Source organism: Pongo abelii, chromosome 3 (assembly GCF_028885655.2).
Source record: "Pongo abelii isolate AG06213 chromosome 3, NHGRI_mPonAbe1-v2.0_pri, whole genome shotgun sequence".
Classification (NCBI taxonomy): Eukaryota; Metazoa; Chordata; class Mammalia; order Primates; family Hominidae; genus Pongo; species Pongo abelii.
The window spans coordinates 133295153-133583510 of NC_071988.2; the positions used below are offsets into that span (position 1 = coordinate 133295153).

Here is a 288358-nt window from a genome sequence, read left to right on the forward strand (position 1 = left end):
AACTCGTCATTTAGCATTAGGTATATCTCCTAATGCTATCCCTCCCCCCTCCCCCCCACCCCACAACAGTCCCCAGAGTGTGGTGTTCCCCTTCCTGTGTCCATGTGTTCTCATTGTTCAATTCCCATCTATGAGTGAGACCATGTGGTGTTTGGTTTTTTGTCCTTGTGATAGTTTACTGAGAATGATGATTTCCAATTTCATCCATGTCCCTACAAAGGACATGAACTCATCATTTTTTATGGCTGCATAGTATTCCATGGTATATATGTGCCACATTTTCTTAATCCAGTCTATCATTGTTGGACATTTGGGTTGGTTCCAAGTCTTTGCTATTGTGAAAAGTGCCACCATAAACATACATGTGCATGTGTCTTTATAGCAGCATGATTTATAATCCTTTGGGTATATACCCAGTAATGGGATGGCTGGGTCAAATGGTATTTCTAGTTCTAGATCCCTCAGGAATTGCCACACTGACTTCCACAATGGTTGAACTAGTTTACAGTCCCACCAACAGTGTAAAAGTGTTCCTATTTCTCCACATCCTCTCCACAACCTGTTGTTTCCTGACTTTTTAATGATTGCCATTCTAACTGGTGTGAGATGGTATCTCATTGTGGTTTTGATTTGCATTTCTCTGATGGCCAGTGATGATGAGCATTTTTTCATGTGTCTTTTGGCAGCATAAATGTTTTCTTTTGAGAAGTGTCTGTTCATATCCTTTGGCTACTTTTTGATGGGGTTGTTTGTTTTTTTCTTGTAAATTTGTTGAAGTTCATTGTAGATTCTGGATATTAGCCCTTTGTCAGATGAGTAGGTTGTGAAAATTTTCTCCCATTTTGTAGGTTGCCTGTTCACTCTGATGGTAGTTTCTTTTGCTGTGCAGAAGCTCTTGAGTTTAATTAGATCCCATTTGTCAATTTTGGCTTTTGTTGCCATTGCTTTTGGTGTTTTAGACATGAAGTCCTTGCCCATGCCTATGCCCTGAATGGTAATGCCTAGGTTTTCTTCTAGGGTTTTTATGGTTTTAGGTCTAACGTTTAAGTCTTTAATCCATCTTGAATTAATTTTTTTATAAGGTGTAAGGAAGGGATCCAGTTTCAGCTTTTTACATATGGCTAGCCAGTTTTCCCAGCACCATTTATTCAATAGGGAATCCTTTCCCCATTGCTTGTTTTTCTCAGGTTTGTCAAAGATCAGATAGTTGCAGATATGTGGCATTATTTCTGAGGGCTCTGTTCTGTTCCATTGATCTATGTCTCTGTTTTGGTACCAGTACCATGCTGTTTTGGTTACTGTAGCCTGGTAGTATAGTTTGAAGTCAGGTAGCGTGATGCCTCCAGCTTTGTTCTTTTGGCTTAGGATTGACTTGGCAATGCGGGCTCTTTTTTGGTTCCATATGAACTTTAAAGTAGTTTTTTCCAATTCTGTGAAGAAAGTCATTGGTAGTTTGATGGGGATGGCATTGAATCTATAAATTACCTTGGGCAGTGTGGCCATTTTCACAATATTGATTCTTCCTACCCATGAGCATGGAATGTTCTTCTATTTGTTTGTATCCTCTTTTATTTCATTGAGCAGTGGTTTGTAGTTCTCCTTGAAGAGGTCCTTCACATCCCTTGTAAGTTGGATTCCTAGGTATTTGATTCTCTTTGAAGCAATTGTGAATGGGAGTTCACTCATGATTTGGCTCTCTGTTTGTCTGTTATTGGTGTATAAGAATGCTTGTGATTTTTGTACATTGATTCTGTATCCTGAGACTTTGCTGAAGTTGATTATCAGCTTAAGGAGATTTTGGGCTGAGACAATGGGGTTTTCTAGATATACAATCATGTCATCTGCAAACAGGGACAATTTGACTTCCTCTTTTCCTAATTGAATACCCTTGATTTCCTTCTCCTGCCTAATTGCCCTGGCCAGAACTTCCAACACCATGTTGAATAGGAGTGGTGAGAGAGGGCATCCCTGTCTTGTGCCAGTTTTCGAAGGGAATGCTTCCAGTTTTTGCCCATTCAGTATGATATTGGCTGTGGGTTTGTCATAGATAGCTCTTATTATTTTGAGATACTTCCCATCTATACCTAATTTATTGAGAGTTTTTAGCATGAAGCGTTGTTGAATTTTGTCAAAGGCCTTTTCTGCATCTATTGAGATAATCATGTGGTTTTTGTCTTTGGTTCTGTTTATATGGTGGATTACATTTACTGATTTGTGTATATTGAACCAGCCTTGCATCCCAGGGATGAAGCCCACTTGATCATAGTGGATAAGCTTTTTGATGTGCTGCTGGAATTTTCGTTGTAACTTAAACCTTTAATTAAGATTCAGAGTCAATACATATAGTTTTACAAATTTATTGCCAGAATATTATAAATGATTGATATACTTTCAGTTAAGCATAGCTTTACACCTACAACCATCTGATCTTCAACAAAGGTGACAAAGACAATCAGTGGGGAAAGGACTCCCTATTTAATAAATGTTGCTTTGATAGCTGACTAGCCATATGCAGAAGATTAAAGTTGGACCCCTTCCTTACACCATATACAAAAATCAGCTCAAGATGGATTAAAGACTTAAGTGTAAAACCTAAAACTATAAAAACCCTTGAAGAAAACCACTTAGGAAATAACATTCTAGACATACACCCTGGCAGAGATTTTATGACAAAGATGCCAAAAGCAATTGCAACAAAAACAAAAATTGACAAACGGAATCTAATTAAACTAAAGAGCTTCTGCACAGCAGAAGAAACTATCAACAAATAGATGTCCCACAGAAAGGGAGAAAATGTTTGCAAATAATGCATCTGACAAAAGTCTTATGTCCAAAATCTATAAGGAACTTAAACAAATCAACAAGCAAAAAAAAAAAAACCCATTAAAAAGTAGGCAAAGGACATAAACAGACACTTTTCATAAGAAGACAGATATATGGCCAAAAAGCATATGAAAAATGCTCAACATCACTAATAATTAGAGAAATGCAAATCAAAACCACAATAAGATATCATCTCACACCATTCATTATGTCTATTATTAAAAAGTAAAAAATTTACAGATGCTGGCAAGGTTGCAAATAAAGGGAAACACTTATACATTGCTGATGGAAATGTAAATTAGTTCAGCTACTGTGGAAAACAGTTTGGCAATTTTTCAGAGAACTTAGAACTACCGTTCAACCCAGCAATTTTATTATTGCGTATATACCCAAAGGAATATCAATTGTTCTGCTATAAATACACATGCAGACATATGTTCATAGCAGCACTATTTACAATAGCACAAACACCGAATCAACCTAAATGTCCATCAATGGCAGATTGGATAAAGAAAATGTGGTACATAACACACCACAGACTACTATGCAGCCATAAAAAAAGAACAAGATCATGTTCTTTTTAGCAACATGGATGGAGCTAGAGGCCATTATCCTAAGCAAACTAACATAGGAACAGAAAACCAAACACCACGTGTTCTTACTTATAAGGGAGAGCTAAACATTAAGTATACATGGACACCAAGAAGAGAACAATAGACACTGGGGTCTACTTGAGGATGGAGGGTAGGAGGAGGGTGAGGATTAAAAAACTACTTGTCGAGTATTATATGCTGATTATCTGCGTGATGAAATAATCTGTACACCAAAACCCCATGACACGCAATTTATCTATAGAACCAACGTGCACACATACCCCCGAAACTAAAATAAATTTTCTAAAAAAATTAAATATAATTTATTCTAGAAAAGAGAAGTTCTAGAGGAGAGACATTAAATTAAAATAAAATTAAGTAGTAACCACATGTTTTAACACTTCTGAATTAATTTAAAATGTCCTAAAAAATTATTTAAAGTAATTATTAGCAGGTCCAACTGACTTCCAAGCTTCTAAGTAAACTCTCCTAAATGAATGCATAAATGCTTAAATTTATGGCAATTAGTACATTTTAGTTAACCAGAAGAATTTTTCATAATTTTATGCCATAGTCATACATGAATTATGCTGGGAAATTGGATCTCCATAGGTTAAGTTAGGAATTCCAGTCTTAAAAATATCCTATATCTCTCTTCAAATGCCAATACTATCAGTATTATTCATCTATTCATACATATATGCATGCATCTGTGGCATGTAAATATATGTATATAAATCTATGTAGTCTGGGTATCAATTAAATGTAGCAAACAGCAACCAACCATAATTTGGAACAAAATAAGATACTGCTACTCTGTCACTGAAGTAGACAAGACCTCATTTTTACTTTATAAAAATTTAATAATTACCAATAGTTAGCACTTGGTAACTTGTCTTATAAACATAATGAGCGTTAATAATAAAAAATTATCATTGTTCACTGATGTTCTCTTTTGTCCTGACAGTCCTGACATTGGATGACTGAGACTACCGAACTATGACATGCATGCAGTGTGTAAGATGGGAACAGGTGCCTGCAGACCTGATATCATTTCAGTGTCTTCAGAACTTTATAAAACCTTTTTTTGAAAACTTACATTCTTTTAACAGCACTATGTTCAAGAGCGTGCATTCCTTTTATGAGGATTCATGTTTGGAAATTAATCCATGTTATGGACCATTCCACTGAATTAATTTTAAATCTAGGTTTTAAGCAGCACAATATAGTGGAAGATGTAATAGTGGAAGTGTGGACCTTAAGTTTCTATACTGTGTGATTTTTAGTCTCTTAGAACTCATGAAACATCATTCTGTTGTTTTTAAAGAATGGGAAGGCAAATCAGGGTGTCATCTGGTCTCAGTTCTCTTTGAAAGTCCAGGGGAGATATTTTGTTCCTTGCTATGATGTCAAAAGAATTAAAAAGTAGCTACTCTATAGAAAAATAAATGTACATCCTGATATTAAATGAACTTCAAATGTTTTAAACTATAAATTATACAATTGAGAGTAATAACAGTGCTGCTAGTGCTCCACAAACATGGCACACATTCCAAAAACCCGTCAGACTTTCTGTACAAAGTGTGCAAGCACCAACCCCAGAAAATGACATGGTGCAAGAAGAGCAAGGATTTCTGTATGCCCAGGGAAAGCAGCATTATGACAGGAAGCAGAGTGGCTATGGTGGGCAGACTAAGCCAATTTTAAAGAAAAAGACTATAACTACAAAGAAGATTGGGCCAAGGCTTGAGTGCGTTGAGCCCAACTGCCGATCTAAGAGAATGCTGGCTATTAAATGATGCAAGTATTTTGAACTGGGAGGAGATAAGGAGAGAAAGGGCCAAGTAATCCAGTTCTGTCATCATCTTTTGTTTCATTATGAAGAAAATAAAATTTTGAATTTGTATTTAAAAAGAGAAAGTAATAACAGTTAAGAAACTACATAATTTTAGAAAATTATTCCACAAGATATAGATTTATATATTCCATTTTATTTTTCTAGGAGTCATTTATAAACCTAGTGTCTCTTCATTTTTTATGTCTAGTTTTGACTTTAACACTGGCCTAGTCATATTCATGAGTAGCTGTCATTCATTAGGCAGGTACTTCTCAAACAGTGCAAATTCAAAGTAGAGGACTGGTAAAAATCAGAGAATGCTTTATAAAGCTCTCTCTGCAGTTTAAAGAACTGAAGGTCAGAAGACTAAATGATATTTCAGAGTCACACAGCATGTAACTAGAATTGTTCTCTTCTGATGTCAACCTTAGTACATGTCATATTATGAGAATACACACTTAAATTCCATGATCCCAAAAGAAAAAGTTTTCAGAAACCACTTAAAAATCTCCTCCATTTACACTGAAAAACAAAAAGACATAAATCTGAGTAAAGCTCAAATTTTAACTGCTCCAATGCAACTGGAAAATGTTTATAGAATTTTTGCATTTTTAACTATTTTACAGAAATTGCTACAACAGGAATATATTTGAAACAGGAAGAGAGTTTACTGGATTTTTTTCCAACAGCTTTATTGGGATGTGATTCATATACCATAAAATGTATCATTTTAAAGTTGATAATTCAGTGTTCTTATTAGATTTTAACAGTTACTGGTAAATTGCAATATTGCACGTGGTTTTAAAGTGCTGCAAATATTTTTAAAAAACAAGAAAGAAAGCAGAACTCTGGGTGATGAATATATGCAGTAAAGAGATTCTCAGTTATTGAGAGAAGTTGTATATTCATAGAGGAGACGGACAGTTTCAGATTAAGGACTTATATATCTCAACGTCCTAAAAAATGAGAAGATGCTTATGATATAATGATAATGACAAACAACTTTATATAAAGAAATATTTTTAAAAACTAGAATGCCTTTGTTTAAATATTAACAAGGCCTATTTCTCAGCTGTAAGAACAAAAGGGTTTTAGATATTTTTTCAACTTTGCTATATTTTCTACATTGATCCACATCTTTAAATAATCAGAAAAAAAATACTAAAATGTGCAATCTCATCAGTCTTACAAAAAAAAATTACTTTGTTTTCATTTTCCTTCCACTCTCCACGCCAAACTTTTCAAGAACAGAATTACATAATATATCATAATTTCAGCTTGTTCAGAAAGATGCAGTAACTAGACAGAAATTGAAAGGCCATGGCCTTCACAATGATACCACTTTCCATTTGCAAATGTATCTCCCAGTTGTTCTTCCAATGATTTAGCTCTTGGCTTCAAACAATTTTAACATTGTTCTCTGACTGAACAAATCCAATAAACTCTATACTATAAATATTTTTTTCAGGTATCCCTCCCTCATCTACCTTCAACCTATTTGCCCAGGTTCGATCCTCACTTTAGCTTCAAGATCCAATCTCGTCTTTTCCTTCCCTATCTAAGCACGTCCATATAACATTCTCTCTTCTCTGAATCCCTGCAGTATTTGTGTCTATATCTCTTATTTTGGCTCTAAATTAGGTAGAATAACTTTGCACTGTTTTTTAAGTCCTGCATTCACTCTGTGTCATTTCTTCACTTGACCATAAGCAATTTAAAAGTTTGAATTCATCCTTTTCATTAACAGGTATGTATCTATATAGAGATACTCAATAAGAACTTGTTGATTTAATCAGTGGGTATGAGTTAATTAATTTTAGAAGTATCATAACTGGTACATGGGGAGAAAAGAGAAAGCTATACTGGGGGGAAAAATCTGGAGGAAGACCCCCAGGGACTAATAAAGCTTTGGGTGATTAGATGGCCACATTTACAAAACAAAATCAAAAGAGAAGAATACATATACCAATGAAAACTAGGTTTCTAAAAATGTATCCACCAGTAAGAGTCCATGAACTGGATTTTTAACCAGAAGAAAGTCCAAGGAAAAAAGCGGGCAGAGAGAAGAGAACAGGAGTGTTAAGTACTATTAACCAAAGTCAAACCAAAAGTCAATGCCCACGTCCTTTCGATCAAAAGTAAGATAATCAACTAGTAGAGATGAATCAGGCAAATAATGGACGTGCTCTGAGAATACTGTTAGAGTGGTGAAGGTTCAACAATAATTGTCGGGCCTCTAATTACTAAAAGACTTGGGGCTAAAGCAGAAGATCCTGTCACTGAAAACTTGTATATGGTGCAGAAATTCAATTATGGGGACCACAACAGCAAGGCCAGAATGTCAAGTAATAAGTTCAATATCCTCCCAAACTAGAGCCAAAATTTATTTAGAAGGTTTAGGTTGAAGCTTAGCCTGCAGTTGGGGAACAAGTAGAGCTAGTTTCTATGACAGGACTGGAGAAATATTAAAACCATTAGAGAGAGCTCTCACCTGCCAATTTTAAATGGACAAATTTATCTTGTTTCTACATTCTGTAGCAAATGTTTTGGTGTTTTCCTTTGCCTCACTCTCTAATATCTGAATCTAAAGTAGAATAGTACAGTATCTAAAAACAGTTGGAATTAATCCATTCTGAGAAAAGCATCTTGAGAGATTTTCCTATAGTATTTTCTTAGATTTGGAGATTTTTCCAAATTCCTGTTTTTGCTAAAATAGAATATTTTGTTGTCCCTCTAATTCTGAAAGTAATTTGTAGTCTTCTAATGCATTTCTTTTTGTGAAGGTACCTAGATTTGGACAAATTTGAAGCAATATCACCAATTCATGTGTAATCTTAACACCCAATGTCAAATAAGTCCATTATTACCAGTGTTTAGATTTATATGCTTGTGTGACTAGACAATGTTATTAATTTTTGTCAAATGCCATTTCTAATTTTGTATTACAGGAAAGTAGTAAACATTAACTTTGTACACCAGTTACTCTGAACAGTATTTTCTTCATATAAATGTGTTTTATATCTGTGTCTTTGTGCTTAAAAATGCTTGACACATAGTGAGACTTTGATAAATTTTTTGAATTAATGTGTTTCTTCACAGTTATTATTAAATACTTCACCTTTCCATTGAATCCAGTCATAATTTATGTTTCTGAGAATTTAAATAATGCAGGGACTTTTAATTTAAAAAGTGTGACTCATCCACTGAAGAGTTATGAATATATTCTCAAAGCAAAATGTTAGTCATCTTTAAAAAGACGAAATTATATGTGAGGTGCTGAAAATAATCTAAAAACTGATTATCAAAAATTAGACTGCCAGTTAGAAACTTTGATGGCAAAGTCCGTATGCATAATATATATGCTTGTTCACCTGAAAGGAAGTGCCAATGATGTGGGTCTTCCACATTCAGGGGTGTGCCTCCTGTACACACACTCACTCTCCTGCCTTCAGTTCCTTAGTTTAAGAACAGGGAACTGTGAGTAGCAGCACTCTGGCTGATATTAATTGCCATGCCCAGGGAAAGAGGCAATTTATCGGATAACTGGGTCCCAAGCCATACAGGGCCTTAGAGATTAAAATGATCACCTTGAATTGCACTCAGAAGCTAAAAGGCAATCAGCGCAGATGGCAGAGCACAGGTGTAACACGCTTCCTGTAGCCAATCTAGTTAAGCAAGCAGACCACAGCATTTTCAGAGTCTGAAGCTTCGGATGCTTCCGAGTGGTCTCTGAAGTGTTGTTCCACACAAAGCTTGGAGCTTGAATTGAATACAAATTTTTCATGTGTTCGAGGATTTCTCCTGGAAGAAATGATTTTTAAAGAGAAAACTAATGAAATAGACTCCATAGAATTTGTTAAAATCAAAGGGCACTAGTAAAATAAAATGTGCTCTTGAAATGATGAGCAAGGAGTTTTTAAAAATTAGGCCCAACACATCTGTAAGTTCTTTTAATATTCACGCTCCCTTCTCAAACTGGAAAATCACTGGAGACATTCATGTGCTGACTATTTCCACTCAGAGTTCATCCTCACTTTTTAACGTAGGAAATACTATTTACTATCACAATTGAAGTCAGAGCTAAACAAACTCATTTAATAATGAAAGCATGTGGAAAGGCTTCCACAAGGGCATGGGGTCCTTCTAATATCCAGGGGTCAGTGTAAGAATCACATTGGATAAACACCAGAGAATGGCTCATGGTTTAAGTATCAGGTTCGACATTTTGAGACTCCTTTGGACATTTGGTTTAAATTCCCTTGTGGTTAGGACAGACTTTCAGTGGTAGATAAACTCAATTTTTGCAATGAACTGTGTTTTTCCCTTTATGATTTGCTGTTCTGTGCCTCCCAGCTCTACTTCAGTAGTACAAGAAAGTCCCATATGTACCTGTATCTTTTAGTAACAGCAATAGGAAGAAATGCCAATGTTCTTACCCATCTACCTTCAAGTTGAAACCCACAGAGAAGACAAAATGTTTCACAGAACAGGTTTCTATCCATAGAAAATAAAAGTAGAAAGTTTCATTTTATATATTCAAAACTATCAACACAAATGATTTTATTGAAATATGATTTATTTTTCTAGTGCTCCTTAATATTTAGTGACATATAGATATCAAAGAGGAGATCCTGATTATTTCTTTAAAAATTTAAACTGCAAATTAACATATAATTAATGAAAGTAGGAGCAACCAATAGTGAAGTACCTACTGTTAGAAGGACTTCTTTCATTTAGTCCCTAGATGATGCAAAGGGTCAAAATTTGCAAAATACAGAAGAAATATATAAAACAAACTAGCTACCATAGAATGCTGGTGGCCTGAACATATAAATCTTTGCCAAAAAATGCTTTAGTTATTAACACTTCTGAAAGAAACTGTCATTATGAAATATCAGAGGTAGAGTCAAGATGCTTGCCAAATTATCATCATATGTGGTAATATCCAAGTTACTCAGAAATGACTAAAGATGATTAATATTTGAATCATTATTATCAATAACATATATTTAAAATGTTCTTGTATTTAAATTTTGCAACTTGATTAACTTAACCTAACAATTGGAATTCTTCAAGTACAGTTTACATTAAAATGTAATCTAATACTTGTTCACTCTCTTTCACTGCTCTATTAGATTGGTCTTTGATTTCTTACCAGCTTTAGAGCCAAGTGTACTCTTTCCTTAACTTATATTTATCTAGGAGATTTATCTATTTGTCTAGAAGACTTCAGCTATTTTATAATGCTGTCATGACAAAAGCTTAAACTTAGGGGAAAGAAAACAATTTTCTGTAGGTCTTTTCTCATTGACTAATAAGGGCCAGCAGAGAGAAATGAAAATATTAAGGTTTGGGCTTTCTTCAATAATCTTAAATAAGAAAAAATATGTACAATGAAAATGACATTTTCAGTGGTATACAAAGTTCTGTAGAATTTCTAACTACTTAGTCACTTGATTTTAAATTGTATTAATGTAATACCATATGGATTAATACACTAAAGCCGGTAAGAGTTTAAATGTTTTAATAAACTGAAGCTCATTGTGAATGCCTGTGTTGAGATTATGTGGAAAAATAGTCAACAGTACTAACCAGAGAAATAAAAATAAAAACCACAATGAGATGGCACCTCACCCCAGATAGAATGGCTATTAGCAAAAAGACCAAAAAAAAAAAAAAAATGTTGGCAAGGATGTGGAAAAAAAGGGAACTCTTGTACATTGTTGGTGGGAATGTAAATTAGTAAAGGCATTATTATGGAAACAGCATCAAAGTTCCTTAAAAAATTAAAAATAGGATTATGTATCTGTTTTGGTGCCAGCACCATGATGTTTTGGTTACTGTAGACTTGTAGTATAGTTTGAAATCAGGTAGCATGATGCCTCCAGCTGTTCTTTTTGCTTAGGATTGTCTTGGCTATACAGGCTCTTTTTTGGATCCATATAAATTTAAAGTAGTTTTTTCTAATTCTGTGAAGAAAGTCAATGGTAGCTTGATGGGGATAGCATTGAATCTACAAATTACTTTGGGCAGTGTGGCCATTTTCACGATATTGATTCTTCCTATCCATGAGCATGGAATGTTTTTCCATTTGTTTGTGTCCTTTCTTATTTCCTTGAGCAGTGGTTTGTAGTTTTCCTTGAAGAGGTCCTTCACATCCCTTGTAAGTTGTATTCCTAGGTATTTTATTCTTTTTGTAGCAATTGTGAATGGGAGTTCACTCATGATTTCGCTGTTTGTCTATTATTGGTGTGTAGGAATGCTTGTGGTTTTTGCACATTGATTTTGTATCCTGAGACTTTGCTGAAGTTGCTTATCAGCTTAAAGAGATTTTGGGCTAAGACGATGGGGATTTTAAATATACAATCATTTCATCTGCAAACAGAGACAATTTGATTTCCTCTCTTTCTAATTTGAATACCTTTTATTTCTTTCTCTTGCCTGATTGCCCCGGCCAGAACTTCCAGTACTATGTTGGATAGGAGTGGTGACAGAGGGCATCTTTGTCTTGTGCCGGTTTTCGAAGGGAATGCTTCCAGCTTTTGCCTATTCAGTGTGATAACTGTGGGTTTGTCATAAATAGCTCTTATTATTTTGAGATACGTTCCATCAATACCTAGTTTACTGAGAGTTCTTAGCAAGAAGGGGTGTTGAATTTTATCGAAGGCCTTTTCTGCATCTGTTGAGATAATCATGTGGTTTTTGTCATTGGTTCTGTTTATGTGATGGATTACATTTATTGATTTGCATATGTTGAACCAGACTTGCATCCAAGAGATGAAGCCGACTTGATCATAGTGGATAAGCTTTTTGATGTGCTGCTGGATTCAGTTTGCCAGTATTTTATTGAGGATTTTTACATTGATGTTTATGAGGGATATTGGCCTAAAATTTCCTTTTTTTGCTGTGTCTTCCAGGTTTTGGTATCAGGATGATGCTGGCTTCATAAAATGAGTTATGGAGAAGTCCCTCTTTTTCTATTGTTTGGAATAATTTCAGAAGGAATGGTACCAACTCCTCTTTGTATCTCTGGTAGAATTCAGCTGTGAATCCATCTGATCCTGGGCTTTTTTTTTTTTTGGTTAATAAGCTATTAATTACTGCCTCAATTTCAGAACTTGTTATTGTTCAACTTCTTCCTGGTTTAGTCTTGGGAGGGTGTATGTGTCCAGGAATTTTTTCATTTCTTCTAGATTTTCTAGTTTATTTGCGTAGAGGTGTTTATTTTCTGATGGTAGTTTGTATTTCTGTGGGATCAGTGGTGATATCCCCTTTATCAATTTTTATTGTGTCTATTTGATTCTTCTCTTTTTTCTTCTTTATTAGTCTGGCTAGCAGTCTATCAATTTTGTTGATCTTTTCAAAAACCAACTCCTGGATTCATTGATTTTTTTGAAGAGTTTTTCTTGTCTCTATCTCCTTCAGTTCTGCTCTGATCTTAGTTATTTCTTGCCTTCTGCTAGCTTTTGAATTTGTTTGCTGTTGCTTCTTTAGTTCTTTTAATTGTGATGTTAGGGTGTCAATTTTAGATCTTTTCTGCTTTCTCCTGTGGGCATTTAGTGCTATAAATTTCCCTCTAAACACTGCTTTTGCTGTGTCCCAGAGATTCTGGTACATTGTGTTTTTCTTCTCATTGGTTTCCATGAACTCATTTATTTCTGTCTTAATTTCATTATTTACCCAATAGTCATTCACGAGCAAGTTGTTCAGTTTCCATGTAGTTGTGCAGTTTTGAGTGAGTTTCTCAATCCTGAGTTCTAATTTGATTGCACTGTGGTCTGAGAGACAGTTTGTTATGATTTCCATTCTTTTGCATTTGCTGAGGAGTATTTGAGAATAAGTGCAATGTGGTGCTGAGAAAAATGTATATTCTGTTGATTTGGGGTGAGGAGCTCTGTAGATGTCTATTAGGTGCACTTGGTACAGAGCTGAGTTCAAGTCCTGAATATCCTTATTAATTTTCTGTCTCATTGATCTGTCTAATATTGACAGTGGGGTGATAAAGTCTCTCATTATTACTGCATGGAAAACAGAGGCCTCAGAAACAATTCAACACATCTACAACCATCTGATCTTTGAAAACCTGACAAAAATAGGCAATGGGGAAAGGATTCCCTACTTAATAAATGGCGCTGGGAAAACTGGCTAGCCATATGCAGTAAACTGAAACTGGACTCCTTCCTTACATCTTTTACAAAAATTAACTCAAGATGGATTAAAGACTTAAATGTTAAGACCTAAAAACATAGAAACCCTAGAAGGAAACCTAGGCAATACCATTCAGGACATAGGCATGGACAAAGACTTCATGACTAAAACACCAAAAGCAATTGCAACAAAAGCCAAAATTGATAAATGGGATATAATTAAACTAAAGAGCTTCTGCACAGCAAAAGAAACTGTCATCAGAGTGAACAGGCAACCTACAAAATGGGAGAAAATTTTTGCAATCTATCCATCTGTCAAAGGGCTAGTATCCAGAATCTACAAGAAACTTAAACAAATTCACAAGAAAACAACAAACAAAATCCATCAAAAAGTGGGCGAAGGATATGAACAGACACTTCTCAAAAGAAGACATTTATGTGGCCAACAAACATATGAAAAAAGCTGATTATCACTGGTGATTAGAGAAATGCAAATCAAAACCACAATGACACACCATCTCATGCCAGTTAGAAGGACAATCATTAAAAAGTCAGGAAACAACAGATGCTGGAGAGGATGTGGAGAAATAGGAATGCTTTTATACTGTTGGTGGGAGGTGTAAATTAGTTCAACCATTGTGGAAGACAGTGTGGCAATTGATTCCTCAAGATCTAGAACCAGAAATACCATTTGACCCAGCAATCCCATTACTGGGTATATACCCAAAAGATTATAAATCATTCTATTATAAAGACACAGGCACACATATGTTTATTGCAGCACTGTTCACAATAGCAAAGACTTGGATCTAAGCCAAACGCCCATCAATGATGGAGCGCATAAAGAAAATGTGTCACATATACAACATGGAATACAACACAGCCATTAAAAAAGGATGAGTTCACGTCCTTTGCAGGGACACAGATGAAGCTAGAAACCATCATTCCCAGCAAACTAACACAGGAACAGAAAACCAAACACCACATGTTCTCACTTATAAGTGGGAGCTGAACAATGAGAACACACGGACACAGGAAGGGGAACATCATATACTGGGGCCTGTCAGGGGTGGGGGGGCTACGGGAGGGAGAGCATCAGGAAAAACACCTAACGTAGATGATGAGTTGATCGGTGCAGCAAACCACCATGGCATGTGTATACCTATGTAACAAACCTGCACATTCCACACATGTATCCCAAAACTTAGAGTATAATTTAAAAATTAAAAATTGAAGTACTGTATAATCCAGCAATTTCTTTCTTTGGCATGTATCCAAAGAAAATGAAGTCAGTGTGTCGAAGAAGTATCTGCACACCCACGTTTATTGCAGAGCTATTCACCATAGTCAAGATATGGAATCAAACTAAATGCACTTCTACAGATTAATGAATAAAGAAACTGTGGTATATATAATATACAATGGAATACTTTTCAGCCATAAAACAATGAAATCTTATTTTCTGTGGCAACAAGGATAAATCTGGAAGACTTTATATGAAGTAAATTAAGCCAAGTACAGAAAGACAAACAATATATGATCTCACTCATATATGACTCTAAAAAAAGTTAACTTTATAAAAGTAGAGAGTAGAATAGTGGTTACCACATGCTGAGGAGGGGAGGTTAGAGGCAGGAATTAGGAGAGGTTGGTCAATGGATATAAAGTTACAGTTAGATAGGAAGAAAAGTTTTGGAGTTCTATTAAATATATATACTGAATGCTATACATACTATAGCGAATATCAATGTACTATATATTTCAAAATAGCTAGAAGATATTTATCGTTGCCACTATAAATAAATGATAAATATGTAAAGTGATAGGTATGTTATTTATCCTCATTTGATCAATATGATTTATATTATTGATAATGTAAATCAGTTTTCAGCAGGCATGTGGATATTTAAATGTATACAAACATTTAAACATCACATTGTACACCATAAATATGTACAATCACTATTTGTCAACTATAAATTATAAATTTAATTTAAAATTTAATTTTTTAATTTAAAAATATGGTGAAGGTAACTAGTCTTACCTTCTTCATTTCTTCTTTTAGAAGAAATAAAGATAATAAACTGTATGTAATGGTTGTGTATGGGCAGAGGAAGATAAGCCAATTAACACTCATTAGAGGAAAAAGATTTTTCAATGTAGCATCAGAGTGGCATCAGCCACCCAAATTTGTTTAACCAGAACATAATAGAAATGAAGAACAGGCCTTATATATTTTCTTAGAACTTCTTGGCCACATTTTTTGCATTATTTCTCTTCAGAGGTTCAGAAAGATCAAACTTAACCACGCTTTCCTCATCTTACTATGTCTAGAATAGAATAGTCAGGTGCCACAAGGAAATTCTAGAGCAGTGTTACCCAATAGTACTTTCTGCAATTATATCAATACTCTACACACTCTCCAATATGGTAGCCATGAGTCATGTGTTGCCATTGAGCATGTAAATATGGTTAGTGGGGCTGAGAAACTCAGCTTTTATTATATCTAATAATGAATTTAATTATTTATTATAAGATAAGTAAATGTAAAATAAATTATAAAATGTAAGTAATTTATATTTATTATTTTATTATAAACCTGAATTAATTGTTTTAGATTTTAATTTGAAAAATCTCATCTGGTTCACAGTGTTCGGACATAAATAACTTTTACTGGAATGTAGTCATACTCATTTGTTTACATACTATCTATAGCTGTGTTTGTGCTAAACAGCGGAGTCAAATAATTTCCATAGAGACCTTATGATCACAAAACCAATAATATTGCCTGACCCTTTACAGAAAAAGTTTGCCAATGTTGCTTTAGAGTATTCTTTTGGTTTTAGTCTGGGAAGGGGTTCCTTGCTACCTGATTGGGATTTATGAGCTTTGTGAAATGGAGAAAATCTCTAGCACAACCCTACCTGACTTAATAGTTTGATTGTAGTCACTGATGTTTCTGGAGGTCCCTTAGTCCTAGAGAAGTATGTTGAAGACCTATTCTTTCCCTAATAAACTATGATGCGCACCAACCCTGAGATCCTCCAGGAGGAAATAGAAAGGTTTGGGTAATTACAGGGCATTGACTCACCAGGAAAATGAAAAACATCTCTCTTCTTTCTCTGCATCTCTATTGAGCACAAAATTCTATAACTATTTGTTGAGTGAATCATATAGATGAGTAAATTAATTTCTTTACCCTAAAAAATGGAAATAGGTCAATACTCATGCTTTCTTCTACTGCTAAAATATTTAATACTTGTATACAAAGAGGACAGGAATCATGAAAAATATATATAATCATCACATTACCAAATACAGATTCTCATCATTTTCTTCTTTCCAATAATTTGCAATCAGAAAATGTAAAACTTTCTTAAGAAAGTTTATATTACTAACATTTATAATCAAGTGGTATACATGAAGAAATTATGTTCTGGTTAAACAAATTTGGGTGGCTGATGCCACTCTCATGCTACATTGAAAAATCTTTTTTCTGTACTGAGTTTTAATTGGCTTATATTTCTCTGCCTGTACACAACCATTACATACAGTTTATAATCTTTATTTCTTCTAAGAGAAGTTTGTAAATATTATACTTGAAATATAATTTTAAATCATATCCAGAAGTTATAAATAATATGATACCTTATTAAAAGCAAGAGACCTTGATATTCTTCTTAAAAAGCAATTTGCTTTGTAGAAATGCATACCCAATTCCCAAAACTAGGATCTGTTGGTTAAAAAAATGCAAACCAAATGTGTTCCTTAACAAAAAGTTCTGAGTCAATTAAGCTTTTGGTTATTATTATCTGACAAGAAAGTGTTGGACTTTAACTCTTAGCTCTCCTCACAATATACACTGTTCCACATGTTTGAGACTAGACTCGTTCTGTCCCATGGATTAGGAACATGCCTTCACCTTTCTTTATCTGGCAAACTCTTACACATCTTTTATGATTAAATTAGACATCACTTTCTTTAAGAAATCTCAGGCTGAACTGAATGCACAGCCTAGGCACTCCCACAGCATCCCATACATCCCATTCATCTAACAATCATGGACTTATTTATCATATGGAAATTATCTCTTGATGTATCTGACTCCCCAGTTAGATTTCAAGCTCCTTAAAAGTTCCTTGAAGGCAAGATTCAGTTCTAGCGATTACTTATTCAATATTAAACAGAATCTGATCGACTCAGTTAAGTCAGAGACAGAAATCAGTTCAAAATCACTGAATGATTATATAAATCACTTTTCAGTAGGCGGCCCTCCAAATCTACCTCCACAATAATTGGAATTCATGTGAATTATAAAAGAGGCAGATGTGACATATTTCTGAATTTGGGAAATTTTTAATGAATTTCTAAAAAGAAGCCTGAGTGGTGATCCAATGTTTAGAAGTGTCTGTTCCCTACTTCACCTTAATTCTTAAAACTGATTTTACATAAATAGCTTTGTAGCCCTGAGGTTTTTTAATTTAATAAATTATTTTTTAAACTTACTTGACAAATTGTAGGTCTGTTTCAGTTTTATTCCTGTTTTATTAACTTTATTTCCATGCAGGATTTTTAAGCCTTTATTGTTTTTATTTTATTTTTTTCTTTCAAATTTTAGGTTCAAGGGTACATGCACAGGTTTGTTACATAGGTAAATTTTATGTCACAAGAGTTTGCTGTACAGATAATTTTGTCACCAAGGTAATCAGCATTGTACCCAATAGGTAGTTTTTCAGTCCTTGCCCTTCATCCACCCTCCACCCTCAAATAGGCCACAGTGACTATTGTTCCCTTCCTTATGTCCATGTGTTCTCCATGTTTAGCTCCCACTTATAAGTGAGACTATGCAGTATTTGCTTTTCTGTTTCTGCATGAATTCACTTAGCTCATGGCCTCCAGCTCCATCCATGTTGCTGCAATGGCCAGGATCTCATTTTTTTTATAGCTCCATGAGACATTTTAACCTATTTCCTCTTTTAAAATTTCATTTCTCTTTATTTTTATCATCATTTTGATACTTATTTGGCTGGCTTTCCTTTATCTCTTTTTCAAAATTTGTCTTCTTTCTTCTCAACTCACTTTGTGCTTAGACACATTTCCTTATCTCTTTACCAATTCTCTAAAAACTCACATTGTATTTAGACTTTCTCAAATTCAGAATCAATCATGGGGCAGTTCCAAGATGGCTGAATAGGAATAGCTCCAGTCTACAGCTCCCAGTGTGAGCAACGCAGAAGATGGGTGATTTCTGCATTTCCAACTGAGGTACCAGGTTCATCTCACTGGGGCTTGTCACACAGTGGGTGCAGGACAGTGGGTGCAGCCTATCAAGCGTGAGCTGAAGCAGGGCGAGGCATCACCTCACCTGGGAAGCACAAGGGGTCAGGGAATCCCCTTTTCTAGCCGAGGGAGGCTGTGACAGATGGTAACTGGAAAATCGGGTCACTCCCACCCTAATACTGTGCTTTTCCAATGGTCTTAGCAAAACAGCACACCAGGAGATAATATCCCGTGCCTGGCTCGGAGGGTCACATGCCCATGGAGCATCGCTCACTGCTAGCACAGCAGTCTGAGATCAAACTGCAAGGCGGCAGCAAGGCTGCAGGACGGGCGTCCACCATTGCTGAGGCTTGAGTAGGTAAACAAAGTGGCTGGGAAGCTTGAACTGGGTGGAGCCAACCGCAGCTCAAGGAGGCCTGCCTGCCTCTGTAGACTCCACCTCTGGGGGCAGGGCACAGACAAACAAAAGGCAGCAGTAAAATCTGCAGACTTAAATGTCCCTGTCTGACAGTTTTGAAGAGGGTAGCGGTTCTCCTAGTACGCACCTTGAGATCTGAGAATGGGCAGACTGCCTCCTCAAGTGGGTCCCTGACCCCCAAGTAGTCTAACTGGGAGGTACCCCCCAGTAGGGGCAGACTAACACCTCTCACAGCCAGGTACCCCTCTGAGATGAATCTTCCAGAGGAACAATCAGGCAGCAACATTTGCTGTTCAGCAATACTCACTGTTCTGCAGCCTCCACTGCTGATACCCAGGCAAACAGGGTCTGGAGTGGACCTCCAACAAATTCCAACAGACCTGCAGTTGAGGGTCCTGACAGTTAGAAGGAAAACTAACAAACAGAAAGGACATCCACACCAAAAACCCATCTGTATGTCACCATCATCAAAGACCAAAGGTAGATAAAACCACAAAGGTGGGGAAAAAACAGAGCAGAAAAGCGAAAATTATAAAAATCAGAGTGCCTCTCCCCCTCCAAAGGAACGCAGCTCCTCACAAGCAACGGAACAAAGCTGGACGGAGAATGACTTTGACAAGTTGAGAGAAGAAGGCTTCAGACGATCAAACTACTCCAAGCTAAAGGAGGAAGTTCGAACCCATCGCAAAGAAGCTAAAAACCTTGAAAAAAGATTAGACAAATGGCTAACTAGAATAACCAGTGTAGAGAAGTCCTTAAATGACCTGATGGAGCTGAAAACCATGGCACGAGAACTACGTGACAAATGCACAAGCTTCAGTAGCCAATTCAATCAACTGGAAGAAAGGGTATCAGTGATTGAAGATCAAATGAATGAAACAAAGCGAGACGAGAAGTTTAGAGAAAAAAGAATAAAAAGAAACAAACAAAGCCTCCAAGAAATATGGAACTATGTGAAAAGACCAAATCTACATCTGACTGGTTTACCTGAAAGGGATGGGGAGAATGGAACCAAGTTGGAAAACATTCTGCAGGATATTATCCAGGAAAACTTCCCCAACCTAGCAAGACAGGCCAACATTCAAATTCAGGAAATACAGAGAACTCCACAAAGATAGTCCTCAAGAAGAGCAACTCCAAGACACATAATTATCAGATTCACCAAAGTTGAAATGAAGGAAAAAATGTTAAGGGCAGCCAGAGAGAAAGGTCGGGTTACCCACAAAGGGAAGCGCATCAGACTAACAGCAGATCTCTCTGCAGAAACTCTACAAGCCAGAAGAGAGTGGGGGCCAATATTCAACATTCCTAAAGAAAAGAATTTTCAACCCAGAATTTCATATCCAGCCAAACTAAGCTTCATAAGTGAAGGAGAAATAAAATCCTTTACAGACAAGCAAATGCTGAGAGATTTTGTCACCACCAGGCCTGCCCTAAAAGAGCTCCTGAAGGAAGCACTAAACATGGAAAGGAACAACTAGTACCAGCCACTGCAAAAACATGACAAATTGTAAAGACCATCGATGCTAGGAAGAAACTGCATCAACTAATGAGCAAAATAACCAGCTAACATCACAATGACAGGATCAAATTCTCACATAACAATATTAACCTTAAATGTAAATGGACTAAATGCTCCAATTAAAAGACAGAGACTGGCAAATTGGATAAAGAGTCAAGGCCCATCAGTGTGCTGTATTCAGGAGACCCATCTCACGTGCAAAGACACACATAGGCACAAAACAAAGGGATGGAGGAAGATCTACCAAGCAACTGGAAAACAAAAAAAGGCAGGGGTTGCAATCCTAGTCTCTGATAAAACAGACTTTAAACCAATAAAGATCAAAAGAGACAAAGAAGGCCATTACATAGAGAATCAATTCAATAAGAAGAGCTAACTATCCTACATATATATGCACCCAATACAGGAGCACCCGGAGTCATAAAGCAAGTCCTTACAGACCTATGAAGAGACTTAGACTCCCACACAATAATAATGGGAGACTTTAACACCCCACTGTCAACATGAGACAGATCAATGAGACAGAAAGTTAACAAGGATATCCAGGAATTGAACTCAGCTCTGCACCAAGTGGACCTAATAGATGTCTACAGAACTCTCCACCCCAAATCAACAGAATATACACTCTTCTCAGCACCACATCACATTTATTCCAAAATTGACCACATAGTTGGAAGTAAAGCACTCCTCAGCAAATTATAATAAACTGTCTCTCAGACCACAGTGCACTCAAACTAGAACTCAGGATTAAGAAACTCACTCAAAACCACTCAACTTCATGGAAACTGAACAACCTGCTCCTGAATGACTACTGGGTATTTAATGAAATGAAGGCAGAAATAAAGATGTTCTTTGAAACCAATGAGAACGAAGATACAACATACTGGAATCTCTGGGACACATTTAAAGCAGTGTGTAGAGGGAAATTTATAGCACTAAATTCCCACAAGAGAAAGCAGGAAATATCTGAAATTGACACACTAACACCACAATTAAAAGAACTAAAGAAGCAAGAGCAAACACATTCAAAAGCTAGCAGAAGGCAAGAAATAACTAAGAGCAGAGCAGAACTGAAGGAGACAGAGACACAAAAAATCCTTCAAAAAATCAATGAATCCAGGAGCTGGTTTTTGGAAAAGATCAACAAAATTGATAGACCACTAGCAAGACTAATAAAGAAGAAAAGAGAGAAGAATCAAATAGACACAATAAAAAATGATAAAGGGGATATCACCACCAATCCCACAGATATACAAACTACCATCAGAGAATACTATAAACACCTCCATGCAAATAAACTAGAACATCTAGAAGAAATGGATAAATTCCTCCACACATGCACCCTCCGAAGACTAAACCAGCAAGAAGTTGAATCTCTGAATAGACCAATAATAGGCTCTGAAATTGAGGCAATAATTAATAGTTTACCAACCAAAAAAAGTCCAGGACCAGATGGACTCATAGCCGAATTCTACCAGAGCTACAAGGAGGAACTGGTACCATTCCTTCTGAAACTATTCCAATCAATAGAAAAAGAGGGAATCCTCCCTAACTCATTTTATGAGGCCAGAATCATCCTGATACCAAAGCCTGGCAGAGACACAACAAAAAAAAAGAGAATTTTAGACCAGTATCTCTAATGAACATAGATGCAAAAATCCTCAATAAAATACTGGCAAACCGAATCCAGCAGCACATCAAAAAGCTTATCCACCATGATCAAGTGGGCTTCATCCCTGGGATGCAAGGCTGGTTCAACATACACAAATCAATAAACGTAATCCAGCATATAAACAGAACCAAAGACAAAAACCACATGATTATCTCAATAGATGCAGAAAAGGCCTTTGACAAAATTCAGCCCTTCATGCTAAAAACTCTCAATAAATTAGGTATTGATGGGACGTATCTCAACATAATAAGAGCTATCTATGACAAACCCACAGCCAATATCATACTGAATGGGCAAAAACTGGAAACAATCCCTTTGAAAACTGGCACAAGACAGGGATGCCCTCTCTCATCACTCCTATTCAACATAGTGTTGGAATTTCTGGCCAGGGCAATTAGGCAGGAGAAGGAAATCAAGGGTATTCAATTAGGAAAAGAGGAAGTCAAATTGTCCCTGTTTGCAGATGACATGATTGTATATTTAGAAAACCCCATTGTTTCAGCCCAAAGTCTCCTTAAGCTGATAAGCAACTTCAGCAAAGTCTCAGGATACAAAATCAATGTTCAAAAATCACAAGCATTCTTATACACCAATAACAGACAAACAGAGAGCCAAATCATGAGTGAACTCCCATTCACAATTGCTTCAAAGAGAATCAAATACCTAGGAATCCAACTTACAAGGGATCTGAAGGACCTCTTCAAGGAGAACTACAAACCACTGCTCAATGAAATAAAGGAGGACACAAACAAATGGAAGAACATTCCATGCTCATGGGTAGGAAGAATCAATATTGTGAAAATGGCCATACTGCCCAAGCTAATTTATAGATTCAATGCCATCCCCATCAATCTACCAATGACTTTCTTCACAGAATTGGAAAAAACTACTTTAAAGTTCATATGGAACCAAAAAAGAGCCTGCATTGCCAAGACAATCCTAAGCCAAAAGAACAAAGCTGGAGGCATCACACTATGTGACTTCAAACTATACTACAAGGCTACAGTAACCGAAACACCGTGGTACTGGTACCAAAACAGAGACATAGACCAATGGAACAGAACAGAGCCCTCAGAAATAACACCACACATCTACAACCATCTGATCTTTGACAAATCTGACAAAAACAGGAAATGGGGAAAGGATTCCCTATTTAATAAATGGTGCTGGGAAAACTGGCTAGCCATATGTAGAAAGCTGAAACTGGATCCCTTCCTTACACCTTATACAAAAATTAATTCAAGATGGATTAAAGACTTAAATGTTAATCCTAAAATCATAAAAACCCTAGAAGAAAACCTAGGCAATACCATTCAGAATATAGGCATGGGCAAGGACTTCATGTCTAAAACACCAAAAGCGATGGCAACAAAAGCCAGGATTGACAAATGGGATGTAATTAAACTCAAGAGCTTCTGCACAGCAAAAGAAACTACCATCAGAGTGAATAGGCAACCTATAGAATGGGAGAAAATTTTTGCAGTCTACTCACCTGACAAAGGGCTAACATCCAGAATCTACAAAGAACTCAAACAAACTTACAAGAAAAAAAAAACACCATCAAAATTGACCGAAGGATATGAACAGACACTTCTCAAAGGAAGACATTTATGCCACCAAAAGACACAGGAGAAAATGCTCATCATCACTGGCCATCAGAGAAATGCAAATTAAAACCACAATAAGATACCATCTCACACCACTTAGAATGGCGATCATTAAAAAGTCAGGAAGCAACAGGTGCTTCCGTGGAGCAACAGGTTGAGAACAGCAACAGGTGGAGAAATAGGCACACTTTTACACGGTTGGTGGGACTGTAAACTAGTTCATCTATTGTGGAAGACAGTGTGGCGATTCCTCAAGGATCTAGAACTAGAAATACCATTTGACCCAGCCATCCCATTGCTGGGTATATACCCAAAGGATTATAAATCATGCCTCTATAAAGACACATGCACACATATGTTTATTGTGACACTATTCACAATAGCAAAGACTTGGAACCAACCCAAATGTCCATCAATGATAGACTGGATTAAGAAAATGTGGCACATATACACCATGGAACACTATGCAGCCATAAAAAAGGATGAGTTCACGTCTTTTGTAGGGACATGAATGAAGCTGGAAACCATCATTCTCAGTAAACTATTGCAAGGACAAAAAACCAAACACCGCATGTTCTCACTTATAGGTGGGAATTGAACAAGCAGAACACTTGGGCACAGGAAGGGGAACATCACACACCGGGGCCTGTCATGGGGTAGGGGGAGGGGGGAGGGATAGCATTAGGAGATATACCTAATATAAATGACGAGTTAATGGGTGCAGCACACCAACATAGCATATGTATACATATGTAACAAACCTGCACATTGTGCACATGTACACTAGAACTTAAAGTATAATAAAAAAAATGAAAAGAAGAATCAATCACATTTATAGTTGTTTGCTAGGCATATCCACCAGGCTGCACTGCCAATATCTAAAATGCAGCAAGACCTGTATCAAATACCCACCTTCCTCCCCCATCCTTACTCCAAGGTTCTGCCTATCTTGAACTCAATTTTTTTATTTGTAGTACAACCTTAGTTTGAATCCTGAAATACTCATTGGCTGTTTTTCTCTTTATGTATAACATCAGCAATATACACATATCTAAACCTTAGCTTCCGTCTAAATACTTAGCCACCATGAATATAAAGTGTTACCTTGGGAAAATAGTGCAAGACAAATTCATCCCGTATTTTCATAGTTCTTATGGATTCCCTTTTGGAAACATGTATTCAGAGGTCCTCAAATTTCTCTTAGATGAATTTAGAACTGAAGCAGTCTTTCTCAGGCTTAAGAAGAAAATATCAAGGTCTGTTGAATTTAAGGTTGCCAAAGTGTTCCTAGGCAGCTGTTCTGTATAATCTAGAAGGATGCATGGCACTTGTCAAAGTAGTTTTTAAATTTGTCTATTATTAGGCATTAATCTATAAACCACAGCCTTAGGAAATTTATTGAGAAATAAGTGTAATAAAAATGCATAGAAATATTCTAACAAAACCTTCAGGTTGGTAGGAGACTCTAGAGATCAAACACTATATTGTCAGTATAAAGAAACCACAGTGGTAACAGAAAAAGAATGGAAATTCATATTCAACTACCATATAGATATTTGGAATTTACATTTTAAGTTTTTTTAAAATTCTCTTTATGCATTATTCTTAATCAAGTTTTCCACCTTTTATTTTTCTAAATACTGCAGGAAATATATTTTCAAATTATCTTAGAATACCTGTGGCATATATTACATTTCTGAAATTACTTGCAATTCTTTAAAATAAAATTCAACATATAACTTTAAAGGGCTCTTATTGTCATGCTTTGTGAAAACATTAAGCTCAATTATCCCATTCTGTAAATAAAATATAATAAAAAATATTAGTTTAACTAGAGAATTCGATAGAAAAAAACAAGACCTTAATGTCTCTATATGGAGCACATTGTAACCCTGGCCCATGTTTTTATGAAGTAGCTACTTTCTGCAGAGTATTTTTTCAGTAGAAAACAGCCTATGCCCTGAATTTATTTAAAATCTAGCTAGAGATTTAAAACACAGAGTACACACAAAAGCAAAGCAAAAACCACAAACATTCATCTAGGCTTTTGACATATGTGGAGAAACAAACTAAGCAGAAGTTTAGGTAGTTTTCTGATGGAAATAGGTCTGGTGCAAAATATTTAAAATTAATTGAAAAACAGAGAAGAGAATGGAAGTGAGTGAAAATATCACACGGGAGATCATGTTAAAATTTTTTCTAAAGGATAATGTCAACATTTGTGGATCATGAAGATCCTGAAGCTTAAGCTAACTGCTAACTTATCCCTCTGGTATGTACTTTTCGTTTAGGAATTTGTGTTCAACAATATGGATTAAATCAGAATTTAAGAATTTAAAAGATAAAATATTTTTGATGTTCATACAATTCCAGCTTTTCATGGTAGTAGTTTCCCTGTACAAAAGTGTGGTGAAGACAGACAAAAAAGATGAATAATTCAATTAGATTTTTGTGAATTCTAGAAAGAAGCTTAGTACTACAAGCATAATGTAAAGGATATAGCGCTTAGCAAGAATCTGTAGATTAATTCAAAAAAGTGGGAGGGGGGGAAAATGCAGGGGGGAAAGGGAGGAGGGGAGAATATAGCTAATAAATGATTAGGTGAGGAGTCTTCACTAACATATATAATTGAATACCTATATGTTATATATTAAATGTTATATATATTTTTTTCTGAAAAAATAACTTTATATAAGATTAATCTGAAAAACTTTTTATTGCTCTTCTAATACAATACTTTGTCATGAGCCATTATTTATAAGTAAAAAAAGTATTGCTAAATTAAGGAGAAAATGGCAGAGATCATGATATAATAAGAGACTATATATTTTAAGCAGATCAAATTTTGTTAAATTGTTAGTCCAAGAAATAAACGAAAAGTATTGGTACCAAAAGCATTGAAAAGAAACATTTTCCTTTCTTTTTTCTTTATAAGACAATTTTTTAAACTAGAATAATTTGTATGAAGGTGAACAGATACTTCATTTAAGGAAAATATGGAAAAAAATAAAACATGTCTGTAAACTAAGCAGATGTTTATGATTAGTTCCTAGTTAACATCACCCAGCTGGCTAAAGATGATTTTTATGGAGGGAGAGCATTGTAGAATGCCATATGTTTAAATAAATCATGAGTACAGCAGTCATGATCCTGGAGCAAAAGAGCTACACATCCCATTTTAGGTAACCTCTTCAAATCACACCATATAACATTAGAACAGCCATTACTCCCCAACACAGTATCTGTTTCCAGTTTCCTCCTACATTTTGATGGGCGTCCTTATGTGTCAGCTTGCATTCTGTTTTCCAATGTTGTAAAACATTGTATGGGTTTTTGTACCAGATGAAGTCCATTACAATATTATGTACTAGTATCACTGGGTTGAGAAAACATATACAACAGTTATTTTACATTAAATATTTTCTTTTGGAAATAGGTTGTTGATATTTTGTTGAGATATCTGTTTCAAAGTCTATAGCTCAATATCAGTTAAAAAGCCATTCCTAACTAAATATGATTTAAATAGAACTTTATATTTTCATCCCATTCAAACAATAAATATATATATTGGAACACCAAATATTTAATTCAATGGAAAAGAAATACAGGAAGAAAAAATTATGTTTCTTCCTTAAATTGAATCACATTTTATTATGTTGTTAAAAACTTTAAAATCAGCTTAATGGCTGCATAATATTTAACCCACAAATTAGGTAAAAATTAAGAAATCTAAATAAAGTGTATATTTAAGCTTATTGGTTTATTCGTTATGACAAATGTACCATAATAACATAAGACATTAACAATAAGGGAAACTTACCATAGGATAAATTGGAATTCTACTGTCATTGCAACATTTCTGCTTATCTAAAACAATTTTTTTTTTTTTTTTTTTTTGAGACAGCATCTCCCTCTGTCACCCAGGCTGGAGTACAGTGGCACGATCTTGGTTCACTGCAATCTCCGCCTCCCAACTTCAAGTAATTCTCCTGCCTCAGCCTCCTGAGTAGCTGGGATTACATGCGTGCACCACCACGCCCTGCTAATTTTTGTATTCTTAGTAGAGACAGGGTTTCACCATGTTGGCCAGGCTGCTCTCGAACCCTTGACCTCAAGTGATCTGCCTGCCTCAGCCTGCCAAAGAACAATTCTAAAATTAAAAGTTTATCCAAAAACTACTTAACTATTCTTAAAACTAGGCATTTATTTTTTAATGCATCTTTACGAAAGGAAGTTTTGTTTACTGTTTTTTATCACTTCCTATTGGATTATTTTATATTTATATATATATATAGAGAGAGAGAGAGAGAACGCGCGTGTGCAAGAGAGAGAGACTTGCTCTATCGCCGAGGCTGGAATACAGTGGTGTGATCTCAGCTCACTGCAACCTAAGCCTCCTGGGGTGAAGTGATTCTAGTTCCTCAGCCTCCCAAATAGCTGGGATTACACAGCACCACACCTGGCTAATTTTTGTACTTTTAGTAAGGAAGGGGTTTCACCATGTTGGCCAGGCTGGTCTCGAACTCATGATCTCATGTGATCCATCTGCCTTGACCTCCCAAAGTGCTGGGATTACGGGTGTGAGCCACTGGGCCCAGCCTGTATTATTTCTTGATTTTTAGTTATTATATCAAGGTATGAATATTATATACATATTTTAGAGAAAAGTTGTATAGGTTTATATTCTCACCATCAATGTATAAGATTGTTCTTCATCCTGTATTTTCCCCAACAATTTATTATGAAAAATTTTCAATGTACCACAAAATAGAAATAACACTATCCTGAACACCATATAGCCACCTCCTAGATTCTCCCATTGTACTGCATATGCTATGTCCATGCCTCTATCCATCTATTAATTCCTCATATTTTATGCATTTCAAATAAGTTGCAGACTTCTGTTCACTTTACAATAAATGCCTCAGCATGTATATCATTAATCAGTTTAATATTTAGAATATTTTCATATAAAATGTACAATAAAACACCCAAATCTTTTTTATTATTATTATACTTTAAGTTCTGGGGTACATGTGCACAATGTGCAAGTTTGTTACATAGGTATATATGTGCCATGTTGGTTTGCTGCACCCATCAACTCGCTGTTTATATTAATTATTTCTGCTAATGCTATCCCTCCCCCAGCCCCCAATCCCCGACAGGTCCAGGTGTGTAATGTTCCCCTCCCTGTGTCCATGTGTTCTCCATGTGTTCTCATTGTTCAACTCCCAATTATAAATAAGAACATGCAAAACACCCAAATCTTAATCATGTGCCCTTGATAAATGTATATACTTGTGTAACCAAAATCTCTCCCAAGATATAGGGCATTGCCATTACTCCCAAAATATTCCTTGTGCCCATTCCTGGTCAGTTCCCACAACGACCTGAGGCAACAACTATTCTGATTTTTTCATCACAGATTAGTTTTTCTTGTTCTGGATCCTAATGTAAATGAAGTTGTACAGTAGATATTCTTTTGCATATGACTTTTTTCACTGTATAATATTCTGGAGTTTCATCTATTACATGTTATCAGCATAGAGCAGTATGAAAAATATTGCTCTATTTTTCATACATAATACCCATAAATTGATTATAAAGCCCACAAGACACTGTTATATTTAATAAAATTATAAAAAAAGTCTTTTATAATTACCATATTTAATGCTTTTTATTTCTTGAAGATAAGATGAACAATGTTATATAGATTTTCATTTTAGATTTTATTATCCTATATTTATTAGACATGTGTAAAAAACATCATCTCCAAATATTGACAATTTTTCTCCCTCTTAATATTTCTTATATCTGTTTTATCTTTATTGAGGTGACGAAAATTTCAAGTAAAAATTGTGCTATTAAGCATATTTGTTTAGGTTTTGTTCATAACCCTTGTTCTAGTTACCTGTTGTTGCATAGCAAATTATTCCAAAATATGTTGGCTTGAAACTACAGCCTACAAATGTTCACAATTAATGGAAGTGACTGGACAATCTTTTTAACTCACATAAAGTTCACTAAGGTTCTGGATGGCTGGAAGCTCCATTATGGCCTCGTTCCCATGGTTGACAGGTGCTACTGGTCACCAGCTAAGAGATGAGTTGTCACTGATTTTACTCTCCTCACTGACTGCATTCAAAGCCAAATAAGCACAAAAGCAGATGAGCTTCAAGGGACTGGCAATTAAGCTTTACCTCCATGTGAGGTGTGACTTGTGCATACAGGAAGGGAAGGGATTGTTGGGAGCCATCTTTGGAGACTAGCCACCACACCCTCTTAGTCTTATGCCACTAAACATGATGTTGATACAGAATAGCCTTTTATTCCTAGTGTTTTAAAGAAGTACTATAATGAATTTTATCATGTGTTTTTATAAAATCAGTTTTGAGATCATATATCCTGGTAGATTTCATAATACTAAAACAGCTTTCAGTTGCTTAAGTGTGTGCTTATACAAATGTTCAAGGAGAAATTTAATTATAGTTTTATACAAGTTGTTACAAAAATATAAATAGAACAAATGCTACCCAGCACTTGCAAAATAATACAAATGCTTAACTCAGGATATCTTGTTTTACAGGGTTGGAAATTTCCTATTATAAAATAGAAAACAAAACAAACCTTAAGGCCAAAAAATTATGAATTTGATTAAAATGAATTGAGATATCAAACAAAGAATGATATAGAGTTAATATACAATTACCAGATGCGAGGGAGAAGAAATTTTCAATGTTTAAAACTGACAAGAAACTCTCTTATCTAGAATGCACAAATCCACAGGAGTAAGATAGCAACTCCATTACTAAAATGAGAAAAGATATCGTTAATCTTCAAAAAACGAAAATGAAAAGCTTAAAAGCACCAAAAAAAAATACAAGTGGAGGTATAGGTTTGTGTGGCCATGCTGAAGTGCTATTTTGATGGTAGCACTTAATCAAACTAAGAATCCACAGCTACATAATCCAAATTCTGCTCCTGGGATAATATCCTAGAGAAATTGTCACACAGGTCTACAATAGAGACATATATGAAAATATTCTTTCTGGTAACATTGCTGTAGCAGAGAGAGAGAGAAGCAAATTAGATGCTCATCCATGGAGGTATGGATAAGTAAAATTTGGTGAACCACTATGTGATAAAACAATTAGATGCAATGAATGAAATATATATGAAGCCACATCAAGACACCTATTACATATCATTTTTTGCTCTAAAGTACATGAAACAAAATAATAGCATATTAGTAAAAAGACATACTTCAAATGTATTGAATGTTGCCAGTAGAGAAGTGAAGAATAAGGATGAAGCAGAATGAAACATAAGAAAAAAGAGAAAGAAACTTTCACAAAAATGATGATAATATACCGTAAGGTGTAGAGTACATAACTTGTTGCTCGCCTGCTTTTTTTGCATTCTTTGAATTTTTTTAAAAAGCTAGGATATGGCTACATATTTGCATGCAGTAATTTCCCAAGAAGAAACAAAAGTCAAAATTAGTACATGTTTGATAGATTAGAATCTGGTTGCTACATAAATATTAATCATTCAAGTCTTGCTCTTCTGCAATGTTTTGATTGCAACTAGCTCTCTGATATAATAATTAATTACCATTAACACAAAAAGTATACAAAATATTCTGTTTATTAAAAAACTCACTCAATGAAGAGACAAAAGAAAATTTTACTGGGTCAGTACAAATATTCAGATGCTGTTTATATGATAACGTATAATGCAAATAGCTAGCAAACAAGTGAATTCAGCTATAGTTAGATGTAATCATTTTCATTGTCCTCTTTAATGCAAAGTATATTGAGGGAAAATTTAGAGAGGTGCTTTTCAAATTAAGTTCTTTCTTCTTTCTCAACGATGTTGTAACTCTAAAAGGAAGACTATATCAAGTTCCCTCCAAACACTAGGAAATAATATTCTATTAAAGAGCAACGTACCATTCTCATTCCATTTTGTAACCTCAGATTCTTCCTTAAAACCTGTGTATATAGCACAATTTGAAGCAAACACCAAAAAAGATCATTTGTCACTTTTTCTGAATAAAGAACTGAAGCTCTAATTTTATTTTAAGTGATTTCCTATCATTATTTTTTAAAATTTCACAAGGGAAAATTGTCTCTACTGGGACAGTAGTGAAATTACAGGTACAGAATTTATTTAAAATGGAAATGCTTTTCTATCAAAATCTGATTTGCTAAATACAATTTTTTTGTATTGTGATAGATTAAAAGAGATTAGAATCAACTTTGCTGTTATCAAGGAAAATTATCATGTTTTGATTCTCTAAAATATAGTCAAACCTATTTACCATGCAAATCATTCCTCATATTAATAAAAACTCTTAACCCCTTCAGTTATAAACCATTGCCTATCACACAAATAATAAATAAGCTTGATTTGCTATAAGAGTTACATTTTTCTATGGAAAACTAGCAAAATGACTTCATAGAGGTATGGGCATAATAAAAATGCAATCCCCACTGTGTTTGGTTCCGATATACATAAATTTCAATTACACAGATTAGTTAAATAACACTAGCCAATCAACAGCATAGTTCACATTTCAGTTACCATATTGTATTAACTAAGAACAACTGCAGAAAGTACAAACTTGTTTGCTAGCTCTTCAGATCACAAATCCCTACTATGTGATAACAGATACCCATCATGATCAGTGACCAAGTATGTCACTGCTTTTGCAGTGTTCCAGGGCTTGGTCACTATGTTCAGTTCATTCTCAGCTAAGCATACATCTCTCTGTTGCCTCCTTGTTTCTCAGGGAAAAACCCACCAAAATGCCACTTTACAAAAATGGGTAATTAAAAGAAAGAATAGGTCAACAAAGATGAAAGTACAGCAAGGGCAAAAATGATAATGCTAGAAGAGAAACTTGAATCAAATATAAATGGAATCATAGAAGAGCTAGTTGAATGTGAGAATGTTGGTATTTGACATTTGAGACTCTAGATACACAGCCAGAGGAACTCAGGGAAGGCAAATTTATCAACATAAATAAGAAAGTGGTTGTGACAAAAAGGATGACAAGGTCCCAGCAGAAGCTATGCTACAAAACAACTTCATATTAAAGGAACTCTCAAATATTTCATGACATTGTAAGCACAAAAAATAAAATGTTGGAAGCTGATCCAAACTTAGAAAGAAATATGACAATTCACCAATGAATATAAAAAATGACCATTCAATAGGTATTGTCAGCTTTATGAGAAGGCAAGCAATATTCAATATATTTTTGATAAGTTATTTGCAAAGAAATAAAACATTTTAGTTCTCATTGTTTCTAATGTTTTGAATTACAGTGTACTAAAAATGTTGATTTTACTATTTTTACTTCCTTATATATTTATAAATAATAGTAAAAAAATTTTTAATGTTTTTCACATTTTGTTACACAAATTTTTAATGATAATGGTATTTTTTAATTTTTTCCTATTAGTAAAAATCACTTCAACATATCAGCTAGCACAGTGACATTTACAGTCCACACTATCTGTCCAAAGTGAAAGCTGCTTGTATTTTTTGCATGCTCTTTTATAGTTTACAAATAAGTTTTAAAATACTAGTTTAATTTATGTTCTTGGAAGTTTAGAGAGAAAACTGATTATCTTCATTTTATAGTTGATGCAACTAGTTGAACTTTTGTTACATACCCAACATAAAGAGACTGGTAGGAAATAGAACTAGACCCCATTGCAAATATGAAGTTGTTTATTTGCATTATAATCTATTCATATTTGATTATATACCTACAATGTACTAGAAGCAATAATCACCACTATGAACAATAGTGAACACTATAAATAGAGTTTTATTTTCCTTGTGAATCTTGCTATCTTATGTCCATCTCTGTTCCTTACTTTCACATGGAAAAAATTGAATTCTGTAGAAAAAAATTTGGTGGCAAGAAAGTAATACACATTATGAGTCATTTTGTTCAAGATGTCCTATGTGTGTTTTCCCAATTGAAGCCTGGGGTTAATATTTCTCTTAGGCCGAAGATGGTAACTCATGTGACAATAATATATATGTTTCACCAAGAGTATATAATATTTATCATCTTGCTATTTGGGTGTTTTTAGTGTGATGTGGCACAAGCTTTTATTCATATTAAAGAAATGTATTCTGATCCTCATTTCTAGGGTAAGTCCCAACTATATTTCAAAAAGAATGATAAAAGTTGTGAATTTAGTATATCTGGCACTATATATTAAATGTGAATCCAAATTTTTGACTTATGACTAATTAGACAGCCTACAGTTGCAATTTTTTCTATTTAAGAAATAAAACATTTAACTTAAATTTCAACAATCAAGATGAAGCAGATTTCAGCTGATTATAAAATGTTAAATTATCATTGAGCTCTATTATAAGGATGAGTAATTTAAAACAACAATGTAGCATGTTTCTATAGTTTCTCAATACCCAATTTTCTGCTCAGAGGCAATATTGGAAGGTGATTTCACTCTATGTATTCACAGTAATAACTCCTATATAAATATCATATACAAGTACATATGTGTGTACATATGTAACTATACATACATATAACTAACTATATGCAGAACAGTAATCAGACATGTTAAACATAACAAAATATTTCTGAACATAAAACACATAACAAAATATTTCTGAACATAAACTATTTCAATATATATATTTATATATATAGAAATATGAAATATTTCTATACATATAAAAAACATGCTGTTTTACAGTTAAGCAACAATACTCCTGCAATAAGAAATTATCTAATTTATGGTCATTTTAAAATTTGCCACATAATGAATATATTTGATACTTATAATAAACCTAGACAGGTAATTATTTCATTCATATTTCCTTTCCAACAACAATAATCTCACACTATGTTTTACATTACCTATTTCATATTTTCCAAATATTAAAATCTCTATTTATTTTTTTTCATAAATTTTGTGTGCATTCTTATATCTATTAACTGATCCCCTATATCTAAATCCACTATCCCAATATTGATGGCAATGGGAGAGTCAAATTTTGCATTCTCATGTAATATTTTAACTTTAAAGAGCATCCACATTCTTTGATACTTAATATCAGGTATGTTATGTAGGATAAGCATTACCCTTGATTAAGACATGAGTTTAAAACAAAGAAAACATTTTAGGTGCCTAAAGGACATTACCAAGATCAGAATCTGTAATTCTTTATATGTGGTCTCATAAAATTTTTATTTTAATATGTAAATTATAATTATACTTTTAATATTTTAAAATCTTCTTGTAACAAACACATGAAGGTAGTTCATTTTAATCATATCTTTAAAAATTCCCGTTATATTCAATCATTGCAAAAGATTCTGAAAATACAAAAGTGAATAAAATTGTTCTTACCTAATGAATATAATCAATAGGATAAATGTCATAATGTAAATATGCAAAATTCCATGAGAGCAGACAGAAAGTTTTCACTGAGTTAAGGAGACTTGTGAAAGTTCCATTTATGATTATATGAATTTTATTTGGTTTAGATGAGCAAAGCAAACCTCATCATATGTATCAGAGTTTATTCTGTGAAAAACATTGTAACAGTATTCCTCTTTAAAAAGTATAAGCAGCTGGGTGCAGTGGCTCACGCCTGTAATTCCAACACTTTGAGAAGCCGAGGCGGGAGGATCACCTGAGGTCAGGAGCTCGAGACCAGCCTGCCCAACATGGTGAAACCCCATCTCTACTAAAAATACAAAATATTAGCTAGGCATGGTGGTGCATGCCTGTAATCCCAGCTACTCAGGAGGCTGAGACAGGAGATTCGCTTGAACCCAGGAGAGGGAGGTTGCAGTGAGCCGAGATCACACCACTGCACTCCAGCCTGGGCAACAAGAGTGAAACTCCATTTTTAAAAAAAAGTATAAGCATAGCTGGGTGTGGTGGCTCACACCTGTAATCTCAGCACTTTGGGAGGCTGAAGGGATCACTTGAGCCCAGGAGTTTGAGACCAGCCTGGAGAACATAGGGATATCCCATCTCTAAAAAAAAAAACAGTAATTTTTAAAAAGCATAGAAATTTCAGGTAGTATGTTTTGACATAAAATGAGGAAAATGGGACTACTGCAGAGTACATCTTACTTTGAGAACAACTTCCCCCTAAGAGTAAACCCCACAAACAAAAATAGGTAACCATATCTATATTGGTTATTATCCTGCATCATAGATAGTCCATCATGACAGCAAATAGCACAAAATCTCTACAGGAGTCATGGGAGGATGCCCACTGAGTTCGACACCTACATTTGCCATTTGTGTAGCAGATCTGTGTGTGTGGTATGTATGTATTCACTAATTTTAGACTGGATTCAGTGACACTAGCTATAATAGATGAGATTTTAAAAGTCTTACCCTTCATCATCTCTTTCTGCTACTTTCCATCTATGTTGCCAAATTTTTATAATTTTTGCTTAAATTTTGAAAGATTACTATTGTCTAATATGGAGTCAAGTGGCATGCTATTTTCATATTTTCTTTTTCCTATGATTATTTTTCTTGGGTCATTTTTCATAATTTACTTGGTTTTCTATTTATATGCCAATAACACATGATATTCCTTGAAATAATTTTCTGATGTTCAGTTACATCATGTAAGTATCAATTTATAGCTCTTCGCAACCTAGAGACTACCATCCCAGCCTCTCTTCCTATTCTGGTTTAGATACCTCTTCCCAGGCCTACTTCTCAGAGGCTGCTGTGAACCTAATTGCCTATTTCTAACCTGAAGCTTTTACCAGCTATATTAGTCTGTTTTCACACTGCTATAAAGAACTACCTGAGACTGGGTAATTTATAAAGAAAAGAGGTTTAATTGACTCACAGTTCCACATGTCTGGGGAGGTTTCAAGAAACTTACAATCATGGCAGAAGGCAAAGTTGAAGTAAGGCACGTCTTACATGGCAGCAGGAGAGAAAGAAAGAGAGTGAGGAGGGTACTGCGGCACACTTTTAAACCATCATATCTCATGAGAACCCACTCACTATCATTAGAACAGCAAAAGGAAAACCACACCCATGATCCAATCACCTCCCACCAGGTCCGTCCTCTGACACATGGAGATTACAATTCAAGATGGGATTTGGGCAGGGATACAGAGCAAAACCATATTATTCTGTCCCTGGCACCTTCCAAACCTCATGTCATTCTCACATTTCAAAACACAATCATGCCTTCCCAACAGTTCCCAGAAGTCTTAACTCATTCCAGCATTAACCTAGAAGTCCAAGTCCAAATTCTCATCCAAGATGAGGCAAGTCCCTTCTACCTATAAGCCTGTAAAATCAAAAGCAAGTTAGTTACTTCCAAGATACATTGGTGGTATAGCCATTGGGTAAATGCTCCCATTCAAAAAGGGATAAATTGGCCAAAACCAAGGGGCTACAGGCCCCATGCAAGTCTGAAACTCAGCAGGACAGTCATTAAATCTTAAAGCTTCCAAATAATCACCTTCATCTCCATGTCTCAAATCCAGGGAATGCTGATGCAAGGGGTGGGCTCCCAAGGCCTTAGGCAGCTCTGCCCCTGTGGCTCTGTAGGGTACAGCCCTCAAAGCTACTTTCATGGGCTGACATTGAGTGCCTATGGCTTTTCCAGACACATGGTGCAAACTGTCAGTGGATCTACCATTCTGGGATATGGAGGATGGTGGTCCTCTTATCACAGCTCCACTAGGCAGTGTCCCAGTGGAAATTCTGTGTGGAGTCTCCAACCCCACATTTGCCGTCTGCACTGCCCTAGCAGAGGTGCTCCATGAGGGCTCCACCCCTACAGCAGACTTCTGCCTGGACATCCAGGTATTTCCATACGTCCTCTGAAATCTAGGCAGAGGTTCCCAAACTCTCGCCTTCTGCACACTCACAGGCCCAACATCACATGGAAGCTGCCAAGACTTGAGGCTTGCACTCTCTGAAGCAATGGCCTGAACTGTACATTGGCCCTTTTTAGCCACAGCTGGAGCTGAAGCAGGGCACCATATCCTGAAGTTTCACAGAGCAACGGAGTCTTGGGCCCATCCCACAAACCATTTTTCCGTCCTAGACCCCCAGGCCTATGAAAGGGCCTATCGTGAAGGTCTCTGACATGCCCTGGAGACATTTTCCCCACGGTCTTGACCATTAACATTCAAGTCCTCTTTAATTGTGCAAATTTCTCCAGCCATCTTGAATTTCTCACCAGAAAATCATTTTTCCTTTTCTATCACATGGTCAGGCTGCAAATTTTCCAAAATTTTATGCTCTGCTTTCCTTTTAAACATAAGTTCCAATTCCAGACCATCTCTTTGTGAATACATATGAATGTATACTTTCAGAAACAGCCAGGTAACATCTGGAATGCTTTACTGCTTAGAAAATTTTTCTGCCAGGTACCCTAAATAATCTCTCTCAAGTTCAAAGTTCCACAGATCTCTAGGCCAGGGGTAAAATACTACCAGTCTCTTTGCTAAAGCATAGCAAGAGTGACCTTTGTTCCGGTTCCCAATGAGTTTCTCATCTCCATCTGAGACCACCCCAGCCTGGATTTCATTGTTCATATCATTATCAGCATTTTGGTCAAAACTATTCAACAAGTCTCTAAGAAGTTCCAAACTTTCCCAAATTTTCCTGTCTTCTTCTGAGCCCTCCAAACTCTTCCCACCTCTGCTTGTTACACAGTTCAAAAGTTGCTTCCACATTTTCAGGTATCTTTATACCAGTGCTTCACCCTTGGTACCAATTTTCTCCATTAGTCCATTTTTGCACTGCTATAAGGATACTATCTGAGACTGGGTAATTTATAAAGAAAAGAGGTTTAATTGACTCACAGTTCTGCATGGCTGGTGAAGCGACTGGAAACTTACAATCATGGCAGAAGGCAAAGGTAAAGCAAGACATGTCTTACATGGTGGCAGGACAGAGAAAGAGAGAGCAAGGGAGAACTGCCACACAGTTCTAAACCATCAAATCTCGTGAAAACTCACTCACTATTACTAGAACAGCATGGGAGAAACCACCCCCATGAACAAATCACCTCCCACCAGGCCCCTCCCCCAACACATGAAGATTACAATTTGAGATAAGATTTGAGCAGGGACATAGAGCCAAACCACATCACCACACTTGCAGACTACTTGATTTCTCCTAGTGCTAGGAACTTTAGGTGTTCTACCAGACAAACCGGTGCTGTTTCATAGGCATCAACCCTCTCTACGCACTTAGGTTGTAACTTCCTTTGCTTTCATGAATCAATTGCAACTCCGCTGTCAGCTTTATATTTTTCCAAAATGTTTAAAAATTTGTTCTATGATGTTCTATCACTCTATTATTCTTGGTGATTAATCCTTTTTTTCTAATTTACTATCTTTTGATGCTGAGAGAGAAAATAAACACATATGTTCAATCTATTGTGCTTATGAAGAAATAGTCTTCAACACGTTTTGCAGGAGAAAAATAAAATACAATCCAATAAGAATAAATATAAAAGCAGGTAAAAAAATATTTCTCCATTACTAGGCCCAAGAGGAGTGAAGCAAATGAGGTCCAAGAGTTATATTTTGATAAATTATATTACAAACCAGTCAATACAAATCTAGAGCTCTTCTTTCATCTCTGTTTTATTTTTCAATATTTCTTCTACAATTTTGACTGTGAAGTGAATTGGCACACACTAAATACAGGGAAAGTGGAGATATTTTAAGCATTAGTTGATTTAAGAAAAAAGTAAGGCTAAATTAAGGTTTATTTTACTAATTATGCACAAATTAAAATACTTTCATTACAATGTGCAATATTTTCTGATACTATAGGAAATATTAGCATTTGATATACTATTCATATAAAATGTTTATTGAACAATGTTATTTATATATATGAGCAATTATTTTTAAAACTTATGATAGCTGAAATATTTTGGTATACAGGATCTGGAACCCAGATGAATCATTCTAATTTCAAGATTTTTTAAATCTGAATTTTTAGAATGAAAGTTTTTATATGCTTAACTGCTTCTGAAAGGAATTACAGTTTGCCATTTATATCAAATACTAACTTGGTCTGAATCATAAGAATCATAGAAGATGGATCTGCCAGAGTGAATCCCAAGCACTTCATCTGACCTATACAGTAGATTTCTTCTTATTGAAGTAAAATATTATACGCCCATTTTACAGGTGAGGTAGCTGATACTCATGATATAGTTTCTGCCATTACCAAAGCAGGGACCTTGTCTCCTTCTCCTCCAGACCAGTACTCTCAAGTTTTCAAGAGAAATCTTTCAAAAATAATGTTTGTTCTATTATTAATGGAATTAGAGGAAGTAACCCCCCAAAAATAAATGCAACTAAAAAAGTATACATAAGACAGTGTCTCAGTCCATTTCGGCTGCTAAAGTAAAAACTATAGACTGGATAGTTAACTTATAAAGTACAGAAAATTATGCCTCACCGTTCTGGAGGGTGCAAAGCCCAAGATCAAGTAGATTTGGTATCCAGTGAAGGTCTGTTCCTGGAGGGCACTTTCCAGCTGTGTCCTCACATGGTGGAAGGGTGAAGGCAACTCTCTAGGGCCTCTTTTATAAGAACACTAATCCCATTTATGAGAGCTCCACCGTCATAACAATCACATCTGGGATGTCCTACCTCCTAATATCATTGCATTGGTGATTAGGTTTAGCCATATAAATCTAAGTGGACATAAACATTCAGACCAGAGCAGACAGAGTTTTTAGAGTACCTTTCAATAAAGGTCTGAACCTCTGATTGTTTATAGTGATTGAATCAGTCATTTGACATTCCATCCTAATTAAAACTTCTTCCCTGTTAATTGCTCCTCCTGTACATCTCCTCTTCTTTTCTCCCAAGAGCCACGTGCCCAGTGAGTAAACTATCATCTCTGTTCTTTCTAATGCACAACTCATACAAGCCATAATGTGTGATATTTCAATTGTTAGTTTGTATAGATGTAGACAAATATCAGCTCGTTTGAAATTGAGATACCACAATAATTTAATCTTTCATTTAAAGCACATTTTAAACTTAGGTGCCTGTGAGGTAAAAAGTTAATGCATTGACTTGTGTGTAGCTCCCTTGTCAAAATGGTCTTGTTGGCCGGGCGTGGTGGCTAACACCTGTAATCCCAGCATTTTGGGAGGCTGAGGCAGGTGGATCATGAGGTCAGGAGTTCAAGACCATCCTGACCAACATGGTGAAACCCCATCTCTAGTAAAAATACAAAAATTAGCCTGGCATGGTGGTGTGTGCCTGTAATCTCAGCTACTCAGGAGGCTGAGACAGGATAATCTGTTGAACCCAGGAGGCAGAGGTTGTAGTGAGCCGAGATGGTGCCATTGTACTCCAGCTTGGGTGACAGAGCGAGACTTTGTCTCAAAAAAAAAAAAAAAAAAAAGGTCTTGCTTTTGCCCTAAGTTGGTATACCATTTCAATATACTGTACAGCTACTAGGTAAATATGACATTCAGATTTGATCCCCAAGGGTACCGAAAGCTACTGACATAGTACTATCTCAAATAATAGATATTAGAAATAGTTTCCTTTTTGAGACTTATTTTTATAAAATTTCTTATTTTTTTCTGTAATGAAGTCAGAGAATGCTGCCCTTGGTATATTTATGTAAGTAGAAATAAATTATGTCCCAATTATATTTAAACTTCTCTTTTATAAGATCATGTAAATATTTACATTCATGGACAAAACTATTTTATTATGATAATAAGCAAATGTGTGTTTGATGAGGATGGGGAAGTCACAAAAATAAAATGACCTTAGGAATGGAAATTATACACTCAGCCTTTGTTTATGAATTTTCGTATATGATGCACAATGTTTTTACATACCTGTTTAACACAATTACTTATTTTAAATCTTAACTGACCTGTAGTTTTGTCCTCATATATTTTATTACTGTATTTTTCTTATTCATATGCCTATACTTAATAAATTAACTTAGAAACACAAGTGGTTATAACCAGTAATGTCCCCATACTTAGAAAACCAAAATAGAATATGCTAATTAATATAAGACAAGTAGAATTTCTGGTGAAATGGCATGAAATGAAAGCAAACAGTATGGCTTCATTTGCTAATTGACTAGGTAAGTTCATCCTCATGTGAGAGTTTTACCAAAATGTGTATTAAAAACTTTCCTGCCACAATAATGTCCTAATTCTTTCAGGCTGGTGGGAACGAGAAGCAACTTTTCCTTCCCAGGGTGTGGTAAATGTAAAACTGTAAGCTGATTAAAAACAAAAACATCTCTTTTAAAAGTAGGAATCTTGTCTTTAACAACTGTGGAACTAACGGTTCTCCATAGTGAGACAAGCAAGGAAACGGGAAAAAAGGAGATTCTTAACACTGCTATTGCCTTCTTATTTAACATTGTTTCTATTATTCATTGTTGACCTTTTTTGTCAAACTATAGAAATTCAGTTTCTTTTTAGTTTTCCCTTTTATTCTTTTTAATGTCAGTACAATGGTAGTGAATAATACAAGTCTTGTACTCCACTCATTTATTTTTCTTGTCATTTCAATTTTGTGAGGAAATGGCCAGCCTCAAACACCTCTGCACAGACTATGTTCTCTTGAGAGTGATACAGAATCATCCTTTCGTATGCTAAAAATAGTGCTGCCTGTCTGCAAAAATATTCACTATGGCATGTAATGCCACATTTAAAAATTCATAAATTTAATTTATGAATTGCCAACAAAAATCATTGTAAATTTTTAATCATTGAGATTCTTTTGTCAAGCAACAAAAAAAGTGAAATAAAGAAGAAAAATCAGAAAAGGAATAAAGTGATTAAAAGAAAGTATATTTCTATAAATACTTTCACGTGGTATGAATTGTGATGTCACAAGTAGATAAAAGTCAAGGATACAAAGAAGTTTTAGCTTAACTTTTTCTGTTAGAGAAAGACAACTAGTATTAGGCCAAATAAAAATATATATTTATTCAACCATTTATTTATTCCCACCTTGTTTTACAAATCATTTCAGATAGATATACTTAGAGCTGGATACGAAAAACTTTATCTAAAAAACTGAGTTTTGTTTTTTCTTTTTGCTCAATGCTGCATAGGATTGGTTATGAAATGCCAAACAATATATTCAACATCAATATCAGAATATGTTTCACAAATGTCCGAAATCTAGCACCAAATGCCATTACTGGACAGGAAATGAGTGCTTTGGTTAAGCCAGTCCAGAGGAAAATAGTATAAATTATACACTTGCACATTAATTAAGAGCAGTTAAAGGTTATTTGTGTAAATGGCTTCCATACCACTAGATTCTGAATGATGGGAGTTGGATTTATCAATGATTCTCAATCACCTGACCCTTAATTACAGACTGCTCTCCAAACCTATAGTTAAGAGTATTAAAGTGAGTGTTCCTGTCATCTGAATCATGGTGTGGAGTTGTGTGGGTCACCAGGTTAAAAGGGCATTCATTAGATAGACTTCAGGGAATAATGTTGGTGATCACTTTTTCTATTTACTACTGTTGTATTGAACAAGTTAACGTGTACATGAATAGCTTTTCATTAAATGGCTGAAGTTAATTTAAAATGAATGCCCCTTTATAATTGTAAAAGCAAAACTGACCTCATTACTCTTGGCTTTTCTTATATCATTTTGCTGGATTAATTTTATTATGGTATATAATTACTTGGGCATTACATCTGGAATAAAACAACTGTTTATCATGATAACTTTGAAATATTTTATTAATCCAAGGACACGATATATAAAACGGGTCTTTTTTTGAGAGTTAGAAATATAAAATGTGTCTCATTTCTAAAGATAATTCTTGCCTAGGATTTCAAGGACTTATCATCAGGACTTTAATAAGAGAAAATATGTGATGGCGAGTTGTTACAGGAATGTGAAATGATTTGGAAAACTTGTCTCAATATGTTGGAAAATCCAGATACTGTACAGAATGCAAACCAAAACATCCCCACCCCTTCCCCACCTCACATATGTCCCCACCCAAAAGATGTTGAAAACTGTGGATCATGCTTTAAAAACAATTGAAAGCTAGCCAGAGTATATATGTAGTGTGTGTGTGTGTGTGTGTATAATATGTATATATGAATCCTTAACAGTAGGTCATATAGAATTAACTTAATATTTTTCTTGATTCTTGTGATTCTGTTCCTTATGGTAATAAAATATATTGAAATACATCAATGAAAATGTGTAATATAAATAACTCAATGACAAAATTTAAAAACAAAATGGTAAACTTACCTGGTACTCGCATGTCTTCCTCAAACCTTGCCACTACTACAAATGCTTTAGATTTCTACTCACAAATGCACGAAGATTGAAATCCCAGTTTCATACATGTATTATTTGATACTATGGCTTTATTCTGTGATAATTAGCATTTCCAAATCTGTTTCAAATTACCAACAGTTCTCATAGACATTGTGCTCCAGCGAACACACCAGTAACATGCAGCAGGATAATATCAAAATGGAAGATTTCATGATGAGAAGTAAATAAAACTCCAGGTGGAAATGCAAACTTTTTCCCTGATAGGATGAGAAAATATTGTGCTAACACTGCAACCATATTCAATATAAAGTCTGTCTTAGAAAACTTTTAGCTTTGAGAAAATTCTTTAGGAGATTATTGTACCTTATTTTCAAATGCAAAGTTCTTCAAATTCAGAACCACTAACTGCAATGAGATAGTTAATTAGTTCCTAACATTTTACCCACTTCCTTTTATTATTATTGTTTGGGAAAAAATAAACACAGATAAGATCCATACTTTCTGAAAGAAGTTCCAAGTAAAATACAGCACGGGGAGGACAAAAACAGCAAAATAGAAATTCTTTGATACTTTGGAAAGTTTTTGAAAGTTTTTCTCTCATTAAGCAGCACATCAAGTAAAGAATATATTCAAAAATGTTAAAAATAAGAGAAAAATATATTATGAAACCTTAATACTGTACATATTTTTTCTTTTCAAAATTGAAAATCTGCTAGACTGCCTCCATTGAATATATCTCAACTACCTGACATATTTTTATGTTAATTATATGTAATTCAACAATATATTTTGAGCACAGGGGAAATTTTCTATTGGAAAACCCAAGTGATAGAAAAGTGAAGAGCTTTCCAAAAAATTCCCTCTTAGGTATTCAATTCCCAGTTCAGTGGCTTCCTTAACAGCTTTTACAGTTACATGGTTTTTAAGCAGTAAGTATTCTGAGGCATTCCTCCAAATATAAAATGTCAGCATCATAATGGAATAACATACATGTCAAGTAAAATGCACTTTTAATAATTTATTGTTTCCTTTTTGTAGAGATACATTTGTAGTAAGTACAGTAAGCTTTCTATTAAAATCCCATTCAAGGAATCATTCTGTAGGTCTAGTCCCAAAGTGAGTTATTGGATTTTTTTCCTTAGGTATCAAATATTTTTAGGTGTTCAAACTTTATGCCCAAATTGGTTTACTGATATTGTAATTAAATATTGGGGTTTTTCAGACATACATATTTTGCACATATACAGCCATAAATGTTTATGTATACTGCATATGGTCATAATGTAGAATTATAAATTTATTACTCAAGAGGTACATTCAACATTTTGATGTTAATTTGGATCTATAAAGAAGGAAAAATAAACTTAGAAACTTCAGTTCTGTGTCAAATTATAAATCTTTCTGTTTTTTAATAAACTCAGAAAAAAATCAATGCTTTTAGATTTCAAATTAACCATAAACTTTCATGAGTAAGAAGATAGTGTCACTTCAAATTACCTACTAAACCATAAAGGCTCATCAAGGAAAATACGAACAAGGATATTTCTACCCCTTTTTCTTATAACTAAGTGTTTTCAAAATTCCTCTTAGTCCTGAGTTAGAACACTATACCAAGTAAGAGTATAAGTTTTTAAATTTAAATTTAATTTTAAATTTAATTTAAAAAATTAAATACTCTGGAAAACTTTGAGAAGAGATATTTAATATTTTGCAAGTATATTTTTAAAATAAAAGGTGCATCCTCTGAAAGTTTACTATTGTAATAATTCTTTTCAATTAGGGATTCTCTGACTCTACAAAGATTGGTTAAAATATCAAATTAATTAAAACATTTGAACAATTTTCCAAGCCATCGCTCTATTTTGCTTCTTCTTTTATTATTTATCTTGGCGCCCTGGCTGCTCCACTTCACCATCCCTTCTTCTACCTTCCTATAGATTCATAGATTTTTCTTTGTTCTTTGATGGAGATTAAAATAATGGGACTTCATGTTTTACGTAGTTAACATGTTTTAAATATTTGTTCTAGAAAGTAGCATTGTATATCTTTTGAATTGGAAAAATTTGATTCAGCACATGTAGAGTGTGGTATTAAGAGGAGGGGGGAAGAGAGAGAAAGAGACTGAGACATACTGATATGAAAACAATTATCAACTGTACTCTGTGGCATCCTAATTCATATTGAGTCTTATAAGTTTGTATCTGTGGTTGTCAAGGAGAGTTCAAGTATAAACAGAGACAGTTTGAGCCCACAATCCATTTTAAGGATCATAAGACTTATTAGTACGTTAATAAAGGAGAGAAGTATTAGGCATGTATGAACACATAAAAATTGATTAAAGTATCTCCAATTACTTATTTAGGCAAAAAAAAAGTAGAAGACAATGAATAACTTTACAAAGATTGTGTTAAGAAATGCTGCATTCATTGTTGAACTATTAATATTTTGCTTTTGTCTCTGTTTCAAGTAAATGAAACTTAAAAATTTTAAAACTACATTTGAAATTTTTCTTTTGCAATAATGTACACAAAACTTGCCAGCTTTACAGAGCCTTAATATTAAAGAGTAATAGGCCGGGTGCGGTGGCTCACTCCTGTAATCCTAGCACTTTGGGAGGCTGAGACAGGTGGATTGCCTGAGTTCAGGAGTTGAAGACCAGCCTGGGCAACCCGATGAAACCCTGTCTCTACTAAAATACAAAAAAAAATTATCTAGGCACGGTAGCATGTGCCTGTTATCCCAGCTACTTCAGAGGCTGAGGCAGGAGAATTGCTTGAACACGGGAGGTGCAGGTTGTAGTGAGCCGACCTCGTGCCATTGCACTCCAGCCTGGGCAACAGAGCAAGACTCTGCCTTGAAAAAAAAAAAATAAAGAATAATTTCTCAAATGTTTTATAATTTCAAAATATCTCCAAATAATCAACATAAAAATTAGGGCAAAATTAACGAAGCCTATTTATTTACAGTATAGATGGTTAATGTAGTTAATTGGTGTCTATTACATTTCAATCAGTAGTGTGCTCTGTTAAACCAAAAGAGGAAAAAAAGTGTACTTCTTATTTTTTAGGAATTTACCATTTATTTGGGTAAGTTATTCACATGCCCATATAAATATGTAAAAAATAGCTTTCTTCTGTAGAGAGAAAATTTGTAAATTTTCTAAGTCTTATATACTACCTATGAGTCTCACTTTTCACAACAGATATGCTTTTAAAATACTCATATAATCTAAATTAATGTTCTAAAAGCAGGATATGAGACTAGCATCTAAATGCACTCAATTTATTATTTATATATTGTAAAAATTCTTTTATATAGACAATTATCATCTATGAATGATATGATTTTTAACTGTGTATTTTTATCAATTTTCTAATACACATCTAATTAAAAGCAAATAGGTTATAAACGAAATCTACATGTGATTAAAAATAAAATAAAGCCATTGTATCTACAATTTTAAAATGCAATAATCCATTTGGTTTACTCTATCAAAAATATGTAATAAATTTGTGATAAAGGAAGCCATCAATTCGATAACATGATTTTGCCTTCTAACACTCAAAGGCCTTATAAATTTTTCTTTGACTTGTATCTTTTGTTTTTTTGTCACAAAAGACAAGTGAATCAATTTTCACTTGTAAATATAATTGCCACCACTGTATCCTCATAAACAATACACTTTATTTTAATATTTAACTACTATGAATTATGGACAGTTAGTTATATAGCATTTACCAAATAGTCCTACTACTTCCTCTGGATTATTGGCATAAAAAGGATTACATGTCTAATTTACCAAGATTTAAAAGTTTTGTCTTAAAGAAGGTAAGTGAAATATGGAGCCTAATTAAGGCCCTTGAGAGTAATTCTTGAATATACATTTTTATTGTTAGCAAGTCTTGGTATATATATATTTATTTTTAGATAGATAATATCAGCTCTCCTCTATATATTTAAACTAATTTTTAGGGTTGGCTTGCTGTTCATTATACCAATAGTGCTTCAGCCCTCTGTCACTAACGTGTATTTGCACAGACGAGTCAAATGCATACAAGCCTCCCACAGGGAGAGGATGTGACTTAGCTCTAGAAGTCCAGTGTTTGGGACTTGGGAGATCATCTAAAGCAGCAATTCTCAGAAGCTAATGGGCATATGAATTATCTAAAGAACTTACAGAAATGTGCATTCTGATTCAGTAGATCTGACATGGGGCTTGTGGTTCTGCATTTTTAACAAGCTCCAAAGAAATGCAGATGCTATTGACCGCTTGACCAGACTCTGTCTACACCATTTTATTTTACAAATGAGAAAACTGAGTCCTGAAAAGTCTAAATTTTCAAAGCTGGCCTTGATACTTAAATGAAGAGAAGTCCACCATAAACAAAACATTATATCCTGAGGTTATACCTTCCTTAGTATGTATACTTTCCTTATTGGAAGAACTTGAAGAGCAGTAATTATGGGTTGAACCTGTTTTCGTCAGCCACAGCACCTACCACAGGATTTTATCTATAGTGGAGCTTATTGAATAAATATTACTGGAAGGAATTAAACATCAGAAGTGTTTTCTTTGTTTTCATCTCACTAAGTAGCTACAATCCAGCTTTAATCCCTGCCTGAGCAGCTTCTCTTCCAGTGTTCATATAAGTGGCAGCACCTTATCCCAACAGCTGCACATGGCAGGAGCTAGGAATCCATCCATGGCGTACTTTTGTCCCCAGACATCGAATATATGCAAAATACTTGTTGACTCCACAGGGAAGATACACCTTACATTTGTTCACATCTCTCCACTGCCACTGCAACCTTCCCAATCCAAGCCTCCTTCATTTCTCCCCAAACCATCAGCTTCCTTCATTTTTCCATTGAACTAAAAACTATCCAATCATTTGCTTAATGCTGTTTTTGACATCTCCCCCATCAACTCTCCTCACAGCATTAAATAAATATTCTTAATATATTAACTGGATCTTGTCACACCCTTACTTAAAACTTTTCAAACCTTCCCCATCAGAACTAAAATACTAAGCATCCAGAGTCCCTTCCTTTAGCATGTGCAAACCTCTCAAACCTCACATCACACTAAGCTCACCCAACTCAACATTTACTCCAGCCTTTCTGGTGCCTCAGCTTTATGTGCTGTCTGTTCCCTCAGCCTAAAATGCTTTCTTTTAGATGGAGTTTCGCTTTTGTCACCCAGGCTGGAGTGCAGTGGCGTGATTTTGGCTCACCGCAACCTCTGCCTCCAGGGTACAAGCGATTCTCCTGCCTCAGCTTTCCTAGTAGCTGGGATTACAGGCACACACCACCACACTCGGCTAATTTTTGTATTTGTAGTAGGGACGGGATTTCACCACGTTGGCCAGCTAGTCTCCAACTCCTGACCTCAGGTGATCCACCTTCCTCAGCCTCCCAAACTCTTGGGATTACAGGCATAAGCCACTGCACTCATCCACTACAATGCTTTTTTGTCTGCTTTTTACCATGCATTTGTACTCCTCTTTCAACTTAAATATTACATACTAAAAAAGGCCTTCTCTAATCTCTCATCCTACATATGACATTCTGTTCTCATAATACCTCACACTTTTTAAAAATCACTTCTTATGGTCAAGTTCCTTATATATGTTTATGCAGCTCTGTTTAATTTCTGTACCTTCCAGTAATCTGTAACCTCCATAAAGACTAGAAATGTGTTCTGGTCACCCCTTTTTTCTCACTTCTCTATTCTAGCTCATGAGAAATGTTTACTTAATAAATAAGTGAAGTGACCTGACCAAGACAGGCAGCTGAGAGTTTTCTAGAGATACCGCAGGAAAAGTTCTCCCACGCCAATGTTTTAGTGATTATGTAAATAGGCAATCAGAAGATGAGGAAAGTGAGATGACAGAGATGAAGAACACTTTATTACCCCAATTCATATAGACACATAAACATTACATAGCCAGATAAACTCAATGTTTGAGCTCCCCCAAAATTCATACATTAAAATCCTAATGCCCAGTGTTATGATATTAGGAGGTGGGACTTTCCAGAGGTAATTAGGTCATGAGGATGGAGTCCTCATGAATAGGATTAGTGTCCTGATAAGAAGAGACAGGATAGAGATAATTTTCCTCTCCCATGTGAGGATCCGATGGGAAGACAGCCATCTGCAAACTTAGAAGAGGGCCCTCACCAGACATCATATATGCCTGTGCCTTGACCTTGGTCTTCCCAGCCTCAGAACTATGAGAAATACATATTATTTAAGCCACCAAATCTATTTTGTTATAGTAGCACAACAACTAAGACACACATGCACTTTCACACCACCACCACAATTAACAACAGACATAACCCTGAGTGCTGTAGCTAAAAGAAAATCAGCTAACATTCTGGGATTCATTTGCCTCATCTATCAAATATGTTTATATCAAACTACACTGTAACACTTGAGGGTTTTTTTTTTTTTTTTTTTTTTTTGAGACGGAGTCTCGCTCTGTCCCCCAGGCTGGAGTGCAGTGGCGCGATCTGGGCTCACTGCAAGCTCCACCTCTCAGGTTCACGCCATTCTGCTGCCTCAGCCTCCCGAGTAGCTGGGGCTACAGGTGCCCGCCACCATGCCCGGCTAATTTTTTGTATTTTTTGGTAGAGACGGGGTTTCACCGTGTTAGCCAGGCTGGTCTCGATCTCTTGACCTCGCGATCTGCCCACCTTGGCCTCCCAAAGTGCTGGGATTATAGGCTTGAGCCACCGTTCCTGGCCGAGTGTTTCTAAGATGATAGGCTGACCAAGTGGATGTCTCCTTTCCATAAAATAGCAATTTTACTTCCATTACACCTTTGTATGTTTTAACTCTTAAACTGTTTCACTCGTGAGAACCACATTTTAAAGTAAAAATAACCCTTGTGAAGGGCAGTGTCACAGCCATTATCAGTAAACACTTTATCAATTACTTAAATGACATCCAGGGAAAAGAGGAGTGCTGTACCTACTGTCACCCATACTTTCATCTGTTTGGTCTGCTGCTTGGCAATTTGAACCACACCTTCATTCTTGGAGCCTTCTCCTCCCTTAGCCACTACATATCTGCTGGTTCTTTGACTTATGTAACTACTCCTTGCCACAGTTCTTTTACGCCAATTAAAAGGGACACAATGTTCCTTTCAGAAACCATGAGTAATATACAGTGTGCATTATACCCATAAGTAGGTATTAAGAAACTAGCTTATTTAACCTAATTAGCTTCTGCTTAGCAGGAAAAATAATTTGGGTCATTCTTAAAATGTGGAATGATTATGTGACATTATTGCTTAAAGTCACCTAATTTCCATTTCTAAATGATATATTGCCTTTTGCATATGTGTTAAAGTAGATATTCATAGATACTGAGCATGTCCTTACCTAGAGACTTTGTATTCATAAAAACCCATCTGTGCTATCATGAGGCGTATTAGTGTCAAAAAGAGAAAAAAAATCACTGAATTCAAACCTAGGAAAGGTAATATGTGTAGTATTTGCAGAGAATTAAAAGTAAAAGTCTTTTGGGGGCATAAATGTTATAACATTGACTTCTCAGTTTCATTCTTATTAATTTTTCAAATAACCTTGACCATCTAAAAAGAAAGAGCCCTTTTTCAAATCATATTCAAAGTACCAAGCTTATGGCACCTCAATTTAAAATAACCTCCATATCAAAATCACTTAATCTTTCTACAATGTGTCTCATGAAACTAGTCGATGGCATTTTCACTAACTCTTGTGCTCATGATAATAGCTGTGTTACTCTAGGTCTTAAGTATTCCTTAATTGGGGAAAACTGCATCTTCCTTTCTCTATCTTATGGACTTTTTCTTTTTCTTTTTTTTTTTTTTTGAGATAAAGTTTCACTCTTGTTGCCCAGGCCAGAGTGCAATGATGTGATCTCAGCTCACTGCAACCTCCACCTCCCAGGTTCAAGCAATTCTCCTGCCTCAGCCTCCTAAGTAGCTGAGATTACAGGCGCCAGCCACCACACCTGGCTGATTTTTTGTATTTTTAGTAGAGACAGGGTTTCACCATGTTGGCCAGGCTGGTCTCAAACTCCTCACCTCAGGTGATCCTCCCACCTCGGCTTCCCAAAGTGCTGGGATTACAGGCATGAGCTACTGCACCCGGCCTAATTTTGTATTTTTAATAGAGACAGGGTTTCACCATGTTTGTCAGGTTGATCTCAGACTCCTGATCTCAGGTGATCCACTTATGGACATTTTTTAATCTCTTAGATAAATTTTCTTTCAAAGCTATCAAAATTCCATATGCTTGAAATTCTAGAGCTTAGCTGGCTACAGATTCAGAAACCAGAGTACCAGGTTCAAATTTTACATTTACTTCTCATTGATAAAATATTATTGGGCATGTCTCACACTTTTTCAGCATCCTCATAAGGTTACTATAAAAATTTTAAAACTGAATACAAATAAAGCCCCTTTGTGTTCCTAATTTTTCTTGTTCTGCAAAATGAGCACTCCTTAGCCAATATTTCAAAGTAGCACACTAAAATTCACTAAACTAAAAAACTAGTATACCAGCAATGGCACTTACATTTTAGGAGTATCTCTTTTTTAAAAATATCTTAATCAGTAGCTCTTTGTAATATTTATTCTTGGTAATAGATGTTAAATGATGCCATCATATTGAATTGAGGGTAAATATTAGCTAATTTTTCCTACCACATTATAAGGCTAGATGTTTTATCATATCCTTTTGAAATGTGCTGTAGGAATCTAACAGCTCTTTGTCATTTAAGAAAATATTAATTTCTAAACAGATGCAAATATCTTTACAAACACAGGACATTTAAATCACAACAAGCTAAAGCTGTTGTATTTGGTACTTGAGAGAGATAAGTGTTAAATTACATCATTTCATAATATACATTTTGTTATATTTTGTATTCAAATAAGTAATATACAATGATAATATTGATAGCAAATAATCTGCTGAACACTCACTATATATTAAATGTCATTTTCGTATAATAATCATATGCACTCTATGACTTAGTGCCACACAATTGTGATTCTCACTATACAATGTGAAGTAACCAGTCCAGCATCCTCAACTAGTGAGTAAAGGAGTCAGGATTAAACCCCGTATTGTTAACACTCTGAAGTACTAGAAATTAACTTACACTATATACAAGAGGAAGGATTGCATCTGAGAGAGTGCAGTCTGTTCTACAGCCTCATTGTTGGCTGGCCCCATACTCTACTGGGCCAGAAGTGAAGAGAGACGCCTTGAAGTAGGGCATGGTTCTAGGTGAGCCATATACAGGGAATTAATGTCTTCGGTGCCTTCATGGTTTCCTCTCTCACTTTTGTGAGTCTTTTATGGATAATTTCCTCTCTTAATACTACCCTGTGATCATGCCATTCAATAAATGAAACCTGTGCTACCTTCCTATTAAAAGAGGACCATTCTACACTTTTCTCTGCCCAACCTCCCTCCCTTTCCTTGGGATGTGTTGGATTTGGAAGTTTTGATAAACTCTGCTCCAGAATTTAGAAAAGCTCCTGTCTTCCACATGCTACTTTTTTCTCCCACAGGTTTTATTTTCGTCACTCCTTGAACCCAGTCAAAACTAATGGTGCTAATCCTTTCAATACCAAAATTAGAGAGGTCAAATGTCAGTGACAAACACCTACATTTTGTACTGTGCTAAGGGGACAAGAGGCACCTGTGGCCCACCGCTGGTCAGGGACAGTTTACCTGAAAATTACACAGGAGTTGATATCAAAGCCCACTTGAAAATTAAGATTTTTTTTCTGATCTGCTCTGTGCACACATCTTCTGAGAATCATTTTGGAAGTGGCTGAAGACAGGGCAGAACTTGGGTTCAGGATTCATGGGCAGGCTTGAGATTTTGACTATCCGCCTCTCTTTTTCACCGTGTAATCACCGTAAGTACCCATCAGGCCTATAGTAACTATTTTCTTTGATAGCTTCATGTGTGGTCTCATTCTGACATTGTACCCACCACAGCAGCAGGGTGAATTAGCAGAATACCACATGATCTGTCTTATTGCTCAAAAGCTTCAAGACTCAAATGATGTGGTTGTACCCTTAATCATTCCATATCTTCTTAAACAATACTGTATGTTTTAGTGTTATTTCTCTGTGTAATTCAATGTAAGCTCTACAAAGACAGCTTTTATGCTGAATTCCACTCGAGAGATATTAGGTGTGCAAAAATTTTATCACGCATCATTTCTTTTATTAGAAAGTATATAATCTAATAGTAAAGCAAAGATGTATATTATTAAGAATGTTAAATAGTACAAAGATTAGATATTATTGCAAAAATGTGTTTATATCAGTACATAATGAGTGTAGTCAAACACATGCTGAGACTCAAAAGAGAAATAATTTGCCATGAAAGATGGTAGTGGACATGCAGACTTTGCAGAGGAGACTTAGACTTACCTTCGGGTTAACAGGAGGATTTAAACAAAGACAGTGAGAAATAACAGTCATGATAACTGGGAATATAGACATAATAATTAGTTGTTAATACTAGAATAATCAAACACAATTTTTAACAATTTTGTTTATTTTACAAACATCACAGCTCTGACATGCCTCAGGACCTCTGCAATTATTCCCTCTGCCAGCAATTCTCTTAACCCAGATTTTCTCAGATGACTCCTTCTCTATTTCTGTTTCAGCTCATCATTCTGATCATTTTTTCTCTCCAGCTGGCCCTATCACTTTAGTGTATTTTTTCATAGAATATATGAATGTCTAAAGTATTCATTTTTTTCTTTCTGTCTTTTTCTCATATTGGGAGCTTTTATTTATTGCTGTATCCCCAGGGGCTTGACCAAGTAGCAAATACTCAGAAATTGTGAGATGAATGAGTCACAATGACTGTTAAATTATATCGCATTATTGAGAATGAAATGTCCAAAGGGGAGGGGAAGGTGGAGCACACATAGCATTTGCAGAACTAGCACAATATTTGATTCACAGTAGATATTCATAGACTTTCAATCCAGTTGATACTCAGTAAATGTTTGTTGAACCCACCTGAATTAATAAATTTTCAGATAATCTCAGATAGAATGGAGAGCTCTGATAAAGGAACAACATAGAAAAATTACATATAGGTTGGAGTCAGATTTTGAAGGGACCTTAAATGTTAACCTAAGAATTTTGTGATAAACTTGTGATAATAGAGAATAATTAAAGGTTTTTGAGCAGTACGGCATTATAATAAAAGTAGTTTGGGGAACAAAAAAATATGGAATTTGAGTCTGATAACATCATGTGGTATGGTTAGCCTTAGAGAAAGAGAAACTAAAGACAAGATTTCTTGAGGACCAATTTCAGTACACCAAGCATACCACACACCATAACAAACGCCTGTTCAAGAATGAGACCAAAAAGTCAATATATACTAAACTGATATGTCTCTTTACCTAGTTCACTATGAAATGGCTATTGGGCAGATAGACATATATAACTGTAAATACATTTAGAGGTTAAAGTGGGAGATAAGCTAACATTTTCCAAGTATGTTCCACAGGATGTTAGGAGATACTGAGCAATATATAAAAAGAAAAGGAAAAGTTGTCATGGCCAAATAAGTATGAGATTGAGAAGCACTGAGTCAAATATTTCCCTACTGTAGAATATCTGAGTCTTTAATATTCCATGTGCATCATAAATCTCAATATAGTAGATTCATAAAGTTCCCCAAACATTTAAGCATCATTTTGTTTATTACAAAACATTTACTATGACTCTTGTTTCACAGAAATAAAAGTGGGGAAGGCATAGATCATTGTGTTGGTTTGCTAGGACTGCTATGGCACAGACTAGGTGGCTTTTACAACAGAAATTTATTTTGTCACAGTTCTGGAGGCTGGAAGTCCAAGATCAAGGCATCAGCATTTTCTTTAGAGGCCTCTCTTCTCAACTCTCAGGTGGCCACCTTCTCAATGTCCTCACATGGCTTTTCCTCTCTGAAAGCATATTCCTGGTGTATCTGTGTGTGTCCAAATGTCCTTGTATTATAAAAACACCAGCCAGATTGAATTAGGGCTCACCCTAGTGGCCTCATTTTAACTTCATTTTAACTTGCTCACCTCTTTAATGACCCTTTCTCCACAGACAGTCACATTCTTCGGTAGGGATTAGAGCTTCAACATATGAATTTGAGGGGAACACAGTCTGGCCCAAAACAACCGTCAGTACAATCAGCATGTGTGAGAGTCTCCAAAGAAGAAAAATTAAAGCCAAAAGAAACTGGGTCCCAAGGCTGACGTAGAGGAGACCCACAGGTAAAATATAGCAAGAAGAAGCCACAAAAAGAGGTCAGAAAAGTAGAAGGACTGCCAGGACACTAAAGTAAAGAATCAGTTTCTAAGAGTCTCCAATGCAATGTCAATATGTTCAAAAGCTGTAATAAGCAAAAGGGAAAAGAATTCAGAAGAGGTAACTTAATCTGACAGTTCAGGAATATTGGTTGCCTTTGGGATATGGGTAAAGTGGATTGGAGATAGAGTATAAAAGATTAGGAATTTACATTTAATTGTAAGAAACTAAATTCCATGTTTGAGATATCTGGCATTAAAAAGAAGAAAATAACTTTTAGGATGCAGTTAACAAAGTTGAGGTTGAACCACATAGATTTGTCATTTTTGTAGGTCAAAAAATAATCAATTATCAGCAATTTCATATGGTTCAATCTAAAAAATGGTCTGTTTTCAAGAAAGTCCGAAATATATAAGGGAGTGGTAAGGAATTATTGGGAAAGGAGATATTGAAGAAGCAACGAGTTGAGAAGTTTGAGGAGAAACACGAATTTGGGAAAAAAAAAAACAACAACAACAATGAAAAATCTTTTTTTTTTTCTTGAGACGGAGTTTCACTCTTGTTGCCCAGGCTGGAGTGCAATGGTACAATTTCTGCTCACTGCAACCTCTGCCTCCTGGGTTCAAGCGACTCTCCTGCCTCAGCCTCTGAAGTAGCTGGGATTACAGGCATGCACCACCACGCCCGGCTAATTTTGCATTTTTAGTAGAGACAGGGTTTCACCATGTTGGTCAGGCTGGTCTCAAACTCCTGACCTCAGGTAATCCACCCACCTTGGCCTCCCAAAGTGCTGAGATTACAGGCGTGAGCCACTGCTCCCGGCCTTGAAAAATCTTTTAGAAAGAAAATCATTTTCAATTAGGAGGGAAGTTTATAAAAAGGGTAATGAATAAACCATGATCAGATGGGCTCAAATTTTGAACTGTCAAAAAATTTTAAATGGCAGTCTCTATGTCTATATATTTCATAAGTGTTTGACAAATTTCTGCAAATATTTCTTTAGTATGGACTCTAATTCTAATATTTTATTATTCTGAGAACTGATATTTAATTTCATAGTATCTTATCTAAAAGAGTATGACCTACAGCTTTAAAAGAGTAAAAGATATAAGATTTAAACTTTATAATTTTTTTGTAAAGAAGGTGATATTATAATATTAAAAATACAAGACATTTTTCAACATTTCACATAATGCAAAGTCTATGCAATTAGCCTATCAACATTTCCCTATCTGCTTACAAATCTCAGCAGGATTCCCAAGTTCACACAGTAATTGTGACCTCAACTAGTATAGAGGAAATAATCTGAAAAAATGCTTTTCCAGTTGATATGATGGGAGGATAACACAAATAATTGGATTATCTAAATTCTTTACTAACAGTTACTAAATACGGATGAAATTCTGACACAGTAAATAAGTAGCAGCTGTATAAAATTTCAAACAAAAAGCCATAGGTTTTTACTATTTCTTCTACCCAAAGGAAGAAAAAGTTCCCCTCATAATTGTTCTGTTTATTCCAACCTCAATTAGAAATACTCTCAAAGTATTATTACAGTAATAAATATGGCATGTCCTTAAACATAAATTTAATTGGAAAATTTCAGAAGGAAAATAATATTTAAAATCAAAATAAGCAAAAACATTATGGAGTATTATACAATTGTATATAAGTTTTAATGATAAGGACTTTAAAATATTTATATTCAGCTGATTGCTTATGTCTATGCATCCTCTGTGGAATAGTACAGGTTCTCCACATTATTTGTTCTCCTTGGGCATTGGGCTTTCTTTCTTGGATCAATTTGAGAACTGCTAAGTGGAAATAAAAGAGGTTCTTGCTCATCTAAACACTCAACATACTATCAGGGATAATATTAGCACTAAGCTTTTCATGTACAAGAAAAACTTGTCACTTAAGAGAGTTGTTCATATGAACAGATTACTAATTTTAGTTACATAACACAAAACTTCTGTAGCTGGACATGTATAAACATGGGTTTTATAGAATGAGTCTATAGTGTTTTCAGAACCAACTACTCAATAAGATACATAGTCATACCCACTTACCTAGGAAAAATTAAAGATTAACAGACTTAACATTAAAATTGACAATCAAGTAAAGCTGGAGGACCAGCTCCTGAGGCAGGAGAACTAACCATTTAGATAATGCAGTCCAAAGTTTGAGTAGTGGAACCAATAATTTAAAATTAAATAAGTGAAAAAGGAAAAGGACAAATTTAGCCTTTTCAGTTTCTCCCTTTAAGAAGTGTTTTGTCTTTCCATTTGCATCTTTCTTCTAAGATATGCAGAGTATATCCTTGATAGAAAATTATTTCAATATTCATCCAAAAAAGGATGTAAGAAGGGTACAAGAACCACTCTTGTTTTATAGATGGGGAAATTATTGTCAGGTGACCAAAATTAAAATTAGATTCCTCTCTTCCAATTATCTCAAGGAAATATTTCTTAGGTCTTATCCTAAGTTTTATAATAAGTCAGTTGTCATAAATTAGATTTTGCACGTATATCCTAAATAACAAATGACATGAAGAAATGAAAAATTAAACTATCTTTTCCTATGTATTTACCTGATGAGCACATTTTGGGAAAAGCATGTATTGGAGACTTCTGATTCAATGACAGATAGAAAACCAAATATATCTTTTAGCAGAGATAAATTAGACATGCACCGGACTTATTTATTCTGTACACAGACACAGCTCAACTGTATTTCTGAGCCTCCCTTGAATTTTTTGATAGCCACATGTATAAATATGGTATGTATGTAGCTCCTCAGTCTGGAGTTGCCTTCCATCCTATCTGCTCTCTTTCCAAAATCTACAGCGGACACAGGAGGCCACAGAGGTCCTAAAGGATGGTAGAACATCAAGTTGGAAGGCGGCTGGATTCCGAAATGACCACATAGTGAGAAATTGCCCCCTTACACTGCATGTCTCTTGATTGGACTGTGATGTTGGTAGGATTGAACGTCCATTGTGTTAAGTCCATGAGATCTGGGGACATTTGCTATGATATTTAGACTGTTCTAAGGAGCAGAATGTGCTTACATTCCAATGCCTCCATAAAATATATTGAAATGTTAATGAAAAGAAAAAAATTCCAAAAAGGCAAAGAAAACAGGAATGTGTTTTTAAAAGCTCATTATTCTGAAGCTGAAAAGTGAACCGAGGAGAGAGAACATAAAGCAGAGGAGATGAGGCTGAGAGTTAAGGAGATGGGAATACTAAGGAGAAGCTGAACCAGGTTTACCTGAATTCCTGAATTTCTTGTTCCTGGAGGTACTAACATAAAAGGCCACGGTTAGGTAGGCGTTCAAAAGAGGGAGTTGATTGAAAGTCTTAATTACGAAGAGTCACACCATAGATCTTTATTCCCTAAATCTCGGGAATATAACATAACTATACTTGCTAGACAAACTGAATTAGGACATACCAGAGCCAGTGGAGAGGAGAAGTCAGGTATCAAAATTAAAACAGTGTAATTAAATAAAGCCTGCACAAGAGTGGTGAGGCCTTCCCAGAAAGCTCACTCCACACTGCCCCCAGAGCATTGACATCTAGACATACCCACTAATACAAGAGTAATGGATTCTTCATTAGAGAAACTAAATGACTGAGAAAAGTCCTACATAGATACTGATAGGATTGGACACATAGGATACTAATAGGCTCTTTCTGTGGAAATTCTGGAAGTTTTCTTTAGAATGCCTCCAGAATTAAGAACCTTTTCATCTACAACCACTACCACGCACGCATTCACCAATGTTTTTTGTCATTTTTTTAGGTTTCCCTCTCAAAAGTCAAGGAGTACCACGGTTTTGAGAAAATTCTTCAAGGTCAAACACAGAGACTAAAACAAGTGAAAAAATAATAATTTAGATGAAACAAAGTTAACAAAGGTAACACAGGTAGCATATGAAAACTAATCATCATTATCATTGTAATTTTGCCAGATAAGTGAGAAAAATACTAAATTCATAATCAGAAATAGAATATTATGTACAAAATTAAAGAACAAAAGTGAGCTCCTGCATAGTTAAAATAGGATTATTTTAAAAATTGAAGAGAGTCTTTGTCTGTTAAGGATGCCATAATAAAAGCACCACAAACTGAGTAACATATGCAAGGGAAATTCACGTATCCCAGTTTGGGAGGATCAGCATCAGCAGATTTGGCCAGTGCTTGGTGAGGGTCCTCATCCTCATAGGTACTGACTTGTAGCTGTGTCCTCGCCTTGCAGAAGCGGGGAATTAGCTTTCTGGGATACCCTTTATCATGACTTAATCACCTTCCAAAAGCCCCATCTTTTAGTATTGTCACATTAGGTAGGTATGAATTTCACATGTATCTTTGTATGAATTTTGAGGGGACACAAATATTTAGACCACAAGCAAAGAGTTCTGGCATAAAGTTGAAAAAATCTACAAAGTTGAACAAAACAATAAAAATAGAAAGACTTAGAAGATCAAGCTCAAAAAGCCACTATGTAACCAGTAGAAATTAGGCAAAGAGAAAATTTAGAAAGTGAAAATTACAAAACAAAATCGAAAAAAAGATAAAACTGAAAATCATTCAAGTCGGATATTCTCACTGAGTGGATTCAAATTCCTAAGAGAGGAAAAATGATATTCAGCCTAGAGTTTTACATCTGGCTATGGCAGTTGTTTAAAAACCCCATGCTGTGAGAAAGCCCAAGCCACAGGGAGAGGTCACATGTAGGCATGCCGGTCTATCATTTCCACCAAACCCAATCTAAGGCCAGATCTGTGAGTGAAGAAGTTCCAAATGATCTCAGCACAGCCATTTGACTCTTTCTTAGCCTTTTAAACCTTCTCAGATCAAGTTCTAGACACTGTAGAGTTGAGATACGACATTCCACTGTGCCTTGCACCAATTTCTGCCCAACAAAATTTGTGAGCATAATAAAGTGGTTGTTATTGCCACTAAATTTCAGGGTGATGTGTTACACAGCAATAAATAGCAAGAACAGCAGCTAACCCACCAACTGAATGGTGACATTTTCAGACATCTGAAGAATCATAATACAGTTTCATAACATTTCAATGATGAATCTCATATACAAGAGTATATATATATACATATACAACAGTGTATATATATACATATACAACATACACACATATACAACATAAGATTATAATACCATATTTTTACTGTACCTTTTCTATGTTTAGATATGTTTAGGTATAAAAATACCACCCATTATGTTACAATATCCTATAGTGTTCAGTACAGTAACATGCTGTACAGGTTTGTAGCCTAGGAGGAATAGGATATACCATATAGGCTGGGTGTGTGTGGTAGGCTGTATCGTCTAGTTTGGGTAAGTATGCTCCATGATGTTCACACAAGGATGAAATCACCTGACACATTTCTTAGAAAGTGTCCCTATTGTTAAGCCATGAATTACTGTATTTATTTTCCAAACATAATTTTGTAGGAAATTACCATAAGAAATTACTCTAGCAACATGATGGGTGAGCCAAGAAAGAGAAACATCAGATCCATAAAGCAGAGAATCCAGCACTGAACTCCAGGAAGGAAGGCCCAGGGATTACAAACTGCACCAGAACTTCCGGGCAAATGATCAAGCATCAGCAAGAGCATGGAGGGCCATGGAAAGAAGGTCTCTAAGACAAAAATATTAAATTATAGAGAGTTTGAGCACCTTGAATAATTATTAGTAGTAAATATTCGACAGATCCACTGTAGCCTTTGGAAACAAATGTTGATAGGCAAATATGAAACTAAACAAATAAAGCAATTATTAACCTCAGAAGTAATAAAAAATATTGGAAAAGGCAGCAAATATAACAAGGGACAAGTATTCCACTATCAAAACATAAAGTCAATAGGTAATATCAAAAGTTGATTTAATAAGTAATAACATATAGACACATGGATATAATAGGAAGAACATGTAGATTGAAAATTAATAGTATTTGGCTATGGGAGAGGAAAAGAAGAGTATATAGAAAGTCTGAGGAAAGAGATTGTTGTATTCATAATAAAATCTTCTAGTATTCTTTTAGTTTTGCTGATTAACACATTCCAAAGATATATAGTATGCACAGAAATCCTAATCAAGCAATACGAGTAAGCAAATTTAGCGTGGTAAACAGAGAGCTAGTTTTCCTGTCAAGCAGACATCATTTGCATTCAGCCTCTTCCACTGACTGTGCTAGGTAAATTATTTATTTAGCCTTTCTTAGCCTCAGTTTCCATATGGAAAAAAATGAGGATAATATGTTCATGTTGTGAGAAATAAACAAGATAATGATGATAAAGAAAACTAGAATATAGAAGTCTTAATGTGTGAGCTCACTTTCTCCCTGCCTTTTGTGTTTGCAGCTATGTGAAGAAATATGTGAATATCTTGTACTCTTTAAGAAAGATCACCAAAATTAACTTAAATTTACACCATAGATATCTGACATCTACAAGACCAAATCTGAAATATATGTAATTCAACAATCTGGTATTATATTCATCCAGTGAAGGTGTCCAACGTATTAGAATAGACCTCGCCATTCACTGAAGATAATGTATTACATGAAATGGCAGAAAATTAACAATTACATTTTTTTGTTCTCAAAAATTTCACTGAATGAGTTACCCAAATTACCTAACTTTCTCTTGATTGTGATGTTTTCTCCATATGGATAAAAGAGAGTGATGCTGGTTACCTATTTGGAGCCATAAAAATAAAGTATTATCTGTGCACAGTGCATTGGCTTCTTGAAAAAGAGTGTTGCAACACGAAAGTATTTTTTAATTTAATGGAAGGCTTTGTGCTGTATGGACTGTTTACATGGACCAAATCCAGTTCTTCCTTCCCAGAGATCTTTCACCTCTTCTTTTCTGAGCATTAGCTGTCTTGGATTAAAGGAATACCACACAAAAATGGCTTTTTCTTCTCAAATACATTACTTTTATTATGGCATGGAGTACAAATTATTAGAGTTTGAATCTCTCTAAGAAACTGTACCTAGATAGAGTGAGACAATATAACAATTAGATCCAAGGCATCCCTGGATTTAGACTACTACCATTTCACAAACTTTAAAGTGCATAAGAATCCCTTGGGGATCTTGCAGATTCTAGTTTCGTAAGTCTGGAATTAGAGCCTGAGAGTCTGTACATCTAACAAGCTCCCAGGGAATGCCTATTTAGTTGAATCTCAAATCATTTTGAGAGGCAAAGATTATATAAGACAGTGTCACCATGCTAATATGATGTAGGCCATGCAAACAAATACTACCCACCATGCTAAACATTACCCATTTTTTCCAATATCTATGCTGAGAGTTACAACCAAGGTCCCGTGATTTGAAAAAAGCTATTGCCTTCTGCATTAAAACAACAGGTTGCAAGTGAGCCGAGACTGAAAATGCATCATCTGCTCAGGTTATTCAATGCCTTGTTGAGTTCAATCAGGCTCTCTTCATCCTCCATTACCCTCATTAGTCCTGTTAGGTTAGTGCTCAATGTTGATCTGTATCTTGGTCAAGACAATTGTTGCTGATTAACTATAATTACTAGTAATGGGACCAGCTTTCTTTCAGAGATTATGCCTTCAGCTCATCCGAGCATTGTTCTTCCATGAAAGGTCCCAATCTTCTAGTCATTTACTTGCTTATTCTACCAACAAGTTGCTTCATGTGTGGGCTCTTAAATACCGTCCCCTATGTCTAAGCACTGAGTATATTTTATCTTTTCTTTTTCTCCCTATCTTGTTCTCTTTGTGTCACTTTTTTTCTTTCAATTTCAGAGCAGAATAAGTTCTATTTAAAAAAAAACCTGTATGTAATACTTATATAAAATTCTGGAAGCAACAACAAAAGAATAATTAAAGGCACATTAAATCGTTATTTATTTGAAATGTTAATCTTTTGAAAGATAAAATTTTGTATATTAAAGATGATAACACAAACTGCTAACAATATGGGCTGCTGATTAATAAATTATGAAATTGAACACCATTTATTTTACTAATCTGGTGACCCATAGAAATGATTTCTTATATTTAAATTTTTAAAAATTTGCTTAGGAAATAAATGTATTGCATAGTCTCTTGATGTACATTCAAATCTATTACTTTCTTTAAGCAATTCTAAAAAAAAAGCAGATAATCCTATATTTAAAAAGTTCTAGTTTTAATCATTTCCTAGTTTTACCTCATATTGAGGCACCTGGCATGAATTTTTGCCATTTGCAATGAAATCCAGTGGGTGCTTAAATGTACTTGTGACAATAATAGTGTTTGGGAAAATAGTGTGGCAACTCCTTTTATAAAAATATAATATTCCTCACAATTACAGTAGAATCCAATATAAAACAGCAAGCATCAGAAGACATCTAAGAACATAGAGTGAAGTATGTTAAAGGGTACTTAGCATAAAGCACACATGTGGTAATTCTTCAGAGAAGTAAAATAGATGACTAGAAAGAGAAGCACAAGAGACTGGTGTTTGAGCTGTCTCTACCACTTAAACCATCTCTTTATGTCTCAATATTTTCATATATGAAATAAATAAATTTTTGAAAGTCCTCCATGCCTCAGTTGTTGTGAAAATTAAATAAAAATATATTTGATGATCCTTAGAAAAGTTTATGGTGTATTGTATGAATTACATAACTGATATTAATTGAAATTAAATCATCTCCTAGAAAATTATTGATTAAAATAAAATGATTTGATTTTTATAGTCTCTAAAAAATCTTCATTTTCTTCACATTGGAAATAAGATTATTTTTTAATGTCACTTAATACCTGACTCTAGCAAATCTGTCTAATATCATTCCCAATATACATGACCATCTGGCTCCATAGAAAGCAGCTAAAAACCCTAGAAGAAAACCTAGGCATTACCATTCAGGACATAGGCATGGGCAAGGACTTCATGTCTGAAACACCAAAAGCAATGGCAACAAAAGCCAAAATTGACAAATGGGATCTAATTAAACTCAAGAGCTTCTGCACAGCAAAAGAAACTACCATCAGAGTGAACAGGCAGCCTACAAAATGGGAGAAAATTTTCGCAACCTACTCATCTGACAAAGGGCTAATATCCAGAATCTTCAATGAACTCCAACAAATTTACAAGAAAAAAACAAACAACCCCATCAAAAAGTGGGCAAAGGATATGAACAGACACTTCTCAAAAGAAGACATTTATGCTGCCAAAAGACACATGAAAAAATGCTCATCATCACTGGCCGTCAGAGAAATGCAAATCAAAACCACAATAAGATACCATCTCACACCAGTTAGAATGGCGATCATTAAAAAGTCAGGAAACAACAGGTGCTGGAGAGGATGTGGAGAAACAGGAACACTTTTACACTGTTGGTGGGACTGTAAACTAGTTCAACCATTGTGGAAGTCAGTGTGGCAATTCCTCAGGGATCCAGAACTAGAAATACCATTTGACCCAGCCATCCCATTACTGGGTATATACCCAAAGGACTATAAATCATGCTGCTATAAAGACACATGCACACGTATGTTTATTGCGGCACTATTCACAATAACAAAGACTTGGAACTAACCCAAATGTCCAACAATGATAGACTGGATTAAGAAAATGTGGCACATATACACCATGGAATACTATGCAGCCATAAAAAATGATGAGTTCATGAGGACATGGATGAAATTGGAAATCATCATTCTCAGTAAACTATTGCAAGGACAAAAAACCAAACACCGCATGTTCTCACTCATAGATGGGAATTGAACACTGAGAACACATGGACACAGGAAGGGGAATATCGCACTCTGGGGACTGTTGTGGGGTGGGGGGAGGGGGGAGGGATAGCATTAGGAGATATACCTAATGCTAAATGGCAAGTTAATGGGTGCAGCACACCAGCATGGCACATGTATACATATGTAACTAACCTGCACATTGTGCACATGTACCCTAAAACTTAAAGTTTAATAATAATAAAAAATAAAATTTAAAAAATGGTTGAAAATAAATTTTCCGAAGTGACAAAAACGAGTAAAATAAAATGGCCCTTACAATAAAAAATTCTAAAATGCATATATTTTTATTAATTTGTAATGTTTTCGTGCCATGGGATGGCCTAATAATTTTTTGTCTGTTCCATTAATATCTATGGGTTTTATTACTGTTTTAACCCAGCATTTTTTTTACAGTCTTTATTTTTGGAGCAGTTTTGGGATCACAGCAAAATTCAGTGAAAGATATAGAGAGTCACTTTGTATCTCCTGCCTCACACATGCACAGCTTCCCCCATTATCACCATTTCCCACCAGAGTGGTACATTTGCTACAATTGATGAGCCTATATTGACACGTGATTATTGCCTAAAGTCCACAGTTTACATTAGGCTTCACTCTTTTTGAGCCACGAACAAGTCAGAAAAGCCAACAATTTATTTTCGTATTTAATTATAAAAGAATATATGAGTAGTAGTCATTATATCATCCTGTCAAACATGTACTAGATTTCATTCTTACTGCTTAATTGTCTATGAGCCCTGTAGCCCTACCTGATAAGCTCTATGAGTACAAGGACTCAGTCTCTCTTTACCAGTATGTAGCACAGGGTCCTAGTACACAGTTAGGAGGAAATAAATATTTGTTGAACAAATCAATCAATGAATCAGCCTTGTCACTTTGCTTAACTAAGAATCTAATCATATTTCAGAATGAATTAAGCATTTCAACAAAAATCAATGTAAAAATTATGTCATACTATTAAGCATTAAAGACTATTCACATGCAAATAAAATATTTTAATGTGGTATAAGTGTAGCTTGCAATTACTTAAAATTCTTTGTAGAAATACAAATGATGCAGAGAATCCTTGAGAACCAGAAATCATATTTCATATTAATGACTTTGTCTAGTGTTACGATAAGAAGGGCATTAGGTAGTAATTGAAATGTAACTATATAATATAGAAGTAGATAAGTCAGTAAACATAGCTTCATTCAATATAATCTACAAGAGTATTTAGAATTATATAATACACAGGGATTACAGTAGTAATTATTTGCTTTCCTTTCAAGGAAATACAAATTATTGAAGTAATATTTATATATCATTGACATTTTATCAGGGAGATAAGTCACTGTATTAGACACAGTATTTTTATAACACTTCTTGCTATTCTAATGGGAAGGACAACATAAGACTCTGTCAGTCAGCTTGATCTAGATCTTGTAAGATCTGGAAAAATACTGAAACAAACTAACCAAGGTTTTCAAAAGCTATGCCCAAAAGATAAATATCTGTATGATAATTAAACTGACAATTTAAAGAACATGTTTCCATGTGTTCTCATTGTTCAACTGCCACTTATGAATGAGAACATGCGGCGTTTGGTTTTCTCTTCTTGCGTTACTTTGCTGGGAATGATGGTTTCCAGTTTCACATGGGCACAGGGCGGGGAACATCACACACCGGGGCCTGTCATGGGGTGGGGAGCTGGGAAAGGGATAGCATTAGGAGAAATACCTAATGTAAATGACAAGTTGATGGGTGCAGACCACCAACATGGCACATGTATACTTATGAAACAAACCTGCACGTTGTGCACATGTACCCCAGAACTTAAAGTATAATTAAAATAAATACATAAACCAATCATTTCAACATGGAAAAAAAAAGAACATACTGTGTTGGCTCAATTTAATTTGTATGTATGTAGAAGTACTAGGTACAAAATTTGGAAAATAATATTTGTACAGGTGCAGTGTCCCTGGTCTGAAAATCCAAAATCCCAAATGCTCCAAAATCTGAAACTTTTTGGGTGTCTACATTACATTCAAAGGAAATGCTTATTAGAGTATTGTAGATTTAAGATTTTTGAATTAGGAATGCTCAGTTGAGTAAGTATAATGCAAATATTCCAAAATGTGAAAAAAAAAATCCAAAATCCAAAACACTTCTGGTCCCAAGCATTTTGACTAAGAGACACTGTAACAGTATTCATTTCAGCATTAGAAACATTTCTGATTTTATCCTAAAGATCTCTTATGATTTACATTAAAACCAGCTCATAAGATTTTCTGTAATATGTTCTTACAGTATTCATAAGTGGTTAGTTGCCAATATAAGAAAGTAAAAAGGGACAACAGAAGAAAGTTGCAGAGAGCTCAGAATATGCCTAGGATTGGTCGATCAGTATTTTAATAAAATAATCTGAAAATGGAATATAAATATGAATATTTTTTGCTCATGGTGGAATGTAGTGAAATGTGGCTAGTTTTACTGAAAATATACAAGAAATTAAAATTATTCTTTTCAGGTTTTTATGCAATCAGAGAGGAAAGGAAAGTATTCTCGTTATCAGAAATATATACAAAGAAAGCTACTGAGCAAATTATACTGCATGTATATTTATGATTTTATAGTGAAGGTATAAAAGTACCTGAGATATACTGAAATGTTGTGTGTGTGTGTTGGGGGTAAGGGAACCTCTTAATGTTTGTTGAAATCTCCTAAAGGAAAAACTAAAAGCGCCTCTGGAAATACTGTGCTCGATTAACCTTCTCTATAACTCTGTTTCAGCTCCCCCCTCCAGCTACCACTCCACTTCTGCAATTCACTGAGATAATAATGCCCATTTTTTCAAATTGTTAATCACCACCATCTCAGCCACCATCATGAATTCTATTATTTCAAGATATTATCATCCCCATTGCTATCAAGGAATCCAGTTCTGCAACAGCATCTCATATTATTAGCCATGGCCTACAAAAGAGATACACACTAAGATTTCAATGATACTGGTACCTCTCTCACCAGTGCATTTATTACTTACATTTACAAAAGTCTTCTGGGCCCTTTTGGACAACATATCCAGATACTAGGTTTTCCAGCCTTATATGGTATAACTACTTATCCGAAGTAGGTACCATGCCCACTTCTATGAGCCTATTGATCCTATTCTCTACTATCTTCTAATGCAGTGCCAGCATTATTTCTTCATTTATTACAAGACATTGTTCTATTTTTTCCCTCTTAGTCTTCAATAGCCATCTTAGCTCTTTGCTAACACCATATTTGGGATTGATGTAAGTGTTTTAAATTCTATATGACAGGAAAGTGTTTCCATATTGAAAAATTCTTCCTTGTTCAACTTGGTAATAACTCTCCTTATTCAATGTCTGTCCACTTGATCCAGTGCCCTTAGGATCACGTCTCTCGCATATTCCTTAGGTTCCAGCCTATATGTTAGCCACACATTGCAGCTCCTTTGGCAATAGTCCCACTCCTGCCTTAGGAAGCCCAGCAATCTTCAGTTGGGCTATGCTGGCATTTGATGCTTGCTGTTGCATTGGTTGTCCAGAATGGAGGTGCTAGATGCCGAAAGGGGAATGTATTGTCTTATAAGCTACCTACCTCACATAAGACGACTTCCCTAATCTTCAAGCAAGCAGTCTTCTAACAAGGGAGCACTCTTCCAATAGAGGGCCACATTTGCAGGACAAGGAGATTTAGAGGAAATCGGGGAGTTCAAGGTTCTCAACTGAATCTACCCAGAATTCCCCATTCACAGTCTCAGGATTCCATTCATTCCCTGATTTTAGCATAGGAGGTATGCTGGCAGTAAGAATTCAACTTTCTCTGAAGCTGCTTTACTCTTACGATTAAATCCTGAGCCTGACTCTTCCTTCTTTCTGCCCTCAGCTATAAGAGATGAAAATTTCCTTCAATGCTTCCAGGGAGGCCCTCAGGCTTTCACAAATTGGTGATTCATCAGCCCAAGCTTATCATTATTATCTCTCTCAGTGCTCTGTAACAGCTTCACAATTCTGTATTCCTAATAATAGTTTTCTCTCATTTTTCTCATACCTCTCGAGCATCATCAAAGATACTGCATCCAGCTAGTGCAGTATCTTCCTCAGTACCCCACCTCAGTTTGCCACCAAGACAAATTCTAACAATTTCAGGGGCTAGCCATCCTCTGCCTACCACCAGTGTTGAAATTCTTAATGCCAATCAGTCAATAAGTAATCCACCTCAAAAATACTATCCTAGGTTCTTCTTCCTAGAACCATTCCTGGTACCAAAAGTTCTTGATTGGGTTTCCTAGATACAGAGTCTGAGACAGAGAATTGCACAGAAAGGTTGCTGGCTGAGTACTCTCAGAATATATACCTGGAAGAAATTGAGGAAGGCAATGTTGGGCAAAGGAGGAGCTTGACCTGCATGTGGTTACAATTCAGTTTTCAACTAATCCTGCAGCCTCTGGAGCTGGGCTACGCCTTTATTATCGTCTCCAACTGAAGCAAGTTGTCTCAGCTTTTTTTATCCCCACATCAGCCAGTGATTGGTCCACAGGCTGAGTCATGGAAGGGAGGCATAACCTTGTGAGAGGCAGTCCCTATGACCTCTGGAAACTCCTAGTGAGGTGCACAGTTGTGACTATCAGCAGCAGATATTCTCACTAGCCAAGGTGATGCAGGCACAGCACAAATAAAGGACTCACTACAGCTGAAAACAAGGTGAACTTAAGAAAGCCATAAATGCCCTTCTTAAAAAAAAAAAAAAAGATGGAAATGAAAAGGGGATTGGATGGTGGTGATTAAATTATTTATTTAAATAATATTACTGTTTTATTATAGTGTAGTGGTAAAACAATTCATATCCAATACTGTATAGTATCACTGCATATTACACAAAAACATACCCACTAATGAGTTTATAAAGTGTTGCATAATTTTGGTAGTTGGTCTTTTAAAATGCTATGTATTATTCAGAAATTTACAAAAGACTGTTATATAAGGATTTGAATGTTTTAGGGTTTTAAGTGGATTGATATTTTTTCATCGGATACAATGGCATATGAGTTCCTGCTCTCTGAGTACATTTTCAGGAATGATTTGGGAATCTATATTCTCCAGAAAGAGTAACCCTATTAAGTTGTCTTACCTTAGGAGTAATTAATAATATGAGATATTATTAATAAATAAGAGTTCTGAGTGTAGGGCAAAGGGATAAGAAAAGTCACTTATGAAGCATTTCAAGAAAGAAATTTTGACTTTTAGTTCACTTTGAACCATTATTGAAAGCCTACTGTATAACAGGCTTTGTGCTATGTTCTAAGTATGTATGAATAAATAAAGCGTAAGTTCCATCCTCAAGGAGGTTTCTGTATAGTAGGGAGACACAACAAGGTAAGCAAGTGATTGCAGTTTAATTTATGAGTTTAATTTGCAAATATGGAAATGATCAACTGTGGTTGATCAGTGAGGAGAAAACCTCTGAATGGGGACTTGAAGTATGAAATCAGTTTGCAATGTATGTGTATGGGGAGGTGAGGAGCATTATGGGGATAACAAAAAGGGAATTTTAACAAAAGAGAGACCTATTTAAAGGTACTAGAAGAGAAATGGAAAAAGGGGGAAATCTTGAAGATTAGCTTCAGAAGAAACTGAATAGGTAAGAAGATTGACATGGAATGAATGAGACCAAATTAGGAGTTTCTGCTCTTTACTCCCCAGGGTCTTTTGATTATATCTTTTAAAGCAATTATTACATTCTATGACAACTTCTCTATATTATACTAAGAGATCTGTGAAGTTAGAGTTTGTGTCTTGGTCACCCCTCTATTCTCAAAATCCCTGAAACCTAACATTATGCTTGATACACAGTAATATGAATATTTTGAATTTCATATAGATAAAATGTACCAAGAATAAATACTAATGATAATAGTACTAATAATTAACAGTTAATGTTTTGGAAGCATTTAGTATTTATATTAGTAAATAATGCAAAGGCATTATTTAGATTATTTTATTTAATTTGCATAACTCTATTACTTAGATACAATTATTACTCACAATTTACAAATAACAAAACAGAGGTACAGAGAAATTAATAACATATCCAAGGTCAGAGAGCTAGTGGATGGTGTCCCATCACTTAAATCAGAAAGTGTCTGGGTGCATAAAGAGTTAGAAGTGAGGACACAGGGTATAGAAGAAGGGTTCAGAAAAGAAAGTATTCAAGGCTAAGGAGGAACTGCGTTTCACAGTATGATCTAGGCTGACTGGAACTAGTCCGCTTTCTCTCCTGTGGGTTCTGCAGGTTGTTGGCCCTCTGGCTTGAATGCAGATTTGTTAGGTAGCTGGCAATCTCACCCGATTTTGATGTTCCTAGTCTCTTCCACTTAATTCACCCAAATCAGCAAATACCTTTCCAGCCTCTTCTTACTCTCTCCTATTAGGAAAAAGAGAAAAGCGAGGAGAAAAGGATAATAGAGGAAAAGAGCAGAAAGAAGCCATTTATATCTGACTGCCGCTGTGGGAGTTACAGAATCTCCTTCTTCAACTTGGGCCCTTTGCAGGTGTTCTCCAACCTCTTTGTCTATATTTTGATGACCTTACTCATGAGAACTTCTATACTAAATCCCTGTAAAATTCTAAGTACTTCCTGGTACTTAGAATTTTAAACTTCTTCTGGATAGTTTTCTCACTTATTTGTGTAGAAAACTGTAATCTCTTTCTGTCGATGTGCAGTCTCATTTCCAAACATTTTATTTATACACAGAACACATAACCTTGTGAATCTATCACTCCTTCGCTCGGTTCTATCCATTATCTTCAAGGAAATGGACACATGCCCTGTTTCAGGGTGTAGAATATGTTTCCATTTCTGTTCTCTAAATAGTGTACCCTAAGCAGGGCAGGCGGGGGACAGTTCAAGGATGAAAAAGGGTTACAGAGACTGATGATCCACCTCATCATTAGTCTCCACCTGATAAAACCCAGAGTTCGAGAGAAGAGGATGATTCATGTTACTAAGGATTCCTGTAGTTTACCAGCTTCCTTCCGTCTTGACTTTCCCCTTTGGAGCCCATGTAGTGTTTAAAAATCCTCCCTCCCTTGATGTCAGACCAATGAGAACAGGGATAAAGCACCCTTTATCTGGCAGGCAGAAAACTTCTCCCACATTTGCCTGGCAATAATCCAACACAAATGTAAGCCTCAAAGTTGTGCAGACTAAATTAAATCGTATTTGGGGAACCGCATTGGAAGATTTGGGATTTCAAATTGTTTTTTCTTTTGTGGTTGCAGAACTAAAACTATAATGCTGACTTCTTTAAAGCAGTAAGCAGTTTGGTAATACTTTCAATAGCTATTACTTAATGCCCCAGAGTACTCCAACTTAGGGGTGGAAGACCAGAGTGCAGAACAATAAAACTCAAGGTCATCTCAGGTCTCATCCTTCAAGCCTCAGCTTAAATGTCAATTACCCAGGGAAACATTCCCTGACCTTCTAGTCTATGAACACTCTCACAGTGCCCTGTACTTGGCCTGCATATTAGTTATTATATAATAACTGTAATTATTATTTCTAAAATTATGTTAATGCTTTTCCCAATTCCTGAATTAATAAAGTCTGCCTTTTCATCTTATTTAATACTGCAGACTGCACTATCATACTCATATTCCAAATGCCCTTCACCTTGCTCATTTTTCTTTTTTCTTGTCTCTTATCACCTATCATAGTATATAATTTACTTATCAATCATGTTTCCTATTGTTCATTTTTCTCAATTAGAATGTACATTCTATAAAATATTTTGTATTTTCTTCACTGGTGCATTCTAAATTCCTAGAAGAGTATATAGAATGTGTTTGACAAATATTTATTGAGTGAATAAATAGGAAAGAAGGCAGAGATCTGTCTGATACTCCTCACATCCTCAATGCCTGGTTATCTGCCCAGAATTTCTCATTCAATACCTACTAGTTTGAACATTAATGAGTACAAGAAAGGCAAAAAATAAAAGATGGAAATTATTTAAAATCATTGGATTAACTAGCCATAACTAAATTCTTCAGAACATAACCTACCATAAAACAGATTAACTTTATTGAGTTTATTCTATAAGCGTAAAATAAGTCATTATCAGAGATCCGTAAGTCATGTCAGCCACATCTAATCTACACAATTCTCTTTGTTCATGTGAATGAGTATGTGTGTGCTTGCATGTGTGAACTCCAAGTGGTTACAGTTTTCTGTGTCACAGTCAGCATAGAGAATTAGGAAAAATGAAATCTCAAATGAGTCAAAGCACAAGAATAATTTTGCATGGTTTATTGACATCTTTGGTTTTATTTTATTTCTTCATTTGGATGAGAATTTCTTAAAAGGCATGTCATATAAAGAAAGAAGTCATATAAAACTTTTCATATCATTTGTGTATAGGTATTAGCATATATTCTGGAGTTAGTGTATGTTTATATGGACACTTAATTTGACAGGAAAGTTACATAATTTCGCTATTAAAATATCAAATAACTTGACAATTTTTTCAGGTAAAAAAAATAATTTTCTATGAGAATATTTCCCAAATATATGTTTTCTCCAATAATATACTTTTAAAGGATCTTACCCAATATGAAATAATATTCACCTTAGTTGAGACTCTTGTATTTCTCTTTTGCTTTTGTTACTTTTCGTAGCCAAAGAAGTATACATTTTCCATTGATAACTGAGAGCCATTCATTAGTGTAAATATTTTGGCAAATATTCATTTTAGAGTGAGATTGCAGTCCTAGACACTGCATGGGCTTGTGACATCCTCTGAGGCCTCCAGGACACTGACCATTGTACATACAATCAAGTGTCTTCAATATGAGAGTATCTGGGATAGTTCTAAAGTCAATAATAGATTGCAATCAAAATCTCCTCTTAAGATTACATGTTACTAATCAAAGGATAGAATTCAGAATAGAGATTATGACTTCATTAGTCATGTGTCTTATGTTTAAAAATGTTTTTTTAAGCATTGTGGTATATATGCTGAAGCAGAAGAAATATCAAATGTTTCAAACATATACCTACCTATACCTTGCATTTAAAGCTAGTTTAGATGCATTTAATGACAATATTATAATTATGTCCTGTAGTTTGCTTAAAATTATGAAACTGAAATAAGATCCTTTAGTCTGTAAAAGACTAAGAATAGAGTAAGCAAAATGATAATTGAAATGAAGGAAACCTTCTTCTTTACTCTCCAGGGCTAAGTTAATAATATTCTCCTAAGTTCATTTCCACAGCAAGTCTTTGCAAGGGTTTGTGTTTCTAGGTTGCAACTGAGCCATGATCTATGAGCCATGGAAAATCAAATGAATGGCTGACTAGGCACCATGTTAAACATTCATGTATCTAGCACTTACAGGTATGTGAAGCAGCAATACAATCATGAAGATAATTTAAGTAAAAATCACAATTTAATTTAAATATTCAGATTATTGTAGCATAAATGTTTAAAGCCTGAATTACTGGGACAACAACATCAGCTTTCAATCAGGTCATTAATATAGATCTTAAAAAAAAATTTGGTGTATTAGGCCATTCTCACACTGCTACAAAGAACTGCCCAAAACAGTATAATTTATAAAGAAAAGAGGTTTAATTGACTCATAGTTCCACATGGTTAAGGAGGCCTCAGGAAACTTACAATCATGGCCGAAGGGGAAGCAGGCACATCTTCCATGGTGGCAGGTGAGAGAGAGGGTGGTGTGAAGGAGGAACTGTCAAACACTTATTCAACTACCAGATTTTGTGAGAACTCACTCACTATCATGAGAACAGCATGGAGGAAACCATGCCCATGATCTAACCACCTTTCTCCCTCAACATGTGGGGATTACAGGTCTCTCCCTTGACGTGTGGGGATTACAATATGAGAGGAGATTTGGGTGGGGACACAGAGCCAAACCATATCATTTGGTATGGTTAGAATAAGTTCAACTAAAACATATAACTGAATGTTACTGGTTCTCTTGTCAAGTAAAATTGCCATCATTTTCACAGGTAATTCCAACTTTCCACCTGCAAAGTGAATTTTCAAACTGAAATAAGCACATTAAAACTAAAAGTCTAGTCATTCTCTCTATCTATATCATTAACGAAAGAATATATCCAGCCAGGCGTGGTGGCTCACGACTGTAATCTCAGCACTTTGGGAGGCTGAGGCAGGTGGATCACGAGGTCAGGAGTTCAAGACCAGCCTGGCCAAGATGGTGAAACCCCATCTCTACTAAAAATACAAAAAATTAGCTGGGTGTGGTAGTGGGTGCCTGTAATCCCAGATCCCAGCTACTCAGGAGGTTGAGGCAGAGAATCACTTGAACCCAGGAGGCGAAGGTTGCAGTGAGCCGAGATCATGCCATTGCACTCCAGCCTGAGAAGTAGAGTGAGACTCCGTCTCAAAAAAAAAAAAAAAAAAGAGAGAATAAATTCCTTCAAAATTCTCTCATCTGTGAGCTATTGAAATTAATATTCTCTTTATTAATGCCTATTTTATTCAAATAATGGTTGCTTAACAGTATTGCATTTTGTTACTATTACTCAAGTGTTGGCTATGTATAGCTATATACTATGCAGTTTTTTGTGCCATAATAAAAAAGTATATTGATTAATATTCTAATTAATTTCCTAGTTTATTAGAAAATATATATAGTTTTGTTTTTTATTATACTTTAACTTCTGGGATACATATGCAGAATGTGGAGGTTTATTACATAGGTATACACTTGCCATGGTGGTTTGCTGCACCCATCAACCTGTCATCTACATTAGGTATTTCTCCTAATGCTATCCCTCCCCTAGCCCCCACCTGCCAAAAGGCCCTGATGTGTGATGTTCCCCTCCCTGTGTCCATGTGTTTTCATTGTTCAACTCCCACTTATGAGTGAAAATATGTGATGTTTGGCTTTCTGTTCCTGTGTTAGTTTGCTGAGAATGATGGTTACCAGCTTCGTCCATGTCCCTGCAAAGGACATGAACTCATCCATTTTTATGGCTGCATAGTATTCCATGGTGTATATATGCCACGTTTTCTTTATGCAGTCTGTCATTGATGGGCATTTAGGTTGGTTCCAAGTCTTTGCTACTGTGAACAGTGCTGTAATAAACATAAGTGTGCACGTGTCTTTATAGTAGAATGATTTACAATCCTTTGGGTATATACCCAGAATTGGGATTACTGGGTCAAATGGTATTTCTGGTTGTAGATCGTTGAGGAATTGCCACACTGTCTTCCACAATGGTTGAACAAATTTACATTCCCACTAAGAGTGTAAAAGTGTTCCTATTTCTCCACATCCTCTCCAGCATCTGCTGTTGTCTGACTTTTTAATGATTGCCATTCTAACTGGCATGAGATGGTATCTCATTGTGGTTTCGATTTGCATTTCACTCATGACCAGTGATGATGAGATTGTTTTCATATGTTCGTTGGCCGCAAAAATGTCTTCTTTTGAGAAGTGTCTGTTCATATCCTTTGCCCACTTTTTCATGGTGGTGTTTTTTTTCTTGTAAATTTGTTTAAGTTCTTTGCAGACTCTGGATATTAGCCCTTTGTCAGATGGATAGACTGCAACAATTTTCTCCCATTCTGTAGGTTGCCTGCTCACTCTGATGATAGTTTATTTTGCTGTGCAGAAGTTCTTTAGTTTAATTAGATCCCATTTGTCAATTTTGACTTTTGTTGCCGTTGCTTTTGGTGTTTTAGTCATGAAGTCTTTGCCCATGCCTATGTCCTGAATGCTAATGCCGAGGTTTTCTTCTAGGGTTTTTATGATTTTAGGTCTTACATTTTAGTATTTAATCCATCTTGAGTTAACTTTTGTATAAGGTGTAAGGAGGGGTCAAGTTTCAGTTTTCTGAATATGGCTAGCCAGTTTTCCCAACACCATTTATTAAATAGGGAATCCTCTCAGCATTGCTTGTTTTTGTCAGGTTTGTCAAATGTCAGATGGTTGTAGATGTGTGGCATTACTTTTGAGACCTCTGTTCTGTTCCATTGTTCTATATGTCTGTTTTGGTACCAGTACCATGGTGTTTTGGTTACTGTAGCCTTGTACTATAGTTTGAAGTCAGGTAGTGTGATACCTCCAGCTTTGTTCTTTTTGCTTTGGATTGTCTTGGCTATATGGGCTCTTTTTTGATTCCATATGAAATTTAAAGTAGTTTTTTTCTAATTCTGTGAAGACAGTTAACGGTCTTCACAGGGTTCAAATCTTGAACTGAATCTATAAATTTATAAATCTATAAATTGCTTTGGGCAGTATGGGCATTTTCATGATATTGATTCTTCCTATCCATGAGCATGGAATGTTTTTCCATTTGTTTGTATCCTCTCTTATTTCCTTGAGCAGTGGTTTGTAGTTCTCCTTGAAGAGGTCCTTCACATCCCTTGTAAGGTGGATTCCTAGGTATTTTATTATCTTTGTAGCAATTGTGAATGGGAGTTCACTCATGATTTGGCTGTTTGTCTATTATTGGTGTATAGGAATGCCTGTGATTTTTTCACATTGATTTTGTATCCTGGACTGTGCTGAAGTTGCTTATCAGCTTAAGGAGATTTGGGGCTGAGATGATGGGGTATTCTAAATATACAATCATGTCATCTGTAAACAGAGACAATTTGACTTCCTCTCTTCCTATTTGAATACCCTTTATTTCTTTCTCTTGCCTGAATGCCCTGGCTAGAACTTCCAATACTATGTTAAATAGGAGTGGTGAGAGAGGGCATCCTTGTCTTGTGCCAGTTTTCAAAGGGAATGCTTCCAGCTTTTGCCCATTCAGTATGATATTGACAGTGGGCTTGTCACAAATAGCTCTTACTATTTTGAGATAAGTTCAATCCTATTTTATTGAGAGTTTTTAGCATGAAGAGGTGTTAAATTTTATCGAAGGCCTTTTCTGTATCTATTTAGATAATCATGTGGCTTTTTCATTGGTCCTGTTTATGTGATGGGTTATGTTTATTGATTTGCATATGTTGAACCAGCCTTGCATCCCAGGGATGCAGCCGACTTGATCATGGTGGATAAGCTTTTTGATGTGCTGCTGGATTCAGTTTGCCAGTATTTTATTGAGGATTTTCACATCGATGTTCATCAGGGATATTGGCCTGAAATTTTCTTTTTTTGTTGTGTCTCTTCCAGGTTTTGGTATCAGGATGATGTTGGCCTCATAAAATGAGTTACAGACAAGTCCCTCTTTTTCTATTGTTTGGAATAGTTTCAGAAGGAATGGTGCCAGCTCCTCTTTGTACCTCTCATTTGGCTGTGAATCCACCTGGCCCTGAGTTTTTTTTGGTTGGTAAGCTATTTATTACTGCCTCAACTTCAGAACCTTTTATTGGTCTATTCAGGGATTCGACTTCTTCCTGGTTTAGTCTTGGGAGGGTGTGTGTGTCCAGGAATGTATCCATTTCTTCTAGATTTTCCAGTTTATTTGTGTAGAAGTGTTTATAGTATTCTCTGACGGTAGTTTTTATTTCTGTGGGATCAGTGGTGCTATCCCCTTTATCATTTTTTATTGTGTCTATTTGATTCTTCTCTCTTTTCTTCTTTATTAGTCTGGCTAGCAGTCTATCTATTTTGTTAATCTTTTCAAAAAACCAACGCCTGGATTCACTGATTTTTTTTTTGAAGGGTTTTTTGTGTTTCTATCTCCTTCAGTTCTGCTCTGATCTTAGTTACTTCTTGTCTTCTGCTCACTTTTAAATTTGTTTGCTCTTCCTTCTCTGGTTCTTTTAATTGTGATGTTAGGGTGTCGATTTTAGATCAGCATTTGCTGAGGAGTATTTTACTTCCAATTATGTGGTCAATTTTAGAACAATTTTGATGTAGTGATGAGAAGAATGTATATTCTGTTGATTTTGGGAGGAGAGTTCTGTAGATGTCTATTAGGTCCCACTTGGTCCAGAGCTGGGTTCAAATCTTGAATATCCTTGTTAATTTTCTGTCTTATTTATCTGTCTAATATTGACAGTGGGGTGTTAATGTCTCCCACTATTATTTTGTGGGAGTCTAAGTCTCTTTGTGGTCTCTAAGAACTTGCTTTATAAATCTGTGTGCCCCTTTATTGGGTGCATATATATTTAGGATAGTTAGCTCTTCTTGTTGCATGGATTCCTTTACCATTATGTAATGCCCTTCTTTGTCTTTTTTGATCTTTGTTGGTTTAAAGTCTGAGACTAAGATTGCAACCCCCTTTTTTTTTTGCTTTCCATTTGCTTGGTAAAGAGCCTACATGTGTCTTTGCACATGAGATGGGTCTCCTGAATATAGCCCACTGATGGATCTTGATTCTTTATCCAATTTGCCAGACTGTGTGTTTTAATTGGGGCATTTAGCCCATTTACATTTAAGGTTAATATTGTTATGTGTGAATTTGATGCTGTCTTTATGATGCTAGCTGGTTATTTTGCCTGTTAGTTGATGCAGTTTCTTCATAATGTCGATAATCTTTACAATTTGGTATGTTTTTGCAGTGGCTGGCACTTGTTTTTTCTTTCCATGTTTAGTGCTTCCTTCAGGAGTTCTTGTAAGGCAGGCCTGGTGGTGACAAAATCTCTCAGCATTTGCTTGTCTGTAAAGGATTTTATTTCTCCTTCACTTATGAAGCTTAGTTTGGCTGGATATGAAATTCTGGGTTGAAATTCTTTTCTTTAATACTGTTGAATATTGGCCCCCACTCTCTTCAGGCTTCTAGGGTTTCTGCAGAGCGATCTGCTGTTAATCTGATGAGCTTCCCTTTGTGGGTAACCCGACATTTATCTCTGGCTGCCCTCAACATTTTTTCCTTCATTTCAACCTTGGTGAATCTAACGATTATGTGTCTTAGGGTTGCTCTTCTCAAGGAGTATCTTTGTGGTATTCTCTGTATTTTCTGAATTTGAATGTTGGCCTGCCTTGCTAGGTTAAGGAAGTACTGGATAATATCCTGCAGAGTGTTTTCCAACTTGGTTCCATTCTCCCCGTCACTTTCAGGTACATCAGTGAAACGTAGGATTGATCTTTTCACAAAGTCCCATATTTCTTGGAGGCTTTGTTCGTTCCTTTTCATTTTTTTCCTCTAAAAATTTTGTCTTCACACTTTATTTCATTAAGCTGATCTTCAATTTCAGATATCCTTTCTTCTGCTTGATTGATTTGGCTATTGATACTTGTGTATGCTTCACAAACTTCTTGTGCTGTGTTTTTCAGCTCCATCAGGTCATTTATGTTCCTCTCTAAACTGGTTACTCTAGTTAGCAATTCTTCTAACCTTTTTTCAAGGTTCTTAGCTTTCTTGCATTGGGTTAGAACACGCTCCTTTAGCTCAGAGGAGTTTGTTATTACCCACCTTCTGAAGCCTACTTCTGTCAATTCAACAAACTCATTCTCCATCCAGTTTTGTTCCCTTGCTGGTGAGGAGCTGTGATCCTTTGGAGGAGAAGGGGTGTTCTGGTTTTTGGAATGTTCAGCCTTTTTTGCTGGTTTTTCCTCATCTTGGTGGATTTATCTACCTTTGGCATTTGATGTTGGTGACTTTTGGATGGAGTTTTTGTGTGGATGTCCTTTTTGTTGATATTGATGCTATTCCTTTCCATTTGTTAATTTTCCTTCTAACAGGCCCCTCTGCTGCAGGTCTGCTGGAGTTTGCTGGAGGTCAACTCCCAACCCTGTTTGCCTGGGTATCACCAGCAGAGGCTGCAGAACAGCTAAGATTGCTGCCTGTTCCTTCCTCTGTAAGCTTCTTCCCAGAGGGGCACCCGCCAGATGCCAGCTGGAGCTCTCCTGTGTGAGGTGTCTGTTGACCCCTGCTGAGAGGTGTCTCCCAGTCAGAAGGCACGAGGGCCAGGAACCCACTTGAGGAGGCAGTCTGTCCCTTAGCAGAGCACGAGTGCTATGCTGGGAGACCTGCTGCTCTCTTCAGAGCTGGCAGGCAGAAATGTTTAAGTCTGTTGAACCTGCGCCCACAGCTGCCCCTTCCCCCAGGTGCTCTGTCCCAGGGAGATGGGAGTTTTATCTATAAGCCCCTGACTGGGGTTGCTGCCTTTCTTTCAGAGATGCCCTACTCAGAGAGGATGAATCTAGAGAGTCAGTCTGGCTACAGTGGCTTTGCCAAGCTGCGACGGGCTCCGCCCAGTTCAAACTTTCTGGTTGCTTTGATTACACTGTGAGGGGAAAACTGCCTACTCAAGCCTCAGTAATGGTTGATGCCCCTCCCCTCAGCAAGCTGGAGCATCCCAGGTCAACTTCAGACTGCTGTGCTGGCAGCGAGAATTTCAAGCCAGTGGATCTTAGCTTGCTCAGCTTCATGGGGGTGGGTTTTGCTAAGCTAGACCACTTGGCTCCCTGGCTTCAGCCCCCTTTCCAGGGGAGTGAACAGTTCTGTCTGGCTGGCATTCCAAGCACCACTGGGGTATGAAAAAAAAAAAAACTCCTGCTGCTAGCTGGATGTCTGCCCAAACAGCTGCCCAGATTTGTGCTTGAAACTTAGGGCCCTTGTGGTGTAGGCACTCGAGAGAATTTCCTGGTCTGCGGATTGTGAAGACCACGAGAAAAGCATAGTATCTGGGATGGAATGCACCGTTCCTCACAGCACGGTCCTCACGGCATGGCCCCTTGTGGCTTCCCTTGACTAGGGGAGGGAGTTTCCCAACCCCTTGTGCTTCCTGGGTGAGGCGACACCCCACGCTACTTTGGCTCATCTTCTGTGGGCTGCACCCACTGTCTAACCAGTCCCAATGAGACAAGCCAGGTACCTCAGTTGGAAATGCAGAAATCACCTGCCTTCTGCATTTATCTTGCTGGGAGCTGCAGATGGGAGCTGTTCCTATTTGGACATCTTGCCAGCCACCTCTGCGGTTTTTAATGTTAAACTCAAACTATATTTTTTAAGGCTTTGATGATTATGATCAGAAGGGTTTTTGAGAAAAAAATTTAGATTCTGAGTCTTCATTTGCTCCTTTTTGAAAGTTTCAAAGCTTTGGAAGTGTCCACTTAAATGTACTTTTCTAGTATTTCTAGAATTTTCAAAGTTATACTCTAAAATATTATATCATAAATAAATTAAAGCTTAGAAACAGGCAAGATAAAAGAAAAAGGTTCATTCAAACACTCTCTTCCTCTCTCTTTTTCTATACATATATATTAAATATTATATATTTATAAGAACTAAATTTGGCTTCTGCCAATATATTTAACATGAGAAATTCAGTTAATTTCATCAAATTGCTCCTACAAATGATCATTTGGGATAATTTAAGATGAGGAAGAAAAGAAATAAATATTTTTCACTCACTGGATTTATGCTAGCAAAATATATAATACAAAAAAATCAAGTTAAAATAATAAAGATTAGTTTTCAAAATACCCCTTTGTTCTAATTACTGAGATATTCTTAGTAATAACATTCTTTCTTGCTTTATTGAGGCATAATTGGCAAATAGAAATTGTATATATTTCAGGTGTACAGTGTGATGTTTTGATATATGTGCATATTGTGAAATGATTACCATAATCAAGCTAATTAACATATTCATCTCTTCACATAGTTACCTTTTTGTGTGTGTGCGAGAACGCTTAAGATCTAGTCTCTCTGCAAAATTTAAATATACAATATTGTGCCCAGTAATAACATTTTGAGGCTGAAGCATCCATATAACTCTCTTGACCCTTTACTTTTCATGTGTAGACACAAAGAAAATCTATCACGACTCTGAAATGCTACAATCAGAATTATAATACACAGCAGGAAATTAGAAATTATTGATATAAAATGAGATCAAACTAGATTTTGCACCTACAGACAAAAATGGATAAAATTCCTTTCCGTCAAATGTGTAAAAGTTAATCCAATTTATCTAATAGTAAAAACATTGATTTTATGTGGTATTTTTCAGACCTTAGCCATATTTAGCCTTCAAATCACTGTGATAAATAACTTTCTGATCCATTGCTTCCCCTACCTTTGTTGCTATTATACAGCTTTATCTGACTGATATAATTTTAAAATTATATCAATTTAAAATTATTGTATTTATGACAATAAATCTCCAATTTTCAATTGGATCGTATTTATAAAAATCCAATTTCTAAATATCTTATCCATGTTGGCTAACAGTCACAAAAATAAAGATCACTTTATCAATTGGGGCTAATTCTAGAGACCAAACAAAAAAAACCTCTATTATTTTCCAATTTGCTTTGCTGTCTATACTCCTGTATACACCAGTATTCCCTTGAAATATGATCTGTTCTGAGTTCCTCAAGCACAGAGAGTTCTAGGGCACATATAATGTTAGGGCACTTCATTATGTATTTTTGTCACCAGTTATTTTGTTTTGAATTAATATTTTATTTCAGGCACATAGGATTGTTTTTACAGTGAACCATCTCTGACTATCAAACTATTGCCTACAATCACTGTCATTAATGCAGCACCATCACATGAGAGCGAAGGATTAAACCTGCCAAAACAAGCCTAAGATTTTATAGTCACGAGGAAATTAATTACTACACATAGAAATAAAACTAGTCACATCCCCAGATTATATCAAAGTACTCATTTTACAATATTGCCTGCTAGAGGATTAGTCTGATTGATGACACCATTTCTCCTGAAATTTTTGCCATCTGAAAACCTAATGACATCAGGATAAACTATTTTACTTTACTTTAGGCCACTCCTATTATTTTCAACCTTTAACGCAAAGAGGGCCTTCTCTTTATTTTCCTCCTCTCTTACCAGGAGTCAGTCACTACCCAGCTATCCAGGGCAGAGAAGATTGTCCATTTAATGAGGAATTACTGCCATCTTGTGGTTACCATAATTGAAGGAAAATATTTCTAATGCTCTAACAACAAAAAAAGATTGAGATGTTATATGCTATTTTATCCATTTTAATTTCAACATACCTCATTAAAGAGACAGTATGATACACGATGTTTTTTAGTGAAAATATGTACATGAGTATTAGAGCATTCAGGAAGATGATCCCTGTTGCACACTTCATCAAAATCCAGCAGTAAATGAAAAATGTAAAGTTTTAATCTAAAATAAAAATGTGAGTCTGGACAGGATAGACAATTATGTAGAAAACTAAGTGGAAGCATTAACAATTTCTTATACCCACCCCTACTTCAGCAATTTATCTTCATTTTTTTTTATGCTAAGAATTTGTAGAGGATCATAATTCAGTAGGTTCAAATATTTCTAACTCCGAGGTGACATGTTTGCCACACATCTCAATAGCCCATGTCAGCACCGGAAATTGGCCAAGACCTACCAATAACCAGAAACAGATTTGAAGTAAATGCTTCTCTCAGATCTGTATGGCACATGTTGTCCTCAATATTCTTTCCCTTGACATGTGGCAAATTTGCAAATTCTGCATTTTTAAGATTCACATGGTAGAGCCAGTAAAACACTGGCAGTGAGATCCAATAAGCACATCTAAGAACACTTCGTTCTGAAAGTATAAAGCAAAAAATATAACTCTGCTTCTCTGTCAAGATATGTGACGTCATTTAAAGCAAAATTAGTGTTTTGAGAAGTGGTTTCAAGGTATATTTATCTGAATGCATTTGATCAAGGAAAGCAGCTTACTAAAAACTTATTTTAAAAATGAGATGTTCAAAAAGAACATTTTCCCCTCATAAGATTTGTATTGGTCTGAAGTGCAAAACCTTAAATAATGGTAGAAAACACTCCACCTGGTGGTAGAAGAAAAAGGGTAGCAGCTCTCTGCAAAAGATCCTCAGACAAAAAGATGGAGTGAATGAACAGAATACAAGTCTAGCTAGAAACTGTGTCAGATACTCCACTGCAGTTGGTGAGCATCTTAAAAGCAAAATCCAGACAGAATCTGTCTCTCTATAAATCTTTCCACCCCTTTCCATTACTAGGTGGGTACTGTTGGCTCTAAGCCATCTGATTTTACTATGATTTATTAACTGCTATGCATTATATATGAGATTCAGGTTTGCTGAAGAGTTACCCTTATGGTCATTGTTGCATACAAATCAGCTACTGTTAGAGAGGTTTATTGCATCATTTTATGCTGCTAGCACTTCTGTTAGGCAGTGGTATAATATGTAACTGGAAAAGAAAACCCCTCCTGTTATATTTTCCCTTATACGTTACTAGCACATGCAGTGCACGTTAAGAACAATAGTCTTTTGTTCTGTTCTGTTTATAAAAAGAAGAAAAAGCATCCAGAACAATGGGTGAGAAGAAATAAAAACCTGTCGCCTAAATCAAGGGATTGGTATTCTCCAGATCATTGCTACTGCATTGAGCCATTTTCTCTGGTAAGACCAACTGAAACGTGAGAAAGAGCAATAATGTGAGCAAAACCAATTTACTCTTGGTAGGAAATTGGAAAAAACGGTAGCAGAGATCTAAGCAGATCTGTCTCTGAAATAAGCTACCACAAAACAGTATTTCCACACTCTTTTTACATTGAGACATTTGATTAACTAAGTAATTCAGGTCGAATTTCTAGTCCAGCTCTCAGTACAATGACTTGACAGCTTGCCTTTAGCACTTCGCTTGCATGTTTGCTCATAGCTGGCATAAACAATCAAGACAAAAGCAACACATTACCTAAATGGCCTTGGTTTACCTGCAACAAAAGGCAGAATGGATATTGTCTTACATACCCAGCAGAAAGGGAAAAGGCATGGCTGACCATATTTTTTTTAAAGCAGGGGAAGGAGGGCTGTTTTCCTTCCTTTCTGAAATTTTGCCATTTTACTCTAACTGCAAGCATTGCTGTCAACTTCAATGTGGCATATGTTATTAAGTGTTTCTGAAGAAAGACATTAGTATTAGGTAACAGCATTATGACTAAGAAGAATGAGTCAAATATTCTGCACTCTCAGCTTTAGTAAGACTTCTGCAGGCATACTAGAAACATCTACTGAGATATATGTAAAATGACTTTAGAATCTCAACAATGTAGATATAAATAAATGTTTGTATTTCTGTTTTAAAAATTTTGTGTAAGTCATCCTTGAATGCATTTCCTAATATTTTTAAATAGCTTGATTTCCTCTTAACTAATTGAGTGGCATGGTGAAAAAGTTTTCAATGTAGTTTAGTATAAAACCATTTATTGGATTCCCACTGTGTGCCTACTGATAACTTTTAACCATAACAGAGATGAATGGTTGTTAGTTGAGCTTAGAGATTCTTCATGTCTTCAAGTCTCTGATTTTTATAGAAATTTTCCATGTATAATGAGTTTTATCTCACAAAAACTGCCAGAGAGAGGAAATGCTTAGAAGGAAAATGAGACCTTGAAGAAGGAGAGGGCAGACAACATGAACCAAGAGAGCAAATTGTTCTCCTGCATGGGTAACTTTGAAAAGTATCAATGATAGTTTATACTAAAAAAAAAAATCCATATTCTATGATGTCATCAATGCCTTGAAACTCAAGACTTTTCCAGTTTCCTGGATCAATGGCTTGAGAAATGCCCTAAATACAGGGTCACAATTTTGTGTGATAACCATCCCATATCCCCACTCTGCCCCTGAAATTTTCCTTTAAGGGGGATATTGTTTTCCTTCCCGAAGGGTATATGATTCGGAGATGTGGAAGACGCATCTCCTGAAAAGAAACTATTAATTGGCATATGACATTATTATAACGCTTTATTTTCCTTTGGAAAAAACCCTAAAACCAAAGAATTACCAATTTTTAAACGATTTTCAAAATGAGTAACTGAAAAATCTCAGAAGCAACCCCCAAACTATTACATCACACAGTTTGTGGGTATTTTAGTGTCTTTTTAAAAATCAGTGTATATGATCTCTATTTTCTGGGTGACTAACATTAATTAAAATGAACTGCACAATCAGAGGGTGAAGATAAATATGCACCACTTATTCCAGTTTTTCTGTCTTCCAATGACACTATTTAGACTGATAAACATCACTTGGCCTTGGCAATCTAGACACACAGGCCTGTAAATAAGCCCTAATTAAGTTAAGTGGTATCTCTCCAAGGACATCTGCTACCAAAAGTTTCAAATATCCACAACAAAACATAATATTCCTACCTCCAGAAACATGATTAATATAGAAATATTTTTCTCCAAAAGGGTAAAGTTAAGATTTGAGATATTGCTTCCATTATTTTAGAGCTACAAAACTTCCAGTCTTATGTCACTTCTTTCTTTCCTTTTTTGTTTCAGTTATTTACATCGTCTTACTCCACACACAGTTTGACAGGTATAATTAAAATGAATGTAAACAATCAAACAGAAAAGCATTATTATGCAGTAGAGGTTGGAAGAAAATCTAAGATTTTTTTTTTTCTCTTTGGTGAGGAAGTGGCTTAGTTAAACTTTCCCTCGACCTCTATTGATTTATGATACACTTCCTTTCAGATGGTGTCTCTACAAAGCAAAGTGAAATGGACGGTTTTCCAGCTAATTTGTTTTGTATGGACAGCCAAGCTGGACACTTGCAGACCACAAAGTCTGTGAATGAGAACCTGGGAGCTGACATGAGAAGAATTGAGCTGCAGCCTTTTGCCATCACTGAATAAGTAACTTACCCTCTTGAATCCTCACCTGTACAACTGGCATAAGACACCACCCTGCCTTTCACACAGCTTGTGATCTAATAAGATAATGCTTATGTATCTGTTTTAATATAAATAGACTGATTAAAATGGCACATAACACAATCATTTTTACTACATCAGTCTTCATTATAAATTATTGTATATGTATTGATAGGACTGAGTTGCTAGATTTTCAAATGAATGTTTGATGAGTTACACCAAGATAATACAAGCATTTTTAATATTTATAGACAAAAAAGTTTATTTTTCATATTTCTGATGATGAGAGAAAGATAGATTCTTATTTTGTCTAATGTTATTAAATAAGCTGGATGTACACAAGTTTTCACATTTTCTGATTTAAAAAAAGATTTTAAAAGAAAAAAATGTTAATCAAATGCCCATATGGTTAGAAGTGAAATTTTTGTTGTCGCAAAGTTAAAAGGCACCTCTCTCAACAACACTGAATTTTTGCAAACACTGAGTATTTACTTGGTTCAGCCAATGTTAGTTGTAAGTTTAAGGTAATTATAGTACTTGAATGGTATAGAGGAGGATGGCTATTACAAATTGCGGGAGAAGGAAAGGAACTTCAGTGGTCTCGGAAAATTTAAGACAGAATTTGACCTTTCTTGTTTTTTAAAAACACGATGCCCCATCATCCTTTGATCCACCAGTAAGAATATGAAGTTGCATCCCGCAAGCTACATAGCATAAGGTGATTTAATGCATTGTCTATATTTTATAGTATATTACAATGCAGCTTACACATATTCAAAACAATTGTTAGGCTACAGCTTTGTCACATTGTGCATTATTTACAATCACTTGTAAATCCAGAAAAATACACACGCGGAGAAATGAAAGCAGGAGGTAGAGATTGTTTTAATGTGATTATATTGGCATCTGATATGATAGTGCTTTGGACCATATTGACATGAGTGAGGATTCTATGTAGCAACTGTTCAATACCATCCGTTGGACTTCTCTGATAGACCACTTAACTATCTCAGCTTTTCCAGTGATCATCTCATTTATCTAGGATTATTGCACTGAATTTACTGTTTGGTTTTCTTCCAGAACTGAAATGTCAAGTCCAGTGTCATGTATGCAGTAGCTTTGTGCTGTGAGAGCTTCACAGATCCCCCAAAAGCTGCTAGCAGTTGATCTTTGGATAGAGCTAGAAATAAATAAATCCTCTTTAGCAGATCAATATTCATCCCATTTAATGCTTGATGTGAAACTTGTGGATTTGTGGTGGTAATGCTGATGTACAGCTAATCGTTGAAAATGGGCATTAGGGCTTTTATAGCATGGCAACATATTGTCAGGCAGGAAGGGAAAGAAGTGGAAAACACAGCCTGGAAAAAAAATATGGTAAATTTATATAAATTTGCTGCATATTCAGAATCCACTTGGGGGGTTTTACTATGCTAATAATGTGGACAACAAACAGATCTGCTCTGTAAAAGAAATATCTGTGGCCTTTCCTTGGTTTGCCACTCTTTGTTAGACTATGTATAAAAATGATGTATCTAACTCATTTTGAGCCCCTGGTGTTAAAGAAATTGATACTGAAAAGTTTTTCTTTTGTTGATTGTTACAAGTTTCAATAATTACAGCACAAAAACCAGTTTCACATTAAAAACTATAACTTGGAGAAACAATGGAGTTTTCACACTAGAAATTCATACCAAAAATTTAAAAAAAATGAATGAGAGTTTTATACTCAAAAGAATGGAGTACAAAACCATGTCCTGAATAAACTCAAACTGACAAGGAAGACATCCTGCTAGTGAAAGAAGTTTAAAATATGGCTAGTGACAATGGTTACTTTTTTTTTCTAGTCGTTGGTGTGAGAGTCATGTCACACATTTCTTAGATTGCAAGGGTTAAATTTATCCTTTTCAATTCTACAATTTTATTTTTTGCTATAGATATATGATAATTCCTACTGTCATGGTGTCAGATAAAGCAAGTTGGTGCCCGGCATTCTTTGCATGCAATAACTTTTAGCCCAACCACATAAGCTGTAATACAGACACTTGTGGTCATCAGTGGTATATTTTCAACCCATATTTCTTGATTATTAATTTAATATAATGCAAGCAAAATGTGCATATGATCCTTGTGTGAAAACTTTGACTTCTCAATGTTCTTACAGATTCAGGCTGCCCCTGCTGAATTTTAGGGAGCGTCAAAACTTATTGGTTAAAGGGATGCTTTTATGAGTAAAACATGAGAAATATGCACTTACTGTAAGAATTGAAACTAGAGAACTGATATTGATTTGTTTTCCCTGGATAAATGATATTATTTCTTAAATAGGTTTCCTTTACATTTACTGAGAAATGAAACATTATAATCTTTACATGGTGGGAGAGGTCGTTAAGCCTAAAATATGCAGAGTAACATCTGCTGGGTACAGATATTTGGGGGACTTCTCAGAAGTGTCAGCTTCCGTTGTGCAAGTCCTAAACTTTACAACTGATTAATATTTTCCCCTGGTAAGGAATCTTGGGCAGTCACAGTTCCCCTGGTTTGCAAAGGCTGACAGATGAGCAAGGAGGTCATGGTCACAAGATAATGTTTATCTGGTGAAGAGTAAATCAGTAAACAGGGGAGGAAAGGTATGTTTATGCTGGAGGCCATGAAAGTTGGGAAATAGTAATGTGCAAGGCAGAAAAAGATAACAATTGGGAAAGTGTGTAGGTGTGGCTGTGTAGTATACACCTGTGAGTTCATGCACATACATGCAGAAATACATTCAGCTAATCTGGATATGCCAAGAGGCATAATAATATATGAATGCATAAGCACTGAGACACAATCCATTATGTTATGTGTTGATGCGTATGTGAGTGCATATATACAAATGGGATATCTTAGTCCTCTTCTAGGGCTTGAAAAGACAAATGTATTTTAAAATATCTGTCCTGAAAGTAAAAATCTTAGTTTGTATTAATTCATGAATAACTGAACAACAAACACAGAAGGTAGGGTGTCTTCTTTCTACCTTTATATTTTGAGGTTCATATCAGAGAAGATGAACAGCCTTTTGCTCTACACAGCAAACCTTTTTAACCTGAAGAATGTTGGGCTGATTGACCTACTGTGACAATTCTCACATAGATCTAAAATGATACATAAGTCAAGGATTTCGTAATTTTCAATCCAGAAATTAAATATTTTCCAAGTTCTGGACATTTCATTTGTAGGGGATTATTATTAGGAACATCACAGTTGGCACATTATTTGATATACTGGGTCACTAGAAAACTAGTAAGCAATACTATTTCACAATAGTTATTCACTATATTTATTATTATTCACAATTAATAATGTAACCATTATTCACAATAGTTACATTCTCCCACTTGAGTTCTGGAAAGTACTATTCATGTAGCTTCTTAGGAATAAAGAAAAAATATGTCCCCAAGCACAAGTGGAACAACTTGCTTCATATTCTCTTCTCAGTTACCATGTTGCTCATCTAAAGAGGAGAAGATTTCTAAGAAGTTTTTAAAAAGCAGATGTTACTAGGTTTACCATTTCTGTGTGCTGGCTACTCAGAATCCAAGATACAAATGATGCATTTGCCCTTATATTTATAATTTTTCTTACTGATTTAACAAATAGTTATTGAACACATTTTGTGTGCTAGCCAAGATGTGGCTCTTGGTCAGGATGTCACACCTCTTATTTTCGCTTTTCCTTTAGTCCCTGAAACGTTGGTATGTATGTGCATATTTTTCAGATGTCCATATTTGTCAACTGTACCAAATTATTTGTGGAGCAATATCAAGTATAAATAATACAAAGATGGTTGGGGTGGTGAATGGGTGAACAACTAAAGCATATTCTATCAAGACATGCATATGGATACATGGATATATAGACAGCCAGTGGGTAGTGTGAAGAGACTTATGTTATTATGGGTTCCTGGCTACTCATAAACTGCAGAGCTTTGCCAATTCTCCTAGATCAGAACCCACTAGGTGAGCAACAGATTACATTCTTCTATGGGAAACAAAAACTATCCAGGCTGCACTACTTACAGAAAGAAGCAGGGTCAGCTTCTTAAATTAGAGAAAATAAGACCTAAATTTTTACTAGAAATTAAGTAATTTGAGTACCACCCACATGTAGGTAGAATGGTAAATTAAAGGGAAAATGCAATAATTCAGAAACTCTCTTTATAGAGGGCTAGAGAGGAAAAATGTATGTAGAATATTTTTATATTGTTCAGAATATGTGTGCTTATTATAGAACCAAAAATCAGGTTATGTTCAGGGAGTAAGCCCTTCAGCCCATCTCTCTGGAATGAAAGGCTTCAAAGGTAATATATTACCCTGAGCAATGTATTGTTTGATAATGTGTCTTCCAGGAGACTTAGAGTCATTAAATGATGGAATCACATAATTTTATGTGGGGTTGGGATTCAACCAACCCCACATAAAATTAGTTGGGGTTCAACTTTCTAAAAGTTCTAATCAAACCAGTGGTGAAATCATGACAGTGAGGTGAGAACTAGGAGTGTTTCTCACCAATATTTCAGACTGAATTTCTCACTCATTTCAGACCAAATGAGTCCATTTTCTAGAAGGGTTTCTATTGTGAAATGTCTTCCACGGACTAATGTACACAAGGGAGACTTGGCCTTGTGAGTCACTGGCAGACGGATGCTTTATCAGTGTATTTTGTCTGTGCAAATATAATTTATCATATTTTAACTAAAATTTGCCAGAAGAAATACTATTTAAATGTGGAAGTTCATCACTTTACCTCACTTCCACTAATCCTTGTTAAAATATTATAAATAACATAGAGCTTAGAGTTGCAAAACAGAGACCTAACAAGACTTAACCAAAAATCTTTTGTAAAAGATTCAAGTAAAACCTTACAACAGATAACTAAACCAACACGCTTTGATCCACATGAATTATCTATAGTCTTTATCCTTATCTTTAAAAAATGGGGAAGAAAAAAATCCTCGTATTTCAAGCAGATTATTTTATAGAGGCTTTTCTCAAAAAAAAAAAAAAAGAAAGAAAATGTCCTTTGAGATTTCAAGATATTTCTATAAGTAACTCTTTACTAAAGAGAGTTTGATTTGCTCTAGTTTTATGAACCTGCAAGGCCTTTTCATTGCTGGAATATGCACAGGTTACTTGCAAGGCTCCTTGAAAAGATCTGTGCCCTCTTTTTATGAAGACAATGAATGAGTAGGAATTTTATACCACAGACAATGAGCGAGAGACAGGAAGACACTTTGATGTTCAAATAATTCGACAAGTTTTGGCATTCTTAAAAAATAATGAAAAGGATCTTTGCCGAAATTTTATTTTGTTTTTGTTCTGTCTTCAGTTCAATAGGCGGGTTCAGGCAGGAAGTACAGCCTGAGCGACTCAGCCAGATCTAGAGGGATTAGTTACAGCAAGAAGGCTGTTGTGTGAATCTGAGTCACTTTTTTCTTTTATAGCAATTCCAAAGAAAAATTCACACAAACATAAGCGTGCCCAATCCTATCTTTATGATACCTATATCTGGTCAAAACTTTAGGTGATTTTAACATAAAATCACCTAAAAATCATTTGCAACTTTTTGTAATTATCGTTGTATGGCAATGCTTTATTGGACTCTATAGACACAGGATTTTTTAATTTCTGAATAAAATGTGATTTTAGTCATAATATTACATAAAATATTTAGTTTGATTTGGGCTTTGTGCTTTCTCACTATGGTGTCAATTGTTTTTGGAGGTAAGCAATTTGTAAGGACTGGAAGTAGAAATTAAGCAACCAAGACAAGAAGCCTGTCCTATCAGTTTCAAGAACAACTAAGAGGATGTTAAAGGTGATGTTGTGATCTAAATTTTCTACATGCTTTGTAACTGAACTATGTGTGAAATAAAAATTAATTTTCAAAAATATAAGTTTCTAGTTAATATTATTCCAACTTGGGGGAATAAAATCCATCCTTTGAAATCTACCAAAACAAAAAATCTGTTCTAAAATATTAGTGAAGATTTTTGTCTGCTATGTCTAAAGTTGCGTTACTCACTGAAGTTTACCATTTTATCTTCTGCATGCCAAGTAACCCTGAAACTCTAGAGCAGGCATCAGGCAAATGAACCAACTTAATTAAAAAGTTAATTCTCCAAATTTTAAGCCCTACTTTTTTTCACATTGTGTTTTTATTGTATTTGTTTGGAAATGTTCTCTGACTATGGGGTCATGGATTATAACATTTTAATGGTAAGCAAATCACTGTAATAGTTTTATAATTTTTTTTCCAAATTTTGGTCCCGGACTATTTCACAAATATAGCAATGTCAGTGGTACAAAGAATGCTTATATTCAAAACCTCATGTTACAAAAAGAGCTTAGAACATTGGTTTTCTCCCACGAAAACCCCACCACTGATAATGTTAGGAGTAACCCAAAAGATCAGACAACATATCCATTTAATGTATATACTGCATAGAACATTTCTTTTTTCTGCCTCATCATCATTTACCCATTAACTAAAATTCCATAGTTAATCATTAGTTATTAACACTTAGAAAACTCACTTGGCCAATTAATAAAAACAGCTCTATTATTGTTGTTACAAAAGCTTGAATATCCCATTTATTAATATTCACTACTAAAATGGAGCTGATAAATTTTAACATTTCAAGAATTTCCAAAATTTTGTTTGGAATTGTGGTTTGTGTTTGGCTTGAAGGTATAAAGGCCAACACAATTTGTTAATATGTGGCATTAGGGCAAACCCTGGTAGGAAAGTAAAGAATGAGAATATTCACTGGAAATTAAAATACGTACTAGTTGTATAATTTGCTAACTGCTTTGCTACAGAAATTGGACAACATTCGGTATGTAGCAAGATACATAGCAAGCTAAAAATAATTTTTTGGCAATTACCCTGCTATTTAATATAAAAGTAATTTTAGAAAAAATAACTATCAAGATAATTGCCTCAATATGTATCTCTGCATGTGCAGAAACACATGACCTCATTTACTTTGATTCTGTTAAATAACTAGGCAAACTCTTAAGAGTTTGCCAAAACCTATTCTCTGTCTTCACTTAAAATGAAGTAAAAAAAGTATAATGAAAATAACTTGGATCAAAGATAGTTGTAGGAGCCAAGCAAGTAGTGTCTTCCTCTTCCTTCCCTTTTTCCCATCTAGCGTACACACAGTCACACGCACACCCACATGCACAAAAACACATGCACTCACATCCCGAGTATTTTGATTCTTTAATCACCATTGTTCACAGTTTCAATAGCTATGTGTCATTCTCACCTATTACTGTACAATGCGCAGGTACTACTTGATTTTATTTGCCTACCTGGTCATTTTAGAAGTAACATTTGTTAGAAACTATTTATAGAAGAATTTAAGTCTTGCTCAACTTGTTTGCTATCTTTTCTTGTAATCTTGTGGGTAGTGAAGTTAAGTAGATCTGGAGCTGCAATATTATGCAATAATATTTAGAATGTAATTGCACAACAATTGTGACATTTGGGGGTCAACGCATTGACATCTGTTTTCTGGTCTAAAAGGACAGCAGAGGGAGCCCCTGCATGACTTAAGAAAACCGAAGGCAGGCAGAACAGAGACTTCTCAGGGTGCGAAGTTACGCATGGTGCCCTCTACTGGAGTCACTGGTGAAGAGTTTTGATTTCAAAAAGAAATTCGCAAGCACTGAATTCCAAACTTGATCACAGCATACTTTACTACCAGTCATCATAAGGGGTGTAGCAGTACGTTCAAAATAAAATTTATTTTAATTACTTTTGATTTTAAAAATAAATATAGGCCTTACTTTTCTTACCTGAAGTTTGGGGTTGAGAAATCAAATTTCTGTGGAAATTCCACTTTTCCAAAATTTCTATCATTCTGAATTGTCACATTAGTTTCTCTCCATGACTATATAACTCCTATATATTTAGAATCCTAATATGAACTGTACAAACCATGCCATTCATGCGACAATAATGTAAGTGTAGCATTGTAATGTGAAATAATTTTGCAGTGAGTGAAATAATTCATTTAAGAGAGTTCTAAATCAAGGGTTGTACTGACTGACACAGTTATAAAATGTATTTTCTTTGTGATAGTTCAGCAATAATCCCACTACTGAATATTATTTCAATTTCTACTTGCTTTTCAATTCCTTTGAAGAACCATTTGAAAGTAAATATCTTTTATTTTAGAGTGATTGACAATAAAATTACTTTAAATTTCACTGTAAATATATAAGTACTAATTATAAATAAGAAATTATCAATTATAATTTGCACTGAGAACCAACAAATTTCTAGATACTTTTTATAATATTGTGTTGGATGTGCAATCGTTTGCAAATAAGTCCACTTTTGCCAACCACTTGTCAGTTAATTCTGTCTGTTACGTTTAAATACCATGTAGGAAAGTATTAGTGTACTTTGATTTAAAAGTAAAATAATCTTGAAAAATAATGTTCTTCATTAATACTTTATGATCTTATGACTATTAAAATGATCAGTTTATATGAAATAAATCAGATATTTAGCAGCAAATAATTTATGTGATATTTTGCTTCCAGTTTTGACTGGACTGGTCATTTTGGTATTAAGCATTTTTAGCCTAAATTTATGACATTTCTTTCAAATTTCAGAAAGAAGAGCTTGTCTAGGCATACATTACTCTGTGCTTTGTGAAATTTATATTAAGAATATAAATTATAAATTTTTGAAATTTATATTTAAAAGTCTACTTATTTTATAATACTTCGCAAACTTCATGATTCTTATATTGTAAATTATAAGGCAGAAATTTAATCTTATTACTATATTCCTCTTATTACCCTTAGCTTTTTCTAACAGTTAAAATACCAATAAACTAAGAATTAATGCAAAATACATAAAATTATATAATAGTATCACACAATCCACTTTAATTGAAGACTTATTTTTGATGTACATTAAATAGTATGCACAGATTATAAAGATGAGGAATTAAAATTTGGTAACCATGGTTAATTCGCCAAGGACAAATTAATTGTGAGTGAGCAAGGATAAAACTCATTCTGACACTAAAGTTTGCCTTCTAAATCCTCCACATCCAAACATTACAACTGAAAGGAGTGGGGAAAGAATTTATTTTACAGAAATGTCCATTACAGTTAATTCCATTAGAAAATATTTAATTTGATTTTGAATATATCACTTGAAAAAGTTCCACACCTTGAAAGGAGTATTGTTTTATGTAACAAAAGGAACTATCTAAAGAATGAATCTTATATTAAATTCAAAGGAGTGGCATATACAACACACAATTGTAACCAAACACAGCAGCAGTTGTGACCAGTTAATGGGAAAAATTTCAGCATAGTCACCATACATTTTTAAAAAGGGGGAGAGAAGCCAGTGTTCAACTTCATCCAACCTAGCATCACCCAAAGAAAATTTATGAGGTTGGCCGGGTGCAGTAGCTCATGCCTGTAATCTCAGCACTTTAGGAGGCAGAGGCAGGTGGATCACATGAGGTCAGGAGTTCAAGACCAGCCTGATCAACATGGTGAAACCCCGTTTCTACTAAAAAAAAAAAAAAAAAAAAAAAAAAAAAATTAGCTGGGCATGGTAGTTAATGCCTGTAATCCCAGCTACTCGGGAGGCTGAGGCAGGAGAATCACCTGAACCCAGGAGGTGGAGGTTGCAGTGAGCCAAGATTGTGCCACTGCACTCCAGCCTGGGCAACAAGAGCAAAACTCCTTCTCAAAAAAAAAAAAAAAACACAGAAATCAGAAATTTATGAGCTAATTTGAATTACCTCCTATGTTCTGAGCAGTTTAAATGATTTAGTTTTATTAATTAATTTAACCCCCAAACAATCCTGAAGGTCATTATTATCCCATTTTTTCCAGATAAGACAATTAAGTACAAATTTTTTTAAAATGGCCACATTTAATAACCTAAACTAGTATTCAAGCCCAAGTCTGACTCTAGAGCTCTTGCTCTATTATAATTTCATCATCATAATTATTTTTAAGAAGTGCCTATTATTGAAGTTTTAATCTCAAAACTTCTGAATTGTAAAACACAGTAAATAAATTATAGTAAAACCTAATTTATGCTGTAGCATTCCACAGCTAGTGTATGTCTCAAAAAAGAATCTATACTGAGACTACTGAGGCTATAAGTCAAATGGCTTTCTTTCTGACAACATCATAAACTTCATCTGGAATCTGAAAATAAAGCCGCTTTTTCCTCTTGCACTGTTGTTAGTCATGTAGTTTTTTTCTTGGGACTTGGAGGTAGGACAAGGTGGAAAACTCCACAGTCTACTTGAGAGAAACAGCCCATTAGGGGAAAGACCTGGATAGTTCTAATCAGGTTAACTCTTTCCAAAACTATTTTTTTTTCTTTTGAGTAATATTTCTGCTTTGAAATCTTCCCCCAAGGCTAGTGCAAAGTGGAGAGACCACTAATATTTTTTGCAAATGACTTTTCATGAAACAGACATTCTAATTCCTGCTTACCTCTTTAGTTTTTTCTCTAGTTTCTGATTGCTCAGTCTTGAATCCTGGATCTCTCACTTACTAGTTCTATGAGCATAAGAAAGTATTTAATTTCTCCCTATAACAGCTTCCTCATCTATACATTAAAGGTAGAAACAGTATATATTTGATAAAGTTATTATAAGGGTCAAGTGAGGTAGACATGTAAAATGCTATAAATAGTTTTCAGCATTTAGCAATGCTTACTCAGTAAATATTAAATATATTTTAAAATTGGAAGAACCAAGATTTGCAGTGTAATTTAAAAATCCATATATTCATACAAAATTTTTTAAAAATTTTTCAGACATAGAATTTGTTCTTGTTCCATTGTATTGGTGAAGAAACTGAAGTTCAAAGTAATTGGCAGGACATACTACTTTAGGCAGTATGCGAGTAGAGGCCTATGGATGCCCATCGACAGGTACAGACTAATGACGGGGTATTTCCAAAGAATGATTTTTTTTCTTTATTTGATGAGAGAGATTCGTGCTATGTCTTCAGTTGTCCATATTTTAAAAATAATTTGATATTTCTCCTTATTCAGATAGTATTATCTTATGTGGAAATCATTCCCATTCTTTTTTTTTTGAGATGGAGTCTCGCTGTCTCCCAGGCTGGAGTGCAGTGGCGTGGTCTCAGCTCACTGCAAGCTCCGCCTCCTGGGTTCACGCCATTCTCCTGCCTCAGCCTCCCAAGTAGCTGGGACTACAGGCGCCCACCACCATGCCTGGCTAATTTTTTGTATTTTTAGTAGAGATGGGGTTTCACCATGTTAGCCAGGGTGGTCTCGATCTCCTGACCTCGTGATCCACCCGCTCATTCCCCTTCTTTAGTGGGAGAAAAGAAATGTGCATTTAGATCTACAAATATTTTTGTGTGTGTTTGTGTATATATACACAAATACATATATTCAGATATAAGTTCTAGCCTCATCAGTGTCATCTATCTGTAGAAGAGAGTATTTATAGAGGTTTGGCCTTGACAGTTGCAGATGTCAAAACAAAAACTGCTCTCAGCTATAGTCAGGGACCAGATTAATGCAATATCTGAATTTGGCTAACCAAAAACACAGTGTTCTCGAATTCTTCCGTGTAAGTTGTGTTATGGCCTTAGATAACCTGGTGGCAAGTTAAAGAACATCAGTTATAAAGCCATACAGGTAGAAGTTCAAATCTTGAATCCACCACTTACTATATACAAAGCTAATTGTATATTTTTTGGCAAATTATTTAACCTCCAAGGGCTGCAGTTTCTTTGCCAACAATCCATGCCTCATAGGAACACTAAATGTGAGCATGTGCCTAAGACACATATTACAGAGCTGGCAGATGATAGCTGTTGGAATTTGAGTTGATTTAAGCATTAAAGAGCAGGTTGAGGTAGAACATCCCAAACATGAGATTCTTTAAGTCTATGAATCTTTGAGTTCTGACATGGCACTTTCTATCTAAACTCAAAATGTATGCCTACCTTGTGTAATTTAAAATCCCCACTCTGCATGTGATGAATAGAATCATCCAGATGTGGTCAGTAAATTATGAAAAATCACTTAGTCCTTTCTGCTCAGAGAGGTAAAGAGGTTGTCCCAAATATCATATTTGCCAAATATTATGCTTATTGCTTTATTACATTTATCCCTGCTAATGTATTCATATAAGTAAAGCACCCAAGCCTGCTTCATCGCTGATGTGAGTATGGGCAGACACAGCAATATCAATAAAATAACTCTATGCGATTACATTCTCTCCCATACTCAAATTAACCTAAAGATTTTTGGATACCATGAGGAAATGTACATACATGGATTAATATGGCTTCTCTGATTAATAGATGTAATGGGCTTGGGCAGGGAGGAGAAGGAGAGTGTGTCAGGAGGGAAGAAAATTTCTCTGGGATTCTTCCCATAATTTTTAAAACACCTAATAGCCAAAGGGGTTATCTCTTTATTTCAAAACTCTCTAGTAAGTGTAATTAGATATTGAGGCCTTGGAACATGCTGCAGTCTACAAGAATAAAGTATAGGCATTTTCTACTTAATTCATTTGTCTGGAACGTGAAAAATCTTTTATTTCAGCCCAGAGGGCAAAACAGGAAGACAGAGTTTGCTACCCAGGAAAATTATTAGGCACTTGTCAATTTCTTCTTGAATGATCCTCTAATAATCGCTAATGGTTATTGAACTTATTGCTGACATTATGGAATGTTACATAAGAGAGAGAAAAAACAATCTTTCTTGATTCCTTTGTTGACAAGATATAGCGTTAAGTAAAAAGTTGATCCAATAATCCTCATTTTAGCTTAAAAATGTATTAATTCTCAATCAAAATAGCAATTTGAAACTTTGCCTTGACCAACTTCACATCATATATATATATGAAAAAGTAAGAAGGAGGCCGGGAGTGGTGGCTCACACCAGTAATCCCAGCATTTTGGGAGGCCAAGGCAGGCAGATCACGAGGTCAGGAGTTTGAGACCAGCCTGGCCACCATGGTGAAACCCCGTTTCTACTAAAACACACCAGGCACTCCAGCCTGGGTGACAGAGCAAGAGTCTGTCTAGGGAAAAAAAAAAAAAAAAAAAAAAGTAAGAAGGAAAGAAAACAGGGAAGGAATGGGAAGGGGTAAGAAGAAGGAAAAGGAAAGAGAAAAAGAGAAACATAGGTCTGAAGTATAATTGTTTGTGACAGTATCATTGAAAAACATTTCATTACGAACTTCTTTATATTATTATTTCTTATCTTAAAATATTTCTTTTTATTTATTAACAAAACATTTCCATTTTCAAAAACCAGTTTATTTACTCTAAGGCTAAGATACAAGGATGCTTCTCCACTGTCATTTCTTACTACTATTATTCCTTTTTTGTTCTTTTATATTTTTACCCCTGGGCTAGGGATAAGAGTGGAGATCTGAACACAAGAAACTAGTATTCAGGATATGGGTCCTGGTTGTGATTCTCTCCTAATCCTTCGTGTGACTGGAATTATGTTGTGTGACTCTCATAAACAACGTTTTCCTTCTTTGTACGTGATAGTTGGCAGAAGTGGTTATGTCCTTGCCACAAGGAACAAGACTCATGAGATAATTAATCTAAAATTTATTTTAGAAATATAAAGGACTTTATGAATTCAAGGCAGTATATTACGAAAATATCCTCTCAAACAATGAACCAATGAGATTGGCAAAGATGTTGACTTTCCTGATTTTCATTTAGATTCTTAACATTTGAGTCCAGTGATATATTCAAAGCCCTACTCTTCTGGAAAATATCATAAGATTTGAAAAATATGGCTGCAAAGAGCAAAAGAAGATTTGTGTCTCAATAGAAAAGATCTACAGATTGAATACTGCATAGAAAACAATTTATTCACCTTACAAAGATGAAAGGATGAAAAGGCCCTGAGCAGTAATAAAACTTCGCCATTTTGGGGAGGGCCTCAAGAGGCTGTCTTATCAGACTTAGTAGTTGGAAAAGTATCCGTAATCTCAAAGAAAATTTTAAATATTGTCCAAGGAAAATATCCAAATACACCTTAAAATATCACAGTTTTTTATTCTTTTGCCTTCAGTGAAAGTATCTTTGCCCATCCTTTTACATGAGAAAAATCCATTTAGAATTAGAATGTTATTGTTTACAGATTTGTTCTACATTATTAACATAACCTAATAAAATATCCTAACAACTAATTAAAACATAATTATAATGTACTAAACATCTTAAGTTGCTTTGTAGAAAAAATATCTCTCTTATATTTGGAATATTTGAGCTTATTTAATTAAGTTTAAACCCATACAGTTTTATTTCAGAAAACCTATCTCACTGAGTAGTGCTGATAAATTAATAGGCAATTATTTGGCTATTATGTCTACACAACTTTTCAGATCATTAAATGAAACTAAATCATAAAGATTTAAATGGAAAAGAGAATGACATGACAACCAAAGAAAAAAAAAACACAACAAGAAGAGTAAAGGAAAGTGATTGAAGAAAGAGAAATGGGGAAGTAGCACCTGAGGAAGGTCCTTCTAGTAAGCACCTGAGGAAGGAAAGAAGGCAGAAATTGACGGAGAAATGGAGTGAGTGAACCTCTCTAACCATGGGTATTTTTCTTCATAGGATTTAATCTACTCAATGAACAATTTTGACCTCTCTGGAAATAAACAAATGCTATCCTAACTCCTCTTTGCTGTAGCTTAATCTGCCTGAGAAGAGAGTAAACAGGAAATGGTCTGGGAGTCCCCAGATACTTTTCCCCAGTTTTGAGGTTGACATCTGCAGTGCAATGAAGCCATTGCAGACTCCCTCAATAGAAAGTAGGGTGTAACAGTACATTGATAGCAATTTTTTGACACTTACAAAACTTTAGTGTAAATAGAAATGCTGACTCCCACTAAAGAGCTAGCAGTGGTCCAGTTTTGTGACTTTTTGGAACTTAATGATAAAAACAAAAACAGGTGTTTTTTCTATGGCTTGACGGGTCTTTATCAATAGCTCACTGGGCAAGGACCATGTCCATTGAGGTACTGTGAAAGATATATATTTACATACATCTCAATTGTGGCAATGTTTTACTGATATTCAGAATTCTAATCAGAACCAGCATTAACTCTTGTCAGTGTCAGAAGTTGTGGGATAGGAATGAGGAAAGGAGAGTGTTGAGGGTAGGAGGTGAAGGGTGTGGAGACTAAACAGATCTTCTCCAAAGTGTATTTTGTGGAACAGGAAAATATATGGATACTCTCTCTCTCTCTCTGCAAAACATTTTTGATCAAATAAGTTTAAGAAATTTTGGAGATTAAAAATACACATTAGCATACAGTAAGTACACATGTGACCATACTCAAAGAAAAGGTTCTGGAAACTCCCCAAGATACAGCATTTCTCAAACATTTCTGTCCAGTGGCTTTGTTGACATATTTGGAAGCATTGCTGTTAAAGATTGCAGTTTGGTCTATGTGAGTCACATATGACTTTATGTCAACAAAAAGCAGGGCAAAATGTGGCACACTGGTTAGAAGTCACCTTAATAGAAGAGAGCTCCTCACATATTTTAGCCCTAATTTTGCAAATGTAAATGCCTGGAAATTCCTGCATACTAAGGACTTCTGCATTGTCTTTAGTGTTCCTTCACTAAGTGGTCCTCAAGTCTGGCTGCACATTAGAATTCCCCTGGGGGTCTTTTTAAACATAAAAACAGATTCTGATTTATTTGATTTGGGCTGGGACCTGAGTAACAGCATTTTGAAAAGTTCTCATGCAATTCTAGCACTGTCCGGGTGAGAATCACAAATGTAAAAAAAAATTGTGGGAATACATTTTGAGGCCAATGAAAATGTTTAGCTGATAACTAGAAGCTTTTGATCAGCCTGGTAGGCTGTGGTATGGCCTTTTGTAAAAGGTATTTGCAAATGATAGCAGCTTAGAAATCCTTTCATTCAATGCTAGCTCACCATCAGCCTTGTTCTCTTCCCTCCTAATCTTTTTTGTTTTGCTTTATGTTAGCCCTCTTGTTATAGTCTCTCCCCGCACCCCAACCCATGCCTTATAGAAGAGTATTAGTGTTGTCTCCCTCTCCTTGCTGTGAGGAATCACTCACAGATGAAAACAGCTTCAGTGGTCATGCAGCTGGGGATAATTGGATTTGGTATCACCAACTGTCTAAATGCATACAGGCCAATATAAGCTGCTTCATTCTCAGCTACACTTGGGAGGCCAAAAATAGCAATTATCACAGCAGAGAATCTTATACTATTGCACATGGAGCCAACAGCCCCTCCCATTCTCACAGCATGCTACCTTTTATGGGCAATTTGCTCTCCTCCTAATTGGACATTTAGGTGGCACACAGTAGCCCAGTCTCTTGTCTCAACGTGTGCAGGTTTTTGTTTTTTAATTTACACACATAGTTTGCACTAGCATCTAACTTTCTTTTATTATTGTCAAATGATATCTGACTTTTTTCTCCATGCAACAATTTAACGTAAGTGTGGATTAAAGTGTCAACTCCCAACAATAAGAAATGTAGGACTGGTTTCTATCTTCTTTTTGGAGGGAGTGAGGGGAGGGCTGCTGTGCAGACAGTGTGCACTGCTGGTTTAGAGAAAATCTTTAGAGAGTCATTTTTCACTTTTCCCAGATAGTTCTGCAAACACAAAACACTGAAAATAAAACACAAAAGCTAGTATCTATTGAATGCATATGTGAGAAGGAAGAAGTGAAGGGAAGTGAAGGAGAGAGAAAGGAAGCGAAGTCTGAAGGAAGGATAGGGAGAAAAGAGAAAGGTTGGCATTTGGGATAAAATGTTGAGAGTTCAGATGCCTTTGCCTGAAATCCTGTTAGTGAATAACTTCATAAGTGCTCTTTCTAAATTCGTGAAACCTAGAGTCTGACAATTTTGCTCAAATACTGATAAAGTGATTTATTTAAAAGTGCTTCTTTCCAGAAAATCCACAAAATGGAGTCAAATGGTCTCTTCTCCACTCCCACCATCAATTTTTGTTATCTGTATCAGCGAGGGAATGATGTTTATGGTTTTTTTTCAGTCTCGACTGCATGAAGAAGAAATCTGTTTTTCATCAAGCACTCATTGACTTTTTTAAAAATATGATAGCAGAAAAAGATCAAAATATATAAAGTGAGATAACTTCTTTAAATAAGGAAATCATCTCCATATAGAAAAATTAATCAAACTGAACCGAATACCCAAATCAAAGGGGTTGAAAGGATGTAATCATCTGTTCTCACATCTCAGCATGACTAACTGGACCAACTGACATATTTCAGAACAGGATCTCTAAGAGTCTCTTGAATTGCTGGTATTGGCCTCTGAACAAACAAAAAGAGCTCAGTATGGTTTTCTACACTTCTTTCACATACTGAAAAATCTCTTTCCATATAGTTACATCATGTTATTGCACCCCGTGTACTTGATCATTCTTCCATATTTCATACTTTATTCAATTAGCATGCCAAACCAATTTATGTATCCAAGAAACACAGAAAAGTTCTATAGAACATCCTAACATCCTAATCCAATGAGAAAGGATTCTGGAACTAAGGCTTACTTTCTTAGCAGGCATTTAATCCTCAGGGAGAGAGAGCCTGGGTAGCCCTGTGAAGGGTAGCGGTTCCCTCAGGCAGTATTTCTGCACCTCAGCAAAGTGCTTGAACTAGAGTTTTTTTTCTTCTTAGACTTGGATGAGTCAGATGACTATTTTAATGAAGTGATGGGCTGTAGTGAGCTAATATGACTACAATGTATAATGTCATTTGGAGCACTACTGATCTTTGAAAGAACACCACAGGAGACCACCCCCAAGTGAGGATCTAGCCATGCTGTTTATTCTCACCGTATCCTGACTTACAGCTCATCTGTTTGTCAATTGAACAGACTCTATTTTCTTATGTTTTCTCAAAAGAAACAATAAACATGATCTATTCTCCCTTTATTTACCCCCTCACTTCTCACTGACCTTAACTGGTGTGAACCCCCAAAATTTGAGACAGGCCTCAGTTAATTTAGAAAGTTTATTTTGCCAAGGTTGAGGATGCACACCCATGACACAGACTCAGGAGGTCTTGATGACATGTGCCCAAGGTGGTCGGGGCACAGCTTGGTTTTACACATTTTAGGGAGACATGAAACATCAATCAGTATATGTACGAACCAAGAACATTGGTTCGGTCCAGAAAGGTGGAGACAACTCAAAGCAGGGAGGGGGTATCCAGGTCACAGGTAGGTGAGAGACAAATGGTTGCATTCTTTTGAGTTTCTGATAAGCCTTTCCAAAGGAGGCAATGAGATATACATTTATCTCAGAGAGCAGAGTGGTGACTTTGAAGAGAATGTGGAGCCTAAGGTCATTTCTACCAGCCAGATGATGTGTGGCCAGGTTTTGGATGTTCGAAAATAGACAGGGACATCAGGAAATGGATACACATTAAGAGTTCCCGCACAGGGAATTAACAAGATAAAACTTGCTTTTTAGTGAATAACCTAGGAGTCATATTTAAATTATAACACAATGATGGGTACAAAAAGTACTTGAAAAGAATAAATAAGATCTAGTATTTGATAGCACAACAGGGAGGACTATGATCAATGATAATTTAACTGTATACTTTAAAATAACTGAGAGGGTGTAACTGGATTATTTGTAACACAAAAGATAGATGCTTCAGGGGATGAATACCTAATTTTCCATGATGTGATTATTACACATTGCCTTTACCAAAATATCTCATATACCCCATAAATATATACACCTACTATGAACCTACAATCTTTTAAATTAAATAAATACATTTTTTAATTAAATAAATTAATAATAATAAAATGGAAAAAGACTGGTTTAAGAGATAGAAGCTATGAAATTTTTAGTATTGCAGCTATAAATGCAAATCTAAAATAGGGAAGGGAGGAGAGGGGGTGAATTAGGCTGATCTTTAAGTGAAAAATAACCTGAGAAATTAGAACATGACTGGATCTAAATAATGTGAGGCATAATACTTCAAAACTGACTGCAAAAACAAAGGCCTTCAAAATTGAATGATTTTGTTACCACAAATAGAGAAGTTTAAACGGACAGACAATTTGCTAGGAAGATAAATTTGATTTTAGACATTCTGGGTTTGAAATAAAGACAAAATATACAAATAAATCTTACAGCTGCCAGTAATTTCACAGTGATACTTCCATGAGAAATCAGGGCTGGAGCTGAAAATGGCGTCAAACGTAAAGGTGATATATATGAGGCTACGAATGGGTGAGTAGTCCCAAAACTGAATACAGAGGAACTTTTACAGGGTAGAGATGCTGGAGGAGCAGGGAAAAATAAGATGCTGGATGCAATGGAAAATGAGAGTGCAGAATTAGGCAAGTCAGAGAAAGAGCGACTCGCAGGGAAAGGTAACATGGTGTATTGATTTGGGTTCCAGATTTACTATTTTTAAATTTCATGAACCTTCCCTGGACATAATTTTTTGTATGCAAAATAAGGGTTTAGGATGAGATCAGCATTTCCCACAAGTTGTTCCACCTAAGATTTTAAAACCTACACGAAGCAAACAAAGTGTCCTATGTTCAAATATACTTGGGCAATGTTTGTTTAAACACAGTTAAACAGATTTTGTTTATTGCAGGACTTAGAAGTTTTACAACACTGATTTGCACCATGAATCTCCAGCAAGAGAGAGATAGTTTGCAGTGTTTCCTAAGTTATTTGACAAAGGAACATTGTGTGTGTGTGTGTGTGTGTGTGTGTGTGTGTACATACCATCTTGAAGGATAGTGTTCCAAGGAACTATAAAAATACTAGACAGCGAGATTTCTAACAACTCTTTCAACTCCAGAATTTTATCAGGCTTAATTATATCATCTTGTTTATTTATCTTTTTTTAACAGTAATAAAGGCACAGAAATGTGATTATCGTTGTTAAATGTTGCCTTTGAATCCAGCAATATATATTTATTATTCCAAACTCTATTTCTGATCTCTATTTATCACTGATATTCTACACTGTCAAAAATGACACATTAATATAGTTCCCCAAATGAGTTATGTTCTTACAAATTTAGTAGCTTTATTTCTGTCAAAAATAGGACTTTCATGCCTTAGCACACTGGATAAAGCATCTACTTTTTTCCCTCAAAACTGACAGCTCCTAAGAATTATAAATTATAAATTACATAGCACTTTAAAAAGAAAAAAATCATTTTACGCTTTATTCTTTACTGTGTTTATCTCCGGCTCCAGTGATGAAGAAAACAAACTACTTTTGTCTGACTCCTGCCTTTAGCTGTAGTTCTCTCTCTCTGCCTGCTGCTGTTGATTCCAGACTGTACCTTCATTCTCAAAGATGCTCACACTCCTAGGTAGAACTAAAAATGTCCTTGGTTTGGCCTTACCCACTCTACAGACCAGCCTCAACTCTGGCAACCTGGCCTAAGTCTAAGTGATGGTCCCACTCAACTGGCTCTTCCTACCTTCATTCAGAGACATATAAATTTTTTTTTTTTTTTTTAGACGGAGTCTCGCTGTCTCTCAGGCTAGAGTGCAGTGGCGCGATCTCCGCTCACTGCAAGCTCCGCCTCCAGGGTTCACGCCATGCTCCTGCCTCAGTCGCCCCAGCAGCTGGGACTACAGGCGCCCGCCACCACGCCCGGCTAATTTTTTGTATTTTTAGTAGAGACGGGGTTTCACCGTGTTAGCCAGGATGGTCTCCATCTCCTGACCTCGTGATCCGCCCGCCTCGGCCTCCCAAAGTGCTGGGATTACAGGCGTGAGTCATCACGCCCGGCCAAATTTGGTTATTTTTAAGCAATATATATATGTGTGTGTTTATAGCAAAAGGATCAAAGGATATTATTAGAGCAAATGCTAACAATAAAACTTTAGCTATTTCCTACTTCCATCACTGTTATTTTTATTTCTATTATTATGAACACGTATAATTGTATACATAGAAATTTTTTAAAGTTTGATTACCTGACTTCCTAACACTCAAAAGATTATAATAATAACAGAATGAAAGTTTGGGTGGTAGGAATAAAAATTGAGAGGCAGTTACTCTGACAGCAATGAAGTGACAATTGATATCAAGAAAGGTGATAGAAAAAAGCACACATTGAGATGAATTGCTCCATAGGAAGGGGTGTTCATTCAAAACGATGCTCTTGCATCATCAAAAAAAGGTGAATTATAATGCTATAGTTTGTGTGTTGGATGGCATGGAAATACATTTTATAAAATTTTAATACAGAATAAAAATAAATAAAATGGTTTGGCACACAAAGGGGTAAGGTTGAATTATTTGGAAAATGTCTGTGCATGAAATACCTCATCTTTTACTGCTGGATAAATGAGACATCGGTATAGTAAATATGTATTAAACTATATTACAGATGGCCAGATATTGTTTACTGTTTGGTTTTTATCAAAATATTATTGTTCAATTTAATCTGCTTATGTGAAAAACAGCAAGGACACATTTTTAATTGTGCACGTTTCAAAAAGGCAGAATGGTGCCCTGGTCCATCATGGCACTGAAAGCTGTGACAGCACGGTAGGCCATCTGGCTGTCTTCTAAAAGATCTCAGTGTCAGTGGCATTTCCCTAGTGCAATATTTTGTAAACTTTTCCAACCAAGATGTAGAAGACAATCAACACATTTCAATAGGAGATCTGGGGAAATCTAGCAGTTTTTTAAAATTTCAAACACAACATTTGTTTCAGAAACTTTAAATCCCATAAACACCTTCATTTTCCTCGCATTCAAAGCATGTAAGTTTAGTTTTAGATCTCAAGGCAGTAGCTGTAGCACCCACACAAATGTGGCTATAGAATTATAGTCACTTCACACACCTCACAAATTAAAGAAAAGATGGTTACAAATTTTTTAAAGAAAACCCAAACTATACTTATCTCCAGTTTAATGAAGAATATGAAGAGCTCTTTTCAGTCTTCTCCCAAATAGGACAACTTTATGATAGAGAAAATGATGAGTAACAATTATCACTTACAGATTTCTTAGTCATGCCTCTCCCTAATTTCTCTGATGTAACGTGATCATCATCCTAAATCTGTTTTCTTACGGAGAAATGCCAGCTCATGTCACATTTATCTTTTTGGGGTAGGAGGTGTATGCTAACAACAAAAACTTTCACATTTAAACTTGTTTACCTCAGAAAGAAGGGTAAGTTAGCATGCCTTACAACAAGAGCACATAACTATTAGCCAACTGTCTTTGTCAGGAGAGGAAAAACCCTTGAAAGGTGAAGTAAAGTGGACTTATCATTTCAAGTTACACCTGGCATCCTATAGTCACAAAGGACAGTTAGCAAAATGTTATTTAAGAAAAGTACACTGAAAGATCCTAAGGCTCTACTAGTGCTTAAAATCCCAAGGTAATTATTTCACATATAATCCAAGAAACAAAAAACAACCTATGTGCAGAAGCTTTAATGTAGTGGCATCTTCCTGGTTTTCTGAAATTTTGAGATGAGCTTTGTCTTCTATTTTCTTCCTACAAACATTTTAAAGCCTTCCTAATCTTTTCTTTGCCCTATGATCCTTCATGAGCTGTGCTTTTAGTGCTTAAATAAGTATTCCACTTCGCTATCTAGAGATGGGCTTTTGAGCATGAATGACCTACTCTATTGGTAGATTAAGCTCAACATCTCATTTAGGGGAAAATAACACAGCAATCAAGAAATTATATAAGTGTAAATTGTTTTGAAGGCACACGAGTTTTCAAAATGGCACATATAATTCTCATTATAAATAAATTACATTAAAAATATTGTTTCTGAAATCTCATTTTATTGGAACTCAGCAAAGACATGTTTGCATATTCCTATATCATGCTTAACTTTCTAATAATTTTTGTTATTCTGAAATTTATAAATGTGCAACTGTATACAACAAAGCCTCAAAAAAATCTAATACTAAAATTAGGAATTGTTTTATAATTACAGTCATGTGTTGCTTAACAATGGGCTTACTTTCAGAGAAATGTGTTGCCAGGTGATTCTGTCATTGTGTGAACATCATAGAGTGTATTTACACAAACCTGGATGGTATAGTCTACTGCACACCTAGGCTATATGATCCTAGGCTAAAAACCTTTACAGCATGTTACTGGATTGAATACTGTTGGCAGTTGTAACACAATGATGAACATTTGTGTATCTAAACATATCTAATCATAGAAAAGGCAGAGTAAAAATGCGGTATTATAATCTTATGTTCCACCATTGTATACGCAGTCTGTTGTTAACCAAAACATTGTTATGCATAATTGTATTTAACCACATTTTACATGCATAAAGAAAGGGAACATGTATGTCTTCTCAGGGCAGAGTATACAGGGTACACATTTCTTGCATATTAGCATCACTGTACGTGGTTATCTACTCAATGGGCCCAAATCAAGTCATATACAGTGGTATATAACTCTGGTGAGTTGTATCTTCTTCATAAACCATGTGAAAGAACTTTCTACTGGATTGATTGAGTAGTATTTATATAGGTCATTTGAATAGGTTTCCTTTTTTATTTGGTTTATCATTTCGTTGACCCAAATCTTTTTTTATTATTATACTCTGATACCATTATTCCTTTAAATTCTACCGTCAACTACCTACTCCAATATTCAAATTTCACTCTTTGGATCTCTTTCCCATCTTGCAAAACACCCAATCTCAGCACTCTAATATTTTTCAATTAATCAATTGATATACAGAAAGCAGGAGAACTGAGGCCAGAAACAGAAGTAAAGTTAATGTAATAGTGGTAAGAGTTAAACTCAATCAGACTACTTAGTCTTTTATTCCAACTTTATTGCTTCCTGTCTGTGGAGTCCTGGATGTGATAATAACCTCTGCTTCCTGAGGTTGAAATAATGTAGGGATGAAATAATGTACAAAAAGTGCTTGGCACAGTGCCTGACTGTACCTCCAAATTTTGTCATTATAGTTAACAATGTGAAGTTGTCATGTGATAGTAAGGACAGAGCTAATAATTCCAAATGCTGCCAGGTGGGTATTTTGATTTCTTAAACCTTAAAAATTTACTGGACGAGATATTTGAGTTAGTCCTCCTATAACTTTCTTTGAATTTAATTGAACAGCAAGAAAAAATTGTATTTACTATTTGCTCTGTGCTAGGTATTAGAGAATAAGTAGAGAGGGAGAAAAGGGAAATAAATAACAAGAAATGACATTTGTTAAATATTAAATAGGTGTCAGGCATTATGCTCGGTATTTTAAACATTATGCCTTAGCCAAATAGATTGAGAAGTTGCCAAGCTGGCAAAAGGCAAACGTAAAATTTAAATTTCTTTTGACTTCAGACCATATTCTTCAAGGAGAAAGGCAAACCAAACTATATAACTTAATACATTCTATATTGCCTTATTTAAACTATATAAGGCAATATAGAATGTATTAAGTAGTATGAGAGATTGAGGAGTGAGTGATGAATTCCCACTTGGCAGAATCAGATCAAGCAAAATAGAAGAGGTGGCACTGGAGTCGCATATTAAAATATAAGAGAAAATATCACCAAGTGATAATAAAATATCCATATGCACTATTAAAAATTATTACTATGTGCACTATTAAAAGCTTTATGTGTTCAACTTTCAGATAAGGATGGGAGGATGTGTTTTGGCTGGATGAGCAGACTTGATTCAGAATTGAGATCCAATAAAGAGAGCTCCAAATAGTCCTGTCTACCCAGTGTTTGGTACATTGATGGAATGATGGTGATAAAACTAGAAATGCAGGTTATGGAGAACTCTTTGGAGACTAAGAAATTTGGACTTCATCCTAGAGAAAACAAAAGACTATCAGGTTGGATATTTTAGCAAAGGAGTTATATGATCATATTTGAATTTTTAGAAAAATATGTAAGTTATATGGGTAAAAGATGGATTGGAGGGGATGATTTCTAATTAAATGTAAACAAAAATAAAAACAAAAACATGAATGTGATGGTTAATATCACATGTCAACTTGATTGGATTGAAAGATGCTGAGATAGCTGGTAAAGTGTTGTTTCTGGGGGTTTCTGTGAGGATGTTGCCAGAGGAGGTTAATATTTGAGTCAGTGGTTTGGGAGAGGAAGACCCGCCCTCAATGTGGGTGAGCACCCTCCCATTGGCTGCCAGTGTGGCTATAACAAAGCAGATAGAAGGTGGAATAAGCTGGCTTGGTGAGTCTTCTGGCTTTCATCTTTCTCCCGTGCTGGATTCTTCTTTCCATTCCTCCTGCCCTTGGACATTGGGCTCTAGCTTCTTCGGTTTTCGACTCTTGGACATACAACAGTGATTTGCCGGGGATTCTCGGGCCATTGGCAACAGAATGAAAGCTGCACTGTTGGCCTCCCTGCTTTTGAGGCTTTTTGACTCATAATGAGCCACTACTGGCTTCTTTCTTCCTCAGCTTGCAGATGCCTATCATGGGAGTTCATCTTGTGATCATGTGAGCCAATTCTCCCTAGTAAACTCATATATATATATAATGAGTTTATATATATATATATATATATATATATATATCTCCTATTAGTTATATATATATATATATATATATGGGTAAACTCATATATATATATGGGTAAACTCATATATATATATCCTATTAGTTCTGTCCCTCTGGAGAACCCTAATACGATGAGATTAATCAAATATTTTAAGTAAGAAATGGAAGAAGCTTGAACTATTAAGCTGGGAGTAAGAATGGATTTAGGAGAGGTAGATATAAGAGACCCTTAGAAATGGCATACTCAGAATTTGGCAAATAAATGAATATTAATACTAAGGTCAACAGGGCAGTCTTAAAGATATTCAAGTCTTGTTGCCAGCAAGTATTTAAGAATGTGCGCTATAGTTCGAGAGAAAACAGAGCCAGAAATAATGATAGAGGATAGAGAGATGATAGATCATTAATAGAAAGATGGAAAGAGTTCACAGTACTTTCATCACGTATTTATGATATATGTTGTAAGTGTACATAGTGTATGTAAGATAGAAGAACTATATATTCTTCCCATATGACAATGTGTGAAATTTAAAGCCACATAAGTAAGTGAAGGGAGCAAGACCTTTAATGGAAGGGACCATGGAGTAGTAAGAGAAAGCCAAAGATAGACCTTTGGGAAATTGGCTTTATAGGAGGGATAGACACAAGAAAAGGAAATACTAAAGGAGATAAGGATATTAAAACAGAGAAATCAAGAAGAGGGGAGGAGACATGGCAAGAAAGAGTGTCAGGGAATCTTAAGGAGAAGACTCTAACAAAGCAGAAGCAGCCATCAGTGAAAACACAATAGTAAGGTGAAGAAAGAAGTCTTTAAGAGACTCGGAACATGTTGTCAGCAAGTGTTTAGAAATTCATATTGTAATTCCAGAGAACAGAGTCAGAAATGATAGATGTTCCCCTATCAGGATAATGATCAAGAAAAACAGGTTACTGATGAGGCAATTAGAAAAGCTCTTCTGTATCATTAGTCTTTTAGAATCAGTGAGTTGAGGATCAATGGTAGGTAAAGTAGCACAATCAAGATTTTTAATGTTTTGTGAAAAAGTTCACAGTGAAGAAGAATACTGATTGGTTAAAGAAATTTTTTTTCCTAACAGAAGGATAGAATTTTTTATGTCTAAGAAGAAGGAAGCAAAAGGAAGAGGGCTATATTTCAAAATATCTTAGATAGGAGGTGACAGACCAAGGTTTGTGGGAAAATGAAATAAGCCTTGATCAAAAGAATAGCAGGAGAAAGACCAGAAAATAATTTGAACCCCCCATCACCAAGGCAGAAAAAAGAAAGGAAAAAAACTGTGTGACACTGGGAGTTATTTTGAGCCATTGAAGAGAGAAGTTGAAGGGTTTTTAAAATCTGTGTGTGTGTGTGTGTGTGTGTGTGTGTGTGTGTGTGTGTGTGGTGTGAGCTTAATCACTTTGCTTCTTTTATAACAAAGAATGAGATGAGATCATTTGCTAAAAGAGAGCGAGAAAAGCAAGTTGCAGTGAAGGTTTCAAGGAGGCAATAAAGGTTTTATAAGATATGAAATCAACCTAAGTGTTCATCAAGAAATGAATGGATAAAGAAAATGTGGTCTATTTAGACAATGGAAGACTATTCAGCCATAACAAATAATTAAATACTGTCATTTGTAGCTACATGGATGAGCCTGGAGGACATTATGTTAAGTGATATAAGCCAGGTTCAGAGAGACAAACACTGCACTATCTCACGCATATGTGGAAGCTAAAGAAGTTATTCTCATGGAAGTAAAGAGTAGAATAGTAACAAGAGGCTGGGAAGTAGAGAAGGGAGGAGAGGTGAGGGAAAGGTTGATAAACAGGTACAAAGATACAGTTAGAAAGGAGAAATAAGTTTTAGTGTTACCTTGCACAGTAGGGTGTCTTTAATTAACAATAATATATTGTCTCTTTCAAAATAGCTAAAAGAAAGGATTTTTATTGTTCGCATTGCAAAGAAATAATGAATAAATGTTTGAGATGATGAATATGCTAATTGCCCTAATTCGATCATTACACACTGTATATATGGATCAGAAGATAACACCATACTTTATAAATATGTACGATTATTATGTGTCAATTTAAAATAAAACTTAAATTTTTTTTTTTTAAGTTTGAAATTTCCTGTTTGAGAGAAATTAGTTGACTAGATATAAATAGGATTACAGAGCGATGTCAAGGCTCAATTTCAAATGCTGGTACTCCAAATAGCACAGGGGAAATTCTGGAAGAAGAAAAGGGTTCAATTGTCTCAAGGCTGGGAATTGGCTCAGGTGGAATAGCAAAAGGATAAAAGAACTAAAATAATTGAGCCAGGAATCTAATCTCATATACAAGTCAAAGAAGCCAGAAAGAGAGGGTGAACAACAGCGATGATGATGATGATGAAGAAGAAGGAGGAGGAGCAGAAGGAGGGGGAGGAGGGGGAGAGGGGGAGGAGGGGAGGAGGGGGAGAGGGGGAGGAGGGGGAGAGGGGGAGGAGGGGGAGAGGGGGAGGAGGGGAGGAGGGGGAGAGGGGGAGGAGGGGAGGAGGGGGAGAGGGGGAGGAGGGGGAAGGGGGAAAGGGAAGCTGGGAGGGGGAAGGGGAGGGGGAGGAGGGGGAAGGGGAGGGGAGGAGGGGGAAGGGGAGCGGAGGAGGGGGAAGGGGAGGGGAGGAGGGGGAAAGGGAGGGGGGAGGGGGAAGGGGAGCAGGGGAGGGGGAAGGGGAGCGGGAGGAGGGGGAAGGCGAGGGGGGGGGGAAGGGGGGGAGGGGGCAGGGGAGGGGGAGGGGGCAGGGGAGGGGGAGGAGGGGAAAGGGGAGGAGAGGGGGAAGGGGAGGGAGAGGAGGGGGAAGGGGAGGAGAGGGGGAAGGGGAGGGGGAGGAGAGGGGGAAGGGGAGGGGGAGGAGGGAGGAGGGAGGGGGAGGAGGGAGGGAGAGGAGAAGGAGGGGGGAGGAGAAGGAGGGGGGTGGAGAAGGAGGAGGGAGGGGGGAGGAGAGGAAGGAGGGAGGGGGAGGAGAGGGAGGAGGGAGGGGGAGGAGAGGGAGGAGGGAGGGGGAGGAGAGGGAAGAGAGGGAGGGGGGAGGAGAGGGAAGAGAGGGAGGAGAGGGAGGAGAGGGAAGAGAGGGAGGAGAGGGAAGAGAGGGAGGAGAGGGAGGAGAGGAGAGGGAGGAGGGGAGGGGGAGGAGGGGAGGGGGAGGAGGGGAGGGGGAGGAGGGGAGGGGGAGGAGGGGAGGGGGAGGGGAGGAGAGGGAAGAGGCAAACACTGTTGCTCTTACTGTGTGCTAGGCACCGATCTACAGTTTTGACATATATAAACCCTTTTAATCCATGGGAGGTCATACCATGCATGCAAAAAATTGGTTTATTTCCTAACTAGGTGCACATTCCACACTCATACTTCTACTTACACTGTGCTTTATTTGTAAATGCATTTGCATATAATACATCATTTCTAGTACACATTAGCAATTTGTTTTCAATTTTCTAATTCACATTCTAGAGGGCTCTGTTTCAGCACTAGAAATTTAGCTCATTTTCCGAACATCACATTAATGCATGATTTAGGAAGTAAACAAGAATTGAAAATAAAATCCCTTGGAAATTCTGTTGTTTTAAAATCTGAAGAGTTCAGTAATCCTTTAAATCTGTAATCACTAAAGAAAGCTATTGTCACTAAATCACATGTAGTTCTACAAAAACCACATAACACAACGTTCTCCAAAGAATAATTATTGTTAAATGTGACTATGAAACAATAATAGTATGTTACAAGACCACTTATGCATGCTATTTTATTTGACATTATTGAAGTCTTTATTCTCTTGCTTAGAATTGAGGTTATAGTAAATCCAATCATGGTCATAAAATTATCAGAGGTGAAAAAGCAGTTCTCTAGTGTTTGATAAAACATGAATATTTGGCAATATGCATAAACAAGGAGACATATGAATTAAAGCTGGACTGCTAACCTATGAATTAATTTTGGCATGTGATTTATTACAACCACAAAAATACATATTTGGTCTCTAATGTTTGATTATATTATTAGTAGTAAATATATGATTAGTAGTAAATATAGATGAAAAATATTAAAATTAAAAAGACACCTTTTTTTTTTTTAATTTGAGACGGACTCTTGCTCTGTCACCCAGGCTGGAGTGCAGTGGCATAATCTCAGCTCACTGCAACCTCTGCCTCCCAGGTTCAAGCAATTCTCCTGCCTCAGCCTCCCAAGTAGCTGGGACTACAGGTGCCCGCCACCACACCCGGGTAATTTTTGTATTTTTAGTAGAGATTGGATTTCACCATATTGGCCAGGCTGGTCTCGAACTCCTGACCTTGTGATCTGCCCAACTCAGCCTCCCAAAGCGCTGGGATTACAGGTGTGAGCCACTGTGCCTGGCCAAAAAGGCACATTTCTTTTAAAATTTTTACATCTCATCATAATCATCACAAAGAAACTTTACTTAAAATAGTACCTAGATGAAAATTCTGTTCAGTAATCATTTACTATAAGGATCTATAATATTTATGTTAATAGTGGCCTTTTCTTCCTCCCTTAAATGTCATATATTTGTAAATTCTAGGAAATAATGCCTTTCATTATTTTAACATTTTTTTCTTATTGATAGCCTTTCTGATTCCATATTTCCATTGTGAGGCTATTTTGTAAACTTAATTCTATCTGTAGAGTATGTGTTTTCTTCTATTTTTATCTTCCAAAAGCATTTTAAACCTTTGTCCTTTAATTTTCAATAACTAAGCTTTTTTAGATGAGATTAAATTCCAACTTTTTAAATAACAATCTGATTTTTAATGAATGATATAGAGAGTTTTTAAAGTATTATCTTGTATAACTATTAATAGCACCTTAATTTTCATGGAATTGATCTCCCTTTTTTAAACTGAGAGCCTAGAATGAGCACAAGAAGGTTAACTAACTTGTTCAGCATTGCAGAGCAACTAGGAAAAGATTGTGGACTGGATCCAAGATCTCCAGACACTCAAAATTTTACCTCAGACTTCCCATGAATCAAGCATACAAAGAGGGCTATACCCTGAACATCCCATCTCCATGCTCCGAACCTTCAGTCTCCTTAAGATTAATTTTTAAATCTATCTAGGAAGGCACTTGTAAATTGTCAGGAGCTGAACAGTGTCTGTCCAAAAAGCCTTTGTGTGTAAACAACTCTGAAAGAGTCAAATGATAGATAGCACAGTGGGCATTTTTTATCTTCCCAGCTTCAGCCATTTGCTAGCCTATAAATTTTTAGAGGAGAGCTACAATGCTGTTGAATTGATGACAGCAACAGACAAGAATTTAGAGACACCAAGATTCCTTCAGACAGACATTCCCCAAAGGAACTGAGAGCACTTAAGAGTTTAAGTGACACCTCTTCTCTAAAATCCCTAGAACAAAAACCTAAAGAAGCCATGGGATCTCAGAGCATCAGGTGTGAACTGACACACAATTCATCCCTTGAATTATATCATACAATTCTACAAGCTTTTACATTCACAAATCGTATAGAATATGACTCCATCTATTTCTCTCTGGAAAGCAATTAGGCAAAATCTTTTATCTTCTTTTTATTTTCTTTGATCAAAAACAGCTAGCTACCAAGAGGAATTTCCCATTAGACATTCTGCATAAGAAATGTCTTCATGTTTATGTCAATTAAAAGATATATTTCTTTTGACAGTAATTTTGGCATATATATTTAATTGAATTGTTAATTAATTATGTGCTATCAGAGGAAAAATTAAATAAAATTAAAGGTATTCTTGTATGCTCTTAAAAACACCAAAGTATTTTTCTAACCTATCACTACATTGACTTAAAGAATGAAGATGAGACTGTGTACTCTGTTGAAAAATATTAATGACCAACGACCAGGTAGCCTGAGTTCAAATTTCTTATCTGTCCTAAGCCACATTAAAGATTTTGAACAACTTACTTTTATTCTCTGAGAGATAGCTTCTTTATCCTAAACATAGACAGGAAATTGGTAGGTGATTTTTAGGCTCTTTAGAGTCCTATATTGTTTGTATAGACATAACTTATTCCTAAATACTAATATTCAGCCAGCTATAGAAGGGGGAATAGTTTCAGCACTCAACTGATGTGGTAGATGGCTGGGCTTTCAGTTTAATAATCTCTGACTAAATGGGAATTTTATGCAAAACTAATGAAGTCTTTCTCATTATTCCAAAGATTCACGGGATATCTGGAACCTTCTAGAAACAACTCTTACCAAACACATTTCGATGAGTTCTATCTACACTTACCAGAAACATATGAACCGAATTTTTCTAAGAGTTAAAAATTAAATGAAAGTAACATAACAATGATTTTTGAATTTTGCAAAAGCTAAAAATTAAATCATGTAAGACATGGTGGATTTAAGAAGTTACTGAGTTTTCCCACTCTAATGCTGAGTAGATATTATTTAAAATGGCTCCTTTACTGCCCATGTTATTTCTTTTCCTAAAATTATAAGGGGATTGGGCATATGGTTAGGTTTTTCTAGCTTTTTAAAAGTGTTTGATGTTTAGGGAAAATCTGACTCAAACTCATGAGCTCCACATGCCTAGAGAAGGCAGTTACCAACCCTTCTTTAAGCCAGATGGCCTCCTTAGCATTTGTCAGTTGCCTTGAAAATATATACCCTTAACTAAAGCAGGGCAAGTTTAAAAGGTATGGATGAATAATACCAATCACCATCAAAAGATGAAAGACTCCAAGAGCATCGCTTCCCAAAAGTGAACCAGGATATGAAAGACAGTAGGACACATTGATAGTGTCTAATTCTGCAGCATCCAATATGGTAGCTGCCACCCACATATGGTTGCTTAAATTTAAGTTCAAATTAATTTAAATAAAATTAAATTAAAGATTCTGTTCATCAGTTGCAATAGCCATATTTCAAGTGCTGAAAAGCCACATGTGGCAAGTGGCTGCTGCACTGGATAGTGCATATACAAAGCATTTCCATTGTTGCAGAAATTGGCCTGAGCTGAGCCAGTATAATGCCTGGCATGTAGTAGGCACCAATGAAAATTAAAGAAAATAATGAAGACATTTTGAGTATCCAAGATGAAATGAGTAAAGTTTGTTTTTAGAGAAAACAAATATTTTTTTCACTTTTTACATATTCAAAGGCTTTGTCTCAGTCAATCTTAAACTTTTGGGGATATCTTAATATAGGTACCACACCAGAAAGAATATTAGGCTGGTCAGTTGAATTATTGAAGTGGTTTCTAACAATAACTGTAAAACATGAATTCAGCTCTATTTTTATCTCAATTGTCATTAATACTACCTTGTGGTTTGTATACATTGAATTATATGAAACTATTTGAGCACACACAACTTTGCGCATTCATTTCAGCTCAGAAAACTCTGAGAACTAAAGGTTATCATCCCTATTCTATAGATAGGAAAGTAAGTTTATGTCACCAGATGAGTCATTAAAGCAACACTGCTATATTTAAATTTAGATAAATTATGTGATAATGTATGGTAGCACAACTAATAACAAGGCATCTCAGGCTCAAGCCCCATTCCTGTGGCACAGAGTCTGGAACTCTTGACCCTGAATCATGTACAAGGAACACAATACCACAGCCCTTCAGCTGGCAAACTGAACTAAGACTCACATCAAATCCTTTGCATAATAAATAAAGCTGAATCTTTTGCGCTATTTTGAAGCATTTTGAGAATGGTACAAATAATGAGAAATAGCACATCATTTTAAAATATTTTTGACATTCTTTGTTTAGTAGAGATGGTCAGGTGTGATATAGAGAGATAGTCATGGAATTTTACATTCCACAAGTGAAGCAGCATAACATTGTGCTCACTAGCACAAACTCTGACAGCTGCTTGGGTTCAAAGTGTAAACTACACAATGTTGAGCAAATTACTTCATCTCTCAGACCTCAGTTTCCACATCTGTAAAATTTGAATAATAATATTGCTTCTCTCTAGATTTAAATACATTAATAAAAGTAAAGTACTAATAATCATGCTTGGTAAATACTAAGGGCCCCAGAAATATTAGCTGGTTTTTGTTGTTGTTGTTGTTGTTGCTGCTGCAGTTGTGATGATGTTGATGAGGCTTGACTTGATAATGACTTCAAATCACTGACTATGAGAGTTTCCAAAGATGGTCCCCAGTTAGCAACGAACCTCCCAGTATTTATGCCTTTGTGTAATCTGCTTCTACATTGGATTGACTGGCTTCAACCAGTGAAATGTAGTAGAAGTGACACCATTCCAGTTTTGAGCCTAAGCCTTTTTAGGCCTGACAGCTTCTCCTGAGCTTTTGAGAGCCCTTGTGTTTTCATATAAGAAGTCCAGCTGACATTATACAGAGATATCATGTAGAGAGAAGATGTAGGAAGACCACAAAGAGAGGGTGAGACCTTGGAGACTAGATAGAGATGAAGAGGCCTGGCCATCCTACCACCCAAGTTCAGCCCTACCTTGCAGCCATCCTGCCAAGACACTGGAAGCCATCTTGGATGTTATAGTATTGGCCACCATTTGATGACAGCTACATGAGTGACACCAAGTTAGAACAGCAAAAGTACCATCCAGCTGAGCTCCAGTCAATCAACAGAAACCTGGGGAATAATTCTATGTTGCTATTTTAAGTCACTTAATGGTGGGATGGCTCATTACACAGCAATAGAGAACCAAAACACCTAGTATTAGTTGCAAAACTATATGTTAATCTTCAAAACCATTGATGAAACTTAAGGCCATTTGCCCATTGCCTCCACCTTTGATAATAAGTTTTTGTTTATCTGTCACATCTGCCTCATGCCTAATTTTTCCTAATACAAACTATTTTGTTTAAGCAAATCTGCTTAACCTATCCTTTACATAAGCTTCCTTACATTTTTATATCTCTTATCCATAGCATTTTCACTACCAGTGATAATATCATCTTTATTAGAGGTCAATCATTTTTATTTTCTTCTTCTGGAATGCCTTCCTTAATTTTACTTGTATTCTTCCTTGGCTCACATGTACATATTTTGTACCACATAAATGCATTGATTTTATATTGTTTATTTAAGATTCTGTCATTTGTGCCTCAATCAAACTTTCTCTTTGAAGAGTAGAAGTAATTTGTTTCCTATCCCCATGCAGTATTTAGTATATGACACTGCTCCATATATAAACTGTCTCTCAGGGACAGACTAATATTACCAAACTCTAGAAATAACTAAAATTATCAATATGAGTTCATTAATTTATAATAAAAACAGCTATTTGCAAGGTCACTGAACAATAGACAATAGTTTCCTTACATTATGGAAATTTTAACCTCTAGGCCACAGACATGGGAAGGCAAATTATAGTCAAAAGTTTGCCTGATGAGGGTGAAATGTTACTTATATGATGTGAGTGCCTGATGACGTTAATCTAAGAGAGTCTTATAAGCCCATACGCACAATAAGGTTATACCCACTGCCTAGCCCAGCAAGTCCTAGATTGTGTTGAATAAATTCTCCTCTAATGAATTTTATTGGGGCAGGGGTGGAAAGCACTTCTACCTAATCAGTTAAATATCTTTTAAATCATCACATATAAATGTCTTGGATACTTTATTAGGTTAGTAAAATGCAAAGCATATTTATACCCTCTTAGGTGGTGAAAAAGCTCATACTGACAGAGGTGGGATAACATTAGATTGAACCAAATGAAATTCTCTTTTTACTTTCTAGATAGTTTGGCAAATTTTGACAAAATAAGCATTAGTTTCAAACATGTATTAATATTTAAAACATTTATAAATATTTACTAAAATATTTGCTAAGCATTTACCATGTGTCAAGCATTAGGGATAAAGCAATGATCTAAATAAACAAAAGTCCTTACCCCAGTGGAAGTTACATTTTAGGAAAATTTCTGGCTTACTAAAATAAATTTAAATAAATTTTGACTCCTTAAAATAAATTACACAAAAACAAATATATGCTTATATATATATATAGCTATTGCTTCTTTGTATTAGAAAACACACATTTTACCTCAAATTTTGAATGTTCAATACTCTCAAAAATCAGCAAATACCCCCACTGACGCTGAGATTAAGAACTGCAGTTTGCCAGACGTGTAAAATGTTAACCATACCTCCTAGTACATCAGTTGTAAAGCATTAAGTCATTGTATTCACACCAAGAATCATCAGAGCTCTTTAAAAAATGATTAAAATTCTTAAGCAAATCCAAAGCAAATGTCCAGTGCAGTCTATGTTCTCTGACATGTTTTAAACTAATGCTTATTTTGTTAAAATTTGCCAAAATATCTAGAAAGTGAAAAAAAGAATATTATTTGGTACCATCTAACATTATCTCACCTCTGTCAGTATGAGCTTTTTCACCACCTAACAGGATACAAATATGCCTTGCATTTTACTAACCTAATAAAGTATCCAAGAGATCATTTATATGTGAGGAATAAATTTAAAAAAATTCAGTTGGCTAGGTTAAAGTGCTTCCTTTCCCACCCTCTACCTTCTCTCTAGAAGTATTTAGCCTTCAGTAATACAGTGGGGATGACCTGAACATGTCCATAAACACATTTCCCTCTGCTTATCTAGGGCTCTCTTCTATTCATTGGGATCAGTGTTTAGATTATTTCCAGAGAGGGGACAGCACCTCATCAATGCCTGTGAAATGTCAAGGGGTCATCTGAGAATGAATTCACCATTGGAGCCTAGAAGGAATGCATTTACTTTTAACAGGCTACAGTTTAAGCCTGTGAAAAATTAGTACATCAAGGGATAGCCATTTAAGGAGGGTTAAAGTTACTCCACCATTAAGCCTATTGGAGTGAAATGACCAACACTTCCTGGAAGCTCCAGAGTGGGAAAGGAAATGATGGCAACAAAGCTAATTGTAAAAATACAACCTGTGGTAGTAATGATTCTAATAATAAAAACAATGTTGACAGTACTCAAAGGGTTACAAATCTGAGTTACTCTATGTAATTCCCAAAAAGATTCCTCACTATAACATTATACCACTTGTCCCTAATAAGCACCTTTATAATACAGATATTTCTTTAGCATATTTTTATTAATATCAAGAATTTTCTATGTTATAAAAATACAAGATACACTGTAGTTGTTTTATTTTTGACCAGTAAGACTCTTCCTACTTTCCAATGTAAACCTGTGACACAAATTTCTTTGCTGAAGACTTTTACTATAACTCTTATGGAAAAATCGGAACACTTAAGATCAAATTCACTGACCTGGTCAAAGAGAAGATTATATGTGGCTCCATAATACAGTAGAAAGATCATAAAGTCAAGCAGTTATTAGCTGTTTCTCATTAAATAGATATTTAACTTCTGCTTCCTCATCTATTAAGAAAAGTATAATAATATCGCTTCAAAAAGTTATCAGACGGAATGAGTGTGAAATACCTCATATGTTGCCAAAGCACTGAAGGTTAATTATATGTCTATTTCTTATAAAACCATATGAAAGGCCAGGCATGGTTGCTCACGCCTGTAATCCCAGCACTTTGGGAGGCCGAGGCAGGCGGATCACCTGAGGTCAGGAGTTAAAGACCAGCCTGGCCAACATGATGAAACCCCGTCTCCACTAAAAATACAAAAATTAGCTGGACATGGTGGCAGGCACCTATAATCCCAGCTACTTGGGAGGCTGAGAGAGGAGAATCACTTGAACCCAGCAGGTGGAAGTTGTTGCAGTGAGACGAGATCGCGCCACTGTACTCCAGCCTGGGCAATGGAGATTCTGTCCCAAAAAAAAATAAAATAAAATAAAAATAAATAAAACCATACGAAAGAACAAGTCATATTTGAACAAGTGAAAGTAAAGAAATTCCTAACACATCCAAAATGTTTATTAACATTAATCACCATCATGTAACCCAAACAGGCTCCCTCGTAGGACTAAAAACTTCACCATTCCCATAGGAGGCCTTTTTCATTAAGTGTACCAGCTTCAAGCAGCTACAAACAAATTTGATTTAGCAATTCAAAGGTAAGGATACAAGGATTTTCATAAGGTAATATGTAAATATGAATTTTAAATTAGGAGCTTCATTGGCGTTCAGGGCTGGCCCTTGCAGAGAATGGAGCAAGAATGTCTGTACATAGATCACAGCCATACAGTTTGAGATTGCGTCTTGTGTGGAAGTTCCTGACAATCAGATTTTTGCAGCCAAAACATTGTTGACAAGGAGCTTGGAAACTGTAGACAAGACTAAAACCTCTTCTGGTTGGGTTTGATATTAGCCTTTGCAAAATCGTAACTATACATTAGATGATTTTCTTTTTTTGGGGGGGGGGGGCACATACGCATAGATTTAATTTGCTGTTCCTTTTCTAACTTCTTCAGATAGATACTTAGAGCATTGATTTTTCAGCCTATTTTCTTTCCTTTTTTTAAATTTATTTATTATTATTATACTTTAGGTTTTATGGTACATGTGCGCAATATGCAGGTTAGTTACATATGTATACATATGTGCCATGCTGGTGTGCTGCACCCGTTAACTCGTCATTTAGCATTAGGTATATCTCCTAATGCTATCCCTCCCCACTCCCCCCACCCCACAACAGTCCCCAGAGTGTGATGTTCCCCTTCCTGTGTCCATGTGTTCTCATTGTTCAATCCCCACCTATGAGTGAGAATATGTGGTGTTTGGTTTTTTGTCCTTGCAATAGTTTACTAAGAATGATGATTTCCAATTTCATCTATGTCCCTACAAAGGACATGAACTCATCATTTTTTGTGGCTGCATAGTATTCCATGGTGTATATGTGCCACATTTTCTTAATCCAGTCTATCATTGTTGGACATTTGGGTTGGTTCCAAGTCTTTGCTATTGTGAATAATGCCGCAATAAACATACGTGCGCATGTGTCTTTATAGCAGCATGATTTATAGTCCTTTGGGTATATACCCAGTAATGGAATGGCTGGGTCAAATGGTATTTCTAGTTCTAGATCCCTCAGGAATCGCCACACTGACTTCCACAAGGGTAGAACTAGTTTACAGTCCCACCAACAGTGTAAAAGTGTTCCCATTTCTCCACATCCTCTCCAGCACCTGTTGTTTCCTGACTTTTTAATGATTGCCATTCTAACTGGTGTGAGATGATATCTCATTGTGGTTTTGATTTGCATTTCTCTGATGGCCAGTGATGGTGAGCATTTTTTCATGTGTTTTTTGGCTGCATAAATGTCTTCTTTTGAGAAGTGTCTGTTCATGTCCTTTGCCCACTTTTTAATGGGGTTGTTTGTTTTTTTCTTGTAAATTTGTTGGAGTTCATTGTAGATTCTGGATATTAGCCCTTTGTCAGATGAGTAGGTTGCGAAAATTTTCTCCCATTTTGTAGGTTGCCTGTTCACTCTGATGGTAGTTTCTTTTGCTGTGCAGAAGCTCTTGAGTTTAATTAGATCCCATTTGTCAATTCTGGCTTTTGTTGCCATTGCTTTTTGTGTTTTAGACATGAAGTCCTTGCCCATGCCTATGTCCTGAATGGGTAATGCTTAGGTTTTCTTCTAGGGTTTTTATGGTTTTAGGTCTAACCTTTAAGTCTTTAATCCATCTTGAATTGATTTTTGTATAAGGTGTAAGGAAGGGATCCAGTTTCAGCTTTCTACATATGGCTAGCCAGTTTTCCCAGCACCATTTATTCAATAGGGAATCCGTTCTCCATTGCTTGTTTTTCTCAGGTTTGTCAAAGATCAGGTAGTTGTACATATGCGGCGTTATTTCTGAGGGCTCTGTTCTGTTCCATTGATCTATATCTCTGTTTTGGTACCAGTACCATGCTGTTTTGGTTACTGTAGACTTGTAGTATAGTTTGAAGTCAGGTAGGGTGATGCCTCCAGCTTTGTTCTTTTGGCTTAGGATTGACTTGGCAATGCGGGCTCTTTTTTGGTTCCATATGAACTTGAAAGTAGTTTTTTCCAATTCTGTGAAGAAAGTCATTGGTAGCTTGATGGGGATGGCATTGAATCTGTAAATTACCTTGGGCAGTATGGCCATTTTCACGATATTGATTCTTCCTACCCATGAGCATGGAATCTTCTTCCATTTGTTTGTACCCTCTTTTATTTCCTTGAGCAGTGGTTTGTAGTTCTCCTTGAAGAGGTCCTTCACATCCCTTGTAAGTTGGATTCCTAGGTATTTTATTCTCTTTGAAGCAATTGTGAATGGGAGTTCACTCATGATTTGGCTCTCTGTTTGTCTGTTATTGGTGTATAAGAATGCTTGTGATTTTTGCACATTGATTCTGTATCCTGAGACTTTGCTGAAGTTGATTATCAGCTTAAGGAGATTTTGGGCTGAGACAATGGAGTTTTCTAGATATACAATCATGTCATCTGCAAACAGGGACAATTTGACTTCCTCTTTTCCTAATTGAATACCCTTTATTTCCTTCTCCTGCCTAATTGCCCTGGCCAGAACTTCCAACACTATGTTGAATAGAAGTGGTGAGAGAGGGCATCCCTGTCTTGTGCCAGTTTTCAAAGGGAATGCTTCCAGTTTTTGCCCATTCAGTATGATATTGGCTGTGGGTTTGTCATAGATAGCTCTTATTATTTTGAGATATGTCCCATCAATACCTAATTTATTGAGAGTTTTTAGCATGAAGGGTTGTTGAATTTTGTCAAAGGCCTTTTCTGCATCTATTGAGATAATCATGTGGTTTTTGTCTTTGGTTCTGTTTATATGCTGGATTACATTTATTGATTTGCGTATATTGAACCAGCCTTGCGTCCCAGGGATGAAGCCCACTTGATCATGGTGGATAAGCTTTTTGATGTGCTGCTGGATTCTGTCTGCCAGTATTTTATTGAGGATTTTCACATCAATGTTCAAGGACATTGGTCTAAAATTCTTTTTTGGTTGTGTCTCTGCCCGGCTTTGGTATCAGGATGATGCTGGCCTCATAAAATGAGTTAGGGAGGGTTCCCTCTTTTTCTATTGATTGGAATAGTTTCAGAAGGAATGGTACCAGTTCCTCCTTGTACCTCTGGTAGAATTCGGCTGTGAATCCATCTGGTCCTGGACTTTTTTTGGTTGGTCAGCTATTGATTATTGCCACAATTTCAGCTCCTGTTATTGGTCTATTCAGAGATTCAACTTCTTCCTGGTTTAGTCTTGGGAGGGTGTATGTGTTGAGGAATTTATCCATTTCTTCTAGATTTTCTAGCTTATTTGCTTAGAGGTGTTTGTAGTATTCTCTGATGGTAGTTTGTATTTCTGCGGGATCGGTGGTGATATCCCCTTTATCATTTTTTATTGCATCTATTTGATTCTTCTCTCTTTTTTTCTTTATTAATCTTGCTAGTGGTCTATCAATTTTGTTGATCCTTTCAAAAAACCAGCTCCTGGATTCATTAATTTTTTGAAGGGTTTTTTGTGTCTCTATTTCCTTCAGTTCTGCTCTGATTTTAGTTATTTCTTGCCTTCTGCTAGCTTTTGAATGTGTTTGCTCTTGCTTTTCTAGTTCTTTTAATTGTGACGTTAGGGTGTCAATTTTGGATCTTTCCTGCTTTCTCTTGTGGGCATTTAGTGCTATAAATTTCCCTCTACACACTGCTTTGAATGCATCTCAGAGATTCTGGTATGTTGTGTCTTGGTTCTCGTTGGTTTCAAAGAGCATCTTTATTTCTGCCTTCATTTCATTATGTACCCAGCAGTCATTCAGGAGCAGGTTGTTCAGTTTCCAACTGAGTGGTTTTGAGTGAGATTCTTAATCCTGAGTTCTAGCTTGATTGCACTGTGATCTGAAAGATAGTTTGTTATAATTTCTGTTCTTTTACATTTACTGAGGAGAGCTTTACTTCCAACTATGTGGTCAATTTTGGAATAGGTGTGGTGTGGTGCTGAAAAAAATGTATATTCTGTTGATTTGGGGTGGAGAGTTCTGTAGATGTCTATTAGGTCCACTTGGTGCAGAGCTGAGTTCAATTCCTGGGTATCCCTGTTGACTTTCTGTCTCGTTGATCTGTCTAATGTTGACAGTGGGGTGTTAAAGTCTCCCGTTATTAATGTGTGGGAGTCTAAGTCTCTTTGTAGGTCACTCAGGACTTGCTTTATGAATCTGGGTGCTCCTGTATTGGGTGCATATATATTTAGGATAGTTAGCTCTTCTTGTTGAATTGATCCCTTTAACATTATGTAATGGCCTTCTTTGTCTCTTTTGATCTTTGTTGGTTTAAAGTCTGTTTTATCAGAGACTAGGATTGCAACCCCTGCCTTTTTTTGTTTTCCATTTGCTTGGTAGATCTTCCTCCATCCTTTTATTTTGAGCCTATGTGTGTCTCTGCACGTGAGATGGGTTTCCTGAATACAGCACACTGATGGGTCTTGACTCTTTATCCATTTTGCCAGTCTGTGTCTTTTAATTAGAGCATTTAGTCCATTTACATTTAAAGTTAATATTGTTATGTGGTAATTTGATCCTGTCATTATGATGTTAGCTGGTTATTTTGCTCGTTAGTTGATGCAATCTCTTCCTAGTCTCGATGGTCTTTACATTTTGGCATGATTTTGCAGCGGCTGGTACCAGTTGTGCCTTTCCATGTTTAGCGCTTCCTTTAGGAGCTCTTTTAGGGCAGGCCTGGTGGTGACAAAATCTCTCAACATTTGCTTGTCTGTGAAGTATTTTATTTCTCCTTCACTTATGAAGCTTAGTTTGGCTGGATATGAAATTCTGGGTTGAAAATTCTTTTATTTAAGAATGTTGAATATTGGCCCCCACTCTCTTCTGGCTTGTAGGGTTTCTGCCGAGAGATCCGCTGTTAGTCTGATGGGCTTCCCTTTGAGGGTAACCCGACCTTTCTCTCTGGCTGCCCTTAACATTTTTTCCTTCATTTCTACTTTGGTGAATCTGACAATTATGTGTCTTGGAGTTGCTCTTCTCAAGGAGTATCTTTGTGGCGTTCTCTGTATTTCCTGAATCTGAATGTTGGCCTGCCTTGCTAGATTGGGGAAGTTCTCCTGGATAATATCCTGCAGAGTGTTTTCCAACTTGGTTCCATTCTCCCCGTCACTTTCAGGTACACCAATCAGACGTAGATTTGGTCTTTTCACATAGTCCCACATTTCTTGGAGGCTTTGCTCGTTTCTTTTTATGCTTTCTTCTCTAAACTTCCCTTCTCGCTTCATTTCATTCATTTCATCTTCCATTGCTGATACCCTTTCTTCCATTTGATCGCATTGGCTCCTGAGGCTTCTGCATTCTTCACGTAGTTCTCGAGCCTTGGTTTTCAGCTCCATCAGCTCCTTTAAGCACTTCTCTGTATTGGTTATTCTAGTTATATATTCTTCTAAATTTTTTTCAAAGTTTTCAACTTCTTTGCCTTTGGTTTGAATATCTTCCCATAGCTCGGAGTAATTTGATCATCTGAAGCCTTCTTCTCTCAGCTCGTCAAAGTCATTCTCCGTCCAGCTTTGTTCCGTTGCTGGTGAGGAACTGCATTCCTTTGGAGGAGGAGAGGTGCTCTGCTTTTTAGAGTTCGCAGTTTTTCTGCTCTGTTTTTTCCCCATCTTTGTGGTTTTATCTACTTTTGGTCTTTGATGATGGTGATGTACAGATGGGTTTTTGGTGTGGATGTCCTTTCTGTTTGTTAGTTTTCCTTCTAACAGACAAGACCCTCAGCTGCAGGTCTGTTGGAGTACCCGGCCGGCCCTGTGAGGTGTCAGTCTGCCCCTGCTGGGGGGTAACTCCCAGTTAGGCTGCTTGGGGGTCAGGGGTCAGGGACCCACTTGAGGAGGCAGTCTGCCCGTTCTCAGATCTCCAGCTGCGTGCTGGGAGAACCACTGCTCTCTGCAAAGCTGTCAGACAGGGACATTTAAGTCTGCAGAGGTTACTGCTGTCTTTTTGTTTGTCTGTGCCCTGCCCCCAGAGGTGGAGCCTACAGAGGCAGGCAGGCCTCCTTGAGCTGTGGTGGGCTCCACCCAGTTCAAGCTTCCAGGCTGCTTTGTTTACCTAAGCGAGCCTGGGCAATGGCGGGCGCCCCACCCCCAGCCTCGCTGCCACCTTGCTGTTTGATCTCAGACTGCTGTGCTAGCAATCAGCGAGACTCCGTGGGCGTAGGACCCTCTGAGCCAGGTGCGGGCTATAATCTCCTGGTGCACTGTTTCCTAAGCCCATCGGAAAAGCACAGTATTCAGGTGGGAGTGGCCCGATTTTCCAGGTGCCGTCTGTCACCTCTGGAAAGGGAACTCCCTGACCCCTTCCTGAGTGAAGCAGTGCCTCGCCCCTGCTTCAGCTGGGGCACGGTGCGCTCACCCACTGACCTGCGCCCACTGTCTGGCACTCCCTAGTGAGATGAACACGATACCTCAGATGGAAATGCAGAAATCAACCGTCTTCTGCGTCGCTCACGCTGGGAGCTGTAGACCGGAGCTGTTCCTATTCCGCCATCTTGGCTCCTCCTTCCAGATTAGATGATTTTCAAAAGGCAGAAAGTTGAATTAATTTTATGCTCTTTTTCAAATATCTTTCCAATATATCGTCTAAATTCCTACTGTTACAGTCCTTTCCTCATCACTTCAGTAGAAAGAGAGCAACTCAGAAGCTAGTGAATTTTTTTCTAAGAAAGTCAGACCTATGCTAAATCTAATAAGAGGATTAGCACAGACTTCTGGCCTGCTATTCTTTTATTTATGCGTGGTTCATAAAGGCATGCTGCTGATTCCCATTTAGCTTGTTATCCACTCTAATCCCATTATTTTTCTGCTACTGATGCCTCACTCTGGAAGGTTCAGTCTTGTGTCCCTAGGATAGTTTTCTCTTCACAGGTGAATTGTTCTTTATTGTCTCTGTCAAATTATCACTCATCAAAGGCATCTTGAAATGCAAGCCCCTCTCCAGAATCTCACTTTTGAGGTACAGTCAAAATACCTACAAAGGCCTGAATGATTGGCAAATAAAATTATCATCAACATATACTAAGTATTATAAAATGGTTATGATAGTGTACAGATTGCAACGGATAATAGAAAGACACCTAATGTTTGTCCCCATTCAAAGTGGTAAACTGCCTGGGGAGGCCTGAAGTCCAGAAACACAAGCAGTGTATGGAGCTGAGGAGCAGTCAGCAGTCTGAAGAGAGGCTGAGGTCAAGGTGGTTAAAGAACAGACTTGAAGGAAGGTTAAGATGCTGTTCAAAGTAAAGAAGGGGAATTCCAATGACAAGGGCAAGAGAGACAGTTGTAAAAAAGGCATAGAGGATTTCTAGAACCTATTTAGGTCATCCTGACAGGACCAGGGTGCCTGAAATCAAGACTTCACTCAGAGACTTAGAGAGAAAGATCCTAGGTAGATGTGCTGGTACGAAACAATGGAAAGCACTTCATACTAGGACAGGGCATCAGAATATTCAAGAGGGTAGTATGACATGCTGTTTAAAGTATAATCTGAAAAGCTGGGTTCAAGTCTAGGTGATGTTGCCAACCAACTGTGAGTTTTGGGGGAACGTTTCTTGCACTTATTTCTTCAGGTATAAAGTGGGAATTCCAATAGTACCCACTCACAAGGCACATGTGGGTACACAAGACAATACGTGATTAATAATACTGGCCTGAGCCAGCACTGTGATATAAGGGAGCACTAAAGATATAGGGGAGCAAAGAACATTCAATTCCTGTTTTCAGGGGTTTAGGTTAAGAAGTTTGGGATTTTTCTGTTGGGTGAAAGCCAGCCCCTTTTTATTGGTTTTAAACAGAGAAGTATTGAGATGAAAACTGACTTGGAGGTAAATAATTCACTAGTCTTGTAGTGGAATATTTGTATAGGGTAGCAAAAGGTAATACCAACAAGGGGCTTTATAGCAGAAATGTTAGAATGACTTTCTAGTTAAAAGTGATAAAAGATCAAAACTGTGGATCCAAAGGAATGCCCATCATTTGCATGTTTGGCTGAGATCTGAAGTGGTAAAATGAAGAGGAACATCATAGTTAAAAGGGCACATACTCCTCCTGTGGAATTTTACCTTTTTTGTTTTTTAGACTTCATAGTCATTATCTACATGCACTAAAGAAATAAGAAACCATTTACTGACTCATGTCTTAATTCTCCTGAGATTGGACAGTTGATTATAACAACTGAGCAGCAAACTACTCCTATCAAGAGCAAGAACAAACCAGGCAAATCAAAACAATTTGTGTGAGCCATTAAATAAGAAAAAACAATAAGTTAATGGAAAGAACACAGAGCTCGTGGCTCAGTAAATCTGGTCTGAGTCTCACTGCTGCCATAGCCTCCTTGAAAAAAAAAATCACTCTTTTCTGGGTCTTAGTGTCTTCAACATGAAGATACAGAACCCAAGGTTTTCAAAAGTCCTCCTCAGTTGATCTCATAGAAGTAGAAAATAGGACAGTGGTTACCAGAGGCTGGGGGATAGAGGAAGATGGGAAGAGGGTGGTCAACAGATACAAAGTTACAGCTAGATAGGGAGAAGAAATTCTGGTGTTCTTTCACACACTAGGGTGACTATAGCTAACAACAGTTGTTAAATCAAGTTTAGCCTAAAGCTGCCTTCTTACCTACTTAAGTTCGGCCTAAAGGTTTTTCTGTACATTGTGAACTATATAACACATGGAGGTATAAACAGACTGGGTAGCCTACACTTGTGCCAGTCACCAAGTTTTGGCCAAACAAAACTCTAACCATGTTGGTCAACTGCTCCAGCCATGTTCGAATAAGGCAAATGCTGAGCTGTAATCAATCCAGCTGTTTCTGTACCTCACTTCCATGTTCTGCATGTCACTTTCCTTTTTCTGTCCATAAATCTTCTCCCACCATGTGCCTGCACTGGAGTCTCTGGACCTATTCTGGTTCGAAAGACCTTCCAATTCACGAATCGTTCATTGTTCAATTAAACTCTTTTAAATTTAATTTCGCTGAAGTTTTTCTGTTAGCACAGTATATTATACACTACAAGACAGCTAGAAGAAGGCTGAGTGCGGTGGCTCACGCCTATAATCCCAGCACTTTGGGAGGCCAAGGTGGGCAGATCACCTGAGGTCAGGAGTTCAAGACCAGCCTGGCCAACATGATGAAATCCTGTCTCCACTAAAAATGCAAAAATTAGCTGGACGTGGTGGCGCATGCCTGTAATCTCTGCTACTCAGGAGGCTGAGGCATGAGAATCACTTAAACCTGGGAGGTGGAGGTTGCAGTGAGCCCAGATTGTGTCACTGCACTCCAGCCTGGGCAATAGAACAAGACTCAGTCTCAAATAATAATAAATAATTAATAGTAATATAACTAGAAGAGAATTTTCAATTTATCATCACAAAGAAATGGTAAATGTTTAAAGTGATAGATATGCTAATTACCCCAATTTCATCATTATACAATGCACATATGCATTGAAACATCACACTGCACCCCATTAATATGTCATTATGTGTCCACTGTAAATAAAAGTTTAGAAATGTTAAAAAAAAAAAAAAAAGTCCTCCTAGCTCCCAAATTCCAGAATTCTATGACATAACTCAAAGAGCCATTCCAGTCGACCGGGTGCGGTAGCTCACATCTGTAATCCCAGCACTTTGGGCGGCCGAGGCGGGCGGATCACAACGTCAGGAGATTGAGACCATTCTGGCTAACACTGTGAAACGCCGTCTCTACTAAAAATACAAAAAAATTAGCCGGGCGTGGTGGTGGGCGTCTGTAGTCCCAGCTGCTGGGGAGGCTGCAGCTGCTGGGGAGGCTGCAGCTGCTGGGGAGGCTGGGGAGGCTGAGGCAGGAGAATGGCGTGAACCCGCCAGGCGGAGCTTGCAGTGAGCAGAGATCGTGCCACTGCACTCCAGCCTGGGCGACAGAGCGAGACTCCGTCTCAAAAAAAAAAAAGCCATTCCAAACAATCCACTCTTGTAGAGAGAATTGTTACGTTCTCTTGAAGGTTAGCATCATTTTCAGCTCTTTTGATATGGGAGTGGGGCAGGGAAATGCTGGGTAGAGAAAGGTGGGTCCCTGGCTAGGGCTCCACCCTCGGCCCTGTGCCTAAGGACCTAGGTCAGGACAGGCACTCCTCCCTTCACACCAAAATGTTACATCTCCCAAGACCACCCTGTCCTGCCACACCCCCATCCTGTGCCTATAAAAACCCCGAGACCTAGTGGGCAGACACACATGAGGCTGGACGTGGAGAGAAACACATCAGCGGAAGAACACACAAACGGCTGGACATCGAAAGGACGTCTAGGGTAGCATGACCGCGAAAAGAACACACTGACAGACGCTGGCAGGCCAGCAGGCCATCGACTGGCGGAATGACATGGTGATTGACCAAGGCAGACAGAAGAGAGCCCGGACCACTGAGTGGCCCAACTCCAGGGGAAAACCACCTTCCCACTCCCTCCCGCTTCTGTCCTCCCCATCCACCTTGCTGAAAGCTTCTACCATTCAATAAAACCTTGCACTCATTCTCCAAGCCCACGTGTGATCTGAATCTTCCAGTACACCAAGGCAAGAACCCTAGCATACAGAAAACCCTCTGTTTTTGCGATAAGGCAGAGGGTCTAATGGAGCTAACACAAACCGCCTATGGACAGTTAAACTAAAAGAGCACCTTGTAACACACGCCCACTGGGGCTTCAGGAGCTGTAATCATTCACCCCTAGACACTGCTGTGGGGTCAGAGCCCCTCATTCTGCTCGCCTGTATGCTCCCCCTAGAGGTTTGAGCAGGGAGGCACTGAAGAAGCCAGCCACTCCCCCTGTCACATGCCAGCGGGGGACAAGGGAACTTCACTTACTTACATATTCACTTACCTACATATTCACTTACCTACATAAAATACATATAAGTAACACAGTATTTTTCCGGTGGCATGTGGGAGCCAGACATAGGTGCAGCCTACTGTTAAATTTTTAGAAGTATCGAAAGCCAGTTGACCTTAGGCTATGAAGTTAAAACTGATCATGCTGGGATCATTTGTACCCTATACCTTTTCAAATGCTACACATAATGCTTTTGTTTTTGAGTTTTATTTTGTTTTGTTCTCCTTTGGAAAGCCAGTTGTTAAACATTTATCAGCACACCACTAGTCTTCCTTAAGTGGGGTAAGTAAACCAATACTGTTAAACGACAAAGGTCTTCTGCTTTTGAATTATGATTGGCTCCATGCTAAAAATAGTAGGAATTGTTTCAAAGAGTAATTTAAAACAAATTAGTTACATTTAAAACAATGCGCAGTGAGATGTCACAAGTAACAAAACTTCCACTCTTTCATGTCATCTTTTCCTGTTGTCTCAAGATAATTTTGATTTATATAAATGAAAGCTACCCAGAAGCTATAAACCCTAATTCCAAACCTAGCTGGAAATCACAATCAAGACTGCTAGCTATTAATAGAGTGACTTGTCCCCAGTAGGATGTCCCAGGAAGTGAATTAGCTTTGCATTAAACATCACCAGGGATAAACAAGAAAACTCACCCTAGAAGCACTGCCAGTGGCTTAACATCAACTCAGAAAGAGCTCAAGGCAAGCTTTACTCCTAATAAATATCTTGATATTGAATCTAAGAGACTCTAAATTTGGTTTGCAAGATTGCCAACACATGTTACAATGCTTCCTGGGGCCCAGCACCACCACAGAATCATTCTAAAGAAAGCCAACAGTAGTGGGTGAGAGAAGAGCTTTATATCTGGATTTAGTTTCTCATAAATGAAATAAATGTGTCTTTTTAAGGCTTTCCGCATGCCTGTTGACAAAAATAAGAAACGCTGCAGATTTACAGGGCAAGAAGACTGAAGTTCCAAGAGTCTTTGTCCCAGAAGAGTTAAATATTTGAAGCTAACTTGTTACAAAATCCTGCCAGAACTCTCCAGACAATAATCAGAATTTGTGTTGAAGAGAGTGACCAAGTACAATAATCTCATGAAGTTTTGAGCTCCGGATTCTTTTATTTTTCTGTTTTTATCAAATGTACTCTATACAACAGTAAGGATAACAACAAAAATAACTGACATTATTACTATTTGGCACATCATCTGATGTTAGGCAGTGCAAGTCATCTGTTTACCCAAATGTGAGTGTAAATTTTTAAAGAAAAATTTTAAAAGTGAAATTGCTTAAGGACCTATGATAGAGATCAAAGCAAATATCTGAAAACTTCTCTCAGTTCAGAAGTGTGAACTTGATGTTATCCAACTGTGTTCAAAATGTGACTTAAACATCATTTCCATTTCTAAGAATAATGCCCATAAAATAAGCTAATCATTCATTCCTTTGTGAGCCTATCAAGCTAACAACTGTTAGAAGTATTAATAATATCAGTATTTTAAAGTGTATACCATTTGTAAATCAATAGCATTTGCTAACTAGTCCTGTAAGAATTACTGGCAAATGGAAAGATAAAAACATTTTTTTACAATGAAAAACAATTTGTAAAATTGGCAAAATCTTTAGCTCAATTAATATCAACATCTCATATCTTAGTCCTAAATCTGTTCTTTTCTTCTAATAAATATTATTTTGAGCCCATCAATAAACATTTCCTGAGATAAGATAAAGGATAAAAGATAGTCTTAAAAATAAGGAAGGCATCAAATAAAACTTTCCAAGTATAATCTTATTCTCTTTTTGGTATTGGTTTTATTGTTATCAGTATTGTTAATTATTAACATCATTAAAATGATGCAGGGATTTACTTCTAACAGGAAAATTAACAAGGTTTCTCTCATGTTTATGTAAAATTACTATAAAATATGAAGTCTCCTCTATTCTCAGGAAAGAGAATTTTTGATTGTGTGTAGTGATTTTCATTTCTGTTGAAGTAGCTATATCTGTTAGTTGGCCAAAAAAATTATAAAGTAAAAATGTTCACTTTGAAATTTGCGTGCAAATTTTGCAATAAAAACATTTTTTAACCTGTAAACAATTTTTATCTAATGTAGAGGGTTTCTGCTGCTGCTACAAAACAAAAAGTAATCACACCAAATACATTAGAGGCATCACACTAACCAAGCCTGACAGTGCTAGGATCGGGAATCAGACATAATCTTATTATTTGGCTGTAGTTTGGACAGCTTCTAGGCATGACATAAAAAACAGAATTTAAAAGATTACTTTCTAAAATGGCATTTTCCCATTCAAGCTTCTGTTTCCAATTTGTATTCTCTCTCACACTCCATTTCTCTCCTCACTCCCTTTTCTAACTCAGCCTCTTTTTTCTCCTCTAGTCACCTTCTTGCTTCTCCTCTAGGCTTCTTGGCCAGCTATTTGTGAAGTCCTAACACACTTCCATGGGATTTCCTGTTCGCCTATTATGAACTAAATGCAAATTGTCTCAACGTTATGCTAACTGTGAAAGACTAGGTTAGAGGATAGCTCACGTGTAAAGTCATTGCTGTTTAGTGAAACGTTGACATGGGGCCAAATTTTTCTTAAATGAGTTTACCAAAGGCTGTTATCAAGGAACTAGATCTTAGGAAACATTTATACAAAACATGGTGATAGAGGGAACCAGATGCTTTGGTTTCTATTACAACACTTTGGGGGGGGGGGGTTGTTTTCTTTTTTCTGGTATAAAAAGCAAGTTTCCATGCTTTATCATAGACATGTTGCAGTAAGCTGTATCACAGTTTGCCTCCAGTAATCTGTGGCTGTTCTTAATATAAATGGAGAAGAGCTATAAATTCCAAACTGACATGGTTTCCTTGGTGTGAACCCCCAGATTTTTCTCTAATCCCAAGATTAGATACTGAAGTGCTGCTTCAATTATACAATATTATCACATCCTATCACTTGGCCCCATTTCAACCTGGAGCATTTATTGACAATACTTTCCAAGTTGTTGCTAAGTTGTGAGCTCTCCACCTTATCTGTTGCTCCTTCTACAGGCTTAACTAGCAAGGCTCCCTTAGAGGAAATGTCCTGCAAATACAGCCACCAGATACAGTCAGATATAGCCAGATATAGCCAGCTTATTTTGGCCTCCTTTAATACAAAAGACCCTTAATAGTTATAAACATTTATTTACTCTCAATTTCTTTTTCACGTGGAAGGGTCAGTCTACTTTGATTTGTGTGTGTGTGTGTGTGTGTGTGTGTGTGTGTGTGTGTGTACGTATGCTAATGTCAAATACCTCTCTCATTCTCTGTTTGGATTTCTTATTGACCTCCTGAAAGCCAGTGAAGATATGAGGAATTATTTGTTCTTATTCACAGCTTTATTTTTCCCCTTAAAACATTACGTATGTGCATTTCTAGTATAAACAGTGAATTAAGCACTTTAAAATCAGGTAAAAGCCAATACTCTTACAACAGTAGACAATGACGGCAGCAGAAATATCTAGAAATATGTGATGAGAAAAACACCTCTTGTCAGCTGAAAATAGGACTTTCCAAGCTTCCCGGATCATTGGAGTTTTATAAATACATAATTGCTCACACACAAAACACTGGGCAACCTTGAATCAGCTTGTCATCTCCACTTGGATATCTCAAACATCTCAAAAGGAGCAAAAGTGAACTTCACATCATCCCAGAAAATTCATTCTTTTGGCAGGATTCTTCAACCTAGTTCCTAGCAACTCCATCCTCCCAGTTGTTTAGACAACAATCCCAAGGTCTTCATTGATTCTCTTTCACTCTACATCCAATCATTCTACAAATTGTGGGTTTAACTCTCAAATCCAACCACTCTTCACCATGACTTTTCCTCTGGTTTAGGCCACTATATGCTCTTACATGAGTTTTTGCATTAGCATCTTAACTAGCCTTTAAGCTTTCATCCTTCTCCTTCTTTAAGTCTTTTCTTAACAGAGTAGCCAGTGATTCTTGTTAAAGCATTTTAGATTACAGCAATTTTATACTCAAAACTTTCCAATGGTGTCCCTCCCCACTCAGAGAAAAAACAAACAAACAAAAAACCTTACCTATTATAGTGGTCTTTTCGGCTCTGCAAAATCTGGTCATCATTTCCTACCTACCCTAGGCTTTTCCCACTCACTCCACAGACACAAGTCACTTTCCCACTGCTCCAACACAGAGGCCATGCTCCCTGCTTCATGGGGAACTTAGAAAGTGCTTGGAGCATAGAGCTATCTGGTAAATATGTATGGAATGTTTAAATGTTCTGTATTTATTACACATCATTGAGTATGTCATTTGTGTTTGGCTCATTGGCACAGTTTTTTTTTTTGATTGGACTAGAATTATTAACAATGGAATAAAACATGAGAAAAAGGAAAATCCAATTTTATTTATTGGCACTTGCTGTTTGCTGGTACGCCTAATATCTACCTGGGTCACCCTTGACCTTTTTCAGGTCTCTATTCAAATATCGCCATCTTTGGGATGCTTTCTATGACCTGCTTAAAATTTTAAGCCTCATGTATCTCCCTATCCCCTTTCTCTATTTCCATTTTTCTCCTTACAACATTTCACAATCTGTCATACAATCTATTTTCTTATTTACTGTGTTTATTGCCTATCTCCCTTTACTGGAATATAAGTTCCACGAAGATAGGTATGTTGATTTGTTTTGTTTTCTGTGTTATTCTTAGTACTTAGAGAGTGCATGGAGCATAGAGGTCCCCAATAAATACGTGGGTGGGGGGGTTGTGCTAAATGTGTATCTACTGCATGTCATTGAGTATGTCATCTGTGTTTGGCTTGTTGGCATGGTATGTTTTCTGGATTGGAATAGAATTATTAATAATGGAATAAAACTTGAGATAAAGTAAAATATGATTTTATTTAATCTCTGTTAAAATGATGATAATCTATTGATTTTGTTAAAGAAAAATAAAGAATCTACATTTTTGTAAACATAACTGCTATATATACAGCAGGCTAAATATTCCCAAACATTAGAATTTCTATGTGTACTTCATCTGTTTTATAAAAGGTGTATAATCTGAGGAAGAAAAAAATAAAAATTGTAATGACATACATAATAAATTGAAACAAATATGGAATACTAAAAACTTAAAATGTGCAATATTGAGTTACACATAAAATAACGTAATCTCAGGGGCTATAAGATACTTGCACAGTATACTTCAAAAGTATTTTCATTTAAGTATAGCTGAGATATAAACTGGGGGACTCTCCTAGCATTTTGACAGCTTTCTTTGACCTATGGAAGCTCTAAGTCCTTCTCCAAATTTCAGTTAATTATCAGAGGACTTTATCCTCAGTTCCTTTTGTCCTCAGCCTTTGGCCTTGTGCCTTCTGACCAGCTCTCTGTCCAGCATTGCACGAAAGTCTCCTTGTAAACAAGGAAACAATCCCTTTTGATATTGTCCGAGGCATCTGAACCAGAGTGACTCCATCTTGAATAGGGGCTGGATAAAATGAGGCTGAGACCTGCTGGGCTGCATCCCCCAGGAGGTTAGACATTCTTAGCCACAGGATAAGACAGGAGGTCACAAGATTCAGGTCACAAATACCTCACCGATAAAAACAGAATGCAATAAAGAAGCTGGTCAAAACCCGCCAAAATCAAGATGGTGATGAAAGTGACCTCTGGTCTTCTTCACTGCTCATTACATGCTAACTATAATGTATTAGCATGCTAAAAGACACTCCCACCAGAGCCATGACAGTTTACAAATGCCATGGCAATGTCCTGCTCTACATAGTTTAAAAGCAAGAGGAACCCTCAGTTCCGAGAAATCCCCACCCCTTTCCCGGAAAACTCATGAACAATCCACCCCTTGTTTAGCATAAGATCAAGAAATAACCCTAAAAATAGCCAACCAGCAGCCCTTGGGGCTGCTCTGCTTATGGAGTAGCCATTCTTTTGTTCTTTTACTTCTTTTTTTTTTTTTTTAATAAAAACATTTTTATTTTAAACTCTGTGTTTAAAAACACAGAGTTCACGCTACTCTGTGGACTCACCCTGAATTCTTTCTTGCCCAAGATCCAAGAACTTTCTCTTGGGATCTGAATTGAGAGCCCTTTCTGGTAACAATATTACTAAAGATTTTAGATTGTCACCTAGCCATGAAGGCTAATGAATGTCTTTGCTAAAATAAAAACATTTCTCTCCACAAGGAAAAATGCTACTTATAATTCTTAATAGAAGTTATAGCTATAGCTGCTAATATAAAATAAGCAAAGAGAAAATATGATAAGTATAACTAAGAAGAAGCCAGGAATAAGATTAGTACATAAAATGTCTACTACAAGGTAATTAACAAAGATAACCAACTCTGAATTTTGTCATAACCATTTCAAAGCAGGAACCTAATCAAGTTCATGATTCCGTAGCCATAAGTTTAAAAATAAAATATTTCAAGGAAACTCAACTATCCGTAGTATTACAATCAATAAATGCCTCCTATTTCTTCATTCAAAAGATACTGTGTAATGAGGTAAGCAGAGTCCTAAAAGACATCTTTAAATGAGACAATGAATATAAAAAAATAGGCCAAAAGGCATAAAAGCTGAGGACAATGTAATCAAAACTAATTATTGAGGGAAAGAGTAAATTCACCGATTTCTTTGCCACATCACTAGTAGCATGTAGAGTAGCAAGAAATGTTCAACATTTGTTGAAGACAGTTTTTAAAAGTCAAATGACTTACTACTTCTCCTTTAGTTCTCTATAATCATAATCACTGTGTGTTCTTCCATAGGCAAGTTAAGACAGTATTAATTTATTCTAAAAAATAATGTATTTAAGCTAAGTTATTCAATTAATTACATAATTTGGCACCTGAATTATCTTATATCTTAAAACTATAACCTTGTGAGTATATAGAATATATACTGAGGGAAGAAAAGCATCATAACACAAAGAAAAAGTTGATTTTATTTTGGTAAAATACAATACAAAGGAAAAAAGAAGTTACTTTTGGTTTGTGTCATAGCCCAATCGTATATGTTTGGAATTGTTCCCTGGATGTGAACCTCTTGTATAAAGACATTTGCTAGCTCTTAAGAGAGACAGTGAAAGAGGCGAAGTAAATATGTGTGTAGCATCTAAGAGCTTCTAAATGAAACTAATTTAGTGATTTAAATATAAATGAGTCTAAAACGTACGTACTAATTTTCCTTTAAAATGTACTTTCATGAAAAAAATGAGCTTCACAACTTACAGTGCATCATGTAATGAATGACCTCCCTCAGTTTTAGCCATGTCTACATTGTAATTTTATTAAAGCCACTTTAGTCTAAACTATATTTTTTCCATCAGCTATATCTGATTAAAAAGCTTAGAAAAGGCAGCCAGGCACGGTGTCTCACACCTGTAATCCCAGCACTTTGGGAGGCTGAGGCGGGCAGATCATCTGAGGTCAGGAGATTGAGACCAACCTGGCCAACATGATGGCAAAACCCCATCTCTACTAAAAATACAAAAATTAGCCGAGCATGGTGGTGAGTGCCTGTAATCCCAGCTACTAGGGAGTCTGAGGCAGGAGAATCGCCTCCCAGGGAGGCAGAAGTTGCAGTGAGCCAAGATCTTGCCACTGCACTCCAGCCTGGGTGACAGAGCGAGACGCCGTCTCAAAAATAAATAAATAAACAAAATAAAAATAAAAATTTAGAAAGGACTAATGCGAAAATAGGACCAACGGCCAGAAGCTTGCTGTTATAATTCCATCTCTAATTTTAATTGTACAGGGGTTGGTTTTGTTTTCTTTTGTTGTTTATTTGTTTGTTTTTGCCTCACAATGCAAATATGAAGAAAGTGACTGAAAAATAATATATACATGATTCAAAAGCTAAATTAGCATACCTTTCCCCTACTTCCTCTCTTCCAAGTCTCCTTTACATCAGTAAGGACATAGGCTGTTATTTAGTCAGTTACAGTTGTTTCCTACTGATAGCAGTTCCTTGCCTCAGTTTCCCTATGCTCTATGGGTTTTAAATATTTTGAATCAACCCTAGATGAAATTTATGGACAGTAGATATGTTTTAAGTCACTCTTTCAAGAAAAATCTTGGACAGGCCCAGGAGTCCATTTTGCAGGAGAAAAACAAAAGGAAAAAGAAAGAGAAAGAAGGAACAAAAGAAAATCATGTGTAAGAATTACGGCTGGTACATGAGGCTCAAGGAAGCTCTACTTATGAAATAGTTGTACCAATTGGCCTTTTTGCCCATCCCCTCTCATATAGCTTTTATTAACCAAAAAAGAAAGAAAAGAAAAGGAGAAGAGAAGAGAAGCAAAGAGAAGAGAAGAGAAAAGAAGAAAAAAGAAACCCAGTGATCATCTCAATTGAAAAAGTGATTAATCGTGTGGGCAGATCTAAATGGGAATGTTGGAGTCTCAATGCAAACTTTAACAATTCTGCTTTTTATGGGTCCTTAAATCAACTCCTTTGTTCCCCACCCTATATCACACAGTGAAGCCTGTCAGCCAGCCAATTACACCCTTGTCCCCAGTCAAACTTCTCAATCATGGAAGAGCCCATCTGGAGAAAATTCACAAGAGCTAGCAGAAATAATTAGTTTGTCCATCATTTTCAAACATGAGCAGACAACCAAAAACCACAAGACATATGGGCAAATCAATTTGAAGAACTTCAATTGATAGGAGAGGGGAGAAGTTCCTGTCCCAAGCTGGTCATATTAGCCCCTTTCCTGGGATTTTTGAATATAAGACCAAGAGAATGGGCTCAGTTTATCCTTAGTCACTTAAGACAAACTGATGTAAAATCCAGACTTTTTGTTTCCTGTGTTTTTTGTTTTGTTTGCTATGTGGAAAAAACAGTAAATCTACAATATGAAAAACGAAAATGGGCACTCAGAGAAAAACAGAGACAGTTTTTGTCAGCATTCAAATTATGTTCTGTTTTATTAATTTCTGAGGCTGAGATACATCCATGCTTTTCTGGAAGCTTGGCACTTTCATGTAATTTTGCTAAATTTAATTTTTAAGTTAGTTTGAGGTGATTCTGAACAAATATAGTGTCTTTGTATATTATCAAAATGGATATTATATATTTTTGATAATGCACCAAAATTAAGTAATTCTTTTGAACTTCAGACATAAATATGAGATGCAACAAGTCATGAAACTAACTTTGATCTACTTATATAACTTATATTTTCCCCTTTACAACTATTAAGATGCTATTCACATATTCCAATAACACTACTGATTCAAAAATGCCCTTGAAGCTGAATTTTTGTAATTGTCTTCTCAGCATTTTTTATAGAACCTTAAGTTGTTTCAAAGATTCATGGCATTAAAAGTGGTAAATATCATGTTTTCTCAATTTCCATCTTTATAAATTAGAACGTGAAATTTTCTCAGGCACACTAAGTATGGGGGTAAATGAAGATCAAACGAGTATGTTTAGCCTCATTCATTCAATGTCTTAGTCGCTCAACTGAGCAACAGTCACCACTGTGATGTTTTTGACTATTATGCTATAAATGATTTTTTGTATCCATATTGGGCCTTTATTTGAACATGATTATAAAGTAATAAAGAGCTTATATTTGTTTAGGTCGGCTAAGTTATGCTATAGCAACAAACAATCCCAAATTCTCAGAAATAATTTGTCTTTCTTATTTACAGGATATATCCAATGTGGGATTGGTGGGGTTGCAGGGGACAGAGGTACTCCATTAAATGCAGTCACTCAAGGACCAGGATAGTGGAGATGACGGTGTTACCATCTTGTAACTATACCATCTAGAGATGTGGCCTTCTTGGTAACCATGGCAAGGGAAGAGAAAAGACTGGACAATGGACTTTTCACAGCTTTGGGCCAGAATGGCATGTGTCATTTCTCCTCACAAAATGTCCACTGGCAAAAATTAGTTTTATGTCTTCCCTAACTACAAGGAGGCTAAGAAATGTAAGAGAACCAATGGAAAATTCTGACACAGAGCCTGAGGTGATGACACTGCAAATTCACTTCAGAATAACCTTTACTAGTTTCCTATAATCAACAATACTATATTATACATAATAATGCCACTTTTATACTATAAAATAAATTCACTGTTTAAAATATTTGTGACAACTATTTCCAATTGTGAGAAAAAAAATTTACCCCATCAGTAATGTTATTAGAGAAAAGCTTACAAAAAAGAAATCTAAATGTTTTATCTTATCAAGTAGAAAAAAATTATAGAAATAATTTAACTGTTTTGTTAAGCAAAAAGGCAAATAAAAAGACTAGTATCTTTCCACTAAGAATTTTTTTCTATTTCGATTCTACATAACATACTTAAATTTTATGTAAACATTTTATTTTAAATGATCCCAAACCAAATGTAAAATATTAGGTTATTTTCAAATTTATTAGTTAGCAATCATATTTTACTTACATAATTTATTTAAAGTAAGTTTAATGCTTTTTAATTTGTTAAATAAAAACATATTTCATATAATAAACACTATTAAAAATTGAATTATAAATAAGCCCTATAATAAAATCTTTAATAATGCACTGACCAAAAGATTTTTGTTTACTTAAAATTGTTTCTTATCATGTGACATAAAATTTTTTTCCCAAAATTCCTATTTTTTAAGATAATCTGTAGTAATATAAATAGATTGCTAGTAGGAAGAAAAAAGAAAATATATACTTAGATATTGCTGGTATAGAAAAAAATCACTGTGCTGAAATTGAGAAATCTGAGTTCTCAGACTACCTCTGCACTCCATTTCACTTGTCAGTAGATTAAGGGTTCGCTTCACTGAAGACCACTGTAGCACAAACAGTGGACCCTCACAACCCTCACACAGCCTTTCATCAGACCAAGGCTTCACAGCAGAAAGGCACTAAGAGCCTTGCTCAGGCGCAAAGAGCAGTGACAGACCCAAAGAGCAAGTTCCTCTTATTCTGCATCCTTCTGTCCTCTTCCATACGCTCTTGAATTATTTCTTAGGATTACTGCTTTAGGTAAAAAAGTGAAGCAAAACTCATGAAGAAGAGAAAGAACAGGTAAATCAAATTTTATAAGAAAAATACCAACAACAAAATGCAACAAAATAAGAAAAAAATGGTTTTTACCACAAAGGACTGGTGACTCCAGTCCTGATAGGAGTTTTGATGTGGCATGAAGAGCTTCACTAGAAATACACGATCTATGTCCTAAAAGTTTGAATAAAACTATAGCAAATTAATCAATGTGGAGAATTTGTCTAAAAAAACTCAAACCCAGTGTTTGGATTTTTTTTTTTTTGTTTCTATCAGTGTATCATACTATTGATAGAAAACAATAGTCTTTGTTTCTAGATATTTTATGGGCAATGTTGGAAATTATGGATATCATAAGAAACCTCATTAGAAGAATTCAAAATAAAATCCTGTGAAGAGTGATGAAGCTGGACATATTTTTCATACATTCCTTAGCCATCTGGATTTGCCCAACTAACAACAAAATAACATTTTTGCCCATTTTAGTATAGTTATGAATTTGTTAATTTTCAAGTTGAAGAGCTTTTGAAAATCGAGACATTAAATCTTTATCCATCATGAATTCAGAAGTTATTTTTAATTTTATAGAACATCTTTTGAGGTTATATTTTTACATAAATTCAAAGAAGTATGAATGCAAATTTTTTTTCATTAATTTCAGATTACCTGTTTTAAGTCTTTAAAGCACCTAGATAATATAAATATTCACTTTGTTTCTTGTTTAATTTTTACATAAATACTTTAATCCATTAGGAATTTATTTTTGTGTATAATATCATATAGGTCCTCCATTTTATTTTCTTCCAGACGGAGAACCAGTTGTATAGGCACTATTAAATACACCATAATTAAACTGATTAAATAAACCACTGAATTCAAAAAATACATTTATTATAAGTTTTTATATATAATAAGATATCAAATTTTTGTTCATCTGATTTATTTTATTCCAATACTATACTGGAACAATCATACTAGCTTTGTTATATTTTAATTCCTTTAAAATAAGTTCCCTATCAATTTTTAAATAACTTTTAGCTAATTTCATATATCTAATCCTATCTGTAAATTCAATATTATTTTGGCCAATTCCAAACAAAATAACCATCCTGATTCTAATTCAATTGCATTTATGTCTATGTTAATTATGGAGGTAATAATTATGATATTGTTTTCTACTCAATAGAAATTTTGTTCTTTCATTTATTCAGTTCTCATTTTATCACTTTAAAATATATTATGTGTCTATTCACAATTTTCTGGTTAATTTCATTAGCCTTGTAAAAAATCCTGTCAATAATATGCATAGCGCCATCTTTGGAGCAGAGAGTAGACCCTCGCTAGATACCAAATGTGCTGATATCTTGATCTTAAACTTCCCAGCCTCCAAAACTGTAAGCAGTAAATTTCTGTTGTTTATGAATTACCCAGTTTAGGGTATTTTGTTACAGAAGCTCAAACGGACTAAGACACGTCTCATAACATTTCTTTAAGTAAATATGTAGCCCCAGAGCCTTCGTTTTAATCAGAAAGAGTTAGCTCCTTATGTTTTACTTTCCAGTTTCCCTCCAGCAATGTTTTTCACTTCTCTTTAGTACAAGGAAAAGATCAAGATCATTCAAAGATAAAGAACCCAACCTGGAAAAAAAAGTAAATCAAAGAACAGAAGATATTACTCACAACTTCTTTATACTATAAAATACATAGTAAAAATATGAAATAAGTCAAGTAGGGTCTCAGAGTTGAGATATTAAAACCCTGAATAGGCTGGAGAGAGACACTTAATACTGAAAAAAAAAAAACGAACTGAAGACAAAAGTTTGTTGTAGAATTAATAAGAAATGACCAAAATAGATGTTGCTCAAAAGTTAATGGGCATAAATAAAATGTTTAAGATGTTCAACATAAATGCAGATGGGGAAGACCAAAATTTTAAAGAAACTAAAGAGAAAAAAATATACATAAAAGATAGATCAAAATGAGATGGAATGAGATGGAATAGAAATCTCAACAAATAGATCATATCTCTGTAATGTTCTTTGCACGAAGTTACTTGAAATAAAAAACTGAATTTGCAATTAAAGAGCACATTGAAAAAATTGAAGCAGAATATTCGGTCCTAGGTTAGCCATAAAACTTCAAGGATAAAGGATTACTCAGGCATCTAGATAAAGCAGTTCACCTACATGGATGGAAAAATCAAGCACATCTCAGGCTACTCCACAGAACTAGGCAGTGCCAGAAAACAGTTGCACAATGTTGACAAATGTGATGCAAGAACATAATGCCCAGCCAAGAAGTTATTCAAGAAAAAAGGCAACAGATATTTTTAAACATGAAAAAAACTCAAGAAATGCAGCAGCCATAAATCAACGGATAAAACTTCAAAAGACTCAATAGCAAAACCTAACCATTTAAGAAAGGAAGCTCAAGAGTGATTAATCATCCCTGAATGTATCTACTGAAATTTACAATTTAAAAACAAATTTTTAACTCTAATTCCTGGTCTTTTTTAATGCTGCATTCAAATCTTCATAGATTCTCTTATTTTGTTTCTGTTGTTGCTGTCAAAATTATCTCTCTCTACCTGTTTTCTGGCACTGAAAGTTGTTACCACAGAGAAAATAAGGCCTTCCTGGTTTTCTTCTAAAGATTTTTCTTATTCTTTCTCTGCATGCTGAGCACCCATAAAGTGCACTTCTAGGTGAATTGCGTTTTCTGTTTGGAAACTTACAGTAAAGTTTAAATGGCTGTGGTTAGACAGAGCAGATCTGAGTTACTATCAAGTTTCCTTGATCTTTTATATAGCACAGAAGGAATCCAAAAGTTTCTATCTCCCCTTCACTGCAGAATCACCCAACATAGCCTTCTCTAAGAGCTGTCTGTTCATGAGAATGTCTACCAGGGAAGCTAAGAATAAGCTGTTACAGTACTTTAGGGCACAATAAATATATTATTAATGGGACATGTTGCTGTCTTGACCTCCATTAGCCAGAAGTTTGATGATTTGCATGCCATCAGTTTTATGCTAAAACACCAAAAAGGAAAAAAAAAAAAACAAACTGAAGACAATTAGCCCTCTCCCAGTCCCTGGATAAGAAAAATATCAGCTAATTGGTGCATATTCTCTACTCTTCATTTATAGGCAGTAGTGTCTCCCAGGTCCTAGCAGGACCTTCCATGAGTACAGGGACAAGCCTTCCACTAGCATTTCAAAGATCACATAGGCAATGCTCTGTTTAAAAGCATCAGTGTTCTGGTGCTCTCTCAAGCCTTTGTGCTACCTCAAGTCACCACGTGCAGCTTACAGGGAGACAAAGCCCTGTGCATACCCTCACCTGCCAGATTTTGGCATAGCACTAAGTTTTGCAATCATTCCCAAGCCTTAGCCACCTTCTGCCTCACTCAGTCAAAATAATTTGACTGTGGTTATGAGGGGAAGAAGTCAGAGATGTGTATTTTGTTAGTGTGGCAGTCATGAAAGTGCACCACTCAGATCTCCTGCAGTGCGGAACGTAGTGGATGGACAGCCTCCACTGCTGGGTCTGCCCCTGGATCCTCCCCTGTGTTTCCATGGAGGCCACACTTCCTACAGGCTACTTCTAGCAAATGACTATAGTGGAGGCACAAAAGTGGACTTTCCGGTGAAATTCAGGACTCTTTCAATGGGCATCTTTGGCTTAAGGACTCCTGATTGGCCTGGCCAGTCTGAGATTTCTCCTTCTCTCTCTTTTATCACAGATATCAGACCTGCATCTTCCCTTGGGGCAGGCAGTTGGAAGGATAAGGATGAAACCCTGTAAAACTGGTTACTTATAAACAACATTAACATTGACAACAAAGTTTACCAAAAAGACTACTGTATTGTCAACTGAAAGCAATTCTTTAACTTTAAGATACCAAACTTGGCCAAGTTATATTTTTCTCTATTATTTTATTCTGTAAGTTGGGATATTTTACAGGTGCACAGGACAAAACACACGAACTTTTGCCTGTGGCTAAATGTGAAATAAGACTAATATTTAATAAAAATGAGGTACAATTTTGAGTGCTTTATGCATATTAATTTATTTAACCTTCATAAAAACTTTATGAAATATTAAAATTATGGTTAAAATTAAAATCATGGTTAAAAATTTTAACCATGGTTTAATCACGGTTAAAAAAAATGGTTAAAAATAAAATCATATGAAGAAAATGAGGCAGAGAAAGATAAAGTGATATTTCAAGGCCACATGCCAAGGAAGAAGCAGCGTTAGGATTCCACCCTAGAAACTCTGGCTCCTCAGATGGTAAGTTTTGCCATTGTGCCCTACTGTCTCTTCATATACTTTATGAATTGAAGAGGCCTCCTTTTTACATATTCATGATATGCTCTGTGATGTAGTTTTCCTTTAGAAACACCAGAACCCCCAAAACATGTACAGGTATTCTATCACTCAATAATTATTCAGCACCTAACATATGCCCAACATTTAGTCACTAGACATACAATGGTGTATTAGTCCATTTTCACACTGCTGATAAAGACATACCCCAGACTGAGAAATTAACAAAAGATAGAGGTTTCACTGGACTCACAATCATGATGGAAGGTAAGGAGGAGCAAGTCATGTCTTACATGGATGGCAGCAGGCAAAAAGAGAACTCGTGCAGAGAAACACCCATTTTTAAAACTAAGATCTCGTGAGACCCATTCACTATCACGAGAACAGCACGGGAAAGACACACCCCCATGATTCAATCATCTCCCACCAGGTCCCTCCCACAACATGTGGGAATTATGGGAGCTACAAGATGAGATTTGGGTGAGGATATAGAGCCAAACCATACCAAATGGTAAAAAAGGCAGGCAAGTTCTTTATTCTCAGTGGAGTTGTTAGTCCAGTGTCAAACCAGATGCATTATATAAATACAGGTTTCAAGCAATGCTATAAAGAAGGATATAGAGGAATGTCAGGGAGAGAGTGACTAGGCAAAAAACTTCTCTCATCAGATGGCATTTCAGCTAAAGGATGAAAAAGGACTATCCATGCAGTTAGCCCAGGAAAGGGCATTATGAGAGAAAAGGATGTTAAACATGTGAGTGACTATATGTGCTCTGGAAGTGAGATGACATTGGTGTGGATGAGGTGTGGATGAGGTGTAGCACTGAAGACAATGAAAACTGGAGTGACTTGGATGATATGGGTGATGTGAAAATCAGGAGAGAGGGGAAGGGAAAAGTAAAGGATATCGCCTATGTTTAGGGCTTCAACTAGGAAGACACTGGTACCATTTATCATCAGATGGAAAACTGTATTTGAGAGAAAAATCCAAGACTTCCATTTTAAACATGTTAGAAATTACTAATGAACATTCAATTGAAAGCATCAAGTAGGTAAAATGGAGAAGTCTGCAGGTCAGCGTCTAGCCATGAGGTATTTCTAAGTACCTCCCCATCAACCACAAAGTGTGATCTTTGGATTCTCTGAGCTCTCACAAACTTTGTGCCTTTCTTTTGCCATTTATCACATGAAAGTTTTTGAAAAGTATTCTAGGACAGGGATCTCCAACCCCCTGGGCTGGTCTGTAGCCTGTTAGGAACAGGGCCACACAGCAAAAGGTGATTGATGGGTGAGCAAGCATTACCACCCGAGCTCCACCTCCTGTCAGATCAGCAGTGGCAACAGATTTTCATAGGAATGTGATCTAGGTTGCATGCTCCTTATGAGAACCTAACTAACGCCTGATAATCTGAGGTGGAACAGTTTCATCCCAAACCATCCCCGCCCATCCCCAACTCCCATCTGTTGAAAAACTGTCTTCCATGAAACCGGTCCCTAGTGCCAAAAAGGTTGGAGATCACTGTTCTAGAACACATGGAGATTTCCATATGAGCCATGCTAAAATATTCAGACAAATAAAAGATGTCAAAGCTTTTTATGCCTAAAGCTTTCAAATTACCCTCTATCTATAAGCATCCAGAAGATGAGAGTTGTCCTTAACCAAATATTTGTGACATCCCTCTACTAGATAAAGCTCATTGTCATCTATATTTATGTTTCTTGTAGCTCCAAAGGCAATGATTTGTACAGAAGTTTTGTTTAATAGTGCAATTATTGATATAAATAAATACCAGCAAGAATGTTTTTTGGAATACAGTTTTGCTTGTTTTTCTTACAGGGTATTTCCCTATCTTCGAATAAGCATGGAGGGGAGAAGAAATGATTGACTAACAAGCACTAAAGATACTATACTATACTGTGGAAAGAAAAAAAAACACCATGCCTTCCAAAGGAATCTGTTTGTGTAATGTCTGATAATTAATGAGTATCTGTAAAGGACATCAGAAGCAAGAAGCAAATGTTAGTAGACAATTTGTCAAATTTATAAATAGATTTAAATCACTCTATGATAGAACTAACTTAAAAGTTTTAACACATTTTGTCATTTTTACAGACATACCTTAAGAAAATTTTCATACATTAAATGTGTATATTTTACCTCAGTTGTAACATTCAATGAAATATTTTATCATCCTGTACATAATCATATAAATAAAAGAAACTATTTTTTTCTTTCTGTGTTTTTTTCTTTTGTCATATTCTTTTTCTTTTTATTTTTTTTGAAGTGAAAGATATTTCAAAGTTATTCAAGAAGTTGTACTACTTATAGGATTAATTATACAGTTTCTGTTCTGAAATTATGATTTGATTTTAAAGATTCTGCCAAACTGTCTCTCTGTATTTTAGATTATCACACAAGCTCTAGGCTGAGTGATACAAAGGTGAAAAGAGTAACCTACTTACCCTTTAAGTTTATTACTTTCAAAAGTGGCTGGTGTTTGATTTCACGTGATGTTACATAACATGACTTCCAGGAGAGAATTTACAGCCTTGACATAGTAAGGTGGGCTGCTTAAGCTCAACGCCGTACTGCTGTTTTATGTAAGTCACTGTCAGACATATTTATTATCAATACCTAAGGCATGCCAAACAGCTGCACTTGCTCTCTTTGAAATATTTTGAACAATTTTTATGGACCTATTAGCACTAATAATAATTTTCAACATGAACTGATAAAACCAGATTTGTGATTGTTGTGACCTCTCCAGCAGGCGTGCCTTTTCTGAGGTAAATGCATAGTACCTCTGTTCAAGTTTAATCCCTTAAAATAACAGCTTTAACTTCATCTCTGTCAATGCTGGTACTGCTAGTACTGTTTTCTTCAGCAGCTGTGAGCACTAATATATATGAGGTGCTTCTTGAACTATAATAATCACATCTCCCCATTGTGTTAACAGTCTCTTTTATACAGGGTCCAGAAGGATATTTGCTCACAAAGTTACATAGATTCACTTTCTTAGGGACATGAGATAGAAGCCAGATGTGGGTTATTACCTAATTATTGACTATAATAATGATGATGCCTTAAATATCATATGACTATAGGAAAACACAAATGTTACATAAATAATAGACACATATCATTTTACTTTCTCACGCATCCTGTGAATCAGACACTATTATATCTATTTTCAACTTGAGAAAAACTCAAGTTCAGAGAGCCAATTAACTCCTCACTGAAGTCAAACAGCTAGGAAGTCATAAACCCTAGACTCCAACCCATGTATTTTGATTGCATATGTTTTCATGGTACAAATCCTAATTTTGAGCCCAAGCTCAATTTATAACATTGACCAAGACTCAGAAGGTACATATAAAAATTTTTAAACCTCTTAAAAACAGTTACTTAAAAGCAGTTTAAGAAATTCATGTAATTAATGACAATTCAATTGCCTCCACAGAAGTACCAAAATTACTTTGTAATTTTGCAAAAACATGAATTGAAATAAAATTTAAAAGAACTAAACTTTGTTTAAAAGAATCACAAAGGTTTTATGAAATGATGTTTCCATTGTTTTAAACTCAAAACACTGTTTTTATTGGATATAAAGGTAAGAACACAGTATCTCAAGATTTTGCATATTGAAGAAGGGCTCATGCACTTACAGATATCTTTATGTCAGATAGACACAGATCCTTTGATTAAAATCAATCTCATAGGCCAGAGCCAGAGCTTCCAGAGATAATAAGAAAGTTTCATTTCTGGAGGAGGACTGATTTTCTCCCCAACCCTACACATTGTATCACTTTAACAAACAAATAGTGCCCAAGTTGCGTTGTACTAACTTCTGCTTACTTATAGTGGTATCCTTTGAAAGATCTCAAGAGTATACAAGGAGCAAGTATGTTATTCAAAAAATGCATACCCTAAGCTAGCTATTGTCTCTTGGAAACTGTGAAGGTTCTTCTCACTTACTCAGTTCTTTATTCTTAATGTTTCTTAACTTTATACATAAATATGTATTCTATCCCATATAAAAATATTATAGTAAAGCAAAAAATGTCACACCAACCAGTTGCAGAGTACAAGGTACATAGTATTAAAGATAAAGAGGAAATGAATTCACAAACAAAAATGCCTCCCATTTCAATGAGCACTTCTACTGTGAACTGCTATAAGCAATAAGGGAAAAGAGGAATGTTTGGCTGAATCTCCTCCAGTAAAATATTTGATGATCACAAAACACAATCCAATGTGACTAAGCAGACTGACAGAGTTTTGATTTTGTAAATAGAAGATAAAACTCAAAATATGCATCTTAGTTGTAATATAATTCAGGAAGAACCAAAGCAGCAAGAAGATTAAAAAAGTAAGATGCAAGAACAATCCATTTTTCTTGTAAGAGATGAATTCAGCAATTTGAGAAATGTGCTGGACGTAAAAAGTGTTAAAAGGCTGAAGTTGCCAGAGTTTATGCTTGGTCAGCACAACATGTTATAAAAATTTGGCTTTTGTTGCTGAAAGAAGACTATTTGCATATATATGTAACATACGATATATATACTTACATATGTATATTATATATACCCATATGTATATGCATATTAAGAGACCATAATGGCTGGTTTGAACTAAAGAACAAACATTGGCTGTTTATTTCATATAGAAATTACTTTAGAATCACATATGCTATTCCGATGTTTCTATGTATACCTATACATACGTACATATGTGTGTGTACACACACACGTGATGTTGTTAGCATAAACCTTTAAGTGACTCAGGCACTTCTGTGTATGTACATGGCATCTTCTTGTAACATCCACATTTTTCACAACTCATTTGGAGACATCCCTAACTCATCTTTTTCCTGTGCTTATGTGGTTTATCTTATCATTATGATTTCAATTTCCATGTTTCCAATTTTGTCATATAATCCGTCTCTCTCTGAGAAAATAAATTCTTTCACAAAGATAGTTAAACTACTAAAATTGTGAAAATGAACATATTTTAAAACTATTCACCATAGCAGTTATTTGAATGGGAAAAATGGCTAGCATAGTTAAACACCTATTGAGCTATCTCCTTTCAATTTTCTTGTGTCTTAAACCCTTTTGGTTTTACACGGGTGTCAGACTAGCCATTGTAAAGTATGGTTTCATTTATAGTCATATCACAAAATAAGATTACTTTCGTTGACTGTGAGATTAGAGCCTTCCCCACAAATGTGTATTTTATAGCTACTGTTAGGTGTAAGCAATCATAGCTTAAAACTGGAAGCAAACACACAGAAATCATCCAGTTGATTCAGGCTACAGGCTCTTAGGCAAGTCACTCTTCATTTGCCCAAGTCAAGATAAGCAGTGTTAACATTCTCATTATTCATCAATCAAACAAGAAGGATGAAAAGAATAGGAGGGCACTGAATGTGATAAATGCCAAATAAAATGTTTGGGAAAAGCGAATGTAGAAGGTGGAGATTAAAATACAACATATCCTTGGGTCACTCAGTTAAAAGGCTGCGTACATTCATCAGGGAACTCTATAGTGTTTGGTGAGCACATTAATAGACCTAAGGGAATCCTGACAGAGGTAATATAAACACCCAGTCCTTGTCATATATCATCACCAAGTATTATAAACTATCCTTAGGAAAACGATGTGTTTTTCCAACATTAAAAAAATGTGCAAAATTTAGGGTCGTGATACCAGCCTTTTGAGGAGAATTTTTAACCTACTGGTACTCTTGTCAAACGCAGACTGCAATAAATATTGAGATAAAAAGCTTAAATTACAAGAAAATATATGTTTATTCATATACTATGCTATCTAAGAAAAGTAATACAGCTGGTATCTCCAATAAACAAATAAGTAAGACATGATATCAAGAATGCAAGATTAGTTATTTTGGAATTTTGCTAACAAAATATGCAGCATTGTTTGAGACAAAAGAAAACATAAATATAGTGGGGGCATGTACTGACTTGCAACATATAACATGTTCAACTTCAGTGCACCCTAATGTGTTATATGATACTTTTAACACTAAAGAAGACTCACCAATAGAAATGTGTACTATAGGCAGGCCACTCACTGACATTTTTGTTTGCCCTCTGAAAAATAATCTAACTTCAGTAGAACAAAGGGACAAAAAGAAGAAAAACAAATAACTGTAAGATTCCCTTCTGGCACACTTAATAAGATGGGCAGGGATAAGTTACTAAAATTTTATGGGAGGTCTTTTAAGCACCACGGCATGGTCATTAACTATTGGAAAGTATTAGCAACCAACAGATCATCCAAATGCACAGCAAACTGTGTGTGTCATGCCGACCATGATGAAACAAAACAGAACTGAATACATAAAGAACACCCATAAAAATGGCTAACCAGCTGACAAATTGCAGATGAAATTTGTAGTTAAATATAACCTCAGTAAAAATTCTGATTTTACTCCTTTATCTAACAATAAACAGTCAAGTATTTCCATGTTAAATACAAAATCTATGTCTTTAAAATGATATCACTGCATACTGAGGCATGTTTACTGCAAAGCTATTGAAACTTAAGCATTTCTCACTTCCACCAACCCCTTCCTGGACTCTGAAGGTTATATAGTTTTGCAGAATACTCTAAAGTAAGATATGTTTTCTTAATTTGGTTAAGAAATTTCTCTCCTTTGACTCCAACTTCCCTCTATATTTATCTCCTAATTTTGACTAACAGTAGAGATCCAGCTAAGGGGAAATTATTTGGAGAAATGTTTAGTTTAGATTTACTGGAATATATTTTAGGGACTGGCAGTGATTTCTGTGTATAGTTTAGGTATTGTCAGTCATAAGAATAGATCCTACTAATCCTCCTACCAACCATTTGCAGAGCCAGAGATAATACCATGATATGAATATGTCCTTGAAGACCTAGAAATGGAAGTATGTGCATAGTGAAGCAGCAAAAGGGAAGGGAAGGGAAGGGAAGGGAAGAAGGGGGGAAGTGGGAGGGAGGGGGGAGGAAGGAGGGAGGGGGGACTTGGGAAGGGGGGAGGGAGGGAAGGGGGGAGGGAGGGGGGAGGGAGGGAAGGAAGAAAGGAAGGAGGGAAGGAAGAAAGGAAGGAAGGAAGGAAAATGAATGAAGCTTGAATGTAGCCTTTGGATAATTTTCTAGTCAACAGACACGTAAAGTGATGAGTGGGGGATTTGCTTTTCATCAATACCTAGACAAAACATAAATTCACTCTCATCAGGAAAGGATTAGAATCAGTAGTTCATCATAATAACTATACACACACTAAACATTTTATTTATTTATGGGAATTACATTGGAATGTGATCAGAAATCCTGTTTGTAGAACAGAAGCCCAGCAGTACTGCTTCACCTAAAAATTTGTGAGTAAAATCACCTGCTTTCTGCATGCCGACATATCGGATCATGTCTAAGTATATCTGACTCACTGTGGCCTGATGAAGTCTAAGGATTTCAGAATAAAAGTCATGCAAACTGCTACAGATCTAGCAAGTCAATATGAAGAAATAAACGTTCAGCACCGAAATTCTTCACATATTAATTGATCAAGCAATGCATGTAGTATCAGTGCTTGAGTACACCATCATGAAGCTCAGTACTCCCAATTTGGAACAAATGAAGGGTAACTTTTAGTCATTATTAAATTTATTTATGGAAAAAACTAGGAGAATTCTGATTAAAATTAGTAGAATACAAAACAATATAATAAAAAAGCAAGGGAAGCAGTGGAATTTACTTTGACATTGAAAAGTAAATTATGACAAAAAATTAGACCATGCTATCAGTAATAATTCCTTAAGAGATACATTTTGAAAAGCAGTAATGAAAAGACTTTTAGATTATTTGAAAATCCAATAAATGAAGAAAAGTAAATCTTATATTAGTAAAGACTTTTTTGCTGATTGGACACAAAATGCTGACATGAAAAAAATAACTACAAATCTCACAATTAGCCTTTACAATAAGGACATAGTAGAGAAAAACTGGTTAATGCAAGGAGTATTTAAAATTAATTATTGCATAAATGGCCTTCAAAAGCCATGAAATCTTATAGCCCAAACATGAAAGAAAGTTAACAGTTTTGCCAAATTTGAGAATAAGACTAAAAATGTATTTGACATTACTAAAATGAATCATGAATCTAACAGTTTTCAGATCTGTCGACAAAAAAAGATTGCCAATAAAAAAGACTGAATTAACTTTCTATTTTAAGAAATTACAAAATCATTGTCATATGAGAAGATAATCAAATAGTACACAGGATGTTTCCTATGAAAAAATTAAAATAAATATCTTATGGATGTGTAAGAAGCAGTTAATTAAAATTCTACACTTTTAAATGGATTTTAAATATTTTTTGGATATTTTGGCTTTTTCACATTTTTACTTTTTTGTGATTACTTATTCTAATGCTCACTTCTGAGCCTATATTTTTATTTTTAATGTTGTATTACTTTTGATAAGGACAGTCCCTAAAATTGCAGAAACAGGTTTCACATGGCATAAAATCTAGATTCATACACAGAGCCTTCTGGACTTGAAATTATAGGAGCTAGATTTAATTCTCTGTTCAGTAATTTCCAAGAGAGATAACATTAAGTTATAATAAACATAACTCTATAATACTGTTGTGAAAATAAATAAAATAGACATACTATAGTGTATTAAAATGTAAAAAGCTTTATAATATAAAGATTTATTTTTACTATTGTGCAATTGAATTTCTTTCTAAAATGATGATTTGACAGGGCATGAAACTTCATCTATAATAAGAGACAAGGAAAGTTGGCTTAAATCACATGATTTAACTAAAGCATATGGAAGAGCTTCCCAACAGTGAAAACTTCAAAATGTGGCCATGAATTAATATAGGAAATTATGAGGCTATAATATAATCTCTGAAAATTAAATCTCTTTGAAGACTCAAACTAAATTATTTAAATTCTTCATGATCTAAATGGGTTTGAAATTTCACTAAAAAAGATGACATTTTAGGGCTATTTACTTTTTACTATAAAAATAACACAGGGCCATGTTGGGAAATTATAAAACAATAGAAGACAAAATCCCTATCATCTACAAGCTAGTGATTTTAACTTATATCGTGAGAAGACACATATGACAATAACTCTTGAAATATAAATGAAATAACACCTCAGGTCGTCACAGTGCAAAATACTAGTCCTATGAACCTTCTTATTATAGTCACTTCCACTGCTGGCATTTGTAGCACGATTTCCCACATGTCACCTCCTTCGTGGCTTGTTTAGTCCAATGTTATTTTTTATGTTAGCATCTTCATCTGCTTTTCATCACCAACATGTTTTAGTTTCTGGCTTTGTGTCATTTGTCATGAAATTCTCACCTTGTGTGTATTTACTAAGTGGAGAAAGATTTGATAGCCTCCACTAATATATAATTTAGTTTAATGTTTATACTTGTTGTCAAATAACCTGGTAACTGTTTCATGTCATCTCATGTATGTATACTCACTTCCTAACTGAACTGTAAACTTATTTCATATATAGTGTATTTACGTGTATTTCATATACAGTATACATACTTTATATGAGCCATAAGATGGTATTAGATTCAACTACAATTAATAGTAGAATGCAAATTCACAATGGTCAGGGCAAGAAAGAAGTTTGTTTCTCACATATATAAATTCCGGGGAGAGAGGCCATGGTGCAGTGGCTCTGTCCCACAAAGTCCTTAGGGAGCCATCTCCTATGGCTACTGCATTACAAACTCCACTGGGGCACTATTTATAGAGGTCATGTAGATTGTTGCCCACTGGAATTGCACAACAGTGCAGCCCTCTGGGGTTCCTCCAGCCACCACTCCAACACTCTTGGGTGTGGCCTCATGCTTATGGTCAAAGAGGATCCACACATGTGCTTCAGACAGCAAAATGAGAAAAGAAAATAAGAAGACAAAGTGTATGTCCATTTCTCTCTTCGCAAAATTTCCTAGAAAGTGCCATAGAACATGTTGCTTGGAGCCCATTATGCAGTGCATTTAACATCCACATGCTCATATCTCCCTGGAAGAAAAGCCAGGAATTGCATTCCATGTTCCGTCAAGCCATAGGTCAATACAGGAAGAAAGAAATGACAGAAAATAGGGAAATAAAAATGAAGTGAAGCTGCTGTTGTGAGAAAGACAACAAAGCAAACGAGATTTAAAAATTGGGGGAAGATTTGTCCTATTTTGCTTGGACTATGAATCAATAAAAATTTTCGTGCAAAATAGACAATTATGCAATAAAATGTACGTTCACATAAATTCATAAAAAATTTTAAAACATATTCTGATTTTTTCAGTGATGTAAAAGTACATTTGCCTACCAGGAGATGATTCTGAGGAATAATGAGCATTTTTTAAATTTTTAAAACATCAATTACATTATTTTGTGCCCTACTCACTCAATACATTTTTCATTGAAAAATGAAAAATTTTTTATTGAATGAAATAATTTCCAAAAAATATGCCAGAGAATCTCAGACTTTCCATCTTAGCAGCTGCTGTGCAAAACCCCCTCTCCATCTTCCTCACTAGAACTGGCATAAACATTACCTTATTGAAATGACATACCCAGAAGGACATAAAACAAGATGCGGCTAGAGATGTCTGGAACTTATCATTGAACTACAGCACTTGAATATAAATGGTCTCTGCAAGTCTAAATCCTTTATGGGAAAAAGGGAACAAAGAATATGAATAAGATTTTTTTTGACTTTGAGAAATAAAGCATTCTTTCCTTTCCACTCTGATTCTCTCCTAAATTCTCTGAGAAAGGAGTTAAACCTAAAATTAGAGCTAGAAAGGAATTTCAGTGAACTTTTACCAGCAAAAGGCCCCATGTGCACCTGTGAGACACCTTTACTGGAACTGCAGACACAATTGGGATATGTTCATTGCAACTTAGAACAGATGGAACCAGTATAGGCAAAAAGTAATTTCTTATATAAGTCAATGAATTTAAACCTGTCTGATGTTGTCCAAGAGTAATTTGGAATGGATTCAGATAGTTCCAAACCACAGTATTTGGGCTTTAGCATGATCTTGTCTGGTAATGATTTAAATTTGATAACAAGCCAGAGTTCCAACATTTTTACCCCCTTTCCCAAAATTGATGTAGAGAGCTATGAATTTATCATGCACCAAAATCATTTTTATATTGCTATCCTACCATTTTACAGATAGATCATATTTTCAAGAAAAAGAAAAACTAATTTGCCGTTCATATTTTCCATTTGTAAAACCCATAACAAATATTTAACTTTCTGATGGTTAACTCTATACAAGCTTGTTTCAGTTAGTAGACAGAAATGTGACTCTATCTGTGGCTCACAAAAGCCCCATGCGTGGCACAACACAATTTTGAAAAGAGACAGATGGAAAGAGTTTATTCTCAATGTGAAAAGCTATAATTTATTTCTTGGTAAATAAATAAATTAAAGACCATTCACATTTGGATTTGACCAGAAACAAATGTGAAGAGCCCTCTCTAGCATACAATGATAGCTTCAGCATCCTTTTATGTAAATAAAACTTGAGCCAGCCATTGACATTGGTGTTTATTGAATAATCAACAGTAGAAGGGCTTGATTCCTTCTACTAGGCATTGGGAGCCTGTGACAATATGCAAATACACTAGGTCAATGTCTCATGGCTCTGACAAAATAGTTAATATAACTTTCACATTGATAGGAATAGGAAATTATAGACTTTTTGTTCTGAATGACATCATATTACATGAAAAAGGGATGTAGGGATTGGTGTATATAAGTCTTCTCAACTTAATTATGAGCAATTTTATTTTTCCAATCCCCTTATACATTTTTCACATAACATGCTTTCAAATCTCCCCAACATTATGGTCATTTCTGAATAAATGAGAGTGTATATATTCTTTGAAGTATAATGTCCCAAACTGAGCATCATGATTTAAGCATGATCTGATTGTTGCAGAATAATGGGTCTCATACCAAACTACCAAGATTTGTATGATTTTTTTCTTTTAAATTAAAGCAAGTGTCATGGCAACTATTTATAGAACATTAACAATCATCATCATTATCATCATCTAAAGGGAAGAAACACACAATTCCACCTGAGATAGGAATGATGTCTGATTCAACTGCTTTCTTAGCATCTACATTCTTCCTGGGAGATAGTGCTCAATAAAGGTTTGCTAATGAATTCTACTACAGGGTAATGTATTTGGACCAAACACATTATCAGAACTATCCAGAAAGGAATTGTATTACTCAGAGTAAGAGGGTGATCTGTGGAGAAACTGCCTTTCTGGAACAGTAGTGAGCAGAAGACTGCTAAATTATTCAAAACACCTGTGCACGGATTTGTCCCCTTCCGAAATGAGTTATGTGGCCTTGCTCACACTGGTTCAAGAATCTAGACAATCCTGTTTGTAAGCATTCCCTTAAATAGACCCACCTGGATTTTTGGTGGAAGGCACTCCAACTGATGATTATAAAGAGCCAAACACTGAGCACCTGAGATCTGACAGTTATAAGTCACGGACATTGTTGTGTTAGTTAAGGGAAGCTCAGCTGAGATGAATTCCTACCTTGTATGAACTTGTTACTACCAATAAGGATTTACATATTTACCTAAATGACTTGGGAACTCCCTTACTCTCATACTTTCTGTGTGTATGTGTATATGTGCATGTCTCTATCTCTTCCTGGTCACCTGGAACTCACGATTCTTGCAGCTATAAATTTTAACACCTGCCACATTAATAGCTATCAACGCCCTCTGCAAATAAGTACAGGCGTCTTAAGCAAAGTTCAAAAACAAAAATTGTAATATTTTGTTTTTAAGAAACATTTAATGAGATATAGATAGAAAAAAAAAGTTTCAATGTAAATAATGAGAACTAAAATGTAGTCATCTGAGTCAAATAAGGAAATCAGGATTTGTAGTTGTGCTGACAAAATGCTATGAAAGGCCAAAATGTATTTTGGTATATATATAAGGATAAAATTCTAACAATTTTCAAGATAGATCTATAGATAGATACACAGACATTTCCATTCCAAAATATGATTCAGCACCCAGGGTTTCAGGACCACATATACAAGTAGAGGCTAGGATTTTCATGAATAACTGAGGGTAAGAGCCAACACTAGAGATCTTGCACCAGGTAAGAAACTGGAACTTACAAGCCAGAGTCTATCCACAAATCTAGGGACCAGAATGAGCTGTCTCTTCCGTGAAATGGGAACTAGAGTAAGTGAATTAGAAAAAAATAAATAAATCTGTACACTGGCATGGAGATGTAGCACAGATGTAGGCCACATACTATGGGCCGTGAGTTCAAAAAAATGATAGCCCTGCACAGAAAGCGTAGAACCGAAGTACACACTTATCCATAAGGTAAAGAAACCCAATAAACCCCTTATCAAGAAGAAAAACAAAATAACTGGTCAAGAATCAATTAAACCCATATGGATAGGACAGAAATAAACTTGGGGGGATAATTGCTGCCTCTACAACTTATGTCATGCACAGGACTCCCACAAGGTGGCAATTTTCACTGAAGAATATACAATTAAAATTTGTAATAGCAAGAGGCAGAAATATATCATGAGAGTCAATACATTCAAAAACCAAGAAGTCTCATACCCAAAACAGAAGGGCAATCTAAAAATGACTTTAAAATAAGTGTCAATAAAATGTTTAAATGAATAAACAAAGTAACAAAATCAGGAGGAAGATTGAGGACGAAGTTTATACATTGTTCAATTAAATGTATATGTAGATACAGTATATATATAAAATACTTTATACAGTGTATATTTATGATATGCATTATATATAATAATATATAGATATATAGAGAGAGACTGTTTAAACTTCCAAATCACAGGCATGAAGTGGAGGAGACCAGTTCAGAGAAAGAGAGATAAAACAATAAAACAACAATAACAAATAAAAATCCAGGAAAAACATAGCATAAGGTAATAGAATTATAATCAAACACATTAACAATTAGAATATATGAAAATCAATTAAACATTAAAGTCAAAATTCTGATACTGGATTTACCTACAACATCACTATATTTACCAAAGGCAAGTTTATAACACAATAAGACAGAAATGTTAACATAAAATGATGGGGAATAAGACCAGGCAAATATTTACCAAAACAATGCTTTGATAGAAATAAAAGACAAAAAATATGAATAACTAAAAAACGTGATCTTATTCATTCATAAAGGAAACAATGGTCTAAAAAGACATAACAATCATAAGTATGACTATTTCTTAAAATAAAGTCTCAAACATCAAGGCCAAAACCTGACAAAAGTAACAATAAGAAAATAAAAAATAGGTAACACCTTGGATTTCCACATACTTCTTTCTGAAAATATGTAGAATATTAGTAGGGATGTGGGTTAAAACACCACAATTAACAATCTTGATTTAACAGATACATGTAGAACCATTACCTAACAAATAGAGAACATGCATTTTTTAAAATATATATGAATTATTTTCAAAATTGATCCTGTAGCAATCAATAAAGGAAGCTTAATGTTTTATCAGTGGGAAAAAATAGAATCTTGTAGAATTCTCAAGGGAAGCCACTAGGGAGTTTTAACTTAGAAGTCATATGATCCTCTCAATTTTAAGGATCATCATGACTGCAGTATTGAAAAGAAGTTGTAGGACTGAAGAAGGACTAAAGATGACACAGAAAGTCCAGATTTCTTAATAAACAAACGGCAGGTTGAAGAAGACAGAAACAAAATTAGTCCAAACGAAATAGTGGAAAAACTAATCATGAATGAAATACTGACTTCATAGAAACATACATAACATAGAAATACAAGTGCTATGTAGAACAAAATGGTAGTCTTCTCGAGAGTAAATGCAAGAGCAGGGATACAACATATGTAAGTTTTCTAAACTATTTTCTAGTTTAGGGGGAAAAAAATGTTAAGGGCTGGAATAAAGCCAAGAAGCTACACCAGTGTGGCAGCCCTACTGAATCAATTGCCTGGTAGTTTCACCACTTTCTCACGGTCTTTGAAATTAATTATGATATTGGGCTTGTTGGGGTCTTCCATATCACAATGGCTTCAAAAGAAAAAAAAACAACCCAGTGTTTACTTACTGACATTGGGTTAATTTATCAAAAAGGTCACTTAACAAGGTAATTTATTATCTTTTACCATATATAATACCGATGATTCTAAGTTATCCAAAGAAAACAGTAAAATCTTCCATCTTCTAGAAAAAACTTAAATGGATAAGGAATTAGCGAAAGGAAAGTAAGAGAGAAAATACCTTTAGTTTAACTGCTGAGCTTTATATGAAGGGTTAGAACAGAATTTTCTGAAGTTTGGCCACTTAAAGGACTTAGACCTATTTAATGACATTCTTCTAATTTTGAACCTCTTTCCCTTCTCAAAAGAAGTGGTCACAAGTGGCAGAGTGTTAGCTAAGCTTAAAATCACTTAGATTTACAATGCGATTTTTAAAATTATAAATCAGTAAAGAAAAAATTTTAAGTTGACAAATAACTGTATATATGTATATGTATATATATTTATTACAAAATTTAACCACATTCTTTGTTTGCTTCTTCTTTGTCCCCCATAGAGGAATATACACACATACTTACCCTACACATTTAAAATTTTCTGATTCTAAAGGTATTTTTCCCACAATTTACATAAAGTTTCCCTGTTATCCATTAAAGTGAGTATTCTAACTCTCGATATTTCACAACTTTTCTGGTGGAGGCCTTAAAAATATATAATTTCTTCCATTATGCAGTCATTTGATATAATTTAGAATTGTTGATTTTTCTCTTAACTATCCTACGTCATAGTATCATGGTGGTAAAACACCACCGTCAAACTAAAAATTATATACACTGCTTAAATACTTATAAACTAGAAAATATATCATAGGAAAAATGTGACCACTAAATTGTTTGTTTAATAACATGCCTATAAAAAGAAAATAATTTAGATTTAAGCATAGTTACATAGAGTAAAAGAAATATTTGGATGTCCTTTGAGATTATTTAACAAAGTCTGTCATGCCCAATAAGTACCAAATGACAGTATGGGAACATGTGAAACTGAAATTGGACTGTTAAAGAAATTGAGCAGAAATATGGAAAATCAGAATATGCAATGTACAACCCCCAGCTAAGTCATAGACTATCATTTTCATTATCTGTCACCTGATAGCTTCTTTTAAGATTATCTACTCCTAAACTGTGTTTAAAGTATCTCATAAACTTAAATGATGTTAAGGGCAAATGCTTATATTAAAGTATTCATAAAAAGCATTAAATTTGTAAAAATGAGACTCAAAATAACTTACATAATTTTAACACAAATCATTTAAAATTGAATTTTGCTTAGAGAAGAGTTTTCTAAAAAGGAATAATGTAAAACTGTATTTATTTATGTTTTTGAATTATTAATTTTTTTTTGAGACAGAGTCCACTCTGTTGCCCAGGCTGGAGTGCAGTGGTGCAATCTCAGTTCACTGCAACCTCTGCCTGCCAGGTTCAAGTGATTCTCGTGCCTCAGTCTCCTGAGTGGCAGGGACTAGAGGTGCCCACCATGACACCTGGCTAATTTTTTGTATTTTTAGTAGAGACAGGCTTTCACCATGTTTGTCGGTCTGGTCTTGAACTCCTGACCTCAAATGATCTGCCAGCCTTAGCCTCCCAGAGTGCTAGAATTACAGGTGTGAGCCACCATGCCCGGCCAAAAACTGTATTTACTAAAATATTTTATTGCTCTTTTCTATGTTCATATACCAAAATAATGCCAGAATTATGTTTAAACAAATGTATTTATATTCATGTATTTATGGCTTTACCAGTACAAGGTATTAGGTTAAGGCTGTATAGCAATACAAGGATGAATAAAATTACCATTTCTTTCCTTAAAAACTTCATAACAAACAGGGAAGCTGTACACACAAGTAAATATCACAACTTACAGACTGAAGTCTGCCATAGATGAGGTTGATATTGTTACAGAGGTCATTTTTCACTCAGTCATTCAACAGTAATAAAGGATTGCCTCTTAAGTGCCTGCCACTCTTCTGAGTATGATGGATAGAGAGAACAAGACTAACAATGAATGAATAAATAACTTCACAGGATTATTTCAAATAATAATAAGTATAATCAATAATTTCAAAAAGAGTGCTACTAAGATATAGAACTAAAGAGTAGCTTAGTTTCCTATTATGGAGAGCTACGGAAATGGTGGATAATTGAGAGCTACCACCTTCTGTGTTAGCAGAAATTGTTTTAGTTTATATTCAATAGGGATCAGCCATTCAAAGCCTCTTTCTTCTACCTAATCACATTTATGGCATTGTTATAATATAAACTAAGATGCTTCTCTTAAATTACATCATGCAATTATTTCACAGCAAGGAGTTTAGCTTTAGTTATAGATGATCATTTCTGCTTTCTTCTTTTCCTGATCCCTCATAAAATATTGTTCAAGTATCTTCTCTAATATCTAGATTCTGTAACTTTCTAGATTGTTACAGATTGTTATGATCTAGATTCATCAACTTTCCTTGATGCTAAAAAAGGTCCATTTGCTTCTGTCCAGAACATGTGAATATATCTGTTCACGTTTAATATATTTAAAATAAATGACATCTGAGGAATGGAGGACTGTGCAGCTTGAACATCTCCAAGGACAAGGCTAAATACTAACTTCTTTGGCAGCAGTTCTGTCCTCAGGCAGACATATCTATGAGCTTTGCAGAGAGACCCTTGCCTCCTAGGACTCATGAAAAGGCAATGAAAGTTATGGCTCTTATTCCTGCACAAATATTTCACATATAGAAAATGTCAGGGAAGCTTCTATTATTAGAAGTAATTGCACATTCTAGAAAAGTTGCATTTACCACATACGTTTTAACTCAACATATGCCCTGCTATTGCAATTCCAGACACAACTTTTTTGGCATTTCAGGCTTCGTTCAATTATTCTTCCCAACTAGTTAATAAGGTAAATAGAAAAATAATTATTATTCCTATTCTCTCTAGAAGAGTAAACCAAAACTCAGGCAGGGTAACACAAACAATCATGGATTAAGAACTCTAAACCAAGTTTTAAATTCTTAGTCCAGTGTTAATTTCACTATATCAGAATGGCTGTGTAATGATAAATTTTATATACTGGAAGAATAATTCCTTTCACTTACATGTCAACAGTACTTGTGCACAAAAATTAGACTATCTTTCCATATAGAACCAAATGATAAATGCATATCAGAGAGATTTTTAAACAGTGAAAATAATGCTACAATTTTCGAATTCATAGTCATGAACACTGTTTTCGAAGTAAAAGGAAAAAACAATGACTGTTTCTTGCAGTATTACAATTTTACAAACTAAATTCTCTGTTTTCTAAGATTTTTCTTACAATCTTGCTTAATAGTCTTAAAACCCTTTTTTGTATACTACATAGCATTTGTTTTCATATAATATGTCCACAATAATTCTGATAATTAGGAAAGTATTATCTCTATTTTATGGGTAACTTGGCATAGAAAGATTAAGTGACTGGCACATAGGCCAGTATTTTGCATTACACTGTAGTACATTTTTTGCCCTACTATATTTTGCACAAGATGAGATTTTCTGGTTGTGTTGAGACTAGTACCTCATCAAACTTAATGCAGAAAATTTGATCTACACTTTGGAAAAAAAGAATAGAGAGTAGCTATTGACAAAGGGAAGCAATCCCAGGAAATTTCAAAAATAAAATAAACTTCCTTAATTGTTGAACTCCCTTGATCAGGTTATGTCTTCATATCAAATGCTTTTGTAATGTCTAATATCAATCTCTATCACTGAAGTTACTGGCCTTGAAGAAGGGACTACTTCTTACTCACCTGTGTGTATCAGAAGGATTAAATCTGGTAAATATAGGTACTCAATAAATTCTTGATGCTTAGTAATTATATTCTTTTTATTTTTAATATTTTTAGATAATAAAAATTCTTCAGTTTAAGACATTAATCTCCCTGGCCAACACAGCCAGGATAGTTAATGTGGCTGCCTAAGGTAGATATATTACAGCTTTTTCTTTATATTATTATTTAATATTTTTAGAGATAGGAGTCTATGTTGGCCAGGCTGGTCTGGAACTCCTGGCCTCAAGTGATCCTCCCACCTCAGCCTCTCAAAATGCTGGGATCATAGGCATGAGCCGCTGTACCCAGCCCATCATCTTACCATTCTTAACATTTATGTTTTCAAAACAATCTTAAAGATTATATTTTTGCAAGGTGTTTATAATGATTTTTAAATATGGTTTTATTATTTAAGACTTCTAGTCATTAAAATATCCCAAAACTCCTGTACTCCATTGAGACCATACTGATTCCTTAGAGAATAGAAACTGTTTCTGTGATTGTATATGAGAAAAATAAGTGAAAATTGATCAACTATCCAATTGGGATGGAGGAAGAAAGAGCATGTAGCCATAAGCTTTCATCAACTACTCTTTCGCCCACTTTTTGATGGGGTTGTTTGTTTTTTTCTTGTAAATTTGTTTGAGTTCATTGTAGATTCTGGATATTAGCCCTTTGTCAGATGAATAGGTTGCGAAAATTTTCTCCCATTTTGTAGGTTGCCTGTTGACTCTGATGGTAGTTTCTTTTGCTGTACAGAAGCTCTTTAGTTTAATTAGATCCCATTTGTCAATTTTGGCTTTTGTTGCCATTGCTTTTGGTGTTTTAGACATGAAGTCCTTGCCCATGCCTGTGTCCTGAATGGTAATGCCTAGGTTTTCTTCCAGAGTTTTTATGGTTTTAGGTCTAATGTTTAAGTCTTTAATCCATCTTGAATTAATTTTTGTATAAGATATAAGGGAAGGATCCAGTTTCAGCTTTCTACATATGGCTAGCCAGTTTTCCCAGGACATGAACAGACGCTTCTCAAAAGAAGACATTTATGCAGCCAAAAAACACATGAAAAAATGCTCACCATCACTGGACATCAGAGAAATGCAAATCAAAACCTCAATGAGATACCATCTCACACCAGTTAGAATGGCAATCATTAAAAAGTCAGGAAACAACAGGTGCTGGAGAGGATGTGGAGAAATAGGAACACTTTTACACTGTTGGTGGGACTGTAAACTAGTTCAACCATTGTGGAAGTCAGTGTGGCGATTCCTCAGGGATCTAGAACTAGAAATATCATTTGACCCAGCCATCCCGTTACTGGGTATATACCCAAAGGACTATAAATCATGCTGCTATAAAGACACATGCACACGTATGTTTATTGCAGCATTATTCACAATAGCAAAGACTTGGAACCAACCCAAATGTCCAACAATGATAGACTGGATTAAGAAAATGTGGCATATATACACCATGGAATACTATGCAGCCATAAAAAATGATGAGTTCATGTCCTTTGTAGGGACATGGATGAAATTGGAAATCATTATTCTCAGTAAACTATCGCAAGAACAAAAAACCAAACACCGCATATTCTCACTCATAGGTGGGAATTGAACAATGAGAACACATGGACACAGGAAGGGGAACATCACACTCTGGGGACTGTTGTGGGGTGGGAGGAGGGGGGAGGGATAGCATTAGGAGATATACCTAATGCTAAATGACGAGTTAACGGGTGCAGCACACCAGCATGGCACATGTATACATATGTAACTAACCTGCACATTGTGCACATGTACCCTAAAACTTAAAGTATAATAATAATAAAATAAAATAAAATCAAAACTACTCTGTCCTTTCAGTTGCTAAGGTTATCAGATGCTCTTCCATTCATAATTACTGAGTGACTTTTCAACTTCAAATACCATAAGATGGCCAGTGAACAGGTCTAGATCTAATCATTTTCCCTCTAAAAACAGCTTTGTAAGATGAATGTGAAAGCAAAAGAAATTTGATCCTCCACTAATCCCACTTGGATTTAAATTAAGATACACTATGTGTTAAAAGTCACTCTTAAAGCTTAAAGACAAATGCATCTGTGGTTTGCTTCCCAGGGCTTTCTTCCTAATCTGCCACTGACAGTGAAGCCAACATTGTAAGAAGAGTGTAACAGTGACAATTTACCAATGACTGAGACAGGTTTTGAACAATTGCTGAAAGTCTAGGGCAGGATTTTCTTAGAATGACATTCGCATTGAAATATCTGAAACACAAACTTTCCCAATCTAATCCCCAAGTCCTGTAGTGACTGCGTGATCTGTAGAGTTCTTTGAAGGATCTAGGAGAAGATACTCACCAACTCATGGATGATCTAGTGAGTCAGTGAGTGCTGAAACAAGGACATTTTTAGCATGCTAGCAGAACTCAGTGCACATCCATCAACATATCTGAGACAGATTGACAAGGACAGCCTTGTCCTCCTTAGGCAGTTACACAGTTTTATGAAATCCATATGCAATCTTTATAGAAAATACACATGTGATTTTGCTGAAAACCGGGATATTAGTCAAGTAAGCCCCCTCATCAGTTTTCCATAGAATCCAAAAACTTAAAAGACTTGAAAAATAATAGTGCTACTGCTGACATGTGGTTGCTGTATGTTTTATGTACTGTTTTTTAACAATAATAATTGAATGTGAATTGCATTTTGATTTTTTAAATAGAATCTTATCTTCTAAGTTCAAGATAGAAAGAGAAAGATCTAAAACCCTGTGCGAGGTATTGGCTCCACAGATAATTGGGTAAAGAAAGAAGGCAGACCAAAGAAAATGTTTTGAATGATTTAATATGCCAAAGCAAATAATAATTTAAATTACCTAATTCTAGAACTATACCCTCTTGTATATGTAAGAGTGGTAATCAAGATGATTATAAAAATGATTTAGAAAAAAGAATTTTCAAAGTGTTGAGATGATAATCCCAATTATGTCAGTTATCTCAAGGTGATGACAGACAAATTTATAAAGGAGTTAATAGGACATAAAATATGTCATCAATTAAGCCTTTTTAGCTACCTTCTGTGATTTATGTCACTTTTAGAGTTTAACATTTCAATGAAAGCATACTCCAATAAACAGAGAGATACTGGGAAATTCTAGGCAGTAATTTGGAGAAAAGAATAGAGCAGAAAAGCACACAGAGAATCAACCAGCTATCCATCACTGTGTTTGACTAACCGCGTGCTTCTCTCTGCAAATGCTAATCTACTTGAGAACCACCCTTTCCCTCAGATGCTGGAAGCCAGTTAATGTATAGTTTTAATTTAACGTTTCCATATGTTGCCAAGGTCTTGTGTTTCCTCTTTTGAACAGAAACCTAGATAGACAGGCTGGCAGACACACCCTTTCCACAGTGTTGGAACAAAATTTAAAGCAGTGATTACCAGATGAAACTTGAGTTTCCTTCAGTGTTTGGTGAAATGAGAAAAAAGAAAAAAAGGATAACATAGTGAATTTTAAATAAAATCAACTGCATTTTTTTTTTTTGTAATTTGTACTTTTTCACTTTTAAAATACCCTTTACAAGGTGGGAACAATAGACACTGGGGATTCCATAAAGGGGGAGGGATCGTAGGGGGCAAAGGTTGAATCTATTGTGTACTGTGTTCACTGTTGGGTTCAATGGAAGCCCAAACCTCAGCATCACACAATATATCCATGTAACCATCCTGCATATGTACCGCCTAAAATAAAAAAAAAAAATACAAATTAAGTTAACATAAAAAAGTGCTTTATACAAATAAAAGAGGCTAATTAAGAGAAACCATTTGATTTTTTATCTTGACGAAATGAAAATTTTGAAACTATGCTGCCTGTCTTCCCAGTTTTATTTTTACTGATCTCAGAAAGCTAAAAGTCTTGGAAAAACTGGTTTAAAGTTTCATATGGAAATAAACATGTTGCCTATGGAAAAGTATAGTTAATTCAGATTATTATTTTAGTAAATATAGAATTTTTTCTGTCATCCTAAATATCCTTCATTAGTATATAAGCCCTAAAGTATGTTTTTTGTGCGTTTCTAACTTTATGTATCTATATATGTTTTTGTCTCTATTTCCATTTTTTCTCCCTGTGACTCTTCTAAGCATCTGCCCATACTTGCATAAACTATCATTAAAACAGCTCTGTCCAAACGTGTGAATATGGGATTTTCTTGCTCAGTATAGCTAAATGTAAATGACAAAAGAAGGCAAACATTTTAAATCAAATGCCCTCTAAATCAAGTTCTTGATCACTTACTACTCTGTAAATAGAGCTGGAGTCTAAGTTTGAACTGAAAGAACAAACTGCATTCAGGGATGGAAAAGGGGGTTACCCCCACCATAAAGCAGGGGCTTCTAAGGGTCTGGCCCACCACCCACAGTAAGAAATCCATTTTACATTAAAGTTCGAAAGCACATTCACAGAAATACAACTAAACATCCGCAGCTTAACAAACATCTTGTGAAACAATACTTATCCTTATTTAGTGCAGTGCATGCTCACATTTTTTATTCTATCATTTTTAAGCTGACCACAGTTGCCATATTGATTTCGTGACCCACTTACTTATGTGTCATGGCTCACAGTTTGAAAAATATTGCCATAAAGCATACATCATAAGGGTGCTATTGAATTACATAGCAGTATAAAGTTCAACATAATTCTCTTAAATCAATATAAAATTAGAATCTGGGCCCTAACAAATAATTTTCTAGTGTGTTTCCATTGAATTCCTAAGGGAAATAATCAGATATTTTTAACTCACCTTTCCTGATGTCCCTTTCATCTGATCTGATTGGCTCTATCTCAACTTTCCTCGATTATTCTCTAGATAAATATCTTCTAAAGTAGGAGGAGAGAAAAGATAAATAAAAGCTTTCTTTTTTTTAAGGTAAACTCTGAGGATCCTAGTTTCAGCACTGATGATGATTCAGATACTGGCTTAAGATTCTCAATTATATAAATTTAGGAGAAAGTGTTCTTAAAAATTACTAAAGAAAGGAGTTATCTTAAATTTCCTATTTCATGTTTGTATAATAAATTATCTGCAATGTTTCCCAATTTATTTTCAAATAAGTAATGAGGTAATTTTAAATCTGTTACATATGTTGGTAATGTGTACATGGATATGTATTAATATATGCATATGTACATGAACACACAACCCCACATATATATATATATATATATATAATACATTTACAGTGGCAGAGACCAAGCTTTGGAATTCAAAGTAGTTGAAGCCCTGATTCTAACTTCTTAACCACTAATTTTTTTAAAAAATGAGATCATAATCACACCTGCCTCACAAGCTATTGTCAAGGGCAAATTAAAGTCAGCAAAAATCAAAGTGTTATTATACTGTTAGTTATTATTCTAAATTCCAGGGAATTATCTGTGTTAAGTTTTTTTTCTGCAGGAGTAAAAAATGAAATAAAATAAAATTAGTCTTGCTGACCATTTCAACTGATTTCCATGTATAATCCTAATCTTATAATTCACTTCATGCATGTGAGTAGAGAAAAATAACCTCTTTAAAACAAGAAAATTGGCTGGACGGGGTGGCTAACGCCTGTAATCCCCACACTTTGGGAGGCCAAGGTGGGCAGATTGCTTGAGCCCAAGAATTCAAGACCAGCCTGGGCAACATGGCAAAACCCCATCTCTACAAAAAATTAGCCAGGCGTAGTGGCACCTCCCTGGGGTCCCAGCTACTCTGGAGGCTGAGGCACGAGCATTGCTTGAGTCTGGCAAGTCGAGGCTTCAGCAAGCTGTGTTCCGCCACTCCACTCTAGCCCTGGTGACACAGCAAGACCCTGTTTCAAAAATAAATAAATAAAAATAAAAAATAAAACAAGAAAATTATAGAGAAAAGACTAACACTATAGTTGAGGCTAGAAGGGATTCAAATTTATACTTACTTCCTAAAATCTTTAGATAATTGAAATTGACCATCAGTGATTGCTATTGAGACAATCTTCTACGCTCTCAACGACTTAAATTTTCAACTTCTCTGAGTTCTCTTAAAGTAATAACCAAATATAAACTTCAATCTGTGGACTGTGTTCTGTAGACTATACAACGCATGGGCAAACTATGGTCCCCAGGTCAAATCTAGCCCACCAAATGTTTATCTATGGCCTGCAGGCTAGGAATGGTTTTTATATTTCTAAATGGTTGGAGAAAAAGATTACAAGAAGAAAAATATTTAGTGATAGTTAAAATTATATAAAATTCAAATTTCAGTTTCCACAAATAAAGCTTCATTTGAACACAACAAAAGTCATTCATTTATATATTGTCTATGACTACTTTCACGCCTTAACAGCAAACTTTAGTAGTTGAAATAGATACTGTATGGTCCACAAAGGTTAACATAAAATATTTATTATCTTGTTCTTCACAGTTTGCGAACCATGGATTACAGAGCAAACAAAACCTCAAGGACAAAATGTGAGTGATGCTTATTAGCACATTAATCTAATATACTTTTTATTTCAAAATATAGTAAAGATAATTTTTCACCATAACTATGTCTTATATTTGAGATAGAGTATACACCCTTTAACTACATAAACTTAATTAATTTAAAACTATAGTAACAAAATAAAGAGTATACTCTTTCGAACTAAGATATGTTAGTGTGCTTCAAAATCTAGTAAAGAAAAAAGGTTTTTTATTCTCGAATAGTGTATAGTACACACCTAGGTAATGAAATTAGTTAAATATTATTATTTTTATAGTGGAATGGATCCCAACTTAAAATAAAATCCCAAGAACTATTTTCTACAGGCCTTCTATCCATCATTACAAGTGAAAAATCAGTATTCTCCAAAATCAAAATTTAATTTAGATCAAGTAACATTTTATTAAACTCCTAGGACTATAAAAAACTACTGATTTCAGTTTAACATAAGCACTAGTGTTTGAAGGAATGAGAGGATTTTATTTATATATTAATCAGCACTAATTAAATGGAGACTAACAGATAATAGCTTCTTATTACTTGCCCACAAGTACTTGAGCCAAACAGTTAAATCAACAGCTAAAGAGTTTAAATGGACCTATGAGTCAAAAGAAAACATTGAAAAAGCACATTCAGAATTTGCTACTTCTAAATCTCAAGTACTTCTCGATTTTATTAAACACATAATGAATCATCACTAAATCTTGACTTAATTTTCAAAACGGGCAAGAGGAAATTGTTCACCAATCTTAAGCAGGTGAAAGGATTAAAATATTTCATAAATTAAAACATGTAATGTTTGACCTTCTTAGTCTAGATCAGTGTTCTCTGGCCTGGAGGGTACACCTGCACCTCTCACACCCTACAACACAATATAGGTGTGTGACAAAAAAATTATAAAATCCCATTTCTATTTCTCACTTTTAATCATGTACATTAATATAATAATAAAGTACCTACAATGAAAGAGTATCATGAAAACATTTTACTTACAAGTGCACATAACAAAAATAATTGAAAACCACTGGTCTAAATTACTTTGGTTTGATCTTGAAGTATAATCAATTGCAATAGTCTAAATAATTTTGATATAAGCTATAATGACAGGTCAATTGAAAATGGTTGGTTTCTCTCACATCCAATGTAGTCTCTAAAATGGTTGAATGCTAGAAAGAAGCAGAACACCTTGAAGAAATAACTGATTCCAATTCTGAAGTGGGAAATGTATAGGATGAGCGTGGTAGAAGATCAGAAAGCTATCAGAAACAATTCAGGACATGTCCAAAGAACTCAGGTGACAGAGGATCCCACTGGCCAAAAATGGGACAACATGAGTATCCATAATTATAGTAACTGCAATAGATTGCCTGTTTAAATTCATATGCATTGGTTGCTTTCAGAGAATGCTAGGGAACTAACTCATTTTGAAAACTGCTAAATTTTTTAAAATCAAGCATTTATATTATATTTTCTAAAAAATAAAAATACTCGAGGTAGATGTAGGGAAAATAAAGAATAGGTGACATTTCGTGCTTGAAGTAAAAAAAAATGGCATTTATTTTTTCTAAGTGATGGTATAACTTTTACTCTTGTTCTCAGTATGAAAATACTCAACCAAAAGTAATATGGCATTATTTTTCCCAAGGAGTTTAGTTTCATGCCCTGACTGGTGGATTTTTTAAAGAAAAATGATTCTGTCACCTAATTTAAAACCTTTTGGAATCCATAGTTCAAATCAATCCTTTATAGATGGTTAAAGTGAAGAACTTTTAATAAAATTGTCTGTCCTTTCAGTGGTTAATCCTTAAGACCTGAAAAAATCCTTCTGAGCTGATAATGTTTCTTTTTTTCATCCTGCCAGTAGAAATGAAGCCAAATAAAATACCCCATCCTACAGTTTCCTTCAAGGATATAAATGAGGCTGAAGATGTCCTAGCCTTATTTTCTAAGCTGGCTAAAGTCCCTATAGCCATTTACTTATCTCAGGGGGACTGGATAGCTCCTTTAAATTATATTTTATATGGTATGTCCCTGAGTTTTAAAAACTATCTGAGCAACAGTAAAGTCTCATTCCTTAAGATAGGACAGCAATGAAAAGGCTGGCTCATTTCCCTGGTGTGCTTGCCAACACTCTTCATGCATGAATATTTCTCCCTGCTGCCGTCAGTGAGCCTTTCAAGGTGAGGACAAGATGTTTTAGCCATAGAACTACAGAATCAGGGGAATGAGCTAAAAAAGAAGATATCACTGTAAATTTTTTTTAAAAGTCATTCTCTTCATTCTCATTTCCCATAATGAGCATTCTATACACCACTGAGACAGAAATATTCTCAGTTACTTACAATTAGACGATCTAATTTCAATTCAATTATTCTAGTTAGTAGCTGCAAATGACTGAAAATCTCTGAGGCTAAACTTTATTATCTGTACACAGGGAATAATAATGAGTCTTACCAAACTGCAAGGTCAGAAATGAGAAAATAAAAGTAACATTGCTTGTACAATTAATATGTAATGTAAACTTTCAACATTATCATAAAAATGTCATTTGGAGAATGAAAAAGTACCAGTTTTTAGATATTCCACAATATCTATATACTAAGCACCTTACATATATTACCACATATAAAACTATGAGGTATGTGTGAGTATTCTCAGCTTACTAATCAGGAAACTGAGGTTCAAAGAAGCTTAGTAGTGTGCCAAAAGATATGTATGGAACAATCAATTAGCCCAAGGTTAAATGTGAATCTAAGTCTGTTAGACTCTCGGACCAAGCTATTAACTCATTTTTTTCCCACTTCTAGACACAGCCAAAGGGGGGGAGGGAGGGTGGGAGGCAAAAGAGAGAGACAGAGAGAGAGGGGAGAATAAAGAGATTATTTAAAAAATAGAATTACATTCTAAAAAAAATGTAACAAACGTGCTGAGAAAAATGATAAATCAATACTTGAAAAAAGTTCATGTAAATAAGGCTGATTTCATGAAGTATTGCTTAATTTTGCTAAGCAAATAATTTCAGTATAAATGCAGTAAATTGAACTGTATCTATTATATGTGGTTCCTTAATAATCTCTTTTACTGGATCAAGATCTACTAAAGATATTATTTTCTTGCCTGCTCTGCAGGGATTATTTCAAGTGCTCTAAAATCCTTATATCCCTGAAAGCCTTTTTGATACAGACACAGTTAAATCCTCTTACGGTCAACCTGAATTTAGAAAAACGATTTTTAGAGTTCTTCCAAAAACACCACAGGAGCCTTCTAATGCTTACGCACTAGCACTACCCCCATCATCAAGGTACAGAGCTGTTTGGCTGTACATGCAAACAATTGAAAGAGAAGCCTTCGCTCTTCCAACTCTTTGTTCCCCTTTCCACAATGATCTTTCACTGGCCTCTCCTCTCTTCTGTTTTTTGTACCCTCTCCTTCTTCAACAGTCATTAAATTCTTTGTGAAGCTTATTTCATGTTCAGTGTTTTAGCCCAACCTGTTTCTGCTCACTGAAAAACAGAAGTTTTTAACAAAGCAGAGTCGTCTCAACATCCGTTCACTCTTAAACATATGATCCACTTCCAGCAAACTCTGAAAAAGCATGGAATTCAGACATCATCCTGTGAGTTAATCTTAAGGCTTGACATCCCTGAAACATAAATATGTATTAATTTCTTTTGTGGGTTCACCACTTCCTTCTCTGGTTCATCAGAGCACTGCCCTCCAAGATGGAAGAAGAGAAAAAGATTTGCTTTCTTCGGAGGGGAAGTTTGATAACAGGGACATAGCACCTAGAGTACTCTATCTAGGTCCCAAAGATGAGTTCTGGGGCCATATAATGTGTGCTTGATATTGTTAGGAAGCTCTCCTATCCTCCATTTCTCCGATATGATAGGCTTGTCCCCAGGTGACTGTTGGGGAGCATTCACCTGAATCTGCCTGAACCCACAGGGTCAATGGATTCACTGCTTCGGAGGATGAGTAAAAACAAGTCCATTTTTTTCAGGTCCAGCTGAAATTCCATTTATGAAGCCTTTAATCATTCAAATCCATAGCAATCCCATGGTACTTATTGTCTGTATAATTCATAGACAACCTAGAAATATTTTTAGAATTTGTATTTAACACTGCCTTGATTATAGAGCAATTTCTCTCTTGAATATCCTAATATCTACTAACAATATCATAAATCCATAATAATGAATGCCTATTAAGATGAGACTGGTCACCAAGACAAGAAAGTCTTTATCTTAAAAAAAAAAAAAAACCAGAGAACAATAAGGTGTATTTCAGAAAGATTTCCTTTAAAATAATTAATTTTTTGAAAATTGGGGCTCCTAATAAATTATAGATAACTGACACTTCCTGATAGCATCAGGGATGCTGCACTCACGGTAATAGTAATAGCAGGGAACATGTGCTGGTGTTTTTCCCTGGCCAGGCAGTAGGCTAAGTCCTCTACACTTGGCCTTCCCAACACTCAGTAATAAATGCACTTTTGTAATTTACATACAATGGATGAGAAAACTAAGGCAGTTAAGTAAATTTCTGAAAATTTCAAGTAAGTGGTAGAGTTAGGATTTGGAACACAGGCAATTTGACTAGAGAACTCCTGACCTTGAATCTTTGACTAAAATGAACTTTGACTTCATAGTAATTATATTATGTATCCACTTTACTTGGACAACAGAACTACAGAGTTATGTAAGAAATAATGCAGTCTGTCCTATTGACAGATTATTGTATTCCAAAGAAAATTTACATTTAAAAATTGCCTTGTAAAGACATGTAAAAATATGAAGGTGAAATGTGAATTTAAGAGTTTCAGATTCTTAGGAACCATGTTATTTTTCCTGTGAGATGCAAATAATAAATTTTAAAGGCCACTAGTGAATTATATTGTTTCAAAAATAAGACATATTTTTATTGAAATTGATAAAGCAGGCATACACACAATCGACTGCATCCTCCATGGCTCATAAAACTTCTAGGCCTGAGGGGTGAATAGACCGAGCAGTTTTGGAAACCCAGAGACAGAGCTGGGTCCGATGAAGTCCACCTGAAAAAGGCAGGGAGGATGTGAAGGGAATGAGCAGCGTGACCTCGGTCTCCTCTTGCCCTCTGGTCTCTTGCCTGTGACTCAACCAGCAGCCAGAGGCAAGGGAACCCATTCTTGTTTTGTTTTTATTTTTTATTTTTTGAGATACGTTCTCGCTCTGTCACCCAGACTGGAGTGCAGTGGTGCAATCTTAGCTCACTGCAACCTCAAACTCCTGCGCTCAAGCCATTCTCCATCAGCCTCCCAAAGTGTTTGGATTACAAGTGTAAGCCACCACATCCTGCCGAGAACCCATTAACACAGTCCATTCCTTGTCGGCAACTTAGGTGGACAGAAGGGAGGAGAGCTTCAGAGTGAACCTGAGAAACCAACATAAGAGAGGTAGCCAGGAGAAGTGTCATCTATGTGCGTCTTCTATTTTTCTAGAACCTCCTTCTTCTTAGAGTTAAAAGTATGTAGATGTATTTGTACCATTCTGGAAATTTTCCCTATGTATTAAAAATCCAGATTCTAAGGCAAAATCATTAAAACATATATAACAAAAACATTTTGCTTTAAGAGACAATTTTATCTTTGCTTCTTTTACCAATTACTTCCTCATACTTACACTGAGTGATTCATATCTGCTAGGTATAGCGCTGGGCATCAGAAATGACAAGACTAGAAAGAATGGTCTTTGTTTTCATGAACTGTCATACTTAATTGGAGACAATAGCAAAATAGGTAGATCACTACGACCACTACTAGCTAAGTGAGTTCCACGGGTTGAAAGCCCATTGCTCGACTTCTTGCATGACTTCTTGCATTTTCTCCTTATTTCTGTTAGTTTTGAATATTGTAAACAATAAGCACTGTGCTTGGATAGTGACATTTATTGTAAGTAACAATATAGCCGTAATATGAAAACTTGGTGCTTAGAATTCCAAAGCCTGAGCTAGTAGTGGGATTCTCACCGCTTTGACACCTTTCTTTATCAAGATGATTTTGCAGCAGGGTTTTACTGTTCCTTCCCTCAATTTGTATTTCTAAAGTCCCCATAGGACTTCCTCATCTTTGTAAATCTTGATTCAATGTAGCATGGGAAATGTAGAATGGCTTTATGCTGGGAATGTGGCTTTATATATATATATATATATAAAATATAGAATGATTAGTCTTGGGATTTTGGTTTAGGCTCCTGAGATTTACCAGCTTAAATCATTCTGTTTTCCTGGACCAGAGGTAAATGTACCAACTTACAGAAGTATAGGTTTAAATGAAATCAATAAACAAATCCTCACCTACCTGCCTCAGGGGAGAAGGAGTACAGAGGGATTAGATCTCCTTCACCTACCTAAACCAATTTAGTCATTGTTATTAATGATCTTTGGAAGAGAATTTCCTGGTCATGTGGCTAATGCTGTTTTACAATTCAAGTGTCCTATGAGTAATAAAGGTAAATCAAGCCAAGGTCAGAGTTGCTGGGTAAATGACTGAGCGAGACATTCAGAGAAAACAGTAAAACTATTTTTCTTTCCAGCGAAAGTTCAATGAAAAGAGCAATTATCCTAAGTTTGTATGAATCCGAGTCCCCATCCAAGCTCTTTCACTTTATTCTTTAGGCAAGTTTGTTCACCTCTATTAACCTCAGATCCCTTCTTTGTAAAGAAGAGATCATAATGTCTACATACTTAGGGTTCTAATGTGATTTAAGTGACATTATGTTTGCAAATAATGCATTATGTGCATTATACAAGGTAATTTCTCTATATCATTTTGATTGTTGTTACTGCATGACACCTTTTTAAAAAAGAGATTGCATTAGCAACAAAGGCACCTGCAGTAAGATAATCACAACACAGACCAGTGTGCTGAGAAGGAGAGAAGTAAATGATGCATATGATTTTCTTATAGTTTATAAGAAGTCAGATTGTAACTTGTTTCCATTTCTCTAAGGTATAAAATTTAAGCAAGCAGATCCTGAGGGATAATGAATGACCAGTGGCCTACTGAAGGCTACCCTACAATCTCATTGCAGAAATTTCTCATTTACAGATAGAGAAGCTTAAGCAAAAGGAAGTCAGACCCAGATTCCCACTAGTACAGTGGTTCAGCCCTATCCCATCCCCAAAACACACCTGATCATGCACTTACCTTACCTTATATGGGGTCAAAGTACTCTCCCGGGGTAGGCTCCAGACTTTTCAGATTTTTTATTCCTAGTCAGTAAAGCACATTTGGGCAGGCACAATCCTACAAGAATATTTATTAAAGTATGCTCATTGAAATCAGAGCCCTTATACAGTACTGACAGGAAAGTAAAATGGTACAGTCACTGGAAAAAACAGTGTGGCCATCCTCAGAAAGCTCAACATAGAGTTACCACACAAGCCCACAATCCCACTCCTAGATAAATGACCAAAAGAATTTAAAACAGATGCTCAAACAAATACTGGCATGTGAGTGTTCATAGCAGCTCTATTCACAATAGCCAAAAAGTAGAAATGGTCCAAGTGTCCATTAAGAAATAAATTGTGGTTTATATATGTAATGGAGTATTGTTCAGCCATAAAAAGGAACAAAGTACTGGCACACACTACAACATCGATGAACTTCCACAAACATAATGCAGAAAGGATCCAGGTACAGTCCCATGTTATATGATTCCGTTTATGTGAAATATCCAGAATAGATAAATCCAGAGAGACAGAACACAGCCTGGTGGTTGCCAGGGGCTAGATGGTAGGAGGAATGGGGAGAAACTGCTTAATGGGTGAAGGGTTTTACTTTGGAGTGATGGAAATGGTTTGGAACCAGATAGAAGTACTGTTTGCACAACATTGTGGATGTATTAAACGCCACTGAATTGTTCACTTTGAAATGGTTAGTTTTGTGTTATATGAATTTCACCTTTAAAAATATTGAAAATTTTAGCTATACTCATTTAAACTGTATGAATGTACATATTTAAACATAAATAAAATAGAAATTAAAATAATGAGCAAAGGTGAAATAAACAGCATTTTATATGTTAACTCACAGTACTAAAAGCTTTTGCTCTCACAAAAATCTTGATTAATGATAGTATTTTTAAATAGAAGCATCATTGAATATGTTTTTTATAATTAAGTTTAACAGATATTTTATTTTAGAGACAATCACAGCTAGAAGGATTATCTCATAGAGATAAGTTGATCCAAAAGGAAAGGCATGTACCAAAGTACACAGACTACATTTACTAAATCATGATGTTTATTTTTGTAACCCCTTTATATAATCTACAGTATAATAAAATACATATATTACATATTAATCCATAACATTATGAATAATATGGACAATACTATAGATTATTATATACAATTTAGAAAAATTATTTTGCTAGGAAATTTCTCTTTCCTAAGTCAATCAGTTATTCTTAAAAACTATGTGGAAGATTTTGCCCTTTTATATTTTTAAACATGACTCAAAACTTGCTTAAATTCGTCATTTGAGAGACATTTAAAGAAGTTAAAAATTCCTACTTCCAAAATGAAAAAAATTAAAAAGTGTTCAACTCTGAAGGTTTTTATGGATGATAAACATATTTTAACAATAAAAATCACATGATTGGAAATTTTCCAGGTCAAATTTTCAAAATACTTTCTCCAAAATTATAAGTTTATTTTGAACAGCACTTAATCTCTCAAGCACTGTTTCAATCATTAACTTTAACTCATATAACATTTTAATAACACCTATTATGCAGCATAGTATCATCACCCACTTGATATCACAGAAACAGTCAGGAAAATTAGATCACTTTTATTTTTGTTTTAAGAAAGAATGTGTGTAACTCATCTTTGACAATTCACAAGATAACCCATAAATCTCACAAAAGATTTTTATGGCCATTACACATAGTACTAAAGATACCACTATTTAAAAATCTTGGTTTTATCATAACAAAATCAATAACACCTTGTAACCCGTAAACTACAATGCCTCACAATAAGCTGAGAGCAAATCAACATATGAATGAACGTGCTACTGTCACACACTCCCACCCTTTCTTGAAAACACACCGTGTATGTGAAAATCAAACATAGGCAGAGTCAAAGTGTCAGAACATATACAAAACACGATTAACTTTAATTCTTTCCCATTTTAGGTAAAAATTGAGATAAATAGAATTTATAATCTTATCCTCTTCCACCCTTATGAGTTGTGCGTTTATGATACCTGGGGATGCTCATCCACTTTGGAGACCACTGGTCCACTGGACTAGCTGAGAGAGGAGAATTTGTAGCTTGGGTTTACCTATCAAACAGTTGTAAATACAAATTGGCTCAACCAAACAACTGATTTTGATACAGTTGTTTCTCTGAGTAAAATGTATACCCTTAAGCTATTGCCCAGAAGATGGAAATAGTTGACAAAAATTTCATATCAATTAAGGAGCTTTAGAGATAGTTTTCTTCGGAGTGTTTTTTTTTTTTTTTTTTTTTTTTTTTTGAGACAGGGTCTCTCTCTCTCTCTCTCTGTCACCCAGGCCGGAGTGCAATGGTGCGATCTTGGCTCACCGCAACCTCTATCTCCCAGGATCAAGCGATCCTCCCAATAGCTGGGATTATAGGTGCACACCACCACACTTGGCTAATTTTTGTATTTTTTGCAGAGATTAGGTTTTGCCATGTTTGCCAGGCTGGTTTCAAACTCCCTGGCTCAAGCTATCCTCCTACCTCGGCTTCCCAAAGTGCTGGGATTACAGGGGTAAGTCACCGTGGCTGGCCAGGGATACTTTTTATGTTAAATTTTGGTTCATTTTTAATAAAAAAAATTTCTTAAAGAGTACAGCAATGAAAGGCAACACAAAGTAGAACATTTTTTGCAGTTAAATAGCAAAAAAATTCCAACTGCCCAAGCATCTTCCTGAACATTATTTTTCTAAAAGCATATTTATTATAATCTGATATTTTGTGCTTTCTGAAATTTTATTCCAATGCATTAGGTATTAAACAAAACACAAGTACTTGTATATATTGTATTTCATGAAAAAAATTATATTTAAAACGTCAATCTGAAATCATTTCCTTTTTTGCAGTTATTCTTATACCTATCTGTAGGTTAGCCACCAATCATCTGGAGCTCTTAGGCTCGGACAACCCATCCAGAGGGAACCAGACCTTTCTGAGGCTTCTTGTCACCAAGATTGTCACTAATCATGCCCCCTGTGATGCCCAGGCTGGAGTGCAGTGGTGTGATTGCAGCTCACTAAAGCCTTGACTCCCTAGGCTCAAGCCATCCTCCTACCTCAGCCTCCCAAATACAATAGGTGCGTACCACCAAGCCCTGCGAATTTTTTTATTTTGTAGAGATGGGGCTTTGCCATGTTACCCAGGCTGGTCTCAAATTCCCCATCTCAAGCGATGCACCTGCTGTGACCTTCCAAAGTGCTGGGATTGCAGGAGTGAGCCACTGCACCTGGCCTCTATTGCTCTTTTCTACTTGCAGTAACTCCATTGGATAAAGAATTACACATCTATGCATGTATATGATGCTATATCCACATTCTACAGATTTCAAGGATTCTGGCAGTAATAATTTACAAAGGGAAATATTAAATCAGTCTCTTCAAATTGACAATGGTCAGAGAAATCTGCTGCCACCAGAAATACTAAGTTAATCCTAAGTAGATACAAACATTAACTCAGTTAATTCTTTTACTAATAATTATCCTATGCCTCTGCTTACTTTTTGCTCAAATTTATTTTCGATTGAGGACTCTACATATTAATCTCACTCTCTCCTGTTGTCACTTAAAATGAAAAACTTCCTCAGGATAATGACATTTAACTCCTTCACCTAAGAACTGATGGACTAATAAAATTTATAGATTCCTCCACTACAAGAAAATGGATGGTTTTAATGCACTGTAGTTCAGTTGATCTAGGCCCACCCAAATCTGACAGTGTTACTGACATAATAACTGTGGACTCACATAATCCTATGCCACAAAGGCAAATGGCTCTTCATGTCCTCTGATCCTGATGGTTTCTTGGTTTCATATCTTATCATGGAATGTGTGAAGACATAGAAGTAAAAAAATAGCATGATCATCAGTAAGTTTAGAATTTCAAGTTCTTCCCCACTCCTTTGTATATTTGAAGAAGTCACTCCATTCCCCTGACCCTTGCTTTAATTTTCTCCATAGCATTTATCACCATCGGGCATGACTATTATTTATTTTTATTCATATTTATTTATTCATATGAATTTCAGGAGGGCAGGGATTTTTTCTTTACATTTACTATTGTACTTCAAGTGTCTAAAATAGTTCCTAGTACATGGGCAATATTTAACTAATTTTCATTGCATGAATTAACAGTTTAACACTGGAAATTAAACTATTTTTCTTCTCTCTGACATAGTCTAGTATTTTTAATATTAATGCATAGTTTTCTCATTTCTCTAATATTTTCTAATTAAATTACTTTTATTGAAAAATCTACTCATACACAAAAGATTTGATGAATTGTCATATTTATATTTCTTTGATATAAGTTGGTTCTATATTATTATTATTATTTTTGAGATGGAGTTTTGCTCTTGTTGCCCATTAGAATTAGATATTAAAAATTAGCCTAAGAATTAGGCTGGAGTGCAATGGCACGATCTCCGCTCACCACAACCTCTGCTTCCCGGGTTCTAGCGATTCTCCTGCCACAGCCTCCTGAGTAGCTGAGATTACAGGCATGAGCCACCACGCCTGGCTAATTTTGTGTTTTTAGTAGAGACGGAGTTTCTCCATGTTGGTCAAACTGGTCTCGAACTCCTGACCTCAGGTGATTCACCCACCTCGGCTTCCCAAAGTGCTGGGATTACAGGCGTGATCCACCATGCCCAGCCACAGTTCTATATTATTTCTAACCATAATATAATTTTTAATGCTTTTAGAGATAAGACTGAAATTCAGACTGGCTCAACTTTCTCTCTGCTATTTTTTACCTGTAGCTCTTATCAATAACACCTTTATTAAGATACATAAAAAACTGAACTCTACTGGCCAGCCCAGTCTCATAATCTATTTTCAGTCATTTTGTCTTTCAGATTTCTCAAGATTTAGCATGATAAATTTAAGTGCTAGGAAATTTTATTGTTATTCTAGCTGTACCCATCAGTTGTTAACACCCCTAATGCTTATTTATTTCTGATACAAAAATAAATAGGCAACCAAATAAAATTTTTTTTCTAATACACTCGATCTTAGATTATTTGAAAGTAGAGTCATGGATCTTGAAACTTTATCTTAAAATTGATTCATAAGGGAATAAATTAGTAAACAGCTCAAGCTTCAAAATCATATTATCTAGGCTGGAAACTTGATTCACCTCATTACTACACAGGTGACCTTAACCAAGTTACTTTATTACTCCAAGATTAAGTTTCCTCATTTATGAAATACTGACATGCTTGTACCTATCTCATAAAAATGTTGTGAAAAGTAAATGAGAGATACCCTTTTAAGTGTTTAGCACACAATGATTGTTCCAAATATGGTAAATGTAATCTGTATCATCCCCCCAACAATGTATGGAAGTCCTTTCTTCTTGAATCCTGTGTGTGTGTGTGTGTGTGTGTGTGTGTGTGGTGTCAAAATATTTTCACATGTATCTAACATCAGAGTTATTTGTGTATTTATTTTTCCTATATTTCCCTCATCTATCCTCCTCTATCTCATCTATCCTCATCTATCCTCATCTATCCAGTCTTATCTATCCTCCTCTTTTCTGTGGTCCCCATAACTGTGTCTTGAACATGGCAAAAACTTAGTTATGTATTTTTCAATAGAATTAAACTAAAACAGGACACATCTATAGATCACTTTAAAATGAAAAGTAATAATTTCACTTGCCTGTCATAAATAAAATCACGTGAAAGTCTTTTGAAACACAATCTTCATAAAACACAAATGATAAATTCATTCAACAACTATGAATTGTTCCTGTATTCATCACTTCAAAAGTAGGTGTCATCTTGGTTTTGCTGCTTCAAATGTGTTGCATTTAAGCTCCATGGAAGAGTGAACTAGAATCAGGGATTCCAGCCTCAGTCATGCACTTCCTAATTTAATAAACAGTATTTCTAAACACAAAGACTTCCCAATGAATTGAAACATCAGAACTAAGCTCCTAATGAACCATTACAGCTACCTAATTTTCTCTCATATTCAAGTACTACTTTTTGCATTGGTCTAACAGGTAATAACCACTCATATTTCACAGGAACAACTGGAACTTGAAGAGAATAAAAAGTATGTCTAAGATGATTCAAAAAGCAGGAAAAAAAGTTTTAGTGTTTAGTTTTTAGTCCATCTAGTTTAGACTATCTCCTAATAATTATAATATCTAAACTAGCAACACATAATGTAGCTAATTAGATTTTAATCTATGTAATTATTATGATAATGTAAATGTATACTTTTATATATGTACATATACACTTTTGTATAAACTATACATATACATTTATGTATAATAATGTAAATGTGTAATTTTTTTCTAGAAGTTTCTATCCAAAGACAAAAAGACATTATTGGGAATACAAAAATTTACTCAATATTATGATGACTAAACTGTTAGAGTTATCAACAAAACTTCCCAGATAGAAAATGAAATTGATGTTTTCCTCAATTAAATTATAAAGCTGACACATAAGCATGATATATTTATGACTGAAAATGTCAACCTTCTGGATGTCACCTGGAAGTCTTATTCTGCTAAAAACGGACAGCACCTGATAAATCCTTGCCTTGCCTTATCTTGCTTTGACTTGCTGATAATTTCATATCCCAACAGGCTAAGGAGGCAGGAGTGGAGAAATGGTATTTTGAACTTAATTTTACTAAATCCATACATGTCAAGGGTGATGTTCAAACTATTTAATAAGCAGTACTGAACAGGCACCAGCCAGTCAGTTTCCGGAGGCCCTGTATGCTCCAGCAGTGAGTTGTTTAGCTGTTGGGTTGTGAGAATCCTAAATCTGCAGAGAGCTCCAAGCATCCAGTGAACTGGGGGGACAGTTGGGTGTCTCTAGGAAGCGGGACTTATCAACCAGTATTTCAATACTGTAACAATGCTATACCCATATTCTTGTACACCTGCTGCATATACATTTTTTTTTTTAATTCTCCTCTCCTCTCTCTTGAATCCCTTGGACTCATCTCCTACTCTCAGGCTCATTGCTATCTAACCTAGGCAACCTAACCTAAACCATGAGTCTCGTGGCTTCTATCTCCCCAAAAGCATTTAAACTCTTTCCTAGTCTCTCAAATCATTTTATTTATTTATTTATTTATTTATTTATTTTTGTTTTGAGACGGAGTCTCACTCTGTCGCCTAGGCTGGAGTGCAGTGGCTCAATCTCGGCTCACCGCAAACTCCGCCTCCCGAGCTCAAGCGATTCTCCCGCCTCAGCCTCCTGAGTAGCTGGGATTACAAGCATACACCACCAGGCCCAGCTAATTTTTGTATTTTTAGTAGAGACAGGGTTTCACCATGTTGGTCAGGCTGGTCTGGAACTGCTGACCTCGTGATCCGCCCACCTTGGTTTTCTAGCCTGTCTTGGCTTCTGCTGGCAGTTTAAAGTTCTGTTCATAATACTTTACTATTTCTCCAAACATTATCATCATCAACACAAAACCCAACACTCTTAGCCTAAATATTAGGACATACCCTTCATCTGATCCCAACATATCTTTGCAAAATTGTTACTTTTTTAATAAACTCTACAATCTAGGCAAAATGAACAGTTTTTTTTCTCTGAATGTAGGACGCATTTTCATGCTCCTATTATGATCTTATTCTGCTGCTTTGATTGGAATGCAATTTCTTTCATCTGTGTCTATGCACTTCACAGACTGCCTCAAACATGATCTTCGCCAAAGTCGTCAATAATCTGTACACTTAGTACAGCTTTAGCAATGCTTTATATACACTGATGATTAAAAGAACTATCTTGTTATATATTTATTTGGGCACATAACTAATCTTCCTTGTAGACTGTAGTTTTTTGGGTAGAATCCACATTTGATTCATTTTTGTGTTCTGATAGATCCTAGTTCATACTATACACACAGCAGCCACTCCGTAGATATTTGGTGGATGAAGAAGTGGGTATAACAAAAAACAAGAGAATAAAATGAAATTGGCAAAAATGTTGGCAAAGAGGGATTCTCATCTCAGAACTCATCTAACTAAAAAGAAGAGAAGGAAAAAAAAGAAATGTTGGCTATAGTAAAAAAAAAAAAAAAAAAGTGCCTGTCCTCTGAAATAGCATATTCTTAAGTTGACTAACAGGTAGATAACACTAGAAATTCTTAAACAGTAAATGATCAAGAAAGATGAAAGTCTATAAAAGATAGATATGGCCATAAAAGTAAACTGAAACTGAACCATAGAAAGCTAATGAAATTGATCTACATGCACAGGGATGATTGTGAACAGAAATTGGAAAGGAACTCTCATAACTCAACACACTTGAATACCAAAGAGTAGCATAGCCAAAACCCAAATAGAACTGAGTCTTTTGAAAAAAAGAAAAAACATACTTGTGAAATGGGGAGTAGGGTATGTTGTTGTTGTTTTTTTGTTATTGTTAGCTTTTTTGTTTGATTGATTGGTTTTATATATATAGATATATATATTTACATATAAAGTATATATTATATAAATATATATTATATATATCATATATATCATAAATATATATTTATATTTATGATATATATTTATATATGAAATATATATATATTTATATATGATATATCATATAAATTTATATGATATATCATATATAAATATATCATATATATCATATATTATGTATATTATATATCATATATTATGTATATTATATATCATATATATCATATATTATGTATATTATATATCATATATAAATATATGTTATATATAAATATATAGAGAGAGAGAGAGTAAGGGATAGGGTCAGTCTTTGGGGAAGGTAGAGTATGTGTAGACACACACACACACACACACACACGTACAATTTAGTGTTTATTTTCCTCAACAATTATAATGATCAACATATGAAAATGGTAGAGCTAATATTGTTAAAAAGGGTTTTGAAACTCAGGGTAGATAAGGAATTGACAGCAAATAACCCAGTTACTCTTAATTAGTTTAGGTCTTCAAGCCTAGACAAATCACATTTCCAGAAACTAGAATTTATAGAAATCACTGTGAAACTATTGTTGTGAATATCTTTAAAGTAGGGGAGGGGTACAAAAAATGTATACCCTTAAAATAATCATTAGAAAAAGAGAAAGGCATGAAAGTTATATATGAACAAACATGCCACTTAAGAAACCATGAAAATTATATATTTAGAAACTAGAATTTGTATTATAAGTTGTCCTTGAATTTTATTTTTTGATGTAAAAGTAAAATAGTTTCATGTTATGAAATCATACATATTTCTCATTATTGGACTATTTTGTTTCTTATTCTTATTGTTATTGGACTATTTTGTCTGTTTTTGTCTATATGTCATTTTTCACAGAATTCTGAAATTTATTTTAAAGATTTTTTTTGTATTTAAATAAGGAGACCATATGTACTCTGTGATAACTGCAACATTTTGATCTATTTTGGGAAAAAAATAGGTATTTAATAAATGGGATTTATTCCACTGACATTGGTGTCTTTCCTGTAGGGATAGTTGGTTCTTTCTTAACTCTCAGGTCTCAAATATCCTCTCTTCACTAAGGTCTTCCTAACGATAACCATGGCTATTTATGCAATTTTTTTTTGCCTCTGCATTTCTCTATCTCCCTTCCTTGCTCCATTATTTGATATAAAGTTATAACCATCTGACATACTAAAATTTCTACATAGATATTTATTACTTGGTCTTCTTTCTCCCAGCCCCCTCATCCAGCTCCCCAGAATATGAACTGTACAGTAGCCAGAATATTTGACCTTTTGTTCAATTCTATGTCTCCGATGCATGAGTTTATGACTTCTCATTATATATTAAATAGTTTTTCTATAGCAAAGAAAATGTCTAGGTTTTGAGTGTCCTTTTTTAGTGTAGAAGTCAGAATGCAGAATTTATTTATATACATATAAAATAAAGCCTTCTCTATGACTAAGACACAGACATGTGAACTCACCTATCACACCCAACTACTCAAGACTCTGATTTAGAAATGAGCACCTCCAGCAAAGAGGCTCTGTGATAAGCTTGAACTTTACTGGTGCATTTTGTAGCAGATGCTTCCACGTTGGAATGGAGCAGGGATTGACTGCGTGGTCACTTTCCTAATGCAAAAATGGACACTGGGGCTGGCAGTTGTGCTTACTGCAGTAGAGTTGAGTTGCTGACATTCAATTCTCAGTGGCAGCAGTAGTAGCAGACATAATTCTGGACATAGTTCTGGGCAGAGTTTGAGTTTAACCTCAAGCTCCGCCAAACTCTCCAATAACTCTGTGAAATATCTATCATCCTTCTAATATACTCCTTTTCTGTTTAAACTGTCCAGAACATATTCTATCTGTGAAACCAAGAACCCTTGTTAATACAATCATATGTCAATGATGCAGGTGATTCTGCAATAAGTTTACCATACAGTGAGTCTTATTGTTTAGAATATTACATAATAAATCTTGAGCCCTAGTTAAAATACTTTGGCTTTTTTCTCTATCATAATCCAGTTCTGAGGGTTGGCTCACTGTGATACTCACAGAATCTTGGTATGTTCAAAATTGTCCCCCTTGAATTATTTAGTGGATATTAAACTTAATCTATAAATTCAGTATGCAAAAAATATAAATTTACTTTTTCATCAACTCAATTTATATGTGTGGCCCCTTTCCTGAGAGTTATACCTAAATATCAAATGATGCGAAATTGTTGGAAAGAAGAGAAGTTTTGCAACTGATACAATACACATTATCTATTCGTGGGGACATCCACTAACACATTTTTCATCCCATCTGGCCCTAGGAAGTAAATCCAAATGTTGCTATCTACTCTAAATCGTTTCAGTTCTCAAAGTTCCTTCATGTCTATCAGCTCTTTCTGAAACTTCCAGCCACTGCTGGCTAGGTAGGAATTTTTCTACTACTCCTCAGCCAGGAAAAATTATAAAGAAAGTTAAGACTTTTGGCTTCTTCCATGTCATGATTGGGTGAAAGGGAATGAATAGATAAGAACACCAATAACCTTCTTCTTGAATTTTCTGATGTAAGCCATCTCTCTAGGCTGCCGTCTTTCAAGTGAATTTAATGTCATTGGAAATGGGAGCGATTACATCTATGAGCACATCTGCTTTCTAGGCCTTAGCTCCTTCTACCTGTAACACCATTTATGATTTGCTACCTCTACATTCAGACATTAATGACATTACAGTTTTCATGCATTTGTTTATTCATTAATTCAGCAGTATTTATTGAGTGCTTACTGCATGCCAATACACCAGCATTTTCTAAGAGCTAAATATACGGTAATAAAAACAGACCAATACGGTTTCCTTACTCTCATGCAGCTTGCACACAATATTTACTGAATGGTATGTGCCAATAAGTATATGTACTCATTAGACTACACGGACGCACAATTAGAAGCAAAGACTGTTAATTTATACATTAATGTGAGCTTGGAAGACTTTAAATAAGATCCCAATAGTTGGAACATTTGGACCATACTAATGAGATGAGTTTTAAGGTCCTAGACATTGATTTTTTAAAAAATCAACAATTCAAATAGTGACCTAATTTAACAACAGTAGATGTTAATGCACTTAAAAAAACAAACAAACTTAAAGCTTATTTGATTTCTCTCCACTTGATTGTCTGTGAGTCAATCAAGAAATGACTACCCAAAAAAGTAAGGTACAATTAATTTAGAGTTCATCAGCTAAAGTGCAGTTTCCAATGCCAGAGTAAAACTACATTATGGGCTGGTCATTACAACATTCAAAGTAAAATATTTACTTAATGTAGAAATGTAGAATTCCAAGTAAGTACTTTAAGTAAAATATTAAGTGAAATATTAATATTTTAAGTGAAATAGTAAAATATTGGTGGCATTCTTAAAGAAATGAGTTGTTTAAAGATCATTTTATTTGTCAAATGACTGGAGAAACTGGAATTTTTCTGCTAGAATACATATCTTAGAAAAATTACCTGCTTTGAAAAATTGCGTTGTCAACAAAATTTTACATATTTTGGACAATTGCAAGGTACCAAACTAGAACAAGCAGGCCAAAGTTACATAGAGACAGATCAGATCAATACTAGTTAGATCTGGATAAGAATAAAGCTGTTTAGAAAATCAAAGTGCTTTCTCAAGTGATAATGAGCTTCTCATGGGTGAAAGTGTCAGGGATATAATAGATTAGTAATGGGTCAGGTTGTAAGACCTTTACATTTTCCTCCAACTTCAAAATTCTACAGTTCTAAGATGTATATATCATTATGAGTAATATACATAAAAGCAGATGAGTTTGTTTTCTGTGGATGTTAACAGTGTAATGAAATTATAGTTCTTGCTGCCTCTCATATTTGCCCAAAATAAGTTCCCAAATATTGGTGTAGTTAGTCTGCCTCATTTATTTCCCTCAACAGTAACTCAGGTAAAGTCTCTATGCCTGTACATGGTCCAAGAACCAACAACAGATGATATCTACCTATATTTAAGAAAATAAATTACATTAAGTCTCAGCTAGTTTCGGTGAATATTAGACCTCTGGCCTACCATCCTTAAGCTCTTTTTATGGGAATTGCACAGTAATGATTTGTAAATCTTCTAAAGAAAGGTGAAAATCAGAGAAGCAAGAATTCCCAAAGTCCTGATGTTTCACAGATTAGTAGCCTGCCATTAAGAAACTGTGGGGTTTGGGTGAGTGAGCTGGAGCCACAAGCATTATCAGGTAAAAGTGAGGTTTCCTGAGGCTGCAGAAAGAAATGAGCTTGTTACTACTTCTGGTATTAATCATAATAAGTGTTTTATCTAAGCCTGTCATGTTTAGTTTCTCCATGCAATTTACCTCTCAGGCACACTGTTCACAGTATCAGTTGGCCTTATCTTTCAACTTATAGTCTTCAAGTGCCTAAATGTATTTCCTCCAAAGTTCCCACAGTTAACATGACAAAGTCAACATCAGTGCTATTTTAAGACAATGCCGCACCCGCGTTATGAAAGACAGAGTTGCTTATGCCTGGCTACTCCTATCATCTGTTGAAAAGCTTAACAGGCAGCACTGATTCTTTGCCTAATTGCAGTTTTGCTGTGAGATTAGCAAGATTTTAAATGTGAAGCCCAAATATGTGCTTCAATACATTCATTTATTTCATTTTTCACCTTTGCAAAGAAATAAAATAAAGATATACTTATCCTCTATCTTGCTCGTCTTTTATCGACTGACACTTGCTAGCCAATGGAGTCAAGTAGCTTTTGAGGGACCATATTATGAAGCTCAATTTCTAAGGATCATAGAACACTACTAGGAGCAACCATACCAACCAGCAAAGAATTCAAACCCACAACAATGCAGAGACAGACTTTTTGCTAAAAATAGAGGAAAAAACTAGTAGCCCTTATAAACCCAGTCCACAGTTCACATTGAAGAAAGATGTCAGCCTGCAAGGAAGATACGACTTGAAGATTAGGAAGCTAATAATATTCCACTCTGCACGACCCTATTTCATTGTAGTCCTCTTATGATCTGCTAATAATCCTTTATAATTAAGCTTCCAGTACAATATTAAAATGTAATCCACGTGAACACCAATCGCAGTGTATTTCAATGGCTGAAGTGGTTACCGCTTCCAGCCATGCATGACAATCACTGTGCAGCTTTAATTTCATATTTTTAAATGACTTGCCCCAAGATTTAAAGAAAAATTATGATTCGTTTCTATCTGTAAGTGCAGCAAAATAGGTCTTATTTAAACCTAAACTGTTAAAAGTATGTCTAAAGTATAGGCCTTATGAATTTACATTTTTTTCCCCCTTTAGAACTAAAAATCTTTAGAACATCCCAACAGAGGTGAGGTCATATTTTGAGGAGTAGCTTATGAAATGTTTATAGTAATTGGAGCTGACAGTACTAGATGTTGAAAATGGATGTCATAGAGCGACATAAGAAAAAAATTATTCATTTATATATAATACGATTTTATTAATCCCTGCTACCTATATTCAACTGTAGTGCTTATAATATTTTGTTTCTTTTATTTCAGTATATTGTCCTCATTATATCTTGAAAACTTTAGTTTTTGTCCAATAAGTGAATAGTAACATAAACCAAATAATAATTATTTGAAGTAACACATTCAAAATATTTAGTTTAACTGAAGAAGTTTTATATTCCAGTATAGCTGAATCATGACTATAATCTAATTAGTAAATCTACTTCAAAACAGAATTTTTATTAGAATATTATGAATATTGATGCTAGGGTTAATGAGTTTTTTTAAAAAAGAAATGATTATAAACAATTTAACCATATAATTATTTTTGATTCTGCCCCTTCAATGGAAACAAGGGAATTGGGTAATGTTAACAGCTTTCAAATAAAAAACACTGGTTTTGTCTCCAGTAAAGAAAAAAATGACAATTACTGCAGGATATTTTAAAAGATTTGACTTGTAATTTACAGATAATAAAGTAATATTAGAGGACATTATTTTCCAAGTTGAGTGTTACTACAGATTAGGAAAATAACATCCTGTCAAATAAGAAATAATGACGTGAAACCATTATGACTATATCTAGACTCAAAGTGCTCTGGAAAAAAATACTCTTCCCCAAATAGCTATTTGGTGAGATTACTACCAAACATTTGACTAAATTTAAATGTCTTTGTTGATGGAAAATTCGTACATGTATTTTTAAACAAAAGCTATAGACACAGTTCTACAAGATTTACAAGTTACATTTAAGCCATTTAAAAATGGTTTATGTGAAGGTTAATGGTAATAATGTCCTTTCAAACATTTCTTGAAAATATTTAATTAGAGCATTCCAATTTTGATAGAAGTTTTATATAATCCCAAGCATCAAGAAGAGCAGACCAAGAAATTTTTAAAGTCATTGTATTTATTGCTAGCTATATTCCAGGTTCTGTGGTATATGGTGATGAAAGCAAACAAAAAATGAATAAAACACAGAATCTGAGTTCAAAGAGCTTTCAACCCAGAGGTGAGGTTTGGGGAGAGGTGAAGGAGGAAGAATGTAAGGGAAAATAAGCAGAGGGTAAAAGAAAATACACAACACAGAACACAGAAGCAAAAGCCTTTGAGAGTGCAGTCAGGAAATTCAAATTCAGGAACTAGCTAAGTGTAAGACTTTAGGGTATAGTGGGAAATCTAAACAACTCCACAGTGTGCGCCATGCAGAAGCATTCAAAATAAAATACACTTAAACATTACTTCAGTAAATCAAAATGACCCTTCTGCCCAATTCAGTCTGCAATTTGCAATGTTTGTTATAAAATATAAAACTATAAGAAATTAAACTGTAATACGACACATGCTATAGTAAAGGTACAAGTAAAAGTTACAGAGATCCTAAAGACTATAGTGAGTAAATCCAGGTGAGGAATTAGAGAAGTCCTCATTGAAGGTAAGAGTTAACTGAATACTGACAAATTAGGAGAATTCAACACGTAGGAAATGGTAGATGTGATACGATGTAGTGGCTAAGAGCCTGAAATTTGGAGCTACATTGTCTAGATTAAAATGTTAGCTGTGCCACTCACCAGTTCTGCGATCCCAGCAAGTTACATAACCTCTATAAGCCTCAGTTTCTTCACATATAAGATGGGTACTTACCTCAGTGGATTGTTTTAAAGAGTAAATGCGTGTAAATTACTGGTTTAGCTATTATATTTACATACACAGCTATATATATATTAGCCATTTTTATTAAGCATTTCTAAAAGTTAGCAAATCCTTCTTTAAAAAATGATCTCAGATATAATCATTCTTTTTTTTTTTTTTTGCAGTTCAGCTGTCATGAGAAAGTTGAGTGATGAGACCTTGAGTGGGAATCATCAATGAAAGGGCCAAGGAGATGAGATGGAACACTGTAATCAACAAAAGTGCTAAACACCAAGAAGTGTTGTCCCATATTTTATTACACTTGAGAATGTCTTACTATTTTAGAAGTTATAAGGAATGGCAAGACAATCTTGTAGCGTGCTAGAATGATTCGTTGAAATGCACTCAATCAGAAAAGATGCTATTAATAACTATCACAAAACTATTGTGCTAAGTGTGTGCTTGCCTCCTGTCATTTGGCTTTGAAGTTGAATTAACTGTTGTAAAAGCATTTGGTCTCCCCCAACCCCACAACAGGCCCCAGTGTGTGATGTTCCTTTCCTGTGTCCATGTGTTTTCATTGTTCAATTACCACCTATGAGTGAGAACATGCGGTGTTTGGTTTTTTGTCTTTGCAATAGTTTGCTGAGAATGATGGTTTCCAGTTTCATCCATGTCCCTACAAAGGACATGAACTCATCATTTTTCATGGCTGCATAGTATTCCCTGTGTGAGGGGAGTAGGGAGGGATAGCATTAGGAGATATACCTAATGCTAAATGACCAGTTAATGGGTGCAGCACACCAACATGGCACATGTATACATATGTAACAAACCTGTACGTTGTGCACATGTACCCTAAAACTTAAAGTATAATAATAAAATTTTTAAAAAAAAGCATTTGGTCTTTCCCACTCAGAACAAGAGGTTATAAACCAATCCTAATGGAAACATAGTTTTGGCTTTTCCGTTCTGGAGATTTATACTGAAAAGACAAAACACTGGGTACTCAAATGGAAAGAAATTAATTGAAAATAAAAAGAAAGTGTCTGGTCATTTTGTACCATATAGGATACTCCTAAGACTGATTTTCAAGACCTTCCTTAATCTGACCTCTCAGCTCTTAACAGCATATTCTGCTTCTGCACAGGCCAGTAGGATCATTTTGCCCTGCAAATGTCTTACACAGCTCCAGGCCACTTCACACTTATCTCCTCTCCACTTGTCCTACTCTGAATAAATCCTTTCCTTTCCTTAAGGAAATTCTGATCTTGATGTGCCTTCTTCAGCTATTGCAATCCAAAATGGACTCTCCTTCCCTCAAACTTCTATTTCATTATATCCTATGTATTTATATCCTATTTGTTTATATCAATTTTATGTCAACTATAGACATTCAACTCCATGATGACTTCAGTTGCTTCTAAAATTTGCCAGTCATATTCTTCCTTTTCTGTGCCAAATAAAAATGTGATAGGTATTTCAATCTTTCTATTTTGGGATGTTTCTATGTTTTAAAATTATTTGATATCACTTGATTTTCTAAATATGAGACGTGAAATGTCAGGGCTTACATTATCTTTTTTCCCAAAATGTCAGCTAATACTATTTACCAAATAATCCTTCCCTTTGCAATCCAACCCTAATGTCTCCTTTAGCCCAATAAGTCTATTTCAAGAACTCCTAATAAATTGATTTGTCTGCCTATTCTCAGCATCACTACTGAAATGTTTAAATAATTGCATCTGTATTTTGAGTTTTATCACTGTATTTTTTTCTGAATATATGCTCATATGTTTATTACTCTAGATAAGTTTTAGAACTAGTTTATTAAAACAAATCATGAGTTTTTATGAAAATTACCTTCAACATGTCTATTAATTTTTCAACGAACTTATTGCTATTTATTCAGTAAGTAATATAACATTTCAGAACCTGTTAGGTCCTTTCAAATATGTATATTCAACATTTTTTCTAACTCTCAGATTTTGCCTTTAAGGACTAAACTAAACTATTCCCCATTCTCTGAATATACCTGATACATGTCTACATTTCTAAATCTACCCACTCTCTTCTTCTCACTGGAAATATCCCCCCCATATATTAATATCTCTTATGATCACCATTCACTCACCAAAGAAACCTGTTTTCAAATCCCACTGTTTCTGCGGATCTTCTAATTATACAGTGGGAAATAATCTTTCCATTTTCTAAACTCCTGTGGAAGAGGAGTGTAATTTTGTGGATGAGTTTTGCCACATCAAAAATTTTGATTTACTGTTACTCAAATGTCAGCTCCTCCCTTTCCCTTTGGTTTGTAAGATCTATGCAACCAGTTAGTTCTGTTTTCACCTGGCACCAATGAGTATGTGAGACTCTACACTTTGTAATGTTTCCCTAAAAGACACATACTAATTGATGAGAAACAAAGATTTTTTAACACTAAATGTTATAACTTGCAAGACAGGTATTTCACATTAAAGAACCTCAGAAACAATTTAAAAGCAGTTTAAAATGCTTATTGGCTATTTTTTTGTCTTCCCCAAGTCCCTGTCTTAGCTGGGCCTCCCCAGGAAGTCTTCTTTTATTTTTCTGAGACATAGTCTTGCTCTGTCACCCAGGCTGGAGTGCAATGGTGCTATCTCGGCTCAAACTGCAACATTTGCCTCCCAGGCTCCAGCAATTCTTGTGCCTCAGCCTCCGAAGTAGCTGAAATTACAGGCACATGCCACCATGCCCAGCTAATTTTCTGTGTTTTTTGTAGAGACGGGGTTTCACCATGTCAGTCAGGCTGGTCTCGAACTCCTGACCTCAAGTGATCCGCCTGCCTCGGCCTCCTAAAGTGCTGGGATTACAGGCATGAGCCACCACACCTGGCTCCAAGAAGTCTTCTTACCTTCTTATGCTTTCCCCACACAATCAGTGTTCAGTCAACCAGCACAGCCAAATGTCCCTCTACTAGGCAGAGGGCTTTCTCTGTCTTATGAAACCTGGGGTCCAGCTGATAGCCAGGCCTTGGAAGCCTAGCCTCTGTCCAGATTGTAACTCATGAAATTATCATCAAAACATCATTTGGAGGCATGGGTAGGGGGAGTCTCTTCATAAAATGAAGCTTCATATCAGCTACTAAGAAAATAAAATTTCTCCATATCTATATTTACTTAATTGTGACCATGTGTTATCTCCCTACTGTATGACAAATTCCATAAGCACAAAATTACTGTCATGCTATTTTTCAAATATCTTCATAGTACTAGGTGTATGATTCACAATGGCTTGCTTTTTGTATATGAAAGTTTTGGGATGAATGAATGAACCATTTGATAAATTTATAATTGATGAATGAGTATATGGCCTATGCATACCCATAAAATATATGAATAAAATTGACTTGGAAAAAGCTGTTTTATTAAATGAGGAGATTGTTTTCACTGCTATATAAATTTTGTTTCTCATTTTCCTTCTTAGCTCAACAATAGCTCATTATTTTAATGGATAGATTTCTTGTGTGTGCAGTTTCAATTTTCAAAAGGAAACAACTTAACCTCTACTTTTGAGTTGCTTTTTTGTTTTGTTTTTGTCTCTCATTTATTCTATATTTAATATAGAATATATATTAAATTCCCACATAATATTGAAGAAAAGAGAAAAAAAATAAAATTTGTAGGATAAAAATAAAAAATAAAATTCTAGGATAATTGAAAAGTTCCATTCAATATCTTGTTGCATTAGATTTAGGTGATGACCTAAATCTAATGCAACAAGATATTGAATGGAACTTTTCAATTATCCTAGAATTTGCAACTGGGACACAAAGCTGAAAATAAATGAATCAAATATTCTGTTCTAAAGAGAGGAAACACCAAAAAGTCTGAGCAAGTTGTCAAAACTGTGACTAGTTTCATTAATTGTAAGTTCTACCTTTTAAAATCACAATTTAATTTCAAGTTTACCTCAATAATATGAAGCAAACTCATAACTTTTTTATTAGTCAATTTGGTCTCTCGAAGCATAGATAATTCCAATGTTTTGTTGAAATTACCTAAAACATGAAAAATAATCATCTCAAATACATTTTTTTGTAGTCACTGTAAGCCTTATATCAAAGTCTGGCCAAGAGAGTCACCTTCAAACCACTAAAACTCTGCTTCACTAAAGGAGTTATACACAGAAATACTAAGCAAATGGAAGAATCCCTAAGCAAATGACATGGAAGAAATAAAGTAAAAGGATATCGAATATCTTGCAAATAATATATACAACAGAATAAAAAAATTATATATGTCCAAGAAGGTTATTTTAAGCTAAAAGAAGCATGATTCTTTCTAAATAAAAGCATAACAATCATAACTTTCAGTAATTAATAACAATATCAAAATGTGTAATGCAAATACTGTTATAAATTTTTAAGACTCCTGGAAATTTTCTGGTATTTAATTGTAGTAGGAGCATTTACTTTACCACACAACCTCTGTCAGATTACACAGATAAAAAGAGAAGCAAATATGGAATTTTCGAATATTATAAAATTAATGTATTTGATTCAACCTATAACTAAGACTATGTTTTCTTTTCTAAGCATTCATATAATGTTTTAAAATGACAATATATAGGTAACAAAGACAACAGCAAGAAAATTAAAAAAACAGAAATTTCAGAGGCCATATTCTATGATAATGGAATAAATCTAGAAATTAAAAAACACAGTAATTAAAATACAGAAAGGGGAAATATTTGCTATATATAGTAAAATACATTACCATATTTAAATATATATTTGTTATATATAATAAGGTGGAATATACTTTTATGTAAAAAGCTTTCAAATAAATAAGAAAAAGTTTCACAACTCAATGGAAAAGTGTACAATGGCAAATAAACAGAGGCGTCAGGAAAAGTAATAAACTGGCCAGTAACTCTGAAAAGTTGTTGACTCTCACAGTTAAACAAATGCAAATTAAAGGCAAACTTTGTCTATCAGCTTAGGAAGCAACAACAAAAAAAAATGGAAATAGTGTCGATCATGGAAGCTAATAAATATATAAAAAGGAAGTAAAAGTATAAATTGCTGCACTCTTTCTAAAAGGTAATACAGCAATATAGAGTGGAGTGTTAAACACAGGTACCATCTAACCCATTCAATTTACATCTAAGGATTTATCCTAAGGAAATAGTAAGTTTAAAAGTAGCAAAGATATTATAAACCTGAATGGTCAAAATAGTGATAACTTGAAAACAAACATATATCAAAAGGAGACTGATTAAGTATTTGTTGACATGTCCATATGGTAGAATATCCTTAGATAATAGAAGTAATGATGTTACTTGTAAGTACTGAATGATCCCATTTACAAAAAGCCAAAGTGGATATGTGTCAAACTTGTGGGGGCTGGTGAAGAATGCAGAACCCAATTATTAATTAGTTTCCCACTGGTTGGTTGACTCAATTTAGACTTTCCTCTCTTTTGTTTTTAATTTGTGATTGCTTATATATTTTAAAATCACTTTTCACCAGTTTATTCAGTAAAAACATTTGCGTGTCTATTCACTGAATGTGTGTTCCGAGTACTTGACAAATTTTTTCCAAAAATCCCCAAACCACAAAACACCATTAGAGATATTTCATTCCAAATTAAAATAATCTACATTTCATTCAGACCCTCTGGGGGCATCTCATTATCCCTTGGCTGAAAGTGGAAGCTAGTATCTGACAGAAATTAAAATCTTTATATTGATTCTAACAAGTATAGTTTCTTCTTTGCTGAAAATAATTTCTGACTTAAAAATTCAAAGTTCAAATTTTATTCTCCTCCATTGGCTTGAACACTATTCCTTGGGTAACGTGTGTGCCATGTAGTTTACTTTATGGGCTGGAATCATTTCAAATTTTACTGGACAGTGAGACCGAGCTAAAGACTTCTTTAAGTGTTATCAGTCTTCTTGTTTTACTGCCATTTAGACCCAGATTTCAAAGGTCGATGAATTAGGCCAGCGTTGTTTAGATTATGTACCAACTACAAACATACCATAATGTGCAGGGCTGATAAGAAACGTGATCGATAACCAGATAACCCCTTACAGCTGGTGCTTTTGAAAGGAAAGATGATCAAAAATGACCTAACATTTTCAGCATTTGTTTACAACATATTGATTAATTGTATAACAGTTAAAGTATTCTAAACAGCATGACTGCTCAAGCTGAAGTTGCTTTATGTCATTATTACCAAATAGCAGCCCAGGGTGCTATAGGTTTTTTGTATTTCTATTTTATAGATAGCTTCGATGATGCATCTTGCTACTTTTCTTACAGTCCATTCTGAAAATAACATATTCTTCATGAGTAAATATGTCAAATACAAACAAAAAGTAGGTCAACTTAAGCCCTGAAATATCTTAGGCAAAGAAGTGTATGAGCGTTTTTGAAATCAATTTACTCAGTATCCCAAAGGATCAAAGCTCTTTTTTAAAGCTCTAAACCACTGGAAATAATTCTGATATATATAGATTCTAAATATTCTGCTTAATATGAACCTTAAACAACTTGATATGTTAATTTAAAAAATACCAACCTATGATTTCTGACTAAAGAGTTCTAACACTGGAAGTTTAATGGAGGTTAAGTGCATTTACACTCAGGAGTAACTGCTAAACTGCATTGAACTCCTATAATGCATGTCAAGCTCCATTCTAAGCACTACACATATATTATCCAAAGCAATCTGCACAACGTCACTATGGATAAATATTCATTTTAGAGAGGGGGAGAATAAAACACAAAGAGAATAAGTTCCTCCCTATATTACCCAGCTAGTGAATGGTGGAACTGAGTTTCAAACCTAGGCAGTCCAGCTCTGTAGATCATGCTCCTAACGTCTGTGCCTTCATATAATTATTAAAAGATTTTTCTTGCATTCTATATGTATGTGTTAAGGTATGTATCTTTACAATTCCTAATAATATATATTCTTGAAAGTTTTAAACATGGCACAAAGATTGCATTACTGAGTAACACTATTTTCTAAAACTCCTGTGATTATTTTCCATTATATGGGGTACGTTCATATGTAAACCTATGCACAGACGCCTTTCTTTCCTTCCTCTTTTTTCTATTTTTATTCTCTATTCCCCTTCTCTTAACTTGCTTACATAGATTTTCTCTCCCAAAATTTCACTCCATTCTGTTTCGTTAAGCCACATTTTCTCCCTGCACCCCCAGCTGCATCCCAGATCAACTGACTTCTCCCCAACCTCACATCCCCTTCTGCCCACTTCCCTCTACCCAAGTCCATATTTCCGGGCCTCTGGCTCCTAGTGAGTGACTCCGTTATCATCCCTGGTCAATCTCGAGATTATTGCCCCAGTGTATCTTATCACAAAACTTAGTCATTATTGTAATAAAGTCTTCTTTCAAAAACATTTTTAATAATGATCAACATAACCTAATGGAAGACTTTAAAGACTTTTTATTCCAGTGGTTGAATTTTAAAATCTCATCCTGCCTTTCTAATGTGAAATTTTTTTCCCAAATTTCAGTTTAATAACCACCTACTTATCAAAAAGAACATAAACAAATTGGTCTGCTTTAAAACAAGCTTTATCTTACATGGTGGTGTTTGACAGTTAATCCCTGGTTCTCACCTTAACCATGAAATTCAGCTGCCTTGTGATAAATTACTGGCTGACATCCTAGCAAACTTTATCAACAATAAAACAAATATGAATTTAAAGAGTAAAAGAAAAAAAATCATGGACCATCAAGAAAGAAAGGTGAAAAGAATGTTAACATAAACAAACCCAAATAAGTTTTATAAAAAATTAAAAAAATATTTTTAAACAAGTACAAACATTTATTATCTCTTGAGTAGAAAGGAGGTAAGAAAATTAAATATTAGTATTTTTAATTATTAGGTATTGAAGTACAAAATTATTATTTTTATTTCTATTGCATAAAAGTTGATACAATTATTTTTACAAAAATACATTCGTTATCACAATAATTAAAAATAGATTTCAAGATGAAAATTATAAACAGAGAGAAAGAGGGTCATTACATAATGATAGATGGGTCAACTCAGCAAGTGGGAGTAGGAATACAATATTTAATATTATAACTGGTTAGGTTAGAAACCATCAAGTGAGTGTGATGTGTGTGTGTTTATGTGTGTACAAGTGCACCCACTTCATCAAAACCACATCTGGGTGTTCGTTTTGCATAAGGAACATTCCTCATTTTTCATCTTCTGTTATGTGGGAGGGAATAAGTAGGGAAGAAGCAAACCTTGCCTTCTCACTCTCAAAGAAAAGCTTAAATGAAGGAGAACTGAAGATCTTCATTAGAAGTCACAGTGATTCCTGCCACTTGTTTAATGGTGGAGTTCAGATTCCCCTCTCCAGGGACTGGTCTAAGCTTACCTCCTCCCCTATTGACCTGAATATCTTGCCCTCCTAACATTAAAAGACCTGAGTGAATTTTCATCACATTTCTCAGGAGACTAAACTTAGTGGAACTTTGAAGCGTGCCTTGGAACACCATGCTTATACAAGTTTTTTTTCTGCTGTGGATTGTTGATGCTGCAGGAGCAGATAGACTGATGTGCCTTGAATTCCAACAAGGAGAAGGTAGTGTGTTGTTCTTTTTGAATAAAGAGTGAGTATTTTCAAGAGGCTTTTTACCTTAAGTTGCTCTGTTTTTCTTCTTGATCAATTCAATGAGAGTCTTTTAAATGCCATACAACATTAATTTATATTTACTCATTTGAAAACTTTGTCTAGTTATTTGCTCATATTGGAATCATTTGAGACCAATCTGTAAACAATATTCAAATTCACTGTCATGTAATAAGAATTAACGTGTGTGCATATATATGTATTGGGGAAGGCAGGGGACAAAGAAAAGGTAAATTATGGCAGTCATATTAGAAATTAGCAAAATAGGAGTTTTCATAATCAAATTAGACCTCACCCTGATAATTAGGAAATATTTATAAGCAATGGTGTGGCTCAGGGAAATGGTATGTATATTACACAGGCTACTTTAGAGGATTAAGACCTTTCAGTGTATCTGATCCATCTGCTTCTTTAAGGCCCACGTTTTGGAGGAACTGCCATGTGATTTTATGTAGGGATGTTCATAACCTGAGTTCTTAAAGCTGTGTATGAAACAGATTTTAAGGGATCCAGGCCTGATTAAAACAGTTAGCCTATTCACATCCTCCCTATTTACTGTGGATTACAGGAAGGGAAGTAGGGGTTAAATCAGCAGGTCTTTCTGTTTCCCCAGAGGTTAACCTGGCAGCCGGTTTGGCACCCACAGGAGGGCTGACAGGTAGCAGGATTTGTCTAAGCAGGCTGCCTGAGAGCCAACAAGGAAAACTGAATGCTCTGGATTAGTTCTGGATTATGTTGTCAGAGTGAAGGCTGATGGACAAACTGCAGAGGAATAAAATGCAATCTGTTTGGGGAGAGAGGCAGCGTGCATAGCTTTCATTTTTCAAGAAATGACAAGAAAAATCATTAATAATTTGTAAATCCATGTCCATTAACTTTTCTCTTTGTTATCCCAAGACAGTCTTTTCAACATGAGTTTGCCACTGTCCTATATCTCTTCTGCCTAGTGACAGATGGCAAGATAGATATGAAATTGGATTCATAAAATAGTACCCCCATCTCCAAGACAGACAGAGACTTTATTTTCCTAACATCACTTTTCTCCCCCCAACAACCAGCCCCAGGACGAAAAGAAACTTTGACATTGGTAAGATAGCCAAATGACATGCATTTGTTTTCTCCCCTCTGTAATAAATTTTTAAGACAATGGTATTACTTAATGAAATTCAAAGCCAAAATAAATAACCATGATAACATTAATACATTTATTATGATGATAAAATATAATGTGATTTTTTTCATGAAATGACTTCAGCATTAGTTTCAGGAACTATCTGAGATAGTTAATAGTTATTAACATTGAAGTATATTTAATGAAAATAAATTTAGGTCTCTATAGAAAGGGTTTACATTTTTCCAATATAGGAGTTACTAAAATTCCTGAAGAGCAACTGTGAATTAATTGTGACTAAATTTCCATTTACTAACATTGAACATTTTAAAATAATTTAGAGTTTGTTCTTGGTACAAGTTTTATAATCTACTTTAGTATTTCTAAGGGAAAATTACTTATCATCAGATAAAAGCCTCTATTCAGACTAAGGTAAAACTAGCAAAAAATTTAAAATATTTCTAAAATATCAAAACTGAGAATATTCAGAAATTTGGGCTTTTAGCTGAATTATTATTGCTTTATTATAGTTTCAACAACAGAGTTTTGAGAAATAAGGGGCCAACATTTATAGACTCTAACAGTAATATATTAATAGTAGGATTCTTATTTATTCCCTGCTCAATGATTTCAACAACAAATTCTCTCTTTTACTAAGTAGAAGAGTTTCTTTTCTTCTCCGCAGAAAACACCATACATTAAGTCCCAATTCCTCAGACTGCAGAGTTTAGCATATATAATTACAAAAAGAAAGAATCCACAGTAACAAATTAACATTTTGAGCTTGAGAAGAATTCCATGTCGGCTTTCCATTGCTGTTTCATCTCACTCTATCTAGCACATAGTAGGCACTCAATAAATACTTGATAAAGAGATACATAAATCAGTAAAACAGATTTGATGCAAAGAAATGAATTCATTGTTATTTAGAAGCAGAAAAATGCCTATTAGAAATTTTGTTTTGTACAATATTGCCCTATTGGATGTTAATATAATACATAGAGCATAAAACAGTAATAATGACTAAAAAAGATAGACTCAGTCTGTTTATACAGCATTATAATAAATTAAAAAGTTATTTGGCCTGCAGATGTGATTTTTCTCACTAGAGTCAATTAAGCCAGCCATTGTGTATGAACACACCTTCAAATCTGTGTTTACTTATAAGCCATTTGGAAAACAGACTATCATTATATAAAATATTATTCAGATAAAGCAATCAATGATATAATTCTTCTCATTTTTAACAATGAACCTCAAACTTCTTGTACACATACATATACAGCCTGTTCTTACTAGCTAATAACATTAAAAATAATTTTGATTTATCAGTTTCTAATAAAAATAGTCCATTATTTTTATAGCAATATAAAAAAGAATATCAAGTTTTTGTTCTCTTCAATACTTGTCTTAAAGTTCTTCTTTACTGTAAAGTAGCAATTCTTTATTATTTTTATATTATAGTATACAAAGGAAATGATAATATTTCTCTGGGTACTGGTTTGACAAAGAAAGCTGCCCTTGACTGGGAGTCCCCACTGCTTCCCCAAGGCTGAAGACATTAACTTTTCTGCACAACTTTAAACCATGGGGCAACAGGCCCCTGTGCCACAGCCCCTGGATAGAAAGTTCTAAGGTACTGCATCCTCCTGCTCCCCACCCTTTTTTAAAATCTCAGAACAAACATGTCATGAGTTTAGCTGTAAAATTAGAGAGACTGTTTCTGAAGAAATAGAAGCAATAAGCAATAATGGAAGTTTAAGTATATTTCTTTATTATGAGTAGTGAAATAGCAATAAAAATAACTTCATGAATAATATAACTACCTAGAAAACATTTTGAAATAAAAACGAAGCTTATGAAAAACATCATCTTTAAAGGACGTTTATAGAATAAGAGAACTTTATTTAACTGCCATTCATGTTATGTACATAAGAAGAGTCAGTATAAAAACAAATAAATGGGCTATGGCTTGGAGTTACATAAAAACTCCAAATATTTACAATTTTAAATATGTTAAAAGATTGGCAGAGGAAGGAGAGGTTTTAAAGATATATACAGGTGGCAATTATTGAGTCATCTCAATGAAGCCACCTATAGTGCAGAATTTCTTTCAGGTCTGTAGCCTTTCCCATTTTCTTAAAGGTAAGAGACCACCCAATATTTTAGATCAAAAGATTGTCCTCTTTTCCATAACTATGATAATATGATACAGGCTTGGGTAACTTATAAGCACTTAATAAAGAAAAACAAATTGGTGAAAGGGAAATAGAAACTTTGGCACATTTGAAGAGTCTCTGAACTCCTCAAATCAGGTCACTGTTTCTTAATGGAGCAAAGTCATTATATTACTTATTATTCTTTTCAAAAATGACAGCAGCCTCTCCTAAAATCCTACAGAGTCAATGCTAAGACAGTTTTCCTAAACCAAGTAGCTTTGTAGCTTTTGTTGTAGATAGTCTTACTGTTTTGTGTCTTACAGAACTTGCTGTTTAGTATCTTTGCAAGCCTAAATAAAAACATCAAATTTAAGAGATATTTAAATTGTTATAAATTTTCTAGCATAAATAAAATCTTATTAAAAGTCAAAGCAATTCAACAATTACATAATTCATGTACTTTGATTTCTAAAATCCAGTCCAGTAACATGAGGATGAAAAATGATTGGGTTTGGAAAATTAAAATATATGTAAGTGTTGCCTTAATAAAAGCAGTTCTAATGTGGTGGTGAGGGAATAATCAGATTTCAGAGAACTAAAAAATTAAAGTAAGGAAGTGAAGACTACTTCTTTGCAAAGTTTGGATGAGAAAAGAAGAAAAAATGAATAATAACAGAGGTACTCCAGTGTCAAGGGACACTTTATTAGAATAAGAGGGGCTTGAGCATCATCAAATTCATGAGAAGGAACCATTAGAGGAGGTGAGTATGAAAGGGAGGGTGGGAGGCTGAAAAGTAGAGTCAAGTCTAGGGAAATGAGATTTTGGAATATTGATTGGATGGATGGACATATCTTCCTAGTCTAGGGAAAAGACTTTTAAGATTGGTCTAGAGATAGTTTACAGGTAGAGGGATAAACTATCATGAGAGTTTGTAACAAAATTGTGATAGGCACAGTTTTCTCAATAAATCAAGAAGTCATTAGCTGATAGAAGGAAAAGATTGAAGAGGGCACATGAGAAAAGCACCACATGTTTAAATAATTCATTGAAAAGATTGGGAAAGGGGGTAGATATTACAGTGACTAGACAAATTGGAGACCACAGGTTTGTAATGGTCTTTAAGTTTTTGTTATTATTCTTTGGCAGATTCAGCCACTAGGATATGGGAGCAGAGAAGGTGGATTGTGGCAACAGTCTAGGATCAGAATATTGTAGGTAGTAGGTGAATAGACAGATACAAGAGTCAAGGATGTTTGTGAGCAAGTAATTTGGATAACCAGCCACAGGGTCTAGCCTGGGGAAGAAAAGGGAGCAGAGGAGGGATCCAAGGACTGGGAGCAGCCACATAGATCAATAAAATGAGCACCATTGGCACAAATAGTAGGAGCTATTTAAATTTAGATAGCATAGGAGATGGCCCAAGGGGTAGGAAAGTTAAAGACAAAATAATGGGGGAATTCTAGCATTCAAGGAATATACAGACACAATTTGTCTTCTATTAATAATTGGTGGTGTTAGAGAAAACAATAATAATTTTTGAAATAATTATAAAATGTGAAGTCTGATGAACACACTCAGAGATCCCTTTAAAAATTTTTGCCATAAAGAATGTGAAACAGTTATATGGAAGAATTGGAGTAACTGCAAGATAATTTTCTGTCAAGTTCTATAAAGAAACTTTTAGGTTTATTCACGCCTTTCAGTTCCTTTCATGACTGCGTGAAGGAGTCAGCATTAAGACACATGCTTAAGGTAAAGTGATTATTTTCTTTTAAGTATTTTTATATCTGTTTTAAGAACTTCTCCCGAAATACGTAAAACAAAAATGTGAACACCCAACATCTAAATCCACCTCTGAACCCACCTTTGCAAAAAGGTGGTGATTCCACTAAGGCAGAATAAGATGACTCAAAACTACAGAGAGTGTGGGCACCATAGGCACTCACGAACGTGGGTGTCTGTTCATTAAGAGTAACAAATGAGCAAGGAACCAGCAGGCTTTCCATGGGACATTTCTTTCAGCTTCTAAACCTCCGTAGGTGGCATACCTCAAAAGATAATTATTACAATTATTGCAATTAATTATTACAATTATAATTATAGTAATTATAATTGTGTATATATATAGTAATTATAACTGTAATAATTTCAAAGGAAGAAAAATATTCCTACGATCTCTTAATAAAAACACAACCATAAAATCCCAACTATCCCTAGCATGAAAAACTAAACCTTTAAATCATGAATTCATTTCAATTTAAGAAATATTTACTGAGAAAATTATGTGTTTTAGACATGGAAAAAAAGTGCCCGAAAGTATATACGAAGTTTGAAAAGAAGGATGTCCCAGGGAGTAAATCATAAAAGAAGAGGACCTACTTAGGAAAATAAATATAAACACTGTGAGGAAATGGTATTTTCCCTCTTGCCAGTACTCCTAAAATGCACTTGGCTGAGCAGTGCAGTAACAGGCATTGAAATAAATGCCACGCTTATACACGAACTGATATGTGTGTTTTACCACTTTCAAAGGCAAATAATCAAAGCTGTATTTCCAAAGACCCATGTAAAGTAAAGAAGTGTGTGTGTTTGTGCATGTGTGATTCCACTGAATAATGTAGTCCAAACTGGATAAAGTAGAGCAGTGTTAGGTAACAGAGATATGTTATACAATCATGATTCTTTTTTTCCTCACCTCCCTTTCTATATCACAATCTCATCTTAAACAACATCACAAGCCCACAGGCATGCACACACATACATACACACACATACACACACACACACACACACACACACACACACAGTCATCTTCTCTAGCTTTAGTTTTCTTCATAGCACTTAGTACCTGAAACAATCTGTAACACAGTGATCTTGTCTGTCTCATTTACTGCTGATTCTCCAGAACCTCAGATAGGACTGGAGCATTGAATTCAGTGGATGAATGATAGAAAACACCGTGCCCTGAGCTCCAGAGACAAGATATACCCACATTTGGCCCTTCAATTACTGCACTACTGCCCTTCATTTCTTCACCCATAACTTAGTTTTTCTTTTGTTTCTGCTTTTTCCTACAAACAGATTTCAGAGCTTATATTTTCAGAAGATAAAGCAGAAGGAAAAAATTGCAAATCATACTTTAGACCTGGAAACATAGCTTGAGAGTCATAGGCAGACCTATGAGAGGTAGCTGCTTGTGTGATTTTTGTTATGTGTTAGACCATAAGGTCAATGCTGTCAATCCGCCATGACCAACTGAAAGTGTTTCATTTCAAGAGCAGTTTCAGAAATGTCATTTTTTTAAAATCACAGTTTATGTTAGTTCCCCTTAACTTTAAGAGAAACATTCTAAAACCCCCAGTGGATGCCTGAAACCACAAATGTTACCAAATCCTATATATAATATGACTTTTCCTATACATATATACTTATAATAAAGTTTAATTTATAAATTAGGCACAGTAATAAATAGCAATAACTAATTATACATATACTGTAATAAGTTATGTGAATGTGCTCTTACTCTCTCTTCTCTCAGAAAAATTGTATTGTACTACACTGCAGGTAACTGAAACCACACAAAGCAAAACCATAGATAAGGAGGGATATCTGTATGCAAATAAAAATACTGTTAAATACTGCATATTAATCATTGCCCATGTGTTAAACCAGTCCTTACTATTTCTTTTGTGTAATTCAATATACAGTGATCACAAAAATAATAAAAATGTGTTCAATATCACACAAAAATTCATGGCACATACTATGTTCCAGGCCCTCTTTTAAACACTTTGGATGCAGCAGCATCAGTTTCTGCCTTGAAGAAAGGCATATTTAAATAGAGAATAAAAAACAAATAAGAACTATATCATATATGTTTATATGTGAACTGTTTGATGGTGGTAAGTGATATGAAGAAAAATAAAGCAAGAGAGACACTAGAGAGCAAGGGAGAGAGTGGCACTAAATAATCTCAGGAAGGCACTGTCAGCCAGATCTTGTAAGGATTTGTAGGTTATAATAAGGTCCAAACTCTTTGCTCACAATTTTAAAATTCTAAAAGCTTTGACAACCAAAAGTCACTCCCTCCTGCTACTAAATTGTCTAAACATAAAATATCATGTTAGAGTAAAACTAGACCTGATCTGATGTGAGGCTATTTGCAGTCTTTGTTTCTCCTTTTGCTGTGAAAATTTAAGACATATAAATATCACACGTGACCCCAGAACTCCAGTGGGCAATGTGCATAATAGAAAATATATTCTATGCATTGCATTAACTCTAAAAATCTTCAAAATTGTTAATATCAAAATGCATGTGGTTCCAAAGTTTTCAGATTCGAGGTTATGCCTGTATGAACTTGGCTTTCACTCAAGCAAACTGGTAAAACATTAGTGTTGGAACAAAGAGACATGATCTGGACTATGTTTTACTATGATGATTCTTACTAGTTTGTATACATTAGAGAATTTGATAATCAAATTTAAAAATTTTCAATAATAGTAAAATTATTATAAGTGTATAAAGCAACAGATCCCCAAATGAGACATAATGAGGTACCAAGGGAGTCTATAAATGCAGAAATGAAGTGGAGAGTGATAGATCCTTATAGGTGATGGCAAATTGATCATTCAGTTTGGAGCTGTGGTAGTGAGCAGGTACCTTGAACTACATTTTGACTTAAGGGGAGGAAAGAAAAAAGAAGAAGAAATGGAACTGCCAACTTACACAGAAAAAGTGCTAAGATTTGAGCCATCAGTGTAAACCATTAAAAGCTGACACACGATATTGATTCTTCCTACCCATGAGCATGGAATGTTCTTCCATTTGTTTGTATCCTCTTTTATTTCCTTGAGCAGTGGTTTGTAGTTCTCCTTGAAGAGGTCCTTCACATCCCTTGTAAGTTGGATTCCTAGGTATTTTATTCTCTTTGAAGCAATTGTGAATGGGAGTTCACTCATGATTTGGCTCTCTGTTTGTCTGTTATTGATGTATAAGAATGCTTGTGATTTTTGAACATTGATTTTGTATCCTGAGACTTTGCTGAAGTTGCTTATCAGCTTAAGGAGATTTTGGGCTGAGACAATGGGGTTTTCTAGATATACAATCACGTCATCTGCAAACAGGGACAATTTGACTTCCTCTTTTCCTAATTGAATACCCTTGATTTCCTTCTCCTGCCTAATTCCCCTGGCCAGAACGTCCAACACTATGTTGAATAGAAGTGGTGAGAGAGGGCATCCCTGTCTTGTGCCAGTTTTCAAAGGGAATGCTTCCAGTTTTTGCCCATTCAGTATGATATTGGCTGTGGGTTTGTCATAGATAGCTCTGATTATTTTGAGATATGTCCCATCAATACCTAATTTATTGAGAGTTTTTAGCATGAAGAGTTGTTGAATTTTGTCAAAGGCCTTTTCTGCATCTATTGAGATAATCATGTGGTTTTTGTCTTTGGTTCTGTTTATATGCTGGATTACATTTATTGATTTGCGTATATTGAACCAGCCTTGCATCCCAGGGATGAAGCCCACTTGATCACGGTGGATAAGCTTTTTGATGTGCTGCTGGATTCTGTTTGCCAGTATTTCAACCCTTGTGGAAGTCAGTGTGGCGATTCCTCAGGGATCTAGAACTAGAAATTCCATTCGACCCAGCCATCCCATTACTGGGTATATACCCAAAGGACTATAAATCATGCTGCTATAAAGACACATGCACACGTATGTTTATTGCGGCATTATTCACAATAGCAAAGACTTGGAACCAACCCAAATGTCCAACAATGATAGACTGGATTAAGAAAATGTGGCACATATACACCATGGAATACTATGCAGCCATAAAAAAGGATGAGTTCATGTCCTTTGTAGGGACATGGATGAAATTGGAAATCATCAGTCTCAGTAAACTATCGCAAGAACAAAAAACCAAACACCGCATATTCTCACTCATAGGTGGGAATTGAACAATGAGAACACATGGACACAGGAAGGGGAACATCACACTTCGGGAACTGTTGTGGGGTGGGGGGAGGGGGGAGGGATAGCACTGGGAGATATACCTAATGCTAGATGACGAGTTAGTGGGTGCAGCGCACCAGCATGGCACATGTATACATATGTAACTTACCTGCACATTGCGCACATGTGCCATAAGACCTAAAGTATAATAATAATAATAAATAAATAAATAAAACAAATGCATACCAAAGACTAAAAAAAAAAAAAAAAAAAAAAAGCTGACACACAGGCCAGGCGTGGTGGCTCATGTCTGTAATCCCAGCACCTTGGGAGGCCGAGGCGGGCGGATCACTTGAGGTCAGGAGTTCAAGACCAGCCTGGCCAACATGGTGAAACCCTGTCTCTACTAAAAATACAAAAAATTAGCTGCGTATGTTGGCAGGCACCTGTAATCCTAGCTACTCAGGAAGCTGAGACAGAAGAATCTCATGAACCTGGGAGGTGGAGGTTGCAGCGAGCCAAGATCGTACCACTGCACTCCAGCCTGAGCAACAGAGGGAGACTCCATCTCACAAACACACATGCACAAAAAATTTCCACATACAAATGCCATCACTTTTAATTAAAAAAATAATAAATAATATTTACAAAAAGTTCAATAGTAGAGAGAGTAGAAAAAGTCCCTCGTATTCCCGCTTTTTGGAAATAACCACTGAGTTTCAGCAATCAAAAATCCCCGTGTGCTCCATGTGAAGTACATGCACACATACATTATGATTTTCCATAGTTCTGGTACACACTGTGGATTCTTCTTGTAGGAGTGAATTCCAGAGAAGGAGAATTCTGACTTATGTTATGACCAAGCTAAGACAATCATTGTCAATATTTCTTAGAAGTACATTTTTTTTAAAGTTAGTATCCAAATGCATTTAGTGAGTTTCTATGAAAACCAATACATTAAATTATTTGGAAGCAATAAGATATATAAGCCAAATCATACGCTCATTCCTTACTACTTTTTCCTAAAAATGAAATGAATTTCAACCATCTCATTTAAAATCAAGTTTCATTTGTCCGTTCACTATATGGTACTTGATAGAGAGTCCTTCAGAGATGCCTAAAATAGTATCTGGAAAGTAACAGAAAATGAAAGAAACAGAAACCATTGCAATTCAACACTTCTAATTCATTAGATCTTTACTGATCACCCACTGTGGGGCAGGCATAGTACTAGGGACTTTGAATAAAAAATCAAATAAAACCCAGTGTCTGTCATTCATCCTTTTCACTTACATGCACAGAACATTTATTTGCTTTAAATTAAAACTTTATGTAAATCATTTACCCTTAGGATATGTTTTATCAAACATTTCAACATGGGATCACCTTTACTTTGAAGACATTCTCAATTTGAATTTTCTTAACAGAAACAATTACAGGTTCTTACCGTCATTTTCCTCTATGAATTCCTTATGTCTAACTTTATATCTGCAGACAACGAAAATTTATTTAGATCGAGAAATATCTAGCTGAATGGTGTGAATCCTGATTTTGATTGTTAGTAGAGGATAATGATGAACACAAAAATTGTCATTGGCTTTTGGGCTGTAAAAACTAAAAGTCTCATTAATTCCCAGTGTGACCCCATAAAAAAAATTCTAGTCTTCTCACAGGTAGCCATTGCCCTGGCAGCAGAGAAATGTGGTAAAAGAGGAACTCTGTGTCCAAGCTCATCTCTGTCCTAGGAACCAGTTTTTTCTGAACCAGCAGAAATGCCAAAAGTCATTGAAAATGGAAAAATAAAATGGTAGGGAGAACACAGGATCAATTATTGATGCTTTTAGTCCAAATTTAATAGATCAGGTCAAGAGAATAAGTGACCTCACCAAGGGAGAGATGTAAACAGAAATCAACTAGAACAAGCTGGTGAATATAAAAATAAAGAGGGTCCAAGAAGGGAAGGAAAGTAGAGTCACTAAACTATGAAGAGAATTGAAACAAGAACCTCCCAGGAAGGCAAAGGAGAAGAGTTTTAAGAGAAGATATAAATCTAGAATCACAAATTTAAAACAGGTCAAGATATGGACTGATAAAGTTAGTGCAGTTACTTATCATACAGTTCTTGGTCTTTGCTGTATGCAACTAGTACAAATATTATGGAACACTTACCCAGTAAATCCTGCTAAATTGAATAATATTAATAGTATATAGAAACAAGTTCTGTCAGGAAAAACAGGAATTTTCTGTTTGTTTCTTTGGCACACAAAAGTAATTTTGTGCTTTGTACAAAAGTAGAACTTTGTACCAGTACAAATTACAACTTTGTGCTTGTCTATACTCTTTCAACTACAAGCACTAATCATTTTGAGGAAACAATTGCACACATTGAGAGCAAGATTACAATCTCTTTCATCCATTAATTTGTTTTTGACCTGCTGAAAGGCAAGACTACCTAAGAGTCTTTTTATCTACAAAAACATCTGAAGTATATGCAGCCATATATGCCATGTTCAATGGATTGGACTAATGGGATCTCTGACAAAATAGCAATTTTTTTCTGTTATTTTTCTTTTCATTCTGAGTTCTATATGAAAAACAATGAAGACTGGCTCAATGTGTTAAATACTTGCAGAGATAAAATGCAGAGCGATGTAGACTTCAAAAACAGTTTGAGTTACTTATAAGTGAAAACACCAAAGAACAAGGAGAGGAAATGAGTAATGGTGCAGAAAGAATAGCAGGCAAGAAATCGCTGAAAGAATAGTCTCTACAACGTTCTAATTGCAATGAATCAGAACTCCTGGTAATAAATGTCTTAAAGTATCTTTTGATATATATTGAGCTACCAGGGTAAGCCGTTAAAAGTTGGCATAAAAATGCCATGACTATTTTTTATTACAAAGTAATAAATACTACCTTGTACATGTGTGCTGTATGTGTGTATTCAGCTGCAGGTTCATTTTTGAGAAGAATAAATACATAGATATCTTTGATTTGTTCATAATCGAAATGGAGGTGGAAAAATAGGAGAAACTTTAATTGATAAATCTTTTTTTCAGATATTCTAGTTGACCCAGCTATGAACTCTAAGCTTATATATCAACATTCTAGTTGTATAACTAATATCAGTAATATCAAGCATAATAATGGCTTTCATTTATTAAGTGCTTAGTGTGTGTCAGATACTGTAAAAGATACATACTAACATTACTGCCAACATTTGGTATATAGCTACCATTATGTTTATTTTACCGATAAGGAAACTTAGTCAGTATAAAGAGCAGTAAATCCCCTGGAGTTGGATCTAGAACTAGAAATACCATTTGACCCAGCCATCCCATTACTGGGTATATACCCAAAGGATTATAAAACATGCTGCTATAAAGACACATGCACACATATGTTTATTGCAGCACTATTCACAATAGCAAAGACTTGGAACCAACCCAAATGTCCAACAATGATAGACTGGATTAAGAAAATGTGGCACATATACACCACGGAATACTATGCAGCCATAAAAAATGATGAGTTCATGTCCTTTGTAGGGACATGGATGAAGCTGGAAACCATCATTCTCAGCAAACTATTGCCAAGGACAAAAAACCAAACGCCGCATGTTCTCACTCATAGGTGGGAATTGAACAATGAGAACACATGGACACAGGAAGGGGACATCACACACTGGGGCCTGTTGTGGGGTGGGGGGAGGGGGGAGGGATAGCATTAGGAGATATACCTAATGTTAAATAACGAGTTAATAGGTGCAGCACACCAACATGGCACATGTATACATATGTAACAAACCTGCACATTGTGCACATGTACCCTAAAACTTAAAGTATATAAAAAAAAAAATTCCCTAGAGTCACACAACTTAGTAAGAACCTTAAGAGCAGGAACTTCATCTTTCTTTTGCATGATTGCATCCCAGAAGCAAGGACAATGCCTGGCACAATCACAATCCATGTGGCCCCAAAGCATGTGTTTCTTCTGCCAATGCCATACTTTCTACTATGCCATGATACTATTTTAAATTAAAGATAACTAAACCTAAAGTAAAGCAGATCAAAATGTATATTTTCAAAAGAAAAAAGTAAATAAAAAATGAAAACCACTTTAATTGTATATTAAAAAGAGGTAATTATTTTTAGCTGTAATTTTGTTTTAATTAACTGTGTGAAAACATTGAAATTTGCACTCCTTTCGAAACACGTAATTATAGAAGTTGAACGTTATTACTTAATAAAGAGCATCACTCTTAATGAATGGCAGGGACTTTCACTGATATAAACAAGGAGTAACAATAGAAACACAATTAAAAACCAATCAATTTGTTCATTGCAGTCGTTACATATATATACAGTTCACTGTTTTATGGGGCTTGTTGTATTGTTTCTCTTGATCCAAAAAATATTCATGCTATCCACTACCTTCTGCTGGATCTCTAATCAAATAAAATGGGAACTATCAGGAAAAATAAGTAAAAAGAGAACAGGAAGAAAATGAAAAATTATAGAAAAGCTATAACCCATTGGATCTACTAAGAAACATTATCGAGTATTTTTTGTCCTACAAAATTTAAAAGTAGTTGTGCTAGAATGTAATTCCTTGGTTCCCTAGAACTTCTCGGAGGGATTTTAGATGAGCAGAAAAAAAAAAAAAGGATAAACTGTTATTTTATTAGAGATTCCATTCACCCAATCCATTGAATGTGACTTGACAGCCTGTACTTCAGATTTTTTTTAATATAAAAAGACCCAATTATCTTGCCTTTCAGCAGGTCAAAAATAAATTGCTGGGGTAAAATATACAGTACTCTTTGAATCACATGAAAGCATAGTTATTCTCCTTTTAACTCTGTTAAATCGTGTAAATTAATTTTTAAAATTTCCTAATATGTTTTTAAAACTTATCTAACACCATTAATCCTTTTAGTAGAAAAAAAGAACATTTTTTTCTAGAGTCTTCAATGTCCAAAAATATTTTTTCTCCTTGTAGCCCCAACACACAACACAGAGTACAGCACATAAAAGGAGCTCAATACATATTTCTCAAATAAAGATGGAGATGAATAATTCAGATAGATAGATAGATAGATAGATAGATAGATAGATAGATAGATAGATCTTGGACTCAATGTACCTTTATTATGACCCAGCTAATTGCCATCTCCTGAACTAAGTACTGTAGATATAATTGTACAGTAAAACAAACATTATGGCAGATCTTAGAAAAGCCAAATATGTTTGCTTTCTAAGAGATGTCTCTTGACTTTCCAAAAGCCTTCAATACCCAAAAGAAGGAAGCTCTGCTGGTAGAAAGATTGGAAATTGGCTCATATTTGAAATCATGAAGACTTGGCCTATAATCCTCCAAAGCCCATTGTGAACATCATTAGCATTCCTCTCTGCAACATTAGCCCAGTCTGAGTTAGTCTTCTTTCACATATTTCAGTGCATACATTTTTTTACTAATTTATACGCTGATAGAATGTATCAACTGATAGAATCGTTGTTTTTTTTTTTTTTCCTATTCCCCTTTCATGTAAATGTTTGGTGTACTCATACAGATAAGAAAATTCAGGATCCAGATAATCAGGAATCCACTAAAGAAAGGTGTGGTCCATTCAAGAATGCAATGCTCATTAGACAGTTTTGTCGTTTCTAGTCAATCATTAAAATTTACACTAAGGCTGCTTTTGTTTTTCTCTCAAAAGTTTGTGTTTTTAAAAATCTTTCAATTATCTGTGTATTTTATTGGTTATGCAATCTCATCTCCAATTCCAAAGGGTAACTGAGAGTTAATGGTGGATTGGAATTTTGTGTATTATACAGTTAGCCCAATAAGAAAAATGAGTCAGACACCATTAGCTCTTATCCACACTAACCAGTCAGTAAGAATTCCTTATTAATTGTCAGAAAAGTATAACCAAAGTCACAGAAAGAGAATTAAACATTCAGGTAAGTTTTTTTCTAGCTTCAATTTTTACTTTTAATAGCAAAATGTCTGACCCTTGCAAGTAACTATACAGTGTTTATAAATCACATTTTGTACTTGTATAAGAATGTTTTAAGTATTCCCAGACAACTTCTGTTACTAGTAAGTTAAAATATTTGACAAGCAGAAGCTGGATATTTTTAGAACGTCTTTTAAATATGTTTTTCCTTTGCACAGTTCTGAACCACAGAGACAGCTCAGCTGGCTGAGAAAACGGCATCACTGGGTCTTTTGTGCACCAGTCATTGAAGGTCATCCAAACCCTGCTCAAGTAGCAGCTCAGAAATGCCCCAATTGAAGAGGGCTTGGGAGGTTAATTCTGTCATTACTGTGTTGACATGAGGCATGTTGCAGCGTTCAGTGCAAAATATTACTTGTAATCTTTTAATCCCAAATTAGGTCAATATTTTATCAAGTTAATCTAGCATAAAGATTAATTGTATTAGTTACACACACATATACACATGCAGGTTATTTGTTTTAGAAATACTTTTAATCAAAGAGCAAACCTTAGGTTACAATAGGCAATTTTTCACCCCGAAAACTGTAGCACACCTTTTAAAAATTATCCTTTCCCCAACAATATTTATCTTTATAAAAGAGATATTTATTCTTTTAATTGATCTTTAGTCACGAGTGATGTTAGAGAAAGGATAATGGTCTTATAATCACTGAAAAAATGACCATTTAGAAAAACTGTTTATGAAGAAATGACTTCTTATTGAAATGTTTTTAATAAAGTATCTCATCCTTTGGCCTATTTCAATGTAATTCTACTTGTTTTCTTAAAATGTGTGATTAGTCCTGTAAAGAAAGCAAAAATACTTTTCTGTGTTTACTTCTTTGTATCTCTAAGCACATTTAAAAATATTATAACAAGTAACATGAACTATAGTGGTTTCTAGAAAGTTATATGTAGTTTTATTCCATTATAAAAATTGAAATTTGGCATCTTCCTTCCCTCCTTTTCTTTTTTAACCTAAAAAGTAGAGCTTAGGGGGTGGGAAGGTGGAGATATATTGATCCAAGTGGCATAAATCTGCTAACAGAAGTCATTAGAGAGGACAAACGCCTTTCTCACTCCGTTTCTTAGATAAGAACTATCTAGTAGTTTAAAATTCCCAGGCGTCATTCTGGGTAGTTTTGCAAGCCCTGCTAAATGGCAACACAGAGTTCATGCCCTGTTTCATCAATATCCAATGACATTCTCCAAAGGTTATGCTAATTATAAAGATTTCACAGACAATGTTTGAGATGATTACATCTCAAAATTTTAGCTCTTATCTTTAAATATTCGATTTCTGGCATTCTTTATTAGTGAAAAATGATAGGTAAAAGGACCCAAGAATATTTTCTTGTGATTAGCCCTTTGAATTCATTAACACATTAAAATCAAATCCTTCATGTGAAGAATGAATAACAAAAGATGTCAGTATCAGACACCTCTAAGAAGAGGATCGTTGACTATATTTGGAGGTAAAATTCACAATCCTGAATGTCAACATTACAGTTATGAAGTTGAGGTAGCCATGCTAAAGAAACATGCCAAACAATTCTTTATTTTTCCACTGCCTACAGTGTAATATTCTTCTCACAATAAATATGAAGAAAGACACACTTCAATTTGCAGTATGAAGAGTGAAATTTATAGGTATAAACACATACATTAAAAAAAGAAAAACATTTTAAAAAATAGCCTAATAATGCATCTTAATGAATTAGAAAAGCAAAAGCAAACTAAACCCAAAATTAGTAGAAAAAAAAGAAATAAAGATCAGAGCAGAAATCAATGTAATTGAAGAAAATACAAAATATTAAGGTGCAAAGTTATTTTTTAAAAAAGATAAAATTGACAAACCTGTAGCCAGACTAAGAAAAGAATAGAGATATCCCAAATAAGTAAAATCAGAGATGAAAAAGGAGACATTGCAACTGATATTACAAAAATCCAAAGGATCATTAGTTGCTACTGTGAGCAACTGTATGCCAATAAATTGGAAAATCCAGAGAAAATGGACAAATTCCTAGACACATACAACCTACCAAGATTGAACCATGAAGAAATCCGAAGCCTGAACAGACCAATAACAAAGCGATATTAGAAAGTCTCCAAGTAAAGAAAAGCCTGAGACTCAATAGCTTCGCTCCTGAATTCTACCAACATTTAAAGAAGAAATAATACCAACCCTATTCAAACTATTACAAAATGTAGAAGAGGAGGGAATACTTCCAAACTCATTCTAAAAGGCCAGGATTACCCTGCTACCAAAATCAAAGACATATCAAAATGTGATTATTGTGCATTGCATGCCTATATCAAAATAACTCATGTAACCCATAAATATATATACCTACTATGTACCCACAAAAACGTTTTTAAAAATTATAACCTTGGATTTCTCTCTTAGGAGATTATACTTCTATTGGACCAGTCTAGGATTGTCTTTTTCTTTTTCATGTTAAAATTATAAATTTTATGAAATTATAAAAATGCTAGATAAAGGGTTTTTCCCTCCAAATCTTCATTAAAATCCTACTTGACCAAAAGAAAAAAAAAATGGCTAAGCAGATAAGGGACCCTCTCCAATAAAATACATATATGTATACTGTTTCATGAAAACCCTATATCTGGGAACTTCTGGATCGATAACTAACATTTCTTCTAGTATGAAGGCCTTGTTGTTCCAAATTGTCCCCAATCACTTATTTCTCCCACCCTACTTAACAGCTTATCACCAGCAAGTGGATTCATACATGATAACTAATGAAAGAAAACTTAATGTGTCCTAATTCTTTATACAAGAATTAGGTCTTTTGACAGAGATATATCTCTTTTCTCCATGGCTCTCTTGTATAAAACAGGAATACTGGTGGTGATTTAAAAAAAATTACCCAGCATCAGAAACAAAAGCAAACAAACTGACTGTGTAGTATTATTGCAGAGCATAGAGAACATGCTGGGGTGGGTAGAGGGGATTTCGATGGAGAGCGCATTGCTATCCCTTGAAATCATTAGACGTGCAGCTACTTAATACATGAACTTTTAAAAATGCATTAAATGTATACATACACATAAAATGATTCATACCTATCTTTTAAATAGAACAACATGGAGAGACTTTAGAGAATTGTTTTATTATTCAGACATGTCTATTTCCAAAAATATTTTGGTAATTAAATCCAAAATTATTCTCACAACGAATATACTCTACAAATGTGACATGATTTTTTGGGGGGCGGGTAGAAGTCCCGTAAGACAAATACAGTACTACAAAATAATGAAAGTGTTTTTCCTGCAACTTTTTGGTTTTAGAAAAGCATGATTTTTTAATTTGTTTGGATTTTTTTTCTTTTGTGCAACCTAAAGTAACTACTTTTATGGTTTTGTCCTTTTGCTTTCCATTTATTTTACTTGCTTTGACTATTTTAAAATGAAACTGAAAAAAAAAACAATTTTTTACAAATGTGTCAGCAATTTTTTTTTTACTTTAGCTTCAGGGGTACATGTGCAGGTTTGTTATATAGGTAATTTGTGTGTCACGGGGGTTTGGTGAACAGATTTTGTCACCCAAGTACTAAGCATAGTACTCAACAGGTACTTCTTTAAATGTCACCCTTCTTGCTCTCTCCACCCTCAGGTAGACCCTGATGTCTGAGCTTGTTGTTACCTTCTTCGTGTCCATATGTACCCAATGTTGTTACCTTCTTTGTGTCCATATGTACTCAATGTTTAGTTCCCACTTATAAGTGCAAATATGTGGTATTTGGTTTTCTGTTCCTGTGTTAGTTCACTTAGGATAATGGCCTCCACTTCCCTACACCTTACTGCAAAAGACATGATCTCATTCTTTATTATGGCTGCATAGTATTCCATGGTGTATTTGTATCACATTTTCTTTATCCAATCTACCACTGATGGGCATTTAGGTTGATTCTATGTCTGTGTTATTGTGAATAGTGCTGCAATGAACATATGCATGCAGGTGTCTTTATGTTAGCACGACTTATATTCCTTTGGGTATATACCCAGTAATAGGATCACTGGGTTGAATTGTACTGCTGCTTTGACTTCTTTGAGAAATTGCTAAACTGCTTTGCACAATGGCTGAATTAATTTACATTCCCCTCAGTGGTGTATAAGCATTCTTTTTTTCTGCAGCATCACCAGCATCTGTTATTTTTTGACTTTGTAATAATAGCCATTCTGACTTATGTGAGATGGTATCTCATTGTGGCTTTGATTTGCATTTCTCTAATGATCAGTAATGTTGAGGATTTCTTCATAGGCTTGTTGGCCATATGTATGTCTTCCTTTGAAAAATGTCTGCTCATATCCTTTTCCCACTTTTTAATGGGGTCCATTTTTGGTTGTTGATTTGTTCAAGCTCCTTATAGGATTCTGGATATTAGGCCTTTGTTGGCTGCATAGTTTGTGAATATTTTCTCCCATTTGGTAGGTGCTCTGTTTACTCTGTTGAGTAGTTTCATTTGTTGTGCAAATGAGGTCCCATTTGTTAATTTTTGTTTCTGTTATTATTGTTTTTGGCATCTTCATCATAAAATCTTTGTCTGGTCCTATGTCCTGAGTGGTATTCCCTAGGTTATCATCAAGGGTTTTATAGTTTCAGTTTTTTATTTATAGTATAAGGAAGGGGTCCAGTCTCAACCTTCTGCATATGGCTAGCCAGTTATCGCAGCACCATTTTTTGAATTGGGAGTCCTTTCCCCATTGCTTGGTTTTGTTGACTTTCTCAAATATCAAATGATGGTAGATGTGCAACTTTCTTTCTGGATTCTCTATCCTGTTCTATTGATCTATATTTTTGTACCAGTACCTTGCTGTTTTGGTTACCGTAGCCTTATAGTATAGTTTGAAGTCAGCTAATGTGATGCCTCTAGCTTTGTTTCTTTTGCTTAGGATTGCTTTGACTATTTGGACTCTTTTTTTGGTTCCATATGAATTTTTAAATAGTTTTTCCTAATTCTGTGAAGAATGTCATTTGTAGTTTGACAGGAATAGTATTGACTCTGTAATTGCTTTGGACAGTATGACCATTTTAACAGTGTTGATTCTTCCTATTCATGAGCATGGAATATTTTTCCATTTGTGCATGTCATCACTGACTTATTTGAGCAATGTTTTGTAATTCTTACTGTAGAGATATTTCACCTCACTGGTTAGCTGTATTTCTAGGTATTTTATTCTTTCCATAGCTATTTTGAATGTGATTTGGCTCTTGATTTGGCTCTCAGCTTGAGTGTTGCTGGTGTATAAGGTGCTACTAATTTTGTATATTGATTTTATCTCCTAAAACTTTGCTGAAGTTGTGTATCAGGTTTTGGAGGCTTTGGGCAAAGACTATAAGACTTTCTAGGTATAGAATTATAACATCTACAAACAGGGTAATTTGACTTCTTCTCTTCCTATTTGGATGCCCTTTCTTTCTCTTACCTGATTGTTCTGGCCAGGACTTTCAGTACTATGTTGAATAGAAGTGGTGGGAGGGAGCATCCTTGCCTTGTTCCAGTTGTTCAAGGAAAATGCTTCCAGCTTTTGCCCAGTCAATATGATATCAGCCATGGGTTTTTCATAGATGTATATTATTATTTTGAAGTATGTTCCTTCAGTGCCTATTTTGTTGAGGCTTTTTAACATGAAGGGATGTTGAATTTTATTGAAAACCTTTTTTTTTGGCATACATTGAAGTAATCATGTGGTTTTTGTTTTTAGTTCTAATTATGTGATGCATCACATTTACTGACTTGCACATATTAAACCAACCTTGCATCCCAGGGATAAAGCCTACTTGATTGTGGTGGATTAGTTATTTGATGTGCTGCTGGATTTGGTTTGCTAGTATTTTGTTAACGAATTTTGCATCTATGTTCATCAAGAATATTGACCATAAGTTTTCTTCTTTTGTTGTATCTATGCCAGGTTTTGGTATCAGGATGATGCTGGCCTCATACAATGAGTTAAAAAGGAGACTCCTCTTCTCAATTGTTTGGAATAATTTCTGTAGGAATGGTACCAGCTCTTTCTTATACATCGGATAGAATTCAGCTGTGAATTTGTCTGGTCCTGGGCTTTTTCTGATTGAACCAGTAATAAAAATTCTACCAATTTCAGAACTTGTTATTGGTCTGTTCAAGGATACAATTTCTTCCTGGTTCAATCTTGAGAAGTTATAGTTTCCAGGAATTTATTCATTTCTTTTAGGTTTTCTAGTTTGTGTGCATAGAGGTTTCACAGTCTCTAAAGGTTTTGTGTTGTTTTTTTTTTCTGTGGGTTGAGTAGTAATGTCCCCTTTGTCATTTCTGATTGTTGTTATTTGGGCCTTCTCTCTTTATTAGCCTAGCTGGTGATCTTATTAATTCTTTCAAAGAACCAGCTCCTGGATTTGTTGATCTTTTGTATGGTATTCTGTGTCACAATTTCCTTCAGGTCCGGTCTGATTTGGGTTATTTCTTGTCTTCTGCTAGCTTTGGGATCAGTTTGCTCTTGGTTCACTAGTTTCTCTAGTTCTGATGATAGGTTGTTAATTTGAGATATTTCTAACTTTTTAATGTTGATGTTTAGTGCTATAAACTTCCCTCTTAATACTGCTTTAACTGTGTCTAGAGATTCTGGCATATTGTATCTTCTTTCTCATTAGTTTTAAAGAATTTATTTCTGCCTTAAGTTTATTATTTATCCAAAAGTCTTTCAGGAACAATTTTTAATTTCCAGTAATTATATGGTTTTGAGCAATTTTCTTACTATTGATTTCTATTTTTATTGCACTGTGGTCTGAGAATGTAGTTGGTATGATTTCAGGATTTTTTTTACTTTGCTGAGGGTTGTTTTATATCTGATTGTATGGTTGATTTTAGAACACATGCCATTGCACATGAGAAGAATGTATATTCTGTTGTTTTGGGGTGGAGAGTTCTGTAGATGTCTATTAGGTCCATTTGGTCAATTGTTGTATTCAGGTCCTGAATATCTTTAGTTTTCTGAATATCCTGTTAGTTTTCTGCTTTGATGATCTGTCTAATATGGTTAGTGGGGTGTTGAAGTCTCTCACTATTATTGTGTGGTTGTCTAAGTCTCTTTGTCTCTAAGAACTTGCTTTATGAAACTGGGTAATTCTGTGTTGGGTGCATATATATCTAGAATACTTAGGTCTTCTTGTTGAATTGAACCCTTTACCATTATGTGATGCCCTTCTTTACCTTTTTTGATTTTTGTTAAAGTCTGTTTTGTCTAAAATTAGATTAGAAATCTCTAATTTTTTCTGATTTCTGTTTGCTTGGTAGATTTTTCTTCATCCCTTTACTTTGAGCCTATGGTTGTCACTGCATGTGAGATGGGACTCTTGAAGACAACATACAAGTGGGTCTTGCTTCTTTATCCAACTTGCCACTCTGTGCCTTTTGATTGAGGCATTTAACCCATTTACACTCAAGGTTAGTATTGATATGTGCAAATTTGATCCTGTCATTGTGTTATTAGCTGATTATTATGCAGACTTGTTTGTGTGGTTTCTTTATAGTGCCACTGCTCTATGTACTTAAGTGTGTTTTTATAGTGTCTGATAATAGCCTTTCCTTTCATATTTGGAATTCCCTTCAGGAAATCTTCTAAGACAGGTCTGGTTGTCATGAATTCCCTTATGATTCATAATATCCTAAAAAGGATATTATTTCTCCTGTACTTATGAAGCTTTGTTTGTCTGCATACAAAATTCTTGGTTATTAATTCATTTCTTTAAGAATACTGAATATAAGCCCCCAATTTCTTCTGGCTTGTAAGGTTTTTGCTAAAAGGTCCACTGTTAGCTTGATGGTGTACCCTTTGTAGGTGACCTACCCTTTATCGCTGCCTTTTTCATTTTTCTCTTTCATTTTAATCTTGGAAAATCTGATGACTATGTGTCTTCAGGATGGTCTTCTTGTGTAGTATTTCACAGGGCTTCTCTGCATTTCCTGAATTTGAATGTTGCCTTCTCTAGCACAGTTGGGAAAGTTTTCATGGGTGATATTCTGAAATAAATTTTTCAACTTTCTCACTTCCTCTGCCTCTCTTTCAGGGATCCCAATGTGTCATTGATTTGGTCCCTTTACATAATCCCATATTTCTCAGAGGTTTTGTTTATTCTTCTTTATTTTTTCTTTATTTTCATCTGACTTATTTCAGATAACCAGTCTTCAAGTTCTGAGATTCCACAGTTTGGTTGATTTTGCTGTTAACATTTGGAATTGTATGCTGAAATTCTTGAATGAAGTTTTCAGCTTTATTAGATCAGTTTTTTCCTTCTTAAAATGGTCATTCCATATTTCATCTCCTGTAGCATTATATTTCTTTGAATCCTTAGATTGGATTTCAACTTTCTCCTGAATCTCAATGATCTTCATTCCTACCCATAATCATAATTCTGTTTCTGTCATTTCAGCCATTTCATCGTGGTTAGGAACCATTGCAGAAGAAGTCACTCTGGGCTGTGTATAGTAGTTGACACCTATAATACTGGCACTTTGGGAGCTGAGGCAGGAGGATCACTTGAGCTCAGTAGTCTGAGACTAACCTGGGCAACACAGTGAGACGTCATCTCTATTTAAATAAATAAACAAATAGAAGTCTCTCTTGGTTTTTGAGCTGCCAGAGTTCTTGCACTGGTTCTCTCTCATCTTTGTGGGCTGATCTTCATTTAGTCTTTGAGCTTGCTGTCCTTCAGATGTGTTTTTTCTTTCATCTTCTTTGATGTCCTTGGGGGGTTTGATTGTAGTATAAGGGTTCAGTAAACTAGCTTTGTTTCTGGAAGAGTTTAGGGGGCCAAAGCTCAGGTCAGCATTCCTGGGCTGCATGCTCTGACTCTGGGAGGCTATTAATGGGCTCCCAGCTTTGTTCTCTGGCCCCTTAATGTTAGGATTCTGCTGTGCTGGAAGGACCAAGTGGTTCCCAGACTGTAGTCTACAACATTTTGATAAGCGGTGCCAGTCAAAGCACTTTGTTGGGTGGTAGCAGCAGGATCCATGCTTGTTCACACATGCCAGTGGCAGCAGCACATGGCAGGGTGCATGCTCATCAACTGGGTTGGGACACTGGCAGGTGTGGAAATGCTGGCCTCCATGCTGGCGTTTGCAGCAGCAGTGGTGGCAGCATGGGGTTGGAGGTAGGGCGAGGGGCAGGGCTGCTGGCAATGTCAACATTGCCAGCCTTCATTCACAGTCCATGCCACTGGCAATGGTAGTATGGGGTAGAAAGGGGGTGCAGAGCCGCTCCACACTTGATAGACCAAGGCAAGTATAGATTGAATTATACAACTAATGGTAGCAGATCAATAACAATTTCATGCATAAAACTTCGAAAGCATTATTGTCCACATCAATTGTTTAGTTGTCTGTGTGTTTCTGGGACAATTGTCATATCTTACGTAACACACATGTATGGAATCACTTTTCTAAGCAGTGCATATATTAGGCAAGTGAGTCAACTTCTCTGCAGCTACCATAGTCTGCTAAGTTAAATCTACCAACTTCCCTTTAGCAAGTGTTCTGAAGTTAATTATTTTAGCATTTAAATGAGGTTTCCTGCAAGGATTCATCAGTGTTAAGTTATAATCATCTAGAAAATGGCCAAAGCCTCAAGCATCGGTGATTTGATATAACTTTATAGTGTTTAAAATTAGTCATAATTAGTGTCTAAATACTTGAGTGGTAATCTTAAGGTCATAGTCCCATTTATTTTTTATTTTTATCATAGTATACTTATATGTTAAGTACAAAACCAGTTTGGAATACACAATTGTGATGCATGTTTTCTCCTATCATTTTATTTTTAACAATGTCAAACCTACAGAAAATTGACAAAAATAGTAAATAAACAGCCATACAACATCTTCATCTGGTTTTACTAGTTGCCAACATTTTGTCATATTTACATGCTCATGCTCTCTCTCATGTGTTTATATGTACACATATTCACATATATACACACATACACTTTCTGCAGCTATGCATTATGTATATATGTACATGTAATTTTATATATTATATATACATATACATAGCTGAATCATTTTGGATTTAGATGTACATTTGTAATTTTAGTCTTAAAGCTAGGTCTTATCAAATGTCATGAATAAAATAACATGTCTTACTTCTATTTTAATGCTTGTGCTGCCTTTCCCATGAAAATTTAACAAGGTTAATATAATATTTAGAAATGAAAGGAATATTATCTTTTTTTCAATTACCACAGTTAAGTCATATTTTACTATTTTACTTAAACTAACTAGCATCTGGTCTCCACTACTATATTGCCTCTCCACCTTCCACGCCCACGCCTATTCTAAACTTTCAAGAACAACCTAAGATCTTCTAAAACTGGAATCAAATCATGCCACTGCCTACTTGGATTACTCTGTGATTTCCCATCTCATTCAAGTGTTAAAGCCTACATTCTTAAATGGCCTACAGAAAACTGCACTGACTCCTTCCCTGTACCCCTTATCATCTCTAATTGCTCCTAAAGGACCAGGAAAGCTTTGACGTCAGTGCCTTAGCACTTTGACTTTGCTTGCCTATTTTTTATTTTTATCATAGTATGTTTCTATGTTCTGCTTGGAACATTCTTTTCTCAATACCCTCATGGACTGCTTCTGCGTTTTTAGATTTTGACCTATATATTATCTTCTCATGAAGTTTTCTTAGCCAAGGTTTAAAAACTGTTTTTGAAATGCAAGCACTCTCTATCCTCCTTCCTTGTTTAATTTTGATCATGAGTACTTAGCAATATCTAATATATTATATTTGAAGAAATTTATGAACATGAAAGCTTCAGAAGATATCTATTTTGTCTGCTGCTAAATTACCAGCCCTGTAATGATGCCTGGCACATAGGAGTGGATTTCTAGTTTTTTTAAAAAATAAGCGAATGATACAAATAAAAATGAAGCAAATAATAAAGGTAATAATATTAAAGTTTAATCATCTTTTGTTCCTATTAGTTTCTTGAAGATAGTGTTAACAATATCAATGCCTCAATTTGGCAAGCATTTTGTGTTTTCTGCCATCTTCCACATGTTACCGACTGTATGTCGATATTTGCTGCATAACAAATTACCCCCAAACTTAGTGCCTAATGACAACAGTATTTGTTATCTCAGTCTCTTTGCTGTTAAATCTGGGTACAGCTTAGCTGGTGCCCCTGTTTCTACATCTCTTGTCACATCTCTCACGGGACTCCAGTCAGACTGTCAGCTAACTCTGCGCTCATCTCAAGGCTTTCCAAGGCTAGGGATCTGCTTTCAGGTTCATTTGTGTCATTACTGGCTGGTCTAGGTTCTTACTGCATGCCCACTGTACACGTTTTCTGAGTGTCCTTGTGACTTTGTAGCTGGTGAGCTGAGACAGACAAAGACAGCTAAAAAGAGCTTTAAGACAGAAGCCACCATCTTTTACAACCTAATCTCAGACGTAACATCTCAGTGTAGCCCTCATCCAGGGGGAAAAGATTACACAGGGTGTGAAAACCAAGAGCCGGGGATCACTGGAGGCCACCAGAGCATGCCTAGTGTACTGGCCATTTTATAGATATAGAGAATAAAACCTAGAGATATCAATTTTTCCAGTTTATTCAGTTAAAAGTCAGTTAGAGTAATTCTAATTCTCTGCTAATCATCCTTTCAGGATTACTGACAAATTAAAATATAATAGTTATTATTCCCAAAATGAAAATATATTTTTGCTTTGCTATGTACCAGACAAAATTAAGTACTTTACATATGTCATCGCATTTAATCCATAAAATAACCCTCTATAGTAAGTATACTTATTAAATATATTTACAGATAAGAAAAATGAGGAACAGAGAATTAAAATAACTTTCTCAGGGTCATACAGATAACAAGTGTCAGGGTTAGCATTCAAACCTGGCAGTCTGGCTTGAGAGATTGGCTTCATAAGCCATACTCTATACTGTGTGCCTCTTAGACACATGAAAACAAAGTAAGTGACTGTCTTAAGCTCATCAGGATTCATTTTGTAACTCTTTTTTAAACTTAAAGCAACAAGAGAATTTTCCTGTTATCTTAATGTTTATCTGGTGAGGAAACACATACTACAGGAAAAAAATACCTCAGATTTAAAGTTATATCCACTGGGTATACAGTTCAACAGTGAAAAAATAATAGAACAAATATGTGTTCATGGTCAGATTGACTCTGAATAGAGTGTCTAATGCTGACTGTGTTGTTCTAGAGTGAATATTGCTTCCTTCTTCCAAAGAAATAAGAAAGCCACACACAGAGAATACCATCCAGTGCATGGGAAATACATATCCTCCTCTCTTTCTTCTTTCTAGTTTATAAAAGTTCCCCTTCCAAATGGCAATAAGTCACTTCAGAGAATGCATTTTCTAAAGGATGATTGCCCTTCTTGAGTAGTGATGCACTTAAGGCAGGCATGCAGTAATCCTCAGAAATGTACTGCCTGGAGTGTCTTATTGCTTAATTAGAGCTGGAAAGGGGCCACTTCTTCTCAGCCTTGAACTAACGCAAGAGAAATGGAAGGAGGCACAGATATAAGATGTGCTATTTCAGGAGGATACAAAGTAATGGCACAGCGCCAGTCTGCAGAAAACAAAGCCAAACACTCCTGCTACGACAATGAAATGTCAAAATGCCTGGCTTCATTGTAGTCAGAGATTAAATCCATCACTGTGCCCATGACCAGGGCTGAAACACGATCTCTGTTGTTCTAAAAGACTTTATAATCTTCACTCATAGGACCACAGGCCATGAAAGCACCCAGTAATTTGGAAGATATCACAGAAAGTTAATTGTAGGAGTCCAGAAGCTATATGTTGAAGAATTTTAGACCAAGATCACAGACTAGCAAATTATTATAATAAACATAACTTTTCCAAACAGAAGGAGGAAGTCATAATTTTAATTATGTAAACACATCCTCTTAACTTCCTTGAAAAGCCTACCCTTTTTCTGTTTTAAATAATACCATACTTTATCAAAGAGCAAACAGCTAGTCCATACCAACTGCATGATGAAACGCCATGGCTCCAGCCAATGCCCACCCAGCTTTCCCATCTGCTCGCGAGGCTTCTGGAGAAGTTTGGCGAGCATCAGCAACCCTTTACAACATACAGCAAGTTCTACTTTTCCATAATCCCTACATTAGCAACTTTCTATTTAAGTACTGAGACATTCTAGCTGGGGGCCACACCACCCTGTCAACTAGACCCTTTGTTCTTTCCTCAGTGATTTTTCTGCCTTGCCCAGAGTTTCCATGAAGAATAAGGCAAGCTCCTTAATTGAAACAACTCTTGTCAACAAAAAACATCAACTCTGTCCACTGACAGAATGGAGCATAAGAACAAATCTTTGTTTTCACAATGAATGTCAATGGAAAACTTTATGTGATTATTCTTTAACAATCTTATACAACCATCTGATACTTATATTCTTCTTTCACAATCAGGGCTCTGTCTAAATCAACAGTTTATTGAATACCCACTGTGTTCTCATGGATATAAACCAGCCTTCTCTAGCAGTCACAATGTACCTAAAGGCCTAGAATCTGAAAGAAATTATTACTGGAAGTCAAGACCAGCTACATAATATGTGGGGCCCAGGGCAACATGAGGCCCCACTGAGGATAGAATTCTGTGGTATTACATGTGTGTCATGCCCACAGATCTACTCCCGCAGGAAGTCTAAAACATGATATGTGAAATGCAATTAAATACATATGCTCAATAGCATTGTTACATAGGAAGATTTTTATGTGTCAAGGTAGCCTGTTAATTTAGTCCTTTCTAGTTAATTCAGCAAAACAAGCAAAAACCTTCATTTTCCCCCACACCAACCAAAAAAACAGTATCTTAGAACAAGAAAATTTATTCTCAGGTAACTTGTGCTCACACCCTGTTGGCAAGACTGGTGAATGTAATGACTAAAATAAGAATTTTAAAAATACGATTACGAACATGCTACAGTCTATTAAAGACAAAGTGTCATTAGTGTGTAAAACCTTTTCAAAATGAAAGACAAGTACCTAAGGAAAAGAAACTCCAGGAGGGGAGGGTAGGAGGAGGAGTCCATAGAGAAAATCTGGCAGAGAGATAGCTTCCTAGTTCCAGTAGAATGTTCGCAGCATCATGTTTTGTAACTTAACTTTCAGTTTGAAGCCTAGTGTTCACAATTGTAACATCCATAAATACTGCCAACCTTCTACAGGCATTTCTGTTTTTCTTCAAATAGTGTTCATTTGTCCACCATGTGGAACTGGGAAACAGCTGACATCAGTCTTGACAGTGTTGGAGAGGCAGGTTACAGAGTCCCCTGGTGAAAAGGTGCACAGAGCGATGATGCCATAGGTTGAGTTACCTCATAGCTAAGACCTGCCCAGCAAGGACCAGAGTTAAATTTATGTGCTGATAAATAAAGTAATCGTTGATGTTCCAGGCAAGTGTTTCCAAAGCTGGGATTTTACTGGATCATTTCAAATGAGGGAGGAGAAACAGATGTATCTTCCCAACTGGGGAGGGGAGGAACAGTGTTACAGCTCAGATGGAAACTATGTGTGATGCATATGTGCTCAGTTACACTAAGATGCCTTTCCTTTTCACATATATCTAGAATATGCAATTTATTTCAGTGTTTATGTATTGCTTGATGTTCTATCATCTTGGGAAAAAAAAGTGACTGTTCCTAAAAATGTCTTCATGGAATGGAATTATAACTTGTTTGTTTAGATAACTTTTGTTTATCTCCTTGAGTTATTCCGATACTGACAGTGACTCATACCACTATCTTACCTCTATCCAAACCATGCAGTCAGGAAAGACTCTTAGGAAAGTATCTTTTTTGTTGTTTTATTAGCATAAAATACTATCTTCTTCCTTTGGCATTTTCTTCACAAACTCCTAATTTTATAGTTGCGGCATATTTTGAGAGCATTTAAAAGCATTGGGATATAATTTTTTTTTTCTCTGAGTAAATCACGTATGACCTTACCATATGTGAGAAAGCACTAATTTTGCTTCTATTTTTAGATATATGTTCAGGGTTTATCACTGACTTGCTGAATGAAAATTTTACCTTTGAAAACAGAGCTGAAGACATGCAATAATATAAAATGAGAAGATTGTACTCTTGCCTCTGACTCAGGGAACTGTGGTTTGTCTCTAGGTTTAAGACCAGAGGAGGACTGTGTGAGTCTTAAACCTTCCCAGCCCCCGACACTTAGCAATCTTTTTATGTGTGGAACTTCCCACTATATTTAAACACATAGTCTGCAAGTTTGAAGGAGACCATGTGCAGCTCTAGAAATCAAGAGTAAAATTTAAAAACCTTTTCCATAAAATTGTAAATCTAATTCTTCCTTACTCCTAATTCCACAGTTTATGTATATACAGAAAATTTCCTTTTACCTTTCCTTCCTTCCATCTTTCCTTCCCTCCTTTCTTCTGTCCTGCCTTCATTCCTTCCTTCCTCTCTTCTATTTGTCATGAAGTTCTTGTGCTAGAGATCACCACTGAACTTTCTAGGACCATTCTGACTTACACCCCAGCATCTAGGAAGGTAGTGATGGGATAAACAGGAGGCTAGACATTCTTTGCGTTCTCCCTTGATTGATGGGGGTTATTGGATTGCTCGCATGCTCTTTACTTATTTAACATCCAAAAAGTCAACCACTATTAAAAGATATGTTTAATTAGATGTCAGTGAAGTAAGCTGAATTCATGCAGCCATAAATTTAAATTGGCAACTCTAACCTTAGGTTTCTTAAATGGTTTAGACAACTATTTTGTTCAGGCGGTAATGTTAGTACATGTTCTGTCTTACATTACTACTTCAAGATGAAAATAAGTATGAAATTTATTTTTTCCAGCATAGCCATAAATTCGTGGGGTTTTTTTTCTTTAAAAGCTTACGGAAAAAAATAGTCTCAGCGTTCTGATTTATGTCTCTTTCACTCTCTCTTTCTCTCTCAGTTAAAAACTGATTGTCTGTTGTCTGTTTTTCCAGTAGCAGCATATCCTTACAGCATTTTTGCAGCCATACTAACAGTTTACAAGATGCTTTATCCAGAAGAACATAAATGAAATACATTCAGTTCTATCTTCCTTCTTTTATGTGTGCTACTGGATTTCTGCATTCCAGTTGGAACCACAGTAGCAAATGTGTTGAAAAATCAGTTTAAAAATCATTTTTTTCTCAATTGCCATCAATTTAGAAAATTCTGCTGCTAATTTTGGAAAATTGTAATTTAAATATTCAAGAAACCTATAAAAGTATTTTCTATTATACCTTATTATACATTATCATACATTTGATCTACTTCACATTTCATTGACTGAAAAGGAATGATCTGTTATTCTTTATGTTGGTATTGTCTATTTGAGATACTTACCCTTAGTAAAAATGTAGCAAGAATGGCTAATTTGTGGGACCCAGAGCTAAATTAAAATAGGAGCCTCTTATTCAAAAGTTATTAAGAATTTCAAGACAGTTACAACAGAGCATTAAACCAAGCACTAGAGCTGAGTACAGAGTCTCGTGCAGCAGCTCGGGTCAGATGCCTGTGGAAAGTGGCCCTGATGGGAGCATATTTCAGCTCCTTCTAAATCCTACGCTCTGTAACCACATTTCCTGCCACTAATCTATCTAGGGATGTGCAAACCTCAAAAGGTGGGGAGTTTTTATTTCTATTTCCAGGTATCAAGTAGATATGGCTTTTCACAAATGACTTTGGCTAGAAAACAAAGATTTTTTTTTTTTTAATGTTTCTTGAGCTTTGGGATTTCAGCCAGGTTGGTAAAAAATCTCAGTAAGATTTTTCTAAGATAGAAGAATCCCAGTGCCCCATGTGAACATATTGGTGATGGGGGTCTGGGAGGGTAAATCTCTCAGAGTTGGGATTTGCTCAATTGGACTGCTTCCCTTATCTTTAAGTTCCATTAATTGATTTTGGTGAAGTGCAAATTTTTTGCTGAAGAGAGATAAATAGGATCCACACAATAATAGCATCAACTTTAACCAACAAGCCATGCAGTCATTGATTTAGTTAGTCTGGTAGTCATCAGTCAGCATTTTATTCCCTATGGGCAGCGCCTCCATGAAGAAGGTGGTCCAGAAAAAGCAAAGAAGGAAAGAGAGTCCACAAGGCAAATGCTGCCATCTAGAGAGGCAGAGAGGAGAACATGCTGAGAGTGGTAATTTTCCAAATAAAATTAGAACAAAAATAAAAACGCTTGTCAGGCAGTGAGTGTGAAAATTTCCCAAGAAGAGATCATCCCTTTGAAGAAATCAGCATTTCATTAAAAGGTGCCATTTGGAATCCATCTAATTTGAGATGAAAGATTATTCTGCTAATAATTCTCCATCAGGGAACCTACCAAGAGATTTTTTGTTGTTGTTTAAGCAGGGACTTTTAAAGATGATTTTCCTAAGGCTGTGTAAAATAACTGCATGACAGCTAATTGTTTGACCTGTCTAAAAAAGAAATGAGTGTGTAGCTGTGTTTCTGTTTTATCTTGTTTAAACAAACAAAAAACAGCACAAGGAAGTTGAATTATCTGAAGTATACTGGTCAGTTTACCTCTTTTTTCATGATACAGTGCAAAGACATCCTGCGTACTCTCTAAGTGGCTTTAAACGAGTACGAATTGCAAAAATCAAGCAGAGGCACAACACAAAGGGACGGCTAAAAAATGCCTGAAAAATCAAGGGGAAAGACAAAGATCTAGCTTGTCTCCACATATTGCATGTGCAGAAATTTAAACAACTCAATAAATAGCACATACTGAGATGGTAATACCGCCATTTTTTCTGTTAGAAATGTCCAAAACATTTATAGTGACTCTTATTGGGGAATACATTGCCCAGATTACTGGACAACAATTGAATTCCCACTTAGGAAATATCCTAAATCATTTTACAATCAAAGTAGTATGAATGGAAGTAAGCTGTACAGTGTTGGGGTGATTTTTTGTTTTGTTTTGAGACAGAGTCTCGCTCTGCTGTCCAGGCTGGAGTGCAGTGACGCCATTTTGGCTCACTGCAACCTCTGCCTCCCGGGTTCAGGTGATTCTTCTGCCTCAGCCTCCTGAGTAGCTGGGATTACAGGCGCCCGCCACTACGCCTGGCTACTTTTTGTATTTTTAGTGAAAACGGGGTTTCACCATGTTGGCCAGGCTGGTCACGAACTCCTGACTTCAAGTGATCTGCCTGCCTCGGCTTCCCAAAGTACTGGAATTACAGCACTTTGTGAGCCACCGCACCTGGCCAATTGAAGTAAACTATACAGTTGTTTTTTTTGTTGTTGTTTTGTTTTTTTGTTTTTTCTGGCTATTCAGAATTTGTCTATGTGAAAAGTTTTGAAATTTAATATTGTACTGTAAATTTCAAATTTTTATGAGCTATATACTTATCGCAAATATATTTTGATAGTATGTGTAAATATATGTAAATACAAGTATATTATGCTTACATTCATAATTTTAAATTATTTAAAAATGTACAAATTGAGATCTGCCATTTAAATTTGTTTAAATAGAAGGGCTAATGTCTCTGCTTATCTAGTAATAAGAATAGCTATAATTATTTGAGTAATATTATAAGCATTATTCATTCATTTAGCAAATACTTATTAAGCACCTACTATACCTCAGGCACTATTATATGTGCTGGAGATGCAGTAGTGAACAAATATAGGTGCATAGCTCAATGTAAGCTTCATAATAGCCCATAAGCAGTAAATGCTTCCCAATTTAGAGCAATTTGCCCAAAATCTTACTGCTTACTAGTGAGGGAGCAGATTTTGAATACAGTTTCTGCTTATTTATAAATCATATTTTTTATGCCACATCGTGTTGCCTCCCATATAGTAACGCCCTTTCTGCTCTGATGGAAGTTTTAAGAAATAAGTTTTTATTTTCAATGATTTGTGAAGCTGTAACAGGTGAATATCAGTATGGAACTTGGAAAGTTTATTATAATTTGTTGAAAACACTTAAATTTTTCATAGGCAACATCACCAGTCATTACGAATTGCAAATCAAAACCACAATGAGGCTGGGCACAGTGGCTCATGTCTGTAATCCCAGCACTTTGCGGGGCTGAGGCAGGTGGATCACTTGAGGTCAGGAGTTTGAGACCAACCTGACCAACATAGTGACCCTGTCTCTACTAAAAACACACAAAAAAAGTAGCTGGGCATGGTGACGGGCATCTGTAATCCCAGCTACTCAGGAGGCTGAAGCAGGAGAATTGCTTGAACATGAAAGCGGAAGTTGCAGTGAGCCAAGATCATGCCACTGCACTCCAGCCTGGGAAAAAGCATAAGACTCTGTCTCAAAAAAAAAAAAAAAAAAAAACACACACACACACAATGAGAAACCACTTCACACCCAAAATCAAAAGTATTGGTGAGGAAGCGGAGAAATTGGAACCCTCGTGCATTACTGGTGAATTGCGGAATTTAAAATAGTGAAGCTGCTGTGGAAAACAGTTTGGTGATTCTTCAAAAAGTCAAGTATAGAATTACCAAAAAAAAAAAAAAAAAAAAAAACAAAGAAAGAAAAAGATCTAGCAATTCCACTCCTAGGAATATACCCAAAAGAATTGAAAGCAAGGACTCAAACAGAAACTTTTACACCAATGTTCATAGCAGCATTATTCACAATAGCCTAAGGTGAAAACAAACCAAATGTCCATCAACAGATGTGTGCATAAACTAAATGTGGCATAAACATATAATAAAATATTATCAGCCTTAAAAAAATGAAATTCGGATACATGCTATGATACGGATGAACCTTAGAAACATTATACAAGTGAAATAAGCACACACAAAAGGGCAAATATTGTGATTCTACTTAATGAGGTACCGAGAATAAATAAACTCATAGACACAGAAAGTAGGATAAAGGTTACTGGGGTCTGTGGGAAAGAAAGTGAGGGTCGTTGTTTAATGGGTACAGAGTTTCTGTTTGGGGTAACCAGTAAGTTTTAGAAATAGAGGTGATGGTAACAACAATGTAAATACTCTAGTTCCCGTCTATCTTCAGCTTTGCCTTCTGCAGTTTTAATTACCCATGGTTTCAATTACCTGTCAACATCAGTCCAAAAATACTAAATGAGAAATTCCAGAAACAAACAATTCCTAAGTTTTAAATTGCACACCGTTCTGAGTGACCTAATGAAGCTTGTGTCTTCCCACTCTGTCCTGCCTGGGATATGAATCATCCCTTTTTCCAGTATATCCAGGCTATAGATGCTACCTGTCCATCAGTCACTTAGCAGTTATCTAGGTTATCAGATCCACTGTCACAGTATGGCAGTGCTTATGTTCAAGTAACCCTTATTTTACTTAATAACGTCCCCAAAGCACAATAGTAGTGATGTTGGAAACTCAGATGTGCCAAAGAAAAGCTATGAAGCACTCCCTTTAAGTGAAAAGGTGAAAGTTCTTGACTTAATAAGAAAAAAAAGTCCTATGCTAATGTTGCTAAGATCTATGGTAAGAATGAGTCTTCTATCCATGAAATTGTGAGGAAGGAAAAATAAATTTGTGCATACCATACAGTATCTAGGGTTTGGTGCTATCTGAAGTTTCTGGCTTACACTGAAGTGCTTGGAACACATCCCCTAAGGATAAGGGGAAACTACTGTATACTTAATGCCACTAAATTGTAAACCTAAAATTGGAAATTTTATGTTATTATACATATTTCATCACACACACATGCAAAATATTTCAAAAGTAGTAATGAAGTTCTATGAGTCCCAAGAACATTGGAAACAAGTGTGGGTAGGTTAGCCATGAGAAAAGGTGAGTGAAGGTAAAACAGTGTCCCTTTAGGACTATTTTAAACAAACGAGCAAATAAATAATTTACCTACTTCATAATTTGAATAAAGTGTACCTCTAAACATATAGTATAGAGTACATTCCTTATCCCTACTATAATTTATTATCCATATATGTCAGAAAAAATACACATCCACGTTTGGCAGTAAAAGGCAGACAGCATGAAACAATGCATTTGGGGTGATGGTTTATATTAGGAAATTATACTTTGAGTTATTTATTGGAAGAATGTAACACTAGTTAGCTTTCTTTAAAAATCACTATGTGGAAAAATCTAAAACTGATTGAGCACATTAATCAGAAATGTTGTATTTATATGAGTTCGTCTTAGGAATTTGACACCAAGATCCATATACATGAAGGAATTTCTTCCAAAAACAATTTTGTATTAGAGGAAGTTCAACAATTTGAGGTGAACTATATTAGTATTCCTACAAAGGTAACTATAAAAATGCAAAATATTGTGAAGTATCCGTGTCAGAGAATTCAAAAATCATACATCCATATGGTACTCAATAAAAAGCAATTAAATCAACCTCTTATTATCTGGCACTTAATTGACCACCATGGCTGCCTACTGTTGACATCAATTTGGTTTTATATTAACCCAAGGAAGACTGACATTAACTTAATGTTAATATCCCTTATGGAAAATTCACTAGATTTAAAATTGCTAAATTTATAGATTCTTGTACAACATCCCTTTCTTTTTTCTGTTTACTATTTCTACATATATTGATTTAGGTCCAGAATCTGAAAGCCTAAAATAAATTATGCCAGAAGAAAATGAACCTGATTTCATTTTAATTGAAAAGGACTCAATTGTGTTTACACAGCTTTAAAATTCACCAGGATTAATATTATATAATGTGTAATTATTTTTAATGTAAGTCCACAGGGCCAAAGAAAATTATGGAAGCTGATAGATTTTACTGAACCCAACATATAAATATGAAGCATCTATTATTTATGGGAGTGTCTATCCTAATCTTTAATTCATACTTAAAACAACTCTAATGTAGAGCGGCTAAATAATTAAGAAGTGCTGAAATAGTTAAGAAGTACCAAAGTAATATTTCTAGGTACAAATCCTGGCTTTGCCATTTATTTTGTGACCTGAGACAAGTTACGTTACTTTCTCTGCCCTAGTTTCCTCATCTGTAAAACAGAAATAGTGATATATTGACTTCATAATGCAGTATTGTGAAAACTCAATAAAGGACTTAACGCGCAACCAATTTAAAAAGTAATCAATAAATACTGTTTGGTATTATTTATTTCATATTAGTAAAAAATGAGGAAATGAAGGCAGAAAATGGTCACTTTATTCACCAAAGTTTTATATATATATATAATATATTATATTATATATTATATATTATATATATTATATATACATTATATATTATATATTATATATATTATATATTATATTATATATTATATATTATATATATTAAATTATATATTATATATTATATATATTATATTATATATTATATATATTATATTATATATTATATATATTATATATTATATATTATCTATATTATATATTATATATTATATATTATATATTATCTATATTATATATATAATATATTATATATTATCTATATTATATATATAATATATTATATATTATCTATATTATATTATATATTATATATATTATATATTATATATTTTATATATTATATATTTTATATATTATATATTTTATATATTATATTATATATTATATTATATATTATATATTATATATATTATATATTATATTATATATTATATATTATATATTCTATATATTATATTATATATTATATATTATATATTCTATATATATTATATATTATATATTATATATTTTATATATTATATAATGTATATATAATATATATAATATATATAAAATAAGCTGTGAAGTCAGACTCTAATTCTCTAATAAATCTTGATATTCTGGAGGAAAAAATATTTAATCACTGGAAGGCTATAGTTATTAATTTATTATCAATTTTTATCAATGGCATTTAGATAGAAATTTAAGTATAACACTTGTTGCTTCTAGGTAGCACTATAATAGCAAATTTTTATTGAGGAAAAAGATTAATGAAATTTCAAAATCAAGGCATCTTTCTTTGTTCAGATAGCCAAAGCACACAAGAACAATTTTTGGCAATTGTTCATGTAGGTTAAGGTCTTTTTCCCTGTAATATTCTTTGCAATTACTGAGGCACATAAAATTGACAAAAGCCAATTTTATGGTAAATAACAATAAACAGATGAAGTTCTTATTTGGTCTGTAAAATATCTGTGGTTAGTATGAGAATAAAATCTTAAGAACAAATCTAAGTTGTAAGACATTCGGTTTTGGTATTAGTAAAGATTGTATGCCCTCCACATAGTTTATGATGTTTAGCATAAGCCAAATATAATTTAAAACTTCAATAGCTTTTCTATCCAAACAATATGTTTCACTTAAATCTTACTAATTAAAATGAAAAATATTGGGAGGGTTTTAGAGTGAGATTTTAAAGAAAATTAGCAAAGGATATGCTATCATAAATAGGATGATTTGATCTTTTACAAAGCAAAGTAAATTCATCCTTACTCAGGGCTGTTTCACGATGTTATGACCAATGTTTGGTTTTGCTTGTTTCTGTGCTGTGTGAGTTTAATGTTTGTTTTCTATCTATCATGATTTTCCTCTCCTCCCCATGATAAACTCTGCCTTCTGCTAATGGTATCAGTTACAAAAAATTAACCAAGCTAACTTTTATGGCTTGTTTTCTCAGACTACAAACATGATGAGATGAGATGTACCCCTGACCCCCTAACCTACCAAGTCATGCAGTGATTGGAATCTATGGAAAGGTCTGTTGTCCAGGCATTGTTTAAAAACTAAATGAAGAACTATCTTTAACCTACTATGATAGGATAGTGAGTTACTCTATTGCTTAGAATCTGGGCTAACATTTAGTGTTAGGGCCAACCAGAGTTGATGCCCTTCCCAGAGTTCCAGCCTGGAACTCATAGTCACTAACTTATTCATAGGATTTGGCTAAGAAATTTTTAGATTTGCAAAAAAATCACCATATTTCTGTTTTGTATTGGTGGAAAGTGATGAAATTGTTTTCCAATCAATACATTTTCCATGAAAAGCTGAGCTTTGTCATTTTTATGTTACTGCCTTTTGTTCATGTACAAAAAATACTCTTCTACAGCCCACAAAAATATATAATGTTATTTCAATATGCTTTCAAGTCAAAAACTTAGTTATAACATTTGGAAAAATGAATAATGTTAACATTTATCTGTTTAACCATCCAGACACAGTACTAACTGAAGAAAAAATATCAAAATTCACCTTAGATACCTGCTAATCAGCTAATTTTCCATAGTCATAATTGCCTCCTTAGAATATCTGGTAAATATAGTCTAACTTTGGAAGCAAAGTTAAAACAGGATATCATAAAAACAGGATAACAAAAGAGAAGCTAAACAGTTTTTTAGGAGTCTTCCTTGTTGGAATGGAACGTGATAATGTGGATTTAAAATGCTTCATAGAAAGTTTGCCAGTCTAACTAGACTGAAAAGTAACCTGGTAATTTCAACAACATTGTTAAATCCTTAGCAAATTCTTTTGGGGAACTTTGTGACATGAACTATAAGAGAAGACTGATAAGAATTCACTGGCATGCAAAGCATATGTATACTTGTATGCCATCAACCCAAGCTTATTAAGATCTACCATCAAATGTTTTCAAATATGCTACACAAACCCCTTGAGGGCTGAGACTAAGGCCAGATGTGGTATTTTATCTGCATTCTACCCGTTCTCTGCCCTTTTGCTGACATTTCACTGAGTACAGTACACAGTTCAGCACACAGTAAGTGCCAAATAATTGTTGACTAGCAGACAGCATACATAATATGTGTCTCTTATTGTTGACTAGCAGACAGCAAACATAATACGGTATCATGAAATGCAGATATTTTAAGTATTAAAAATGCACATCAAATGAAGATAAAAGAAGACAAGGCAAGAAAATAAATTTTATTTCCTCTCAATTTTTCTGGTATGGATTGTGCAAAACTATTTCAGACAGAATATACATAGAACAAAACTTTTCTAAGCATGAAAATGACAGAGACTTGCACATTTATCAAAGTACTAAGGATAGATTACCAAAGACAACTGATCTCTCTCTTTTTTTTTTTTACCACCTCATCAAATATAGCACTTAAAATTACATAGAAAAGCACTGTGGTAGTACGTTCCTCCAAAATGTTGCCAGTTAGAAAATGCATTTTATCATTGGATGGACCTTCATTTCCCCAGCCTTCCTACATCACTAAAAAATATTTGTGTAGTTTTATGCATTTTTCCAGAGAGCAATGAATAGGTTAGATCAGCAGCTGACTTTATCCACTGACATACAGACTGACTGATGGAAACTTCTAACAGGCTTAAGACTTTAAGCCTTGGTACAAGGGTTTACATCAGACCCTTCACAGAAGAGGAAAGCCATTTAATCCTGGAAACTTGCTAAACTTCCTACAAGACAAACCAGAGATTTTGTGTATTCTATTAATTCAAAAAAAAAAACAGTGAATAAGACTTTTATATCTCTGCACGTTTACATTTCTTTATTCCTGTATAATTGTGTATTGGGAAAACAAGTGCTTACGATTAGTGGCAAGTGGCACCCCAATTTTTCTCTGCCATGTGTCATCCCTCTTTTCCTATTAAGTGCTACTGCTTGCTTGGGTTCCTGACAATAATTGCTACCACTTCATTCTGAAATGATGTGCAGATTAAAAAAAATATAGGAGAGAGAGAGAATGCCAAAGCACACTATGCTTATCCTCCCAAAAGCAAATTCAAAGGTTTCATAATTTAAATAGAAAGTGACTGGAATTCACATTTGCCCACGTGCTTTTTATTAAATTATTGAAAGCTTTTTTTAAACTCTGCATTTTAAAATTCTCAACTCCAATGTATATTTTCTATGATTTTATACTGAATGAGAAAAACCTCCCAAAAGATTGCTTACCAAAGAGCACAGCCGCCTGTTCTGAGATTGATGTATGTTTATGAGGAAATCCAGCATGTAATTTTCAAAACCTGCAGGTTCATTGTAAGTTAAACCATGTGGCCTCCATTCGAATCATTCCTTCCTTTCAAAATCACTCATCAGAGCTCCCAGTTGCCCTCTTCTCTTGAATCGTTCTGCACTGATTTGCTCCCGCCAGGCCCCAGCTCTGTGCCTGTGGATCCTATTGCGGAACGTGGAGCTCAGTAACCAGGATCTTGGTGTCTCCTTCTGTCACTGAGGCACCACTACAATGCTTTTCAAACATTGTACTTCATTTGTTCGTCTGTTACTCTTTTTCATTTTGGATAAGAAATGTATAAACCAAAAAGAAAACTTTCCTCAAAAAATATAGAACATATTTTATATGTGCATCAAAATAGCCTGAAAGGGCTTGGTAAAAATAGATTCCTGGCTTCTTTCTAGAACTTTTGAATCAGAACATTGTTGGGTATATATGGGATTTGCATTAAATTTGAGAACTTATAAGGGCCCTAATAATCATTTCTATCATTTCTATCTCATTACAAGAATGAGGAAAATACTCTTCAAAGGACACAGTTCTTTCCATAACAGAGCACACGCATTTTGAAAGCAGAATAATTAAGACCAAAAATATCCAGCATCTAGCAGATGTCAAAATTTTAAGTGATATGCAATACGTCACCAGTAAATTTTTAAGAGAAAAAAAATTTTAATAGAAAATGCAGCTATTGCTTTATTACTTGATTTTTAAATAAAGTCACGGAGTGTCGTAGAAAGTCTTAGGGTCATGTGTCATCATTTAAAAATTATGTCAGACCTTAATTGTCAGACAAAAGAAATAAAATGTAACTTCAAGAATTTGCTGTCCATTTTATAAAAAATATTTTTGTGGGTTCATTTTCACTGTGCCTAGGCCTCATTCATCTCGGGATTTGCACAGGAGCCTGCTGGAGGGTCTCGGAGTTATTAAGTGACAATCTAAAAGCCAATTTAGGATTAGCCAGTTTAACCAGGTGAGCAGGGGGTTTCACTTGGGAAAGCAAGCAGCAGTCCTGCCGGAAGTCAGGATTGGAAGGCTGAAGGGCTTTACTAGCGCCCTGAGAGCCGCGCGTTCCGAATGGGTGCGGATGGGACCGGGCTCATCAGGGAGGGATTAACGCGGCTCGGGCAATCCTGCGCTAAAGTCCGCTCCCCCCGCTGCCAGCAACGCCGCGGAGCCGCCGCACCAGCAACATAAATATTAGAGACTCTCCTGTGTATTAATTAGCACTTTCTAGGGGATCTTGTCATTGAATACTATGAGATAATCACTCCAAAATCACGTTGAAGGAGGGCGCACTTTCAAGTATCAGGGTTGCTAGAGTGCTCTGCCTTGCGCATTGTTTCTTAAACACCAGAATGTATTTGCTTTGTCCCTCCTGAAACTACCGTGTTTTCCTTACAGTTGAAAAAGAGAAGGAAAGCTTATGATAAAATTCTTAGTGTTTTTATGGGAAGTGTTATTTCTCTGCGCTGAAGACTGTATTGTCAATGTGAGCCTGTCCCTTCAATGACTTGGTGACGCAGGACTGCCTTCAGTGAGGCCGAGTCCCCATTTCCAGAGCATGTTTAAGAGTGTAAGGGTGTGATTCGAAGAAATGCATTTGTTCACGAAACGGAAGTGCAAAGGATTTTCCTTCAAGGACACAGAAATGCGATTTTTGAGAGAGTGTGCTATGCCTGTGAAAAGTTGTCTAATTCGTTGGACATTTCTGTAGATAATACCAATCTCAGAAAAGAGAGACAGACATGAAACAGCAGAAGCAAAGCAAATGGGCAGGAAAGGCAAAGAATTTCTAAAAGTGGTAATAAGTAGAACAAACAGCTGTTTACTACAGGAGCAAGGCTGTGGAATCTGGAGTCTCCCTACTCTATAGCGTGGTTCAGGGATCTGCATTGCTGGTATCACTTGTGAGACGCAGTGTCTTGGGCCTCACCCCAGACCTATGGAATCAGAATCTGCACTAGAACTAGAACCCGCTTTGGTTCACATGCACATTCAAGTTTGAGATGCTTTGCTCTAGAAAACTATGGCAGGTAAGCATGACAAGTGGAAGTATGGTCCATGAGGTCCAGAACACATTTCAGATTTTATTTTGCAAATGAAGGAGGATAAAGGAAGATTTTGAGCATGGGAATTATTTTAGAAAAAGTAATAAGACAGTTTGTATTAAAAATTGGAAATATATGTATACCTACATGCATATATACATAGACGTATATGAAACTTATAAAAACAACTAAAATCCTTTCGAGTATTTATTTGAGTACCATGTAGGATAAATGATTTAAGGAGTATTTAAATGTCATACTTTATCCTGTATTTTCCTTTACACTAATTCCTAAAGAGTATCAGGACTCCTTGCTCCTAGTTTCAAGGAAGCTAAATGGTCCCAGGAGTGTAATCCTGAGGCAACATTTTATCAAATAGCAGTTAACAGAGACTCACTCCCCAGAAGATGAGGTCACAAAGCACATGTCAACCTAGTCACCACCTAAAAGAACCTAATGCAGAATTGTAAAAGCATCATGAAAAGCATGAAAATGGAAAGATGGAAAATTTGGAGAGAATTTGTGTGCACGTGCACTCCAGAGAGAGAGAGAAGTGGGGTGGATGCAGGGGTCGGGGGAGAGAAGATTTTGACAGAAAAAGAGGACTAGAAAACATACAGGTGTCCTCTAATGTCCACATTCTGCCTCTCCAGATTCAGGAACCTATGAATTCTGATGGCCAGGTATACAGGACACTGACTACGAGAGAGGCGGAGAGAGGTGGAGGGAATACAAGCAGTCCCGTTTACCTAGAAGTCCATTCATAGAGAATTGACTGAATATCAAGAAAAGAATTTGCCCCGCCATCCTTCCCGTTAAGGAATCACAATTATGACTTAGCATTACAGTACTGTGTTCCATAACTCAAGAGTGTGAGGTTGTGGAGCTCTTAATCTGTAGCTTCTTTTATTCCGTGACTTTAGTCCTTCCGCCATGAGTATATCCTGCCTTGATTGGAGGCATGCACAGCAGGGGCTGGGTTACCTGGTACAATGCAAGTCTAGTGTGAAATTGTGGATAGAGCTGGTGTGGGAAACCTCCACAGGAGACTGTCATCTCTGCCAATCATACTTCATTCAGACACTGAGTAAAACAATTTTCCTTCTTCAACTAACATGTCATACTAATTCCCTCAACCTGACTGCCTTATGTGCAAGGCTGGTACCATCTGTGGACCATAATAGCAGCTAGTCTAACTAGAAACACAAACCCAGTGACAATTATCTCCCTAAGTCTGCAATCACAGTTCTGTAAGTTTCACTTTAACAGTCATTCCTGTAGAGGCCTCCTGAAGACATATTTCTTTGGTGGTCATATATATATTACAAGAAACAGTTTAGAAGGCCACTTAAGAAGCTGTGTCACCTGAGCAGGCAACTTAATACCACTTTAGGCCTCAGTTCCCTCATGGGTAATATGGCGATAAATGGTGTGTGTGTGTGTGTGTGTGTGTGTGTGTGTGTGGTATGCATATGTATACACACTACTTGGCACATTTATTTACTGTGCTATGTAAATATTAGTGGTTGTTAGTGTCAAATGCAGGTTCCCCAAATATTACTAACACAATCTGTTGATAAGAGAAAGTTGAGTTTATTGCTTACTGTGGTAAGAGAGAGCCCAATTTCGACAGAGCTTTGGCAATGTCTTGAAGAGGGAAGAAGCAAGAACAACGTGTTGAAAATTGGATATTTGATTTATGGTGGGCTTTCAGTTAGGAAGCTTGATTAATTCTGAGTAAAGATTAGGATACGATTGTTTAGCCCTATCTTTTGATGTTTTCCTTTGAGGATTTGGTGGGTCTTTAGGGAAGTTCTTGTAATGAACAACCGAACCATTTGCCTGGGCAAGAGACTCATGAAATAGCAGTCATATACATGCAGACAGCAAATTGTAGGGGGAAAGGGGTAGAAGGGGGTGGTAGGTAGTTTCAGTCCCCAGTGTCAATTCATGTATATAGGAAAATGGTTGTTATTATTGTTTACTCTTCTCTGTATTATTATTATTATTACATTTCTCTGAATAGGAACAAGTTAGCTTGCTATCACATTAGCCCAATTATTAGGATAATCTATTTTAACCCACAGTTACCCAGGAGACATCAAAACCTTGAGAAATCAGACAAAGTGAAGGAAGTTCCTTGGAAGTTAGATCTGAGTAAAGCAGTAATGGGGAGGACTCCAGGAGGTGCTAGAAGATAGTAGAATAGACATAATGAGTAGTGACATAATATCAGAAACAGACTGTGCCTACAGCATAAGCGATTTTTCTGATGCCAGGCTGCTCTTTTCCAATATTTAATTATTTACCCTGGGTTTGACTCTTAGATGGCAAGCGTCAACCATTGTATTTGTTTTGTTTTCTTTTTCCTTTTATACCCTTAGGGTACCTGAAAGAACCTTTTGAGATGGCATTGCACACAGTTTTATTAGAAGCAAGAGTGACATTTGAAGATAGATACATGTGGATTCATTAAAGGGAGGCAATGTGGGTACAAATAAAGGGTTGTTAAGAGCTTTGGGCCCAAATGAATCTGCCTTAAGATCTTGTTTCTACCACATACTAGCTATGTGGCCTTGTACATGTTATTTAACCTCTCCAAACTACCCTTTCCTACAGTAAAACTACAATATCTACTTGGAGTTATATTTTTTAAGAAAGAGGTAATTAAGCAAATAATTCCCAATAAATTATATATAATAGAGAGTACAGATACACTTTGAATGTTATAGTTTATATGTGTGCATTCTTGCTTATGACATATGACCCTATCACTATATAGTAGTTGTGATTTACCTGCTATATAAATACAAATTAGTAACTGCAATACATATGTGACATTTCTGCTTTAAATAAAGCTGAAATCTTCTTAATCATTATGCAAACAGTCAAAATCACAGAATTTAGTTTTAGTTGTCAATCACAACAGATGAAGTATTGTACCTAAAATGTCACCTATCTAGCAAGCAATTTTATTTTTATCTATATTCAGGGCACTCAACTTTAACATCAGTTATTGTCATTCATGTCCTCAGATAATAATATTTGCTTTTGAACTTTCTCCATCTTTATAACATAAATTCTAGATGATCAAAAAAATCTATAATTATCCCAATGGTTTTTTAAAATCACTAGTTAACCTATAGCATTTTTTTAAATTTGGGCCTATAATCGCTTTATTGAGGCAAATAAATATAATATTCACATGTTCTACTAGACAAATTGATAAAAGAGGTTTCAAAGGATCTAATAATAAAATCAACAAAAGGCAAACCACAATTCTAATGTAGGATTTTACTTTTCTTCTTGTGTATCTTTACGTTAGTTAACAACATAAATACATCATCTCTGATTTTTGAGATAAAAATTTTCCCGAAGAGTTTTACAATGAAATGAAACTGCATCATAAAAAAATGGCATTGTGAACATGTATAATACATTTCCTTTTAATACTATGTTGAAACTGAATAGCAACAGCATCCTTTCTCCTCTTCCTTTTCGTGAAAGGTACCCAAAGAGCCCATACATCCAGGTAGCCTTCAGATATGGTGTCAAACAGCCCCTTTTTCTATCACTCCCTGATGATGAATGAGGTTCTTTTCCTAAACAAATAAGCACTTCAGAGGGTTACCCTTGACAGGGTTGTTAATCCAGACAGCCTCTCTTATCAGTACAGAATTCAAGGGCTGAAGTTTTACAGGATCCCTGCACTGCCTGGCTCTTGGGCAGTTGTCTGGAAACTGCTTGGCCCATGGCAACGCTTTTCAAAGAACAGCCAGGCTATGCCCTTCTCTTCAATGCTCCCTCTGCTTTCAAATCTGGTCTTCAGCTACCTAGAGATTTTTCTCTTAGAAAATTCAAATCATTTGTATTGTACTTTCAGCAATGAGTTAATATGCTACATTAACATAGTTTTTATTTTCTCTCCAGAAAAGCAATTTGCCAACATAAATTTTAGTTCATGCAAAGAAATAAAAGGGAGGTTAAATGACTGGTTCTGATCTTACAAGAGCAGAGCTAGAAACACTGCCTCTGGATTCCAGTATATGAAACACAGGGACAATCTCCACCTCTTATCAGCAATGTATAAATTTTTTAACCAAAACTCTCTGGCTCTTGACTTTGCTTCCATTGACATCTAGACTAAAGGTCAGCATTTCTTTTGCATTCCAGAAGCTATTAGGAATCAGCTTCAACTTATATTCCTGTTAAGAATTGATGAGTTGACCTTAATTCAATGAGGTTCAACAAATCTCTCAGTAGCATCTCTCAAAATATTGTGTCCAGATGATGGTTAAGAAATCAGAAATTCTTTAGCTAGCGTATACTCTCTTGATATTTTAAAAGTATCGACGTATATTTTTTCAATAAAAGTAAAAAGTTTAAAATCAGTTTTGCCTCTGTAAATGATTAGCAGGCACTTCAGACCTCCTTCTAACCTCCTCTGTTCTTCCATTCCCACAGTGTAGCACCACAAGAGATATGTAGAAATAAAGAATGCATATTTTTTTATCCCTGTCACAAGCCTAATGTCTTAAAAGGTTTAGAAAAGGCATGTGACAAAGCCTGTTTGAAAAGCAGAGCATAATGTGTTTTCAGTTTATAAATTATAAAATATTCAACAGCACAGGCTAACACCAAGGAATTGGTTACTGCTAGATATCTGGAACTGTTTTTTCTTTCCTTCTCACATGTGCTTGCTTTCTTTTTTCCCATTAAGAACAAAATGCAAATCAAATGCAAATGAGATGCCTTAGGCTTAGAAGACCAGAAGGAAAACAACTGTGCCAAAAAGAAAAAGAACACAGGGGGTCCCTATGAATGGTTATTAAACAAATTATCTGCTCACAGAATTTTTTGATTGACCCAGTCCTAGGATGTTATTTCTGATTTGCATGTTGCTTGAATTTTAAAACTAATAACCCCATAGTTCAGCAAAACAGACTTACTATTTCATATTTTGTTTTCAATATTCTGCACAAAGAGCCTAAAAATTATACTCTATAAATATGGCTGCTCAGGGCAGAAAGTTTGCTATGTTGTTTCAATTCAGAATTGCTGCCTAGTAGATATTACACAAAATGGGAAGTCAATTCTCAACATCCTGTTGGATATGCGATTATATTTGTTAAGAAGGAAGAGCTGAAATATGCTCTGTCTCAATAACATTGAGCTTCTTAATACTCAGAATCTGTGTGGGTAGCAATTTAAGCCTTAAATTGGGATCTACAAGCCTATCTGAAGATTCAATATAAATGAAAGATTAAGTGGGTCATATTAAAATGGTTCAGGAAGATTCTAGAGTATCAGGAGAGCCCAGGGTTTTCAGGTTTGATTTAAATCTACATGCATGCACATCAGATCTAAATGAAAAGGTTAAAATCTTAGGATGACTTATTTTGTAGTACTCACAGGGGTTTTAGATTCTCATAAAACCCTTTCATTAAATTCCATGGCCTATTTTTAAAGTTATTTGTATTTATTTTCAACTAGTAAAGAGGAAAAACATTATTTAGAAACTCAGCATAACTACATCAGTAAAATAGTACAAGCAGAGAGTTAAGCATGAGCCCCAAACTCTCCCAACACCTAACTCCTCATACTTTTATTGTGTGGCTATGACATACTTTTCTTAGATCATCTTCAATCTTTATGGCAAAGAAAAAGGCTTCCTTCAAGTCATAAGACTATAGAAGTATATAGTTATGATAGTTATATGTATCCAAAAGACTGTTAAACATCTTTTTGGCACAACTTGAGACTCAATTCAAAACATCACCATTGTTATAACTCAGTCTATTATTACAGTCCTTTATTTTATGACAATTTCAACAAATAGATGAAAATATCTCATTTCTAATGTCAAGTATAGAAACTATAATACAGCAACTCTATTAAAATAAGAAAAGACTTAATGTCTAGATAGATTTTAATCAATGCCTCTTATATCAAGATGGATAAAGTACTGCTGAAAGATACATGTAAGTGTACCTAAGCTAAGTATACAATGGAGACTCTTAAAAGAGATTATGTAAATGAGGGACAATTCAAAAGTAAAGTTTAAAAAAATGAATTAGAGAATTTATCCAGTTTCAGATGCCTTGGTTTCAGATAGTATGGCAAGAACTTGATTTTCCTTTTTTAAAAAAAAGGAAGTAAAGAAAAAACCATTATTTTCAGAAATAGGTGACTTTAAAAATTGAAGTTGAGAAGATGAAAATTAAAAAGAACAAATTTTGATAAGTAACAGAAAAGATTTCAGAGTAATACTTAAAACAAATCAGTGTTATGTTAGAGGTAGCTGCAAGTTTAGAGCCTTGAAGTTTTGTTATGGAAATAAAAGGATATCATATAAGACACTTTCTTTGTTCTGAAATATCTTTATTTAATCTTAGCTCTATTCTTTTGGTTTAAATTAAATCTTATGAAGAAGTCTTCTTTCTTAAAGAATTGTTGTGCCTGTCTTAAGTGAGTTTACATACAGTCCCTTATCTTTGAGTAAATAAGTGATTGGATAGTTATATTGCTATCGGTAACATTTTTCTGAGGAATTAACTAAAGAGAAAGCATTGAGTTTGAGGCATCCAGATAGAGGAGAATCTTTCAGACCTTTTGGAGAGGTATATTCCTTTCCAGTATCAGGCAGATAGATGCACATCTCAATTGCTCTTTATTTTTATCTATCTATTGACTAGGATATTCTAAGGAACAAACAACAGCATCCATGGGATGAGCTATCAAGTGTGAGAGAGCTATCAAGTGTGATGTAACTGCCCCATAGAGATTGTGTCCCTTGTTTTCCTCCCTCTGTTATCTTGCTAGACAAATCTCTTCAGCCTTTAATTGCAGCCTTGACTGTGCAATAATTAACAGTTTGGGTTGGGAGGAGGGTCTTTTTTTTTTTTAAGATATATATAATAGATTAGATGTTTTCAATATATACCTCAATTTAAGCATGGAATTGATTTGTAAAATAGAAATTGCTTGGCAACTGTCATTTAATGGTCCACTTTTCCTGCGAGAAAGCATTTTGATTGATTGGGTATTTTTTAAGATGAATACATGAAGTTGATTTAATTGATATCAGAGCTATTCTTAACATTTATCATTAGATACAATATGTATAGCTGACTAGCATGTTATCTTTTTTTGGAAAAGGTCAACTAAAGTGAAAGAGATTCTTCCTTTGTAGCTCCTCCCAAAATAAACATTAACTCCTGCATCTGAGAGAGCAGGCTGAGGGAAGGCTCCAGAACAGTATTGTGTGTATGAGGTGGAAACTGCTACTGAGTAGCTCAGATTCAAAAATTCCCTGTAATCATGAGGCCAAATAAGCTCCAGCTGAGATAATTCACTGGGCTTTCATGAGTTACACTCACATCTCCTGAGAGTTTATTACAGGACAAAGTAAAGTAGATTAATTAAACCAAAATGTGCTACAAAAAAAAAAATGAGAAACTGACTTCATAATATAGCACTGTCAGACCTAGTTTAAATACATGTTAAAAAGAAACTAATCATTAGAAAACAATTTAGCAAGAGTGAAGTAAAAAATAATTGTTTTCTTAATGAACCCCTTTTAATAGTATGATGATAATATTGTACAATGTTTACTCCAAATGAATATATGATATAGTGAAGATTTATTTTCTCAAGGAGATCCTACAAAGTGATATCTCTTCATATGTATGAAAATTTTACACTTGATTCAGTGTGTTTTTATATTATGAAATAAATTATTTTAATATATAATTTATATTACTAAACTTATTCTGAGATAAGTATAAGCACATGTGTGTGCGTATTCATGTGTGTATATATGTTGATCAAGTTTAGAGAACCATAACTTTGGTTATTCATAGAAAAAAATGTCAGAATAAATTTTTTTCTTCACCCTACCTTAAACATGAGTTATGATGTGGAACTGATCTCAACTTTCCATCAAATTTAGCCTTGATCAAATAAATCCCCTGGACTTAAAGCAAGGTAGGTCAGATGCTGGGTGAGACAAGAGCCTAAGACAGCTCTCCTTGCTGGCCGCCATGACGACCATTTGAACCACCATTGGTTTCCAGGACCATGTGAACCTATGGTTTTAGAAATTAAAAGTGCCATGTACTGAAAACATAAGATATACAGCGCCACAATTTATTAGGCATGCTCTCAGGGCTGGCTACCATTTTGTGGGACCCAGTGCAAAATCAAAATTCAGGGCAACAGCAGAGCATTAAACTAAGTGCTTGGTACTTTGGCTTGGGGCCCTGTGTGACTACACTGGTCACACCACACACCTGGGAAGCTAGCTCCGGGTGTGCTGCAACTTCTAAGTAAGGAATAGCTCAATTTGCTACAAGTAACTTCTCCATGCATCACATTATTCTCTATTAAAAAGTCTCAAAGCACAAATATACATCTGCATTGACTGGATATTCATTCAGAGACCTTTTACCTGGCCTCTGTTTGTGTGGCTTCATATCTTTATGACATGGAATGAACAGCTTGGCGCCACGTTGCTGTTATCCATTAACCATTCCTGTTTTCCTAATCATCTTTGACTCCATCTTTCTCTGTCCTATCTGTTATTGTCTTCAGAAAAGAGATGTGAGGTTTCCTTAGCCTGTTCTGGTTTACATGACATGATTTGTGTATCTGCCTACAAGAGTTTCTCAAATGAACCCTGTGCATTATCTTCTTTCCCCAACCCCTCCTCCTCTGAAGAAAGAAGAAAAAGGTCATACATCTGTAAAATGACAGCACTTATGAAAAATGAGAATTTGGCCCACATGGCTCTCATCAGACACAGACTCATCTGCTGTGCCACAGACTCTGCTCATTTCCTTCAGAATCAGACTGCAGTTAAAAACAGGAAACACCTAATAAATTGCCCATACTATCAAATTAACAAAGCATAAAGAAACTTTCCTAGGTAATCAATGAGTATTGCTTGCTTAAAAAATGCAAGTGTCAAACATAAGGAACCTAAAAATATGACTGCACTTTTCTCTATAAAACTACTTTAAGATGTCTACCTAATCTAAATTTAGAAATAAAGAAGCCTACACAGACATATGGAAAATTGGACTTTCTACCTAATTTTCTGTCACAAAAGGACTGAAAGCATTTCAAAAGCAGTATGACATTTTACCATATAATCATTACTCTGGGATATTTAGGCACACACGTTTTTAAAAAACAGGATAATATGCAATAATCATACAAGTGTCAGGATTGTCAAGGTAGCCCCTTTGGTGTGAAATTCATTAGTCCCATTTTGTAATGAGAAAAAAGTCTCAATATTATAAAAAGATTTTGTCATAACAATATCTAACTGCCAAAGCTGGGTGTTTTCATTATTCTTGCCTAGAGTGAAATCAGTAATAAACCATAAAGCCAGAGGAAACTTTCTTGAGCTATATTTTGGATTAGAAAAATGCAAGTGAATTTAAATTTGGGGCAAAACTATGCTTATGCAGTTATAACCCTTCCCACTCCTCTGCTAAAAAATTTTGTCTCCATGAAAAAAAAATATATAAAAGTCTGAAAATACTTTGCCCTCATTTACTACAAAGCTTTTGAAAATCTAATCATTCTAATGCATATGTGTTCTAGGTTTCATTCTTATCCTTAAAACAAACTTCTAGGAAAATGTCAAGAAAATAACTTTTTCAGAAATAACAAAAAGAATATCTCTTAAATTCCTACATTTGAACACACTTCTTAGGAAAACAACCTTTATTTCAAGACAGAATTCAACTGCTCTGTCCCTCAGAAGCAACACAAAATGTTTCTACCACTACTCAAAGACATTTTGCTATTCAAATCAAGAGTACGCATCACCAAGAGTATTACAGGATAGAGAGAAAGTATCCTGTGCATGAGTGACCCCTTCAGGTGCTACACTGAAAAGACTATTCTATGCACAGAGTGGGGAGGGTCTCTCCAACGCAATACAAAGTGCTAAGAATTTTCAGGAAAAAAAAATTAACACAGTAATTTATTCCAAAGTTCCCTAAAAGTAATTATTTTTTCAATCAAGAAAATGCTTCTTCAACTAATGCATTTCATATGCTATTCACATATATTAAACAAGAAACTTTTTGAATGCTACCTGCAAGAAAACTATGTTTTAAATAAGGCAATAATGATAGCCAGAATAAAAATCTCAGGTTCCATTTCAAATAATTCATACTTTGACCCTGTAAGTATAGTAGAATTTATCAAATCATGTATCTGGATTTTTTTTCCCAGAAAATATGGCAACTACAACAATGAGAGATATAATAAAGTATAATTCCTGCACTTTAGAAGTGTGGGATAAATTACAAACTACATGAAAAAAATCACTAAAATAATTTCATAATTAAGCTAGACTTGTCAAGGAAGTCAAAACTTCATAATCTTCATAGTCTCAGATAAAATGTCTGAAGCTACCTGAACAGTGGGCTGGCAGGGAAAAACAAGTACGGTCATCCCTCAGTATAGCCAGGGAATCGGTTCCAGGACCTCCACATATACCAAAATCAGCACATAGCCAAGTCCCACAGTAGTACCTGTGGAACCCGCAGATGCAGAGTGAGACCTCCATATCCTGCAAACTGTACATTTTGTCAGTGTTTGGTTGAAAAAATCTGCATACAAGTAGACCCATGCAGTTCAAACCCATGTTGCTCATGGGTCAACTGTATTTGTAACATGGATAATTTTGTCTCTGTGAAAACTAAAATGACATTAGAGTAGGACTCAAGCAGAATTAACAAGAATCCAACCAAGTGCCTAAGCAGGAGATGGTGAACTGCCCAACTCAAGTTGTTATGCTATGTGCATTGCTTTCTATGAGGTGGTGCCATAATGATGTGAATCTGGAGAGCGGTGTAACACCTGTTTATAGTACAGTAGAATCTTGGACCTGGTGTGGCAGTGGAAGATGGGATGAGGGAATGCCTCAGCCAGAGTGGTGGTGGTTAAATATACGATTCAACTTCCCAGAAATGGAAGAGAAAATGAGGGTATGACTCAAATCAGCCTGATGTTGAGGGCAAGATTTCATCTTGGATGATACTTGGACTTCAAACTAGTAATCATGGGATCCATATGGAGTTGGCTGAGAAAAAGACAAGCTGTTTTCCTATCAGGGTTCACCAACTGAACACCAGATTCAAGGAAGAGCGCAGCAGAGTGATGTATTACCCCTTCTTTGTGGCAAGACTTAAGGCCCCTATAGGTAGTCCGAGTTAACTTTCATTGTCTCAGCAACTATACCAAATATTGGGCAAAATGTTCCAGCAGAAATGAACGCATGGAAGGATTTGATTTGAGCGTTTGAGGAAGAGTGAGCTCTTGAAAAGAAAGCACAGAAATACAGAATTTGTTGGGGAGTAAGTGATATTTCATATTGTATTTATTACAGAAAGCCTGGTTATTAGGCATTCTGCTAATCACCAAATTCAGTAATCAATACTTGCATATGCGAATGAATGGTGTGTTGGGCTGTTCTTGAGCTGCTATAAAGAAATGTTTGAGGCTGGGTAGTTTATAAAGAAAAGAGGTTTAATTGGCTCAATTTCTGCAGGCTGTACCAGCATGGCTCCAGCATCTGCTTCTGATAAGGGCCTCAGGGAACCTTACCATCATGGCAGAGCTGAAGTGGGAGCAGGAATATCACATAGTGAAAGCAGGAGCAAGAGAGAGTGAGGGGGAAGTTGCCACACACTTTTGAACAACCAGACATCATGAAAACCGTCACAATCACTAGGACAGCACCAAGACATCCATGAGGAATCCACCCCCATGATCCAAACACCTCCCACCAGGCCCCACCCCCAACACTGGGGATTTCAATTCAACATGAGATTTGGAGGGGACAAACATCCAAACTGCATCAAGTAGTAAATAATTATTAGCATATAAAATAATAATATGCACACAATAAAGGTCTTCAAAGCCTTTCTGAATGATTTAAAATAATTTTTATAATGTAATTTCATGTTAAAATATAGTTTTCATATTTAACAGAATTAGAGACTACTTAACTCTCCTAAGTTAATCACAGATCTGTGGCATTAAATTTAGTACACCGTATGGTCTTCTATGCTTGGCTCTGTCCTGATAGCAATTTTAGCAATTATTTTGTGGAACATGTAAAGGAATCCTCATCAACAATTTTAAATGACACAAAACAGCAAATTGGATTATATACAAGACCAAAGCAAGATTAAAAAATGATCTTGATAGGCACAAAAATGAGTACAAACCATAAATATGAAACTGAACATCAGCTATAACATACTTCCTCAAAGTTAAAAAATAATTTAATATTCTTAGATGAAAAAACCTCAAAATTGTACAGATCTAATGACAACACGTTTATTTGTATATTTAATAAACTTTAAATAAAAATAGTTTATGGTGGAAGAGATAGAATCTGACAGTTATAGATTTTATGAATGAATGAATATATAACAATAATTGACATTTTGAAAAATGACATTAGAAAACTTGTTCTATCAGTTAGTAAAACATAATATAAAGCTACAGTAATAAAGTTGATATGGCATGCACAAACATAGGCAGATCAATAAATCGAAAAATAGAACTAGAGACAAATGTAATAAACAATAATTGGCATTTTGAAGCATTAGGGAATAAATGAATTTATTCAATAATTATGATAAAAAACTGGTTACTTGTGGAAACAAAAAGAACCTTGTATCATATGGATTTATTTTACATAAATAAAAAAACTAAAAGTACTAAAGGAATATAAGATAATATTTTTATACTTCTTTAGGTGGTGATTTATTTAGATAGAAATTAAAATCAGACCACGGAGAAAAAGCTTCACACATTTGACCACATAAACTTCTATATTGCAAGACACTATAAACATACTTGAAAGATAAGCAGTAAATAAGAAAAACTGTGCAACATATTTATAAAGGGTTAATATCCATAATATAAAGATCTTATAAAATAAAGTCTACACAGTATATAAATAAGCAAAAGACAAAAAAAGGTAATTTTATGTTAACAATTATGTTAACATAAAACTTAACAATTGTGTTTAAAAAGTTAACATAGTTAACAATTATGTTTAAAAAGATGCTCAGCTGAATAAAATCAAACGAATGAAAATTAAGACAAGATGTTTTTCATTTGCCAAATTATCAAGGGTTAAAACTGTGCTATTGCACAGCACAACGTAGCACAGTGCAATAGAAATTTCTGAAATGATAGAAATAGTCTGTATATGTCGCCTACTATGGTAACCACTGGCCACGGGTAGTTATTGTGCAACCTGAAGTATGACTAATGAGACTGAGAAACTAATTTTTAAATTGTATTTAATTGTAATTAGTTTAAATAGTCACACATTGGCACTGCCTCCATTTTGAACAGCACAGCTATAGATAATAAATGGTGTTTTTGAGGGCCGTATTAGTCCATTCTCATGCTGCTATGAAGAAATTTCTGAGACTGGGTAATTTATAAACAAAAGAGGTTTAATTGACTCACAGTCCCGCAGAGGCCTCAGGAAACGTACAATCATGCCGGGAGGCACCCCTTCACATTCACAGGGCGGCAGGAGAGAGACTAAGTACTGAGTGACGGGGATAGCCCCTTATAAAACCATGAAGTCTCGTGAGAACTCATTCACTATCACGAGAACAGCATGCTGGCAACTGCCTCCATGATTCAATTATCTCCATCTGGTGCTGCCCTTGGCATGTGGGGATTATTACAATTCAAGGTGAGATTTGGGTTGGGGACACAGCCAAACCATATCAAGGGGCTGGGAAAATGGCAACAATCATACCCTGATGGTATGAGTATAAATTGATAGATTTAAGAGGAATATTTGGAGGAAAAAATTCTAATATTTTTAACAGTAATGTTTACAGTGTTTTTACATTAGTATTCTCTCTAGTCTAGCAATTCCATTACTAGAAATTTTCTTATGAAATACTCCTACAAGTAAGCAGAGGTATATACAATAGTAGTTTTATTACAGCCTTAAAACAATCATATTGTTCATCAATACGAGTTTGGTTAAACTGTTGCACCTTTAAGCAATATAACAGAAAACAACTTTAGAAAAATGTTTGATAAATATTTACTGTCATGGAAAAATGTTCATAGTGTGGGGTTAAGTGAAAAAGCAAATTAATCAATATGAAATTTATAATTTTCTATTAATTGAAATATTTGATTAATAAGACTGGACTATGTGCATAACATTCTGATATATCTTATCACAATACATGTTCATTCCAGATAATTAGAAAATACAGAAAGCAAATACAATAAATTTTAAATTACTCATAATCTTGTCAGCACTTAAGGAACTTTATCAAAACTTTAACATAGAAATTACAATACAATAATATTCTGTATTTTTTTCCAATTAAAACTATATCAAAAACATCTTTTCATATCAATAAGTCAATTAAAATTACTTCAGAGTGTTCCATTATGCTTGTTACAATAATTTATTTAAACAACTTTGAATTAATGCATACCTAGTTTTTCTCATTGTTGTCTACTTTTTTTTTTTTTTTTTTTTGAGATGGAGTCTCGCTCTTGTCACCCAGGCTGGAGTGCAATGGTGCGATCTCGGCTCACTGCAACCTCTGCCTCCCAGGTTCAAGCGATTCTCCTGCTTCAGCCTCCCAAGTAGCTGGGATTACAGCCACCCGCCACTATGCCCAGACCATTTTTTTATTATTTTTATTTTTATTTTTAGTAGAGATGGGGTTTCACCATATTGGCCAGACTGGTCTCGAACTCCTGACCTCAAGTGATCCACCCGCCTTGGTCTCCCAAAGTGCTGGGATTACAGGCATGAGCCACCATGCCCAGCCTGTTGTCTACTATTAATACACACAACACTAAGATGACCACCCTTCTAGTCAAGTCTGTACATACAGTTTTAACTGTTTTGCAATAAATTCTTAGATGTCAGAGAAGCCTATTACTAGCTCAGTAACTAAACTCTCTTTTGTAAGCAAGGCCGACCAATGAATTATTCTTTGCAATTAGATATTTCTACTAAAAGGATAATGTATTATCTAGGTTAGTAAAACCATATTAAAAATCTACCAGATATTAACCTTTCTGACTCACTCATTCTACTGCCGAAAAATCTCCTCTTAATGAGCCTTAAGGAAATATTTGAGGCAGCATTTGCAACTGAACCATTTAGTTTGTGACCATCCATTCTCTTTTCTTTTTCCTTTTATGACTTTTTCAAGAGAGACATAAAAATCTTTTCAGTAAAAACCTGACCTAGAACATGCTGAGTCCCTTCTACCTTGGCAGTGAACTCCTTGAGACAGAAAACAAAACTGTGGCTAAAGAAATACAATCCTTCTTCCCAGAGTGAAGCAGAAGATGTTTCACAGACAGCATGTGTCCTCAGAGCAAATCTTGTTACAGTCTAGTATATGCCTAGATCTGGAAAATAACAAGATGAAAAAAGAGAACCTGAAAGACAGAACTTTGATCGCTTGCAGAAGGAGAAACAGAATTCTCTACAAATTGCATTAAATTATTATGTAAGGAAACAAACATTCCAATGCAGACCAGTCAATCAAGAGACAATATTGCCAGGCAAATTCAGCCAAGGTTTCCACCCATTTTCAGAGAGGAAGGACCATCTAACTAATGTATTCATTCTATGTATTTGTGGACTATATGGTCATATTAAATTAACAGGTAATTAACAGTATATATTTCTCACTTCATTGTACAGGTTCAATTATTCTTAGCTAATCCTTTTTATGAGCTATAATACATACCCAAGTAAAATATCTATGTCAAATAAACATCTGAAAGAAGTAGAAGTTATTTTATTACTCAAATCAAGGCTATATTTTAAAAAATTTAAAAAAAATGCAGAGCAAGTAAGCATTATCCTTTATAGAATACCCCTTAAGAAAAATGATTTCTATCAGCATATGCCATGTATTGCACACAATGCTTTGAAAACACTTTATCTAGTCGTGTCATTTTGTACATTTAGTCTGTATTGACTAGCTCTTTAAATGAAGCACAGTGCTTATGAGGCCAGTGTGATAACCTCAACATCAATTAAACTATTGAGGTTAAATAACTTCAAGTTGCTTTAAGTGCATGAATATGGTGCACGTGCACAGTACATAGGCAAACACACACACACTACACAAAACCAACAGTGAAAACTAGAAAACTATGTTAATAATTTAGTGCAATTCACTACTACTTTTAGATAAAGCAAGCCAAAACATGTCATGCTGATGTGTTTTTCCTCTATAAAAATATCTCATTTTTCATTGTAGGTGAGAGAAATACCAATCTGAAGTAATAGATAATTTGAATTATAGAAACATATCAAAGAAGTATATATAGGATTATTTTTCTGAGTACACACAGTAATAATACTAAAATGTGTTCTGCTAGAGATTCTTAGGAGTCTAACTGAAAGGAACCCAGGATCATGACTTGCTATGAGCATAACAATTGTTTGCCTTACATGTGCATATCCTAAATTTTTGAAAGCAGGACCCTTTAGTAGCAAGCATACTAAATAATATTATTAAACATTAAACATTAAGTCTGTGCTAGCCACTCTTCAATACTTTACCTATATTTACAGTCAATCCTCACAACAACCCTGTAGAGCAGATGAAAAAAAATAAAGAAACTTGCCCAATATTGTACAGTTAGAATTAAGAAAAGCTGGAACTGAATCTCAGGTATGTCTGACCTCAGACCCCAAGTTCATTAGCTACTACACTATATAGGCTCATGAAAATATCAAATAGCCAAGCCACAGCCTTTTGGATATTTTTAAGATTTTAATAGGCCTTTTGTCTTAAACAATAGATAAATTTAAATTTAGCTCTTGTCTCAAATCCATTGGTTCACAATTCTTTACACCTATGTTTGATTGTTCATTGTTCAATGTGGAAAGGATACTATTATTATATTGATAATATTTCTAAGCAAATTTCCTGCATTATCTAAAGTCCTTTGTGGGAATAGATGAAGTTAAAAGTAACTGAATACATACATATATACATAACAATATCTGTGAATATTTTTCTCTGCTAGAAATGAGACAACAGAAATGGGTAAGATGGGCAAGGAAATGCAGAAGAGTTATTGAAAAAGGAGACTTCAAGCCCACAAAGCAAATGTAGCAGGCAGAGAAGAATGTGAAACTACAAACCCTAGTTGGAGCCCCATCCCATGGGAACGCAGGGAATTTTTTTCCCTTACTCCATGTGGGTATTACAAAGGTAATACAGTATAGCATAATGCCAATACTTTAAGAAGCCTCTTCTGGACTTCTCTCTGAATGGCTTGATACAGAGATAAACTTTGTCCAAGCTCACATCAGGCCCTGAAATCCTGCTGTGTACCAGAGGTGGCACAAGGGAGTCTTGGCTAAGGCTGGAAACCTGAGGCTCAGGACCAGCGTCCAGGGCCAACCTCTTAGACATTCCCTTCTAAGGACTTTTAACCTCCCTGTGGGGAGCTCATGGCTTCCAGGGCCACCTAGCCTCAAGTAATGCCTGCACTCCAGCCTCTCTCCTCAGTGTTCAAGCTTCTAGAAAACAAAATCCATAAACACAGACGGCTTGCAAATAACTTCTACATTTTGCTCTCTAAGTCAACTTCCCCTGAAGGCACAGAGTCTGCCTACAAATTTGAACCCAGGGGGAAATAATAGAGGAAAAACTAAAAATAATGTCTTGCCCATAAATAATATGCAAAGGTAAGAAAAACAATATTTTTTCCTCTTTTCTCTCTATCATGCCCTATTCCTCATTGACTCTTGCTTTATAAATCACACCCTCTCTAACTTTTACCATTTCTCTCATGCTTTCATCTCTCTTTTCCTATCTTTCCAGGACGTATACCCCTTACTTGAAATAGTGGTGCTGAAAGGGGCCTCCATTTTTGCTACAGTATTAGTTGAAATTGGCAGGGGAACACCTTGAATCTATAGAAGTATTTGTTAGTAACGAACTCTGCATCTTTTAAGTTTAATATTGTGTGTGTGTGTGTGTGTGTGTGTGTGTGTGTGTGAGAGAGAGAGAGAGAGAGAAGAGAGAAAGACAGAGACAGAGAAATCATTTTCCTTTTTTATTTTCAACAATGTTTGGCAATGACTATCCCAATAATCTTAAGGAAATTCCAGTCAAACACCTAATACCCACCCTGACAAATATGGCGAGTGTATATGCAGTGTTTATAATTTGATGATGAAATAACCACTTTAATTTACAAAAGCCAGTTCTCTGGCATAAACTTTTTTCAGACACAGACACTTTAATATTTTCAAGTTTCCCAGCCCCTTAATTGTTTAACTCACTCAAGTTTTAGAATATTACAAAGAGAAGTTGCATTTAACAGATGTTCATTTCAAAGACCTTCAGAACATTATAAATTATGATAAATTAATTTCCTCATTTCACAGTTTGACAAAGCAGCTCTCAGAGCTTGCCTTGGTCTATACTAAAGGGAGGGAAGAGAAAAAAAGCAGCAGGTCGGGATCCCAGGAAAAGGAGCGTCTCCTGACTCAGTAAGTGGCTCTGTCACATAAAACTCGTGTCAGCTCTTAAGGGGCCAAGCCAGCTGTATCCAATGTGCCACAAATGCTCTGGCCTCTTTTTTCTCCAGTTCAGTTATTGTGTCTATAAATTCAGCGGGCCACCTGTGCAATGTGCTTATCCGAAAGAACCCCAAAGGAGGCATTAACATATCAAGCCTCATAAAGTACAAATCCTTAAATGTGAAAACTGACACTTTCATCCTCTCCAGGCTACATCTATATAGATTTCTTTTTAATGAAAAAGAAAAGGCTTATTTTTTTGCTTACAGTAAAATGCCTTTGTGTGGCGTTACATAATTAATGACTGCATTTTTAAAATTTCTACTATTGTAAAGCTACCTAACTTTATTCTCCTTTGGATCTAAATGTGAGTCCATGGTTAGAATACCCATCCCTATCAGTAACTCATCAATCAATTTAATCATGAATACAACCTATGACTTGTGTTGGACAAGCATCAACTCATAGGACCAAAAACAAATAAAAGTAAGCTTCAAAACTAACTGAATACATCTTCCCGCCCACACACACTTTCAATTCTCTTTTAAACTAGTTTTCCTGAAAATCTGTTACCTACTGGGGAATCCAACAGAGAATCCATTCCTCTACCTTGCTTCTCTAACTCCAACAATAGTCAAACATTGTAATGTATTTAGTAACATACCTCTATTAGTATTTCACCTGGAAGGTTGTGATTATTTTCTCTGTCTCTTCCTTTATATTGTAAACTTCTAACAGCAGTTCTTAATGGTAGTTGAAAAGGAGCTGAACAGATCATTTAGGGACCTCTTTGTGTCTTTACATTCACCTTCCCATCACTTCTACCCACTCCAGAAGACTAACAGAATGAGAAGGTGGAGAGCAGAAAATGAAAAGAGGCCATGTGTAGTTTACAAAGCTCCCTACTGTAAGGAGGAGATATAGTGCGTGCATATTTGTGTGCATATCAGTACCTGGTACATCACAGGAAATTAATAAACTCTGAACAAATGAGTGAGTGAAACCAGGTAAAGCAAAACCTTTCCATTCTGATAAGTCAACACTAATAATTTCAAGTAAATTTGTTAACCGAGCCCCTTTTGACCAAAAAGAAAATACAAATTATTTGGATGCATTATTTTCTAATCAATATGTGTTGATTAAACCAGTGGTTGGAAGAGCAGAGAAGGTGGGAGATAATCATTGGCAGGGGGGAAAGGAAGCAATGTTGATGTTTAAGGGCAAAGCCAGTGTAATGTATGGAAAGCAAAGAGAAGCTCTGGGGTTAATGACTGTTGGGCCACCAATTTCTGCACAAGAGCCAGAACACTTAACTTACATTTGAACATGTGCCTAAAAGCTGGACCCAAGCTGCCACACTTCACCATTTCCTTACTGATAAAACATTGCAAATTATCATCAAAATGTGATAACTATTTAAGATGAGGCAATAAACACATTTTGTGATACTCCCTGCATGATCAGAAGCAACATCCCTCCTTACCAGGGAGTGAGAGAAAGAAAAGGATGAGGATGAGATATTCAGTCACTTAAGCTAGTTAAATTTCAGAGTGTGTATAAAAGAATTAACCTTACCCAAAGAGAGGTCTGGCCTTTGCTCTTGTCTCCTGGGAGGTGGTCTCTAGGAAGAGTGGCTTTGCTTACCTGGGGGCTTTAGGTCACATCAGATATTCTAACAACGTGACTTATGACAGGGGCTTTCTGCCATGTAGTAACCACTCTCCCTCCAAAGAGGCTGAAGACTAGAGGCCAGACACTCAGGCAGTCAGCTACATGATTGGGCCCCACTAAAAAGTATGAACACAAAGCTCAGGTGAACTCCCCAGTTGGCAGTACTCACTGTGTATTGTCACATGTCATTGCCAGAAAAGCAACGCTGTCCATGACTCCATGAGGAAGGGTAACTGAAAGCTCCTGGTTTGGAACCTTCTTGGATTCTACCCCATGCATCTCTTCCCCTGGCTGATTTGTGTCTGTATCCTTTCCCTGTAATAATCTGTAAACGTGAGTAAAACAGTTTTCAGTGAGTTCTGAGTCCTTCTAGTGAACTCTCAAACCTGAATGTGGTCTTAGGAAGCCCTGAACTCTGGAGTTGTTGTCAGAAGGGAGGGCAGTCTTGTGGATGGCTCTCTAAGTTTCTACAGGGCTTCTCTGATTTTTTTAAAGTCACAGATTCTCAGTACTTCGACACAGGAATTAATTATTTCACATTTCAAAAGATATCTATTATCAGCCGGGTGTGGTGGCTCACGCCTGTAATCCCAGCACTTTGGGAGGCTGAGGTGGGAGGATCATGAGGTCAGGAGATCGAGACCATCCTGGCCAACACGGTGAAACCCCGTCTCTACTGAAAAAAAAAAAAAAAAAAAAAAAAAAATTAGCTGGGCGTGGTGGCAGGCACCTGTAGACCCAGCTACTCGGGAGGCTGAGGAAGGAGAATGGCGTAAACCCGGGAGGCAGAGCTTGCAGTGAGCCAAGATCGCGCCACTGCACTCCAGCCTGGGCGACAGAGCGAGACTCTGTCTCAAGAAAAACAAGAGAAAGAAAAAAGCAAGTTACTCCAAAAACTCAGACAATATTCCCATCCTGACATTGTGTGGTGGGATCCTGGGTCTGTTCCCCAAACCCCAGTGCTCGTAGTTTGAGTTATTTTGACAAGCCAGGGTGGCAAGTATTGGATGGAAAAAATGGGATGATTTGGAACAAAAAGAACATGGTTCCAGTCCAAATTCTGTTACTTAGATCTGACTGCGCTTGAGCACATCAATTGACTTCTGTAAGCCTTAGGTTCCTCTGAAAAACAAACTCAGTACCCTACTAGCTAATACCAAAACAAAAGTACTTTGAAAATTCTAAGGTAGTATTGTCAAACTCTAGTGTGCCTCAGAATTACCTGGAAGGCTTGTTAAAACACAGATGGCTGTGCCCCACCTTTAGAGTTTCTACTTCAGTAGGTCTTGGGTGGTGCCTAGGAATTTGCATTCTAACAAGTTGCCTGGTGATGTTGATGCTGCTGGACCAGGAGACGTACCTTGAGAATGACTTCTCTAAAATACTATACAAAGATAAATAAATAATATTACTTTAGTACTAGGTGCCAAAGTAGCTATTAAATAGTTCACCGGAGAAACAAGTCTTCTGAAATAAAATACAACCCATTGCTTAAGGCTGTGGCAAGGCTGAACATAGATGCGCCCTCAGTACGCAGAACATCTCAGACTACCGCAAGGATTACCACAGAAGGCATGGACGTGATGTGGTGACATTTTTTCCACCAGACACTGCTGTGCTCAACAAATTGAAAGACAGGAGTGCCTCAGACACACAATTCATTTTAAAGTCCCAAAATACTGGCTTTCTAGTAGAAATCAATTCTCTATTTGGGAATTTGACTTTATTCTTGTTTTTGCTTTTTAAATCTTGCCAATTAAGTTTTGATCAAGGATAATTTGGACTCTGTTTCCAATAGAAATATTTGGTAAATAGCAGTATCCCTTTACACAAAGCTAATTGAGGGATGGCAAGCTTTGGTAGTGGTGGTTAATTGTAATTCCATTCCCTCCATCTAGTTCACTACTATTAAATATAAAAACACAAAAATTATAGTGTTAAGACTGCTGTTTGGACAAAATTTTAAAATTTAATTTAAAACTTTCAAAAACATTGGAAGTTTATTTCTTTCTGAGATAAACTTATTTTCAAGAGCGAAAGAAAATAAAGAACTTTAAAAATAAAATTATTCTTAGCATTTATACACACTTATCTTCCATGGTAATGCCAAAGTTACTCTTTTCTTCATGTGCCACTCAAAATAGCACAATTTACCTTCTTAAATGGACCCTTGACAAAGAAGTTATGTTAAAGTGATCCTTTCACGATGTCCCTTGTGTCTTAAAAATATCCTGGGGATTCAAGTCAGCATCCAAGGAAGACCCCTCTACTTTGTTCAATTTGACCACAAATCATTATTCTACAACATGAAAACCTTAGAACATTTTGAAAGACCAAAGTTTCTTTCTTCCTCCATTAAGCCTCAGTGCTATATTAATATATTTCTACTGCAGACCTACTTGTCAAAATCAAACTTATGATGTGCTTTAGGCCAGAGCCTGGTGTCACCTTCTGAGTCAGTTTTCTTATTAATCTTCTGGCTTACTAGAAAAACGTTATGAGGTATTTGTGCATAGTAAAGATAGATCAGATAGTGTTGAGAACGACACAGCATTTTTTCTGACAGCACTAGCTAGCATGATTGAAAATGTAAGTTATACTACATGTTCCTGTGCTGACAATATGAATGCATATGAGCTTCCTAAAATAAATCTCTTAAATTCATTAACACCTTTCCCAACAAGCCCTTCAATAGCCCTCTCAAAAGCTTTCGAATAAATAGATGTAGAGAAGAGTCTCTATTTACCTTTGTTTCATGTCTTGCTGGAAAATTGGTATAGACCATTGACATAATTAGGGATAATAAATGGACTCAGAAACTAGTTTTTCAATGGGGAAGTGGATAGGGGAGCTATGCAGCTATGAACTACAGAGAACTGGATTACAAAATCCACACAGTAGTCCCTCCTATGAAAAATAATTGTTTGGGCTGCCTGTCATATTTAATAACCATGAAAATTGTAAATTACAGTGATCATGTTGAATTCCCAAACTTAATATACACCCAGGCTTAATATAAAATATTTACATTTTATTGAAAATGCATAAGTAATTTACAATTCCAGCAAAAATTATATGTTGTGATTCTAACTATGTATATTATGAACATTCCATTCAACTTATCACTAACATGGGTAAAATAAGCAACTTGTAACTTTGATGAAATCTCAAATAAACTATTTGATAATGAAAAACTACCTAATGTAATGTGATAAGAAAATACATCTTGGGAAATACTTAACAAATTTGCTCAAGACAAAGAGATAAAGCACCAAAGCCACTGAACCATTGTCTTAGTGCAATAAAGAATCGGGGCTCTATTCTCTGCAAGTCCTAAGTGAGATAAGGCAAATTCTCATGATACGTTTCTCAGGTTCTGAAAGACATATGCTCAAACAAGCTTAACTTCTTATTGAAGAACAAGAAGGCTGTTAAGGAGAAGGTGTATCCCAGTCAGATCTTCTACACTCTCTTACAATGCCCTAAACGTTTAGCTCTTTTTGCATGTGTGGTGGTGAGGGGAGTAGCTGATGTGATGATGTCATGAACTGTTTTCTTCCATGATATGTAAAATGGAACATAGTTCAAGCTTTATCACATTAAGATATATAAATGACTTCAAGCTCCATTCCCCCTTTATATTAACGAAGTCATTCACAATGAATAATATGTTTATTTTTCCCATTCTTTTTTCAAAGAGTGGAAGCAAATATAGGTCCATAAACATCCCAAAAACCACTAAAAAGACTGGATTACAAACCTTTATGGCTCATTACCTCAGTCTCAAAATCTCTTAAAGCTCTTGGACAGTTAATCTTGAATTTATTTTCATTTAATTGTTCAAGTTGCCCATCACACTGAACGTTATTCTGCTAAGCACAAAAGAAAAAAAATACACCTATCTATGTATATTATATAAAATATATGCTTATAAAATTATATAATTAAAACCACACCCATATGTTTTTCCAATACACATTATAAGAAGGCTTTGCTTGCACTCATTTGTTTTATTGGTTTAATAAATTATTGATGATCTGATAAGTGTCAGGCACTAAATACTAGGTAAAAATATTAGACATGTTACCTAACTTTGTGAACCTCACACACTATTAAGGGAGACAAACTCAAACAGATAATTACAACATAGTGTGAAAAGTGCTTTATTAGAGTTTTTTTTTTTCATTTTACTACAAATACAAAACAAGAGACCCATTAGTTGAGTTTCCCTAAAAGCTTCATGTCTGAGTCTTTCTCTGTGTCTAGGAGTTTCCTCATAACTCATCAACTTCTGATACCACCCTCATCTATCCTGCCAGCCCACACACTACCACTGTTACACATGAAGGTTAACTGCTTGCTTTAATTCAGTCAATCTGTAAACCCCCATCCCTGGCAGCAGTTCACTGTCATTATCAAGTGATTTCAAAACTATCCCCACCACAAACACATCCACCTATCAGTGAGCAAAATTAGTTCTGCCTCTCTTCGAGAGTACATCAAAGCAAACGTAAACATTTTAAGTGGGCCACAAAATGAGAATGGCATTAACAGTCCTTGACTCAAAAGAACAAAAGCATTGGCACGAATGCCTGATAGTTTCCTTTTAAACAGAGACTTGATATACTCTGAGCACTTATGGGGCTGGATCCAGGCTCTATGCTGGGTATTGTGGAATCAGAAATGAGTGATACCTGGTCGCTGCTGTAGAGGATTATGTACTCTAACAATTGTTATTAAAATAAAGAAACTGGCTTTAGGACATATATTTGTAACAGAATTGTTACTAGCAAATTTGACTACACAATGCTTCTTTATAAGAATTTTCTCCTTCGTTAGCTCTTCAACTACCAATTTTAAATATAGAAGACATATTTTTAATAGTGCGTGGGGGTAGGGATACTCCCTTATTAATCGAGTTAAAATGTTTTTTTCTCTAAGAAAAGTCAGTAGAATGTGGGAATTTGCAGAATGCCAACAATACTGAAGGAAGTGCTTTCCAGTACTGTTCATGGCTTTCCAGTACTGTTCATGCAGAATTCTCTTTGTCCTGGGGCATTAGTTCCAGTATTGGACTCTCTGATATTATACAAAATTCCTCTGTCCAAGACTCCCTTGACTATTTCCTGAAATAGTCCTTTTTCCTCTGGACTGGATACATTAACAATCTTTAATAAATTTAGATGGCATTATTGCACTTTAGCAGTAGGTCTCTATCAATTACCCTGCATGGTTTTCAAATTCAAGGTTGATTCATATGAACTGGGTAAGACTGAAATTCTGCATATTATATTCTGTTTTATTATCAGTGCTATTTGCAGACAGGAGACAAAAAAATGCTTACCAATTCTCATCATGTTCATTCCCTAACTGATATTAGCTTCCAATGAGTGCTTTTTATTTAACATGGTGGGCAAAAAGGTTATTTTATTCATTTTTGTCATTTTTTCATTTGTGATTGTTTTTTTTTTCCTTCCATGCTACAGAAAGGCATAACCATTGCACTATTTCTAAAACACCAATGCTTGGTTTTGGTTTGGTTACATTGGAAAGTCTCCTAACTGAGCAATGAGAAGAGTTTTTTACCTTGAGGGATAGGAGAAAAATAACTTTTTACCCCCCAACAAACCCTAACTGTAAACACAGGCCTGGCTCTCCGTGACCCTAGATGCCGCCAGTTACACACGTGCATGGAGCATGGGAATCCTCTTAGCTGCAGCCCTCACCTGCCACTTCCATCACTCTGTGGCCGCAGCTCCTCTGAGAAGGCAGTAAATCTGTCAGTGGGGCCTAGCACCAAACGGCACGGGGTTCCTATCTAGCCTTTTAAGACAAGCCCTCCAGATGATTTCTTCTCTTTAGATTGACATAAATGTTAAATGCAGAAGAAGACTGATACCAAAATCTTTACTTAAGTTGCTTTTCCTCTTAAAAAATTTTATCAATAGAAACCGATAAGAACAAATTTCAAAGAATCATCTAAAAGTATCCATACTTGAAAAATCAAGAACACTCATTTTGTTTTGGTTTGCCTGTAAATACTGCCTAGGGGCTGAAGAGCTGGAGATAAACTGAGGGATGCATTGAGAGGAGGTCACTTGGCAGTTAGGTTTGAAGACTGCACTTCTGAAGCTCCATCAACTACTTCAAGCAAAAGCCTTTATTGATCCACCTTTAACTTGGAACAGTGTCGTTTTAGCTTCCTTTTCTCCCATTAGTTCCAGTTCAGTCCTATTATTAATCATGTATTGAAATAGAAAGAGGGTCACAACATAATGTGAGGCGGGGTAGCAGGGGCACAAGATTCTGCATTCGAAGTATTGTAGCCCTTTGGAAAAGATGGCTAGTCATAATACAACTACTTTCCCAAAAGGGAATTGATTTGTAGTATTTCAGTATTTCAAATATATACCTCATATTTAAAATAAGTTTCATAGTATGTTGTTCTCTCTCTCTCTTTCTGTCTCTCTCCTCTTTCTCTCTCTTTCTATATATATATAATATATTATATCTATATATATAGATGTTATCTATAGATATTATACAGTATATATTATAATATATAGATATTATAAACTATAATATAGATCTATATATTATATAGAAATATATATAGAGAGAGTATATATATAGAGAGAGAGAGAGTATACACACACACACATATATAAGTATACTTAAGTGCTCAAATGCTATAATGGGAAGAATGACATTTTAGAGTTAGATCTGGTTCAAATTCTGTCTTAGCCACTTAGATTTATGAATATTAAATAAGAAAGTAGATATAAGTATCTACACATGTGACTTAAAAATATATTAGTTATTATTTCTTTCTTATGAAAACACTTTTGCAAAATTATGACAAGACAAATCTGTTACAGTTGACTCCATCTTGCTTCTGACCTCTAAGCTGTCCTTGGTCATTCCTGGGCATAGGCCAAGCTAACTTTGGGAGGAATTTAGTTGATAGTTTACCCTTAAACAAGGATGATAATAATGCTTCCCAAAACTGAACCAACTTTGTAAAACTGATGAAAGGCCATAAATTAGAATTATGAAGGAGGCCTCCACTCTGCTTAAGATATAGGAGTATTTTCTATACTCCCTACTGCTCAGAAGTTATGTGCCAGAGCTCACAAGATCTGCAACTTCCCCAGTTGCTCTGTAGATAACATCACTATTGTAGAACCTAAGATTGGTCTTTTGAGGTTTTTTTCTCAGATTTTTGCATTCTGGCAACCAAGGGACCCTGCCCTGACCATGACTCATGACTCAACCAGTCCCGTGGCATCACCCAGAGGAGGACTCAGCACACAAGGACCATTTTCCACACCCCTTTGATTTCACCCCCAACCAATCAGCAGCACCCATTCCCAAGCCCCAAGCCCATCAAATTGTCCATAAAAACCCTAACCCTCCCAGCCTTTAGAGAGACTGATATGAGTAGTAACTCCAGTTCTCCTGTGGCTGGGCTCAAGTTAATTAAACTCTTTCTTTACTGATCTCAGTGAATTCGTTTTGTCTGTGCAGAGGGCCAGAAGAACCTGTTGGGTAATTACATTTAGCAGCCATAAAATATTAGAATTAAAACCAGTTTAGATTACTTTTACATAATCAATGTAATATTTTGTTTTGAACAACTACTAACTATGACTTGATTTCTGATTATTTTAGTACTGTTTTTCCCCCTATATGGGCTGGCATTTCTTTGTTTAATAAGCTAAGCTCAAGAGAAGTTTGGTGGGCAGAATTTTAAGATGGTGGCAAGATTCCTGTCTCCTGGCAAACACACTGTTTATAATCTACTCAAGCACAGTCTGGAGCCATGAATATGATGGAATAATAGCTCTTGATAAGGTTATGTCCTGTGAGCAAGGTGATGGGACAGTCATTCCCTGATGTGTTACATTATATAAGACAATGCCTTAGTAGACTGAAGAAAAAGAGGTTCTCCTACTAGCCTTGACCTTAGGAAGGAAGCTGCTGTGTTGTAAGAGAGCCATGTGGCAGGGCACTGAGGTGGCCTCTAGAACTGAGGGCAGCTTGCTGCTGACAGCAAGAAAACAGAGGCCTCAGTCCTGCAAACATAAGGAGCTGGATTCTGCCAACAACCACACGGTCTTGGAAGACCCTGAGCTCCAAAGGAGAATGCAGCCTGGTCAAAATCCTGACTGCAGCCTTGTGAGACTCTGAATAGAGGACCCGGGTAACCATGCCCAGACTCCTGACACAGGGAAACTGAGATAACATGTATGTGTTGCTTTAAGCTGTTGAATTCATGGTAATTTGCTACACAGCATAGAAAACTAATACAAGAAGCAAATCAACATTTCATATTAAGTATTCAGTTTAAAAGTCATTCCTTCAAAGAGAGATTAAAGTAAGAGTAATTGAATCCTTCAGCCCTAATCTGTTAGGAAAGGTATGCCTATCTATTAAGGATTTATATGGAATAAATATCAGTTGGCAGTGAAACAGGGGCCTATTTGTAAAAAGGAAAAAAAATAGCTACGCTACAAACAGTATTTACAGTAAGAGAGACTGGAGTAATAGAAAAACAGCTCGTGTTTCTTGGTTATTTCTTGTGTGCAGGTTCTGTTCTAAGTCTTCTACAGTTTACATCTTTAGATATTTTCCCATAGCTTATCATTAAAGTTGATGAAAAGTCAAGACATTTTTCTCAATACTATTTTTTCAAAATAGTACTGGTGTTTGGAAGAACACCTAGATTAGATCTAAATTTATAACTGTTAAAATCTAAGTTATTATTCATATGGAATTCCAATGCATCCCAAATAGCGTAATCTTGAAAAAGAACAAGTTGGAGGTCTTACACTTCCTGATTTCAAAACATACTACAAAGCTACAATAATCAAATCAGTGTGGTAGTAGAATAACAACAGACATATAGGTGAATGGAATAAGATTTAAAAAAAAAAAACAACAGAAATAAGCCTTCATTTATGTGGTCAAACAATTTCTGACAAGGGTGCTGAGCCCATTCATTAGGGAAAGAATAGTCTTTTCAACAAACGGCACTGGGAAAATGGGATATCCACATGTGAATAATGAAGTTTGCCCCTTGCCTCACACCAAGTATAATAATTAATTTAAAATGAAGCAAAGAGCTAAGTGTAAGACCTAAAGCACTCTTAGTGGAAAACATAGAGGAAAGACTTCATGACATTAGATTTTGCAATGATTTCCTGGATATGGCAGTAAGCACAAGCAACAAAAGAAAAATAGTAGATAAGTTGAACTTCATCAAAATTTAAAGTATCAAAGGTTACTATCAACAAAGTGAAAAGGCAATAAGCGCACTGAACATTTGCAAATTATACATCTGATAAGGGGTTAATATCCTGAATTTAGAAATAATTTCTACAGCTCAACAACAACAATGCAACCTGATTTAAATATGGGCAAATATTTCTCCATTTGCCCAATAAGCAAAAGGCCAATATACAAAGGGGCAATAAGCACATAATAAGATGGTCAACATCACTACTCATTAGGGAAATGCAAACCAAAACCACAATCAGATACCACTTCACATTCATTAGGATGGCTATTACTGATTTTTTAAAAAGAAAAACAAAGGAAAGAAAAACAGGAGGTAACTAATGTTGATAGGAAGTAGAGAAACTGGAACCCTTGTACACTGCTGGTTGCAATGCAAAATGGAACAGCTGTTATGGAAAACAATATGGAGTTCCTCAAAAAATTTAAAATTGAATTACTATATGACTCAGCAATCTACTTCCAAATACATATCCAAAACAATTTAAAGCAGACACTTGAACAGGTATTTGCACACCCATGTTTACAGCAGCATTATTTGCAATAGTCAAAACCAACCCAAATGTCTATCGAGAAATGAATAGACTAAATGTGAGATATACATACTATAGAATATTATTCAGCCTTAAAAAGGAGTCAAATTCTACCGCATGATACAATGTGGATAAAACTCGAAGATATGCTAAGTGAAGTAAGCTAGTCACAGGAGAACACATAGCTTATGATTCCACATGTATGAGGTACCCAGAATAGTCAAATTATAGAGACAAAAAGTAGAATGGTGGTTGCCAGGAGCTGGGGAGAGGGGAAAATCGGGATTATAATGGGTATAGACTTCCAGTTTGGGAAGATGAAAAATGTTCTAGAGATGGATGGTGGTGACAGTTGCAGAACAATGTGAATTTACTTAATGGTACTGAACCATACACTTAAAAATGGTTAAAATGGTAAACTTTATGTTATGTGTATTTTACTACAGTAAAAAAAATTTTTTTTAACCCAACATTCTACCACAAGATCGTTTTAATCAACATATGGGAAAATTTGTTCACCCCTGCTTGGTAGCACCACACTTTTAAAAGCCTGTCCCTGTACACTAACCAAGTTTCCCAATAAGCATAACCAATAGCAAATTTAAATACCAAGAGTCCTTACTCACTTGAAATGCTGTAGGTAAGCCATTATATTGTGACAGTTACTTCAGAATTGGAAAAACTAAATTTAATTTCTAGTTCTACCACTTAGCTATGGAAAATTGAACAAGTGCTTAATCTCTTAATTTCTCCATCTGTAAAAACTCTGTCCTTTTAGGATTGCTACAAAGACTGCTATAAGAGGATGTATATATGCATGTTAATCGGGGCAATCTCAAGTGTTCATTTAGCATCCTTCCACGTGGTTATTCGGGATCCCAGTTGTTTTTATCTCACTGTACCACTATCTAGCAAAGATTCCTCAGAGTCATCCACAGGCTTCTCTGCATTGAACCAACAAAAATATTAAGAGTGAGGAAAATCATACAGGATAATTTTATGACCAGGTCTGTAAATGAAGTTCAAGTCCTCCATGAACATTTCACTGGCCATGAACAGTTGCACATTTCACTGGCCAGAACCTGATCCCCAGCAAAGCAAGCTGGTAAACATAGTCCTCTGTTCACCCTAGAAGAGAAAATGAAATTGATAAGCATCTAGTCAGTTTCTGCTACAAATGCCAAAGAAAAAGTTGTTTCCTGTCCCATAAGGAACATCTCCAAGAACATAGTGAAAGTGAAGAAGTAGATTATCTCATTTTGGGCCAGGAGCGGTGGCTCACGCCTGTAATCCCAGCACTTTGGGAGGCCGAGGCGGGTGGATCACCTGAGGTCAGGAGTTCAAGACCAGGAGTTCACCAACATGGTGAAACCCCGTCTCTACTAAAAATACAAAAAATTAGCCAGGCATGGTGGCGGGTGCCTGTAATCCCAGCTACTTGGGAGGCTGAGGCAGGATAATCACTTGAACCCAGGAGGCGGAGCTTGCAGTGAGCCGAAATCTCTCCAGTACTCTCCATCCTGGACAACAAGAGCAAAACTCCATCTCAGAAAAAAAAAAAAAATTATCTCCGTTCTTCTTGGACCACTTGACAGCTGCCTGGTTTCAGATGCCTCTCTCTTTGCAGTGAGATACATTTGCCATCAGGCAATTGTTTTTCTGAGCTACTTGAAGCCGCATAATAAACATTGTGCATTTTCCTGGAATATCTTAACTGATTGGGGGAGCAGGGTAGGGATGGAGTCAGATATGTGTTATTTAACTTGTACATAATTTAAAACTTTAAATTTATAAGGCAAACTTGAATATAATATGAAGTAGAATGCAAACTTCACATTAATTTTTTAATAGAGAAAACATGAGACTTCAAAAAAAATTGTATACAGGAAGGGAGCCCTTTAGGTTGAATTTTTTCCTACAACTATGTGTACACGTTCATTCTGCTCTGAGGTTATTTTAAGGGAAAAGGGTGAGAGGCACTGGATTATATATTGACTTTTATGTTTTTAATTATTTAATAGACTCTACCTCTTTCTTGTATATTTTTGAGATATATAAACTATACACGTACTTATAATTGCTAAATATTAGCATAAGCTGAATATTACGCACTAGCTATACTGAAATTTACATTGCCTCCCTATACCTTCAGTATAAATATATCAACACATTCTTTCAGCAAAAATGTTATCACTCCAATGCTATTATGCTTGCAATGCCATCTAACCATTAAAAGCTGTTCTCTTTTGCAAGTGTTCAAAGAGGGTGGACAGATGAGATAAGACAAAGTTTAAGCAAGCCAAAGTAACTACTTAGTTCAAATTTGTTTCAGTCAACATTAGGAGGAGGCAGCTTGTTGTTGCCAGGATTTCCAGACCTAAGACATTTGTTTATTTGATTGTGTGATGTAGATAAAGCTGAACTCTTTCACCTCACATTTTATTATTTTATCTTAGAGAAGAAATTCATGCTAATTGCAACCAAGGAATCAAGCTAAAATGCATGAAGAGTTAATGATTTCACCCCTTTTCCTTTCACTCCCACACTGGATAACCAGTGTTAACATTCTTCTTGAGCATACAGAATATATACAAGCGTACAGGTACGTAAGATTCTTAGATGTAAGTGGGATTGTACCATACACAATGCATTTCTCACTTATATTATGAACATTCCACCAGTTCATAGATATGGATCTAATTCATTTTCAATTAAAAAATGTATTCTCTAATATGAAATACCATAATTGATTCAACTATTTAATTATTCATGAACACTCCTTGGCTTTTTTGTTTATGTGTTTGCTAATTACTATAAAAAATTCTGCAATAAATACCCTTTTATATATTTGTTTATAGAATGGAGCTTTCATTTATTACTATAAGGTAGATTGTCAAAGAGCCAATGGATAAGTTTATCTTTAATCTCAAAATTGGTCTATTTAATATATATTGGTCTATGCTTTATTCTATTTGCCTGATCTAATTATCTTTTCCTGGGCCAGTAACACAGCTTTGATTATAGTGTGTGGTAGAGATGACTATTATTCATCAATATCTGTGTGCTCCTCTTTTTCCTGAGTATATCACTAGAAGACACTTCTTATCCCTCTTGCATTTAGGGAAGGCCACATGATTAGTGTCTACTTTCCATGGAAGTTTAGGAAAAGTGAGGCTTCTCCATCTTTTTGCCATAAACTTAATGAATAGGAAAACTTTCAGAAGGAAGAGCCCCAAGACAGAAGGAACACAGCTGTGCCACTTTATCCAGGTATTGCCTCTTAGCTTAAATCTGCCTACTTTTCCCTGCTTCATTACACTGGAGCTAGAGCCTATAAACATTTCTCCTTTGTCAGGTGGCACAAGATTAAACATCAGATTAACCTTAGTCAGTAGAAGGTGTTAGAGGGACACTTTAAGGGGAAGGGACTTCTCTTCCTCCCTCTGAGGTGATTTTTCCTTTTGAATCATTTGATTGATTGATTGGAGACAACGGCTCACTCTATCACCCAAGCTGAAGTGCAGTGGCACAATCATGGCTCACTGCATCTTCAACCTCCCAGGCTCCAGTGTTCCTCCCACCTTAGCCTCCCAAGTAGCTGGGGCTACAGGTGCGTGTCACCACGCTGGATAATTTTTGTATTTTTTTTTTTTTTTTGTAGAGAGAGTGTTTTGCCATGTTGCCCAGGCTGGTCAGGAACACCTGAACTCAAGTGACCTGCCCACCTCAGCCTCCCAAAGTGCTGAGATTACAGGTGTGAGCCACTGTGCCTGACCCTTCCTGTTGATTCTTGGAGCACGTGGCACCTGGTAGCATTCACCCTCCAGCAACTTCTCTAGACACACCAACAGGCAGCTTCTGAGAGAGTCTTGCTAGCACCACAGTGATCAGTTTTCTGCTTATCAGCCCCAGCCAGTGGCAGCAAACTTTTCCACTTCCAAGGGACACATTCCAAAGAGCTCCAATTGTCAGTCTTGAGTGTGGTTGGGTCTTCAAGTCTATTCTTTCCTTGGCTACTCTGCCTCAACCCTATAAGGAGTGACTGCTCCCCAATTCTTCTATTCTTCTATTCTTTAGAATTTTCTCCACACCTTAGTAGTTAACCCCCCTGCTTAATAAATCTTTATATTACATTTTCCCTATTCCAATAACTGATGTGGTTTCTGTCTCCTGGTTGATACAGCATATCACTGAGTGACTGCTAGAAGAGGTCTCCTGCTTCTACCACCTGTTACATAAGTATGAACTGTGTTTGGTCGCTAAAATTTGGGGGATGCTGGCTGCAAAATTAGACTGAACAACCAGTTGAATTATGGAGTTATGGTAATATTTAATACCTGGTAAATCAAGGACTCTACACTTTTTCAAATTGGCATACCTATTCTTAGATAATACTTCAATATGAAATCTGACTTTATCACATTCCAATAAATAAAAATTCCACTCCACTAGAATACTAATTGACATAATATATTTATGAAATTTAATATTTTTATAATATTAAGTCTCTTCCCTGGGAAAGATATTATACCTGTATATTTGTTTAGACTTTCTATAATGTCCTCCAATAATTTGTTGTTTTTGTATAGAAAATATCTTCCTTATCAAATTTATTTTATCACTACTTCAAATGAGATATTTTTCTGCTTCCATTTTTAAATAGCTTTTTTCTCTTTTCTGAGACAGGGTCTCATTCTCTCAGAGAAGCTGGGAGTGCAACGATACAGTCACAGCTCACTGCAGTCTCAATTTACCAGACTCAAGTGATCCTCCCACCTCAGCCTCCCAAGTAGCTGGGACTACAGGCACATGCCACCATGCCTAATTTTTAAATTTTTTGTACAGATGGGGACTTACTATGTTGCCCAGGCTGGCCTCAAACTCCTGAACTCAAATGATCCTCTCCCTGGGCTTCACAAATGCTGGGATTATAGGCATGAGCCACTGTTCCCAGCCTAAATTATTTTTTTCTAATTCAAGAATTTCTATAGATTTTTACAAGCTGATTTTTAAAATTCAGCCCATCTTCCAATTTTTCATATTAAATTTAGGAGTTTTAAGGAAAATCCTTTTGGGTTTTTGTCATCTAAAAGATACAAATCTATCCAATGTTTACATTGTTTTATTTTTTATTGCTTTAGTTAATACCTCTAAAATGTTTTATAAAAGGGTAAAAGTGGATATTCCATAATTTTTTCTAATTTTTATGGAAATAGCTTAACATTG

At 35.4% G+C, this 288358-nt stretch overlaps 1 long non-coding RNA gene across 2 annotated transcripts; it reads left to right on the forward strand.

The window, feature by feature from the left end:
* Positions 1-266712: 266712 nt before the first annotated feature.
* On the forward strand, positions 266713-273720 carry LOC129059053 (uncharacterized). 2 transcript variants are annotated; one of them, XR_008524680.2, is made up of 4 exons: positions 266713-266783; positions 270125-270791; positions 271497-271601; positions 273498-273720. It is a non-coding gene; the product is annotated as an uncharacterized LOC129059053 (long non-coding RNA). The 2 variants fall into 2 exon arrangements; XR_008524679.2 differs by having other exon boundaries at positions 270125-270312.
* Positions 273721-288358: the final 14638 nt, after the last annotated feature.